At 41.0% G+C, this 288,358-nt stretch overlaps 2 protein-coding genes and 1 long non-coding RNA gene across 13 annotated transcripts in view; 2 read left to right on the top strand and 1 right to left on the bottom strand.

Moving 5' to 3' along the window:
• Positions 1–15,679: 15,679 nt before the first annotated feature.
• RAPGEF5 (Rap guanine nucleotide exchange factor 5) lies at positions 15,680–172,138 on the top strand. Of its 5 annotated transcripts, none has more exons than XM_069860298.1 (26): positions 15,680–15,891; positions 40,645–40,695; positions 41,865–41,971; positions 42,958–43,079; positions 44,414–44,582; positions 50,354–50,420; positions 57,776–57,824; positions 75,523–75,599; positions 80,085–80,210; positions 107,513–107,616; positions 107,827–107,915; positions 135,501–135,579; positions 136,932–137,076; positions 139,015–139,112; positions 139,854–139,884; positions 140,843–140,921; positions 143,912–144,061; positions 146,753–146,850; positions 148,604–148,726; positions 149,908–150,086; positions 153,375–153,465; positions 156,136–156,186; positions 157,263–157,350; positions 160,214–160,278; positions 165,005–165,059; positions 168,421–172,138. In XM_069860298.1, exons 1-26 carry the CDS (start codon positions 15,691–15,693, stop codon positions 168,537–168,539), a joined length of 2,613 nt encoding a protein of 870 aa, XP_069716399.1. In that variant the 5' UTR covers positions 15,680–15,690; the 3' UTR covers positions 168,540–172,138. The 5 variants fall into 5 exon arrangements, with proteins under 5 accessions (XP_069716399.1, XP_069716400.1, XP_069716403.1 ...); XM_069860299.1 differs by having other exon boundaries at positions 140,864–140,921; XM_069860302.1 differs by lacking the exon at positions 15,680–15,891 and adding an exon at positions 17,868–17,885.
• Positions 172,139–225,723: 53,585 nt separating this feature from the next.
• CDCA7L (cell division cycle associated 7 like) lies at positions 225,724–252,897 on the top strand. 7 transcript variants are annotated; one of them, XM_069860304.1, is made up of 10 exons: positions 225,724–225,799; positions 233,728–233,874; positions 236,995–237,132; positions 237,607–237,960; positions 239,909–239,983; positions 241,445–241,630; positions 243,071–243,202; positions 244,045–244,194; positions 244,978–245,114; positions 251,359–252,897. In XM_069860304.1, exons 1-10 carry the CDS (start codon positions 225,746–225,748, stop codon positions 251,459–251,461), a joined length of 1,476 nt encoding a protein of 491 aa, XP_069716405.1. In that variant the 5' UTR covers positions 225,724–225,745; the 3' UTR covers positions 251,462–252,897. The 7 variants fall into 7 exon arrangements, with proteins under 7 accessions (XP_069716405.1, XP_069716406.1, XP_069716404.1 ...); XM_069860305.1 differs by having other exon boundaries at positions 236,995–237,126; positions 243,068–243,202; XM_069860303.1 differs by having other exon boundaries at positions 243,068–243,202; positions 251,359–252,895.
• A 20,935-nt stretch (positions 252,898–273,832) lies between these two features.
• Positions 273,833–288,358, bottom strand: part of LOC138722294 (uncharacterized) — a 16,996-nt gene continuing 2,470 nt past the window's right edge. Inside the window, exons 2-4 of the long non-coding RNA XR_011337684.1 lie at positions 281,594–281,754; positions 277,842–277,976; positions 273,833–274,069 (exon numbers count right to left, since the gene is read on the bottom strand). This is a non-coding gene — a long non-coding RNA (uncharacterized lncRNA). The remainder of the gene's footprint in view (positions 274,070–277,841; positions 277,977–281,593; positions 281,755–288,358) is intronic.

Here is a 288,358-nt window from a genome sequence, read left to right on the forward strand (position 1 = left end):
TTTCCTATATTGACCAAAGCCTTCTGCATGGCTGAGTGTAAAACTGCAGCAGTCACCCTGCACTGACCCCACGCTGGCATTTTACTACTGCCCCTAGACTTACTACAAACACAGAACACTGTGAACTAGGTTTTTGAAAGCCAGGATGTAGAATTCAATCTTCCAGAAAGCAAAACACCATCAACAAAAGACAGTGATTGTGCTTTATGCCACCTGGGAGCAGTGAGAGAACACATGCTCAATCACTCAGAAAGACAAGGCAGCTCCATGTTGTTCTGCTCCTGATTTTGACATCAAGATGTGAAACTGGAACAGTCGTGTTGTTGTTGATACAGACAAAAAGCAAGTAGTCTACCCATGATGACCATAAGGGTCTCTTCTGCTCCTGAGATAGATCTGTCCAGTCTGTTCTTCTTCCTCTGTTGGAATAAAACAGGAGACTTATGAGGGTGGGGGATGAAGGGACACAGCCATTGCCAGATATGTGGGAGTCTCAGCAGCTTTTGAACGCGTCCTGGCTCCCTGCTTACACAAGTACAAGCCAGTGTCGTGCTGCTACAAGAGAGTAGCACTGCATTCTGGAGAGCAGCCTTGTAGAGTTCCTTCAAAGTCATACAGTATTGGATATGGTGAAAATAGCTACTAAAAAGAACACAGACCACGTTTTATGACTAAAGGAGTAGCCACTGAAGTCAGTAGATGGTGAACCTGAGGTAAATAATTTGTAACGCTAAGTTTTGCCGTGGGGCAGTAGACAGGCAAGGAAGTGTGTTTGTGTTTGTATTTATGCAGCACTCCTGGTTATTTGTTTATACCTTACCAGAAGTAAAAGAGAAACTCCAGTAAAAGCAAATCAAATTAAGCAACTTGAACCCTTTGTCCTGGAAGACAGGTTGGCAGAGAAATGGGGAAGACGGCTGTGACGCTTCCGAATGTTCCAGGAAACGAGCAACATTCAGGAAATTGGAGAAGCTGGAATCCCTCGCACAAGCGCATGCCAGAGACAAAACCATTGTTATTACAGCTGAAATCTGTTTCTACAGGCCCCATTGAGCAGCACATAAGTACATACTTAAGCCTATCCCAAGCCAGCAAGGCGCAGAAGTGTGGGCTGAAGTTCCAGCTGTGCTACTGATTGTGTGTTACAGTATTAAGCTTCTCCCTACTTCCACAAACAGATTTGCTCTGCCTCTATTTTACTCTGCTACATAAAAGTAACTACGTGAAGGTTACAAACCTGAGCTGGAACAAGGCTTCAGGTAGTCTTAAACTAACAAAGACAGGTATTCACGCTGTGTAATTCTGTGTGTCTATTTAGGTGTTCTAAGCCATGTACTAGCATCTGTAATTTTTCCTTTGGACATGTAGGGAAGCTGGGCTCTTAGGCTTACATGTTCTGAATCACAATTTAATTAAATGACTAAAATGCTTGTTATAAATATCTTTCTAAAAAGCAAAGTTTCAACCGTGAGCATAATTAAATGCTGGAATAAATTTCCAAAGTAGTTTTGATTTGTCATCACTTGCATTTTTACAGCTGAGTGTGGATGTTCATAAATACACCGCTCCCACTTGCTCGTGTGTGGTTCTTATGCCACAACCCCACTCCACATTCTCGCAATGTGCTGAGCAAGTGGAGTCAAGTCTGTGATGTGCTTTGCTGTGTGCTTCTCCTGAGGGGAGAACTGTGTACAGCAGGGTGGCTTCTTGTGGTAGCAAAATTTGGCATGCTCGGGATAGCCTTCATTTCTGAGAAAACACCTAGCAGTGTTTTACAGTAACTGCAGTTTCCCGCCGACATATACTGCACGCTATAGTCAGATGATGGATGATAAAGGCATGGTTTACTAAAACCAGATTATCAGCTTCCAGGGACAAGTTTCATAGCTCGCTGAAATGACTGTTGGATGATGCTACGGGAGATCTTGATTTCAGGGAGATAACACAAGTGACTTTTCAAGTAATAAGTCTTGCAGGAACTTAAGTCCTGGTTTTTCAACTGCTAAATCTGGTGATTGCTTATAGATGTTGGAGAGCAGACTTATTGAGTGCCCTGCTGCAGAAAGAGCTCAGACCATTTCAGACTGTTATCCTAGCCCTTGCCATTTTTATCAGGAAAAGGAACCGAGTCTCTAAGACAGCATTGAATGCTTTAGATAGTTCCAGAAGAAGGAAGGATGTTTACTGTCTGTTCACTGGCTAGAGGAGATTTTGCATCTACTAAAATGGTTTCAGATCTAAGTCCTGGATCTAAATATAGACATTAAGCTTCAGTTATACAAGGCTATACTTCAGCTTTAGTTATTATTTGTCAGCTTACTTAGGAACAGAGTGGAGAAAGTTGACCATGGTCAATAGCAGGCTGTTACCCGTGCACCCAGGACACTTTGCATGCCAAATTGTGTCTTTGAAACAGAGAGACTTCTCCTGAGGGTTCCATGTCAGCTATTTTTGTCAAGTGGCACCTGCTTAAGGTGCAGGATGAAAAGCAACTGTTTTATTCCAAGTTCTTGGTTCATACCCTCTCCTCAGCATGTAAAATTTTGTGATTGTTGAAGGCAACGGTCACTGGGAGCCTTGATGGACTGATGGGTATGGTGGTAACCTTTCATGGTCCCTTGCATTTCTGGTGCTTGTTTGATCACAAGAACTATCTGTTCAGAAATCATTAAATCAGCTGTGAATCACAGGAAGGCTTGGGGTGAGATTTGGCAGTATCAGTGTAGGGAAGTGGATAGAAAGGTTTTGTGGGAGTGTGAACAGCCTCAGCCTTTACTTTCTGCCATTTGCCACTTATATTTCATGGCTCTGACACAGAAACACACAGTGCCAGAAAGCGAGGGAGGCGTATGTACATGGTAGGAAGACAAAGCCATAGAGCAGTCAGTGTGTCGATTGTCAGTAGTGTCAGTGGTAATGCCCCACAAGCCCCTCGTGTTTACCTCTGGGGTAGAAGACATTTGCATTTTAGCAAACCTTGGTGGTTGTCGAAAGCCTTTGTGGGCAGTCAGAGGCTCTGGACTTATGGCTGATGTCCTAATGACATGATGGTTGTGATGTCCATAATCTTGATAGCTGGGCTAGCAAGCAAGATCTGAATAGATACTTGGCCAGAGATTATCTGTGACAGTCCTAAAGAAGAAAGAGGGAAGAATTCGGCAGTTTTACTCCAGCAGACTCACCACAGTGTTGTTGAAACTGGATGAACTGTCTGAATAATATAAGAGAATCATAGAATGGTTCAGGTTGGAAGGGACTTCAAAGATTATCCAGTTCCAACCCCATTGTCCCCCACTGCCATGGGCAGGGATACCTTCCACCAGACCAGGTTGCTCAAAGCCTCATCCAACCTGGCCCAGGGATGGGGCATCCAAAAGTTCTCTGGACAACCTGTTTCATTGCCTCACCACCCTTACAGTAAAAAATTTCTTCCTAATATCAGTGACTTCTTTTATGCACACTGGAGTCTGTGTCAGAGTGCAAAAATTTTATTTTTCTCCCCCTTGTTTTGCTGCTCCTCTCCTCTGTTGTGCCTACCAGCTGGAAAGCACAGTGAAGTATGAACGGTGTCCTCAGAATAAGTGCTGTTTACTTGTTCGTAGCAACACACCCTACAGAGAACAGGTTAAACAACCGATGGCCTGTTTTTATATGGCTTACCTTAAAGTTAGTGTTTTCCCTATAACTCAGGTAGGATAAAGGTTTCAGACGTGGAGTCTGTCTTGCAGAGCCTACCAAATAGTTTTACATCATTTTCTTGTGATGTAACAAAAGATAAACCCTGTTTATTTAATTAAGGCATGTAGTGATATCCAAGACAATGCACATGTAGGGCATGTATGACATATTTTTACCTGAGAGGCTTGTTAACTTTGGCTGAAGTTATTAATTTTTTTTTTTTTTGCATAAACAAGCCAACAACTGATATACCGATAAGCTGCCAATCACAGCACAATGTATATAAAATCAGTAGGACTCTTGTTAGATATATCAAACTTCTTTGCATATGGATCTATATTACGCAAAACTCAGTGACAGGGAGTTAGTATCATGGGATTTTGGAGTTTGCAAAGAAACAAATATGAATAACCTGGTAATATGGGTTCTACTCTTAGCACAGATCTGTGCAGCTTTTGGTAAGGATTGAAGGATAAGATGGATATGGAGCTGTTGGAATGCGTCCAGAGGAGGGATACAAAGATGATCAGAGGGCTGGAGCACCTCCTACATGAGGACAGGCTGAGAGAGTTGGGGTTGTTCAGACTGGAGAAGAGAAGGTTCAGAGGAAACCTTACAACGACCTTCCAGTACCAGAAGGGGCTACAATTAAGCTGGGGAGGGGCTGTTCAGAAAGGCTTGTAGTGATAGGACTGGGGGCAATGAGCATAAACTGGAGAAGGGGCAGATTTAGAGTCGACATAAGGAGGAATTTCTTCACGCTGAGGGTGGGGAGGCCCTGGCCCAGGTTTCCAGGGAAGCTGTGGCTGCCCCATCCCTGGAGGTGTTCAAGGCCAGGCTGGATGGAGCTTTGAACAACCTGAATGAGTGGGAGGTGTCCCTGCCCATGGCAGGAGGGGTTGGAACCAGATGATCTTTAAGGTCCCTTTCAACCCAAACTATTCTATGATTCTATGACTGACTCTGGAGCAGGCCTAAGAAGTCCTCTTTCAAATCTTCTTATACTGCACATGAAGTAAACTTTGCCCTCCTGGCTGTTATATTTCATGCCCCCTTTGTAGAAGTGTGAATGAAATCCCTGCACAAAATCAAAGTGCCTGCAGTGCAGCTGCCTAGATTTGAGCTGCTTCTCCATTCATTTTATAGTCAGTGGAGAAACAAATATCATTTGAGACATGCTTCATCCAAAACACGCTGGCTGAACCTGAACTTACAAAGTCCTGTTTCTCTCCACTGACTGTAAAAGGGCCCTGGCTGATCAGTTCACATGTAGATAATCTGTAGATAACCAAAACCCAAAGTTGAAGAATCAACAAGAGGAAATGGTTCCATTTGATTTTGAAATGCACCTGTTTTATCCTTAATGAGATTCAATATTCTTACAAATTCTCAAACAGAGAGAGAAGTTCTCAGACAACCTCCAAGTTGGCTCAGTTTTGTCAGCAGAGCTCACAGAACAAATTGTTTGATTTTACATGACCCATTTAGTTTTAATAACTTTCCATTCAGACAGCATTTTCACTTGCCAAAACAGAATTTTTCATTACTCACTTAATCAGTAATCAGTACTTACTGACTGGCAGCTTCAGGGAAGGCAGATAGGAAGATGTTCTCAGTTTGTAACACAGGTCTAATACAAGCTTGGAGGGACTCACTATATTTCATCCTATTTTTATCACCCTTTCCTAGACACTTACATTGCTTTTTTTCCCAGGTGCCTTTTATTAGCTTGTTAAAAACTGTGGCAAGTGAGACACTTGACCCTTTTAAAGACTCACAACAGGTATTTACTCTCTCCTTTTCTAACAAGTTAGAAGAAACAAACGATACTAGAAATTGAGTCACTGCAAGTCAGTAAGAGTAGTTTACTAGTCTTACCAGAAAGCTACCTAGGTCTTAACTAAAGAGCAAGTCAGTCTGTCTGAAGCAAATGCAGTTCAGCAAGAATTGGGAAGCAGATACTCAAATACATAATTATTTTTCTGTTTCTTTCTTTAGTGTCTTTTAGGGTTTTTTTTTTAGAACCACTGCTGAGGACAATGTTTAGAAAGAAGTGTCTAGCTGTAAACATCTGACTGTGTTGAGGTGGTCATAAATAAGGCTGGGGCAATAATATGTCTTAATTATTATCTTAAAAATTTGACTGTTAATTGCGATGTGGGATGCTGGGCTGTCTTTCAAGTCATGTTCATCACGAATTGTGTTGCAAATGAATGAAGAAAAGGGAAGAATTGCTATTGTCTAACCACAACACTCTAGGCAGGCTGCCATAATAGTATTATTGAAGCTCTAATTCAGAAATTAGTCTCAGCTACAAATCTATCAGTTTAGCCTAGTCCTCTAGCTGGCAGAATGTCTGTCTTAAATTTCCTTTGATGCATGCTGTTGTTTGGGCTGTTAGTTTAACACATCATTACGTAGTTTAGGAATTGCTTGTCCGTAAGTTAATATCTTCAATATTGACTTGCTAATTGGATAATACGGCTTGGTATCTTGTTAGAAGTAGCTTAACCTTTATATGACTTTATAATTTTATTTCATTAAATTTGCAAAGGTAACGTTGATTACAATAGTAGTGCATCCAAATCTCAGAAAACACTGTAAATGTCTTGTGGGCAGAGGACAAAAGAAGTCTTTTTCCAGGGTTTCAGAGGGAATAGTTTTTTTCTCACGGGCAAGGAAAACTCACCTTGTGTCTCCCTCATGCATACATTCACAAAAGTGATGTGCATTTTCTGTGACTATCCTCGGGTTTTGCAAGGCTGCTCATGTGGCTTGTCAGGGGACACACAGGTGTCCTGTTTTATGGTTCTGAGTGCTCCATGGTGACCCAAACACACTTGAGACAGTTAAATGCATGCACACCCCAGAGCTAGTACTCTTTGCACACAGAAGTACATCTAACAGAATAAAAAAACATAAAAATTTTTAGTCTCTAGAGGCAGCTGAAGCTCTCGCTGAAACCATCTTCCCTTTACAAGCCAGCATCCATAACCATCCATGGGTGGACTCTACTGGACCCATCAGTTTACATCCTAGGGCAAACTGGTTTGCTCACTCAGTTTCTTTAAATCCCTGACAGCTGTTGCCTTTCAGAAATCTCCAGGGGTGTCTGCAAGCTGCTAGAGGAGGCTGAAGGGGGAAGAGATTGGGGTAGGCAGGACACAGCCTATTTCTTCTTTCCTCCAGGTGCACTGGATATCTCAGCGCAGGGAGAGCTGTTTTGGTCAGCCACCTTTCTTTCCCCAACCCTGCCCCTGCTGTCTACTACTTCCTTGAATAGGTCGTTACAAAAATAATGACAAGATTGCTTTGAACAGTTGTCCCACAGGACAACTGAACAGTCAGGAATCCCAGGAGGGCTGTTAGAGCACGACTTGAGGGCTCATCAAGCTGCAACTCTGGACACAGAGTTGAAAATGCCCTTGTGTGGGGTCCAGTCACAAGCCATTTCCTAGACCAGAGGCACACGCTCACTTCAAGAGCTCTTGGCCTTCCCACATTAGCAGATATGGAAGACAATGTCTCTCCCCAGCCTCTGGCTTATGCCAGCAGATTTGCTGGAATGAACCCTCCCTGCTCCACACAGCCTAAATGGAAAGGACAAAGGGGCACTTGGGGCACAACAACCCTGAGCAGCTGCAGACTAGGAGAAGTCTGGCTGGAAAGCTGCCTGGAGGAGAGGGACCTGGGGGTGTTGGTTGACAGCGACTGAACATGAGCCAGCAGTGGCCCAGGTGGCCAAGAAGGCCAATGGCATCTTGGCTTGGATCAGAAACGGCGTGACCAGCAGGTCCAGGGAGGTTCTTCTCCCTCTGGACTCGGCACTGGTGAGACCGCTCCTTGAATCCTGTGTTCAGTTCTGGGCCCCTCACCACAAGAAGGATGTTGAGGCTCTGGAGTGAGTCCAGAGAAGAGCAACGAAGCTGGTGAAGGGGCTGGAGAACAGGCCTTATGAGGAGCGGCTGAGAGAGCTGGGGGTGTTTAGCCTGGAGAAGAGGAGGCTGAGGGGAGACCTCATTGCTCTCTACAACTACCTGAAAGGAGGTTGTGAAGAGGAGGGAGCTGGGGTCTTCTCCCAAGTGACAGGGGACAGGATGAGAGGGAATGGCCTCAAGCTCCGCCAGGGGAGGTTCAGGCTGGACATTAGGAAAAGATTTGTCATGGAAAGAGTCATTGGTCCCTGGCAGAGGCTGCCCAGAGAGGGGGTTGAGTCACCTTCCCTGGAGGGGTTTAAGGGACGGGTGGACGAGGTGCTAAGGGACATGGTTTAGTGATTGATGGGAATGGTTGGACTCGATGATCCTGTGGGTCTTTTCCAACCTGGTGATTCTGTGATTCTATGAAAGTACCTGGATTTGCCCACAACCTTAATACCTCTGCTGGTGCTAGCCTGGCTGTAACTCTAACAGGAGGAAATGTTATCCTTAAGAAAGCCAGAGAAACCTATCTAGTCATTGACCAAACCTGCACTATCCCTTCTACAGTGGAGGGTCTCTTCTGAACCCCCCATGGGACATAACTTTCTGTTCCAGTCATGTGCCTCGCTGTTTCTGTTCCACAGCTGTGGTGCTCTTATTCAGTGGGGGAAAAAAGCAGGCACATTTAAAACAAAACAAAAAACACAACACAACACAAACAAACCAAATTAAAGAAAATGTTTTAAAGCATTTCATTACTGATGAGATGTTGTGAGATGGTTTCATGTTTAAAATGCTAATATTATTTCTGGCAATTGGTCTTATGCTATTCTTTTGTTGATTTTTCCAGCCCTTCAAAAACTGGAATGAAAATATTTCATTGATGTTACTATCCCTGGGAAAAGCTTGTCAACATGGAACCAGGCTTATGCTGAAAACTCAAAATATTGGTATGGAGTTTTTTATTTTCCCTTCATCAAAGCAATTATGCGGGGCTAAAGTCGGTTCACATTGAGGCAGTGAGAGATACTGACACTGTACTTAAAGAAAAAGGCGACCTTGCAAATTATCTCTTTTTGCAAATGATAATACAATCATACAAGAAAGTCATTACTGTTAGATTACAGAAGGTTGCTCACATGAAAGCTGAGTGGAAACTGTAGGGATGTATACACTATAGAAATGTGTGTGTGTATGTGTCTATCACAGCTGTAGTGGCTCTGTGAGCAGGGAGATCAATGAAGCCTGATTTTCTATAGATTTGTGTCTTGAGGTTGAGACCCTATCTGGATTTTCCAAGGTCTCATATGAAATACTGCACTTTTTACCTCAGTGAAGCATTAACTGCAGCTCTTAACTGGCTGCCTATCTTCAGAATACTTCTAAGGACTTAATAGTTTTTGGATTTCAATACCTCTGTCAAATGTGCTTGGCAAGCTTAAGCATTTGAAGATTCACAGAGACCTCTGAGATATACAAAGAGGAAGAACAGCATCTTAAACTCCATTTCTGCAAAATCAAGCTAAAGCATCCTCACACTTATATGTGTGGACAAGAAACATAAAATATGAATTGAACCAGAAAACATGAATTTGAACATAAATGCAGAAATTAACAGCTGAGGAAGAAGAGATAAATATGCAGATTAACCATCAATCACACAGGGGAGATTTTCCACGGAGTTTTAGTGAGAATTTAGCACCTAACTGCAATTTGTGGCTTTCAAAATCTCCTACACAGTCTCTTCTGTAATGCATGAAAAACTTCTCACATTGGCTATTAAAAAAACTCAAACCATGTATATGCCCATGAGACTGGGGGTAAATGAACTTGCATTTTGGTTGCAGCTGTCAGAAAAACTTCCCGATTCCACAGGTCCATTTATGTGTTTCTATTTAAATTTTTAATTAAATGATACTGATTTATCATTTTGAGATTTCTCTGTTTAGTTAAAAACAATGGAATACTGAACAAGCTCCACTGAGGATCTTATTGGCTTTGGAGTTTGATTTTGGCCTGTAAGAGAGAAAGCAATAGCTCAATGACAACATTGTTCTGACAGAAAAGGCCAGTTGTGAGAGCTTTAAATTTTAATTTCCCTGAGGGGTCATCAGGTCCTCTACTTCCAACTATGTTAAAAAGACAAATCAAACTGAAGAGTTAAGTCAGGTTCATTAGCTCTTGCAAATCACATTTTCCACAGCAAATTCATTCTTCCTTGGGTTTGTATTAAATGAAAAGCTTTGCTACACACCAAGAAATGCTTTGGCAGTGTTTACATCAGTTTTGCCTCTGTCACCATGGCCCAGTGAGTTTTAGAAAGGACAAATTGACTACAGGAAATGCAAAAGGAGGTTCTTTTAGGATTACAAACACTCCCCCCACACCTACCCACTGACCAGTGCCATAATTCCGGTACCAACAACAGCAACAACAAGCCCAGTGGCTCAGGATGCTCTTGAGCTCTCTCATTTTGAGCCTTGAATAACGAGGAATATGTCCCGGTTCCCTGGATGAATCGTAGGCAGGACACAGGCTGAGCAGCCATGTGAAGATGCTTGAGTTTTGAAGCCTAGAAGAGGCACTGAGAGCAGAGGGGTAGGCGGCTGTTAGTGCAGAGCAGGGGGGAAAGAGTCAGATGCTGAAGTGAAGAGATTCACAAGTCGTCACGAGAAAAGCGCGAGTTGAATTAATAACAACTTCAGCCTTTCCAGCTATGAGTCACACAAATCGTGAAACTGCTTGAAAAATTTCACCTACTCATACATCTCCTTTATCTTTCACTATATCTTCCCTCTCTTTCTGTAGTTATTCTCCTGTTCTGCTCTCTTTCAAGTCACACCAAGTGCTGATCTCCTGCTTCCTCGCCCCCCATTCCCTTTTTGGTACCTTTCCATTGCTGAGCGTACATTACATTTTGCAGGCCTTTCACATCTTGGTAATGCTGCAAGCAGTGTTTTTGAGCTTAAGTCACTGGATATTTGGTCTATGTGATGACATGATACTAAACCAGCTGAAAAATCTTTCTTCCAAAAAAAAAAAAAACCACCCAACTTGAGAAACTAAATCAATGACTTAAAAGAAAAAAGAATGCATCACTCGCATACACGCCCCTGATGTATATGGCTCTGATAATCAACTTATACTATTTATATTCACAAGTAAGTTGGTGATAGCCAACATTTAAAATACAACTGAGATCCCACTCCTTGATCAGGTGGAAGGGAGCTAACAACTCCAAAGCCTGAAGCTGGTTATTCAGCCAAAAAGCAGATCCTGAGCAGCTATGAGGGTGAACAGATTTGTTTTATTATGAAGTTGGATGAACCAATGAGGACTTTCCAAGGCAGAAGAATGTGAGAGATGTCTGGTTTTTTTCAGTGTGCCTCTCCAGCTCACAACACGGTGCCTGGATGGTGCCAGGCTTGCATTATGGGTGAAGTGATGGAAGGGCATACATGTTCCTTCTTGGGACTGGGGAATGTGCCCTGAAACTCCTTTGAGGCACTGAAGCAGCAGGATGGTGCAAAGACTTCCCCAACCCTACTTTTTTACTGTGTCATTGCACATAGTGCGTTTAAAGCCAGAAATAAAAATCTGCCAGGCCAGTCTACTCTATATGAGGGGCCTGAGAGCTGACAGGGTCTCAGAGTATGACAGAGGCAGCCTGCGATTCGTATGCATTGGGCCTCATGGAACATTCAGCAAATTAAAGTTATAGGATACGATTCTCTTTAGAGCATGGGACAAGCCCTGCAGAAGGGGATCCCTTTCGAGGTTCATCTGGATGTAGTATGGGGAGGTGGACAGCACACAGCTCGCTTCCTCCTGCATAAGAAAAGAGGTGTTACAAAGAAAAATCTGTTTGCTTCTTTTTTGAAGAGATGGAAAGAAGAAAATCAACTCAATTTCTGAAAGGGTAGAAAAGCATTGACCTTCAGCCCTCATTCTGGCAGGACCACCTAGTGAAGGGGAAGTGATGTTTGGCTGGCTGTACAGTGTTGCTGATTTGGAAAAAAACTTGCTTTCATTTGAACACCTCCTGCCAGGTTAGGGAGAACAAATATTCAAAAAGGACTGCTGTAAGCAGCTGGCTCAGGATTGCTGCCTGTTGATGGCTTCCTCGCACCTGGCTCCTGCACCCCAGTACTCCACAATCCTATCCCTGCACTACCCATCTTCACTTCATGCAAAGTGGCATCTACCAATAATTCTGACAGAGTCAAGAACTCCTGATACTTTAAGTCCAAAATGAGAGTTTATTATGCTTTGTCAGGAAATGTCTGACACCAGATAATTCCTTTTTTTGCAATGATCTACTTAAGAACTGATATAAAATGCATACAGGCATGAAACAACTTGTATTGGTTTTACCACATTTCGATTGTGATTGAAAGAAAAACAAACACGTTCAAAAAAAGCAGACTCTCTTAGGCCTCACATCTGTGAAGCTGCACTAGAGTTGCTTAGGTCTTCGGACTCCATCCTGTATCCGTTTAAACATAGACATTCCTGTATTTATATGAAGTTTCTTGCAAGCAAGAGAGCAAAACCTTGTCCGGACTCGACTCTGGGCGGTATATTCAAGCCTATATTTCTTCCTAGAAACATCGGAGAGAGTATCTCCATGGTTTTGCTTTATATCAGACCAAATTGAAGGTGTTTAATCTGGAGAACTGGAAGTTCCCTGTGCTTGCACACTGTTGGTGGATCTGATATCCATTTTGTGTTACTGTGGCTGCCTGCAAGGGGCAGGAAATCCGCAGTCAGCGGCAGCCAAACTTGTCAAGAATAAGGATCATGTTCCCACAGAGCTCTGCTCCTCTCTCAGTGACAGTTCACCACAAGGAAAACACTCTGAACACAACATTTTTGGGAGCAACACACTGTTTTTTTCTTAAAAAACTCTTTTGCCACATATTTCCTGATGAGATCTAGTTTTATTCTCTGCACCTTCTCTCCCCGTGATAAGATACCAGACTCATTCACCAAGCTAAAGGTTCTGCAACTTAGAAAAAAAAAAAAGCAATACAAGATTTAATTTTAAACAATTCCTACCATGATCTCCCCCAGAACTGGAATGATCCAAGCCAGAACGGCCTAACTGCTATCCACTCCATTTTCCTGACAGTTGTGAGTCCAAATTATGTTATCTGGCAGCTGATTACTTTTAAACACACTGCAGAGCATATTTATTTCTCTTTTGACACTGTTCACAAGTTATACTTACCTTGCTCAGTTAAAAAAATACAGTTGAAATTCTGAGCACTGACATAACTTTATCCTTTCTTAACATAAACAAATTAGTCCTAGTTATACCCTAGTCTGTCACAGTAAGGCACACTTTATTGAGTTGTCTTACTGCTGTTTGTATTGTAGCAGTGCCTAAAGACTCAAACAAAGACCGTGGTCCTTTTGTGAAGCCCAGACACTAAGGATCCATTATTCTTTTGGATGCAGATACACCTCTCCTCATAATTACATCCTGAGCTGTGACAAAGTGGCTGCCAGGCAACACAGCTGTCAGAACCACATTGCAGGGCAGTTGGAGAGCACAAATCAAGTGAAATAATAGAAATGTTTGGGACATGGGATATTGCACGGAACAGCCTGTGCTCTTCGTGTTCCTCATGCCTGATTATGCAGCACGGGCCTGGCTAAAGCATCTTTATGGCATAATCCCACTTGCCCTTGCAGAAGGGCTGGTGTTTTGGGGTCTGCAGCACACTTTTCATCCAAGTTAGGGCTGTCACATTCTTGTCCCTTTTCAGTCCTTTGTGTCAACAATAGGCATCATGCAATGGACCATACCACTCCAGTAAAATAGCTGAATTTTTTTTTACACTTAACTTTTCAGACTTCGTTTTATGTAATGGGCCATGATAGTTGGTACCTGCAGGAAGGAGGTGTCTGCAGAATGTGGCTGGAGCCAACCTCATCCTTTTCACCAGTGCCTGGGCTGCTCATGGAGTGACGTGCATTGGATGCAGTTAAGCTTATTTAATGATGGACAGCTACTGAAAGGAGCAGTTTGCTTTGCTTCACTTCGAGGTTTCAGCCTTCGTTGATCCTGCAGCTGCATGGTCACAAGGTGGATCAATCCAGCTGTCTGGCCAATGGAAAATTCATTATTTTCTGAGGTGCTATTTTTCCATCAGATTGATCAGCTGACTAAAGTCAGATGGTTACCAGATCCCACATAAGGGATGTGAAGGGAGTACACATCCATGGGTTGCAGGCACAATCACCTTTTAGCAGCAAGCCTGCTGCCAGGTCAGCACAGCCGAGACACCAGGCTGCTGCTGCTGCTGCATTCAGGTGGCAGACAACCCAATATCACACTGATGCTGGAAGGGGCCACTCTCCATCTCAGCACCCTGACACAGGTTGGGCACATCTGCCACCTCCCTTTCACTGTGGGTACCTCTGTGGCTCTAGAGGAGTTGGCTTATTGAGTGCATCAGTGAGAACAATATATTCCTTTCTTTGCAAGGTTAGTTTCATGTTTAAGTCAATTCTCTGCAGGGCTGGATGACTACTAGGGTCAGCCCCTGAAACAAATGGGACCTCTTTGTTGGGATGGGGTGACAGCTTTCCAGAACATGTCTGTGAGATTGGCTTAATTTGTAATGTCATTTACTGAGACACTGAGGCACGGGTGAATCCACCTGGAAGAGCAGGTCAGCTTTATTTGTAGCTCTGAGGCAGAAGATACATTGAAAAGCAAGGGAGCCCCACCTTGCATTCAGTTCTGAGATCTAAATAGAGGAGAACAGAATTGTAGAATCACCAGGTTGGAAAAGACTCACCGAATCATCCAGTCCAACCATTCCCATCAATCACTAACCCATGTCCCTCAGCACCTCGTCCACCTGTGCCTTAAACTCCTCCAGGGAAGGTGACTCAACCCCCTCCCTGGGCAGCCTCTGCCAGGGACCAATGACTCTTTCCATGCCAAATTTTTTCCTAATGTTCAGCCTGACCCTCCCCTGGAGGAGCTTGAGGCCATTCCCTCTTGTCCTGTCCCCTGTCACTTGGGAGAAGAGCCCAGCTCCCTCCTCTCCACAACCTCCTTGCAGGTAGTTGCAGAGAGCAATGAGGTCTCCCCTCAGCCTCCTCTTCTCCAGGCTAAACACCCCCAGCTCTCTCAGCCGTTCCTCATAAGGCCTGTTCTCCAGCCCCCTCACCAGCTTTGTTGCTCTTCTCTGGACTCGCTCCAGAGCCTCAACATCCTTCTTGTGGTGAGGGGCCCAGAACTGAACACAGGATTCGAGGAGCGGTCTCACCAGTGCCGAGTACAGAGGGAGAAGAACCTCCCTGGCCCTGCTGGTCACGCCGTTTCTGATCCAAGCCAAGATGCCATTGGCCTTCTTGGCCACCTGGGCCACTGCTGGCTCATGTTCAGTCGCTGTCAACCAACACCCCCAGGTCCCTCTCCTCCAGGCAGTTTCCAGCCAGACTTCTCCTAGTCTGGAGCTTCTCAGGGTTGTTGTGCCCCAAGTGCAGGACCTGGCGTTTGGTTCTCAGCCCAAGGAGTCCAGCAGAAAGAAGCAAAACACCTGTACCACTGGGGTAGAAAACACAGACTCCAGAGATTATTCAGAATAATGCCCCTATAATTCAAGGTACTGGATTCTAGGCGAATGCCTTCAATGCATCTTTCCTCTTTATACAAAGAATAAAGGAGCTGGTTTCTGGCGGCGAGAGCTCCCTTCCAGGGATCACCTGGCTGACTGGAAGCTGCCATTCACCTGGGACGAGCCGCTCGCTCTCTCCAGGAGAACAAACCCCGCGAGGAGGTCGGGAACGCAGCGGGGCGGGCGGAGGGAGCCCGGGGTGGCTCGGGCGGGTTCAGCTCACCGGGCGGGGGCGGCTGCGGCTGCTGCTGCTCGGGGCTCCGCGCGCCGGGAGTCCAGGCTGTCGGGCCAGCTCCGCGCCCTCGCTCCTGCGACGCCGCATCTTCACGGAGCCCTCGGCCATCCCCGCAGTCCCGCCCGGCCCGCGGGGCCGGCGGCCCCGCTCCTTCCCCCGGAAGGGGGCGCGGGGGGGAAGGGAGCGGGGCCGCGGCCCCGGGGCCGGGGGGAATGCGGGGATGGCCGTGGGCTCCGTGAAGATGCCGGCGTCGCCGGGCGAGGGCGCGGAGCTGGCCCGCAGCTGGCTCCCCGGCGGCGGAGCCCACGAGCAGCAGCAGCAGCAGCCGCCACCGCCGGTGCAGCTGCGGCAGAAGCTGCGGGAGCTGCCGGCGCTGCTGCGGAGCGGGCTGACCCTGCGGAGGAAGAGCGCCGGCGGCCGGGTGAGTGAGCCGGGGGGGCGGCCCCAGGGCACCGGCCCAGCGAGGGGGGGGGGGGGCCGCCGCCCTGCCCTGCGCTGCCCTGTCTGTCTGTCTGTCTGTGTGTGTGCGGGCTCGGCCCACCTTTGGTGAGATAGGGAATACCAGCCAGGGGGAGTGCACGCCCCTGGCTCCAGCTCGGGGTTCCCCATGTGGCTCTTTCTCTTCCCCCCCCCCCCCCCCCTTTTCCGTGTGGCAGGTGTGTGTGCCCGCGCGTGCCCCCGTCTGAAGGGAGGTGCTGGTACAGGTGTGCGCTCGGACAGGTGTGTCGGAGTAGGGAACTTCAACGTGCCCTGGAGGTTTTGCAGCTGGAATGCGTCTCTGGGCACGCTCAGCCCTCAGGCTCTGCTGCCTCCAGAGGCTGAGGCTGTAGGATCATAGAATCTCCAGGTTGGAAGAGACCCACTGGATCATCCAGTCCAACCATTCCCATCAATCACTAACCCATGTCCCTGAGCGCCTCGTCCACCCGTCCCTTAAACACCTCCAGGGAAGGTGACTCAACCCCCTCCCTGGGCAGCCTCTGCCAGTGCCCAGTGACCCTTTCCATGACAATTTTTTTCCTAATGTTCAGCCTGACCCTCCCCTGGTGGAGCTTGAGGCCATTCTGTCTCATCCTGTCCCCTGTCCCTTGGGAGAAGGTGAGCGGTGTGGAAATCCTTAGCCAGATTTTGCTCAAGTTCACTGGTTTTTGGCAGTGGCGGTTCTCCAGTGAAGTACAGCCTGACGGTGCTCAGCAGCTGCTCTTGCCTGTGAAATCTCCCAGTAGCGACTGGAGCCATAGGACAGGGCTGGGATTGCTATCAGGTCAAGACAAACCGTACCGGGAGGCCAAAACTGGACTGCAACCCATCGTCTGAGTAATCAAAGCAAAGGGGTTGGGTTTACCTGCCTGGGGTTGGGTTTGTGTACGTGGGGAATTGGGGAGTAGGGAGAAGTCATCGTGGTGTCTATTTGTACCCTCATTAACTTTGCAGTACTTTGCCCAAGTAAATAAAAGCTTTCTCTGCATGGGGAGGTTGTTGTGAAATATAGGAGGGTGTGAATTTACAAACAAACTTCTTGGCTGAATGCTTTGTTTGTAGGAGATATACATGCAGGCAAGGTAAATAGCATTAAGGTAGTATAAAAATTTACAGCAGGAGAGTTTTTTTTCTGAGTAATATTTTGAATCAGATTCCTATTCTAGATTAATTATTTTCCTCTGGAGAGTTTAACAGACTCGTAAAGACTAGTCTATATGGAGATGCCTAGTCATTTTTATTGTTTGAGTGAAATGGTAATCCATTTGACGAGTGTCCATATGAACACAGAGAGAAGGGGATTCAGTGAAATTGAAATAGGCAAACCGTGCTCTGCCCTAGCAGGATGTTTACGACAGATATGTTTCTTGTGATGATGATGAGACCTTTTGTGAATCGAGTTTAATGTGTTCCTGTTTAAAAGCAGACTACCAGAGAAGTGGAGTAAGTGTCCGGTGAGGAGCAATGCAGAACGGCTGCTGGTAATGATGTTCATTTGCAGGCAGGTCTGAAATATTGTTTTAGCTCAACAAATACGTGATGCTTCAGGGAGACGCCATGCAGAGCAGGCTTAGATTTATCCTTGTGCTTATTCCTGACCACTACTGAAATGATTTAACAAGCAAGTGGTACGACAGTTACTCCACAAATACTCGGAGTGGGTGAGTTAACGCCCTGGTGAGAAGCTTGGGCCACTTCTGGGTCGTGCAGCTCCTCAGATATGCTTGCTGAAGCCTTGGTCCTGTCTGACTTCATATAGTCCCAGCTGAGGCTCTGCCTGGCTTTGCTGACGCCCTGCGTTACGGACCACCAAACAACATGACAGGTTTAGTGGTGGTGTCATCTGAGGCTTCACCTTCCAGTACCCTGTGGGTCTTCTTGCAAAATTTTTCCTGAACTGTCTGTCCTGGTAGAAAGGAGGCTGCAGAGAGGATGGTGAGTTTGTAAGGCAGGCTGGAGTCAGCCCAACAGATCTTGGATGAGTGGGCAATGCCGTGCAGAGATGCTGTATGGCTCCAGCAGGACCCTCTGGCTGCTGGTGTGGTCCTGTGTGGAGAACAAAGGGAGCAAGTGACATTAACATCACTGCTGGCCTCCTGGCCAGCAGTGATGTTAATGTCACTTGCTCCCTTTGCAAACAAAGTGGACACTTGGGGTGAAGGGAGCAGTCTGGCTCTGTTAGTAGTGCCCTGTGTTCATTCCTGTCCAATCCATGCTTGTGCCTTTTACTCCCAGAAATTGAATTTAAGGGGCATGACACTTTTCACGTATTTCTGTTTAATGCAGAGAATAACTTCAACCCTGAAAATGACAGTATTTGCGAGAGGGAAGGAATATGACAGAATAATAAAATGCAGTATTTATTATACTTTCTTGGTTAAATATGACTCTCTTAAATTAAAAAGGCCTTAAAATAAGGTTGGAGGAAGGTTGAGTGACATAAATATGAAACGAAGAGTCTTTTTTTTCTTTCACCTCAACAAAGTATTTCAAGTTAATCCAAAGTTAATTTTTGGAAGGTTTTGTTTGCTGATGAAATCTCCGTTCCCTCTTCCCTTCTGAAAAAAAAGAAAAATTTAGTCTGATCTTCCTCTCCAGTGACATTTTCTTTGTGATTTTTTATTTGTTCAAACACCGAGCTGAGAGTCTTATTTGTCCAGCTGGTTTCAACAGGAATGTTGCTCTTAGGTGAGCTGTTTTCACGTAAATGCTGACTGGCTGAAATTCTGGCTTGTTTAATTTCCTAGAAAAATATTATGACCCCTGAGCAGGGGGTCTGCATCTGATGCTGACTTGCTAAGGAACTGCCTGCAGTGCAGTTTGCTTCCTCATCTATAACGCAGGGATAATCTGAATGTGTGCAAGCTTGGGGACTGTGGATAATAAAATATAATGAAAGTGTTAAGGGTGCTATAATTGTTTTAAGAATATACTTCGCTGCATGCTGTTCAAATACTGCCTGTAGTGCAAGGGATGGTAGAGCATTGCATAGTAGAAGATAGGATACAAAAATGGAATAAATTTTGCAAATGGGGTAGAATATTATTTTTTTTTTGGTTAAAATCTGTTTGGGCTTCTCTGTCCTTGGCCTTTGGTGCTGGGTCCTTTGATAACAGATACAACTAATCTCCACTTCCTTTGCTAGGGGAGCCAAATGATTTTTTTTTTTTTTTTTTAAAGCTACTGAACTTTGAACTGAATGTTTGCCTTGGCATTGGCGTTGTCCCTGACAGTGGTTTTCCTTAAATTTGGTCTTAGGTCACGTGCAGCGCAGATGTCCAAGACGGCGCTGGGGTTTAAACTGAATTTGCAGTGAGCTGTGAGATGTGGCTTTTATTGCTCATCCTCTGCTTGGTGCTTGGTTTCTGCTGGATAAAACAACAGAAAATGATCCAGTCTTTTACTGTGGTGGTTGTGTGTCTGTCTCTGTGTGTGTCAGAGCTTGTGCAGAGGCAGAGGAGGAATCTGTTGTGGTGGGTCACTGTACCCTGTGGAACTGTTCCCCTCTGCCATGTGCTTTCTCAGAATCTTTGGAAAGTGGGACTCTCCTATTTCCTAGTTTGTCTGCTTGAGATATGTGTTAAGTGTCAATGCAGTAAGCATGAGTATTGTGGTTATGAACTGTCTTTGCTGTTCTTCCTGGTGCTTGCCAAAGATTTCTTCCTTTCCTCCCCTTCTTCTTGTTATTAGTGATGAAATACAGGTCTCTGCTCCTGGAAGCACCAGGAATGGGGTCTAGGCCAGCTCTCCATAGGGGAGCCAACCAGACACAGCCTGCTCTCTGCGAGGGCAACTGTACGTGGGGAGCCCCGAACCTTAACTCTAACTTTCCTCACAGAGGTTGTCAGCCGCGGCGAACTGGCCACGGAGAGTTGTTTCTTTCTGGCAGGAACATCAGCAGCAGGGTCCTGCAGGCACATCAGTGCAACACTTGCTCTATCATGCTGAAAATTCTTTTCACAACACTTAGTTGGACTCTTAATGGAGCTAATACTGCTCCTGAGTGCCTCCTGGGGGAGCAGGGAATGTTGGAGGGGGAATTACCTTGCACATACATACACACAAGTTTTTAGCGACCTCTTTTGCTTTCTAGGTTCACGTTTCCACACAAGCAAAATACTGTTGTTGTAGATGAGCATGGATGTTGCTCTTTGTCCCAGTTGTGGAGCTCAAAAACCATTTGAATGTCATGGTGTCAAATCCTGTTACTCTGATATTGTGAAAGGTCTTGCTGGTCTGTACAAACCTTTGCCATGCTTCATGCCTTTTGGCTTGAATGAAGTTGAAGAGATACCGTGCCCATTTTGTTTGTGGAGACCCTGTAATGAGTTCTGTGAGGTTTTTAGAGGTCTTTGGCCAGGCAAATGTTCTCAGACTGTCTTCACCTTAATTCTGTTTGGAGTGACAACTTTGCTGTATATGTATGTTGGGTTGTAAACTGACTGCAGGATTACAGGTTTGAAAATAAACTACGGGAGCTGGGGTATGGATGCTAAAAGTTTACATGAGCTCAGGGTGAGACTGGAGAAGTTCACAAGAGAAATATATTGAACATACATAATTCTCATCAGGCACAGAAGGTACCAGAGCTGAAAATAACTGGAGGATTGGAGCATATTAGAGATATCTATCATACATTCTGGCAGTGGCAGTTGTCGTGCTGTTGAAGACAACTCCTCTTTGGCAGGGGGGAAGACATGAAATTATATGCAATCTGTTTTAATTAAATGAAGTATCTGAACCTCTCAACCTACGTCTTGCTAAACTTGTATTCATCTTTTGTAAGAAGGTTTCAGTAGCTTGTGTCATTCAAGTTACTTTCCTTTAATCAATTCGTCCTCTGATGGAGAAAACGATAGTGTTGTAGAGGAGGTTTTGCCATTACATTTAGAAATTCACTGCTGGAAATACTTAGAATTTCCAGTATTTCCTTCTATGGCTACATTACATTGGCTTGTTGATAGTTTTTTACGTTGGCTTGTTGATAGTTTTGATTGAGCCAAATGTATAGGTCTACCTTATATTTAGGTGATCTTCCCACCAATTACTGACATTTACAGCATTCCATATTCTTGTTGGCAGCTTCTCATCTTAGTAGTGTCTGTGTTGTATCTGTCCATATCTTTCATGTTGTGGAATTGTTATCTATTCCTAATACTCCAATCCTTGAAGCCACCTAACCTTCCTGTACACCATTCTGTTTACGTTTGCTTTGACGACGCCTCTAATTGTGGCCATCAACACATTTCATTAGCATCTTTATGTTCATTTGACTGGTGTTGTTAATGAGAAGAGGAGAAAAAAAAAATCAGGAGAAGAATTGCTTCGGTACCTATTTTTATATGTACTATAGAGGCTTTAATTTTGGACGTTTCTCCTGCATTAATGAGATTGTGGTGCATAGATGCGGTATTGGGTGAAACTGGTGCACAAAAATACTGCATTGGGCCAGTGAATCAAAAGTTTTACCATCAGAAACACTATTGAAGTAGGCTGCTTGATATTGGTGACATTTTGCTTCAAAGCCTGCCATGGAAGTTCTACTCAGTAACTTAACATCCCCATCACTTTGGCAGTTACTATGTGACTAAAAATAGTCATGATAAGCAGTGTTGAATTTTTCCAGTTTTGATGAAGCTTATTATGTGTTCCTCCTAAACGTATTTGATTAAGATAATTGTCTTCACAGTATCCTTTAACTTGTCAGGTCTGTGACTGGTGGCACATGAAATGTTGAGTAATGAATAAAATAGCTTAGTGACAGTGACCACAGTAGGTGATGGGGAAATTCGGTGTCTCTTGTGTTTATTTGCATAATAATTTCTTCCATAGTCAGTGTTCAGTGAATTACTAAATTGAGAATATTTCTTAATTAGTCCATGTGTTATGACATCTGAGAAATTATGCCTGGGTTTAATTAACTGCAGTTGAATGAAATGGAAAGCAAACCCGCTCTTCTGCCCTAGAAAGTAACCTAATAAGTTTTGCAGAATGCAAAGTAATTTTTCTCCCTGAGGCTGAGGATTAGTCTTGTTGCCAGGATGATGCCCACTGCCTGTGGTCTTACACCGGCACTGGGTGTGAACCTGCCAATGCCTGGGCTGGTATCTCAGCTGCTTTCTAGCGTCCCTGGGAAGGTCCAGGTGCAGCACTAGCAGGTAGGAATAGTTGGACTCGATGATCCGATGGGTCTTTTCCAACCTGGTGATTCTATGATTCTATGAGGCGCTGCTGCCAGCGCATGGGGAAGAGGTGCCATCGTGTGGCTTGTGCCCATGGAAAGTAGATAAAATTGACATTGCCCCTTTGACACAGCAGCTTGCTCTAACCTATAGGACAGGTTATGACTTTCCTTTCTCTGTTTTTCCTATAATGTATCCTTGTAAGTCCCTCTTTCACCCACAGTCAGCTGCTATGAAGCATGGTCTTGTCTTTTAACTCCTTGCCCACATTGCAAGCCAAGCTCAAGCAGAAAACACCTTGAGTTAATTTTGCCCGTGCTCAGTCTTTACGTGCTACTTTTCTCCTGTTAGTAATAAGAGCTTCAGTTAGGGTCTCTGAAAGAAAGTATCAATCAGCCTTAGAAGATTTTGTAATTCTGGTTGAAGAAGGATCTCGCTATTTGCACTTTTGGTTTAGCTCCTGTTCTTAAGGGATGTAGCCTGCAGATCCTCAGATGTGGTGCTGGCTGTGTGTGGCTTGGAAGCCTATCAAAGAAATCTATGTAGGAAATAAGATGAACTCCATTGTAATGAAAAGAAATGTATTTGAGTTAGCAAAATTTCTGCTAGTCTTACATCTTGATGAAAGATTCCATCTAACTGTGAGCTGATTGTCCCCCTAGTTATGTATTTAAAGGGAAGTAAGCAAAATTCAGTTTGTGGAATTGTATATTCTAATTTGCTTTGTTGCAAACCTGCATTATTGGTTAATTCACACTAGATTTCCCAGCCATCAGGATGAATGAACAACACCGCACTGTACAGTTATAACAAACTCTGTTAAGGTTTGTATTCAGCTCTTGTTACTCTTATGACCACAGTGATTTGAATTCCATTTGTGCAGTGAGGAAATTGCAAAACAAGCTGTGCTATTTTATGCTGATGAAAATGCTGACAATAGGAGGCGATAACTTTTTAAAAAGGCAGGGGGAAGGAATGCAGAATATGCCATCTTTTCAACATAATTTCTGGAAAGTTGTACTAAACCAGATGTTTTATCTTTAATATAGAACAATTAACATACTTCCTTTCCCATATGTGAGATATTAGCTTGTTCTTTATACTTATACTATGTTAAATTTATGCTTATCCTATGTAACTTTATACTATATAACTTATGCATTTATAGCTGAAATGCTCCTGTCCACCCATGGTTTCTGACTTTGACCTGGCTGCGTGTTGGGTTTATCAGCCAGCGTATGAAATGATGGGTTTCAATGCGTTGACTTTGGTCTACCTCTGCTTAACTACTCAAGACTCCGTCTGGGTCTCACCATGTTCCTGTACCTGGTCACCATTGATGCAGGTGCTGTATGTCTGGTCACAAAGTCATCTCCTTGGAATGTGAACCATCTTCTATTAGGGGTTCATATTAATGCTTTGAAAAATAGCCTTTGTGTTTGTTTGGGCTCAGTATAGTACTGTAGGATAGGAAATAAAACGGGACACCTTTAAAGTCGGGACAGAGCGAGAGTGCTCCGTTCCTCTGTAGTCCCTCAGGGCTGGCTTGGCTGGAACATCTACACATTGCTGTGCTCTTTGTGCACAAACTCTGAAACCTTTTTTCACAAATAAGGCTGCCTTGTGCATCCTGTAGGGTCCTTATGCATAGATCCATTTCAGTGGAATATTTTAGGATGCTTTTTGGTATCTGCTATATAAACTTCATTGATATGACACCTTTTAATTTAAACAATTTTCATTATATCTCCGCTTTTGGCAAAAGTTTAATAATAAAAATGAAGTCATTGAGGCTAAGAAGTTGAAAGCCATGGAATCAGGAGGTGAATATTTTCAAGTTCTAGGTGTAAAAGGTGGTAGCTTTTCATAGTTGTCATGGTGTTTTTTAACTCTGTTAAATAATGTCTTGACTTGGGTTAGTCTGACCTTGTAAAATGATCTACTATGGCTGTTGTATTAAGCTAGGGTAAATTATTGGATTTAAATACTATAGTATAGAGTTTATTCTGATAAATCCCTTTTTCACATATTTTCCTGAAGAAGACCCAGCAGCCTAACTGATTAAAAGTTAATATACTTTTTATAGTGCAAAAAGAGAATACCCTGCTGATTGGGGGGGGGGGAAAAAACCCCCTTCAGTCTATATAAATACCAGTAAAGCTGTAACAATTTTTTGTCTTCCGTTTTAGAACTGAATTAGCTGCAGGTTGTGTGTCAGCATCATCCCTGAGACTGTGGAAAAAGCAGCTCCAAGGAAGGTGCTGTGGCTTCTCACAGTGGTACTACTGACCAAAGCAATGTAAGTCAAACCATGCCCTTCGAGATGCAGTAGATGGTATGCAGTCCAGTCAGTACTGAGGAACAGCAATCCAGAGGTAGTACTGCAGTTTTTGTTAAGCTCCCTCGCAGCAAAAAAGCCCCAACAGCAACAAAAAAAAATCCCCACAACAGAAAACTGAGGTCCAGACCACTTGTGAGCATCAAGAATTATTTCAATGTTGCTTGGGGTAGGGAGGGGGAGAGCAGGTGTTTGGGCTTTGTTTGTTATTTTAAGATGATAAGCATTTAATTGTGGCTTTTTGGCCAAGTTCTGGCTGAGAGTTAGGCTCAGTGATCCTAAAACACTTTGTAATTTCAGATGGATGTGGTAATCATTTGTCGTCATAGATTGCTACCGCACGCTGTTAAGCAGATGCTCCATTTCATCCCATAGGTCAATGCACTTCAGTGATGCATAAATTGATTTTTAAAATATGGAAAGAAGGGGAGAAAAACAATACACACGCATGGTTAGCTCTGAAAGTCGCAAAGCTGTTGTTTACTGGATGGCTAAAGGAATGAGCTAAAAGAATCCCTTAGATCTGGTCTGGGTCCCAGCTTGTGTACAATCCAGTGCTTTGTTGCGGTTTGTCATTTCTGCAGTGCCTGAAGCCTCTTGGCAGTGAAAACAAATCTGGGGGTGTGAGCTGTGAGTCTGCTGCTGAATCTGTGTTGCAGGACAAATCAAGATTTGTGATGTTTATTGGGGAAGGCTAAAGTCACGGGAGGTTCAAGTTCTAAAGGAACAAAAGCAAAATCTAGTAGTTAGCTACCAAAGAAGAAAGGTGAGGATGCAGCATATCCCAAGGTTAAGTGTTTTAGCTTAAGAAGGATAAACTATAACATCTGTGCATGCTAGCAGCGAGTTACACATGGGGATTCTTTAAATAATCTTTCTCAGCATTTTTTGGAAGAAAAATTAAGATACAAAACGTCATAATCTTTCCAGATTAACTGTTATAAACACTCTAGAAAACTTAACCAATATTTAGCTTTTGTTCACAAATAATAGCATAATCATGTCTAAAAATGGAACTTGGATACTTTAAAAGCTTACACCAAACATGCCATCATAAAACTATACTCGTCAGCTTGAAGTGTGTTCGCAGATGATTAAAAGACCTGTTCTTTTCATTCCTCAGTATCCACATGTATGAAAGAGATTGATAAAACTAGTTAGCCTGTTAGAGCATAGTTATTCATAAATATTGTCTTTGTAATTGTCTTTGACAGCAATTAATGGAATAAAATACATAAAATGCAAAAATAATAAAGGCAGTTAAATGAATACCTATTTATTTATATTTTTATTATTGTGTTGAAGGATACAAAGAAGAACATTCAGCAGATGTTTAATTTCTTGTTTTATCTCATTAAACAGACAGTCCCCAAACAAATGAGTTTCAGATTAGTTTTACCAAAGCGATTTATCTAATTATGGCTTTCACCGCACTTGAATGAATGGCTGCAAATCAATAGGTCTCTTAGGTTGCCAGGACATGCATTAAAACTGGTGAGTCTCCAAGCTGATTAGCAGGAGTGATGCCTCTTGTGTTTTTCCACTGAGATATCTGTCCTCAGTTCATACAGTGTATATGTAAACTGAGAATTTATCTGAAGTCCTGCTTTAAAAGTCCCATTTTGTTAGACGTTCATTTGCAATTCAATGTGGCTATAAATATTTACATTATACTGGTAGTCTTTTAATAAAAAGAACCCCAAAAAATATTTTAGTGGAAGCTAGTGTAGATACAAAGTATGCTGTAGTGGGTCAAGGTGATGGTTCATCTAGTAGCACCTCCATAAGTTTTAAGGTTGATCTACCAGGTAACTGTTTTAAGTAGATATAGTTTCTTGTGCTTTCAAGGCAGTGTTTGGCAAATATATAGTCTGCCTTCCACATTGTGGTGTTTTTTTTTTCTGATCTCACGTGAGCAGTTACCTTCTACACTGATACTTGGAGATCATTGCTATCAACCACTGTAATTACAGCTTTTCATGTCACCCATATATAAATGCAGCCTGTTAATGAACCTGTCTAATAGTTTTGCTCCAGAGTCATCTTGGAACTCACATTTACAGAGCTTGTATGTGGGGTTTTGTGGTAATGACTTTACAAAGGAAGAAAAAATACGTTTTGGTGTATTTGTTGTTAATCAAATCATCTCTTTTTTATTAGTTTTGAATACATGATCTTTAATTTCAGTGACCCTTCTGTTGCTCTTATGAGGCAGGGAACTTCCAACTTCTGTACAGTTAGTTTTTATGTATTCTTTTATATAGCTGTTTATAAAGCAAGGAATCCAAGTCTCTCTAGATGACTCATTCTGCTGTAACCATTTTTGTTACCTTGTTTTGAACTCTGGTTTTGCAGTGTCCCGTTGAAATTGTGATGGCTTGTGCTGAATGTAATATTCTAGATGAGACTGCACTGCTGATTTATATAAATCATGCGTTTTCCTCCCTGTCTCCATCATGTAGGCTTTTCATTCTAGCCACTTGCTATCTTTTTAAAGTTCCTGGTAATGCAGATTAGTTTTTCACTGAAATATCTTCACGACCATTCCGGTTGCGTTTTAAAGTTAATATAGTTAATTTAAAAACATGTAACTTGTCAGTATTTTTTTCCTTCCAATAGGTGTTACTTTGTATTTAATATGAAAAAATGCAATTTAGCATGGAGTTGTCCACTCGCCTAACTTGACTAAGTCCATCTGATGTTTTTTATAGACTTCTGATTGTGACTGACCAAAATCATGTAAGCAAAATTTGCTTGTGTGGTTACAAAGGTTTTATTTAAGCAGTATTCAGCCTTGGACATCCTTGTGTTTTCACTGTCTTAATTGAAACAGCCTGTTTAATCCCGTTCTTTTCATTCATCACTTTGCTATTTCTTGATTATTCGCAGTATTTTGTCTCTCTGGGAAAGACTGCTTTAGCTTTTTTAGAGGAGCTCTGTGTGTTAGAGTGAGTCTATGCTAAGTCTGTTATAGGTGCCAGTACACCTGTAGACCATTGCGGTGTAGATGGTCTCTGAACGTACAAGAAAACTTGCTAGTATCATATCGGTCTTGATCTTGTTACAACATACTGTGTCAAAGGCTTTCCTGTTCTTGTAGGAAATGTAAATATATGGATAACTTGTGAAGCTTCTGTTCAGTGGGTGGACAACTGTTTAGAAGGCTCTACGCGGACTACTCGCCAACGACTGTCAAATCGTCTCCGTGCAGGGCTCTGCTGCTATTAGTGCTTTATTTAAAAACTGTAGCGATGGAGTAGAGAATATGGTTGTTAAGAATATTAAAAACAGGGACAGAAAATATTTCTATAGAGGTCTTTTGCATTTAAACACAAAGTGTAGCTAACAGAGCAACACCACTATCAAATGAAAGCTGTGGTCATATAAAAAACATTGCAAACTTATGCTCTTTGAGAATCCATTTATTGTGACTGTAGAAAAGGACCTACCTCAGTTGTTTATTAATAGCAAAACACATTACAGGAAAATTTATGGCAGGATGGTGGGAGGGGGTAAGGAAACATTGCATTCTTCCATTGTGTAAATTAAAATAATTCCAAAGAAGTAGCCAGAGACAATAATTTCTTCTTATAAACCTGAGTTAAAAACCGTACCCTGTCACTGAAGAGTTAATGGTAAATTTTTTGAGGCTTCCCAAACTGGAATCCTGATTTTATTTGTTTATATATTTCAATTTGAGTTAAGCAAGTAACAGACTGAATCTTCACCCCCTGTTTTAACAGTTCTTGGTGTCATCTGACTTTTAGAAACAAATACCGAGGGTCTGTGAGTCATCTTCTTTTCAGCCTGAGCCAGCTCCAGTTTCAGTGTGTGTATGCTTGTTTCTTTATACTGTGATTTTTTTCCCTCCTAAGTTAGTCATCGTTATCTCTTGGCACAAGTGGAGAAGTTAAAAACATCAACAAGCATGAGGCATGCTAAAAACATGCAAACAAACGTCCTGTGTAATCTTCCAAACCCCAGAGCATTCCTGTTCCCCAGAGTGTTCCCTTTCCTATTATTTTGTTGTTCAAGAACCCATCTGATCTTTTGATCATATCCTGATGGAGGGAGCAGGGAGGTCAATTCCAAGGCAAGGGTTTACTGACCAGGAATAGTGTCCAAGAGGCTCTCTCCAGTTAACTTCTGCGCATGAACCCAGTGTCCATGACAGGCAATATGGCATTGCATAGATAAAAGGCAGCAAATAGATTAGAGCTGAAAAAACTTGTGTTAATCTTTTTGCAAGCTTTTCTTTTTGAAAAAGTCTCTGTGTGTGTATTTATATGCCAAGAAGGTGCTGAATCTCATTTGATTTTGACGCAGCTATTTTTGGCACTTGAGAGGCGACCAAATAGGCACCTCATCCTGTAGACTTAGCCTGGCTTAGATGAAAACAGGGAAGCCCATACTATTTGTGGTGGGGCTTCTACTGAGACAAGGACTAGTTTGAAGTCATGCCTGAAAAGCTGGTGTGAGAAAGGATGGAGCAGCGAGTTGAATGGGGTGAGAATGAACTGATATTTGAAGACAGTGTATCTCAAACTGAAGGTCTCTTACAGTAAGTGGTGATTTGCTATCAGTCTGATGGCTTGGATGTTCATGCTGAAGAATGAGTTATTGAGTTGGAGGGGCTTTTGAGGTTGTCATGGCAAAGGGTTTGGAAGAATCTGAATGTGCAGGCTGGCCCAGGCTTCCTTGGAGCACTGATGAGGGCAGACTGAGCATCACAGCAGACTGCTAGGAGGTCACAGGCTTCTTGCTCTTTGTTAGTATTTATAGAAACACAGGGAGAGTACCTCTGCCAGTCTCTGACAGATCAGTCACTGCAGTGGGGAGTACTGCAGTGTAGTAATCTTTTAGATAGTTTTGCTCCCCTGATTTCAACAATTTCTCTAACAAACTACAATCTTCCACAGGCATATTGCTTAAATTTTGAAGGCAGCAGTTCCCCATCTCTCTTCTGCTCTCTTTACTCTCTCTCTTGCCTCCTCCTTTGCAAAGGCCAGAAAACATTTGCTGAATTAAAATGATATTTATTACTGACTTTTAAATTTAGGTGGGCTGGTAACTAGGATACAGTGGGCAAGTGGATGGAGGATAACAGTATCTTGAAGTGATCAATGTTGCCAGCATTGGCTGTGATGCAGAATATTAAAGAGGAAGAATTAATTCTCTTTGCCTCTAGACCTGAAAAAATGTGGTCAGTCTTTACCTGGGGTGCTTTTATTTCCATGGGACAAAGCAACTCTTCAAGGATCTTGGGGTGAAGACTCAATCGAGTGAAACAGAAGGTGGCTCAGTTCTGTGTTGCTGCTTTACATGGATATATAAAGGATGATCCTGGGAGAGCCTTGGACAGTGAAACGCCTGGCAGGGCGCAAGGAGAAGGCATCTCCAAATAGTACAGGGGATGCATGAGCTGCTGCTTACTCTGATGGTCAGACTCTCCTCAGATTTACTTTTCTTAGTGCTGGCTGCCAGGCCTGACTGTTTTCAGGTGGTGGAAATGTGACCTTGTGGAAAGGCGGTGATGTGCGAGTCCTTTCCTCTGATTGTACTACAGCATCAATAGAATATTCTGCTGGCTCTTTGAGGCTGCTTTGTTCAGGATATGCTCAGTTATACTTCAGCTGTGAGTAATGCAGAGGCTATTCTACTTCTATATGGCCTGATTCACACTACTGATAGTAGCGCTCGTGTTCACATTATGTTCTTCTGCTCCTCTCTTACTTTTTCTAATAAGTATTTCCTTAAAAATAGTTTCAGTGCTACCACTGCAGTCTTCAGTGAGGAATGAGATACTCATCTGGGTTATTCTTGCAGATTCTGCAGGTGCAGGCTTTGGCTACTGCTTCATGTGTGTTTTGAAACAGCTTTGGAAAGGTCATCCACAACTTTAAAGAAAGGAGACTTCTGTTTTAAAACAAAAGGTTATAACCAGTTGACTAGGAAGGCTGCCTAACAGAGTATCTCTGGGCTGCGCCAACTACACTTAAACCCATAGTAGGATATTTTGATGTGTATTTTCTTAGACATCTGCTTATGCAGTGTACGTCTGGCCTGTTCCATGGTGAGGTAAATAACCTCCTAACAGTTCCTCCAGAGCAGTAATCTTCCTTACAACACCTAATGTAGAGAGATCTTGTTGAAATTCTAGAGAATTGAGTCTCTTTGTCAAGATGCTTCTGACACAGGTGTGTAAGTTCAGCTTCATAACATAAAATTAACCTCGGATTCCTGCACTGCTGTAATATTATGGGCCTTTTTTCCCCACTGCACATGAATTTTTTCATACTTAGTACTCTTTTTTAAATTTATTTTTTGTAATGAGGCTTTGAATATAAATAAAATTGACTAGGATATAGACATATGGTGGAACTTCTGTTGGGATGCAGACCTAGATAATAGTTGCAAATGCAATTAAAGGTTAATTAATTTAGATAATTTAATCAGATACAAAATTAGAAAAATCTTCTAATCCTTGACTCTCAATTTGTGAAAATTTTTTTCCTGTTTAAGGAATAGTACGTTTTTTGTAAAGGATTAACCATTTGTGTCTTTATATTTGTTTAAAGGCCTCCTAATGCATATAAGGAATGAAACAAAGGGATGGGAACTTTCATAGAACGATAGAATCATAAAATGGTTTGGGTTGCCAGGTTTAGTTTTTTAGTTAGGCTTTTTTTCTGAGGGCTGGAAAATTACCAGGATTAGTGACCTCATGTGGTACAAGAGGCTGATGTGGGAATTTGTTTGTTTAGTTAGGCTGCTTAAAAAAATTGTTGGTTTTTTTTCCCATATATACTTTCTCCACAAAAGGTTTAGTGTAACTCCTTTTACTCTGAATTTGAGTGGGGTATTGTCACAGAGGGCATTAATCTTGCGTGAGTAGCTTGTCAAATTTTGTGGCTTTTTGCTTTAAATGAGTTTGGTTGAACAATTGTATTCTAAGCATGAGGAGAGAGGTACAGGGAATGCATGTGCAGGCCTTGTCTGATCTCGCCCATGCTGTCTTGAGAATAAATGATGAATGCAGAGAACCCTTATAAGAACCAGTTGTATTCATGACACTTCCAAATGTGTCTTGTTGGAGCAAGATCCTACCCTTCAAAACTGTAGATCAAAATGAGAAAACTCCCTGATATAAGCTGGAAAATCTCAAGAGATGAAGAAACCCCCAGCCCTCACACATCAGGATCAAACCTCTACAGCAGAGTGAAGAAGGACTTGTAGACTTAATTGAGTTTAGAGTGAGTAAATTTACAGTGAGTAAATTCAGAATAATGCAGCATAGGCGTGATGTGACTTGTCCATGTGCTTTAGTAATATTAAATGTGTGCAGACAATTGTTACAGTAATAAAGGATGAAAATATATACATCAAAAGAAAGGCAAGTAACTAAAATTAAGAAAAAAGAATACCAATGAGGAAATCTTTCTCTCTAGAGTGGAAGTCTTTCCTAACCTCAAAGACTGTGTTGTTCTTTTCTTGAACCTATGTTCATGAAGGAGATCACATCTGAAGATGCCTGAACTGTTTCTGTGACCTTATGGGAATGCTGAACACATAATTTACTTTCTTAACAGCTTAATTGACATATGATATATCATTTATAGTAGTTGGTTATGATCTTATCGTACTAAGTAAAACTTGTATCTGTTACGTACTTGGCACTTGAGCTGTTTTTCCATGTCCAAAATTTTATGACACTTACCTGTGTCTTGCAGGTATGATATTTCCTGATTCTATAAATTCTTGGTTCAGTGAAAGCAAAATTTACCTAAGTTGCTTTTAGTGTTTGTTTGTTTTTGCTAAACTCCTGTTCGTGTTCTAATCCTATTCCTTATGTAATGCTTATTGCACACTACATCCCATGTTATTCTATCTGCTAAGTAATCCGGATTGAATAATAGGTGTGCAGTGGTTTCTGAATTTTGGACTGCTGTGTTTTTCAAGTCCCTCCCCATTTCAGAGGTAACAAACCTCCTGTTGGAGATGGAGTGCACTTGAGTTTTCATTTGTTCTGGCTTCAAGGGCCAGACCAAAGGCTTTCAAGCACAAAAAAGATGTTATCAGGGTTAGTGTGATCCCGTTCATAGACTGTTTGAAGGCGCCGGGCAGAGCTTCACGTAGCACTGAGGTTCTGCCAAGAGCAGGCCAGGAGTTTCTGGGTCTGTTTTGCCCAGGAATTGTTTGTGTGATCCAAGGGAGCAATCGCTTTCCTTCCTTATGAGTTGAGTGCTTCTTAAGCTCTTTGTACAGTGAGGCCGTGACTGCTTCACAAAACTAAAATAGTTAGACTTTAATAGTTTTTCTACAAAAAAGTAAATTACAGCTTTTCCTCTGAAAGTGGTTAAGAACTCCTCCTATCCAGTCCATAGTAGGTTGGCATCGACTTGTGCCAAGAGCTACTGTCAGTGAAATTAATATTGCTCCCAAGAGGTCTCATAACCGAGTGCTGCCAATGCAAACAACGGCGCTGCAGATTCTCAAACTGTTAAGGCTCCAACGCAAGCTCCTTTAACCAGAGCTTGTTCACCCTGCTCGGAGGCCGCTTCCTACTCTCTGAAAATCTCAGAAGCAAGAAAAGCAAAAGTTGGCGGTTTTATTCATGATGTGTTCTGTTTTAAATGCCCTGTAGTTATGTGAACTTAGAGTGCGGCTACCCTGACTCCTTGGCGAATAGCTTGGGTGCTTCTAGCCGTTAGCATAGTCAGTCTTTACCAGTGTGTCTCAAAGTACTTTGCAGAGCCAAGTGGTCATGGTTGTTCCCATTGCACAGGAAAGGAAATGATTTGCTGTGGATCGCAACCACTTCAGACTTGGGAATAAAACTGAGATAATCTTAACTCCTTTTGGGCAAAGAAAACGGCATCGAGAGTAAAATTTACTCTTGTGCCCTAAATTACGCTCCTTGTTGTAGGCAATGGAGACTTTAAAAGTGGTTGGCTTATGTGTGATTAATTAAAAAAAAGTTTTGTTTGACACATAAACACATTCAGTCATATTTAGCTTGGTACATACTGGGAAATGCAGAAATGCTTCTGAACACAATGCTTTAATGACAGTTGTCCTTTCAGAAATGAGCCTTTAAATATAAAGAGCATTGTTTATCTTTATAAAAAGCAGACGTTTTCTTCACAGATCCCTTTCTGTTTTGGGGGAGGTGTGAATAAACCATGAGTAGTGGGTGTCCCTTTTGTGAAATAACTTATTCAGATTCAATGCAGGTTCTTTTTATACAGAATAGAAGATGAGAATACACTCTTCAGTTTCCTTTCACTAACAACCCATTTGGGTGTCCCCAGAGAGCTTTGCAGGCTCACCTGGGAACCCTACATTGCAAGCTCTGCTGAATGCAGATTTCTCTTTTTACAGCTTTTTGACCTTTTTATGCTACACCTAAGTATACGCAGTTAAAGACAATCAGTAGAAGATCATTTTCCTTTATAGAAAAAGATCCTTTAGAAAGGAAAAATAATTTCTATAAAGACATTTTATTTAATATTAAATAAATATTAATGTAGAGAACTCTTCTACTGGTTTATCTTTGTCGCCCATGAATTCTGGCAGCAGGTTTCGATCGGAGCAGTGGGGGAAGGTTTGTTACGAATATTATTTGGCAGAAAGTCAGGCGCATTCTCCAGTTTCATATGAATGATATCTGCTGAAAGTCAGCTAGCTTCCCAACCAACTCTGCTTGCTGTGCCTTAGCAACCACAAGGAAAAATCTGCTGCCACATGGAAACGGATTGGGATTCATGACAACACTCCTTCTATCCAGCCAGCCAGCCTCAAACAACAGTAGCATTTCATCTACTAAACACAGCACACATCTTATTTCTGCTTAACCCCCCTATAATTTGTATAGTAGCAAGTGATGTCAAATGCAAAAATTCGAAGGTTGCAAAGTGATAAGCAAAATTGTTCAGTAATTTTCTCTCCCTTCCCCCAATCCTTGCTTGGCATAAGTGAGCATAGGGAGCAAATGAGCATTTTCTCCTGCAGAAATTGCTGTCCTCTTGTGTTGCAAGTTGAGGAGGGTGTGTCAGGCAGGTAAAACCCAGTCAGGGGCTGGGAAGTCTCTAATTATTACAGCAGCTTGTTTTTAGCACCTCCAGCAAATCTTTTCAACCAAAAATAACCTCACAGGGTTCCATCAGTTGTAACAGTTGCAGTAGTTTCTGTTGCTCTTATGGAATTATCATTTTCATGGTTAGTAAAGAGAGAAAGAAATCTGTCTAGGAAAAAAAAATATTACTTTTTGATTTGTGTGTGGAGTGGGAGAGAAGCCCGAGGGAAATTAACTTAATACCCCTGGTGGATTTTTTTATTTTTTTTCTGAGCCACTGTATTGTTAGAGTTGAAGGATTGGTAGAGGGAGGAAAGAACAAACAGATGTTTGGTTATGAGCATGAATTTGGATTCAGCTTTATTTGTGATCCTTTTCTGTATTCTGTCTCCCATGCTTGGAACGTGAGAAGTTTTCAGCATGAATACTTGTGAAAGTGTATTTTAGGCTTGGATGCTTAAATGCTTCTGCTATATAATTTCCTTTGTGGTCACATTAGCCAATTTAGGATTCAGGTGTTGAGTAGCTGCAGCAATCCCCCTGTCAGGGAATAGAAATGATCTCATTACCAGGTAGGCTGTGCTACAGCACGTGCATTTGAAAATGAGATGATTTTTTTTCAGGCTATTTATATTTAGGAAAGAAGCTCCGATAGAGCACAACACTAAAGCATTTGCTTAATTTTAGGTATACTGGATAATTCAATTTGTAATGCGCAAGGGCTATACTGAATTCTTTAGGAACAAAAGGATAGTGTCCTGAAACCATGAACAATGTTTTTCTCATAGTTGTACACAAATATGTTCCCAGAGCTGCTCACCAGTGTCGAGTTGATTTTGGGTGTGCTTGCAAATTAAGTGCTGATCAAACAGACAGATATTGATGAGTGTGGTGCAAACTGAGAACAGGTGAAGTTTGATTGCGCATTGCAAACCCTTAATGTGGAATTGTGTCAATTTTTGGTAAAGCAACCAGTTAAAAGCCTAGTTGTTTGAAGAACTTGGAGGGAGCCTAAACAATTTGCTGGGTGGGAAGAAGCCTGATTCTGTCGTTTCTAGTTTCCTTTTGTTTTAGTATAAATCCCGCTGTAAAATATCTAGAAAAAGGAATATTCTTGATTAATAACAAAATTTCTTACTTCCCTAGTAAGCTTTATTTTTTTGCTGACTGCACAGGAATGTGAGAAACTCTTAGAATCGTAGAAGAAAGACAAAACATTTGCATCCCAAATTGGAAATTATTTTTTTCCTCCAATTTCTACAGCCTCTTCTGTAGTGTTACAGTGTGAGTTTTGGTGTAGACAGGTTGCTGGCTGCTACCACTGGACTAAATCCCAGCTGAGGAAAGCACTTGAACTGGAGATCCAAGCGCTCTTGCTTTGTTTCTTTCTCAGCGTGATGGTGATTAAATTGCTAGCAGATGTATAGAGCATTACTGATGCTACCATGACTGCAGTGCTGGCAATGGCAGAAATATCAGAAATTGTTGGAACAGCTTGGGCAGCAGGCAAAGCACAAGCAGCCTATAGGCAAGTCATCCTGTGAAGCTGAGATGAGGCAAAATCCCAGATCTAAAAATGAGGAGAAAATCCTAATGCATCTCCAAAAGGTATGAGTGAAAATGTGCTCTATAACCTAGTATCTGTAGCTCTTGATGAAAACATTAACCAGTTTGTAATAGGTGCCCGAGGAGCTGCTGTAGTGAAGCTAGTTCACTCTTCTGAGTAAAGAACTAAGTCAGCATATCACAGTAAGATGTGACTTGATCCTGTCTTTCCAATGGAGACCAAAATGTGCCTTCATTAGTACACTTTGCTAGTTGTGTAGTATACCATGGGGAAATTTCTTTCCAAATCTTTCAAAAATCACTCTCTGCTTATTATCATCACTATCTTTGCATGCTTAGCTTTAAATACTGGCGGAGATTCTCAACCTGTTTAAAAACAGTTATTAATTTTGATTACTGTGTTTTGTATATACATAGTATATATACTAATTTAAACCCAGGTGTAGACCTTGCATAGTAGTATCAGCCATTGAATTGGCTACTGCTTTTAAAAATTTAGCTGGAGTATTTGATTCATAGAATCATAGAATCACCAGGTTGGAACAGACCCACCGGATCATCGAGTCCAACCATTCCTATCAAATACTAAACCATGTCCCGCAGTGCCTTGTCCACCTGTGCCTTAAACACCTCCAGGGAAGGTTAATAGTTCTATAAGCTGGTTATATGGATTGTAAAGAAGAATTTCCTTCTGGTTATTTTATATGGTTAGCTGGTCACTTTATTCTAATCCTCCCATTCATTTAACACCATTGCTGTCCTTCTTGTGTTTCTAGTGGTTTTAAATACCACAGTAAACTCCTTTATAATTTTTCCCAGTTTCAGACTAAAGTATCTATGGTGAATTCAAATTTGGATCCTGGCAGTCCTGTTCCAAAACCTTCTCCTGGGCCACCGGTTGCAACTGTCCTCTCCTGTCACATGCAAGCTGCATCCCCAAGATCGAGTGCCATCCCTGTGCCTCATTCATACTTCACGCTCCTGATTGCCCTGCCCAAAGCACTGACTCCCTGCCCCTTTCTTCTGACATCCTGAGCAGGGAAGCTGATGCACACCAACTCATGTATGATGAGAGAACTCTTTTGGAGAACACTCAGCACTCTCGATCTGCTCTGCATATGATCTCCTGTCCCAGGACCGTAAGTGCTGCTGCCATCTCCTCATCTCCTCCCCAACACAGGGTTTGACAACACTTCTAGTGAAGAAGCACAAGGGGATGCTGAGGTGGCAGTGCCTGGAAAGCAGCACTTGGCATGGGCAGCAATAGCTACTCCAAGGTAGCTGTCACAAGATGAGTTGATCGCTTGATGAATTTGCTTTGAAAGCACATTTTGGCTCATTCTAAGAGAGTTATTTGTAAATCTTTTAATGTTTGTTTTGGGTTTTTTTGTGTTTTTGTTTGGTTTTTTTGTTTTTTTTTTCTTTTTAATTACTCTGTGTGTGTTAAAACCATATAGGAGCAGGCTATATTTACTATATACCTTCAGGAAGGAGTGGTGCTTCACCAACACAGCCCAAAAGTTGAGGTTTTCAAACAAAGCTAGACCCTCAACGTGTTCACTCTTCCTCACTCTGAAAGGGGACTACCCAGATTGTCCCAACAGCCAAAGCAGAGCCTACTTAACAGAGGTGCTCTCAGTAGCACAGACTGAAGGGATTTTGTGTTAGCTAAATATTTATCCAGGCAAGTTTAAAAAAAAAAATTGATATGAATTTCAGCTTATCTGTAGTGAGTGTTTCAACATTACACAGGCTGTGCTTTAGCGTCAACTTGAAAGATGATTTTTTTCTATTGCAGAATGTCACTTCCACTTTTGGTTTATTTTCTCGTATGTGTTTTCCATTTTCTTATATTTGTAAAAATTTTGTGTGTTGATTTCTACATGACAGGCTACATGTACCCTATTGGGCTCTCCGATGTTTCCTGCTTGCTCCAAGCTGGTACGGGTTCAGGCTGCCGCTGACAGAAGCCATTGTCCTGCCTTCCCTTTTCCCATTTTAGAGCTGTGAATTCCTTCTCTCTCCTGCCCGCACCAGAGCTAGCGCTGTGTGGTTTGAAGGGTAGAAGATTTTTTTTTCTCTACTAATTTTCCGCCTCGGTCATCTTTTGCAGAGCTCATGGAATTTCTTTCTAATATCTAGACTAAATCTACCCTCTTTGACTTTATAACCGTTACCCCTAATCCTATTTCTACAGTCCCTGATAAAAAGCCCTGCACCAGCTTTTCTTTAGGCCCTCTTTAAGGCTGCTATAAGGTCTTCTCTTCTCCAGGCTAAACAAGCCCAGCTCTCTCAGACCATCCTGGTATGGGAGGAGCTCCAGCTCCCTAATCATCTTTGTAGCTCTCCTCTGGACCCACTCGAGCAGGTCCATGTCTTTCATATGCCAGGGGCCCCACAGTGGGACGCGGTGCTGGAGCTGGTGTCTCATGAGAGCAGAGCAGAGGAGCAGAATCTCCTCTCTTGACCTGCTGGCCATGCTTGTTTTGGTGCAGCCCAGGATACGGTTGGCTTTCAGGGCTGTGAGCGCACACAGATGACTCATATTCAGTTTTTCATCCCCCAGTACCCCCAGGTCCTTCTCCACACAGCTGCTCTCAAATCCACGCATCACCCAGTGTGTATCTATGTTTGGGATTGCCCCAACCTAGGTATAGGACCTTTCACTGAGCCTCATTGACCTTCATAAGGTTTGCATGGGCCTCTCTAGCCCTCTGGATGGCATCCCTTCCCTCTTGAGCCTGGGAATGGACTGGGGAGGGGAGAAATTGATGTATAAGCTTTGACTGTGCTGCTGCAGTGAGTGAGGCTTTTTGAATGAAAGACTTGGACAGGAACCAAGTGAAGTGGTGGTATGTAGGGCTGCTGCAGAACTGAGGAGTTAATGACGTGCCAGCTAGGAAGAGTAAGTGGGATCTGAGGCATCTTTGTTGGGTATGGGAGTGGCGAATTAAGCGTTTGTGTTATAGTATTTCCATATGGAGCTACTGTTAACGCATGAAACTACACTAACATTTGCGATAAGTGTGGAAGGGTAAACAGTGTTAGATGCTTCTGTGGTTCCTCGTCACTTCACTTCCCTCTGTAAAAATACAATAAGACTCAGGAGTGGGGACAGGTGGCGTTACTGACATATGGATTCTGTAATTTATACAGAGTGTGAAAGATGATTTGGGGTTTTTTGATTGCAATATACCAAGCGTGAATTGGATCCCTCTCAAAGTGAGGAATTGATGATGCTGTCTGCAAGTTGGAATAATGTGAGGGAACACCACACAATCCTCCCATAGTGCTGCCAGTCCACCTGCTCAATGTCTTCTGTTCCACTTCCAAACTTCTTTTAGGCAATGTTTATTTGTGTCTTGTGTGGCTTGTAGTAAGATAGAAGTTGCCAGTAAGCATCAGTGTAGACAATATCTTGTCTCCTAACACTGTCAAGATATGGAAGTATCATGATGAGTTCAGATGGGGTAGGTAACCTGACTCATGTAGAGATGTTTGTCCTGTCTCTGTTTGCCTTTCAGAGTTCTAATTCACTGTTAATTTTATAAGTTTAAATTCTCAGTCTTTGTTGATCAGTAGTAAGGTTTTGGCATTTTCATTTCACTGCTATGAAGTGTTATGTGTCATTTTCCTTTCTATCTTCTCAAATATGAATCCTCATTTCATTGAGTGATTGGTTATTCTCCTGTTACATAAAATAGAGCACAGAAAGTCTGTCTTTTCTCTGTGCCATTTCATGATTTTGTATGACTGCATTATGCCTCCTATAATCTCTCCTTTGTAAGTCAAAGTTTTTTCTATCTCTTCTCATATTAAAATTTACCAAAGTCCTTTATTGTTTCTACTACTATTATTATCTGGATAGCTTCTAACATTGGAGCGCCCATTTTTTGAGATGCTCTTACCAACATCTCATTACTAGCGTGTGGCATGGCAGACGTAATGCTGATCAGTTAGAGCAATGTCACCTCCCCTTGGTCATCATTTTATTCCTCATTCATCCTATTTTTTTAAACTACAGTTAAAAATTTCATTCAGAAGAGTGTTTTTTCTTGAGAAGTGGTCAGTGACCCAGAGGCATCTTTACTGACTTGATAAAGTTTGGTTTAAGAGGTATTGGAGCATGTGTAATTATATTTTGTCTGTCTATTACATGCTGCTTTTAATTTTGAACTCATTATGATACTGTCTTTATACCTGACTCTTTTAGGTTTATCTTGAAATTCTTCACGGTCATACCTGCTCTTTTGTGACCCAAGAAATTGTGTGTTGTCTACAGACTTTGCCACCTCATTGCTCATGTTCTTATCCAGATCAAGAATAAATGTAGCAAATGATGCAGAACTGAGTTTACCAACCCTTTTTCCTGATGTGGAGAAAAAAATTATTTGGACACTTCAGTTAGACTACTTAGATTATTTGATAAATTCTTTTTATTTGGACTTCAATAGCAAAAAGACCTAGATTGCTGCTGCTCTTTTTAATACAGAAATCAGAACAAAACTAAAGCTCTACCAAATTGTCTTGCAGACCCTGTCCAGAAGAATTTCAAATCCCTACTTGGAAACTCCTTCAAACAAGGTACCTGTCAAGCTTCTTTTTAATTCCATTTCGTCAAACAACATACTAGGTATCTTTTTGGTTCGGTTTAACCTGTTAATCATAGCTTTGAAGACACCTAAGAGTGTGGCTTGCAGTTAAATGTTGTTAACAAGTTTTAATTTGTGTGTGTTTGAAATTGTCTACTCCTGTTACTGAATCTGCAAACTGAATTGTTGTGAGTTCCCAGGAACACTGTCTTCCCAGCTGTTTAGGTGATTGCCATGCCACCATTTAGCTTAGTTTTACAATATTCGAGAGTTCTGTTTTTGCATCTCATGAGGTGTTACTGTCTCAGGAATGGTTGGACTCGATGATCTGGTGGGTCTTTTCCAACCTGGTGAGTCTATGATTCCAAACAAAAAATGATGAAAATGCAACATTATTTATTTTCAAGTTAGTTATTTGGTGTCTGATGTGTTTTGCTGGGATGGTGAGGAAACATTACAACAGAGGCCTGAGTTAGATTCCTCAGGAAGGATTAGTATCCAGAGTCCAGGCGGAACGTGGTTTTATGGAAGATGGCACTGGGTTCTGTTTTGAGGAAGCATCTGCAGTCTTGAGATGTAAGATAGGAAACAGATGTGAGGAAAGTCAGAGGAGAGCCCATTTTGAAAGACCACATCCCTCTTGGTATAGATGAACTGACCTGTAGCTATCAAAGGATATCTCCAAAGTTTCTGAACAAGAAGAAAAAGCTCTGAAACTGTGTATTGGTGTGTGTTAAGCTTGTATTAAATTATTTGGCTTGCATTAGATTATTTAACTAAAATACGTATGCAATAATGTTTAATTTAATTGTATTTGTGTGGTTTTGCAATGGTTAATACAGTCTTTGTGCTCCACCTGAGTAACACTTGTTTTCATTTGAACTTGTCTGTTCTTTGAAGGTAAAGATGTCAGTAAAATGCCTACTTTTCTAAGGCAGCAAGTGAAAAAGTAGGCTGGTTCATGGGGGCATCTGCAACCCATGATGCAGCTGGCAATGGGAGAAGTTGGGGTGCAGTTCCTGGGAAGCTTTCAGTGCTGGTTTGTTTTTAGCTGGGAAGAAGGCATTGCTCAGAGTGAGGGAGCAGGCAGTGGCAAGGCAATTTACTACAGCAGGAATAAATACCTGTTTGTCACAGTTTTCAATTTCTCTTCTCATTCAGATTTATGGAGAAAGTCCTTCCTGTGCTGGGAGAGCTCTCAGGAATATTTTTACCCTACAAGCATCTGACCTGATTAAAGACAGGGTGTACCTTACTGGCATTTGCAGGTAACCTGAGATCATTTGTTTTCGTCAACTGGATGGGTTTTATTTGGATTTGGTCCTGTTTTGACATGAAAGTCAGTTCTGAGAGTAAGATTTTGTATATTACTAAGAATCAAACAATTTTTTTCTAAAAAAAATTCTTTAAAATCTCATGTATTTTAACGTCTTTTATTATGTTACTTTGACAGCTGTCAGAAAGCAGCAGTAACCTGATTGTATGTCCATTAATTTAATTGCTTATGATTTCACATGCTATTGTTTTGTTGAAAAGAAAGAGTATTAAATTCAACTCTGATCTGGAGTTATAAAAGAGGTTAATTGTATTCCTAAGTTTTAGTTACACAATGATTTTGCATGTAATTTATGGAATATTTCTCTAATGAAGTGATTTCCCATTTGTATTGCATTACAGTGTAAATGCTTCCTCCTATTTTCAATTATGCCAAACTATGCAGGTCTTTATTCTAGCACCATTCATTCACGTCTGTATTTAGAAAAAGCCACAACTTCTTTTTTTTTTTTTTTTATGATTTAAAAAGAGAGGTTTACCAGTAATATGCAAGATGAATTACATCGTAAAGCAACACTCAAGGTCTTATGCATATATTGTGTAGCTATATAGCTTATGCTGATGCTTAGAAAGGAAACAAAATCCTGAGGCTGAAAGCTGGATTTTATTTGGCTTTTATGCATGTTTGGATGGCTGTTTGTACGCAGCACAAATTGATAAAAATATTACATATTGTAAAGAGTGCCACATAAATTAGGTATGTAACTCATCCAACGCGGGTTCCCTCATTGTAACTAGGGACTTCCCCTGAGACTTGCCAGAATAATTTATTCCCTTGAAATGAATAGGATTACAAAAATTAGTAATTGTGCCCTGCTGAACAAAAGGATTCACTTTTAATAGCTTTGAAAATAGTTGATTATAAAAGAGAATTTTTACATTAATGTAATGTAAGAAGTGATATTTTGTTTATTTTCAGGAAAAGCTGTGTTGGATCGGAGCTGGTAGACTGGCTTTTGGAGCAGTGCCCTTTTGTTAAGTGCAGATCTACAGCAGTCGGAGTGTGGCAGCTCCTCCTGGATATGGGCATTATATTATCAGGTCAGTCTTAATAATACTTCTAGCATGAGGGAGGCTATCAGTTTCTCCAGCATAGGATAAGAGTCACATTTTTAATGGGAGAAGATGGGAAGGAAAGAAAAAAATTGCAGATCGATCCATTTTTCTTGGCAGTTGTTTATTTTACTGTCTCTTTGGTATGCTCACCTCTGTGATCTTTCATTTCATATATACTAAAGATTAATCTCTTTTTTAAGCAATTTCCTTCCTTTTCCTTTTGCAGATGTGATTGTCCATTGCCAAGTTGCAGACAGTGTGCGTGTCTTTTCCAGCCTATTTTTTTCTACTGAAGCTCTTTTAGGTTTTTCAAAAGACAGCAGCTGTTTAGTCACTGCAGATCATGGCTTCGCCAGATGACTTCTCTAGCAATTAATGATTTCCTCTTCCTCTATGTTTTTCATAGTTTTAGATTACAATGGATTGAGAGAGGATTAAGCTCCTTGAGACGGTTGTGGTGCCAGGTTCTACCCTGTCTCTCCCTCCCCACCAGGTGCAGGAGTTTGGTCTATTTTATATGGTTAGTGATAATTACAATGCTAACCAGCGTCTGGAAATCTGATAGACTATGTTGTAGCTGGACTGCTTAGGTAGCTTAACTCAGAACATAACACACCCTGGGCTCTGCACTAAACACTTAACCTTCTTCCTTGTGGAAAGGTGAAGTGTTATGGAAGATCTCTGCTTATGTATGCCAGTGGAACACTTAAAGGTTTTCGTCTGCTCCAACTACACTGACAGCATGTCTGATCATGCAGCCAAAGCCGAAAGACTCTACAGCAGAAACTTGTGCTTTCAGCTTTGAACTCCGTCCTTTGACATCAGTTCAATCTTTATTATGCCAGGGAAGACAACAGCTGTTGAGTTGGCACATCATTTTATCCAGGTTTACTCTAAGATCCAGAAGCCATGAATTTGAGAAGCAGGTGGCTGCCCGTTGATGAATTTTGTTTACTAGCATTTGAACACTAATGAGAACAGATAAGAAGCTGATGGAAACTGAGGCTCAGATATCTGACAAGTGAAAGGCTTTTATCCCCTAATTCCAAACTGATTCACAAATTGAGTAAATACTCAGCAATCTTGATACTTGAATCTCAGGAGCTTGGAGATCTTCAAAGTGGGGTTTTAGGGTGGTCATGTTTGAATGCACTGAGTTAGTATGACAGGACAGGATTGTTTCTATGCTGAATTTACAATACTTTTGCACTGTCTGGTGGTGGAAGATTAAAGTCAAGTGCATTACAGAATGTGGTAAGGACATAGAACTTTATGCAGTAAGGTTTTAAAGGATAACTAATGTTATTTTTTTCTAATAGTGGACAGACAACTCTGTTTTCAAGACACTCACACTTTCTACCAGTTCTCAGCGGATGAATGTACCTATCTTTTCTGTGAATTTGAGAAAGAAGAGGGATGGAAGAATGGTGTGAAGCTCCTACTTCAACTACTGCCATTGACTCCCCCTAGAATTGACATGTGCAATCTGTAAGTGTGCATATGCAACATTTTTGTAACTTTCCCTGACTTTTTTTTAAGGTGACTGGCTTATAATGACACTGTTTACCCCCAAACCACTGTGCAAATGAATGAACTTTCTTCTCAGGATTGAGAAGTATTGTAGAGACGGCATTTTCTATGGTCTGCTTTGGGATTAACATCTGGAAAAGTCAGTGTGCCCAGATAAACAAGGGCACTTGGCTTGAGGTTTTTGGAATATTGCTGTTTTTAAACAGTACTTTTCTTCAGCTTGCTCTGTTACCTGGGAAAGTGGCTTTGTATTTTTGGGTCTATTCTTACATTTCGGAGATTTGGCATAAATTTGGCAGCAGGTGTACTGTGGAGCAGATTGTCTAGCAGATCAGATGTCCTTGTCCTGGGTCAGGATCGTCTGTCAGGTGGATAGAAAAGATGGATAGGAGTGTGGTAGCTTCAGTTGACTGTTTTTAGTTTGCTACTGCATATTTGTCTACGTGTACAGAGCGCTCTACTCTCACATTATTATTCCTTTTCCAGAATATGCCATTTAAGAGTTTTGCTTTCTATACAACTCCTCTTCCACCTGGCTCTTGCATGTTAATACACCCTCTGTGCTGATACAGCTGCGCTCTGAAAGTTGTTTATGTAGAGCAGCTAGAAGGAAACTGTGGTTATTTGTGCCACAGTGAGAGGCCAAAATATAGGAAAAAGGTGTCAGTGAAATGTCCAGAGGCTTGTGACCCCACATGCCTTTGCAAATCTGTAGGAGCTGGCCTGGATAGACAAATTGGATAAATTCTTTCATTATCTCGAGCATGAGGAAGCCTCAAACCTGGTACTTACACTATGGAGAATTATTACTCTGCCAGTAGTAGGATTTTTTCTCTTTGATGTCAAAGACAAAACTTTCTTCTGTAAGTATCTTCCTTCTCTGCTTATTAGATTTGTGAAACATTCTCTCAAATAAATGTCTGATGGAAATATTTTAAAGGAACACAAAGACCAAAGTCCCTGTAAGCTGCTGCAAGCCCTACTTTTTAAATTCAGGCATTCAGTCAGATTCTTACACGTGTTGAGCTGGTAGAAGCAGTTCAGTAATTTCTGTGCATGGCTCAGGGCAGAAATTTGATTCCTTCCCCTATTGTTGACTGCCCTCACCAAACAGAAATTGGCAGTTCTGGAGTGGGAATTCCCTTGAAAATTCATTTACTTGGTCAGCTTGAGTGAGTGTAGCTAAGTGAAAAGGAACCGAAATTGGGTAGAATAGAGGACTGAATGTGATCCTTTAAGCAGGTGACTCATATGGGAGAAAACCTTCAAATATTTTTGCAAATGTCTTCCAGCCTGGGCTGGTGCTAAGCAGTTTCTCTCCCTTAAATATCAGTGATTTCATCTTGATTTCAGTGGGAATTGGGATTTTCCTCACTATCACTGCAAATCAGGCCACTTTTCATAGTGGGGGATGGTATGATTGAGAGCTGCCCTGCAGAGAAGGACTTGGGGGTGCTGGTTGATGAGAAGCTCAACATGAGCTGGGAATGTGCATTCGCAGCCCAGAAGACCAATCGTATCCTGGGCTGTATCAAGAGAAGTGTGTCCAGCAGGTTGAGGGAGAAGATTCTGCCCCTCTGTTCCTCTCCTGTGAGACCCCACATGGAGTATTATGTCCAGTTCTGGAATCCTCTACATAAGAAGGAGATAGAGCTGTTGAAACAGATCCAGAGGAGGGCTGTAGAGTTGATTAGAGGGCTGGAGCACCTCCCATACGAGGACAGGCTGAGAGAGTTGGGGTTGTTCAGCCTGGAGAAGAGAAGGCGCAGAGGAGATCTTATAGAGACCTTCCAGTACCTGAAGGGGCTACAAGAAAGCTGGGGAGGGACTGTTTAGAAAGGCTTGTAGCGATAGGACTAGGGACAATGGATATAAACTGAAGAGGGGCAGATTTAGACTAGATGTAAGGAGGAATTTCTTCGCTATGAGAGTGGTGAGGACCTGGCACAGGTTTCCCAGGGAAGCTGTGGCTGCCCTGTCCCTGGAGGTGTTCAAGGCCAGGTTGGATGAGGCCTTGGGCAGCCTGAGCTAGTGGGAGATGTCCCTGCAGGGGAGGTGGAACTAGATGATCTTTAAGTTCCCTTCCAACCCAGTCTATTCTATGATTTTATGATACTGATGTGCTGTGTGAAGGATGCTAGGTGGGAAAATTGATTGAAGACTTTTTAAGTTCAAGCCAAAACTGTGTCCTGCATGCTGATCTTGGCCAGAGACTACCACTATTTTACAGTCTGCTTTGCTTTTTTATTGTTCCAGTGCAACTGTCATTTCTAGTGGAGGATGATACCTGTCATATGAATTGAACTATTATTCATTAATGTATATTTCCAGCTCCTTTCTGCCCACATTATTCAAATTTTAGTTGAAGTTGGATTTCTTTTGGGAATATTGTCACTGAAGAATTATTTTCTGGAGGTTTTACATGTCAGATTGTGTTAAAAAAATATATATTGAAGGAATTGAATTTTATGTAATGGTATACTCTCAAGGGAATGTGATATTAAAGGGAAAGGAGGCTTTTTCAGGTTCAAAACTCTTCGTGCTTGATGCAAATAATACATTGCTGAAATGCAATCTGAAAGGGAATAGATGTGATGAGGTGTTTGTTCAAGTTATCTGACCAGGTCAAATAAATCCATATATTCTTTTTCATGAAGGAAGAGGGCGATTCTATAAACTCTTCCTTGCAGTGTTTGTTTTTTCTCAAATGTATAACCTGTTTTGCATACCACTGGAAGCATAGTTTTTCTTGTAATTTAATATTTATTCATTTTTCTGTCTTAGTTTCTCATAGACTGTCAATGGTGTTAGTTCTTTATGTGTGTGTATATATATAAAATCGTACCTTATTTATTAGATTCCCTACTTTTGATGAAATCAGAAGCAAATGCCTGCTTGCACACCAAAAGGCAATGCTGGGTGACATCTGGTTGTCCAGGAGCCAGATAAGCTCTATCTTCTCCACAGCTGGTGTGTAGCAGCCTTGTGCTTGCCCAGACTGCTGGATGCATCAGTGGTCTCTGTGGAGCACCTTGGATCTGCTCTTTCAGAAGCAGTGTGCGCACCTGAGTGCTCAGTAGCAGCTCTGTGACTTCCTTCAGTGGCATTTCTGGAAACCTGAAACACACGTCCCTATCTGGACTTGCTGTACAGGTTTTTGATGGATTTGTATTTGTTTCTAGGTGGTATTAGTACTGGGAATAATACTATAGTAAATTCTACAATTAAAGTAGTGTTCTAAAGCTTGTGATGTGCTTACATGTCCTGAATAAGTGCTACCTTTTGACCTTGACAGATTCCCTTCATTAAATACCTGTCATGGGAAACAAGATGTGACATAGCAGATTTTTAGCAGCTTACACTAAACCGAAGGCCGACGTTATGTGTGTTCAGCAGGACTGAGCTCCTGTAAATGTTGTCAAATGAGATGGGACTGATGCAGGGGTCTCTAGGCATCATTTCATATCCTGTGATGATCACAGCCAATTCTGCTTGAATAGAAAAGAAGTGAATGTTCAAATAGCCTGAGAACAAAAGTTCTGTATCCAAATCTCTGCTATGGACTTCCTCACAGCCTGAGCAATCACTTAGGCTCTTATCCAGTGCCTCCCAAATTCTTTTCTAGTGACTGCAATGGCTTTGTATCAGGTGTTTGATCTTTGTGTACTTCTATTTCCTTCTTTGTTAAGGGGGTGTTTATAGCAACACCACTGGTAAACTCACTGAACGTTTCAGGAATGTGTTGGGTACTTCAGACCACTGAAATGTATCTCATAATATTTTAAAAACTTATTTGAAGAGATGTTAAAGGGGGATTTTTTTTCCTTTATCTCATATCGCTTGTTATTTTCCTTTTAAAATATTTCACACTATATTCCGTATCCTTTATCCTGAAATAATTTACATTTTATTAGTTTCAGAAAAGTAACTATTTTCATAAATAATTTGTTTTTATTGCAAATAGCTAGGATGAGATATTAATTTATTTACTGCTTTATGGAGCTCCAGGAAATCTTTTACTGAACTCAAACAGCACTCGGGTATCCATGGGACATTTATTAGCATTGTAGGTGGACTGTGAAGCCAACATAGAGACATATGTAATAGCTGACTACAATATTTAGTAGATTGATGGTTTCAGAAGGATTTGATGCTCATATGCTGATGAATACTGGGAGTATTTTTTAAATAGAAGATAGAGTGATAAAGGCCCAAGATGGAAATAGTTGTGCTATGTGCTGTTCTGGGTTTATGGATTGCACCTGTGCCTGCATCTACTGAGTTGCTATCTTTTGCCTTAAATTTAGAAGAACCAGGTCCTATCCTGGTTCTGAGAGATCACAGAAGAGATCACATGTGCAGGGAAACATAGACATCTAAAGAGGTCAGTTAATTTATTCTCATTCCAAATTGTAAAGAGAAAGACTGAATAAATCAGACTTTGTAAATGAAACTGCATTTATTTGTTTCTTTTGGGCTGTTTGTAACACAAAATATCACATCACATTTCTCTTTGAATAGAAAAGGCAGTTGTGAAAACAATTGTAGTTTCTAAACTGAATTACCATTTTGGTGTGACTGCTTGCCCTAGAATGAATGCATGTGTCATTCTGTGCTTTCTGACCTTAATTTTTTTAATCAGGGAAAGAAATTTTTGGACATGGGGTGTCAGAACCACAGTATACCAGCAGCATATTCCAGGCATGTTGTCAGCTCTCTCCTTAAGCATAGGAAGGAATATGAGCAATTAAATAATTTAGTCAAAGTTGGAAGCTTCTACTAATACCTAGGATTCATGTTTATTGCAGCAGCTGTAGTTTTGCATATCTTTTCAGTTTCCTGGCATTCCAAGCTTCTTGAAAACCGTGAAAAGTAAAGATCTTAAGGGCATTTTCTTTTTCTTCTTCCCATGGTAGTAACCCTGTTATATTGGTGTCTATTTTCTGATTGTCAGTAAGCCTTCTGAAAGGCCTGTAGATGTCATAGTGATGGGAATTAGACTTTTTTAAAGAAACCTTTATCCTATCCCATACTGTCCACAGCAGCTTTTGTGTGGCTTTTTTTCCATGTGGGTCAGACTTCTGTGACAGTTTCTAGAAGGGTTCTTCCTACACTGCCCTATTTTTGCAAAGATGCGTGAAGTCTGTCTTGTGAGTTACTGTCAAGACAAACTAATATTGTTCTCAGTCATTTTAGTTTGCTGATTTATGGCTCCTTATATAGTTTTTAATTTCAGATGTATTTTTAAAAAATATTAAATTTCATGTGTCAGCTAATGATTCTGAGGTTGTCTGCTTTTACCTATGTGAGCTTGCATTCCATAAAAGGTGCTGCTCCACACCTTAGCAAAGCTGGGTGTTGGCGGAGAGAGGAAAAACTCTTTTGTTCTGTTGGAATTTGTTTTTAGCAGAGCAAAATATGCATTCAAATAAGCAACTCTGAGTTAAGAGGGTCTTGCATTCTTCGTTTCTTCATCATATTTTTAAAGCTGAAGAATACTCTCCCTGTTTTACATTAGTTCAATCAAAAGAGTTCTTGACAGCAAGGGACAAAGGGTGTACTCTGTTGCTACTGACACAATTAATTATTGTCATGTTGCAGTCATCATTTTGATGCCAAATCTCAAAAGCATTAGTGCCTGTGGCTACATAGTTCCTTGCTTTCCAGGAATCAAAAGATGTTGAAACAGAATTAAAGCAATAATAAAATCTTATTTTTATTTTTTAAAGGCCTGATCAAAAAATAGAAGATACAGCAGAAACCAATGCTGAAATTCTTGCTCGTCTCACTTCTGCGGTAAGGTCACTACTTCAAAGTTTGTACAGGTCATGTTTGAAATATTGTCATACTTTGGATCCTTTCAAATTAAAGACTTGGTGTTAGTGAGCAGGTGTTTGTAATGCAAACTACTTTTTTTTTTTTTGTCTCTGAAAGGGGAAACTCTTCAGGGGGAAGCTCAGTGTGCCATTCCACAGCTTCTAAAATCAATCCAAGCGAGGACTGCTGCAGTCTGCTTTTTTTGTAGAAAAGGGCCCGGGGGTCGTGGTGGACAGAAGCTTGAACATAAGCCAGAAATATGCCCTCATGGCAAAGAAAGCCAGATACCTCCTGGGCTGTGTTATGGAGGATGATACCCTCCGTAAGGTTAAAGGAGGTGATCATTCCCCCTCTACTCAGCACTGATGTGACATTTCTGGAGTGCTGAATCCAGTTCTGGACTCTCATTGCAAGAGGTGTGTGACATACTGAAGTGTATCCTGTGAGTGACCATGAAGATGATCAGGAGTCTAGAGTATCTGACTTGCAAGGAGAAACTGAGAGATGAGCTTGGAGAACAGAAGGTACAGGGGGGATCTTATCAGTATGTATAAATACCTGATGTGAGAGAGTGGAGGAGATGGAGTCAGACTCTTCTCAGTGACATTTTGTGATGGAACAAGAAGCAATGGGCACAAACTGAAAGTCAAGAAATTCTACTTAAGCATTAGAAAAACTTTTTACTGTGGGGTTGATAGAATGGTAGAACAGGTTGCCTAGGGAGGTGATGGATTTTCCACCCTTGGAGATATTCAGAACTCAACTGGACATAGTTCTTAGCTGACCCCCTTCTAAGTAGGGGGGTGGATCCAGTGACCTCCAGAGGTGTCTTCCTACTTCAGCCGTTCTTTGGCTGTATGGTTCTATGAACGTTACACCTAAATCATGGTATCAGCAAAACATGGATTTAATGCTGGTTCTGTTTTGGGCACAAGAGGAAGTGCAGAAATGAAAATGGACCAATTAGAGTGAAGTTGTGAAAAAGGAATGAAGATAAGAGCTACTTTAAACAAAGTGAATTAATTACTTTCTTGAAATTGCTGAAAAATAAAAGGGAAGGAGAATTTGTGCTAATTTGATGAAGACAATCGTCTTTACAAAAGATCTCTCGTAAATGTTTTTGGAAACCTGATGTTTCTGTACGCTCAACACTTTATGCAAAAAATAATTTTAAATGTATGAGATCATAAAATTTTGTGTATTAAGTTCCGTGTTTTATCTACATTTTTTCCTGGTTTCTGAAAATTAATGGAGGCCTAAGAATGTCAGTGTTCCATAGGTAGAAAAACATAGAATACTATATGGAAAGCTGTATCTTTTAAAAGCCCCATGAAGCTACCAGCTCTATAAAACATTGCCAGCATTCCTCAAAAACTTTGCCTCTCAGAACCTAGAAGAATAGTGTTTTTTCATCAGTTAAGAAAGGGAAAGCATTCACCAAAGTGACTTTGTGATTTTAAAAACTGGATCTAATTGTTACTGGATATGCTTGAGAAAAATGTATATCCTTAAACATGTGAGTAATAGTTCAGAGCGCTTCACATCTAGCTTGCAGGGTCAAACCTCTGAACTCCAGCCTAAGTGATTTCAGCAGCAGGGCACATGAATGGGCTTTTTTTTAAATGAACCATTTTATTGCTGTAGCTAACTAGCTAAAGAAAAATTAGGCATCTCCAGATGGCCTGAGACCCGTCTATTGCCATGGTGGTGTCAAAAAGACTGATCTTTTCTCCTACATTTTCTGATTTTTCACAAAACTATACAGACTCTCTATAATGGTTTTCTAGTCTAACCCCTGGAGGAAAGGCCTGAGACCAAAGCAGAGTCTGACAAATATTAACAGCTGAGCATGAACTTCTCTGTCAGAAAAGACCCTGGAACATAATCTGGAATATTGATTTTCCTCCAGTTAGAGTGGGATCTAAAATACTTGCTGAGAGTTTGTGGAGAGTCTTTGTGTCCCAAGGGAATTTGATCCCTCAGCTTGGACTGCGCAGCAGAGGGCTGGACTCGCCAGGCTACGGGTTCTCAATTTTTTAAAATTTTTTTGCTGTCATCTTCAGGATATGTTTGGAAATAAAAATTCCTGTGAGCAGGAGCTGGAAACCAAAGGTGAAGGTCTTAGCCACTACTGGAAATTTGTTCATACTGTCTTGGACTTTGGCTCACTGAATGTTTACATGTTTTGTACAGAATCAAATCACTCTTTCTTGAAGCATTCATAATTCAAAATGCTGTTCATAATACTCTTCAGACTAGTGCTTCAGAAGTGAACTCCTACCCCCTTATTTCCAATCCAGCACTAAAGATGTCAAGAGATTAGAGCTGACCTTTTTGCACGTTTCCAGGTCTGGAGTATCAAATCTTATTGGCTTGATTCTACCACCATCTCTTCTACCTTTCCATTTGCTTTTCTTGTAATGAAATAAAACATTCTATGTCAAGTCAGAAAGATGCTTCTTCTTTTCTTTTTGGGGTATTAAATTCCCAAATTTTCAAACCTAAAATGATTGTGAAGATCCAGCAGTGTTGGAGGAGTCTGTGTGCCTAAAATATAAATTGCTGTCTTAGCGTGTGAAAGTGCAGAAAAAAACTGTAAGCACACATGCATGTAAGGCCTAATTATATATTTCTACAACTCTATAAACTCTATAACTCTTTTTAGCTGTTTCAGAGAGTGGAACTCTCCTCACCTAAATATAAGTGGCCATATGGCAGGTGTCTACATCTGAGCTATCTTCCCCAGGCACTCCTTACAGTCAGGGAGTGGAAATAGGAGCATTTAGGATGCTGAATATATGATTTGTTTTGGAAGCCTGCGTTAGGGGAAAAAACCAATCATACCTTAGGCTCTGCTGGTAAGGTATTTACTCACTGTGAAGGGGTTATAGAGTAACTAGCACAAACACAGGCATGTGTACAAGTTTGATGAATTCTTCTCTCCACCTTTTTTCCTTTGCTGGAGCCTCACTTTCTTTGTTGGCCTTTCTCTTATTACTTATTCCCTACTGCTTTTTGTTACCAGGTGTTGTTTCTCTTGTAGAGTTCCCCTTTTCACAGACACTGCACATTTTTCTTTTTGATGATTCAGCCAGTCTAGAACTGATTAGTTAGGGAAGTGCACTCTTGGTTTTAAACAATGGTTATGGAGATTGTAGAAGATAATAGTTACAGCTGTGGTGAACGATGCCAACTCAGAAGGGTAGTGGGGAAAAAAGTGCAGAGGATTCTTTATCATCTTAATTTGTCCATGTATTCCATACATATAATTCTACACATATAATGTATGGAATACACTTCTTTTAAGAGCAGAGTCAGATACAAAAAATAAAAAATTAACTTATGCAGGTCCCTTTTTTTCTTTGTGCTTTATTCTATGATGGAAGAGTCAGAGCAGAGTCAGTCAAGACAACTGAATGGAGCATATTGAATTATATGCTCATATCATATGCTCCATTACAATAAGGCACTGACAACACCATCAGACTAAAATTGTAAGGGCAGCTGACATGCAAGCAGTGCAAAGTGCCATTTGAAATACATTTACATTGGATAATCTTTTTGGTCATGAATTTTTAAGAAAATGCAATGATTACTCCTGGGTTTAAAGAAGCATTCCAGAGCTGTCACGCATCCCAGGTCATGTCCCAAAGAGCAGCTCAAGATTCAATGTCTTGTCTGCTAAAACCAGGCTACAGTGGGATAGCTATGAATGTTTCCACTGCAAAGCTCTTACCTTATTTTGTGAAAGCACAGAAGAGAACATCAGGATGTTAATGCAGTGTAGGAAATACAGTTTTCTGGTACTTTAAGACATCACCCATTATTATTTTTATTTAGAGCCCATCAAACTATCATGACTTGAGATGCAAAAGTATGAACTAGATTCTTTTCTTTTTCAAACCCCTGCTGTTTAGAGCTTTCTGTTGCAGGATTTCATTTTGAGATTCTGTAAGGATTGCCAATTTGCTTCTAAATCTGAAGTCCTATTTGTACATTCACATCTGGAATACTGTTTCACAAAAGAATACTGTAGGCAGAAAAATGAATGTGTAAAGAAATAGAAGTGATATGCATTGTCTACGGGATGCACAACTGTGCCTTCTATGATAAAATGACCAGATTCATGGATAAGAGAAGAACAATAGTTGTCATTTACTTTTGAAAAAACTACCTCTGTCCTTTGAAGTTGAGGAGATTCACCACATAAATTTGCCATTTGTATTTAATTAAGCAGAAATGTAAGTGAGTACCATTCTGTATGCACATTCTTAGTCTTTAATACTGCAAAAAGAAAGCTGATTAAGATGTGGTAACATGCCAACGCTCAAAATATTTTCTTTCAGATTTTCATAATATGTCTGTGAAGACTGTGTGGTAAGCTGGGCTTTAAACTGAATCAGCTTTGACATTGTTAATGCTGCTCAAAATGAGTTACTACTTAGGGAGTGTTAGCTTTGTAACAACAAGCTATATGTATAAGCCATTTTTTTGTATTTAATATCCCAATTTATTATGGTAGGCATAGCTCTTGTTTGAATGTGTATTTTACTTTGAGTCCAGATTATTATCTGCAACGTGATGTGCAACTATCGATTTTGTCAAACAGGCAGTAACTGAAATCCTATTAGGAAGAAGGATGATAATGTGTAGCATGTGTGCAGTGAGGAATGAATGTTGTACACAGATTTCCATCAGTGTAATGATGCATAGGAATTGCATGTCCAGCAGAGATGTCAAGTGCATTTATGCTAAAATAGACAAAAGCATATAAATTATCAAATCTAGGGACACTAGGCAAATCCTGGATGCTCAGCAATACCAATTCTTTGTGATTTGACTGACTCCTGTGAGAGGCAACTCAGAATGTCAGAGTGAAACCCTTTGATGAACAAATGTGTGCTTACTGGTAAGACTAGAGGAAGGTGCTTTTTTCCTCCTGTTTTAACTGAAGGGTTTTGCTCAGATAAAGTAATACACCAGCTGCATTCCTGGCACACAGCAAACGATGAGATATTTTGCATGACAAACAAAATACAGAAAACAAGCCTTTTTATTTCCTGTGATGTTCCACTGTCTTTCAGACTTGAAAAGTGCCACTTTGCAAGAAAAAGTAATACTGCAAATACAACTACAGAATGTCACAATGCTGCTTTTTCTTCTGAGAAGATGGGGTTTTCTTTACGGTCACAGAGAGATTTGCATTGTTTGATTGATTGATTAATTGCTATGTTTACAACTTGCAGATCATAGTGTCTCCTAAAGTTAATCTTGAGATAATTTATTTATTAAATGCAAAAATATAAAGCTGAGACATCAATGCACCATTTGTTACTGTCACTAACCTGTGAGAACAGACCGGGATCAGGGCATCAACATTGGTACTTCCTGCTGAGTTTAATTTAGGGAGAGGGTCTGAGCAGTTTAGCCACAAAGTCATGCTGTTGTTGTTCAGAAACAAATTGGGCTTTTATTGAAAATTCCACTCTTAACTCTGGGTAGCTTGTATGTATTACTACTAGTGTATATTAAATGCTGCAAGCAAGCGCAGAAGTTGTTTTTCCACAGAAGAACTGTTCTTTCCCATCATATTTGCAGTTTATGCTTACATTAACCATGATTAACAGTTCTCCAGACGTGGGAATGAGTGTACAGGAAGGAAGGAAGGGAAGGTAATACTGCCAGCTTGCACAATTGTGCTGGAAACAGGATGACATTTAAGAAAACTGTGGCACTGCCTTCATATTTTCCTGCTTGGAGCGGCAGAAAACTCTCTCCCTCTCAGTGGAGCAGCATCAAGGAGTAGAAAAGATCCTTGTACCTTGCAGGGACAGCAAAAAAAAAAATAGAAAAGCTTGCTGGTCCTTTGCCACAAGAGAAGGAAGTATGCAAGGAGAGGACAGATGTATGACTGCCTCTGCCACATGTAGAGCTTACTTCTGGGTGGCTGCTGAGTGTCCGATCAGCAGATGCTTGACCTTGTACTGAGATGATAATTTTGTCTCCTCCTAGCAACCATTCAAGTCTGTCTGTCTGCTCAGTCCAAAATAACATTATATATTCTTGGTTCACACTTCAAACTTCTCTTCAGAGTCATGAGAGTAGGATGTTAACAGTCATTAGTAATTGTATCACTTTGGGGATCCTTCATGGGCTTAGTGCCTTATTGTAATCGTACTACCTGTCTTGGGAATGGTGATTTAAATTTCACGTGCTCTGGAAACTGGATGTCAAAACTCCTACTACAAAATAGCCTTGAGCTTTGCATAGTTCTGTTGGACAAGATGGCTAGTATGCACTGCAGGAGGCTTTGTACAGAGAGGTAAGATAATCTCCAGAAAAATAGTTGAAATGTACCATAATTTTTTTTAAATAATAAATACATGCTTTCTTGGTAAAATGAGAGATATTGGAAGATGTTGGGAGGTATACAGAAGACTCTGAGAACATGGATGGAGCAGAGGAACTGAGATTTATGGAGGAGGAGGCTGTAGATCAAGTGCAGGGCACTTGAAGCAGCTGCAATGGGACAGTTGATGGCTGTGAGAAAGTATAAAGCGTAAAAGTAATGTATAATACAGACTTTTATTAAGAGAAAAAGGAACAGACTTATGGAGGGAAGTGGATGCAGGGTTGAGCTGGCTAAAGGGTCTATAGCTGGTAGAGATTATAGGGGAAAATGCAGAAAATGCAGAGACAAGAGGCTGAAGAAGGGAACTGGCTAGCATGGCAGGGATGTTTCATCACAGGCAAGTGAAAGAGCCTGGAAATTTGATAGCTCTTACTTCTGCACGTTAATCTCAGGCTAAATTTTGGTCCTGAAATATGCAGCCATGCTATAAGGAGAGGTTGTTTCCTCCTGACGGCTCTAAAAAGCATATGTCAATTATATATGTGAACCTCAGACAAACCTCATCACGGAGAACTCGCTTGTCCTGTAGTAACACAATAAATCCAGCATTACAGCGTGCCTAGCAGAAGCAAACCAAACATTTAACAAGGAAAGGAAGAAGCTTTAAGTGTGTGCTTGTGAAAGAGATACGCTGTGCAAATAAATTACAGGTTGGGCTACTGAATTGCCCATTCCCTAAGGAATGTGCAGTATTTACATGAAATTAAAATGGAAGAAAAAAAATAGTTGTCACAGAATTCCCAGATGGAAAGGAAATAGATTTGCTAGGAAAAGTGACTGCTTCAAAACCAAGTACCTGCATAATTCTGCATGCAGTTGGTGGCTCCAAATGACTAGTAGCCTGCATCTTACCAGTGTTGCATATTGTTTTGTTTGACTGTGCCAGTAAGTGTAACCATCCTTTTGTCTCCTGGCATTTTAGGTACAGAGAGAACTGGCGGCTGTCATTGCCTTAAAAGCAAGGAAGTCAGGTAAGTCAAGCTGGACTTTAAAGGGGCTTCTGTAATGTTCCCTTTTGTTATTTATTGAAGTATTTAAATTGTCATTGCTGTCTTATTAACACGGGGAGGCAAAGATCACGGACCTCATTCCTCTCTCATTGGACAATCTGTATATAGTGCAATGCAATTACTGTCAAGCTTCGCTTCACCTAGCTCATCAAGTCTAACGACGTACCTGATAAAATCGAACTGTTACAGTTGAATGTGAACTTAGGTCTCTTTCTGGCCAGAGTCCCTATTTTCTCTGGGCTTGTACTTTAGTATAGAAATTCATATGTTTATCTGAGTTGCATTTAAGAAAAATCAAGTTGGGAATTTACCTGTGTATTCTCTTATGGCCTAGTATCTCATGCCATCTTCACTGTGTTTTACCTGCCCAATCAGGTGTATTTCTTTATTCTAAAGCACAAGGCCAGCTTTGTGCATGAGGATGTTCTTTCCTGAAGGCTTGTCTGTTCATCTGGTTGGCTGTGGAGTTGAGTCTCTGTTATCGGGGCAGTAGAAGGGGAAAGGCAAATGAATAATTGAAAATCCCTGACGATACAAACATTTACAGTGAATGTTGGTGATTGAGGGCAAAAGCACTGAAATATGTGGTTAGGTCTGTCCAGGTTTAGTAGCAAAGTCACTTTCAGAAGGTAGCTGAGCTACCTTGTTGAGCTGGGGTGGAAGCAAGGAGCTGTGTTTCCTGGGCACTGCGCAGGGACTGACAAAACCCGCTGGACCAGACCTGACAGACCTGACTCGAGACAGGTTAACCCTCTGGTGTCTTCACACAGTTAATTGGCAACCAGGGAAAATGGTTTGTGGCAAAGCGAGAGCTGAATGTTGACTTAAAATTATTGGTGTGTTCTGGAAGCTGTTGTGGTCTTGGAGTGTTTTCACTGAGCATCTCTTGTGATCTTCAGTGATTTTGCTAGAAACGGAGATCATGGGTCTTGCACTTTTTGACCTGTTTTCTGACCTGTTAATAATATTGTGTAATGTTATCTGTTGTCTTTCTATCTGTGGCTTAAAAGTACAGCACAAAAGTTATTAAATACAACACATGCACTACATACAATGTGATATCTTAAACTGGAGGCACCAGAAGATGTGGCTGGCATAACTGCAAATATTTCCTTGTAAAATGTAACTATTACAAAATACTCTAGACACCGTTTGACGCACGTTTGTCTGGAAATAGAAGCACCCGTAGGTTAGATCTACAGTCATCTTTAATTGTAAATCTGCAGAAGATAAACACAAATCTAAATGTGAATTCAGACCTAAGTTGCCTCTACGTAATAGCTTTCTTTCTGAAACTGCTAGAGCAGTTTCCCTTAGCAAGTTTGCAGATGACACTAAGCTGGGAGGAAGTGTCAATCTACTGGAGGGTCGGGAGGCTCCAGAGGGATCTGAACAGGCTGGACCGCTGGGCTGAGACCAATGGGATGAGGTTTAACAAGGCCAAATGCCGGGTCCTGCACTTGGGGCACAACAACCCTGTGCAGCTACAGACTAGGAGAAGTCTGGCTGGAAACTGCCTGGAGGAGAGGGACCTGGGGGTGTTGGTTGACAGCAACTGAACATGAGCCAGCAGTGGCCCAGGTGGCCAAGAAGGCCAATGGCATCTTGGCTTGGATCAGAAACGGTGTGGCCAGCAGGTCCAGGGAGGTTCTTCTCCCTGTGGACTCGGCACTGGTGAGACCGCTCCTCGAATCCTGTGTTCAGTTCTGGGCCCCTCACCACAAGAAGGATGTTGAGGCTCTGGAGAGAGTCCAGAGAAGAGCAACAAAGCTGGTGAGGGGCTGGAGAACAGGCCTTATGAGGAGCGGCTGAGAGAGCTGGGGGTGTTTAGCCTGGAGAAGAGGAGGCTGAGGGGAGACCTCATTGCTCTCTACAACTACCTGAAAGGAGGTTGTGGAGAGGAGGGAGCTGGGCTCTTCTCCCAAGGGACAGGGGACAGGATGAGAGGGAATGGCCTCAAGCTCCACCAGGGGAGGTTCAGACTGGATATCAGAAAAGAATTTTTCATGGAAAATGTCCTCAGGCACTGGCAGAGGCTGCCCAGGGAGGGGGTTGAGTCCCCTTCCCTGGAGGGGTTTAAGGGGCGGTAGACGAGGTGCTCCAGGACATGGTTTAGTGGCAGATAGGAATGGTTGGACTCAATGATCCGAGGGGTCTTTTCCAACCTGGTGATTCTATGAGTAGTTTATGATGTTAACACCCCTCAGCTGCTTGCCCTTACCTGGTATCACCCCAGAGCCATCTGAATTCTAGCAGCTGGACACAGGAATGCTTTTGCTCTGGTTCTGTGCAGAGAAAAAGAGTGTATTTTAAGGAGGGGCTCAAGGTAATCTTCTGTTTTGCTGTAAAATCAGCTGTGAGTATGGTGCCATGTACCTTTTTATTTAGTACTTACAGAGTTCTAAGAAATCTCCTGCTTCTCAGCAGTTGTGTTGGTTAATGTTACTACTGCTGCTGGTAATAAATAAAACCACCATTCCTCAAAAGAGTTGCTTTTAACCTGAATTAGCCTCTCATTTCCTTTCAGTGTATGGCTACATAAACAGTTGTGTCAGTAGAAAATGGGATAAGGGCTGGGTTAGGAATGAGCTGAGGGAGATGAAAATAGGAAAGGAAGATAGCTCTTGGAGTCTCCTTTATACTAGTGTAATTGCAACCCACATTGAGCAGGTAGAAATAGTTTAGTTAAAAATCATAGCCTTAAATAAACAAAGCTCCTTATAGAGCTTTGAAGAGCTCACCAGCCTGTCCTCATCCATGAATGTAAACGCTTACAATATCAGTTTAAATCTGAACAAAAGATACCTCTTTAATCATCTTAACCAGTGTGTGCTTGTTGTTGAAATTTGCATTTCTTTATGTCTCATCTTGGACGACTCTAAAGAATGGCTACACGAACAGACATAACTGTGAGGTCTAATTTAGGTTAATGCCTTTACTACAGTAGGAGCAGAGTAAATTAGGGAGGTTTATTACGCTTTTTTTTTTTTATTGCCAATGGTTAAATTCGCAGCGTAGCAGTTACTATTTGCAATTGAGCTATGCTATGCTGTGCCTGGTGAAGTGAAGCATGTTGCAGGGAAAGTACTTCTGGAGCTGAAAGCCATGGTGCCTTTCAAAGATACTATTCTACTAGTCCTTTCAAAGACTCCGTGTAATTCCAGGAGATAAAGCAATGAGATCAGACAAAGAGTTTATTTTGGCATGAAAAGAGTGGAACATGGCTATTAGCCCAGCTGCCCTGCTTGGCCTCCAGGCTGGTGTGAATGGTGTGGGTGCCTGGCTTGTCCACCGTGTATTCATGAGTGGGGAGCACAAGCAATAGGCACGGTCCTAACCTGCTGGCTGGAACCTGCCTGCAGTGGCTAATCAATTCATTAATCGAAAGCTTTCCTAGAGATTGGCAGGCTAAAGCTGAAAGCCGTTACTCAGAAGTTCCTGTACTGTTTTTGATGGTTTGCTGTTTTTTAAGTTAGTGTTTGAAAATATTTCCTCTACGTAGCTGGTTGGTGCTACAGTAAGAGAAAAAAAAAAAAAAAAAAGACGTGTTATGTGGTTTTGCTTAATGCAAGGACCGCATAATTTGTTCCTGAATTACTTTAATTTCTGGATATACCTCTGCCCTTAGAGGGGCACTTCACAGTGATTTAATTGTACTAGAAAAGCTGGCTGATTACAGCTTTCCTATTACTTGTCTGGCAGTATTGTTGTAATCACTAGGCTATATTGCATGAAGAGTGCTATACGAGCACACAAACAGCACAGCTCGCTCTACAAGAAGTGAAAAGGGTCCAACAAGGAAGATTTGCTGTGCTTTAAGAGGGGGAAACATTACCTTTGGTTACCAGGGAAAACAGGGGGTTTGTGTTTAATCAAACTTGGATTTGCTATCTGGTATATGTATTTATATAAGCAGTGATAATTAGAACTATTTCAGTTATTGGGCCGGAAGGGCTGTTTCAGAGATTTAGACACTGTATCTGCTGAAAAAAAATGCTTTGAAAACCAAGGTAGAGACCTGAGCGTGCTGTGGGGTAGGGCAGAGTATCAAATTCTTGCTAGTACAGGATCTGACTTGATCTGAATGTTGGCTACCAGAAAATAAAAAGTTGGTAGGGTGTGGGGGAGAATGCCTTTCCTCAAGAGGTGTTCTTCTGTTTTTATTGTGGGATGGAAGAACAGGAGAAACATATAAAACTGGAGATGGCTGAAGGAAAAATGCAGAATCTGAAAAATGAAAAACTTCTACACTGTGGAAAAGAGCTCTGTTTTCATGTTTCAGATGTGCATGTATCCCACTCCCATAGCAAGGTATAAGTGGATGGAGAGGTACTTGAGAAGCCCTCAGAATATTTAGCTTTTTTGCAAATAAATCTAAAAAAAGGGTAAAATTAATATCTGTAATCCTGAAGCTTTGATGGACCTCAGTAACATTGTTGACTAGAAAGAACATTTATGTTTCGTTAGAATGAACTCTCATGATAAAGGTGACTTAAGAAGGGAAAATGAGCTCATACTCTTCTCTGTGGCTTACAAAAATACATTACAATTGTTCTAGCTTGACCTTAGAAATAAATAGGTTAAATGCTGTCTTCCTTTATTTGATAGAAGGTCTTTGGAAGCAAGTAATTTGAGCAGAAGATAACTTTGTTTTTAATTGTAGGCACTTGGCATTAGAATTATTGTGTTTATTTATACCTTGCTGGTTTCTGATGGCTTCCACAAATGTGCTGAAACATAACAGAAGTGAAGCCTCTCATCTGAAGGTTTGCTAGGGTTGGCATTTATCTCAATTTCTTGTCATGCCTTATGATGTTTCTTGTGTGTTAGAGATGGTAACTAAAACAAGGGGAAAAAGCAGCAAAGAGCCTAAGGCTGGAGGCTTCAGCCCTTGGTAGCTACATAGCTACATCTGAATGGATCAAAAGCTGTCAGGTGTGTGCTCTGAACTGGCGTAAATCCCATCCACAAACAGGAGGCAAACAAGCTAGCAGCGCCCCATGGCATCACCCAGCAAATTCCTTTAGCTTTCTGTATAAAGGAACTTCTATAACTTTATTCATGTAAAGGATCATTAGCAAGAACGTGGCTCTGGTCTTTGTGTTTCTGAATACAGGGGCTGATTAAGATGATAGTTGACAGAGTATTGATCAGGTAGGAAGAGGGCAACAGGCATTGCAGGTGCTTCCCCTGCCCACTGCAAGAGGCAGGGCCACCACAAAGACCTTAACACTCATGTCTACTTTTCCTCCCTCTTAAGAACAATATTTATGTTTCCATAATATAGTTAGATACTTTTTAGTTGTGCCATTCTTAAATTGACAAGCTCGATTGATTTTTTTTTTTTAAATGGGCCATTTATGTTTTAGTTATAATAATATTACTTTTGCAATGTATTTATATTTTACTATTATTATTATTTATTTATATTTGAGATCTCATGGATTTCCTCCACCCTGTTCTGACATACACCTATGCATATTCAGCGTCTCCCTTTTTATTGCTTCTGTCGGGACTTAACTGCCTGTGTGATTTCTTTAGTATTTTTATTTTTAGGCAGACGATTCAATATGAAGCAGTCACCGGGGCTTGAGCTTTGCCAACGTGAATGAAAAACAAGCTGCGCCACCTCTACGGCGCTGCTGTCAGAGCTGATTGCGTGACTCGGCTCTAACACACTCCAGGCAATGTCAGCCCGGTTAAAAACATAAGAACAGCCAGGCTGGGTCAGGTTAAAAGTCCATCCAGCTCCAATCCTACTGTGAGCGATGAGTAGGGGATGCTTAGAGCAGCGAAACAGAGCAAATACAAACAGCCCTTCTGATGTGCGTACTCAGCATCTACCAGCCTGTGCTAGAGGGATTTTGCTGTAGCCGCACTGTTGTGTTGGGTAGCTCTTGGCGGACCTTTACGACTTTAATTTGTTGTATTGCTTTTTAAGCCTGCTTATAGTCCTGACCTTCATCTTCTCTTGTGGCAGGGAGTCCCGTGATTCTTGACTGTGGTAGGAAAAAGCATATTTTTTTCTTGTTTGCTTTAAACACATTCCCCATAACACTCACTCTGTTGTGATATAGCTCTTTGGTGGCGGAATGGATTATTCACCACTTTCTCAAGATACTGTTCAGGATTTTTGTGCACCTCCATCATACCCCTGTGAGCTGTCTCATTTCCAGGCTAAATCACTGGTCATTCCTCATACCAAATCTGTTCCATTAAATCTGATCTTCTTTGCCACATCTATTATATTATTTTTGAGATGGGGCAGCCAGAGCAGCATGCAGTATTGCAGCAGCATGTGCTGGAGTTGGCACAAAGGAAGGATAGTAACTCGTTATCAGGGTGGAGACGTGGAGGGAAGTGGGAAAGAGCCCAGTAAGACCCTTTTGGCAGCATTAAGGTGTTTTATCAGCTTAGTTAACTAGGGAAACTGCATCTTTACCATTCAGCCCTTTTCCCCACGTAGCACAGATTGTTGTGAGATTTCTTGTTAACTTTACTCCACAATAATTAGCAAAAACTTTGTCATTTGGTGTACAGGAATGTTCTATGTTATGTCATTATTTACTTGTAGAACGGAGGTGTTATACAAACAATGGAAAACATTATGAATTTGAATTAGTTTTGTGCACATACTTGAAAAATGAGGTTACAGGTACCTGACCAAAGATCATTCAAGAATGGAGCCGTTCAGTATTTTGTTTAAATCTCAAACATATTAGGTACCCTTTCATTTTACAGGTTTTGTAAACAAGCAGATATGCAATGGCTCTGGCCTAAAATATGAACAGTTTATTACCACTTACTTTGTGCCACTTATAAAGAGCATAAAGAGGGATGGAAAAACTTGCTTCTGTTACAGAATAAAGTGGCAGTCATGTGCCAGAGAGGTGTGCATTTTCCCTTGTGGAAATAGTGAGAAGGTTTGAAGGGTAGGAAAAGGTTATCGTTAGTAGTGGGTTTATTTACTTGACTTCTTTCATTACAACTTTCAGTTCCTCCAAGCATCCACTTCTGTAAAGCAAGGGTTGAACTTAGCGAAATGTGGGGAATAAGAGTTCTCTTGCAAGTGTTACTAATAGCATTCATCCTGGAGAAGTGGCCACTCAAAGTAAAGACGCAGGAGTGTCGTGCTTCTGATAGGTCTTGGTGACTTTATCTCTGGTTTTCCTCTGCACATTGAAGTATGGTTCAAAATAAAAGTTGCACCTGAAAACAAAGTTAAGAATATTTTAGAATTACATTGTGCTTTAAGGAATTTATTCCTTGAAGCATGGGAGGCAATTAGATTAGCTTCTTTAAGTGATCCTTTTCAAAATTTTATGCCTTTTTGGAGGGAATGCCCACCCCTAGGTACCACTGCCTTGTTGCGTCTCATGGGATTCTTCCATTTCTCCTAAGATCAGGCATACCAAGAAACTGGCAGTGCTTCAGAACGGTAGGATCAGACCCCTTCTAGCCCTGAGGAATGGTGCTCATCGTGTTGGCTGGTCAGGAACAGTGTATGACACAAACAGCTCTGCTGTGCCATGGCTGAATCTGTGACCACCTGTTTTGTGTCCACACCAGGCAATTCTGGGAGTGAGAAGTGGCCTGGGCAACATCAAGACAACATCAGTGAATGGAGTGCACAGTTATGCTCACCAGCCTTTATATATTCAACAGCTGATGTAAAGTAGAATGGACTCAGCCTTGGAAAAAGAAGAAAAAGAGCTCTCTGGGGGGAATTACACTGAGAGGGATTTTGGCAGCTTATGCTTTTTGCAGTTGTTGCAGACTTTAGGCATAGATTTTCTGTGTGATCTGTAAGACACTGGCATAGAAGTGATGAGCGATGCTCAATAGCTGTGTAGGTGACAGATGTTAAGCACATATGCAAAAAGGGATTGCATAGTAGGGCTGGAAAGACAGTAATTGTGCAAAAGAATAGTTCCCAGGTGAATGTTTTGTTTCCAGAGCTTTGGGAGAGGCATTTACAGAGAGTTCATAGAATTTATTTATTCAGAGTCTTCTTTGTTTCCTGCTCCTTTCCTGGCCATGCCCGGAGGATGTTTCCATGGAATAGAGAGTGGTGTTTCACTTTGCATCAGCCTGCTCAGTGACTCCCTGTACCTCCTTGTTTGATCATTTCCCAGCAATCATCCTTCCTGTGTCTGGTGATCGTGTAATGGACTCTTCTCCAGCCTTCAAACATCTCATTTCAGACAGCACTGCTATAGATACATTAACTGCCACTTGATTTATTTTAAAAAAACCTAAATATCACACACATGGGAATCAATGTCTAAAATCGCAAAGTAAAAGTTAAAGCTTTCTGCATTCAGCTAATGTTTTTCCTTGAGCTGCTATTGCTACAAAGAACGTTGCTTTTGTCTGTTGTAATCCTACAGTGTTTGCAGCTCATTTTCCACTTTTTTCTTTTTGATAAAAAAAAAGGTATGAGTTTGTAAGGTCACAGTGGGTATAAAATGTGGCTTTTCCTTTGTAGGTATCACAAAGTGCCAGGCATTGAAAACCAAACTGTCCCCGGCCACAGGAATCAACAGGAGTTGAATATCTATTAAAAAATGCCTCCCTTGTTTCGCCAGAGGTGTTTTACAAATAATGTTCTTCTAATGCATCACCACCTTGGATGAAATATGGGCTTTCAAAACTATGTGAAAGGCTTCAGTTCTAATAAATAAAATAAATAGAACTTCCTAACAAAAAGTGTTTTACCATAATGTGAAAAGAATAGCAGCAAAGACTTCTGGTCATAATCTGACTGAGTTGGGAAGTATCAGTGGCTTTACTTGGTGTGCTCATTCTTTAATTTACAATGCTATATAACATACCCTGAGTCTTGTTTAAACTGAAGTTTGTCCTTCGTGTGGTCATTCAGATGCAGTGGAAAGGAACGGTGCCTTAATGGTGTGTGGATCAGCAGGACCAAATATACATCTGTCGGCCACACTGGCTTTGCTCTGTTTAGATTGCAGATTCCTACCCTTGCTGTTATCTGTTCCTTTTGATAAACTCTGCAATGAGAGGAAATGGTTTTGCATCATTTTAGAGAGTCCTGTTTCCTATCTGAGGTCTGAAAAATGTCTTGTAGCACTAGGACCCTTGGGAACTTAATTTTCTGCGTGGAAACTAGACCAGCATAATGAGTACCCTCTTGTGCAAATTCAATATTAGTTCTACACCTAAGGTCAAGTAGAAGTTAATGACCATTTCTTACATACAGAAATCAGTTACGAAACTAACGTTACATTCTGTGCTTTTGTAATTTTAAAATGAAATAAAATACTGGGTTAATTTATATTAAATTGATTTAAACTGCAAAGCATAAATATCATGAATCCCAGATTAATGTTTGAGAGAAAATGGCATCGTTGTCACTTGTGCAATAGTTCATTCCGCAATTTACAGGCACCTTTATTCCATCCCACGCTTGCTGTGCTTTTTTAGATACAAAGGTGCTGAACAATGCTGTAAGCGGGGAGTCAGTCTTTAATAATTTTTGCATTTTCTTTGTTTCTTTAATTAGCTGATTTACTCAGCTGATTGCACAGCTGCCTGGGTACCATCCCCCCAGGGGCCTGCCAGCTGTTTCAGAGATATGTAGTGTACTCAGTGATGGGAAATCTGTACAGTAATTTGCATATATATATGCAGAAATAGTGGGAAGGAATGAGAAAGCTCAAAGGCAATTTTTGTATTGCTCATAAAAGGAAACATGTTAAGGATGAGCTTAAAAAGCTTTCTCTTTTCAGTAATCTCTGAAAAGATTACACTTTCATGGTAAATAAGGAACCAATTCTCAGTTGGAGGGTTGTATTCCTGGGATTATCTCTGTCTCTTATATGCAGCTTTTGGGTGTTTAAGAGGTACTCAGTGCTTGTCGGTTCTCCCCCTTTATTTGAAAATAGGACTTGGAAAATACAGGAATGTGCTGGGGGACCTGGTCTGGCTTAAAATGCTCCCAAAATCTGAAGTCTGAAAAACATTTACTTGCTGCTCATCTTCCTTTCCACTGCTGAGTGCCTAAGTGCTTTGCATAAGCTAGAGACTCTGGCTTTTAGTTTCCCCAGTGGTATAAGTATGAGCTATTAATTTTTTTCCACTCTGATAAATTAATAAGCATCAGCAAACATTATAACACAGTCAAACAGCTCAGAGCAGCCATAGGAACCAGCCTCTCTAGAGCTTGCTCTATGCCCTCCACAAAGAATAACAAGGGGTACCACAAGCTCCATTGCTTAAAATAACTGTAAAGTTTTCAAAAATCATGAAATTAGCTTGGAATGAAGTAATTAAAAATAAATGCCTTTTTTGCTGTTTGTTTCTGAAAAGCTTCATGCTAGCAACTTCCTTTGGAAAAAAATTCAGAAAAGAAACATGCCTCAAAACATTGGTGATAGAAGAAGAATGCTAGAAGTTGTGAGCTTCCCAGCAGCTGGAGATAAATCAACTGGTGCAGGCTGCTGACAATTCAGAGCACTGGAGCCTTCTCCTGGGGCTCTGGCAGATTCCTGAGGTCTTTTCAACAGTGATGGTTTAGGAACAGAAAAGATAAGACAGTGAAAATCCGTTGGCTTGTCAAATAAACAAAGTTCTGATCAGAAATAGGCTCTTTACTACTTCCAGGGTGGTACGTGTCTCCCATCTGTAGAGGACACGTAGATTCCTTTTGTTTACTGGCTAGAAAAAAAGAGATGCATATTTGAATTTTGATCACACAGAACTGAAAGGATTGAAGTCTTACCAGGGGCAGAGCAGTTTGATGTTCTAGGATGTTAGCAGGTTAAAGAACAAGTCTAAATAATAAATGAACATCCGCATTTGAAAGGAAGGAGCATCACTGAAAACATGAGATGTAGCCTAAGGGGTGACGGAGCTTTTTATGGTGAGCAGAGCTGCCTCTGGAACAGCTGTGGGGACAGTGAACTCCTCATCCAGCCTGTGCACTGTGCAGGTGAGCCTGGCAGTGTTTGTGCAGCTGCTCCCGGGGGCTGTGCCTGAGGGTTTGCAACTGCTGAACAAGGTCAGTCTGGGGAGCAGCCCAGGGCAGCGCAGAGGTAAACTGTGTGTCTGCCAAGGGCGATGTTTATGGGCTGCCAGCCCCCACAGGCAAGCAGTCCGGGTCCTGCAGTGGGATTTCACAGCAAGGACAGGAGCTGGAGTCATGTGGCACAAGGGGTCTGGCAGCAGCACTGGCTGGTGCCCTGGTGCCCTGTTCATAGAATCATAGAATCATCAGGTTGGAAGAGATCCACCGGATCATTGAGTCCAACCATTCCTATCAAACATTAACCCATGCCCCTCAGCGCCTTGTCCACCTGTGCCTTAAACCCCTCCAGGGAAGGTGACTCAACCCCCTCCCTGGGCAGCCTCTGCCAGGGACCAAAGACCCTTTCGAGAAAAATTTTTTCCTAATGTTCAGCCTAAACCTCCCCTGGCGGAGCTTGAGGCCATTCCCTCTCGTCCTGTCCCCTGTCACCTGGGAGAAGAGCCCAGCTCCCTCCTCTTCACAACCTCCTTTCAGGTAGTTGTAGAGAGCAATGGGGTCTCCCCTCAGCCTCCTCTTCTCCAGGCTAAACACCCCCAGCTCTCTCAGCCGTTCCTCATAAGGCCTGTTCTCCAGCCCCCTCACCAGCTTTGTTGCTCTTCTCTGGACTCGCTCCAGAGCCTCAACATCCTTCTTGGGGTGACGGGCCCAGAACTGAACACAGGATTCGAGGAGCGGCCTCAGCCTCTGTTGTATCATCAAACCGAGCCAGGTTAAAAGTAATTCTTTGGCAATCCACAAATCCCAAAGGCTTTCTGGTAGTACCGAGAAGGAATAGTAAGCCGAGGAGGGGCAGGACAGCCAGCAGTGGTGGGGAGCTGAGCTGGCTCTCTGTCCTGGCGTGGCCATGTGGGTGCCACACGGGGTGAGCTGTTTACAGAAGGACAGATGTCCCTGCCTGCTGTTCAGCAGCTGAATGGTTAACTGTGATGACAGTCCTCTTTTAAGCATTTAAATCATTAGTTTTCACAGTTAACACCCTATTAAGCCAAAGGGAGGAAGTGCACACCTCTCCTGCTGTTATTGTTCCAGTCTGGCTGGCTGCAGGAGTAGAATGACGCTAGTGCCTTGGTTTGTGTAGTGAAGGTTATCTTTGCAGCCAGAAGGGGTAGAAAGAAGAAACTTCATTTATAGAAAAGGAAGAAAGCACAATACAGCAAAGCCTCTGGGAAGATCGCAGTGTTGTGGGTTCCAGGCATTGGTTTATATGTGATTTGCTTGGTTTTATTGCTTGCCTCTCACCACAAGAAGGATGTTGAGGCTCTGGAGTGAGTCCAGAGAAGAGCAACGAAGCTGGTGAGGGGGCTGGAGAACAGGCCTTATGAGGAACGGCTGAGAGAGCTGGGGGTGTTTAGCCTGGAGAAGAGGAGGCTGAGGGGAGACCTCATTGCTCTCTCCAACTCCCTGAAAGGAGGTTGTGGAGAGGAGGGAGCTGGGCTCTTCTCCCAAGGGACAGGGGACAGGACAAGGGGGAATGGCCTCAAGCTGCACCATGAGAGGTTCAGAATGGACCTCAGAAAAGAGTTTTTAACAGAAAGGGTCATTGGTCCCTGGCAGAGGCTGCCCAGGGAGGGGGTTGAGTCACCTTCCCCAGAGGTATTTAAAAGATGGGTAGACGAGGTGCTCAGGGACGTGGTTTAGTGGCAGATGGGAATGGTTGGCCTCTCGATGATCCGGTAGGTCCTTTCCAACCTAGTGATTCTATGATTCTTTTAACTGTCCTTTCCACTTTTGGTTGAATAGAAGATTTTGCTGTGTTGAATAAGAGAAATTATTAAAGTGAAGTAATTGCATTGTGTGACTTTTTAAAACCTTACTCATCAAACATAATGCAGTTACCTTCAAATTAAGGGGCATGCACAACAATGTGTCTTGGAGGCACTGCTCTGTGGGTAACCCCAGCACCTTTGGTAGAGTTCATCCATAGGTAGGAGAAGGTCAACAGTGCTGCATCTGGCTGTTGTGACCCTCACCCTATCTAGCTAAGGTGAGTCTATCTAACTAAGGTGAGCCCTTTAGCACGCTTGTAATGCTTTATACTGCCGAGGAAGACAAATCCTTTCCAATGTCTTAAATCTGTGTTAAACTTTGTAGTGTGGCAGTAAAAGCACAGGAGCACTCTCGGTTGATAATGATGACACAAAGGATGTGCTCTCTTCCAGTGTGAGCAGTGTGGTTATGTTCCCTTTCCCTTCATACTCCCCTGTGATGGCTGATTCTGCTGAGGTAGCTGTACAAAATTATTTACTTTTGTTTCCTATTTCTTTGTTGTTTTTTCTGCTGCTTTAATGAGCTGAAATGGGGTAACTAAAGGACAAGGCTCTCCCTCACAAGAATTTGCTGTTCCAACATTAATTTATAGACGGATCTGCTAGCAAAATCTCAGCTGTGGTCCGTGGGACACAAGAAACTCGTATCAGATGATGGCCTTTGTGACCCTTAAGTGACCATAAAAAAATCAACATCCTGAACTCCCGAGGCTAATTTGCAAATGGACATATATGAACCACACATTAGCAAATTAATGCTTATTTAACATCTGGCGTTCATGGTGACCTCTGCTATAAAGGTGGAGAAATGCTGCAGGTAAAAAAGAGAATTAGTCACTTCATGCTTGTTTGCATTTTTTTCTTGACGTTGGGTTCAAGCCTGCACTCAAACATAACATTAAATAGTTACATATAGAACAGGTAAACCACCTTTGCCTTTTCTCTGATCGCAAGACGTGCTGGGCTATTTCTATCAGGGAGCAAAGCTGGGTTCGTGCTGGTGGAGAAGGAAGGGTTTGGCCCAGCTCCAAAGTCTACAGCTTTTTTGTATGTACACGTTACAGTTTTAGGGAAACAGCCCAGAATCAACACTTGCCTAGGAAGTGCTTTCCCATCCCACCCTAACCTTCCGTTCATTTGTCCTGCAGTCGAATGTGCAACATCAAGCCTTTTTATAAAAAATAAATGGCCAGCTGACAGGACTGTGTGAAATTATTCTTGGATTCTTATATTTTAGTACAGATTTTGTATTGTGTGCACAAGAACCCACTAGGGCAGTGCGTGGGCCAGTTCACAGTGAGTCTGTGAAGTCATTATGGGGTTAGGAGGCAAACTGGATATAGAAATGCAGCAGTTGGTTTCTTATGTGTGTTTGTTGATCCCCAGTAACATAAATTTCTGAATACACTGAAATTTTTTAAGAAATTAATGGGTTTTCTGTATTTTGTAGGCATTTAACATTTCTTACAGAAACCAAGAAAATCCATTAAGGGTTGCTGTTCATCTCTGTGGCCACATCAGCCTTCAAGGGGCTATGTTCTAGTGATGGGAAAAAAGTATGAGATGGTGTGATTCCTTGAGTATTGCTCCCTGGGTATAGTTAAATTGTGCAGTTGTGGATGGTTCTTACGGGTTTAGATAAGAGGCAGAGAGAACATGAAAATTAAGTTTGTGATGGAAATTTCATGAAAAAGAGGCTGACTGCTCCCTCTCTCCCAAGAGGGCTGAGAGGACGTCAGTGTGAGGTCTGAGATAGTTTGTTTTTTATCCTTTAAGAAAATATTTACTGGTTCTTTTCTACATTCCTTACACAGTCTAAACAACATTGAAGCCAAGGAGAGCTGGGTTTGGATTATGAACTTTTTCAGCTTTTTTTTTTTTTGAGTTGAGCTGTGAAACTGGTAATAAAAAAAGCTTTTTTTTTTTTTCATAATGTGTTCACTTAGGTTATATCTAAACTGAGGTAGTTTCTCATCAACTTTAAAATTGTTCATGCTGAAATTATTGAACACCCAAGCATACCTTGGATCCATTGGGGTTGTGGACATGTACCCTCTTTCTCTCTGCCTTCGTGCTAGGTAAAAGATGTTACTCTACTCAGCCTGAAGTGTTTGCTTCTTGTCGATATCTCCTCAGGCAGATACTGTCTCTTTGCCAATCTCTCAGCCCAGCCAAGTCAGCAACAAGATGCTGCTCTTTGAAGGCTGCCTGTTCACTTTGGTTGAACATGGTCTAGGGTTCTTGCCCTGGCACAGAGCAGGGAAGGGGACGCTTGTAACAGGGGCTGGTGACAAGAAGCCAGTTGGCAGCCAAGAATGTTTTCCCCTGGCACAGCTGTTTGCAGAGTGCCCATCTGCTCAGTCTTGTCAGAAAAGCTGGCTGGATCAATGTAAATAAATCACTTAAACGTGGACCTGTGGTCTTATTACTAGCGAGGTGCCTCTCCTTTAAATGCCATGATTAATAGCCAGTGTTTGAGGGGATACTTTGCCCATCAGTAGCTACAGCAAATTGATTTTAAGAAACCAGAAAACTGAAAAGAGAGTTAGAGAAATGTGTTTCTGCTAACAGAGCCACAGACCTGAGCAATTTGCAGTTGCTTAAACAACTGGTTTTTAGCATTCATTAATACCTTCTGGCATTGCAGCATTCCTGGCGCATGCTTCTTGTTTGGGTTCAGCAAATAGATGTCCTGAATGCTTTGTGTCCTGAGTCCTTTGTGTCCCCCAAAGTGGCAAAGGTAGAATGGGGTCACACGTGTATGGGAGTGTGCAAGAGGACAGCACAGCTCTTGGGGAAGCTGCAAGGGAAAGGGCTGCACTGAGTCCGGTCTAGTCAGGCAGAGAAGGTGTCTTGAGAAACCCTGACCCAAACTAGGAAAGCAGGGGCCAAGTGGGGCTCTTGAGGCAGTCACTCTGGTTACTGCTTCATTGGGTCATTACTCTTCCAGCCTAGGGTGGGGATATTCCACAATGTCCCAAGCAGATTTTGATTTTGCTTATCTTTAAATGCTGCTGGGATTTAACCCCCATTATACATGCTTTCTCTTATATCTATAAACTGGCTCTGTGTTTTCAGCAGTCACCTTGAATTTCAGAGGTTGGCTGGTAAAGTGATAGCAGCAAACCCAATAGTGAAGATTTATACCAGAGCTCTGTTTTCCTTTGATAATGGATTTTAAAAGATCCCTGGATGGAATAAGTGGTATTGGCAAAATGACTTTTTCACTCTTTTTATAATTACCCTGTTCTACTTTTTTTTTTTTTTTTTTGATGGCATAACTGTAGGGGAAGAGAGAGAATTACACCCTATATGACATAGCAACATCAGCAGAAATCCTGCAGTAAAAAGCAAATAAATCCATACACTTTATTTTACAGGACAAAACAGTCATAGTTACTTCTAAGTTGCTGGATGCTGTGTAAAGATTAGGCTGCTTTTTGTCTGCAGAGGATGCAGAGCATCCAGGTGGACATACCAAGCAAGACATCGTGGTTCATGTCACGCGTATTAGCTCAGCCATGGTAACCTGGTTGTGTGTTTAAAGGCTGAGGGTTAAGGAGAGCTTAGGAGAGGGTGGCTGGTGAAGATAGTACTGCTACCTGCCAGCCCTTCTCCTGCTCCTTCAACAGTCAATTTGTTCGTCAATCAAACCTTGGACTGCCTGAGCTCACACGCGTAGGTTTAAGGCAAAATATGACTGGTCACCCTTAAACACTGAAAACACTGTACTGTGGGCTGTGGCTGTTCACATGCAGCCTGACAACCAGCTCAGGTGCCCAGAGGTGAAGGAGAGTGGGGGCCAGGAGGAAGCACACAAGCTGAGCCCTCCTGTCCATCCATCAAAGCCACAAGCTCTGTCATTTCAAGGGCGCTTTTATTTTCACAACTGCTATGGCTACGCTGGCAAATCATTTGATGTGTACATGAGATGGATGATACTTGAATATGGTGCTTATAAGTACGGTGTAAGGTAAAAATATTTTGCATGTATTTTATCTGTTCTGACCCTCCTACCCTGCCAAGTGTCACATTTCAGAACGTCTGACCACTTAATATCCCACCAAAATAGAGCAGGCAGGTGTATTGGCTGGGCTGTAGGTAGTAAAACTACCTGTAGACACAGCTGTTTGCAATACAGAAGTCGGATGCGTTCCTTCAAAAGTGGTCTTTATTTCATTAGCTAGGTAAATTGATAACTCTGGTTTTGACTCTTCTGGAGATGACAAGTTTGATCCAAAACATTTTTTCTTTAAAATCTATCAAAACTTGCTGATGTTAAGCAATGTTAAATGAGCTAAGTTACTGGTTTCTCTTGTGACAACAGCAAATAGAACATTTTCTGCTACCATTTATTTCTGGAGATGACTTTCATGGATAGTGGTGGTGGTGGTGGTTGTTGAGGTCGCTTTGCTTACTAAGAATTTTCCAAGTCTGAAGTGAGGGATAAATCTGCTTGTTTTTTTCAGTCTGAATTGACCTTCTGCAATATAATGAAAGTAAAGGGAGGTCTGATTTTTTTGTTCTTTGTGTGTCATCAGGTCTTGTTATAATGTATGGAAAAGTGGAATTTCCTTAAATGTCACTATTTTTATCAGGACTAACAGTAGCAATAATATAACTATTTAGTACTGCATTTTACTGCCTGTGAAAAATAACGTCTAGCTTATTTAGGATTTGTCCAAATCCAAGAAGGTATATCTTATCGGATTTGTCCAAAACCACTCAAGGGGTTAACTTGAATGCTAAACTTGGAAGAAGGTTTCTCTAAACTGGTTCATGCTGCTTTGCTGCTTCTTGTGATGTAAAACTGTCTTCCTCTAATTCTTTCTTCTTTTAGCAATTCATCAAAATGAGGAAAATGGCAGTCAAGAAATAAGAGGACTAGAAGAGCTCAAGAATACCTCTGATACTCAGGTAAATGTGTAAGATTAATGGTGCCTTGGAAACTTTTTCAGATCTACAGGTTAAAGGATCTGCTTTCAATAGCTCTGGGAAATGGATTTTCCTCGATGTTCTGCACAGGGAGCCCATACGAAGGAGAAAGTCTGCTGGGTCTTGTCTTATGTGACTACTTAGAATAAGATTGATGGTTACTCTGGGAATTAATCCCATGATGTTGCAATTGGACAGCATTCTTCAACTATCTGTCTGCTCTTTTTAGATAATTCACATAGCATATACCAGATGTGAAAATAAAAATGTGGTTTAGGAGGCAAGGGCATGTGACATTTTGATTGAATTTTAATCGCTGTAAGTAGACATGCAATGAAATGAGGATACTTATTAGTCACTCGAGTGTAAGCAACAATCTTTTTCTTTCCTTCCGTAACTGCCCTCATTTACAATGAAAGCACGCTTCTAGATATTGCTCAGAAGAAACTTAACTGCTTTTTAGAGTATTTTATTATGAAATTGCTTACCTTTTTAAAAAGTGTCTTTTTTGATTAATCTCCAGTTCATTCAGTCATTCAATTCACGCGTTCAAACTGTGCAAGTATAACTATGTTGCTCATTGTATTGGTACCAATTATTGCTTTTAAGTTAAGATCGATTTCTCCCAGTCTTGTCTGGTTTTTTTTTCCTTCTATTCCTCTTCCAAATCTTGTCAGAGATGTAAAAAGAAAGACTATTGACACATGCTCAAAGCTCCTAAGTAACCGGCTAGTAAGATTACTTGGGTAGATTATAAAACCCCATAAATATTGGGGTTTTTTAATATATTGGTTCAGTCAGTTTTTAGGCTGGAAACCAGCTTCTAAAATGTGAAAGAATTTGAAACGCATTTAAAATCAGTTATTAAGTGAGCAGTTAACAAAAGTATTCAAGTGCTGAACTGGAAGGAGAGCAGGAGCATTATCAAAGCATGTATTGCTCCAATTTTTTTATCAGTACCATAATAACATCATCCTGCAAACACCAAATATAGTTTGGTTTTAGGGTGTAAGCGCTGGGATTTTTTTTTTCCACTTTGGTGAGACTGTGCATGTGACTGCAGCAAAGCAGATGATCTTTTGAGGCAGTGGTGTATGATTTTAAGCTTTCAGGTTGATCAGAGGTGAAACCTGTAATAATTATGTTGTTTTCACCAGGAACAGAAGGAGGCAGAGGTGCAGTGGGAAAAAAACCAAATCACCAGAAACTCCTTCTTTTAGCAGAGCTGAAGGCTGTGGTGCCTGCTTTAAAGATGACTCTGTGGGACAGAGGCTTGACTTATATTGGAGTTCGTTGACAAAAATGGTAGAAGTGTGGAAAAAAATCAGTGCAGGGATTTTAAAAAAATGAGCATGCTGTAAACAATGTAAATAATATGAATAAAAAATCCCATACAATCTCCCTAGGGATGTCTTAATTCACCTCCCTGTCACTGTTAGCATATTCATTTATGACCTTTGCAGAGGAAATTTTCCAATGGATGTGCTGAAACAGGAAACATATTTTCAGCATCTTTCCAACTTCAGTAGTGACTAATTTGCTTTCCTTCTAATTAAACTTTTTAATTTAATTTCAAATATTGCATAAACACCTTTAATTATAGTAATTTTTTAGTCATGAATGGTAGTAAAGCCTTACTATAACACTTCTACATTCTTTTATCATTTATTAAATTAAAGCCAGTTAAAATATGCAGCTTTGTGATTTTCACCTTCACATAAGTTAAGACTTGTTAATACTCTGCTGTTATATATGAATTAGAGAACTAAGCACTAACATCTAGGCATGTGGAGATTTGGATGGTGTGTACCTCGACAAAATATAAATTGAAATGGCGCTTTGCGAGTAGGATGACTTAACTTTACCCTTTCGTCTAACATCTTCAAAGATATTGCTTGAAAATTAAATTTATATTGACAGGTGAAAATGACCAGTAATAGGAAACTCTACCAACATCTTCCAAATCAGCTTTTAGAAGCTGTCATCAGTTAATTAATTAGTTGAGCTGGATGCTTTCTTGTAAGAATTTAGCAGAAAAATTTATAGTTGAAAGTAAGCATAATTGAGGAAGTCAGAATTTAAAGTAAGATATTCATATTTTTTTCTTAATTATGAAAAAAACATGTTTAGCCTTCTTTATTTCAAGTGCATTCTTTACTCCCACTGTTAACCATGTACAATTAACTTGAAAATACCTTAGTCCTCCCAGGAATTTTTTAGTTGAGCTTTTATCCTCTGCAAACCCAGTAAAACAAATATATTTCATAGGATCATAGAGTGGTTTGAGTTGGAAGGGACCTTAAAGATCATCCAGTTCTAACACCCCTGCCATGGGCAGGGACACCTCCCACTAGGTCAGGCTGCCACTGCGTTTCTGTTGATGTCCATCTGGCATTTGAAGTACAGGGACTCGTAACCCTCTATGCCTCTTGTAGGTCATGGTCTGTCTTGTCTGGGCACAACATAAAGCTGTGAAAAGTGCTTCCATAGTACTAAGATCCAGAAAGACTGTAAATCTTTATAGCCCAAAGCCCTGATAGGTTGTAACACTTTGAGTTGTCCTTAGCCTACAAGCCTGGAGGTATCACAGTGCACGGAAGCAGGATCCCAAGGCCATTTAACAAGCAGGTTTGATTCTGGTTGATGTCTCCAAGCCAACAAGGTGTTGTGAGGTGCAGATGTCAGGCCTGAGCTATGACAACTGCCTAGGTTCCCTGTCTAGGATATAGAGTAAGTTTTTTTTTTTTTTTTCAAGTATCTCTTTCTCTCTATTAAATAAAAAAGTCTGGACAACTAGTTCAATATATTCTTCCACATTTGATAAAATCAGTCTTGCTCCTGATCTGCCGGTGATAATGATGTGTCAGAACTGGTTCATAAATTCATGTCTTCAATTTAAACCAGAAGGAGCTAATCTCATAGGAACTGTTGTGAGGACCTCCTGCTTAGGCACTGCAGTTCCTCAGTCCCTCAGTGGATTTCTGCCCTTCAAACCAATGTGTGGTTTCCTTCTGTGGGATAGCTAGGTTTCTCAGGAAGCTCTTGGCTAAGCAGAGCACATGTAAAGCACCGTCTGTGTCTGCAATTCCTTCCTTCTCCAGAGTACAAGTGCCTGATGTGAGCTTGTGAGGAGATGCCTTCATCCAGACTGGAGGAATGTAGGCATGTGAAAATTTGATTCAAATAATTCAGTAAGGTTGTCTCCCTGAATTTGGTTGTGGAATGTATTTTTTCCATCAGCATTGAAGCACCTATTCAGAAAGTGGTTTTATTGCCATTCTCAGCTGAAGAAACCTTAGCCCACATTTCCCTCCCTACGGAGAAATCAGCAGACCGTAGGATGGCTTGGGTGGCACTCTCATGCCTTCAGCTGTCGTGGACAGGAGTTTCTGAAGGCCAAAGGAGTGTAGCCTGCATGACATTATGGGTTAGTACTCAGAGCATCCCTGGCTTTTGGTCTCCAACCCATAAGGTGTTTTATGAGTTCTGGAGTGCGTACTGATTCAGTAAAACTCAGGATGAACAGCGGAAAGAAAAAGGTGGAGTAAGTGGGGACTGTGAAGTCATATAGCAATACCATCGCCATCCTACATGCCTATCCCTCCCAAGATATAGGCTGTTCCTGTCAGGAAACATCTGGGCTAGTAAAAGCCAAGCCAGTTCTTAGTTACACTGAGTCTGTATCCGTGACCAAATCATGGACAGTGATATTAGCCACAGACTTTGCAGGGAGCAATTTGTCCCTCATCAGTTGACTTTGTGATGGGTCTGGGATGCCTGTGTGCAAGCATGAATCTGTCTTTATATATATGGCATTTTTAGAAAATAACCAGTGCTGAATATTTTGATGAAACACTCTCAGCATACCATGAATACCAGTCAGAATATTAGCCAAGAAAACAAATAGCTCTAACATAATTTTTAAAGCAAATCTCATTCTCCTCCCTAAATAAAATCAGAAGATATTGATTTGTTATTCACAGAATAAATAAACATGGTGCAACTATCTTTTAACTCTTGAGGCTTGCATACGTGAAAAATGGCTGGAGCAGGAGCAGAGGGAGTTGCAGCCTGTTATTTTTAGGAGTGCGTTGTGTTGTGCTTCATTCTTTTTCCAGGCTAACTTTCCCATGAGTTTTTAACCTCTTGCTCTTGTTCTCTTATGTAACAGGAAACAGGCTGACAGCAACAAATAAAACACAGCGTATCTGATAGTCACACTCAGAGGAGCGGTTGATATAGTTAGCCCTGCCTTCGTTCCTCCAAAGCAGATCCATTTGGAGACTCGGATGTGCCTCAGCTCCTCTCCAGTTGTTTCCCAGGAAGCAGCGACTTGTTTGTGTTCAGCAAGTGGCACCGCAAATATGAGAAAACAGATGCAGTTCTTTTAAGGTTGAAATTTGTGGCGGTGTCATGTCCTGGGATTGTGGATTTAAGTATCTGTTTGCTCTTTCTCCCACCCTTAAGGCAGGGGTTTTGTGCAAGCTTCAGGGAAGAGATGACATCGGACGGATTGAGCTGGTCCAGAAGCTGGCGAGAGAAAACTGCCAGTTTTTGCAGGCGGATAGAAAACCACCGGAGAAGGCAGAACAAGTAAGACATTTCTTATTTGGGTTTTTTTGTTTCTTTTGGTAAGGGAGGGAGATTTAGGTCACAAAACTGGAATAGCAAAGCTGATGGTCAGAATCCAGGGCACACATTAGTTATGGAGCTGTAGCTGCTCTCCTTTGGCATTTAGATTTCTCTGAAGTGCGTTCACTTCAGTAATTGTCCACACACTCAAATAATTATGTTGTCATTAACTGGCAGTTACTGTTGTTAATGTCTTATACACATAGGAATTAACAGGTGATTCCAGGACAATTTCTACCAGTTTTTTATTTAATGATTATGAAATGTTTGGGGTTTAGGATGTATTTAAATAATGTATAAGGTATGTGAGTGCTTCAAGTACTTGCTTGAAATTGTCTTAAAATTACTTTGCTGCTGGTATATTTGCATGCAAGCATTGGCTGTAACGTTTCAGTTTGAATTAAAAAGAATGATCTCAATAGGCAATAGAGCAGTTTCTTTAAAAAAATTGTGTTTTCAACCAAAAGTTACACTGAAGAAAGCAGCATTATGTTTGAGCACTTATTCAGATGTTAATTACTGGATTAAAAATGCACTAACATTAGACTGCTTTGCTTATAGCGCAATGTATCCTAATTTTGTTCTCCTGGTAACAATTCGTATTCTGTTTGCATATTCATCCAAAGGTACACAGGGTAATAACTCCAAGAAACAACAAAAATCCCACCTAGTCCTCATGTGTCTTGCTATAATCTATATGTAATTTATTCCATTTTCTGCTTACTGGACAGTAGAAAAAAGGCATGTGCTTTGGAAAAGAAATACTACTTAGCTCATCTCCAAGCTCATGCCTACTGAAGAAAAGCTGTGGAAAGGAAAAGAAAGATGAAATCTTATTTCAGAGATTCGTGCTGTTTTCTTCAGCAACATATAAGGTCTAGTCTGATGTAGTAAAATATGTAATTTTATCAGTAAGTGTACATGAGGGAGGAGAGTAATTAGCCAGGCTCAGATCCCTGAGATTGAATTGTTCCTCATCTGATCCACTGGCCATGGACATCTGGCAGAATTTCCATATATCTTTAAACCATATCAGGAAAGTGCAATTAAAAGTTTAGGTGCTTAAGTAAAGAAGATTTTCATCCAGGGAAGGCTTTTAATTGTGTTTCAGGATTTGGAAGCAAGATTACAGTTGCTCTGGGCTTGGGGAGAGGAGAATGTCGGGACCAGTACTCCAAAAATTCAGTGGCTATTTTTGCTGCTTTCTCCAGTCATTGCAAAAGATGCTGTGGTGTCAGCTGCATCTCTATAGCTGCACAAATTACTGTACAGTTCCAAAAATGGAAAGGAAAGAAGTGCTCAGCTTTTCTTCTCCTTTGAAAAGTATGGTACTTAGCAAATGCTGCTATTTAGAAGATGGGTGACTTCAGTTTAGCAAGAGCTAAAGCAAGCTGCTCATATCCATACCGAGCAATATAGTTACTGCTCTTGAGCAAGTGTTTTCCTTTAGACCTAGGAGGTGACAGGAAAGATAAATGTCGCCTCAGAGACTGCAGAAGCCCAGGTCATTCCTCATGTGCCCCTTATTTCTGAATGGGTAATATCTTACAGCTAGTGCTGGAAATAACAAATTATGGTCTGCTTCCCCACCCCGTTCTGCACTTTGCTGCTTGTTGTAGGCTCAGAGGTGATGTGGCTTTTCCCTAGGGTCCAGCTAGACCGTGCCCAGATTTAAGAGAGACTTTGAATCCTCAGTGCAGGTATATTTTCTAAATCCTCAATCAGTCCATGGATATCATTAGGAATAGGCACTAAGAAGGCATTGCCAAACATGGGCGAGGTCTGTTGTAGGGTTCTTAGTTTAGCTGACTCAGGTCATTTACTTTCACTGGAAAGAAGCCCACATTTTGCTGCGGTGAGGGCAGTGGGTTGCATATATTCAGGAAGCTGTGAGCTTCCATCCCTTCCTCTCCCTCCCTTCCTCCCTCAGCCTGAAAGCTGCTTTGGCGCATGTGCAGGTGGCAGGGTTTGGCTGGCTGGGCAGAGTTCACTGCTCCGGGCAGCTGTTCCCTCTCTTCTCCAAGGAGAAAAGCAGCAGGCTGGATTGTAGTGAGTACCGCTCGAATGTGGGATTTCAGATCTTCCCATCTCATCCTGCTGCTGCAGAAGTGACGACAGATTCATTGGCATCGGCTTACTGCCCAGTCTCTTGTTCTCACTGTAAATTGTAGGGGAACAATGTGTTTCGGGTGTGGTGTCCTTACAAAATTATGTGTAGTATGCCCATCTATATATTTTTTAAATTATTTTTGAAAGCATAGCTTACTCTTACATTACTGTCTTAGAAACAAAAGGTGACGGGCACTCATTGTAGGCAGGATCCACAGGATCCCCATTCCTCAGCAAGCATCCCTGCGCTAAAGCTTTCACCAGCTCGAGCTCCTGGGGAGCTCAGGCTGTGCTTTCACAATGATCTGCCTTCCTCAAGGGGATAGCGTTTGGTCTGTAAATGAGATGCCTGAACACCTTGCCAGACTCCTCTCCCTGCACTCAGGGAGCTGGCTACCCAGGCTGACTTCCTGGTGGCCCATCTTGAACCAGAAATGGTGCTGGTTTGCAGGGCTGAGTGTTTTGCTCAGCCTGGGGAGGTGTCACTGTGTGAGGCTGGAGGCTTTGCAATCTGCCCAGAAATAAAGCTGTTCTTTCCAAGTTGGCCAAGGGAGAGTTTTTGCCCAAAACGGAGTTCTAGTTTGTTCTCCTCTAGGAATATGCAAAAACCCCTCAACTGCGGGGTTAGCTGTGTGCATGTGCATAATTCCTCTCTACCTGTACTGTGTCCCATGCACATAATGAGAAATGGAATCATAGAATCACCAGGTTGGAAAAGACCCATCGGATCATCGAGTGCAACCATTCCTATTAAAGGAATCAAAAATGGAGTTGGAGCTCCTCTGGCTCTACCCACTGTGTTCCTATGTCAGGTCTCTTCAGATCAGTACAGCCTTACATGGTTTTCCAGCATCAACAGCAAGTGCAGATGTAGTATGGTTGGGTTTTGCTAATTCTTGTACTTTCCTTTGAAGATGGAATTGCTCTCATCGTAATTGAAGGATATGGTACCCAATGACCCAAATAATAAATAAATTTTTCATGTGAAATAAAAAATAATAAATAAATTTTTCATGTGAACCATGATGGGCAGTTAGGTTGTGAGGAGGACTGGTGAGCCCTCCTATCATTCAAATAAATAATCACCACCTTCATCTTAGCTTGAGGATAGAATTTAGTGACCCACGCAAGAACGTTATGACATGTGGATGCATAAGAGCCTGGTGTCCAAGAGGGTTTCAGGCAGATGAGTAGCTAAAGCTGTTCTTCACGGCGTGAAGTTGGAGGTCTGTGGCTCACAATGGGCAGGTGAAGCACAGATTGGTTTGGGTTGCTGGTTCAGGAGAAGAAATATAATTATTTTTTCTCAGAAAAAGCAGATGGTGTGGAAGAAGAAAAATATGTTGCAGCTGGATGTTTCACTGGAGAGCTTGGTTTGCAACTATGATGTTAGAAAAAAGGGATTCCTTCAGTTTGTGTTCTAGAGGGTGTAATATTGTGTGTGTGTGTATATATATAAAGCTTTTGTATGTGCGTACATTTTTTGCTTCATACTTTAAGCACCCAAGTCAAAAAGTCCATACTGCTTTTATTTCAGTTTTCTGATATGCAGTAATTTCTTTTCAGATTTATAGTCTGAATAAAAGAATGTTCTGAAAAAGTCCTATAATTTAAGAAGTTTGGGCTCAAGCTCTATTATATCTGAGCCATTTATTTGTTTGTGGCACTGCAAACTTGCTATGACCAGGTTAGACTGGCATGCTTGAAGTGGTGATTGTTCTTCTGCAGCACACAGTGCCAGCTTACTCTGGTGAATATAATGTTTGCAAAGTGCTCTAGCTCTAATGGGGCTCACAGACTCACAGAGGAAAACAAAACCTAAATTATGGTGATTTTTTCTCTCATTCCCACTTGCTAATGTGTTAGAATAAAGTTCTTAATTAAGGCAGTGAACCTACCATATGTGTTAGGTTTCTTAAAAATTCAGTAGTAAATAAGCTTCTAAATAGGCAGACAAGCTTCTTCTGTGTCCTGTTGCGTTCCTACAGTGAGACCCAATGTATTGATAAATATATAAAATGAAATGGTTGTCTAAAATGCACAGAAAGTATTAGTATCAGATGTGGGCTAGAGTTAAAATATCTATGCAAGCTTCAGTTCTAATTTTATCATTTCATGCAAATCACACTCATAAACCCAGGGAAATGTAAAACTGGATGTTTGTATTTTTTATGTTATTTAAATATTTCATTCCCTTAAAACAATTGCTTTGACAGAGATGAAAAATCTGTATGGAAACATTCAGCTATAAAATGAGCCTGCATTTTTGAGAAGTTTGCATACTGTTTGCATTAATTATAATACAGAAAGCAAGCTCTGTATATAAAATCATTTTAAGCAATTTGTCACTGTTGTTTTTTTTTTCAAGAATACATTTGAGATGCATTTGAAACATACTTGCACTAAACTGTATTTTTTTTAACTCCATTTAGACAACTACAGGCTCAGTTAAATAATGCTACTGTTTATACAGTATTTCCAGTTATTATTTCAATGAAGCATTGCACTGATTAAGAAAACTGCATCTGTTTATAGTGTCATTGTCTTAGTAATATTGTAAAAGCACTTTTCACCTTAGCAACATGGGAAAAATATTCTTTAGATTATAGTACTGTTTTCATAGTCAGATCAACTGAATAAGCTTTCTACAGAATGACACTAATGTTCAAAGGTGAATGAAGATTCTTTAATGTGTTCAGTACAGAACTAAGGAACATGAATTATTTCTTTACCTGTATCAATTATATTCTAGGCTGGGGATCTTCAAGTACTTCCATGCATCAGTAGGGAGGCGAATGTTTCCTAAATCCACCTTGTAGTTCCTTTACAGACTAATGTGTATATTAATTAGAGTTACATACTGTTTAAAAACAGATTTGTACATACATCTTGAATTTATTGATTCTATGACTTAGCCAGTTCAAGATGAAACTGTCATATGGCAGGGGGCCAGGTATGTTTTCAGAAGGACAACAGATACTGAAGAACAGTTTTGTTAATTTACTGGGTACTAACTTCTGTAATCAGTTGTCTCATTAAGAAGACAGATGATTTGCTCATTGAAGCAGGTTAGTGGTTGGGCTGAGGCTGTTAAAAGACTTACAAAAGAAGATAAACAATTTAGAACCACGAGTTGCATAGATTACTCATGACAGGAATTTCTTGAGGAAATTCCAGCCGTGACACGTCAAGGTTATTTTAGGGTGCACCTACCTGTCCAATTGGACACCTGCAAGGAGACAAGAATGAATATCAGGACGTGTTCAGGGTTGCAGTTTTTGTTAGCTTGACAAAGCTGTCGCCTTGCGCTGAAGTGCTGTTGAATTGATGGTCAGTAATCAGAGCTCTGAGAGAAAAGTATCTCAAATGACAACTGAAGGTAGTCAGTGACTGAAATCTCTATTTTACTGTTTTTTAAAAAAGTCATCGCTGCTGTTGTTGTATCTGCTCTAGCTGGGACAGATCTACTGGGTAGCTTGGGTGCAGATTTACTGCTTTTGGAGGCGATTCTGCATCTCTTGCAGAACTGTGGAACAAGCAGACATAGCAACTGTAACACAGTGAAAGTTTTTGCAGAAACTTTCATGGCTCGAATAGCCATGAGGTTGTATAGGTGTCTGAAGTCATTGAAACAGAACGGATTTATCATGTCAACTCATGAGTTTGCTATTTCCCTTCCTATTTCTTAGATCTGCTAGTGTTAGCAGAGAGAGCTGTACCAGGGAAAGTTGATAGTTTGCAATTTTGACTTAGTCTTCAACTACAAGCCAAGAAAAAAAAAAATGGGTCTATCAGTGAGGCTGGCAGTGTGTAGCTGTGTTGAGTAAGAACAAGGAATTGAGAGGTAGGTACATGCTTGCTGTGGAGGTAACCTGAAGTTCAAGTCTCTGGTCTGAAATAGGAGGAACAGGGACTTGAATCTAGTTCTGTCATGTCCTGCAGAGTGTCCTATTACAGATGGCTGATCTTTAATCTACTGGAATGAATGCATGGCCCCAGGTGATCACCTGTTCTTCATCAGCCAACCTCTTTATCTTCTGAGAAGAAAAGACTTCTGCAGGTCCTGGGATTTTTTTTTTCAGTGCAGAACAGGCTCCGGCATCTTTTTGAAATAGAAAAGGTTTGCCAGAGATAAGGATCCTCCTGCTCAGATGTAGAACGGGGATTGTTTGGCTGCTAGGAAAAGACTTGTCTCAGTGTCTGGCAAGACTTTAGTTAAAATAATAAAAAAGTATTTTTTTTTATTTATTATATAATTTTAAGAGCTTACTATTTATTTTGTTGAGTCTATTTAGTGTGGCCAGAATTTTGGAGGGGAATATGCTCTTGCCAGGAATGCAAAATAGCAGTGAGATAATATGGTCCTTGTTCAGGTAAAAATGAAGCATTTGAGAGGAGTCGTGCTTGTGCTCACATCAGGTGTTGTGAGCACAGTATAGGAACATGTTGAGTGGGAAGTTCACTCTTTTCCTTTGAGTCAAGTTATGTATTCCCATAATACTCTCTTTCCTCCAGATGCTCAGCCTAGTGTTTGAAAGAAAAGAAAGCGTAATTTGCTCCTCTTTGATTTATTCTGTAACGTTAACCTCCTTTGTATAGAAGGAAATTCCACATACACATTTTGCATGCTGGGCTTTCTTTGGTGTGGAACAGTGACTCATTCTTTGTATGGGACAATTGGTCTGAAGGGTGTGAACAGGGCATGTGGTATTTAGCAGACTAAAACCTGGGAGCCAGACCATTCAATTATTTTTTGATTCCGTTGGTTATTTAATATATAACCGTCTTCAAGTCCTGTCGCTTCTCTGCACCTTTGTTTACCCAGATATAAAATGAGATCTTAAACATGTAGGACCTTGAAGGGGTGCTATAAAACCTGTAATAGTTAATGGATGTTGATGAATAGCTTTGAGAACCTTGAGGTGGTTTGGGGACCCCAGCAAACTGGAAGTGGCTTGGACTTTGAACCGCTGAGGGCCTCAGGGCTTTTTTAAAAAAACCTGAGCATAGCTGAAGCAAAACTGAGCAGCTGCAGTCACTTCATAGTCTCTGGGTCCTTGGACATTGCTCCCGTGGCTGTGCCGTTGGCAGCATCCCTGCTCCTACTGTTCTGAGCCCTGGGCTGCCCCGTGTTGTGCTGCTCTGTGATGAGACACAGAGAATAATGCAGCTGAAAAATAAAATTAATGTGCCTTTATTGTGGGCTTATTTTCTAACTGGATAATTTTCCCTTGTGGTTTGAGGCTGTGGTGTCAGGGATGGCTCTTGCTGGCCAGAGTTACTCTGCTGCTGACACTGAAACACAGTCTTCCTCCTTTATTCCCCAAATCCAGAAACTGAGCTGGGTCAAAGTAAATGCCCTTGCATTTTATTTTTGGTTGGCAGTATTTTTATCTAGATTCTGTGCTTGGCTGTGTGGCTTTGTGAAAGCTTGTATGCCAAAGGAAGGAGGTGAATGATTAGCAGGGAAAGGACAGAAGTGCTGTTTTTTGAGGGCAGTGTGATCAATGTGAAAAAGCAGAGAAACTCTCCAAAAGCTTTCAGGTTGTCACTGTCCTCTGCTTCTGTGTTTCCTTCCAGATTCTGAACCACTTACCTCCTTGTTTCTAGACTGTCCAAAGGCTGACCTAAAATTAATTTATCATTTTCTTCCTTTAGAGAAATAGCAATTACCTGCTTATTAGTTCAAAGCACCTGCTCTAATGTTTTCTGGATTTAAATTTACTGTTCTGTTTCTCTGTTTATATGACCAATACGTTTGATGACGTTCTGAATGTTCTTTTCTCCATTTTTCTGATTTATGACATCAATAAATTCCCAGTTATGCTGATAATACAGTGGATTATCCTGCCATCTGCTTCCATACAGTGACTTCTATGATTGTACTGGGAACTCTGAGTAACAAAAGTGCCTGGATTTCTCATGTCAATGAGAAATTTGTTATCTACATTTGGGAAGATTAAAAAGAATAGTTTTTAATGCTCTGGATATGTATCATGCAAAATTAAGTCAGAAATACCAACCAGTTTCTGAAATTTAGGAGAAGTGATTTTGTCCTTCAGCTTTCAATGGTGTGAATCTTTTAATTCATTCATTGTTTTACTAGGCTTTTGTCTTGGAATTGAAACCAGTCAAGGATATCTGGCTTTGGCTTACGGTGTGGACCTGGCTGAGAAGAAACAGCCAAGATGATATATAGAAAACTTTGTTGATAAGCCAGAGGCCGATAGCTGTCCACCACATCATCCTCTTTGGAAGTTGTCTAATATTTGGTAGCCTCCCCAGAGATCAGAGTAATGTAAAAAAGATTTAGTTCTTTTTTTTTTTTTTTTCTCCTATCATCCTGAATAAGTTTGGGAAGAATCTTCAGTTTCATTAAGTGGAGATTTGGGCCAGGAATGCAGGAGATGTGTGGCTAGTGTCATTAGACGGATGAGTATGTTTCTACATGTCAAGTTTTGGTCCTGTTTGGAGTAGACGCTGCACCAGAGCAGTAAGTCATGCTAAGGTCAGTGTGGTTCCAGTGTCAGGATGCTCTGGAGCTGGTGAGACCTCCTTTGAAATCAGGTACCGCTGTGCTGGCATCACAACACTCCCGAGCTGCCAGAGCACCCCAGCTTTCTTCCGAGATCTGACAGCCTGTGTCAGGACCTCACTGGAATAAAGGCCACCAGCATTTGCTGGCACTTGTTCCTGCAAGCAGGCTCTGGAGACCACCTGGAGCATGTCTGTGTGAGGACTCAGCTTTCCCTTGCATTGAGCTGCCTCCCCTCTTCCAGGGTCAGGCTACCTGCACTGAGGGATTTTTGGAAAAGGGGCAGCTGTGAAGCATCTGTCTCTGCCTCCATTGCTGAAGCCCCCTCCACAACAAGAAAGGAAGGACAACTTGGCCTTGTATTTTTTTGCAGGCTCTTTTTTTTTTCCCCCAGGGTTTATTTATTTTAATCGTGAGACATCCCTAAAATCTCCATACCTTGTCCTTTTGTTATGGCCATGCTGTCACTCACTGTGCCTGCATTTTAAAGCTTAATTCAACTCCTGCTGATGTTAATAGGTACTTTCTTGTAAGAGCGGGGTATAGCTCTTAAGGTCTAATGCTTCTGTTGTGCTGCAGCCTTGCAAGGTGGTGACATCTCACAAGATGTACTTGACACATAGTCACCTGTGGAGAATGCTGATTTGGTAGCAGTTAATACACCGCTTGCATTCATTTTGCCTGGTTGTATGTGACAGATCAGAGAGCAATGAAATGAAAACCTAGGTGATTAGTGGTATTTTTGCTGACTGTCTTCCTCCAAATCAAAGCAGGTATTCCCCTCTCCTTCCTCGATTAGTGTTCCTACTGCTGTGTGCAGCATCCCTTATATTCTAATTCACAGCACATGAAAATGAGGTCTCGAGTGCATATGCATAGATTTCATTTTAACTACTCTGTGAAAACATTTAATTAGATGTTTCATGTGGAAACATGAAACAGGATTTGAAATTAGCAATGACCTTGTGGCCTTCCTCGAATATATTTTCTGATACCATGTGGCAGGCAGTTCCCAGCATTTTTTGTCAGTGGCTGGAATGTGTGCATCCAAGAGGGAAAGGCTCTGATGTGCGGGAGTGGCAGCAGTTGCTGGTTGCAGGAAAAAGTACTTTAGCCTCTTTTGGTGACTTGAAAAATAGTAGAATAGAATAGAATGACCTAACTCAGGAAGATTATGAATAGCAGGTGGTATTTCCTTTAACAGCTTGCTGGAGATCAAACCTTAGATGAATTTCCAAGCTCTGAACTAGGGTAAGCCCTGAACAGGGGATGATGGTAACTAAACAGACTTGGTTTGATCCAGGGAGAGCATACAGCTCACATTCCTTGTTGGCTGTGCCGTGCATCAGCTCTGACACTGCTATTTCACCTGCAGTGGCTGGACTGAGAGAACCATCCCTTAATTCATCTCATTTTCTCTGGGAGGTGAGGGGAGTAGACCCGTGAGCCTATCAGGAGCAGTTTTTCTATTTAGCCCAGTGCTGGGAGGAACAAAGGAGAATGTGCTGTTCTGGCAGAGTGGGAGGCAAGCACAGAATGTGAATATGCGTCACCTTTTTGGTTTGGTTGCACTATTACAGAGTCTTTTCCCTTTTTAGAGGCAGTAATAGTTATCAAATTAATACAGTATCAGTTTAGGTCTTTTTGCCAATTACTTCCAATATTGCAAGTAGGGGATTACTCACCAGAAACCTTCAACAAATTCATGTGGATACAACTACAGCAGCTGCATCGATTCAGTGTTTGCAAAATAGCTGTTTGGCCATATTTGGCAGGTTAATAAAGAGAACTGATGTGGTCAGGGTCAGGGGAGAAGACACTAATCAGAACTGACTGGAGTGAAGAGGCCAGAATTTCAGTTCTCACATGCCAAGCCTGGTTGTTCAGGTTTCAAGCTGAAAGCCAGACACAATCAGGCCTGGATTTCCTTGTGTGGATGGCATATAGCTGCAAAGTGTGCTGACATTCTGCCTTTGTCTCCTCACGTGTGAAAACTGAACCTTTTCAGTGGAATCAACACATTGATTCAGTCTGTCTAAATAACCTGTCAGTCTGTACAGACTATCTATAGCAAGCTTATGATTTGTATATTTTTTTTTTTGGTTTCCTATATTTGATAGGAATATATATATATATATATTTGTGTAAAAGAAGCATGTGGCTTCTAAACAAAACTCCCTTTGCAGTGAGTTCTTTACTCCTCTTCCCTGCAGAAGCAGAAGTAAATTGAGCATGGATGGAGGATTGTCCTACCTGCTTTATCATTAGCATTGCAAGATTTTCCAGTGGAGTCTGAACAGTGCCCCTCTGGGAGCCCATCAAATCCTATACATTGCAGGTGATGGTATTTCCCAGGATTTCACAAAGGCAGAGTCCTCCTCCACCAAGAAACCTGAAGTGCTTGTGGTACCCCGTTTCTCCTGTAGAGATATGTGCCTGTGTGTGCATTTGTTCATTAAATAGACTGCAAACCTTTTGAAAAGCAAAGCTGGTTGTTTACAAGGACTATCTATGGAATCTTTTTTTCACATTGGAGAATAACCAGTCATTTACACACAGTCTTAGTTGGTAACATAAAGAAGCTGCTTTCTTCTAGTGACCCGTCTGTTCTGACACTCCTCCTTCTGACTACATATTGCATCACGTTTCCATCTAGCAATTTTTCAAAAGTTTCAATCTCCCTTTCGGTTCTTAAGACCAAAACCCGAATCTCGGGCACCACATTTGAGATCTGTACAAACTTCTGTGCCCCTACCTCAGGAACGGCAGAGCTGTGAATGCCACGTTCCCCTGCTCTCCATTTAGTGCCTGCTGACAGAAAAAGTGATAGATACAGGCTCTCCGTTCCCTGCATTATCTTGCAGATAACTCTCTGTAGGTACATGTTACCATAACTGCCTCCCTGGAGAGGAAAGGTGGGTGGTGGAGTCAGGGTGTCAGATGGTGACTTGGGAGCTCCCTGTCCTGCGTAGTCTTCCTCCAAGATCTTGGGCTAATGACTGAATGTCTCTGTGCTTCACATCCTCCTTTGCACAGGAAAGTGCTGCTTCCTGCTTTCAGTAACATCGTGAACGTAGGGTCTCAGGATGCTCTCCTACACAGATGTGATTTTGAATAGTTAGGGTGCATTGGCTGGCTGAAGGATGCCATGGATAGGTTGAACCAGCTTCCCTTTTAAAATCTGCAAAGATTGCTTCAGGTGACAGATTTTTAATGTGGGACCCCAAATCAGGCAGTTTCTTGAAGGTGACCTTTATGTATTTTTTTTCTTTTCCAGAGGAGCAGCTAGAGCCATCTTTTCAGGATACCCTTAAAAGTCTGCCTGTCTTATGTAATTTTAGACATTTCCTTGTAAGAACCTACACAGGAACTGAAGGAACATGCTCTAGTTTTGCAACAGAGCTGTGAGTATTTGTGCTAATCTGTGTGGGATTCACAGCCACCCGCAGAACAGAGTTACTCTGTTCTTGCACTGGGTGGCTGTATGCTCCCTGTAATTCATTTGTTCTCATTGTCTCACCCTCAGCTGTTACACAGACACACATATGTATACGTACAGATATAACTATCTCTTCCCTGGTGCAAAACTTAGTTTTTACTTACATAGGGGAAAGGGCTACAGTTCCACCACACCATTCTGCTTCTCAGCTGCTGTGGCAGTGCGCTTAAATTCTGTCTTATATTTACTGGTTAATCAATTGACACATACTGTTTTCATTGCAGTGACATGTAAATAGTAAATATTTGTATTAGACAAAAGCTTTACAGTAAATCATGCATATAACTTTTTTAAATGCGGCTAGTTTTTAATTTGTGTGATGTTCAATATGTATTAAGGATCCCCTGAGAATAGAAACAGTAAAAAAAAAAAAATAGCAATTTACTCATTTAATAATGGTAGAAATTCATGTCTTACCTGCTATAAGAAGAAATAAAGGTTTTGCATTCCAGCAGAAATATCAACAAGCTGTAAAAGTTGCTTGACTTCTATAATGTGAAAATTAATCATAGACATTTGCAATTTTCCTTGTACTTCATTAATGCTGTGTTTTCTGGTGTTCCAGTGCTCTTGTGCATTGAAAAGATCTGCGTCGAATGGTTGGGAGCCCAACCTGCTTGAAAAAAATCCTATTGATTAATATCTAATAATACTTCCCATTCTGGGGATTCTCCATTTGGGCAATTTTAGTAAAGCAGCACAACATGTAATATCAATATGCCCATATCACTTTTGCTTTTATAACAAATAATTTGTTCTAATCCTTTATACTCTTTTTTCCTCCTGATCTGCTGTGCACACGTTAAGTGCTTGCTACATCAAAACTTCTTCACTTTCCTGTCTTAGACAATATATTTAATGAACTTTATCTGTATTGTATTGTTAAGGGCCAGGACTAGGAGCTAGCTCTAAATAGACTAGGGCTTTTATGAAAATGAAATCTCTGAAGAGTTGCTTCATCATGAGGAATCACTGCCAAATGTCATGTGAGCTCTTGCTTTCCTGGCACATACCATGTAGAGAAACATTTTCATTTTTAGCATCTTGACATTCAGCTTTTTGACTTGTATTGCTTTACCCCTTTTTAGTATATGTATATTTTCCATTAAAATGCATTGTTATGCATTTACTTACATTGACATAACAGTTGAGATAATATAGAGATTTAGATAATTAGAGGCTTAGATCATGTTGTACAGAATCAGCTTTATCAGATTAAATAAAAAAGTGTTTTATTTTTATCATAGTCTAGTTTTTAATAAGCTGAAGTTTAAAATCTGATGAATTGGCAATGATTTTATGATTTGATATTCAGGAAGAACGTGTTCTGAATACCAAATCAATGAAAGTTACTATGAACTATCATTGCTGTGTTTTTTATTTTGACCTTGAAAACTGGGTTAGTGTAATGTTTTCTACATTGCTAACCTTGAAACACAGTAATTGGAAAAACAGTGCTGAAGGTTAGCAATGCTTTTAATTTATTTATTGAGGAGGGGCAGTTTGAAGTTTATGGGGGTGGAGGGGAATCATCTTCTAGTTCTTCAGATAGCCTGAAAATTCTGGTGATGACAGCACTTTAAATTATCATTATCCTAAGAATGTCCTTCTGTGCCAGCGAAGCTTCACGTAGCTTAAGGCAAAGGTGGCTGGGGAATGGGGTTTAAGTAATGTCAGGAGGATGGGGAAGCCCGAGAAGCTGCTAATCAAACCCTTTTGTTGCTGTACAAACATATCCTTCTGCATCGTGGGTGCATATCCTCACAAAACATCCTTTAGCACGTTTGGTAGGTGAGGTGAGGAGCTATGTGTAAAGGTTCTACCTCTTATGGCAAAGAAATGGTTGTGAGCCTAGGGTCTCATCTCCCTCTTTGCTGTTTTTTAACAGGCAGCCACTGCACCAGTACAAACTAAAGGTAGATAAGAAAAAAACTTTGCACGTGGAGAGTTTCCTCTGGAATAGATAGAGGTATAAGTTAGAGACAAAAGTTTTTTTTGTCTTTACTGAGTGGCTAGTTACACTGTTAACTTCACATTCATTACTTACACTGGCAAAAAAATTCTCAACCGAGATCTTCAGGAACATTAGATTATGAACACTTGCATTTTAAGGGAGCAGAGGAAAATGTAAGCAACTTTGGCATAGGATCACCTGAAAATATAATTAATTTTATTAAAAATCTAACAGAAAGGTAATGTCTTAGATGCTTGGGATTTTAAAGACTCTGTCTTCCTACTCCCTCCCCCCCGTCAAATCATTGTGGTCTCTGGGTTTCTGATTGCAGTCTCCTAATCCTCCAATATCTGTGTTAAAATTCAAAGCATCCATAAGACACAAGTTCTCCTGACCTAGTGCTGTAGTTATGATGATGCATAAAATAAATCATTGCAATTACTGAGGCAGTCTCAAGCACTTAGTAACTCAGGCGATTGCTTCTTGAAACACGACTGAACCGAAGAAAGGATCATTAGTTATTTCCCTGGAGTACTTGGATATTGTAACCCTCTCCACAGGGTTCTATTAGTGAGTTAAGACCTGGCCATTTGTTCCCGCATCTCATTTTGTCTGTCCTTTACTCAAATAGTCTTTGACAGCTGATGAATACCAGAGCGTGTCTCTTCTTCATCCGTGGCATGTCTTACCTGTCAAAGTTCAAGTCAAATAGCAAACGACCAATCGAGTGGGAAGGAAGAGCCCAGCAATGAAAAATTAAACAGGTTTAAGAAGTCATTACTGAAAGGACTTGTGAGATAGGGTGACTTTCTGAGACATATGACATAAAAATAATTTCCTGAGTAAGGAGGAAGTTGTTGGTTAGATGAGATATCAAGCATAAACACAAAATAAGTGTATACATACACATGTATGAAGCTATATAACTTGTATAAAGCTATGGAAGTCAGGAATAAAACTGTGAAGGTCAGGAAGGAGTTGAAGCCAAAAAGCAGGGAACGCAGGTCAGGATTGGAGATAGACCAGAGTTTTGTTTTTTCTTGGGTAACATCATAGGTGTCTGGATTGCTCAGGAAGTCAAGAAGGAGGAAATATTTTGAGAGAGGAGAAAGGGAGTATTCCAAGGGAGATTACTTACTTTGGAATCTGGTGTTGATGCTACACCTCATGGTGAATAAAGAGGATGGAGAAGGAAGCCTTGTGTGGGCACAGTGGTGGTTGGAGAAGAAGAGTTAAAAAGAGGCAGAGAATTACAATCAAAACCCCGTGACTGATGGATATTTGATGCTTTATGGATGGGACTGTCAGGATAGCAATATGGTTTGAGGTGGTGATTCTGGAGAGAGTTGTATTCATTAAGAACAGGGAGGAGGGGAGGGCTGCTCAGGTAGAGGTGTATGTTAGCTGCTGATAATATCTGAGCCCGACAAGACATGCCGCAGTGTGGTTCAGGACTGATTCAAGGGTTGATCAGATGTCCTTGTTTTGGGGATGGCAACATCTGTCAGAAGGGTGGGGCAGATAGCTGGAGGCAGTAACAGCTCCAGCTGCCCCAGTGCGATGTGCTACTGCATGTCTGGCAGGTATTCATGCTGTCAGGAAGACTTTTCTAGTGCTATTGTGAACAGTTGTGATGCCAAGGTACAAAGTGAGTTTGGGAGGTGCACACTGTCATTTGCAAGGTTTCCTGGACTTTATTGAGGCAAATCCAAGCAAAACACTCAAGGTTTAATATGTTTTTCAATATGCGTTCCTGTTCCAATGATAGGTCTGCTTAAATTACCCCATGCAAAATTAACATTTTGGTTTACTTCTATCAACTTGTTGTAGAAAAGAGTGAAATTGTGCATGTTCCTCCACGATGGGACCATACTGTGCGGAGGAGGACACAGAAGCACACGAATGAGTGTTTACTCAAGGTGCTTTGCATCTCATTGCAGATACCATGTGATTTACCAGTTGCCATGGTAACGATGTATTTTTCATTCCATAACTTGAATAAATGTTGAGCTTGCCCTTGCTATAACTAACTTGCCTCCCTCCTAAAGTTGGGCACGATTGTATTATCTAAAGAAAGCAGAGAGGAAACTCTCAACATTCATACTGAAATACGTTTTTAGAGCATGTAGTTAGTTAAGAAGCAGGTACATGATTCCATCTGGAAGAAAATAAAAGTAACTTAATATGTGAATATTTAAAATCAGAAAATGAGAGAAATATAAAATATTACTTCATAATGCGGTGACTCGCATTGTATATTTTTCTGTAATACTTATTGTTTGTGACACTTTGGTTTTCTTCAATACATGAAAATGTTATTAACTTTATCATTTTATAGTAGAATTCTTTACATAAGCATGCAAGAAAGCGCTTTCTTTTTCCTGTTATAAGTTTCTTGCAATAAAATGTCTTTATTTCTTGTGTGCTATAACTTCCACTTTTAAATGAATTATTGCTGACAGCAGCTTATTAATTCTTAACTTACTCTTTCCCACCTCCATGATTCTTGTGGACAACAAAACTTGTACCAAGGCAAAAAAATACAGCCTTTAATGTAACATTAGAAAAAAAGCATCTTGTATAGAAGCAGCTTGATTTTCCTCATTTCTATAGTAGACTCTTCATTGACATCAGTGAGCATTTTATCCTACATAATAAATGCAGAATCAGATCTCCTGCTACTAGGTGGAAGGAATGACCTTCATTTCTCCTTCTAATTTCTTTTTCCTTCCTTTTTGGCAGCTTTATTGCATCTTCTATGCATTGCTGTCTACTTAGGATATGCTATCAAGTTTTTGAGTGATTACTGGGTCATCTATTTTTGAATCATTTAGATGCCTGAATTAATTAGCAAGAAAAGAATCATTAGAAAGCATTAATGAAAAGGCAGGTCATTTCAGGCTGTTTTGGAGGGAGTTAAAAACATCATCCAAACCCAAGAAAATTATATTCATAGCGATTCATGCTTTTTTTTTCCCAGAAGAAGTCACTGCATTATATCTAACTTAGTTGAAAACAATCACCAAAACAGAAGATAGAAATTCGACTTTGTAATATCTACTGTTGGGCTAGAAGTTAAATAAACTACTTTTATTTTAAACATTAGCTTTGGAATTTTTTTACTGCCTTGCTCAGTGCTTTTTCACATTTGCTGTTACAAGCCCATGCTAAATGTCAGTGCATTTGAGAGTTTGATTCTGGAGTTCCTGAGAATGAGCTCGAGCTTTATATAGTATTCTCAAATTTAGAATTTATATTACAGCATTTTGCAAGGCCAAAACAAGCACCTGGCCTTTGCTGAGTATTCTCTCATGAAATATCAGCTGCGTTCTTCAACAGAAAGGTTGAAGCGTTACAGTGATAAATGTAGAGAGCAGCACTTCAGTTTAATAGTCAATTTTTAGTCTTCGAAGTTTGGAATTGTGGCTTCCAATGTGGATAATGTGTATATTTAATTTTATGTATATTCTTTAATTAGAGTAAGGGCATTGTCAGCATTGAGAGGTGCTCTGGACATAAGTCAAGATACAGAGGCTTCTCTTATTCACAAAGGAATAAGTCAGCATTTTAAGATAGTATTTTGCTTCACACCACATACAAATCAGAGTGAAGGGCAAAGAAACTGATGAGCAATCTTGCCAGTTTGACTTAGAATTTGTATATGTCCAACACTGGTAATTAGAGCAATATAAGGCTGACTGTCATATATTTACTGCCATCTCTCTTCCTTTCCTTCAGGAGACCTTATGATCACTATGTCCATTTTAAGGGTTGTAACACCGTTGTACACATGTCCTTACCAAGGTGAATATTAGTCTATTTTAATAAATTAAATCTAAGCTATCTGCTGTAGTTTTCATTTTTGTGTGAAAGCCGTACAGGGGCCACAGTAGAAGCCAAGTTCCAGCACTGCTGGCTATTAATTGAGTTGTTATCTAGTTCCCCTCATATCCCAGTATTTTTTTGTATTTCACCCTTCTGATGTTCCGATTATTCTCAAGTGTAACTTGTATATTTCTAGCCAGTTGTCTTCTGTTTTTGTTTTTCTAAGGCATATGACCATAGCAGTACGTGTTATCAGTCCCTGGCCAAGACCTGGGTTGTGCAGGTTTTATGTAATTTCCCTCAAGCTTTTCACTGCAGCCAAGGATTGATCACTGCCACTGACATCACTGGAAGGCAATTTGGTAGCTGGGGGATTAAACTGTTTCTTCATCTACTGTTTCCAGTTCTGGAATCCTCAACATAAGAAGGATATGGAACTGTTGGAATGGGTCCAGAGGAGGGCTGCAAAGATGATCAGAGGGCTGGAGCACCTCCCATACAAGGAAAGGACGAGAGGGTTTGACTACAAGAAAGCTGGGGAGGGACTGTTCACAAAGGCTTGTAGTGATAGGACGAGGGGGAACAGGTATAAACTGGAGAGGGGCAGGTTTAGGCTAGACATAAGGAAGAATTTTTTCACGCGGAGGGTGGGGAGGCCCTGGCCCAGGTTGCCCAGGGAACCTGTGGCTGCCCCATCCCTGGAGGTGTTCAAGGCCAGGCTGGATGGAGCCTTGGGCACCCTGAGCTAGTGGGAGGTGTCCCTGCCCATGGCAGGGGGGTTGGAACTAGATGAACTTTAAGGTCCCTTCCAACCCAAACTATTCTGTGATTCTGTTCTGTTCTCAAAAGACATACTTGCATCTGGTGTTCAAATGTTTGTCCTGTAGGAAACTTTACGTTCCTGGGGGAGAGAATGTTTACGCTTTCTGGTGAAAACATTGCAATTGAAAACTCTCTTAGGGTTGAAATGCGGATCTGTATTCCCTGTCATTTACCTTGGGACCTGGACCTCCAGATCCGATAGCTCTTGGTGGGCAGGGAATGCAGAGCCCTGCTATCCTGGGGTGGGACAGTACGTGCAGGTGGTGGGTAGAGCCTACCAGGCTGCTTTCTCTTCAAACCAACATGTTCTGGCGCTGTTTCAGTTGTAGCGAATCCCCATGTTTTCAGTAGAAAAATAAGTTGCATTGGAAAATTTCCAGCCAGCTCCACATGCCACCACATTAATTGCAAGGCCACTGGAAGGGATAGTTGGCACCTGCCCCTTTTGTTCTAAGGCCACATTAATTTTCTTTTGTATGGTTACAGAAAGAAGGTCTCCTAGGTTGTCCTTGTCAAGGTGGTAGCTCTTTGTCAGAGTGTCAGACTTATCTGCTAATAGCTATTAAGAGCATGTGCTCCAAGAAAGGGAAACCCAAAATGCATAGCCTTAAGTTGTCTTAAAAAGTCAATTTTCGTTATCTGACAGAGAGTTGTGCAGTATTAAGGTTATGATATCATTACCTTGGTGGTAGTGACACCAGTAATGGGTTTTCTCATGTTATTTTAGAAGGCGTGCCCTTTTCCCTGTGTTAGATGTATTGCTTCCTTTCATTAAAGCCCAATCCATAGAAGGGCTCTCACCTTAAATGATGATCATTGGAAGAAACTGGGGTGCAGTCAGAGGTACAGACTATTTGGTGTTAATTTAGGGTATTTCTTGCTACTAACTTGCTGTGAAATGCCACAAGAGGCTCCTCTCACTTGTCTTTCTTGACCTACACAGGTTTTTTAATGTTTTTTTTAAGTGGCCTGCACTATGAAACCCCAGCTTTTCTTGCGGTTGGACCACTGCTTGGGAACATCACACGACTGAGATTTTTGTTGCCCTAGAACCTAACCGCAGCCTTTCTGCTCACACAACGACTCACATTTAGCAATGCCCTATTCCCATGAGCGGTTTCTTTCTTCTTAGTAATAGGGAAAGCAGAAATAATCCTACTCTCAGCAGTTTTGGGATTACAGACAAAAATTGAGCTCCTTGATGTATGACTGTGTAGGGATATTAATCTTTTCCCTGATGCCTGTTGTCTGTCATCTCAGTCTTACCAGCACTGTCCTTTTGACCCCTCTACAAGGGTAACTTGTTATTAATGTTGCCTTTGCTGCAGATATTCTGTATGCAGATGACAGCACCAACAGTTTTTCTAAAAGGGCTTATTCTGTGCATTATCGGATGCGATATTCAAAATTGGCTTCAGCAACAAAGGATTTGGATTTTTTTTTTTTTTTATGTGAGATGGCTTATGCTCTTTTTACCATTTACAAAGCTTATAAATTCAGAGGATGTTAGGTTGAGCTGAATGTCGTCTCTTTGTTGTGCATCTCTGAGACAGACAGCTCAGTGTGAGACCAATGGGCAGTTTTGATGTGATCGCTGGGTGCCCTTTGCTGGCCAAATAATTTAAAGCATTTTGTAGTTTTATAGACTGGTCAGAAGTTGCTGAGAGCCAAAGTGAAATCAGTGTGAAAGACATTTTAATTTTTTGTTAGTGGATATCTGTTTCTCTCAGTATCCTATGGATTAGCACATGCTTATGGAAGTAAATTTAACAACTGCAGAGGGAAACAAAAATATCAGAGTACAATGAAGAACTGGAGAAGAATTTGTAAGATTACAAAAATAATAAAATGTAATACGAATATGTTACAGGCTCTATTTTATAATGAAATAAAATTACACAGCCGTATATGTGAATTGCCATGTGAAAAGCTGCTTTTGATGTTCCTGCAGTCCTGTAAGGTAATATTTCCCCTGAAATTTGGAAAAAAGCAGTGATCGTGCAACTGACTACGAAATAGGCAGTCCCACTGAAAGTGTTTTGTGCTGTGATATTTTAACTGGAAGTAGAACTGTAGCTATTTTTTATTTCTGTCTTTCTAGAATAAGAACAGAGTGACCACTGCATTAAAAATACCAGTGTTCTCCTATATACCGTGGTTAAGCTGTGCTGTGACTTTGAAATGCTTTTCTCCTGCTGTAGTTGAAAGTGAATCAAACCTTATTGCAGATTTTGGTCTTTCTTGAAACTCTGTGAAATACGGCAACATATTCTGAGATGGATTAACCACTGAGATCAGAGACATTATCGTCAATCTCCACTTTAATTGTTATGTGTTCATTTCCATTTTCTTGTCAAAGAAAGAGGAATAGCCTGTAAAGAAAAGACTCATTTTTGTACATCTCTCTGTACTTTGGGGGCTTCAATTCTGCAGTCTTCACAATAACTGATTCCAGGGAAAAACATAGTGAAGTGTAAGCAGGCAATCTTCTTTAGGCTTTGATAGATGCTGTCTGAAAGAGCGTCTCTTTCGGGAGAAGCTGTTAATAGAGTGTTGGGTTTTCTTTTTTCTGCTTTCTTTCATGATTTTATTATAAACGTGTTTGTATTTTGTAGTCAGGACTCAACTCATTGTCTACTACTAGCAATGGAAAAGACTTACAGACTTCATTTTGCCTTGCTTCCAAGAGCTGTGGCATCTTATCTGCTTATTCTGAAAGGTGGTGTCTGCCTGAGCCTATTTATTTTTTATTGAAAAATGAAGCCAACGTGGTTCAGAAGCTGCTGAGAGTCAGGTTGCAGTAAATACTGTTTTGCTACCTTAAAAAAAAGTTTGGCAGTTCTCTGAAAAGCTTTTATGCCCATATATTTCTGAAGTGGCATCTGAAATCCTTTTGGGGTACAGTCTTTGTTTTTTTTACCATCTTCATAAATATCCACCCAAATCTGACCCAAGCTAGAGGCCAAAAAATGCAGTTTTTACATGCTCTTTAGTATTTGATAGGAATGGTTGAACTCGATGATCCAGTGGGTCTTTTCCAACCTGGTGATTCTATGATTCTGTAAAACATTTCTAGCTTTGCAGGTTAATATTTGAAGGTTCTGTAAGCTCTGAGCCTGCTTCAAGCTGAGCTGCAAAGGGTTTTCTTTACAGCTGTAGCTCTTGACTGTTAAGGCCAGAATTGGCATATAGGATGTAGTGAACCTGGATAGAGCTCTGAGCTAAAGCAGCTGTAACTTTTGCTGTGTCAAAGCTGTTTCTCAATGGGCAGGTTTGGGGACCTCTGTGTCACATTGCGGGGGCAGGTGCTTCCAGCAGGTAAAACAGGGTCCTAACACAAAAAGATATCTTGTCTCAGCTTTGACCCAGTTGCAGAGCAAGGCCTTAAACGCATCCTGAACAACGCAGAGCTATAGGGACAGTGCAGGACAGTAAAAAAGGAAAAAAAAAAATTCTTGAAGGAAAAAATTTCATTAAAGATTACCGTTCAGTGTTTCCCAGTTTTGGCACTTGATTTTTCTGTCTTAATCATGTTATTATTATTACTCTGTATGTGTAATGTGCAGCAGGGATTGATTATAACGTCCAAGTAAAAAAAAAAAAACTGCTCAGGAGAAAAAAGAAGTCTTCTGAAATGAGTACCTTGTTATTTTGTGGGTTTTCTCCTGCTCCTTCACCTATTTGAGCACCTTCCTTGCACTGCAGTGGAAGCCTGTCTACACTTGTGCTTCTGATCCTCTTTCCAGCCTCCACTCTTGTATTTTGCATCCCTTTAATGGAAATATTCCCATGTGTGTAGGGAAGCTCCATGGATTCATTGTGTGGGGGAGCGCTCTCCTCTTCAGAACATGAGCAGCCCCTGGAATCATTCATGTATGCCTTTTCCTGCACCTCTCTAGGGCACACCCTGGCACCAGCATCAAAAGACATAGAGGCAGAAGCGATCAGTATTATGTGATTGCATTGAGTCAGTTTTACCAAATTACACTATGAAAACAAAATGTTCCTGCCTTCCACTACTCCTAGAGGAGGCAATTTCTTTGTTATTTAATGTGATTTTGAAGCAGATAGCCTGAGTAAAGTTTGTTTTGTTGCATTTTGTCCAAAGAAGATTCTCTTTGCCTTTGCTTGTTGTTTGGCAGCAGGAAAATCTGCCTGCAGCCTGGATTTTCTATGCTCCATTAAGTTTATAGGTGCCTTTATTCAGGTTATCTCTTAATTGCTCTATTACGTCTTTACGCATTGAAATCAACAATGAGGGAGTCTGTCTGGATCTGGGGTTTGCCAGGGTAGCTCTGGGTCTGGTCCATTTTTTAAAAAAGCAGATGGAGAGATGTTGAAGGAAAGTTCTGTCATTGGGAAGCGCATGTTTTGCATTGCTAATCAGTGGTGTTCCAATCTAACAGGCACTTCAGTAATGGGTAAGATGAAGAAATAAATCTTTGCTCAGGTGTCCTGTCCCATGGAGGAGTGATGTGAAAATGCAATTTCTTTTCAATGAAGCAGGCTTCTGAATAAAACCGTGTTCATTCCAGAAAACTGTTAGAAAGCTATTTCTAGCAGTGAGTTTTTCTCGTAGGAAGAGGCTCATCAGCATATTCTGTGTGCTTCTTCCTCTTTTAATTCATTAAATGGACAAACTCAGAAATTCAAGGGACATGGAAATATCACTGACTGATGCCAAAGTTATTAGTTGCTTTAGCCAGTGATCACATTCTTCCTTGCCAGTGGCAAATAACCCAGAAACCTCATGTCTTCCATAGGCAAGCCAGAATGTTGTGGCTGTTTTCAATGGTACCATATGTACCTCTGCTTTCTTCTGCCCCAGTGCTAATTCAGAGGGTCATATTCCTACTCATGCAAAACGTAGCCTGCACAAGTTATGGCTCACTAAGCAAGGACTTCCAGCTGTTTCATTCCTATAAGCATATAAATATTTATACCACCCCAGGGTTCCTTTCATGCTGAAAATAAAGGTAGCGCTTGTCTGCTGTTAAAATATATTGCCCGGGAGATAAATGGCTTATCTCAGTGTTAGGAAGATGGATGAGAGGAGCAGAAAATTGACCATAATATTGGTCAAAAGACTGACCGAGTCCAGAGAGCCTTACTGTTTACTTGAAATTCCTGCTAGGAAGTGTTGCAGAGGTTCATAGCACTGTGTTTAGCTATGAAAAGATGAGTAATTAAAAGCTGTAATAAACTTGAAATGTAATGGTTTACACACATAGCACTTACGGACACTAGCTAAAATTCCCAGTGATGGGTAATCTGCACCAGGGACTAAGTATAACATCCGAGCAGGATGTGAATTGTGCTTTTGAATGGGTAGTTGAGAGGGAGAGCCTGAACAAGAAATTTGCTTAAGGCCACATGTAAAGTGAGGCATCACTGATGCTCTGCTCCCTCAAACCTGGGGGCTCAAAGCCAAGGTGCCAGTGTGGTGGCACTAGAGTTGGAACTGTGTTTCTGCTGTTGATCTGGAGCACAACCCTGCAGCAGCCTCTCTGCTCAAATTCGTCTGCCCGGACATAAAATGACAGAGATGGGAACGCGGAGCTGCTGTGCTCCTGTGTGCTTGGTGCAGGTTGCTTAGGCAAAGGCTGTGTAAGGGTCTGAAAAAGTGTCGTGAGGCTTCATTCTTAATTGGTGTTAAAATGAGAATGTCTCTCTAGTCAGTCTGCTGACTTTTAGGGACTCAGCTAGGGTGCTGCCTTGCTCTTCAGTACATCCTGCTGTCACTTGGGGGCTCCTTGCCTCCTCCTCCTCATCTGCCACTGCATTTAGATGGAGCACACTGAGAACAGTCCAATTTTCTTCCAGCAAGAATTAATGAATTCACAGACCATTCAAGTTTCCGATAAATGAAGCATGCCGTGATGTCATTTTAGAGTAATATCCGTAGTGAAATCAGAACTTGTAAAAATTGGAAAAATACATCGGATTTGGTTTTGTGTTTTGCTTTGTTCAAGTTAATTGGTGGGGCTTGTGATTTCATTAGAATGTCTGACTGAAAACAAAAATATAAGTGGGATCTTAATGAAATAATAATTCTTCCCTTAAAGTGAAATGATATTTAATAGGAGATAGCAAAATAAAGAAATCCTCTCTCTCTCCCCTTTTTTGGAAATAATTATTATAGGTAAGGAAATAAAAATTGAACCTGATTGGCCTTGATTTTGCACAATTTTTGTCTTTTCTGATAAAACAGATTGATTTTTACTCCTTGCAAATGATAGAACAGGCAAGGACGAGAAGAGCCTTAAGAAAGTGTGACCATTGGGGCACTTTATTCAGAAATTTGCGTACAATTACCTAAAGGGTTTTTGAAAATGTTTCTGCTTTGTGAGATGCTGAAGGGAGAACACCATCTTCCAGAACAACCATTGTTAATGTCCTTTCAGTGTGAGAGAGCTTTTGCCCTCCCAGTGCTCCCTGTTGACTTGCTGCCAGCTGCTCGTGTATGTAATGTATATGGGTGTGCTTAAAATCCATTCCCATATGCGTGGAAATAGATGGTTTGTACCAATACAGCACCATACATCACCTATATGCCCTATATCTACTGCAGTCTGGAACGTCATTGAGCACAGGAAAATGAGGATCGGGGCTCTTTTAGAGAGTGCCACAGAAAAGGCAGAGAAATCGAGAGATTTATTTGTTTGGATAAACCTCCCTGTTTACTGTATTTCTTTAATGCTGCACCTATTCCTTGTTCTGCCTCTCTCTTTCGCTGCTTTTTTTCATTGCAGCTTTTCAAATATGTAGGCAACAAAAAAACATGGTCAGTAAAATGGAAGATTACAATTATGCATCAGTATTCCTGTAATGCAGCGGCTCAGTAATGTCCCCTGGGAGTGTTACAATGAATATCTGACATTAATTGGCTCAGTACCTGTATGTCTGACCTTGCAGAAATTTCATAGATCAATTCTACATGTTGTTTACTGATAAAGAAAACTTCTTCAGGGCAGGGGCTGTGTCTTTGGACATGCCCGCACCATGGTGACAACCAGAATCATAGAATAGAATCACCAGGTTGGAAAAGACCCATCGGATCATCAAGTCCAACCATTCCCGTCAATCCTCCTTTCAGGTAGTTGTAGAGAGCAATTAGGTCTCCCCTCAGCCTCCTCTTCTCCAGGCAGCTCAGCAGGGATTTGTGCACGGGGTGGTCACCAGGCTTAGCTTTCTGTGGGGGTGTTTGTTTCCCAGGTTCAAAAGTTGTTGTTGCGGGGGGGTGGAGGGGGTGGGGTTCGTACACAGAGTATTTTAAGGAATGCTCGGACACGTATTGCACGCCTGTCCCGCTGGTTGTGCTGCCTGTGTTGAAGTACATGAGAGGAGCTTTACAGGAGACCTCATTGCTCTCTACAACTACCTGAAAGGAGGTTGTGGAGAGGAGGGTGCTGGGCTCTTCTCCCAAGGGACAGGGGACAGGACGAGAGGGAATGGCCTCAAGCTCCGCCAGGGGAGGTTTAGGCTGAACACTTGAGTGCACCCTTAGCAAGTTTGTGGATGACACTAAGCTGGACGTAAGCATAGATCTGCTGGAGGGTAGGGAGGCTCCAAAGGGATCTGAACAGGCTGGACCGCTGGGCAGAGTCCAATGGCATGAGGTTTAACAAGGCCAAATGCCGGGTCCTGCACTTGGGGCACAACAACCCTGAGCAGCTACAGACTAGGAGAAGTCTGTCTAGAAAGCTGCCTGGAGGAGAGGGACCTGGGGGTGTTGGTTGACAGCGACTGAACATGAGCCAGCAGGGGCCCAGGTGGCCAAGAAGGCCAATGGCATCTTGGCTTGGATCAGAAACGGCGTGACCAGCAGGGCCAGGGAGGTTCTTCTCCCTCTGGACTCGGCACTGGTGAGACCGCTCCTCGAATCCTGTGTTCAGTTCTGGCCCCTCACCACAAGAAGGATGTTGAGGCTCTGGAGCGAGTCCAGAGAAGAGCAACAAAGCTGGTGAGGGGGCTGGAGAACAGGCCTTATGAGGAGCGGCTGAGAGAGCTGGGGGTGTTTAGCCTGGAGAAGAGGAGGCTGAGGGGAGACCTCATTGCTCTCTACAACTACCTGAAAGGAGGTTGTGGAGAGGAGGGAGCTGGGCTCTTCTCCCAAGTGACAGGGGACAGGACGAGAGGGAATGGCCTCAAGCTCCGCCAGGGGAGGGTCAGGCTGGACATTAGGAAAAAATTTTTCACAGAAAGGGTCATTGGGCACTGGCAGAGGCTGCCCAGGGAGGGGGTTGAGTCACCTTCCCTGGAGGGGTTTAAGGGACGGGTGGATGAGGTGCTGAGGGACATGGGTTAGTGTTTGATAGGATTGGACTCGATGTTCCTGGGGGTCTTTTCCAACCCGGTGATTCCGTGAGGCGCGTTCCCAGTGTTGTCCCCGCCGGTCGCTGAGCGAGGCTTCCCCCGGGGCCGCGGGCGGCCGGGCGGGCACTGACGGCGCTGTCTCTGTCTCTGTCTCTGTCTCTGTCTCTCCCCGTCTCTCCCCTCTCCCCTCACGATGACGACAGGCGGACGCTGGAGGCGGCGGCGAGCGGGCTCGGGAGGCGGCGGGCGCGGCGCTGGTGCTGCGGAAGGTGTGGTCTCGCGGCCCGGCCCCCGAGCGGCGCGGGAGGTAAGGCTGGCGGGGCGGGAGCGGGGCGATGGGCAGCGGCGGGGCCCGGGTGCCCGAGGCGCTGGCGGGGCGCGGCGGGGCCCGGCCGCTGCCCACCTTCGACGTGCCCTACTTCAAGTACATCGACGAGGAGGACGAGGAGGACGAGTGGAGCAGCCGCTCGCAGTCCTCCACCGAGGATGACTCCGGGGACTCTCTGCTTTCCGACAGATACGTGGTGGTGTCGGGGACGCCGGAGAAGATTTTGGAGCATCTCCTCGGCGACCTGCACCTGGAAGCCGCCCAGGACAAAGAGACCGGTGAGGAGCGAGCCCGGCGGGGGAGGGCGGCGCCGGGGTTAGCGGAGCCGCTGGGCGGCCCCGGCGGCAACTTGGGGCTCCTGCGGCCCCGTGGTGGGACTCGGGGACCCGGTGGTGGGACTCGGGGACCCGGTGGGTCCTTTCCGACCTGGTGGCTCTGTGATTGTTCGGCGGTGAGCGCAGCCCAGCCGCCTGGGGCCGGAGCTGCCGCTCGCTGCTCCTCTCCCCGTCACGGTACTCGCGGTGAACTCCCGGCTAACTCCCTCGCTTTGCCGTGCCCCCATCCCCCGGGTCCTGTGGCACATCTTCTGCTTCGTAAGCCCGGCTTATAAATTTCATAGAATCATAGAATAACCAGGTTGGAAGAGACCCACCGGATCATCGAGTCCAACCATTCCTATCAAACACTAACCCATGTCCCTCAGCGCCTCGTCCACCCGTCCCTTAAACCCCTCCAGGGAAGGGGACTCAACCCCCTCCCTGGGCAGCCTGGGCGGTTATTTCCTCCCAACCCAGGATCCAGCGTACCGGCTTGTTCTGTGTGTCTGTCTTCAACCAGAGGTCGTAATTGTTCCAGCCCAGAGCGATTATTCTGTTGATCGGGCTGCTTGACGTGCAGTTTAATTTTCAGCCGGATCTCGGGGAGCTCCTGGGGTAGCTTCCCAGAAGTGACTGAGACCTGCGATTCGTATATAGTTCTAATATATATAGTCCTAGTTTTGCTCTCTATAACTCCCTGAAAGGAGGTTGTGGAGAGGAGGGAGCTGGGCTCTTCTCCCAAGGGACAGGGGACAGGACAAGAGGGAATGGCCTCAAGCTCCGCCAGGGGAGGTTCAGGCTGGACATCAGGAAAAAATTTTTCACAGAAAGGGTGATTGGTCCCTGGCAGAGGCTGCCCAGGGAGGGGGTTGAGTCACCTTCCCTGGAGGGGTTTAAGGGGCGGGTGGACGAGGTGCTGAGGGACATGGGTTAGTGATTGATGGGAAGGGTTGGACTCAATGATCCGGTGGGTCTCTTCCAACCTGGTTATTCTATGATTCTATGATTCTATGATTCTAATGAAAGCGACCAGGCTCGGTGAGACTTTCTGGAGTCCCGAATGCCGTGGAGCTGAGGGAAGCAGCTGGCTGGGAATGGAGCTGTGCATTTGGTCGTTCCCAGTAGGGTTAAAATGCACACACTCCTGCTGCCTGCATCTCTCTCTCGACAAATGAGATTACTGAGAATAAACAGACTTTAATCCTTTTAAGTGACCGAAAATATAAATAACGTCTGCGATTCCCAGAGGAACGTCAGGATCGGGTTCTTGGAAGAAGTCATTAGTTTAATGTGGGACAATAGGCATATTCTTAGTACTGATGCATGAATGGCCCGAAGAAACATACAGTGTCTGCTGGTGATATTATTACGGTGTTCCTAGCGCTCCTTTTGTCTGCCTAGACATTAATATTTAGTGCAGAGAGAGGCTGTGATTGTTTTCCTTCCACAGATGCCCTCAGACTAGGATTCGGTGTAATTTACTTGAGCCATCCCTCAGGCAGCGTAGGATCCTTCGGTGGTCCTTCAAGGTCAAATGTTAACGTCCAGAATAAGTTTCCCCATTAATCTTTATCATATGCAGATTGAGGGACATTAGCTGCCTGTCCTAATAATCTGTTTCGGCTTTTCTTTTGTAAGCTCACAATCTTGCTGAAAAACAATGAGACTTTCACTAACATTCTGCTTAGTCTTCTAGTGTTTGTAAATACAATGCACTCATTGCATAAAACATTAGATGCTGTGTACGTCCTCACTCTTTCCTCTTTGCTCTCTCTCCTTCCCAACATCGTTTTCATTGTTACAGAGAGGGGCTGGTAAACTGGCCTCAGAACAAATGGTAAACCACTGCTTGCCTAGTTGTGAGCAGATGGTAATGTATTTAGAGGTCGATTGGCTTCCCCTCACCTGTTCTGTCTTATCGTAACTCCTTTTAGAAAGAAACGATTAGGTCTGCCCTGTAACCAGGGTTAACTGGATCCCATGGAGAACAAAGTAGGTGTGGATTCAGTTTTTTGCCATTACGAAAGTGTGTTAAACCTTGCCCAGGGCCCTCCACTTCCTCAAGGGTACTTGTCATATACTGTTTTCTTCTGACTTTGTTTGTTTACTAATACAGAACTTTGTCAAAATAAAACACTTGGGAGTTATATTTCCCAGTGTTTTATGCGGCGGATGCTCCTGTAATGGTTTTAACTAGTCTGTTTTGCAGATTCTGTGGCGTTAGGCTTGAGGAAGTATGGGGTATCGACTGTACATATGTACATCTTTGTTCACCTGAGAGCTTTCTTCTGCTGTTTGTGTGCTTGGATTTGCTCTTCTTTGTATTTTAAGTAGTTCCAATCTGGCGCATCTCAGAGGACGGTTGAGTTGCAGGGTCCTGCAGGCTTGTGTTTTAGCAGACATAGATTTGTGGAACATAAAAGGATGATGTTGTTGTACCCAGCCGCTGCTCTTGCTGTTGGTTTGCCAGGATAACTTCCTTGGCGTCCTGCTTTCCCTGCAGCCCCCAACCCGGTTTGCTTATTTGTGTCTGGAAAGAACATGAGAAAGAGCTGTTCATACATAGGCTGGTGAGCAGGGGGCTGTTGTCCTGTTTGACCCTTTGCACAGCTTCCCAAGGAGGGATGCTTTGCATGTTTTCATTCCCATCCTTTGTATAACAAATCATAAGTGCAGCCCTCTATGGTCATTAACAAAAAATGCACTATTTCCTGGGGCTAACATGGTCATGGAGCACTGCTTTTATAAACACTGACATGGCTGAGTGATGCACCATGCTTCCAGCCATCCTCTGTTTTCTAGCCCAAGCCAGCAGGTAATACTCACAGCTGGGTGAGTGAAGGGAAGCTTTGGGGCTGAGCTGGAATAACTTTACTGGGATCCAGCCCACGCCTCAATGCTCCCTTCAGTTGCTACTAAACCTGTAGTGAGGTGCCTTAAGCACTCTGCATTGGCATCCCCTTCTGTAAAAAATAGCTGGGGACAACTTCTCTTACCCGACCTGAAGAAGAGTCCTAGTGTCTGTGATGTTGCCAAACACATTCCAGCATCTGAGGACACTGAAGCAGACATTGCAGTGTGCACAGCTAGACTAATCTACTGCTCAGATGACTTCTGTAGGCAAGGATGTCTTGAAAGCGTGAGATCTGCAAGACTCTTTAAGCTTAGGTACTTAATAACAGTTTAATGATTGAGTTTTTTGGTGATGATTAAGTCAGAGAGTATATGTGAGTTCTTGTAGCATCATCTTAAATCTGGGCTTGCCAGTAACAAAGTCTTGCCAGCCTTCCATCTCAAAGTGAGAAACTTTTCATCTCACTGAGTTAGAATAACCTGTAAGGTATCAACCTCCAAGAAGACTGTTCTTGTTTCCTACCATGAGATGACTGGAAATTTTAGATTTCTATAAGGAACAGTTTTTCTGAGTCATCTCTGAAGCTGTTGCAATTGCTGGGGGATGTCTGCTGAGTGTGTACTTTAGAGGGCAGTTTGGAGTTTTTAGAATTGAACAGGGTGAAACACTTCAAATACATCAATATACAGGCAGAAGAAAATGCGAGTCATACCTCCTGGGCTAATCCTTGTCAAGGATGGGGATTTGAACAAGTAATCTCCAAGAGCCCTAATCTTAGAATCCCAGGATCTCTAATCCCTTCCCAATGACTACAACATTTCTTTCAAAATTGTTGTCCTCTTCTGGAAAAACTTTTATTTCTTGGGCATTAGCAGCATTTTCTTCTCTGGATACTATCCTGATCTAGTTTTTGGAGTATCCTCTGACTAGTCCCCATTCAAATGTATCATCTTGCCTCACAGTGTTTGTATTCAATGTTTGTTAGCTTTTGGAATGACACAGTGATCATCGCATCCACTGCTACTTCTTCAGGGCTGCCTGGATCCCTCAGATCATTTCCTTCAGGCCATTTGGTCTCCCCTCTCAGGCAGTTTGTGTGGAACATTGCCAAAGCAGAACATGATCTTCCTCATTGCATCTAATGACACTGCCTGTCTTATAGCTCCCTACTGTGGGTTTCATTTTAGGGAATGAGTAGGAAGAAGAGGAGATAGATTTGTGAAGGTCTTTGAGAGCAAGAAGCAGTGGAGATCTGGAGAAGGTATGTAAATGAGGAAGGGAAAGACTGGAGCAATGTGATAAGTCAGTCTTAAGTCAGTCAGTTTTTAGTGGACTGGGTGGAAGGGATTGTGACAAGGGGGGAAGCATGATGCTTTTGTTAAGCTATTACGGAAGTTAGGATGGCAAATAATGAAAAGTCTGGAGGGTTAGTGGGAGAGAAAAAGAGGATGAACCCTCATGATGTAGCCGAAAGATGCAGAAAGGTGTAATTATGGTCTGGATTTCTTAGGAAGAGGAAAAGAAAGGAGTAATGACCTTTCTACCAGGCTGTGTCACCTTATCTGGGACTGTGCATGATCCTTGGATTAGTGGGAACACTTCCCTGTCACACACATGCAATTTTAGATTAAGGATCGTAGTGTAACTTAGAAGGGGCTTTCAGACCATGTCTCTTTGTCCTGTAAGTCCATTCTGTTTCTACACTTGCACCAGTGACACGGCTTTGGTGGAACTACCTCTGTGGAACTGCATGTTACCTTTCAGGAGAATAGTACTGTCTTGCATAAGCTGATTGTAGTCAGCTGTTAAATGATATTGCAAAAAAGAGATACAGCTCTGCCTTTTCTAGGTATTGTCTTTAGTTTAATAATCCAAGGAAAAAAAAAAGTCTGATTGCTTTTTGGTATCTTTTTGTTTTCTTTCTTAGCTAGAAAGGGTGCTGTTAGGACTCTTGCTCACGGTGCTTTATTGCTGATGAGTCAAAAGTGTTAAAAACTGTGCTCCTGTGACACTCATGCTGATCGTGTGGCAGTATCTGATGCATGTGGACTGATATCAAGGAGAATAAATATTTTCCCAACACTTTGTGATCCTCTCTTCCGGTTTTTAGGATGGAGAGAATAAATGCCTGCTAGTCCTTCCTCTTACCAGTCATAATTTTAAGGGATGTCGTAAACTTTTCCCCAAAGAAAACCTTGGTGAACTGAGTGGGCTAAATGCGTATTACTGTCATGTCCATCAGAGAGAAGTAAGAGTTTAACAGAGTGCATGGAACAACATCAGCCTAAGAACAGCAGAAAAGCTAAATTGGTGATTTACCTCAGTGTGAGAGAACTTGGGAAAATTCTTCCAGAGGAGCATTGCTTCATGCAGCATGAGCCTATGCTGTCTTGAATTGGGATGCCAGTAAAAATAGGTTTAGAATAAATCAATAAAATGAATAGTAACAAATCACTGGGATCAAATGTTACTCCCCAAAGACTTCTAAAGGAACTCAGATATGAGATTGCTGAACTCCTAACAATCCTGTGCAATCTATCATATAGATCAGCTTCAGTGGCAGAGGAAGGTGAAAAATGTGATGCCTGTTAAAAGAAATGGTTCTGTTTGGGGGAACATCTAAGTAATAACGTTGTCATTTTACCAGTGCATTATTCCAGCATAAACTGGTGATGTAGTCAAAAGAAGCAGCTCAGCCTTCTCCCACCACTCATTCCTGCCCTTGCACTGGTTCCTCTGTGCCTTTACAGCCTGTCATGGGATTCTGTAGTGGACCCGTGCAGAGAACTAGTCCTGGTTGATACTAACCAAAAATCCTTAAAGAAATTTAAAAATCCTTTTGATGAGGAAGAAGATGCTTTTCAGGACTGATGATGACTTAGAGAAAATGAAAGGCAAGAGTAAATTGTCAGTGTTTGAAATGGAAAGCAGTTGCTAGTGAAGACTGGAGTGCTGCTGAATGTGGAATGAAAACTGGGGTAATAGCATGTGCTGATAATATTAAATGGTTGAGGGTCTCATAATAAGCGAAGCCAAGGCTTCACTTTTGGTGGCTCTGCAAGATTATGTTCTTGTACGCCCCATTTTCCTCGCTTGTGACAGCCTGTTTGAGCAGTTGTGTTGTCCTGTCAATGTACTAGCAAACTTTGATTAGATGTCTCTGCAATGTGAGTTAGATCGGGAAGCTTATCCAACTCAAAAATAACTTTGTGAAAGTAGTAGGAACAGGGCACTGTAGGACTGCGAAGATGAGTTAGGAGTGGGCCCCCTCAAACCAGCCCTGTGGCTGAAGAAAGATGAAAGAAATAAAACTCTATGTGGCTGCATGATAAAATTGCAGATGAGATTGAAGTTTGAAAAATGCTAAGTAATGCGTTTTCTAACGTGGAGAAAAGGAAATCTGTGTTATACATATCCAGCAGAGGTGCTGAATTGGCTAATATGCAAAAAATAGGTCTTTGGAGATAGCGTGGGTAGTTCTTGGAAATTTTTTATCTGCATTGATCAAAAAGGAACAGTATTTGGGGCAATTAGGAGAGAAGATAAGATAGGACCATAGTTATGCCATTGTATAACTGTGTAACATGGTATGTATAATTTGCTTCCATCTTCTCCCCCAGCTCAGAAACGTTGTAAATGAACTGAAAAAAGACTGAAAAAGGCAGCAAGCATGATTAGAAATATAGATTAAATACATCTAAGAATAAATAGTCTAGTTCTGGTGTTCATAAAAAAGCAATTTGTGTAAAGGAGGCATAGAGTGATCTATGAGACTATGAACTGAGTGAGGAAGGGGAGTATGGAAAGATTATTCATTGTTCTCATTATGTGAGAAGCGTTTTAAAACAATGAAATTACTTGGTTAATAAATAATAAAGAGAAGTTATTTTCTGATATGATGCACAGCTAAACCATGAAATTAGTTGTTGTGAAGTTTTGTGGGAGCTGAAGTTTGGAATGGTTTAAAAAACAGACTAGGCAAAATCTCATCACTGCAGTGGTGTCGATACAACTTCCCACGTGGAAAATCTACGCTGCCAGGTGCTGGAAGATGGGGTTTTATATTGGAGAAAGTTAACTGTTTGTCCTTTTCTTTGTTTTTTTTTCCTTCCCCTGGGCATCCTCTGTTGGCTCCTGTCAAAGACCTGCTTCTATTTCACGAGTGGCTTATTAGTTCAGCTGGCAGCAGAGTGAACAGGTATCTGCTGAAGAGCTTTGCAAATGGTGAGGTGGGGGCTGGAGCTGGGACAGGAGGTGCACAAGCCCTGGGAATAGCATGAGGTTGGGACCAAGGCTGTCAGCGGTGATACTGGCTTCAAATGGGAAGATCTGACATCCTCCAGTTGTCCTCCTATTCACTGCCACATGGCCCCTTCTTCTCTGCTGTACTTGGTTTGACCTTGTGCCAAGGAGATCTAAGTATCTTAGGAAACTACATATATATATATATATATATATATATATGGGTTTGGGTTTTTTTTTTCCTTTGGTAGGCTTATTTTCTGTCACACTAGTGAGCTGAATGAGCTTGCAGAAGGAGTGCCATGTCTGAAATTCACCACAGACAGTGCGTTACACGCTGTGGTGCCTAAGCTAATAGGAAATACCAGCAAGGGGAATATGTCTAAGATGCTGTCTCCTGGCAGGAGTTCAGACAGTTATTTCAGGGAAATAAGGACTCAGAGCCTGAAAAAGGTTGTTTGTTTTTTTTTTATTGCACTTGAGCACTCAAGCTTGTTTAGGGCAAACTTTGGAAAGGTGGAATCTGGGAATGCTGCTCCTGAAATGTCTCACCACCATATCCAATGATGGGAAAACTAGAGGCAGCATGGAAATGATGAACATCCTTAGTGATCAGGACTCTTTGTGTAGATACTGATGGTATTTTTTCAGTTTATCACCATAAATAGTTTTCATGGTGTAAGCACGCCTAGCGTAGCAGACCCTTTCACGGAGCAAAAGGAACTGAGGTAGCCATCAGACAAATATATGGTTTCAGTATGTCCAGGAGCACATAAGCATCTTTTGCCATCTTAGGCACTTAAATAATTCTTTTGTACCCTGTACAAGAATAGCTTGGGGAGATGGTAGGACCGTAAGTGTGTAATGTGTTTTGTGCTTGAGTCAAATGTGCAGACGAAAAAGCTAGATACTGTATATTATAGTCAATTAGATCATAGCATTCTTGCTTCCTTAACCTTTTCTCTGCAATTCTGTGGTTCATTATAACTAGTTGCCACCATTTGCTGTGTGAGAAAGTGATAAGAAGCCGTCATGAAAGCCTAGTGTGAAACCATTTATTATGAAGGTGTGCAGTGTAGATAGTATGAGGGGGGTTGATGATCTTAGTGGATTAAGCATAAAGGAATTGGGAAGTGGACGTCTAGCAGGAGAACTTTTTTAGGGGTGAAGATCAGTGATTTTCTTCTGACAGTGATAATGTGTTTTAATTTGTTGGTTTTTAAGTCGTAAAAGGCAGAGTGTGTTTATTTTTCATACTGCAAAATAGACTTCGGTGACATAAAAGCTTTGATGAGGTGCCTGTGAGACAAGTTGTTGTGACACTGGGAATTTGGTAAGGTTTCTGTGACTGTAGAGTTCTAATAAGTTACTTTTAAAATCATTTTCACCTTAGTTACATTGGAAGTCTAGGTGATACAAGTGAATTGCCAAACCAGTGGAGTAAATTTTTCAAATATAGGAAAGGATATATGGCCATATAAACTTCTCAATTAACACATGTATGAAGTAGCTGAGATTATTAAGAAGTATATTTGTATATATGAGAAATATTTTTTAGAATCTTTTTAGGAGTAGGGCTTTTGGTAGTTGCTGATTGTCTTGTGTTGTTAAGCCAAGAAGTGAGTATAGAAGGGATAAAAAAAATCTCAAAAGGTTCTGTTTTGGTTTTTGTTATCATTTTTTTCATTTTAAATGCTTGTATATTAGTTATAAGGAGTAGTAGAGGTTGCCTCTTGGTTTCTGCCTTACTCTGGGTCCTTCTCTAATCACCTGAGTGTGGCTGGTCAGTATCAAATCTAGCACAAATAACTGGTGTTCCCAGGTCAGATGTCTAGGACAGAAGACCATGAAAGGCAAACAGGAAAAGTGAATCACTGCACAGTGATGATGCCAATTAGATCTCTCTTGACAGAGGATATGTCATCTTAGGAGTAGGACAGCCACTTGGGTTGATTGCCTATCTGGCTTCAGTGTTACCCTGGAGGCTGGGTCAGTTCCATAGCTGCAGTTTTGCAGACAAAGCAGGCCAGGTCCCTTCTGTTGCACCTAATGTCATACTGGTTCTAGTGAGCTGTAAAAACATCAAAGGCAAAGCAAGTCAATATTGATTGAGGCTTAGCAAAAAGTCACAGCCAAATTCTGAAATGAGTCTGAACTGTGGTAATTCTTACTGACTTCTGTCTGCTGGAGATCGATTCCCCTGCAGTAGTAGGATCAAGCCAGTAAATGTAAAGTGTATGAAGGGAGTGAACAACTCCTAGTATGAAGATGACATAACTTTCTACATCCTCTCAGCCCCAAATACAGTCCCATGTTTTCCCAGGATGTGGCTCATGAAGTATTGAAGCTGAATAATTATAAAACATACAGTTATCTCAAAGCTGTGGTTCCCACTAGAGAAAAAGCAAGAAGATTTTTAAGAGTAGCACAAGAGGAATAGGAGCAGATGATGTGTGGGTTGGCAGGTCAGTTTACTTAGACTAGGAACTGGAAATACAAAACTGAAATACCAATGTTACTGCTTCTTATGAAGTGTCTGCACATCCTGTTCCTTCAGCGGGAGCCACAGACCATGCAGTCCTTCAGGAACACTAGACGTGATGCCCTTCACCACAGGTCTCCCATCTTTCCTGGGTACTTACTCATCTTTGCCACTCAATATTGTTCTCCTTCCCTTCCTTCTTAAGACTTTAATGTCAAACCCTGACCCACAGACTGCTGAAAAACTGTCTTTGGTACTCTCTTTTTGTCTTCCTCTTCCACAACAGATTCACCACCTGCCGACATAAGTAGATGTGTTTATCCATTAATGACTCATGTGTTGCTATTAGCACTTAGTGAGATGGCTGTGAAGTCAGAAGCTGGTTTTGGTGAACAAAGCACTTCTTCCCAAGAGCTGACTCACTGTAATGTTATAAAACTTGGAAATGCTGCTCTGAAATTGAGATTTTTTTTTTATTTTTTTTTTCGGTAGGAAGCATTCACAGGGTGGGGAATATTTTGCGTAAGAATACTGAAGATGCAAAACTGTATCTTGAAATGCTTGCTGCATCTTTAAGTCCAAGAATACAGTTCACTCACTGTCTTCAGGATTTGAATTCCAGTGTTTACAGTGCTCAAAGTCGCTACAATACAATGGTTTTTTTGTGAGATTAACATTTTATGAGGAATATAAAGAACGTGTTCATTCCTCGCCTGCAGGGTGGAAGGATGGATTCACTGAAGACCTGTGCTTTGAGGTTGTGTATTAGGAATCTGAAAGAAATCTGTTCTTCAAAGCTGCTTTTTTTCTCCCTTGTGAACTAAACTTACTCTCATGCTGTTAATTCCTCCTTCCCCTGCAATCCTTCTTAATGTGCCCTGAGTTCAAACGGTTTCATGGTAGTATGGAAGTAGCAAACTTGGATCTTTTTGTGAGCAGGAATGGGGCTGGTTTTGGCTATAACAAAAATACAGTTGCCATTATTTTACTGAGATGCCTGTTCTACCATGAGGTGATATTTTGTTGCATGGTCTGCTGATGCAGTTCTTTTCTTTCCCACCTTACCGTTTCTGTAAATCCCTGCGCTTAGAGGATGCCCAGGGAAATTAAGAACAAAAAGCCACAACCCAGGACCTATTTGCAAACTGGTGGCAACACAATCTGGAATGCAGAGTCTGGCTCTACCTTGCCTTGGTTCTGCCTTGTTCTAATGCTGGCTGCTGCCTTCTCTGTCACATCCAAGGAAAAAAGAGGGGAAAGAGCAGCTGTGGCAGCAGCTACTGAAGGCCAGAACTGCTATGTGCTGGATGAGTTTGGCGGGAGATTCTGCTGGGGTTTATGTTATCTTATTGGGTTTTAATTGCAGTAGGCAAGTCAGAAGATTGGCTGTTGAATGTAGGAATAGATGGTTGTAGCAGGAACATTTCTGTGAGAGCAGAGATGGCTGTATAAAAAGGAGATAATGGAGCAGGATACGCTTGGCATAAATTTAGAAGCTTTGTGCATTAACTGCAATTGGTAAGCTTATAATGCAGGCCTTCAATTGCTGTCACTTTTTAAGAAGGAAAGGCTTGATCCATCTAGGTATCAGCTGAGGTATATAACACCTTTTAGGAGAGTCTATGTAATTGGCATTGGAGACAATTCTCTCTCTCTTTTTTTCTCTCTTTTTTTTTTTTTTAAAGTCAATTTTGATCCTTTCAGAGATTGAAATAGGAATAGAATTACACCACTTTGATAGCCAAAGGTTTCTCGAGATGTCAGTTACACTCATGGAGTAGAGCTGGTTCTGGCAGAAAGCGCTTTTCGGAATAGCATCAGTTACTGCAATAAAGTAAATTGCTTGTCCCATCTTTTAGACAAGGTGAAAAATACCGAGGTGAGCTGTAGCTGTGGCAGCAGCTTGCATTGCTGTCTTTTGAGCCAGGCTGAGATCACAAGATGACCTTGTCTTAGTTCAGAAATGCTTGTGAGATCCTTCTGAAACCAAATCAGTGCTCTCTGGAGTGAAAGTGTGATGGCTTGTTTTCAAGGACACTGAAGGCAAAAAAACTGGGGGGTAAGAGGACGAGAGAAAGAGATCAATGTGAATAAAGTGGCAGCACTGATGCATCTAATTTTGATGGAAGCTGGTAATAAAAAACTTGGGCTTTCTTGTGGCAACATTGAGGTTGCATTGCGGTTTTTATTCCTTTCCTTGAAGTTGAGTTTTGATGAAGGTACAAATTGCCAGAATCAAGGATGCAATCATGGCGAAATCATGCAGTCTGACCTGGGACTGCTAGAGGCCTTTATACCTCAATATACCTTTTCAATTTCTTTCCCTTTTTTTCTGCACCCTGCATCTCCCCCCTGCCATTATCCCTCCTCCTCCTCCTGCCCACTGTCTCTACTGATTCCCCAAGCAGCCTTTCTTTTACCCTCTCTCATCCTCATTTCTTAGGATTTAGGGCTGGTTGAGCTCTCTAGGAACAACTGCAGCTCAAAACAGAAAGCCAGATACTGGTTTTGTTCTTTCCTTGTCATGATTTCAGTGCCCTGGCATCAATGCAAGAATGAAACCCTTGTTGGGTTTCGTTCCCTGCCCCACAGGAGCCTTGTCCATGGGATTTTGTTTGTTGTTACTGTCAGTACATCACAGGGGATGCACAGCCACGGCAAGCAAACAAACAGCAGTGAAAAACAATCACAGACAAATAGCATTTGTCAGATCCCTGTTGTCAAGGGGGGGTTTTATTCAAAGTCTTAAAGCAGCAGTGACTGATGTTTTGCATGCCCCAAAGCATGGAAACCACCTGTAATGGCCAAATTAAAACATTTTAGCTGTTAAGGTCACTGCAGCTTCTCTTTACATTCTTCCATTGCTGTTTGTAGAGGTAACTTTGTAATGGACAGCTGGAAAATAGCCTTCCCAGTATGTGCCTGCAAGCAGTGGCAGGGAGGCAACAACTGGATGACTTAGAAATTCAGGACATGCACACCCACACCACCCCCCGCGCATCCTGACAGGTGAAAGAGCTCCTTGCATCCATCTCCAGCTGCATGAGGATGAACAGAGATGCTGCATAGGGGCAGCTGAGTAATTCTTAAAACAGGCACAGACCTCTGGCTCGCTCAAGGACAGCCTGACTGCAAGGAAACAGCGTTGGCTCTGCAGCAGGCTCCTCACTGTCCTCTCCCTTCTCCCTGGCTTAGAGAAGGAATGTTCCATCTCTCTGGGCAAAAGTTGCAATGCATCACATGGGTGGCTTATGGAGCTTATGTATATATTTTGATTATTTTTTTTCCTTTGATATTTGCATACGTATTCTGTTAGTATTAATGAGATTCTTGTCTTCCTACTCAGGTGAGGGTTTTGAAGTGCAGATGGGCCACAGGGCATTTGATATAACATGTCAGTTTAAAGAATTGGAAACTTGTTCCGGGATTGAGGTAAATAAGGTGCAATTTGGGAAGCTAGAGCTACGCTCCTGATTACAAACAGTGATAGATGTTTAATAACAATTTTCTAAAAGTGTATGAAAACATGAAGATGCCATCAGCTTTGCAAGAAACTGCTGTATTGGGGTTTCTTGACATATGGGGAGAATCGAGATCCTCCTAGACAGTACTGTCATGTGGGTCTGGCATGAACGAGTTTACGGCACAGGGCAGGAGCAGTTGCCCAAAGTAACATTATTCAGAGTGTTAGCAGTGCCAGCTTCTCTTCCAAACTCCTGTGGTTTAGGGAAGTCCTGGGTGTGAATCAAGGCAGAGGGATTAGCAATGTCTGTCATTAGACTGTATTGCAGGGTCTGTTGAGGTCAGTGTTTGTCAGGATTTTGTTACCTACTGCAGAGAATGGCAGCTCTGTATGATCAAGCTCCACACTGAATAAAGAAAAAAGGACAGCTTTTGTATTTATCCCTAAATAATGAGATGTTGTTAATAGTTTTTGGACATTCATTTCAAATGGGAAGTAAATGTACCGCTTCCCCTGCTACTCTGTAAATCCAGAGATTCCCAGTGTTTGGTTGGACTGTTCATGATTTATTTACTTTTTAAAATTCAGACATAGGCATGTGTGTGATGATTTATTCCTCCTTGTAATTGGATACAGTGATTAAATGAGCTTGCATATTATACTTCATTGTCCTTCTGGGACGTGGGCAGCCATGTCTTTAAAACAGCATCTCCAATGGAATTGATTTCAGCTCCTTTATATTTACTGTAATCCATGATGTGTTTCTAAAAACTGATTTGGAAAATTGTTTTCAAATATGTGTTCTTATATAAGAAGTATTTAGCTCGGTGAAGAGTTGCGCATAATCCTGAGAGTCTTACTTTAAAAGAAAGCCTTGCTACCTTCTCTAAATAAACGTATTCTCGCTGTTTTGTGGCCTGAAAGAAGCTATAGTGTTACATGCAGTGGAAGTGTCTACTGGGCTGCAGCCACGGACCTGTGATTGCAGTCTATATGAGGAGACTGTTGTCATGTTGTTGATGATTTTCCATAGACCAGCCAGGGAGTGATATAGAAAGGATACTGCTTCTTAGTAAGAAAAAAAAAAAAAAGGATTTTATAATTGGCCTTAATGACTGGCTGAATAACCAAAACAGTTGAATGAAAAAAAAAAAAATCTTTGCAGAAACAAATGCAGAAAGATAATGAGTTATCATTTTACATATATACAGGCATTCAGAAGACACAGGGTTTGTGACTGGTGCTTTGCAAACACAAAGTAAGAAGCAGTGCCCTGTTCCATGATTTTGTACGGTTTATTAAGAGAGGACCCAGCAACCTGGTGCAGCAGAGAGATGGGAACAGCAGTGACAGGAAGCCTTGTTAGAGAAACTGGGTATGGACACAGTTTGCAGAATTTTAAATAAGGAGACTGTCTCAGTGATGCTAGCAGTCCCAGTATTTGAGATTGTATCTTTTAATCAAAAACCCACAATCCTACTAGCAGCAGAGATGAAGTGATAACTTCTAGCGGAGTTATTTCATGTCTACAAGCATAGCTGTGCTTACATGGCAGCCTTTCTTCAATGAGACAATAATTTGTCTCTCTCTTTTACCTATGCACTTGCCCTCATTAATTATAGGAACATAGTACCTTTGAGAATTTGATGCCCTATCTCAAATGTGGTCAAAATCTGTCAACAGATTCAAAGGTAAGGGAGAAGAAGACTGACAGACAGTTGAACAGACATTTCAGCTGGAAAAGCTTTTCTTTCCTTAAGAAATAAGAAAGAAAAAAAGAAATGCTGAAGGGAAATAGAAACTATGCTGCTGTTAGCCTATTTAGTTTGAAAAGAGTTTGGAAGTATGGTAGGGAAAAGTGACTTGCAGTGGGATCACCATCTAAATCTCATATTTGGTGGTTTTGGCCTCACTGGCAGGAGATCAAATGCACTGATATTGTCTGCATGGGACTGGGGAGAGATGAGCAGAACTGGAGTGAGAACACTGTGTTCGTTCTCTCAGCTTTGGCAGGTACCTCATGCTTCTGCTGAGCTCATACCTCCCTCCCTTTCTCTGTACACTAGAAAAATAAAGGACATTTTAGAAAAGCTGTGCTGACACTTATGGCCGAAAAGAGATATAGAAATGAAAGGTGGTAGCAAATGCTAGTCATGGCCAGATGTTGTTGTTTAAAATGGTGAAACATGGTCATGGAGCAGATGAGCCAGAGACCCAGTTAAATACAGTATCATATTTTTTTACTGCAGTTTGTGATTTTTACCTTTATCCTAAACACTGCGTTGAATTCATATATGCTTGTGCGGAAAGATGCAGTTTACACCTTGGCCAAGCAGATTTCTCTGTGCCCCATGGAACTCCAAGGAGCAACTGCCAGTGTTGATGGAGTGAAAACTGAACAAACAACTTTTACAAGATACGAATGCTTCCCATCTATTATATGCCTTGTAGTTGTGCATGAAAGATGCAGTTCCTTGTAGGACTTGAAATGAAAGACACCCAAGAAGAAAGCTAGGCAATACTAGTCCAAAGTTATATGCATCTGAGAGTTGCGTTCTGGGTGTATTTTATGTGATTAAATCAATAAATAGCACTAAAAATATGAAATAATTGCAAAAGACAATATACACCTTTAGAAAATTACCCCACTGGGCTTTTATCCAGTAATTGCTTAATATCCGTGCTTTATTTAACTGAAATAATGAAGGCCATCAAATAAAATCCCTGAGTAATTACGGTACAGCTGAATCAAGGATCTAACACCGAGCTCCCTGATGAGTGAAAATAGTTTGAAAATTATCAAAAAAAAAGGTATTCTTTCTTAAAAGCGTAATGTTGAACTACTGTGCATTGCAAGCAGCCGAAGGTCCTTGTACAAGAACACAGTTCTGCTGCCACAGGGAATTATGCCTGTGCAGATATTTTCATAGTCACAAGCAGCTGAGCTCCCGATAATGCCTGTTCCTTGTGTCTTTTTGCTGAATGATCTTTAAGCCATGCAAGCAAGAACCTTTTGTTATTTCTTTCATTCTGCTGTCAGTACAGGGTTGTACTGACAAACCCAATAGTTTGAAGTTGTTAGATGTTCTTAATGCATACACAGACTATGTACAAGGCATTTTTTTATTGCTGTCTTCCATTATAGTTGTAATAATTAGGAGGAAAGCTGTTGTGTAATTACATGTTAACCTGTCATTGGAATGATTTGAGTGTCTCACTACAGCAAGTATGATTTCAGGTTCGTAATTTAAGGACATATATCATGTAACAAAGTCTACAATTAATGCAACGTTGTGCTTTAATGCCACCATCATGCAACTCCTCAGCTTTTTTTGGAACCTATTCACCACATGGGGAGGCAAAATGCAGCTGCCTTATGAGTGCTCTGATGCTTGTTCTTCTGATTTTATACTGTGAAGCTGTGCATCACTGCCCCAAGGAGCTGGGAGGAAGGCGGGTGTGAGAAATGTAAGTTAAGAGTATGATCCTGTTTAGTTTTAGGGTTTTTTCTGGGGGTGTCATGTGTCCTTCCTGCCATCTTCCTCCCAGTACAAAGCCTCTGCTCTGCCTTGTAGGTGTTTAGATATTGCATAAGTTATTTCAGAGTTATCTGAGCTGTCTGTGTCCATCAGCCTAAACTATTGTATACCCTGGGGCAAAATGCTGGAAGTCACATTGCAGTGAGGTTGCAGTATGCTAATGCCTGTCAGGTTCTCCTGTGGGGTTTGCAAGATACATCCCTTCCTTCTCCTTGCCCCCTACCCAGCAGAGCCTGGGACAGATTGCAGCCATGCAGCACCTTTGCTGAGCCTTCTGCCTCCGTGTGTCAGAAGATGTTGGCATGTGAGTTACTGCATTTGAGGTTACATGGCAGTGGGCCACAAGACCCTAACGTGGTCTGTGTGACCCAATACACCGAAACTGTCCTATGACTTGACCCAGTGCATTGCTATTTCATGTGCTGGAAGACGTCGGTGGTCTGTACGTTAGTCTAGTGCGTATTATTTTCATCTTTTGCAGAGGCTTGGACCAAGTCCAACAGTTCTTGCTCAGATGAAAATGCCATCGTTCCCTTTGTAGGCAGTTCTGCCAAGTCTACAGAAGCCAGGAGCGTTTCGCCAGTAGTTTTGTCATGCTAGGCTTCCCTGAAGAGATGCTGTGAAGATTACTGCACATGCTCCAGTGCCACATGTTGGGGAGCTTGCACTGATTAGCATATTTATGGTAATTTGGCTCCCAGGGGCAAACAAGAGTCTTCTTATATCTCCTTCCCTGGGCTGAAGCACAAAGAAATTTCCCCTTGCTGCTTTGTAGGGGGGAAATAATAGATCAAAGCTTCTTGCTAAACACTTTTAAAAATACACAGTGCAGATGCATACATTTCTGTTCCCTTAAGGGACCAATCCCTCTGGTTGGTATGGAAAGCAGTTAAAGTCTAGGCATTTCACCTGACCTGCAGAGCTTTAGGTGTGGTATTGCCACATGTAGTTTTACCTGTCCTGTTTCCATATTATGTACCAGTATGGAATGTATTCTCTTTACTATTCTGTAATTGTCATTACCTGCTGGACTAGATTTTGTCCAAATATGGTGGATTTTGGAGCCTGTTATGTGGTACAGAAGTTAAAACATTTTGAGCCTAATTGTCTTAACATAGATTTGAAAAGAGCGCCTATTAAAAGTATATGTTTGTATGTATGTATGTTATTTCTGGACTGTAAAAAGAAAATTCGGGTTCATATTCTCAGAAATGCTTAAGACCTTGAAATGAAGAACTCACAACCTTTTTTTGAAGACATTGTGATATTTATATATTTATACATAGTATTAGATTTAAAGGTTACTGTTTCCTTGGAGTAGATTTTCCAGTTCAGTGATAAGAAAGACATGCTGAACTTGAAACTTGGTTATTCTTCAATACCATGAGTATTGGACAGCAAAGATGAAAAGAATGAAGATTAAGTACATCTTCCTTCATATTAACATTCCGAAAGTCAAGTGTCTAGTCTAATTTTAGAGTTCCTCATAGGACCAGGCTCTCAGTGACAGAGAAGGGACAGGAGATGCAGCCTCTTCATGTGCACTGCTCTCTGTTGTTGGAGGACAGATGTGTGCACGAGCAATGTGGCCACCAGACAGCAAGAGGTCCTGCTGGTCCTGCTGAGGCTGTGACAGCTCTTGGTGGCATGAGAAATTTGTGAATTAGGGGGTCTGGGATGCAGAGTGGTGGGTGCCTGGAAAACAGGATGATGGCTGGGATGCAGGGATGCAACGAAGTCCAGGTGCAAGACAGAAAAGTAGAAGCTTGTCTTGTGCTTGTTCGTTTGACTTGCCTCAAGACATAGTAGTGGCTGGGGTGCCAGCCGACGTGTCTGCTGAGGGTGAAAATCCATGAGGGCAGGCTAGCAGCGTGCTGTGCTGTTACAGCTACTGCTTTGTGCTGGTAGCTTCTGTCCCACAAGGCAGCTGGACCCCAGGCAGGAAGATGAAAAGGAGCCATTACATCTTTTATCCTCTATCCTGCTGCTCCAGGCGATCCTGGTCTGACTGGCTTATTTTAAACAATCGATGGAAAGAGAGGATGAGTTTTCCTCTTGAAGTGCTTTGGGAGATACCTAATAGGAACAAGGAATTGCTTCCTTCTGCAGCCAGGCTTGTGCGAGGGCTTCACAAGCTCCATGTGTGCATTAAAATACCTGTTTACTGTCAAGTGAAGCTTCAGCGCATGGAAAGCTTGAGTGGGTTTAGTTGCAGTAGTCAAGGGCTTTTTTAAGCAAAAAGTAGTGATATCTTGTGGCGACTGCTATAGGCAATATGTCTAATACTTCAAAATCTATAAGGTGTAGTGGTGTTCAATAATTTCAAATAATCCTGACCATTATAGCTGCACATTAATCACCAGGGTTCTTTTCTACCTGGGGGGAAAAAAATAGCGTCAGATTTCTATGTGGAAAAATTAGTGCCTCATTAAAGCTGACAAGTTTGACATTTGCTCTCTGCCTGTGGTTTCAGGGCTTTTTGTCCCTCAAACAAAATATGAAACTGCTCCCATACATGTGACAGCAGCGACTGGAATGCAACTTTAGGAGGATCTTTGACCTTACCAGACAGAATGTGTTTGATTCATTCTGCAGATGTTAAAATACTGCCAGAAATCTCTGGGAGATGACCTTAGAAATGATTCTTAGTTCTGATTTTTGTGCTCTAATAAAATTTTAAATTGTACAGGTTAAATATCTCGCCCTTATGTATTTTCTTTTCCTAACCTAATGCCAGAAATAAATGGCTTGCTCTTTATTCCTTTGTGCATTGATTTCTTGGTGCTTTGGGGGTTAGATGACATAACTGCTATAATTGTTTTACTACATTAGCAGCAAATTATATATTGATGTTCTTTTTTCCATTGACCTTTCTTTCCCAACGTAATTTTCATTTTTTGCTTCGTGCTGTGTCCATAGTGGCACAGCATTTTTAGAGGATTTGATTTTGGATTAAGGGCTAATCCTGCAAGGTCCTGAGCACCACTGCCATCTGCTAAATGCAAGAAATATCCAGCACCACTCAGCACCCTCTCAGGGTTGAGTAACGTCTTGCTACATCAGATAGTAATGATAGCAGTTTACATTTACTGTTTGTATTCTGAGACATCCTGACATTTTTAATAAATAGCTGTGGAATTAACGATTATTGAGAAACTCCTGTCTTTGAAAAGAGTTACCCTCAAATAATTTTTCCCTTTCTGCAGAACAAGCAATTTTCTGATTACAACTACAACTTGCTGGATGTGCATTTGTATTGCTGAAAGGTTTCAGAGCATTGTATAGTAGTATGTGAACCAAAACATGCAAAAAAATCTACGTGCAGCAGTGTCTGCCTTGAGGTGTGATTATAAATTCTTCTCATTTTACAGAATGGAGTGAGAGGAGTGACAAGAATTTATCAAATTTAAGAGCTTTCAGCACTGAGAGCCTGAAAATGCTGTGCTGCAGCTCCCATTTAGTTTAATTTGAACTCAGTGAGTGAATATTTAAAATAGAAAAAAATGTCTATTCCCTATAGAATAGTAACTAATCAGCATACATTTTACTCAGGCACAGAGAGCTCATCTATCTGTCTGCCCAGCTGTAACCCCATCTCATAGGGCTGCTTTTCTTGATGATTGTGAAAAATGCAAGTTTTAACTATTTCTGAGCAGTTACGGTGTTGCTAACCATTCAGTGACTATTTTCTTTAAAAACATTATTTCTAGTATGTGCTTTGAAGCCATAAGGTACATTGGCATTATTCAATCCGACTTTTCAGTTATGCACAGGAAGATAAAAACCCCAAAGGATTCAGTTGGTTTTGTTTTACCCCAATATACTCTGGAGGATGAGCCTCGCTAAATGTTAGAGACTGGCCCTGCAAGGTAGAGGTGACACAAAGAATGTAAATGAGAGCAAATTTTGAAGCTGGTGATTTTTAGATTTTAAATTCTGGCTAATAGTGATAAGTGTATTAACATAAGGGGTTTTCAGGACCTCACTGTAAGATCATCCTGTCATCTTTGCCATAATCACAAATAGGAAATGGCATAGGTAGAGAGTTTTAGGCTTTTATGTATGTTGTCTAAAATACATATATTTCTCTCGTCATCTGTGTCTTTCTCAAAAAATCCTCCCCCCAGCCTCCAAAGAGGTCTCATTACTGCACAAAACTCAAAGTCTGCATTGATGTTTGAAAAATGTGTGTGACCCCCATTCACATTTCATGCTGCTGGAGCTCCTACATGCTGCCCACCAAAACATTATATGTAGGTTCTAACATGCCTCAGGATGAAGAAGATCTTACAGTTGCCTTCTGTTTGCTATGTTTCTGAAAGATGAATTGAGCAGTAAGGTCAGTTAGCGATTTCCTCAGCTTGAAAGCAGCGAATTTAGAGAGTAATATTTTTAATTCAATACATGAGTCTTCATCCTTTTATTCAGTTTAATTCTCTTGTACTCGTAGTGAAAAACACAACAGCTATATAGCACGAGAAAGGATTGCTGAACTGATACTACAAAATTGGCCAAAGAGTAGTTTTAACCTATGAGTTATGGCTTTTTCATTCAATCTTCCCCGCCCCCCCACCTTTTTATCCTTTGCAATCTTCCTACAGGTATGGCCTCTTCCAGCAAATCCTGGGAGAAAGCTGAATAGCCACTTTGCATAAAGTGAAAATGACTTGCATTCCAGTGCTTTATCTATATTTTTTTTATAATCCGATTTAGTGTGGAGTACAAGTCTGAAAACCCTTAAATCTTTCTGTAATTCTTGCACAGCCATTTGCAATGGATTTGTAGAGTGCAAAGTGGAAGAGATTTGGGTTCAGAATGGTGAAAAGTTAAACCACCAGCAAACAGATGAGTTGTTTTTCTTTGCAATTTAACAGATTTTGCTATTAATACCCTCTCCTCAACTAAAAGTACGTGATACAGACAGTCTGCAGATAAAGGAATGTAAAGTCTGTATGCACAGTGTCGATACTTAGGCTTGTCTGTATAGATGAAGTTACCTTTTGTAAACAATTTAGTTATAAGAAAAAAAAAGGTATGCGTTATGTATTTAAAATCCTGTAGGCTGCCTTTTTTTGCTTAGCTTAATTTTTTCCTTCATATTTAAATAAGTACATAGTAGCAAAGGAAAACGTGGAAACAAAAATGCTATAGAGTAGGAAGAATAGGGTGTGAAAAGTTGCCCTGTGAAGTCCTGTATGAAAAAGAGAACTGTGTTTATCACCTCGGAAATCAGTTTGTCACTGAAAGTGACTTGTTTGGTTTGTTTTCCACCAAGTTTTTTTTGTTGTTGATGGCCATTGAGGAGCAGCAAAACAAAAACTATTGGTGATGTAACAGGGTGATCAGAAAACCAGGACAAACTGGAATTTGTCTTCAAGTTATCTCTTCTTTTTGGGTATAAAGGGATTAATGAGTCAGTGCTGGCATTAGGAATAATTTTATATGGCTTAGCTGGACCGAATGTCTAATATTAGCAATAGAGCAATAGCTGTATTCTAAATACAATTTGAGCTATTGAATATTTGTAGTGTAAATGTGTATACAGTATTGTTTTAGCTGTGGTGGACTAAAGACGCCGATTAGTGTGCATGTGTACTAGTAAATCGTATGTGCACATACAGATTGCTAGGTGGGTAGTTAGAGAGGTGAGTCTGTCTGTAACACTGGGATGTTTCCCTGCTTTTCTTCCTTTACTCATTCTCTGTGATAGCTAAACTGAAATATTTGCTTTTTCAAAAACTCTCCTCAAATATTTTTAATCTAGTAAAAAATTAATTTAACTTCTATTCGATTTGTCGAAATAATTTCCTTTAGATTAAGTCTCTTACCATGTTTAAGTAACAAGTTGTTAATGTGAAACTCCTCCACTGATGCCTTATGCCTCTGTGGTAGGTAAGAAAATGCTCAAATTTGAGAAGAGATTACAGGTGTTAGAAATGGCAGCAAAATGAAGTGTACTGCCTGTCCTGATTTCTTAAATGTGTGTTGTGGATGATTTCTGGCTATGGATGTGTATTCTTTTCTGTCCTAAGGCTTGGTAACTGATACGCTAGGTAGAAAAGAGCATGGAGAAAGGAGAAGAGAAAGCACTGAAAAATGAAATTTGCTTTGTAAACCCATGGGAGAAACCCATTCTACTGTTTAAAAATATGCCCTCACATTGAGTTAGTATTGGTAGAGTTGCCCTCTTGGAGAGAAAGGGTCTGATCTGGTTAGAGGTCTAAGTGGGCACATGGAAAACAGCAGGGAACTCTGATTTTTTTAAGAACGGGAATATACGAGGTATTGTTTATCCAAATACATGACCATTTATTATTTCTGGGACTCAAGATCTTCCTTCTCTACCAAATACATCCATCGTTGCCATTGGCTGTCATCACCTTATACATGCAGTTGCAATTTCTCCTGTAGACCTGTTGTTGAGTCAATTAGTTACCAGCTGAAAGCAAATATTTCCTGCTTAATTCACATGTGTCAGAACATCCCATGTCTATATACTGCTTTTGGCATCCCTCAGCCACTACGAGTGTATCCTGCAGAAGGACACACGTATGTTACAGAAGGATGGGAAGACTAACTACTCCTGGTGAAGGTGGTGTCTATGCTGCCATATTTCACCTGGGGAAAGGGAGGTACACGCAGCCTGTGAGAAACTGTCTCTGGAGAAGCTGGTGTGAATTGATTATTTAATAACAAACAAGCACAATGCCTGCTTTTTTTTGTTATTTTTGTTCCTGCAGTTCTCGCACACATTCAGTGTGACTAGATTGCTGCCTAAGGCTGCTCCCAAAAAGCTGCAAGAACAGGAGCCCGTTGACCTTACTCTGATTCTGTTGCGTGTCTTAATGAAGCTTTAAAATGCTTGAAGTTGTCTTTGAAATGAAATATTCCATAGCTGCAAGCTAACTGCATACTTTGTAATAATTGCTTACCCAAATAAAGGAAAAATGTGAGGAACAAAGAAGAATTAGATTGATGGCTAGAGGAAAATGATTAAATAAAAAATTCATGAAGAAGAGAAATTAAAATAATATAGCATCGCATCACGGGTGTTTTCACTAAGACTTCCCTGTCATTGGGAATTTCTGTTCCAACTATTACTGTGCATATTCTTCTCCCTGTTTGCTACAAATACTACAAAAACCTTTTCTATGGGAATAATGGCAAAGATGGTCACAAATTTATGCAGAAATGGAGACAGTAAAATTTAAAAGCAGAAGTAAGCATTTCACTGCTATTCTGAGTGGGGTTATTGTGCACCGTAAATAATTAATGCGTTCACTGAAATTGCTTTTTTTTTAAACTGGAATAAACTGTGACTAAACAGAAAAAAACCCACAAAGAATTATCAGAATTATCAGCCCAACTTGTACACTTAGAACCCTTCCTCGTTCAAATTTACTGCTCTTAGTGGCCATTAGCAACAAAGAATGAAAAATTTGCTGTGAATAAATTCGATCATGCTTAGCCTTTCTCTCTGTTAGCAGATTAAGACCAGCAAATCATTATTTGTGGACATGTATTAATGCCTAAAAGTATCTGAAAAGTGTGCAGTTGTTTGTTTTAAACAATTTACGTTTGAAGAATCAGTACACCCTCCAGTTTTGTGTCTTGCTATGGCATGAAAAACCATTCTGGAATGATTTTAAACTACAGTGCATTTAGGAAGAAAGTACAGAAGATGGTTACAGTTAACAGTAACTTTAGGGACTTCAGGGAAATATCTACAAACTAGTGCAGGCATTTTAAATTATGAATATTATTGTACAGTCTTTAGGTGACGTCTGGTAATACATATTTATTCTAGCAAAAGCACTTTCATTGCTTACTTGTTAAAGTAATTTAATGGATGAGTGATGCTATTAATGGATCACATGTAGAATCCAGACTTCTTTTGTTCAAAACATTCCTTTAGGGTTTAAATTTCCAAACAAGTTCAGAGGCAATTCGAAGAGATCTAACCTGCGTACAAGCTATGGGAATCATCATTCATAAACTTTTCTTCTTCTTCATAGCATTTCCTCTGCATTTAAAAGAAAAAAAGAAATCACTCCATACATTTGTGTGCCTTTAAGTCAACCAAGTGACATACCTTGTTTTGGGCAGGTTGTTAGAGACAGAATAGATAGATATATGATTGAGCGTGTGGACAGAGGGAGATAAACAGAGAGCTTAAACAGTTACAAGTTTTCTGAACCAGCATACAATTTTAATCTTTCCTTCATTAACTTTTTTGAGAAAATGTCATTAGTAATATCTGTAGCATAGTTCATGCAAAAAGTTTAAGCAAAAAAGCAAAAAATCGTAGGAAAACCAGCTTTTCTTCCCACCTCAACACTTTGTGATACTGGAAGAATCAAAGATAGACACCTCAAACAGATGACCAGGTATTAAAAATAATGTTTCAAGTTGGCGTTTTAATACCAGTTAGTAAGATAAAATCACACTGGTTTGCACAGTTGCAGAAGTTCATTGATAAGTATTCCTGGTTTGCCTCAGCTAGTACTTGATTTATTTTCTGAGCACATGGCTATGTGTAGCTGAAACTCGGGTATTGCCTATACAGAGAGAAAGTTGGTGAAATAATGTCTTCTATGTGTATCTTTGGTTTCTTGAGGATCATTGCACAATTACGTAGTTTAGTCAAGAACCAAAATGTAGTTGTTGACTTCAAGAAAGCAGTTTCCAAATAAATGTTTGTGATACCTCCAACTTTTAATAACTTCATTGTATCATCCAAAATATGTGCAAAAGAATAACTAGATGACGTTTTAGATGGAGCACAAGCTGTTCACAATATCTTTTCATTTACTGCAACAAAATGCTCTTTTCACACAGAGATAATACTTTCCACCATTTTTAACCATGTTAGTCAAATATAAAGAATTTAATGATTTTGTTTCTGAATGCAAGGGGTTTTAACAATGCATATTCAGATCAGAATCATAGAATGTTGTATGTTGGAAGGGACCCACAAAGATCATCAAGTCCAACTGCATTGATCTAGCTAGATTTTTTAATTTTTTTTTTTTTCAAGACAATGGAGGTATTTTTAATCCTATGCTCAGAGGGTGGGAAGTCATTAGGTATCCATCCATGTGGTAGCCACATGATATCTGGCTTTGAGTGATATATGGATGAATTCTTATTGCCATCTTGCATTGCAGCTATGGGGTCAATAATTTACTGACAAGGAGGTCCCAGGCAGCTGTAGCTGAAATTGGTCTAAATTATTGTGAAATTGCAGCCTTGGTGTCAATAGCTGCTGGGATATTTTCTGCTTTGCACACAGACAAGTACTAGTTTGGACTGGAATGGATCACGAATACATAGTGAGGAAGTCAGGACTTAGTCCGATCTTTTTCATGAGAGGTGTGGTTCATCCCTTGATCTTTACAGTGGTAAATCCATCACTTAAATCACAACTGTATAATTGGTACTAGCTAGTAACAGCTAATTATACTGGTAAAATATTTTTTTCTTCTCCAGTTTAACCAGAATTACTTCTATTATTGTTCAGCCTCTGTCCATATTCCTATTCTTATCTGATAAAGCAGGTGGTGCAAACCTGTTTTCTTGTTAAAGGAAACACAGTATATTGGCTGGAATGCAGAGATATATGATGAACGTAGGTACTCCTCAGAACTTAAGGAAAATCTTACCATTTGGGGAAGAAAAACCAACAACCCCAAACCAGACGTGTTTATTTTTAGGGTTAAAAAAGCCCAATATAATTCTCCTTCCTGTTTGCAGAAAACTAAAGTTTTTATTGTTTGTGAACCAAATACAAATTCCTGGATCACGCATCATATAGGAGTAATTTACTAAAATTGGAAGCAAGATTGTTTAGGAAAGATAGAATAATTTCAGTTGTAAGAGAGATGCCTTTGCAGATGGTCCAACCCCTGCTCGGAGCAGGTCTAGTAAGACTAGGATGCTCAAGGCTTTTCCCAGACGAGCCCTGAATATTCCTGATGTTGAAGATTCTGCAGTCTGTCTAGGATGTCTGTCCCAGGGGTTGACCCTCCTCATGGTGTTTAAAAAAAAAAGTCTCTTGCATGTAGACTAACTTTTCCTTGTTGCGAACTCTGATGGTTGCCCCTTGTCATTTTGCTGCATGCCTCCAGGAAAAGTCTGGCTTAGTATTATCTCTATTCTGCTGTTGGATTGTTGAAGATCACCACAAGATTACCCCTTAGCCCTCTCATCTTAGAGCAAACCTAGTCCTTTCGGCCTCACTGCTGTGTTAAGGTTTGAAAAAATCCTAAAATTAGTGTTATAGGAATGAGGAATGAGAAAGTTTCACTGAGATCTGAACTGACAGTGCCATTTGTCCTGACAACCTGAGGTGCTACAGCTGAAGTGGGTAGAGATGGTCTGTCTGCAAGTACCTTCAGCCCAGGTGGAGGAATGTCAGAAGCAGAAATAAACCTTCAACAATGTAGTTCAATAAACCTTAGAGAAAACTTCTCTGCACTTACAGTGATGCCCACAAGACTAACCAGCTAAAGATATGAACAAATTTTATGGTTCTCAGCTGCTGCATGCATGTAGATGTTACTCACAGTACCTGACAGTCATAATTTTGTCTCTCCCATTACTAAATTTTTTCTTATGAATTTCCAGAACAGTTTAGCTGGTGCAGAGGCATCCTGGGTGATGCTATTCATGATCAGGTCCCTTTCTTACTGATCCTGACCTGTGGCTTATTTTGTGTAAATTCATGCTTGTTGGTTCTTTGAGAGCTGAGGATGTGCTTGTTAAATAAAGGATCAGGTCTCTGCAGTGGTGACACTGTTTAAAACTTCACGTTTAATATATTCAGTATCCTTTGGTCCTTTTTGGGTGGGGAGGGGTGGGGAAAACCATGCCTGGTTCCTGCCATGTGTGTTAAAAGGAATGGATACTCTCTTCCTCCTCTCAGTAATATATTGTACCTTGGCTTTTTTTTTGTCTTCCTCCGCAGAAACTCTACTGGATGACTTCCTTCTCACGTACACAGTCTTCATGACGACTGATGACTTGTGCCAGGCACTTCTGAGGCAATATCCTTTTATTAAGATGTTGTGTTAATGAAGGTCACACAGTTACACCTAGGTTTATATATTGTCAAGCCTTATATCAAAAGTAGTAAATTGTTTGCCTGGGACAATCAGTTTTACTCTTTGCATGTTGATATTATTAAAATACAACTCTGCATGATTATTTTGATGTTGCATGTAAAGATGGTGAGAAAAGATAACAGTTGTCTTATATTTATTATTGCATGCTTAGAAGGTGGTCTACATTGGGGCTTTGTCATCACATCCCAGGAAACACATGAATAAGTAGGAGAAACTTCAGAAGAGAAGAGAACAATAGGAATTATCAGGATTCTAGAAAAAAAATACCTACAAAGAAGAATTGAAATAATTGGGATTGTTTTACCAAAAAAAAAGAAACTATAAATGAGGCAGTCTTCAGATGCCTAACTCATAACAGCTGTACAATCTTATCTCTGCTGGTTTGTTAAGAGACTTGTATATTTAACTTTATAACTGCTACAAAATAACATTTAAAATGGGATTAAAACATATCTAGACCCATATATTAATTCTTAAAATACTAATATCTGTGCAATACATTTCAGAATATGTGAAGAGAAAACAAATTAAGAATAGTTTACAGTCTGCTTCTTTTCTCATGTGATATAGTATGTAAATCTTATCTCACTCTGAGGTGAAATTTTTTTTTTCTTGTATTTCCAATTACATCTGTAATCCATGGAATATTGTTTGGATGAACTTGTTCTCCTTTTTACCTCCATGCCTTTAGTAGTGAAAACATCTTTTCAGCTAATCAAAGACAGAATAGTGAAGGGACGGGAACAATGTACAAGTTGGGTATTTTCTGTTTTGTGAATAGAGAACAAAGGTGGAAATAGATTCTTTTGCTTTCTTTTTTTTATTTCAGTAGTGTTATTTCAACAGATAGTGTAATTTGTGCAGGGAAAAAGAAACTGACTTACCCTGCCTGTTTTTCTGTTGTTGTTAATGATGCATTGTCCTCCCTCCCACAGACATTTGCCTTGGCATCATTGTGCAGGACAAAGGTTTGTTCCCAGTTCTGCAGAAAAGATATGACCCAACATTGAATAATTGCTTTTTGAATTGATTTTACTTTTATAGACTTGCCTCTCTAATCTATAAAGGTTAAAAAAAATCCTCTTGGCACAGGGGAAGGATTGACATTTCTATTACTGAGCATTTAATTCTACAAAGTTGATGAAGCTCCTAAAACTCTGGATGGGATAAAGATTTAAATTGAGCAATGTAGTGAAAAAAATCTTTCATTAGCAAATGAGAAAATTGTGAAGTCTTTTCCACCATTTAATTTTTTATTCTTTAACATACCGCACCTATTGTGCTAAGAACTACCAAGGGAAAGAAGATGACTCTGATGTGTCCTGTAGGAAACGCAAAGTCTTGCATTTGGTGTCTCAATGGACTTCTCTCTACAAAGACTGGTTACATGAAGATGAGCATTTGAAACAATTTTTAAAGGTACTGAAACAGTTTCTGATCATTTCAGCACTGTTGAATTATCACACTGTGTATTAAAAAAACCCAGCAGTAAAATCTGTAAAGCATTATTTTTCATACTTAGACTTTCTCCATGAAATCTATAATATAAAATGATTTACATGTCTTCTTTGAATGCCTTAGAGAGTCAGTTTGAACAGAAAATCTGTAATGTCAATACATTCAATGTCAAAAACATTACTTTCAGATATGGGACTTACAGAATTCCATGCTCTTTAGAAAATGTGAAAATTTAGGAAGGTAAGAGGAGTACAAAGATGTGGAGGTTCCCTGGACATACTGATCGTCTCTTCCAGAAAGAATAGGATCCACAGTCAGGATCCAGAGGATCATGAACAGAGAAAGAGTTTTGTGGTCCTTGTAAGAGATGCTGCTTTGACTGAGGAGTGAAATGCTGTTCCACAGTGTCTGTCAGGTGCACATGGAGAGCAGCACAGCTTTATGTATTTTGAATAAATAAAATTATGTCCTTACTTATTAGCAAGGATCGTTTGGTCTTTCTGAATGAGTCCCGAAAGCTTTTATAATTCTCTTGTATATTTGCAAATAGCTGTGTCATTGCTGATGCAAGATCCATCTGGTTGTTGACTTTTTTAATTGTTTTTTTTCAACCTTGCTGATGGAAAGATGCAAGTATTTTAAAAGACTTTGCAGAATCTTTCACCTTTCCTGATGAGTCTCTGTCTGCAACTGGAGATCTTAAGGGCTTTTTTGCTCTCTTCAGTCATCTGCTCAAGACAAAGGGATGAAACACTGAATTTAAAGATGGTTTAGAGCTTCCTGTTTTGTTTGCTTTGTTTTTGCTATAGGATGCAGTGCATATGGAAGCAGAGACCGTAGAATTTTTGCTGTTCGGTATTATATATGTAGTGCTGTACTAGAGGGGGGGCATCATTCCAGCAGTCAATTACTTTATGCTGCATTGCACTGATCTTGATGCGGCACGTGTCTTTCTAGCCGTGGAGGTTTGTGACTGTGTATTGTCACACAATTTCTCTGCTTGAGGCTTCTGTGCAGTATTAAAGAACAGTAATATTAATGATGGTTAAAGTTACTCATGCAGAGCCCATATATAGTATTGTAGGTCAGAATAAATCATGTTGAAATTTATGAACATAGGAGTGTTAATTGGTCTAAAGCAAACACGGTGAATTAGCTTGTACATATGTTCCTTATTTTCTTGCAAGAGCAAAAGAAGAATCTATGTGCAGTTTCTGAAAAAATAAGTATAGAGAAAATGTTTCCTACAATTTCAATCTTAAGAACTGATTCAGTTTATTTACCTCTTATCTGAGGTAGTGTCTTTTACTTTTAACTGAGGTTCCCTATTGATGGTATTCAGACAATGTTGTCCCTCCCAAATAAGAAATAGGGTTTATTTATTTATTTATCTATTGCTTTACAGTTAGGAGTATCTTGTTACTTGTTTATGAGAGATGTCAATCAACTCAATTTAAAATGCATGCAGATGTGAGGAAAAGTGAAGAAGGCTGTTACCCTTCTTAGAAGTCTTAATGAAATGAATGTGTTTGTCATAATTCTGGAGAAATGGTAGTAGTGTGGTGTGTTCTCATGCTTCAGAAGGCATTCTTCTGAACTAACTAAGAGTTCTTGTAACAGCCACAAGTGTTGTTTTAAATCTTGTCATTTGTAGGCAAGTGAGTGTTAATATTTTGCCCTCTCACTTGATAATGATACAGTGGTTCTCCAAAGGCAAGCTGAATATTGACCAGTCTGGAAATTTAAACAGGAATATTCTCTTCTTATGGGTCTTGCATAGATTTAATGATGAAATTTGTTTTAGTAGGCTAGTGGATAAGTTGATTTAGACCATTGATGTGATGTCTTAGATTTATGTTTGAATTTTCAGATGTTTGCTCATACTGTCTTATTTTGTAGACAATATACAGGAATGTGTTAGACGATGTGTATGAATATCCTATTCTTGAGAAGGACCTGAAAGAATTTCAAAAGATACTTGGGATGCATCGTCGTCAGTAAGTATCAGTTATGTTTGTGATCAAGTCTCCTTTTATTTAGAGTGTAATTTATTTTTGCTGTCATTCTGCTGTGATTCAATAAAGTTAAAAGGATGAGTGATACAAATACTATATTCATTTTTACAAATAATCTCCTCTTGAAACTACAGCTAGATTATTCAATCTTTTCGGATGTTTGTTGTATGGTGTGTGTGTTTTAACAGTCACTCCCATCAGTTTTGGTTGGGATAACTTGCAGGTAGCTTGATGCTTTGTGGAAAAGCTGGCAAGATTTCCCTGAGAAGCTGCAGGCTGTGACTTCAGAATGTACATTCGTTCTTGTTCTGAGAAGCAAATCTCTCTTGCAATAGGGTTATTATATTAATAATCATGGTATATGTAAAAGGTATTTCTTTGGCATGTTTTTTCAACAAATTTATTTTGTTTCCATGATTTGGCCACTGGGAAAGTGGAAAGAGCTCTGTCCTTGAGGGTGACCCGGACAGAATATCCCAGGTGTCTGAGCTGTGTCTGTGTTCTCCAGCAGCGCACAGGCTGGCAGTATTGCTTTTCACTTCATGGATTGTGCAGGTGACAGAAAAGATGCCCTTAGCTTTCTCGGAGGGAGCTCAGCAGCCATTCTGTAGTGACCATTTAACGTTAAAAAGTTTCCAATGCTGTAAGCTTTTTAATAGGTAGAAGTTCGTTTTCCTAATCTTTGGAAGGAAAGAATAACCTGGATTTTCCTTTTTGTTTCAGCACTGTAGATGAATATTCACCCCATCGAAAGGTAATGCAAACGTGATTGTTGCTTGTTGCTCAATAACTTATCATCTCATTTTCTTCCCTTCTGCCCACTTCACTCTCTTTTCTTGACTCCCCAGTTGAAAGTGACTGGTGGCCAAAAACATGACAGAATACATCAGTGATGTATTCTGAATATTGTTTAAGGAATTTTGGGGTTTTTTGCTGCCAGTGCAGCCTGGATATCAGCTGTGTGACCCATCCTGCAGTGGCTGTGACAATGTTACCATCTTAATAAAACACTCTGAGATGTCAGATTTCAGGAGAGACTTGGGAGCAAGTCCCCACCAGGCTGGAGAGATGTAGCAACTTGGGCAAACCAGGCTGAGAAGATGCGTTGACTGTCGATGTCAAGTAGACAGAGGAAAGGGGCGATTTGTTGCAATAGGGACAGAGAAAGAAAGAGAGGTACATTAGTCTATCTGTTTTGCCCAAGGGAGAAGATGCAGCCAGAGAAAGTTGGCGTACAAACTGCACAGAAGTGAACTGCTGTGCTTGTCAAATTTTCTGCGCTGAAGCTGAAGTGTGTAATAACCTTAAAATGTTACTGCAGAAATGTGGAAGGCAGAGCATGAGATGGTAGTGAAACTGCTAAATAGGCTGATTGGTGCGTAGGAAATGCATGTAAGAATAAGTACTTAAGAAAAGGGCTCTGAATGTTGCTGCTGAGAACCTTGAATCATGCTGGCTGCTTAGCCTATACATGTCCCGCTTTCTCCAAAATCCTCACCTTCACCATTATTTAGTAGGGCAACTCCAACTTTACTGCTCTGAGAGAGGGTGGGTGGATTTCCTGTACAGAAACCTTTTTGGCCAGACATAAGGGCTGAATGCTGTGTTCTGTGAATCGCTGCTTTGTAATTCAAATTGTAAAGGGGCAGGGGTGCAGAGAGTGACTGTTGTATCTTTTTTATTATTTTTTTTACTCTCCCACTCCCTCACAGAATAAAACCTTTTTCCACCAGTTCAGTCTAAAGGAAAACTGGCTGCAGCACAGAGGAACCATGAATGAAACAGAAGAAAGTAAGTATAATTGAAAGAGTGGAGTAAAACTCTGAAACTTTAAAACTGTTTCTCAAGGGCTGTCCATAATATTTTTTTTTAACTGACTAGTTTAAATGATTCTTTTCTAGCCCTAAGATCCTATTCAGAAGAAGGATTTGACTGTGTAAGGTTACCTTCCTGCCTCCTACGTTGCAGAGGTTTGACAGCGATGTGGTATCTCAAGGGCTTTTTGCCCCTGTCCAATTCCTCCAAAAGCGCTGTAGCAGAGCTATGTGCTCCCCAGAGTGCTGGCAGCCCATCCACCAGGCAGTATTCCTGCTCCATTTCATGCTTTTGGTCTCTTGACCTAGATCTTGATTGCGAAAGGTGAATGAATAAGCCTGTCACATGAAATGGGCCAGGATCTGCTGGCTCTGGGAACCTTAGTTGCTTCTCTCCTTGAAAACAACTCCATGTGGAGTACAAAGTGCCACTTCACTTTAGTGTCAACCAGTTCAAAATGAAGTTTCCCTTCATTGCTACGAGTGCAATAGCACAGTGAGGCTGTCACCCTCCTGTAATGCCTCTATGAGGAAGGAAGCAGAGAGGAGGAGAACACCATGTGCAGAAGCAGAGAGCAGGCAGTAGGACCTCCTACCTGGAAGGCTCACATTGAGCAATATACCTCCTTTTCTCAAACAAAACTCTAAAAGTTCACTTGGAGTCAGGATATTTTTAGTGCTCATTTGTGACAGGAGAAAAGCCGAGCTCCTTCAATGCCAAGTATTTCAGCACAGTACAAGTTACTGATAGATATCCTCTTTCTGCACTTGAAATAGAGGTTTATTTGAGGTTTATGTTATCAAGGCTGCTTCTAAAAATGTTATTTCTGGATGAGAACCCCCACAGTCATTCTTCTTGAAAAATCTGGCACAGCTTGTTAGGTGAGTAGGGAGGGAAGTGTATTGGCACCACAGAGGGGAAAGACTGCATGGCTATGGGGACAGGGAGGGCAGGACCCAGCAGGACCAGCCCCAGCTGGGTTAAGCTGCTTCCATCTCTCTCATTGAGAGCATGTGTTATGGAAGATGATGGGACTGAGGGAATGAAATGGAAAAAGTGGAATTGGGGAGAATATATACCGATGTTAGGTGGATATCTAAGTCAGTGCGATGGAATGCTGCTGGCCAATGGTGCTTCTGGAGGATGGGTTTGTCCAACCCTTACCATGCCACTTAACTGGAGGGATTTTATCCTAATGTAAGTGTTATTAGGGTGACCTGCAGCTGACGGCTGCTTCCTCCCTCTGGTATTCCCTCTTGCGTCTTACAGGAGGGCCGCACAGGCTCCTGGAAGAGAGGGCATGATCAGTGCCAATAGATAGTGCAGACAGGACATTTGAAAGGTGCGTTGGGGAACAGGCTTTAGTAGAATCAATATGATGTCTGTGCTTCAGGACCTGACCTGTATGTTTGTTTAGTTCAATGTTAAACAAAGGATATGTCAGTAGCCCAGTTATAAATTAACATATTGCTGTCATCTTCCCCTCACGAATGACACAGAGGAGATTTCAAACAAATTCACTGTAGGCAAGTTGTGTTGCATGCTGCATACAGAGGCCAAATATTCTGTCAGATTTTTTTAAATTTATTTTTCTGCCTAGTAGTTTAGAGTGCAATTTGATGTCTCTATCTTTTCATGAGTTATATCCATTCTGAAAAGAGATTCTGCCATAGGATCAGCATCTCATTTACTGTCTGTCAGAAGAGACAGGTTAAGAAAAAATTATAAAATCAAATGACTTTTCTTCCCCAAGGTTAAATGTTAAGTTCCTCCTTCCTTCTCATCTTCATTTTCCCGTTAGTACAACACACACACACAAAAAAATATTCATGAGGATAGAGTTCTTAACCACTTCTGGCGTGGTCTAAGTTAATGGAAGTGCCCTGAAGTCATGAAGATTTGTAGGACAGGAAAAGAGCTCTTGCTATATACATCTATCAATAAAAATAATTTTTAAAGTAACATTATTTCTGGAGAAGAAAAGTATTGTCTTATACTGACATGGTAGCAGCCTGTCTACAATAAGTACTGAGGTGGAAGAAAATGGGAAGTTTATTTAAGCACTGAAGTGAGTATGATACCAAGAGTTGTGGTAGTTCTTATTAACAGTTGTTGTAATTTTTTAAATATTTATGCAAGTCTGCAGCTCTGTTTCTTCCCTTTTAAGTGTGGCAGCTGTATTTCAAACGACTGCCAACAGCAAATTCAGCAAAAGATGTAAACTTAAAATTCTGGCAAGCAGAGGGAGTGCACATCCCTTTGTGTAGCAGAAATAAAGCAATACCTGAGCTGACCACAGCGTTGCTGCTGGGAGTCTCCCTATCAATGCTGAACCAACTCATGGACTTCAATGGAAATGATGAGTCTATGGAATTTCTCCAAACCAGTGTGCTGCTCAGGCAGAGTTGTCAGAAGTAATTGCATTGCTGTTCCTCTGCTGGTGCTAAAATACCCTGGCAATGCAAGTAGTTCAGATGTCTAGACAGATAATCTAGTGGGAGTGGTTGAAGGGCATGGAGCGCTGTTCCCGGTGGAAGTGGAGGTCCAAAATAATTTCTGCAGTAGATGTGAAATATATTGAAAGCACAGTGGTATATTTGAACCTAAAAGGAAAAGAAAAAAGTTGGTGACAGCTGAATTTACAAAGAACGTGGGCAGTAGAGAAGGTTGCCCATGACAAACCCTCACGACTGGAAGTCTTAAATAGGTATTGTTGAAACACAGCTGTGAGGGTCTGTTTCCATTTGCTGTCCCACATTTCCCTGGGAGAGGAAGTGGGAAGGGGGAAATTGGTGATATTTATGTTTAGTTGCGTGTCTCCGTAGGTCAAGGTGCAGCTGCTGCCCTTCCTGCAGCCACAGCAGCCAGGCAGCCGAGGCATCGCCTTGCTCATATCTGCATGATGCTCCCCTGTTCTCTTAAGGTGTCTCTGCTACTGCTGAGCTTGTCTTTTTTCCCTTGTGCAGTTTTCTGCCGTGTGTATATAACAGAACACTCCTATGTCAGCGTGAAAGCTCAAGTATCCACTTCAGCTCAGGAGATACTGAAGATTGTAGCAGAAAAGATCCAGTATCCAGAGGAGGAGTTGGCGCTGGTGACAGTCACGTTCTCTGGTGGTAAATAACTTCCCTTTTCTGCTTGCTTACCTTGTGAGGTAAGGGAGGGTCACCCTTTTCTGGTGCAAGGATACAGCTGTTCCTGTGCGGGCCCACAGCTGGATGACCACAGGAACAATGAGGAGCTGATTCCCAGAGTCTTGTTTCCATGGCAACAGCTCATTCTTGGGTACCATTGGATATGGCATCTCCTTGCTGGGAAGGGAGTGCAAAGGACTCTTCATCTTCAGCAGTACTGCAAGATTTTTTTTCCCCCACACAGATAAATCTTATACTTTTGCATTTAAATTAATTTGGAAGGTCGTAAGGCATGGTTTGCTTAAAAAATATAAAAGAGGATAAAAAATACTGTATGTGTGGCTGTTGCTGTGTTTATGGCATGGATAATGAATATTCTGCAGCAGAAAGGAGGGAGAATGTATTTGCACAGTTGAGATACTGAGAGCAATCTAAGCAGTATTTTGTAAGCAGTATTGCTTGTTATTTTGGTATTTCTCATTGAACAGAAAGGCTTATTGTCTTTTTTAAGGAAGACCAGACAGATTGTGGGCTGGTACTAGGGACAGCCAAACCAACAAGACTTTCCATGATGTCTGTCAGGTCTCAAGGTCTTAGGTCAGATTGTTTTGCTCATTGTGGTGCCTTTTGGCTGTTGGGGAACATAAAGGAAGTAATTTAACTAAATGCATATAGGTGCCGAGCTAGATCTACAAAAAAGGGCTAAGGCTTTAGAATATCTTTGCCATATTCTTGGATAATGTTGGTTGGTGTTGATCCTCCAGGACAAAGGATGCACCCTTAAAGATATGGTACTCACTGTGACTTCTTTGTCAGTCTAGTTAAATGGAATATACACAAATGCTGGCTGTTCTGTTTTGTTTATTTGATCCAGAAGTGGAAGGTCACATTTTTGTCCCCCATGCTGAGCTCAATTAAATAAAATGTTTTTTTGCCAGGCACTGATGGGAGTGGCGGGCAGATGTGCCCTGCCCCAGCTACTGAGAGCCTGGCCACGGATCAGCTGCACGGGAGCAATTGCATGGAGGCATCCTGGCCAAACAGTTTGCATAATTTCCAGGCACACTCCTTTTACACTCATGTTTCTGCAAACTTTCCTCCAGTGCAATTTACAGCACTGCAAAATCACTGTGCTTCTGTTGTTTCTCAGGTCTTGTGCTCCTGTTCAAGAACAGGGCAAATTTTGCTCTGATAGCAGTAAATCTGGTACTAACTGCCTACTTTGCTAAAGAAAACCAACAATTCATAAGTGATGAAACACACTATTATCTCTAGACCACATAGATTCCCAAGAAAGCCACAGAATAAAAGTGGTTGCCACTTGGATGTTCAGTAAAAAACAGTAATTAAAATGTGGGTACAATAGGACTGTCAATTGTTCATGGCCTTTGTAACCCCCACAATGTTATTTAATCATGTTGACTGAATTAATTGGAGATATCATCATGTCGGTATCCTTGTTGTGTATTGTCACTCGGATGCTGTAAGCAGTAAACACCAGCCTGCCACTCCTTCTTTTTCCTTTGTTTTATTTATTTATTTTTTTTGCTGTTTACATGACTCAGAACTGTCATCAGCCCTTCACTTGGAATGCAGCATATGAGCGTTGGAGAACATGTTTTTATTGTACTCCTTAAATGAACAAGCAAGGTCTTTTTAGTTAAAATTACCTTGAAAAAACATAGTGGTAGCTCAAAATAAATATGACTGGTGTCAGTGTGAGCATGGATAAGGGAGGTAAATGAGTTGTTTGTAATGATGTTTGGCTCTCAGACTCCTGGTCCTTCTCCTCCTTCAGGGGCCATGAAAAGTCCAAGATCGATGTCAGTATGCTTGTAGCACTTTTGAGTCTCCATTAATATAGTGATTGTAGTCAGGTCTCCAGAAGATTACTTGGGCCCTTCAGGAAGAGACTTGTTTTCCCAGGGCAGTTTTTAGCTGTGTTCTGGGTTTTGGGTTATTTTTTCCCACACCTCTCTCTGGTGCATCCAAGAGCTGAACCAGTTTTCTGGAGTGGAGGGGAAATTAAAAAAAAGTCCTTTCTCTTTGCAGGGAGTTTGGTGTGTCCTCTTCTTTTACTCAAATGTTTCCTAAATGTATTACTCTAGATGTTGAGGAATTTCTGTGAATACCATGCTGTCAAGGACTCTTTAGCTGTGCTTCATGGAGTGAATTTCATGGTGTTGGGATCCTTTAGTCTTCTTTTCCTGTTGAATGACCGTGGCTACTGATGACATCTCCACCCCTGCTCCTGTCTGTCAGTGACAGCAGCAGCTGAGTCACTGGAGGCTGAGACACTTTGCTCTAACAAAAGTCACTATGTTTACAGTACCTACACTGGATTGAAACAAAATGTTCTGTAATGTAAAGGAGGTTGGACTAGATAATTCAAGCTTTTCTTTCTATTCTACACTATGTGAAGTCCAAGTTAAAGTAGATGCTGAAAATTTTTATGCTCCAGTGCAGCATCAGACACATCTCACCTTTATTGTATCTAAATAGTGTAGAGATAATGATCATATGCTTGGCGTATACATAGGGACTGGGTTTGATGCTTAGTTAAATTCTAAACTTACATGGCTTTACAAATATATCTGCACTGTTTTTCTCATATTTATATACAGCTTCTGTTCCTTTTCTGAAGCTTCTGTATTTTGTTTTCTGTTTTTACAGAAAAGCATGAACTACAACCAAATGACTTAGCTATCTCAAAATCTTTTGAGTCATCCAGTCGTATGTTTGTCTACCGAAAAGATCTGAGTGATTCCTTGGTAAGGATCTGTATTGTATACTTCCTATTTTTTATTTGTTTAACTCCAGATAAAGAATTTAGTGTTCCTCTCAGAGGGCCTTTTCAATACAGATTTTATTTTTTGCTTCCTTAGTAAAGCTTACTGAGTTACTCTATACCTGAAAAAAAAAATCTTGTGTTAACAGTAATTACTGAACAGTAATGAAATTTGTTCATCAATTTCAAATAGACCAAAGCTTCTGTACAGCTTAAATCTTTCAATCTACATCAGCCTGGAAAAGCTGACTTGTGCGTGTACAGGACTGGATAGGATGAGGATTATTCATGGCTCAATGTGACTTTTTCTTTCTTTCCCCCCAGCCCTTCTGTAGCATTTAATGTGACCAGTGCTTAATCATACAGGGTGACGGACAAACTCTGCGGAGTTACTACTTGTAGAAATAGAGGTCATGTAATTTCTACCAGAATTACTGGGCTTCAGTTTGAGCCTGGTGCTGTGGCAGCCACATATTCTGTGGCTGGCGTATTTCACTGGTGGCATCTCCTCTTCCCGTCTGTCTGTCTCTCCATCCTCTTGCTGGTGCTGAGGAGGGAAGCAGGTCAAAGGGCAGCAGGTCTGTCTTATTCCCTCAGTTCTCAGATTGCAAACGTTTTCTCCCATGATTTTCCAAAACCCCAGTGAGGCAGGAACAATCAGCCACTCAAAGAATTATTCTTTCAGTAGTTTTCTGCTAATTATTGCAGATGTTTTGAGGAGAGCGCAGGGATGATATTGCAACTAACTTCTGTGCCTTGTCAGTACCAGTAGGATCTGTACATTCATCCTAGGGATGAGAAATGTCTGTTTACATTTCTTTGGATCAATGTGCCCCAAAGAACTGACATACCATTACCATTGTAATCTGTCATCCCAGCTATCTCTGGTGTTCTAGCCACCTCTAAAAATGCGAATATTAAGGGAAGGTTTCCAGTACAGACAGGTGACAGCTAATCTAGTTTCATTAGTTACATAATAAAAATTGCAAAACTTGCTGTAACTGTCAGAAATATAGTGCCAAAGTAATGGCTTAACTGATAAGAATAATCTTTCATCTTGGGAGATGGCTCATGTGCCAAGTTTCAGCCTGATGAGGTAAAAAAAAACCCCAAAGAAATGCGAACCTTTGAAAATCTGAGCTAATAATGGAAATGTCAAATGACCCTTAATATGAGCAGTACCACAGTGTGCACTCCACAGTAATACGCTAAGTAACTTTTCTGAATCAGGACCTGCCATGCTTTACTGTTTATTAGCGATTACATTTGGAGTAAATTAATCATAAAATGGATGGATGGATTGATGCTGTTTTTAAAGGTGGATTCATGGGCAAGTTGTATGTGTGTAGTCTAAATCTGGTGTGCTTGGTTTTTTTATCTTATTGTACAAATATTTCTTGATGTCATAATTCAGATTTTATTTTCTAATGGTTTCAGGGATTTTATTTTCATTATGTTGTCTGCTTGGTCAGTATTTTATACTCAAGGTTTAGGGAATGAAAGACAGAAACCTAATCCAATAGGTAGTCATTGATCCTATTGACCCATTTCCTTTTTCAAGCTCTTTATTAAATGGGCTATAACTCCTTGACTTTGATTAGTGGGGAGAAAACCCCTCAGTGCACTTAGAGAAGATTACTAACTCAGCTCTTTTTTACCTTGGTCTGGTAGCTGTTGTATTGCAGAACTTTTGGCGTTTGCTCAGGAATTTTTTTTGCTCTTGGTTATTGATTTAGAACCCATTTGCTGAAAATGAGGAATTGCAGCAAAGGTCTGTGAGAATTTTGGGAATCAACACCTGGGATCTTGCTTTAGAACTAACAAACTTTGACTGGAGCCTCTTCAATGCCATTCATGAGGTAAGAAGCACCATGTCTACTTCCAGATGTATTACTCTCTTGTAACATTGTGCCGTTAGGATTTGGCTGATGCTGGTGTGTTTCACAAGCATTTTGGAGCATCAGTATTTCTTGGTTCTCAGTGGACTGCCTCAAGAGTATGATCTGTCAGCTCTCGGTAGTCACAATCACAGATGTCACAATCCTTGATACTGCAAAAAAAGGTCAGAAGTTTGTAATGCGCCTGTGTTGGGGCAGCTTCTGTATTCCCTGCATGGATTTTACTGAGATTTGCCTCAAGAGAGTAAAAGAGCAGGATTATTCTCTAAAAACTGTCTATGTGAATATGTTATATATGCAAATGAACCTTTGCACCCAATAATGTCCCAGTAGATCTCAGACACCACAGATAGGTGGCCTTGATATCACTTTAACCCCAAAAGAATTCACACTTTCAGCAGTTTCGATGGTCACTTTACTGTTACTGTTAGGCTTCAGGGAGATGAAGAATACTGGGCAGGCTTTATAAAATGGGATAATGGCCCACTCCAGTGCCCATTGTGTTTATTCACTGACTTTGAAAGGTTTTGGTGTGAGCTTCTGAGTCAAATACACAGTTCACAGTACAAAATGTCACTTGAAAATATAATTCACTAAAAAGCATTACGGCTTTCCGAGAAAATGAATGGGAAATTCCCTTGCTTCTCATCAGATGCCTTCCTTGATTTTTCATTTCAGGTGCTTTTATTCAGATTAGACACTTTAAATTTAGAGCTGCTCAAGTTTTTTGCTCTTAAATCAATACCCGCAGCTCTGTTCCTGAAATCTGGGCTATTTTTAGGAAGAAGATTGAATGGAAATTTTCCAGATTCTACAGTGGTCTGATATAGTTGCTTTTTCATACTGGAAGAGAAATGATGAAATACAGAAAGCCACAGATTGCTTATGTGCTGTATCTGGCTGTAGCCAGAAGTGGAACTGCAGGAAATCTCACCATAAAAGCACATCTTCCAATATTTCCAGTCCACCTGCCTTTCTAAGCCAAACTTGGTCCCTGAATCAGTTATCATTGGCTTATGGATAGTGAAAAAATAACCATTTGTAGCCAAGTCTTGTTTCAAAAACATACTTCTAAACAATTTATAATTAATTTACGTTTAAATTATTATTATATCCTTGATAATGTTGTCAATGTCTTCCAGCAAGAACTGATATACTTCACGTTCAGCAGACAGGGCAGTGCTGAAAACACCGAGAATCTCAGTCTTCTGCTTCAAAGGTGCAATGAAGTCCAGCTTTGGGTCGCCACTGAGATACTCCTGTGCAGCCAGCTGTGCAAACGTGTACAGCTAGTCAAAAAGTTCATCAAGATTGCCGCCCAGTAAGTTACTTTGAATTCACATGCATTATTTGATGTGAAGGAAGCCGGAGGTGCAAGAGCAAAGAAAGAAAACTTAATTTGCCGTCCCGTGTTTTAACAGTGTAGTAAGAATACCTAGAAAAAACAGCTTATAAGTAACAACAGCAAACACTGTCCTAAACTATAGATGTTGTGGAGCATATGTTGGTCAAGTGTTCTCCAGCAGTTTAGCTGCTGCACCTGCAGCGTGAACTGCAAAATCCCTGGTGGTGCAGAGATACCTCCTTCCTTAGCAGAGGTAAGCTGAGGACTGTATTACTAAACTATTTGACCAGCGACACAACTACTCGCCAAAAACTACACAGAAACAAAAAAAAAAACCCAAAACCACAACTCTGTTATAATCTTGAAAGTCCTACCTCTAGTGGGGAAACTGGCTTGCAGTAAGCTGTTGCCCTGCGTTGTCCTCTCTGGAATGCTCTTATCTTTTGCAAGGAAGGTGTTCTTCGTTAATTAGATTTGATAGTCTGTTCTTGCACTATTACAAAATAGTGCTGGCACTTATTCTATGCCTTGGAACAGAATACGAATACATACTACACACAGAGAATTCTTTTCTTTGTAATCACTCTTATTTTAGTAACCAAGGGAGTGGAGCAATTCAAATATGTGCAGCCGTTCTCCTCACCTCTCTCTCCACTTGTTTGTCTTCTGTAGTATTTGAATATGCACATTCGTGGAAAATGTATAATTTGTTCCTTCATCAACTGAGTTGATGTAATTTACAAGGCACTTACATAGAAGGGACTGTTCTCTGCTGAAGCCACGCCTTTCGTGAAAAGAATTCTTCTAATCTGATCTAGTGTAACTCATAAATGTGATTTGATTTAGTTTGCAAGATATATGGCATACAGTAATATGTTCCATTTCTGCCTTATCAATGGCCAAGTTTGATCCAATCACATAAAAAACGCTTGTTTCTGTGTGCCTTGCTTGCGGTACACTGGTATTAATTTGCATTCCAGGAAAAGTTTCATGTCTGTCCCGCATGAATACAAATATATTTGTCACCAGATTAAAATGTTGCTCCATTTGAATTAATTCCAACTCTGCTAAGTGAAAATCCATAGTTGTGGAGACTAAATACAGTTGTCAGTAAACAGTAGGCAGGCTTTCCCAGAGCATTGCAGAATTACCCATCGTCGCAGCATGTACACTGGGAAATGGATACACAAATAAGTGAGTGTGAGGTTTGCTCAAGATCTTTTTTTTTCAATTAGAAAAGCAGCTTTCTAAAAGAAGACATTATCATGTCTCAGATTATGGAAGAGTTAATGAAAAGGGAACAATTAGGGTGGAAGGATCGTGTGCTAAGCAAGGACTCTCACTGTGAGGCACAAGCTAAGCAGCACTGCTATTTTGTTTGTGACTAAGGCAGACAGGTAGGAAGCTGTGAGCTGCTCTCCACTCCCAGATCTGGCCAGGAACCTATGTCTCTGACTTTCAGCTTGTCAGCAAAGCCCTGGGATTAAGATCTCATGTTGGAAGGCTTTTACGTAGTGTTTCGGTACCTAAAGAAGAGATGGATTTTTTGAAACATGGATACAAAGCACTTCTGTGGTTGAGCTAGTCTAAAATAGAAAACAGGTGATTTGATAGAGAAAATTAATTAGCATGGTGTTAGAAATTAAAATCGTGAGGAGTTACAGAAACAGGTCAGCATAGGATTAGAATAAGTGGATTACAACAGCAATCTTTTTGCTTCCCAAGTGGTGGCTGGCTTTAAAAGAGGTACCTTCTCTCTACAGTTCTTTGTGAGGAATGGGCCCATCCAGTAGAAAGTTTATCCAAGCTGTGCCAGACACCTTTCTTGCTCTGGAATGAATTACCTTTGGGAGCTGCCTGACTTTAATGATAAAAGGAGTCTAAGCAACAAAGTTAATCCTGATTTAAAGGCAGCTGAAGTGAAGTGAGAAATACACTGTCTCAAGATAGTACATAGCAATGACTGCAAGCTTTATAAAACTTGTAACAAGTGATGACATGTTTCCAGTCTAAGGTCTTGGCATGTACTTTCCCTGATCGTAAATCCCAGTGGAGACAGTGGATTCATTCGTACTTAAAATTACCTTAAAAGAGGATTCTCAGTCTCACACACACATGCACATGTATGTTTATAGTGCTCTTCAAGAGCCTGCAAGAGAAAGGGAAATCTTTTTGTTTGAGAAGGACTCAGTCTTCCAAGATTTCCAATTTCCTAATGAACTAGAAATGAACAGGGTTCGATCATATATAGTAAAATGTCAAAGAACAAAGGTATCAAGCGAATTCTGTAGGGACCTGGACTGGAACCAGTGCTAACTGCAGCTAATTTATAGGGATATGTAAACTGAACATTAATCAGATTTTCAGACAATAAAAATTATGAGGGATTGCAAATGCTTTGAAGGATAGAAAAAAAAAAAAGAATGATCTAAGGAGTCTGGTGGCATGTGCAAACAACAGTAGGATAAGATTTAATTTAGATAGATGCAAAGTAATTCAGCTAGGGAATGCTAATACTGAGCTGAAGAAATAAATGCATGATTGTAAAGAAAAGTACTATGAAAAAGGTCCTTGGGTGATAATAGATGACAAATTAAAGGCAAGGACAAAGTGTGATGTGGTTCCAAATAAATAATTTTATATTTGTTTTATATTTGATAGGAGAAAGGTGTAAGAACTCAGAGCCAAAACAGTAATTACCTTTCTCCTTCCCTCCCCGCTGTCTCACTACATCTCCTTGGTAAGAAGAAAATGTGTGAGAGAAAAGTTAAAATAAATTACAAAGAATTCAGTGAAGGATAATAACAATATGGAAAAGTAGATAGCAGGCCATGACCACAGAGAGAAATTGAAGGAATCAGTGATGTACAATTTACAGAAAAGATGGAAAAGGGGATAAAAATATTTATAACACCACAGATTAGAGGTCAGGGAATTATTCTATATGGTAAAGGACAGCAGAGAGTAACTTGAACATTGAAAAGGGAAAATTACTTTTGACAGCAAAGGGAAAAAAATAACCTGCCAACAACAGGGCTGATGAGGCAGTGGAACGTTTGCTAAAAAACTTCTTAGAGACCCTATCACCTAGACTGCAGGTGGTCATGAGAGGCATTTAATGAGTTCATTATTCGGAAGATGATGGTATGTTACCGCTGAGGGTTGAAACGGGACTCTGTAACCTAGGATACCTGTGCATTCCATTTATCTCTTATTCTGAGTACAAAAAAATCAGAATACAGTGTTCATATTTTTATTCCACAGCTGTAAAGCCCAAAGAAATCTGAATTCATTCTTTGCTATTGTTATGGGTCTCAACACTGCATCTGTCAGCCGGCTGTCTCAGACCTGGGAGGTAAGAAGCATCTTTGTATCTTTTAGACCCTGTGAAAAAACATTTCTCACAAAAGTGATGGACTCATGAATTACCTTTTCTTTCTAATTATTGCATTTTTGTGCTGAAGTCAAACAGGAAACAAGTGTAAGTAGAAAAGCCTCTTTGTGACCTGAAATGTTAGGTACATGGCTATTCAACTGAAACTAAATGTGTCCTTTCAGAGCTTTTAAATAAGAACAAAGTAAGGAGATCTTACACTCTTAAAAAAAATACGTCAGGTAAATTATCTTAGCATTTTAAGTAGATGTCAGAACAGGCAGTCGTGTACAGTTGGCTCCCAACAGGCAATCCCTTATTATGGAATAGTTTCATTTTAAAAATGCAATGTAGAAATAAACCCTCTTTAATTTTCCTTGATCAGCTTTTGTGCAGCTGCTTATCTTTAACATTAAAGTTAGGAAATGAGCCATGAGTAAGGAGAATACTGGAGAACAGAGATTATCTGCTACAGAAGCTCCTGTTTGCTAGACAGAGCGAGGGTTGTTTAGAGGAGGGCCCCATTGGAATCTCTGTTTATATTGTGAGTGGTTTTTTCCATCAAAGTAAATTATTGAGTGGTAGTATCTTCAAGCTTATTATATGCTGATGAACTGAAAATTGGAGAAGGAGTAATTTAGTGTAATGGGGTGAAGTTTCTTGCCTACCCCATGCCCCCAACACCATAGTGGGCAGTACTCAAAAACGATCAATCTGTAATAAAAAGTGACAGGGAACATCTGTGACCTCCTGCTGTGGAGCACCAACAGCTGAAACCAAATGGCCATCAGGCGCTTACAAGCCTATCTAACGCTGTCCAGAGCAAGGTTTGCCCCCTTAGCTGAAATCATGCACATGAAAACACCACTGCGTGTGTCAGTAGCTTTTGCACGGAGAGAAAAAAGGGCAGTCATTGTGTCTCTTGGGAGGAGTTTATGGGGACTCGGGTTAGGCAAGGAGAAGCTAACTTTAAATAATTCTGGAGAGAAATTCACACGTGAGGCCAAAGATACAGAAACTCCTTGTCTCTCCTATTTCTAAAACTCTGTTCCTGTGAAAATTTGCCCTTGCCTGCTCTTAATGAGTTGCCTTCATCCCATTTCTCTTGGCTTTGGTAGGAGACTGGAAGGGACTAAATACCGTATCAAAGGCCCTCAGTGGCAATGATGTAGATCGCTCCTGCACAGAAGCGCACAGAGCTCTGCTGTGCCGTGAGACCTCTGGAGATCACATGCTGCCGGTGGATTTCTCTCAGGAAGAGCAGAATAATATATTGCTTGTCAGAACAAGGAGCGCATCTGCATATGTGTCGTTGTAAATATGTCACGTTTCTGTGTGTAAAATATTTATGAAGTCACATGCATTTGTTTTATTTGTAAATTTTACTGCACTGGAAATTTCAAAGCAGAAGGTTATTTGCATTAGTAATGTGACTTCTAGAAAGTAGAGCAATGTTTATAAATTAATTATAATTACTTACACATGTAAATGAAACCACCTAATCTTAAAGAAGCGTTTAGACACTAAATTATATTGGACTTGAATTCTTGAACACATAGTATTCTTGGAAGCATATTCTTCTACTTTTTTTTCCTACAGTATGGAGTGTTTTAATGAGCCTAACTTTCCCTGACTGAAGATATTAAAAATGTGGAATTGCAATTCCATGTTCAGTTATTCTAGCATTTTAATCAAACAGCACATCCACTTAATCTTAATTGCTGTGAATCTCCTTCCTCTTGGTAGTGTCATCGTGGCTGTGAGGGTCTAAGGACAAAGACAAAAGCAAGAGTTGTACTAAGAGGGAATATCTTCTACTAAACTGATGAGTATGGCTGGAGAAAATAGGCAGGCTTTAAGGTCCCCACACCCTTGAAGACTGGAATACTAACAGCAAAATTCAAACTGCAGAACGATTGCTTTGAGTATAATAAGACAAACCCATTAAAGCATCTTTGAGATAAAGAAACCGGTGCTTGTGGAGCAAATCAAGTGTTAAAATGTGAGGCAAGAAGGTAGTTTATGCCTGGGCTTCCTGGGAATGTGTTTTATCCACCTCCCTGTGGAACTAGGAGAAGATACTGGAGATGGAATAATCATTTGTTAAGGAAATATCTCTCTTCTCTGGCACTGGTATGTGCCAGTAGTAACACTAGTCAGCCCTGGGGGTAGTGTATTAAACAGCACTGAGTGTGTTGTCTGTTAATTTCTAGAACACATTTTAGGAAAAGAAATTGTTGTGGTCACAAATAATTTAACCTGGATGTGATTACAGTATCTGAATTCTCAGCTTATGTTACTATTTCTAGCTTGATGTGATTATTAAGGTAGAGGCATCAGACATGTAAGCTAGCAAAGGAAATAAAAAGAGCGGCTAACAAGCAGTTTCCATAAAAGGATGATACAGGTTTTCCCTGAGGTGAGGCTGCGGGGTCTGGTGCCTCACTGGCATTACACTGAACATGGTCTATAATTAGGGCTCTTGGAGCTGAGGAGCAGAGGTTAACTGCCTGTTGATACTTACAGCAGGTGCTTCACACACAGCAGCCTCATGGGAAAAGAAGCCTCAGCATTTTTTTTCTGCCTATGTTGTTGTTTTGGGTTTTTTTTAAATCAACTTTACTTTTTTTTCCTCTGTTTTCCCCACTTCAGAAAATTCCTGGGAAGTTCAAGAAACTTTTCACTGAACTTGAAAGTTTGACGGTAAGTATGATGTTCACAGCAGAATGACATTGCTTGTCTTTACCTGCCTTCCTTCTTCCTAATTTATTTGGAGGCTGCCTGTCATTGTCTTGAGCTGGAGCCTGTCATGTCAGATCTGTGATTAGCCAAAGGCCGTGCAGCCCTCGAGATCTCAGAGGTGGTCTCCAAACATGAAAAGGCAAAAGTCTGTCTTCCTGACAGGTGGAGGAAGGGCAGAGAGGCAAATGTAGTGTCTGTTCCCCTCTGTCAGTTTGGATGCTGTTCTTTTGCCATGGGGGTTGATCAGCTTCTATCCAAAGCAGTGAGCACAGATCAGGAGAAAATGAGGACAGCTTGAAGTTGTTGTTTTTAAAATAAAATAAAATATGAGGCTAAGGGTCTTTGTCACCATTATCAAAGCTGAATAAACAAGTGTTTCCTCTGGCTATCATGGAAGTGTGTGCGTGGTGAGATCACTGCCTGTCATGGGGAACATAAGAACCAGCTTTTAACACTTGTCACGCTTCTATACTTAGAGTCCTTTATAAATTAATGTGTTTTCCAGATTATGTGTGAGTTAGTGTACAAAAATGTTCATTTATATGGGAAATTGAGACGACTTTTTGAATTACTTAGATAACAGCACTGAAGCATGCTCTCTTATTTTCTTTGAAAATGTCCAGTGTGCTTCATTGATCTGAGAACAGTTTTTGTTGGGATTTTTTGTTCTTATTTTTTATTAAGAAATTAATCAGCAGTACATTCTGAGATACATTTTGTACTAGGTAGTAAGCTGAAGAGATTTTGTTAACAGAAATTTGTGGGGAATTTACAGAACAGTCCCAGTGAATCTGTTCTGCAGCTCACTCCCATTTTAGCGCTGCTTCATCTAGAGGAAAGTAATTGCCTTTGTTCCTTTGACTGTTTGTTTCCTGTTCAGTTTAGTAAGTCTAGCTTAGAAAGCCTTTACCTACCTCATTTCCTGAGGAAACCTTTAATATCTAAATCATGCTCAGATCATAAGTCCATAAATGATTTAGAATTGCTCTTTTTATAGCCTATTGATTTTTCTCTCTATTACCCATATGGTTTTGTAGGACCCTTCTCTGAATCACAAAGCTTACAGAGATGCATTCAAGAAAATGAAATCTCCGAAAATCCCTTTCATGCCCTTACTTCTGAAAGGTAATGTTAAAGCTTGGCTGCTCTTCTTCTTTGCGGTTAATTAAAATAAATGCAAAGTGATTTTTCCTTCAGGTGGCCTTATGATTAAGTATGTGGCAGTTGTGGTAGTATCTACAAGAGAGCACTTGGTTTGGATAATAAACAGCTGCCTTTTAAGACAGGAGAAAGATGGCAATTTTAACACAGGTTTTCAGACTTCAGTAGCTTCCCAGCAACGTGCCGTTGCTTTGGCCACATCCTCCTCAGTGGAGAAGCAAAAACTTGCGAGTCCCTGAACGGAACCACCTGGCTGTGCTGGGTGCAGTCGCACAAGTCACACTTTGCTGGTCAGAGATGCTCGCCCTGCCTCACCGGGGTGGAACTACCTGATGTCATCCTGAAGGCAGAATCAGCCACATCTGTCTGCCCTGACAGTAGGGGACCTTTTACAGATCTTACTGTTGTAAAAAACAATTTTTTAAAATGTATTAAAATAAAGCTACTTGCTTAACTTAGTGATCTGGGCAGCTAAGTGGCAGGCGTTTCAAATATTGTGTTGTCTTGGAGTCATTAATTATTAATTGCCTTGTCTTTGAACACGGCAAATTCATTTGCTTATTCCTGTGTTTGGAAAGTGTTCTCTTTAGGCTGTTTATTCCAGCTTGCTGCTCCTTTGAGTTTAAAATGTTTGAAGACAGTTCTCCAGATCAGTTGGTGACAGTTCAGGAGCCATCAGGCACTTCCCCTCTTTGCACACATCAAAGGATTCTGTGTTAATTCAGATGGATACAATTATCAAGGCTTCAAAATCAGGATTTTTTTAAGTGTTCTCAAGTATCTTTTGTCTGCAAACAGAGGTGGCAAGCAAAAAAGAAATTTGTAGCGATGGTTTTTGCTCTGCGCTATGATATGGTGTATAAGAACATGCACGTAAGCAGCATTCATGTTGCTCAAATGTACCAGAGATAGCAAGGAGACTTTGCAAAATAATACAATAATTTTCCTCAGTACAGTGATCCATAGGGAGGTGTTGCCAAGGTTGGCAATTCCCAGATTATTGTGCAGTACATAGAACTTTGTTCCATGTCAGGTATGTTTGTATTAACGTTATTTCCAAGACCAATAAAATAAGCATGGATAGCATAGACATCATTAGTAATTCAACAAATTACTGTATTTCATCACGAAAGGAACAAAAGCAGTTTCAAGAAAAAACTTGAAAATCATTGTAACCTTTATTTAATTATGAAAAATAACTTTAGAGTGTCCTTTTGAAGTTAATTAAATTTAAATGCAGAGCTCTCTTACAGCACACAGACACAGCTTTTGAAAATCGGGCAGATTTTTCAAATGAGTAATAAAATACCGCAATGTACCCTTACAACCTAGCTCAGATGTCATTTTCTGCTCCACTGAATTTATCTAGACTCTTAGTTGTTGGCCGCAAAGCAAATTTCTGTTCCTTCCACCCTCAGAGATATACACATTGCTGTCATTGACTTAAAAAGCTGTGTGGAAATTTCTGCTATTATTGGAAGTTCTTTATTAGATGTGACCAATGTTTTTGAACTGTGTTGGTATAGAAACAAGCCTGTGTCCTGAAGCCGTGTCCTTTCCCTGTCCCTTTCCCTGAGTGCCCCAAAGCAGAGGAGGGGTGAAGGGTTCACTCCTTCCTTTCCCCCTGGTTTTTAAGATACTGCCCAGAGGCAGAGAGATGCTGGAGCATCCCCTGCAGAGAGGGGGAAGGGGATGTGACAAAGCAGCTCCCAGCATCAGCTGCAGGTTCCCAGTCCTAAAATCCTAAACTAGGGGGATGAGGCGGGCATCAGAGAGAGTCCTAGGGAAGAGCACAGGAGAAATACTGAGATGCACAGCTAGGCTGTTGGGTTGGAGGCTAGTACCTCTCAGCTGAGAGGGAAACGTTCCCCCTGTACTGTGTGTCATTTGGCAGGCACAGGTGTCATTTTTAGGTAATGTTATTGGAGTGCTGTCTCTTTACATTAGTGCCATCTCCTCCTGGTACTCCTGGGTACTCGCACGTCCAAGGGAGAGGTGATGGGGGCATATGGTGGTGCTCCTGCTAGTATTTTCAGTGACCCAGGGTGTGCACTGTAGGAGGCAGAGCTGAGGAGAGCATCTGTCCATGTGCTTGGTACTTCATGCCCAGGATATGTCTCACTTTGTATCCTAATATACATTAGAAAAATGGAGAAAATTACCTCAAGTTACTGTTTTAAGTGTAATCTTAACTTAGCAGCATTTGTTGTGCCTGATACTCTCTCCCTCCCTGCCTCAGTTCATTACACTGTGTTCAGTTCCCTTCCTGGAGCCAAATATAGACCTTTTCCTTTTCCTCTGAATGACCTTTGTGTTGCCTTTGCAAATTCCCTTGAACAACACTGTGTACAAATGTTTTTTTCCCCCAGTCATAAGGCTTTTTTCAAGACTTTGAACTTATGTTTGGTGGCTTGTATTTAATCAGCCAGGCTGGCAACTGCTGTAGCTGCATCTCCAGGAGGGGCATCGGAGTCATTGTCCCACAGAGAGAGACATAGGGGTGTCAGAGTCAACTCCCTGGGGATGCCCTGCCTGCTCCCAGCTGTCCTGTGTGATATGCACCCCAGAAGTAATACAGGCCAGGTTTAATAAGAAATCCGTGTTCCCACTTGAAAATCCTCTTCTTGCGATGTGTACATAGTGTTGCTATCTAATAATCTCTCAATGTCTTTATACCAGGCTTTTGTTCCCCTGTGGTATTGTGTCAGTCTTAATTGGGATGTTTCCCTCTTTTTTTCTTTCTTTTTGTTGCTGTTTAGTTATTTTACTTATTTATATTCAACAACAAAGACACAAAAAATAATTGTTTTTCCTTTGCTTTTTTCAGATGTAACATTCATCCATGAGGGAAATAAAACTTTTCTGGATAACCTTGTTAATTTTGAAAAGCTGGTAAGCTAATTTTGCCTTTCCTGTTTTCCAAAGAGATTCATCTTCTTCCCTTTCCCCTCCGTATCTTGTAAGACGCAAAGATTTTCTTCTGGCTGAATCAGGAAGTAGTAAACAGGAGTAAACTCTGCTTCAAAGAGCAAACATGATAAAACAGCCAGCAGTTAGTCTTCCCTGTCTTTTTCCTCTGCTCCTTTCTCTTCTCACTCCTTCCCCCCCCAAATTCTGTGTAAAACATCTAAGCCAGTGATGGGTAGTGTCACTGCCACACAGCCCACTCGTTCTTTTCCCCAGTGAAATCTGTTCCTTTGTACCACTTCATCACTATTTTTTGTCAGTTAAATTCTCCTATTTCAGCTTTCTCTGAATTAGGTTTCCTTTTTTTTTTAATCTCAAGGCAGTAAAGAAAAGGTGTCTTTAGTTCAGTGTTTGTTGCTGTTATGCTGATTCCAGGGATCTCAGCCTAAACTGAAATTTTAAGTCTAGTTTAGTTGATGAAGAAAATGCCTGAAATATGAGTTAAACTGACCATAAATACCACAATACTAACTTCTATGTAGATGGGCACTTACTGATTTTGTATCTTCATCTACATCTACTCTAGACATCATATGACGTCTATTCTGGCATGGTATTGCTGATAGAGGTTTGACTTCTCTAATTTGCATTATTTCTTCTTTTTTATTATTGATAACATTTTTATAGCACTGAAAGCTACAGCTTATGTATCTGAACAGTGGTGGAGTGAAGAAGCCTTGGGATTTTTATTGTTGGCCTGCAGTATTTGATAAAGAAACCAAAATGTTCTTCCCAAGTGCTCTAAGTGCCATGGGCCTGCTAGTCCAGGCTGTGCCTGGTGAACTGTTCCCAACTATTTTCTCCGTGTGTTTACACTTGTTTGAGACTGAATGTGCAAATGTGGAGATATTAATGAATCAGATGTTTAACTTATTTTCGCATCCTATCGTGATGTACGCTGTCTTTCAACTTGCAAGCAAGTGTAGACGTTGACTTTTGAACCTGAGCTCCTCTCTTTGTGTTTTCAATTTGATTTCTGTACCTTTTCTTGTTGCAGTTACAAGAACACCGATTTGCATTTAATGAAAGGTTTTCTTGTCCAGAGTCCATTAACTGTTTGACCTTTAGGTGTTTGCATAAAACTCATTAGCATGTTCTTCTTCATTGCCTCTTGGAAGTACATCCAATTAACATGTAAATTAAACTAGCCCTTGATGCACAATAATTGTTACTAAAATCCCCCCCACTGGCCCATATATTTATTTAGTGAATACGTAGGATCTGATTCCTGTTCCAGTCTTAGCCAGACCTTGTTAGTTTTTGTTTATCATTTCATCATATATGTTTAATGTATGCTGGGCTTGCTTGATATGATTTCCTGTCCTTGCTGTCACCACTGTGTCTCCAGAGGCAGTGGGAGCTTTGCTAATTGACTTCAGTGAGCCAGGATTTCACCTTTTCCACAAAAATGGATAATGAGCATTTTAAATGGGAGGAGAGAGTCTGAGGTGACGGTGGTGGAGTGAGGGCTGTTCAAACTCGCGCTTTCTCCAAATTATTAGTCAGATCACACCCTCTGGAACATGCTGTCTCATGAAGCCCTGTGTACATATGAATGCGGGCAACAGTGCAAACTTAGGAAGCGAGGGCTTAGGAGGGATTTAAATATAAGCATGGTGGAAACTCAGGCAGTACACATATCACACAGCTTCCTGTGAACGCTAAGGTATTCAGTATTGGGCATGAACTTACTAACTAGATGCATCACACATGGTCACGTATACAACAGTTCATGTTTCTTTTCTAATTATAAGGGTTTCATCCCAAGGAAGATCCTCTTCCTTGGTATTTTATACTGTGCTGAACATTTTCTGGTTTTGGCTGAGAAAAATTTGGGTTGACATTTAGACTAGACATTAGACATTTAGACTAGACATTAGGAAGAATTTCTTCACCATGGGAGTGGTGAGACACTGGAACAGGTTTCCCAGGGAAGCTGTGGCTGCCCCATCCCTGGAGGTGTCCAAGGCCAGGTTGGATGAGATTTGGGCAGCCTGAGCTAGTGGGAGGTGTCCCTGCCCATGGCCAGGGGGGTTGGAACTAGATGATCTTTAAGGTCCCTTCCAACCCAAACTATTCTGTGATTCTATGACATTGACTCCTGCTTGATTTGGATCAAGCCACTGAACCTCACCTGCAAATTTGCTGTTGCAGAAAAAGAAGAAAATAATTATTGTACCATAGCAGATTACTGCTGTGGGGAAGGAACTTACTCACTGTCATAAATACATGGAATTTCTACTTCAAGGATTTCAAAGCAAAGACTATTTCTTGTGTCTTCATTTGTATCAGTGTTTTAAAATATTTCATTTCTGTGTTAAGCACCTGACCTGAAGGAAGCCTTGTCAATCTGAACCATTGTTTTTTCTGGTTCTGTCAGTTAGTTTAATAAAAGATACTGTCTTTTCCTACAGTCCCTCCTTTCTTTACATTCTTAGACTATCGAGGCCACGACAATCCTACCGTGACTGAACTTGATTTGACATGACATGATTGCAGTGAAGACAAACCTAATACAAAATATATATAAAAAAATTTGCAAAGTGAAGAAAAATAATTTTTTTGTCTCAGGAATGTTGCCTAATTTTAGCAAAAGTTTGAGGGATTGCAATGATTTATTTAACTTGATGTTTGGTAAATGCTAGTCTAAAATAGACTTCCTCAACTAAATCCTTCAGTAATTCCTTATTAAAGCAATAAATGAAAATGTGTCTTATACTGTTGCATCTTACGGTATTTCCATCGTATTTACCAAGCTGCTTCACCGCAATGTGGCTTAATTTTTTTTCCTCAGTCAGCCCTCCCTCGTATCTTAGAAGTGACGTGTCTTAGCCACACTCCAGCAAACTCTGATACAGGTCAATGGCCATTACTATTTTAGATAACACCTCCTTACCTAGTGCCTTCAACTGTAAGATCATTGTCCATGCTGCTGAAGATTCTTGGTCCCCACCCCCTTAAATATCTGTGTAACTCCCAAGCCTCATTTTTTATTGCCTTCTGTTAAAGAAGTGCTAATAATCCTAGGTAGTCCCTGGGCTGAAAGGCCACAAGAAATGTGTATTACTCAAGCACCTGTTTAAATACTTGGGAAATGGCATTTACTTTGCAAATGAATTGGCTGATTTTCTGTATTACAATTGGATCCCAGAGAGCTGCAAAGGGAAAGAGATAAATGCCTAATCAGGCTGCTAAAGCAGGGAGATTTGGGATTCTGCTTTAAGAAAGTGTTAGACAAATAGGTTATTCAGGGCATCACCTTCCTGAGCCAGGATGGACCCCCACTGTGACTGACTGCAAAGTAGAAACAGTGAAGAATGACAGTGTTTGAGGTAGTGGGGTGTCTCTTATTTCTAAAAGCCAAGTACAAATGCTATCAGCCAGAAAACATCACAGCAGCAGCACTGGTAGAAGTTGTAGCTCTCCCAAACTCACACTATTGGCCTTGAAATCTGGATCATCTTGTTAGAACTTCCATTATAATCTGTACAAGGACGTCTCCAAAAGAGACTGTATGATTTGGTGCACAGTGGATAACAAGAAAAATTATTTCTGTTCACTTATGGAAGGAACGTGAAGTTCCCATTAAATGTGCTCTTAGGATAAGCTTTTCTGTGGAGGACACTTGTAGGTGTGGAGAGATGAGCTGTTCTGCGTCATTCTGGCTGTAAATGTACTCTGCTCAAGACAGTTAATCCTTTCTGACTGATTATTTTTCACAGAGATGGGAGAAGAGCATCAACTGTTTGCATAAGATATTATATCATTCCTGCTAACAGCAGTTTGCTTAAATTAGCTACTAAATTTGGTGAAGAGTTGCCAATTTCACTTTTATACCACAGAAGCAGTCAAAGAAAGAAAAAAAAATGTAATTCCACAAGAACTTTATGGGCAACATCCAGTGAAAAAGAGCAAACTCCACTCATTTACAGTGACCGATTCCAGGTTTTGTGAATTGAAGACGTGAATGTGAAACCAAGCTTAAACCTTTTATTTCCTCTGCTCAATCTAAGCAGACATCCAATATCTCTGTTATCAGCAGCTTTTCCTAAAACAGCATACCTACAGTGTAGTCTTCTGTGGGTATGAAGAGATGTCAGGGTGCTTGCTCTGCACTGTGAGCTGGGTTTGGTTTTCTTGATGTTAGTTATCAAACTGCAGAAAACTGCCTGGCTGCTACTATTTTCTGTGCTGGGCATTATACAAATGCACATTAAGATGTAGTCTGTACCACAAAGGGCCTTACAGTCTGTTTAGACAAAACGCGGAGACAGGAGAGGTTGCAGACTACTAAATGCCCTGGATGCTAGGGGTTGGACCCAGAAACATGCACTCGCTCCACAGTACTTCCCTCCTGTGGGCTTGAAGTTTAATAAAAGTCACAGGAACAAAACTAGGCATTTTTTTGGCTATTTTTCATTACCACTTTCTGTGTGCTTTTAGGGAGTTGATCTCATTTATTCTGTGTGATAACAGTAAGGACCTTCTAGGCTAACACTGTTTCATCATATATTATTGCTTAGAAGAAAAGTCTTTGTCCTGCTGTCTTCATTTTCTATCTTGTGACAGTTGCTTTTTGCTGTACAGGCTTTTCTAATGGCAGAATCTATCTCAGATTTTTGCACTGATGTTTTGTATCTTGTTTTTACAGCATATGATTGCAGATACTGTTCGGTCATTGAGACATTGCAGAAGTAACCAGTTTGGTGAGTAGCCAAAACATGCAACTTATTTTGCCTTTGTACGACCTTCAGGGTTTTTTTAAATTGCTTTCTTTCCACTTGCTCAGGTTTACTACAGCAGCAAAATGCGGTAGACAATTATTTAACCAATTGGCAAGAGGGTGTGTTATTCTTGGAACGTCAACATAGCAATAACTACATCTGGATAATGTTTTACTTTACAAAATGTTTGTAGAAACAGCTTCCAAATTTCTTATAAATTATTTTCCTGCAAAAATGATCATCACCTCGTCAAAATGCTGTGTAAGACCTGTGCCAGCTGCACTTAATAATAGAGGCCCCTGGTGTATGCTGCTCTTTCTCACTTTCCCAGCTATAAGCGAGTTACCTCAGTTACCTCAGTCTCCTGCTAGTATCTGTGTTTTGGTAACGGGTTCATAGCTGTCTTGGCTTCCAGGAGCTAAAAGACAGTATTCATCAGCACAGCTTTTCACTTGTCTTTCCACTGAGAGCAATTACTTGCTTAGTTTAGGTTCTTAAGGACATTTCACAAAATGGTAGAAGTCTTGATACTAACCTGTGGGTTTCGTGAAGGTAGTTGCCTAGGTAGAAAACAGGAGGCTGCATTAGTATCCCTGCTAGGGAAACCTTGCAAATAGAGCTCTACTTGGTTCAGATGCTGGAGGATCTACATTGGTGGGAACAGTTATGAGTGCCTCAACTGTATGAAAAGCTTTTTCGGTGTGTTTTTCCACCTTAGTAGCCACTAGAGAATCTAACCTTAAAGGACCATGCCAGAAGACCTCTAGCTTGTTTTGTTCTGTTGCTCACAGAGGAGAAACCTTGTTTTTCTCCTTCTCAGCAGTTCTTGTTCTCCACAGAGAGATTAAACACAGGAAGAGGACAAACACAACACCGCTTTAGGAAGCGGTTAAAGTTTTTAAGCTGAACACGCTAAACGCGTCATTCACTGAGACCACTAAAACCTCTTTTCCAAAGAGAGGTTCAGAGCTGTGCTGTAGCCTTGGGGGGAAAAAAAAGAGTTTGAATCGTTACTTTTTTCCAGCTGAATTTTAGGCAGCTGTCAGCATGGACTCTGACAAAAAGAAAAGTAATAATTATTTTGTGCATAAATACATGTACCTTGCAGGATGATAGCTACTGCTAAGAGTTTTGTTGAATATTTGTTCTATAGAATTAACATTGTGTGTACAGTCTTCTTTTTAAACAAAGGCTGCTTACTATTATGGTTCTTGTTTTATTTTGATATATGTATGGGAGGGGTTGGAGAGGGAGAAGGATGTGCCTTTTGTTTTTATTCTGTTAAACCAGATACTAATGGAAGTATTGATTAATCCAAACCATGCTTCTGTAACTTGGAATGTCTCTTGTTTGGCATTATGAAGTGCAGCATTTGTCTCTTTTAATCATGTGAAATTTTTGTTTTGCAGCTTCTGTGCAAATATTTTGTCTTGGTTTTGCCTTTTTTTCCCCCCTAAAGTGGTTTTATAAGTGTTGCAACATAAATCCAAGGTTAATACCTGAGATTTATCATATAATCTGGTAGTTTGAAGTACGTGTTTGTTGTATTTTGCTACAGACTTGATATATTGTGAAGCTGGCATCTAAAAAGCAGCTTATACAGGCATCCCGCTAGGCACTTTTTTTTTTCTTAAATTCGTTTAGGCATTAAATGAATTCACTGAATATTTATTGAGACTTTATGGACAGTTTTCTTTTCTAGTGGGCTTATTTTGCTCTCAGGAATGTGAATCTTTCTACTGCATCAACTCCTATATTGGCCTAAGAGCAGCAGGCATCTCACTGTAGGAAGGAATTGAAACAAAACTAAGCAAGGAATATTATTACTGTTTATGAACTGTATCATGTCTATTAGGCTCGCATGCCAAAGTCTTTTTGAATTAGAAAATAGTTAGGTTCCAAGCAGGACTGAAATGCCTTTTTAATGGAATTAATATTTTTATATCCTAAATCCTGAAAACAAGTATTAGCATTTCCAAACCCAGATGGGGAAGCCTGAACAAATAACATAATTCAAGCTTTTGTCATTTCAGGTATTAATGAGAAATACAAACGTTTTTCAGTACATTCAGTACTGCTGCTGGGATCCTTTTCCCTCAGAACAGAAATATCATCTCTATATCCCAAAGCAAATCTATCACATTGTACTGTTCTCTCCAACATTTCTCAGTTCAGATAGCTGCTCAGAAATAGCTCCTAAAAATAGCTGCCCAGGAGCCCCGTTAGCAGCAGCGTGCAGAACTGGCTGCATTGACATCCCTCATTACCTACATCAAACCATCAAAGAGTGCTCTTTAGAAATAAATGGGATAGTCAGTTCCAGGAAAGCTTCTTGGAGACTGTGGAGAAAAGGAAGATGATGAAACAAAGGAGAGGGGAGGAGTGTGCGAGCTAAGCTGATTGGTTCAAGGGAATTTTGAGGGGTTTTCTTCTTTAATTTATGGTAATGTTATTAAAAATTCCTTGAGGACATGGATTAGAATGGAGCTCGCTAACCTTCACTGGTTTGTCAGCAGTCAGCAACATGTGGGAATCTTATATTATTGCTTCCTCTGCCTGTCTCAATGGGTCTCATGGCCACGGGCTTGGCTTTTCGTTTCCCACAGCCGTGCTGAAGGGTTTCACAGGCAGCGAGTTCCTACAAGTCAGTGTCGGACGTAATGCTTGTAGCAGAAAACATCTGCTATTCAAGCCGTCCTTCACTTTGTCTGTTACACAGCTAATTCCTTTGGCTGTGTAAACTCCCGTGAAATACCAGCGTGGCTCTCGTCTCTGTTACTAGATCAGAAATCGAAAGCATAACAGATCAAAACACAGAGGCCTGTCAGAACAGCTTTGAAGAGCTTTTGTATCTGTCTGCTGCACTGTCACCTTTCACCTGCTCTGAAGGGAACCATGTGGGGCCTGCTGTCTTGTGTACTTGTGTTAAGGTTGTTTAAAAGTTACAGGCTGGGTTGTCCACCCCTGCTTAAGGTTCCATTGTACTTCCAGAGTGGCACAAAGGAAACCTTGAACCGCCCTTACAGAGGATGGACTGCCTGTACTGCCAGCAGGAGTAAAACTTCCACTTGGGAAAAGACAGCTTCTTGTTGTCCCCTTGTCCCTCCTTTGTGCACACTGGCTGCTAAGCATCGCCTGCTTCTTTCTTTCTTCTCCCTTGTTCAGTATCTAGCTGTTACCTCCTCCACTGCACTTAAACAATAATTCCTTTGGATCATTGGCTGTCTTTTTTGTGACTGTCCAGCACTTGACACGTTGGCACACCAGGAAATTTGTAACGCACGGCACAGAGAAGCAAACAAGGCATCGTTTTCTGATCCCACCCTTTTCTTCTGTCTTGCAGGCAATGAAGTTCCTTCAAAAGAGCATCATGAGCTGAAGCCTTATGTCCATCACCTGCATGTCATCGACAACCAGCAAGCTCTGTTCGAGCTTTCTCACAGGATAGAGCCACGGGCGTGAGCAGCACACACAGCTTCATATAACCTTGTAACTGCAGCACTTTGAATTAAGTGAATGTTTATGCCAAGCATGTTGCTTCCCTATGTAAGACCAGTTTACTGAGTTTTATCAGTAGCTCACACAACATGCGCAGGAAAATCAGGCAAGAGCCAGCAAAGGAGCTGCTCACAGAGTTGCAGAGCAAGCTTGGTGCCATCCTACCGATCACTGGGACGGGAGGAAGCAGGGCAGCGTCCTTTGAGCTCAGGAGCTTGGTTTCTGTGAAAATATTGTTTGGTCCAGTGTAGCTTTCAATGCAGATTCTGCCAGTATTAGAATGAAAGGAAACGTCGCGTCACAGCAGCAAAACATTTCAGCAAGCAACATGCCACAACGGGATTGATTCTCAGTTCACCACACTACGTACCTCACTAATTCAAGGCTGCCAGAGTATTGTTGCCAAAAATACTGTGCAATCCGTGCAGCTCCCCTGAGTCCACTGGAGCATCTTATTTGAGATAAGTGTGAAAAAACAAGGATAGGAATATAAAAAGACAGCGCACCAGACAAAACTGAAGAGTGCATTGTGATATGGAGGTCAGCAGTAAACATTTCACACTATTATGGCCCCTTATGAACCCGCTTTGGAAAACACATAAAAGCCAGTCGACTTTCCTTGCAATTTATGGGCACAATTGTTTGTACACAGAAAACTTGTTATTTTCTTCCTTTTCAGTTATCTCGGATTTAGCACCAGCTCCTGCAGTTAACATTATATAAATTATAGTAGGAGCTTTGTTTTCTTCTTGGATTACTGGCTCCTTGCTCCTTGGCTATTCAAAGGCAGTGCTAGATCCACCTACATTCCTAACTCACCTCTTGGACATACTGTTTCATTAGGTAAAACTTCACCTTAATTTGCACATTCTTCTGATTTTTAAAGAACAAAAGGGTACCAGGGTACCAGTGTCATTACCTGCATATATACTTTGCTCTTGGCATCAGAGACCTTTTACTGTTTCTGTCCCTCTCACACTCCTCTCCTAGCCAATTCTTATGTAGCTAAATACTACTTCTGGGTGTGTATTGAGGCAGCATTTTGAAAGCCTTGACTACAGCTGACCTACATCTAAGCAAGCACCTCCATCACCATAGCTCTGGTTTTCAGTGCTAAGAAGTTACCCTGAAATAATCTAGTGAATGCCTGAGGCAGTGTGCAGTGTGCTACGCAGTCTAGCACGTCTTTGTACCCTGACTCATGATAACAGCCCCTTGGCAGAGCAGGGGGCATCCACTGCATTGTTTGCCCATCTCTGTTGTATGTTTTTCACATAAGGAAGACTCCTGAGAAAATGCTCCTTTACTGTAATGTGGAAATACTGAAGTAGCATGCTCTTCATCATTGTGTTATCTCTGGTTTAAAGGGATTTTTAAAAAGCAGCTTTAACAAGTAGTCTGTGGGGGAATCTGTAGATGCATTCAGTTTTCCGATCTGTGAAATATTGTATAGATCTATTGTAAAGGAAACAGATGTTTCAGAAATGTATTTGCTTGTACTTTGTTATTATCAAATATTATATGGGTTGTTTTTTTTTAGAAAAAAAGTCTTTTTACCCAGTAAAAAGAAAAAAAATAAACTCTTGCTGGCCATGGAGTAAAAATTTCCTATGTTCTTCTGTAGATGTGACTGCACATACTGTAAATAAGTCTTTTGTGCAAACAGACCAAAACTGTTCAGATGAGGATACTAGTTGCGGTGGGCTCCTTTTTTGCAGTGTAAGAACACAGACCAGATACAATTTGCTGCTTGTGTTATTGCAGTTCTTCCTCTGGCTACAGCACTCCCTGAATCCTCACCCTAGCTGCATTACCTGGGTAGTTTGCTGGGTTTTGAGCTCCCCCTTGTGAAATCTTTTTTACTGTGGCATTATTTTCAGCAGCTTGTATGTAGATCAGCCTGCATGCTCCTGCTCATGTGGTGTAACGCTCTAGTCCACAAGTTATTCTGTTGAAATCTGTGGGAGAGGAAGCATTAGAAGGTATTCAGGGTGACAAAGTGGGGCTGTTTCTCAGTTTGCTGCATTTGGCTCTGTGATAGTTACTGCTGATGAAGCAGCAGCAGTGCCAGGGAAGAATAAAAGACAATTTAAAAAAAGAGGGGGGAAAAAAAAAAAAAAAGCCAGAAGAAGAAAGATGGCTCTGTGCTCAGGCTTTGATTTGAGAGCATACTTGAGCCATGTTGAAGCTTCCTTGCTCTGCTAATTCAAAATGGTTGAGGTCAATTGCTGGGTTGACTTGCACCAGCTGAAGTATTGGGTATCTGCCCAGCTGTGACTTCTTACTAAATGAGGTGTTCTCTACCCCTTGCAGCTGGTATAAAGCCACTTTGAAGGCGCATACTAGCTTTAACCTTGTTATCTGTGTTGTGGCTAACTAGACTACTGTTTAATTTAAAAACTAGTCTTCATGGTGGCCTGTATAACTTGAATATAAATTTCTGGGGCCAGTTTCTGAGGGGCCAAGGTGAATGCATGAATTTCACATTGAAAATATGGACCTTATATCTGTTACCATTAAGGAAAAGCAAGTAGCCCAAACATATAGCTAATATGTCTAATGACTAAAAGGCCCTTCAAATTCTTTGTTCAACAGATGCAGCGTTGCAGAGCTGAGCTGCAGACTGGCAAGCAGTTTGAAGGCGTGATGGGTGGGAGGAAAGTAGAAGTAAACCCTGTGAAAGGGAAGGGGAATGCTACACAGCGTCTGTCAGGGTCCAGCACTGGTTATATTGTGTGATTTTTTTTTTTTTTAAATCCTTTAATAGTGTAATTGTGGTACAAAGAATAAAATCCATCAATCTCAGAAGTTTAGTTTATCGCAGTCGTACCCTGGGTTAAATACTCTGCATATTTTTTTAGTAGCTAGAAGTAATTGGACAGAACAAAGGAAAAAGCTAGGTCACTCTATACCTCTTTGATGTGGTGTTTTATTGCATCAAATGTAGATGTTTCTATGACACAGCTTTTTTATTCTAGCCCCATCTTGGATAGAAATAAATTGCATTTGCATGACAGTGGCAAAAAAAAGGTGTTATCGGAAATAATAAGACATAGAATTACAAAGAAAGATGTAAATACTGAACATTTTAGCAGAGTAATATTTATTTGCATAGCCTATTTATTGTCATCTTACACACTGTTAAATACTGGGATGAAGTCAATGAGCTGAGGTAAGAATACCTGCCTGTTTGTTCTCTCTGAGTGCCATAATGCTGTCAGCTTGCATTAGGAATAATATAATAGAAAACCCCAAACCAAGGTATTTACCTAACTTCTCAGGGACTACAGCTAGTAGTTATCCACCATTATCAGACCTGGTATATATGAAATAATCTGATTTACCAGAATCTACGTTGCCAATGTTTTCATATTTCATGCTTGTCTGCCTCTGTACATATTATTGTGTTGTGTATTTATGAGAGCTAGTAAGCAATAATTTATATGTCAAAATGGCCAAGCAATACAAGGTTAAAACTTGTAGAAGCAACTGTTACATTTATCTTGCATTTTCCAGTGTTTTTTTAATATTGCTTTTAAAAATATAAAAACTACCTTAACGAAGTCTGGGCTCTGTGCCTTCATGTTTATCACGAGTACTTGCTGTTCCTAACTGGAGTATTTTACTTCCAGTCATTGAGTTCTGCAAACCTTATGTTTGTGAAGTAAACGCAGACGCCTGTAGAGGCTCAGGAGCCTGACCCTGATTCAGAGCTTCTTGTTGGTGGAACTTGCCGATACCGACGTTTCAGAAGCAGAGATGATGTTAATGGGGTCTCAGCTGTGCCTTATCATCACAGCACAGCCTAAGGGGCCTGGAGCTACCATGAGAAGTCCCTGTGGGAGAGGGGAGGAGTAAATCTATCTTCATATCCTCTGGAGTCTGTTTATCAGCACTTGATCCTCTTACTGAGGACAGCGAATGCTTTTCCCTGTCATCAGACGTCTCTGCTAATACGGTTTCCTCTCCCTGCTGTCAGCTAGTCTGCGGTGGGGCAGGCAGAGCCCGTGATGGGCTGCGAGTGCTCTATAATGCAGCTGAGGCTCGTTCTGTCCTTCCACTCCTTCCACCTGCAGACGGTGGGAACCACTGAGCCAAACCTGGCTATTTCACACAGAAACAGCACTTGGTACTTGCAGCAATGATGTCTGTTCAGAGTGCCTTGCAAACAGGCAGTTCTTAATCCTCTAAGTGCCTGCACCTTAGTCTCAAGCTTGACTTACAAAGTGTTTGTGGCAGTATTAGTATGCAAGGAGGGAGAATTCTAACTGGAATAATTAAAACAGTACAAACTCAAATTGTTTACGCAGCTCTATAATGATGTTTAAAGATAGTTTACAGCCAGACATCCTTTTCCAGATCCAGCTGTGCAAGCTGAAGAATTTATGTTCCCAGATGTTCATCACTGTCCCTTTATTGGAGAACATTGCTTCTGCAGGGTGTAGCCCAGCAGGAGACCTGGGGAGCATCTTCTAACTTCTTGCAGTTAGTCAGCTGGATTCCTTCAAGCCGCATGTGGCTGCGTTCAAGCAGCTACCTTTGCACCAGAGAATTCTCCTTCCACCCATCAGCCTTTCTGGGAGGTTGTCACGAGAAGCTGGAGTGGCAATACCTTTAAGATCAGTTGCAAGTAGGAAGGTGTAGAGCTAAGGGTAGTTGTCTCGCACCTCCAGCTGTGCTAGAAGAGCCACAGGAGAAGTCTGCTATGTTCCAGATGCTGTCCCTTCAGACCATCTTACTGATCTATTCACACATGGGTTCTTTCCTGTCAGTCGAAGGGAGCTTTATAGGCAAAGACCTGCAGTTTAAACTGCTCCGTGGGCTCCATGAGTTTTAACTGAAGTGGTTAGGGAGGCCTGCAATGAGCCATTCCTGCAGGAGCTGTGTGAAGGGGAGGGCAGCAGGTGTGGGCAGTTTGATCTGGGGCCAGCACAGCCCTGTGCGCAGAGTGAGACTGACCTGCATGGGGTGAACTCCTCTGCCCTATGTAGAGGTGATTCCCTCTTCTCGATGGAAGAAAATAGCCTGGAAAACAAACCTCCCAAATGTTTGCTGTGTTTCACATCCCAGCGGACTTTTGTGCCACACGGAGCATCTGCCCTGGAGTCCTGCTCTTCAGCTGAGTTACACACACAGCAAACCCCAAAGCAGGTAAGTCTTCCTCTGACTCAAATACTGTGACCACCATTTCCCACTGGAGAGTTGTGTGAAGGTACCCTACATGTGTGGCTATGACAATACAGTGAAATACCTGTAGTTGCTTCAGGGTTAAAAGAATTATGCAGTTAATGTAAGATCTGAAGAGACCTGCAGTGGTGGGCAAGATAAACAATCCTTAAAGTAAGGAGAGAACTGTTCCTCTATATTCCCTCCTGTCTGGAAGAAGGTCAATGGATTTCATAAGAGCCTTGTAAAGGTCCAGAAAGCCTAGCAAAAGCATCCTTGGATAACTGCCCAGCCTTAGAGACTTTCAGAGGTCAAGGAATGTCAACGATAGAGACTGCAAACTTTCTTTTAATTTTCATTGACTGTTGTAATGGGTTATGTTCCTGGTAAGCAGTTGCAGCTGTTTCTCCCTGTCCTTGCCCCTACCCCCCTCAGCCATCTACCCCGTGTATTTCCAGTTATTTGTAGAGGCTCCAGGATCTTTGGACACATCATCTCAGTCTTTGAAAATCGATGCATTGTGGGAACTAGATAGGCCTCAGCATGTTTTTCCTATCCCTTTCCTATTCCAGGCAGATTATGGAAGGAGGGGAAGGGGCATCATCCTGAAAGCTCTGGAAAGCTTCTTTTCCTCTGAGGTGTGCTACTGACCCTTTCCAGGTTCCACTTCCCCAGGGGGGGTCCTCAGGGGAGAAGAAATCCTTGCCCTTACCTCCCATTGAGAAAAACTGAACAAACCTAGAGAAAGAAGGCAGTAAAGATCCTGGAAGAATTTCATTTTGGGGTCTGGAAAGAGAAGAGCCATTCACAGGTCACGTAAATGCAGCAGTTGAGGGGCAAAATCTACCTTTATGTTCTCTGTGTGAGTCTGATTGATTGTACCTGAACAGTGGTTGGTTAAGTTGTTACTTTGCAGGGAAAGGGGTGTAGTGCTGGAGTTGTGTGTAAGTAGGACTGTTTCTTAAAAAGGGCTCTTTCTGTGGGCTGGCTTTATGCTCTGTGTGGTCCTGGTGCCTTTAGTTCCTCACCATAAAGTTTTAGCTCCTGTGTCTGTAAGTAAGGAATCAAAGCAGTCCTAGGGGTGTTAGGAAATAGTGGATCAGCATAGTTAAGAAAAAAAATTGATTGGAAAATTAAACTTGCTTTACCTATTTTAGCATAAATATATGGATTCAGTGATGTAAGTTTAGAGAAGCATGAGAGCAAGACAGAAAGATGTCTTTAAGAAGAACCAGATGGGCTAAACCCCAGTGAAGGACAGCCCCTGCGCTAGTCCCTGTCAAACAGGTAGGTCTTAAATGATGGTTTGGGCAAGGAGATCAGTTATAGATTGTGTGCTCTTTGGAACAGATTTTTTTGCAGAAAGTTGGCTTCTAAAACTTGAGCAGCTTGGGATTTTGTCTTGATCTCCTGCTGTCGCTGCCACCAGTGCAAGTCCCTTCCTGGCTGTAGTGGCAGGAGGAGCTGGTTCAGAATGACTGCTAGCGTTCCAAGGAAGACTATAATAAAAAAAAGTTTAGTGATGGGAAGCAGCCTCTTTGTAAGGTGCAATAATTATTAGACATGAGGTAAATGGCACTTCACAAGAACAAAAAACCCAACAAAAGTTCACACACTATTACCAACAATGAAAAGAAAGGAGAAGTCCTGCCATTGACCATCCTGAGCGTGGAGCTTCCTCTGCAGGAAAATGGGTTAGACAGGAGTTTTGCTTAGCAGGGAGAAGTGGCAGTGGCAGAAGTCACCCAGTTAACCTAAGTGGCCAAGTGCCCCTTGAGAGAGGTGCTGCCAGCTGTGACAGACGGCGTGAAAGCATGGGGCTGTGCTTTGATGGAAGGGAATTTGCCAGCAAATATAAATAGGGATGATCCAGACCTAGAAATTACAAGGGTCGGTGAGGATCAAGCCGCAGATCAAGCATCTCCCTGCTCAGTTATACAGGCTTTTGTCAAATGCTTGTGAGAGCTCTCTGTGATGCTAGGTGAAGGTTTGTGTTGCTTCACAAGCAATGAAGCTGTTACTGAGGCCGTGTGGGTCTAATTCCTGCATGGGCTTTCTCCAGTCCACTGTGGCTATTGGGGGGGGTAACTGGTCCAGGCTGATGTCTGCTGAGGAATTCGACTCAGCAGCTCCAGGTGGCACTCCTGCAGCCATAAATCCCTCAAATGTTTGAAGACTTGAAGTTACGCCAAGCAGCTTGGAGAAGCTTCCAACAAAACAAGGTCAGCTGCTGTCTAAGGGTATCTCTCTCTCTCATTCAGAAATACTGTGTGAAGTCAAGCTGACTTTCTATTGATTTTGATTTTAAAAACTCCAGATGCTCAAACATCTGCTGTCAGGCTGTCCGTGGATACGCTACAGAACTAAATATACTCACTGAATCCGGCTTGATATACTTTAAAGCAGCAAATAACTTTAACTTCAAGACACATTTTTGGTTGGAGGCCACTTCTCAAATCCATGTGGATGATGATGTGATAGTAGGAGCTGGCAAAGAGGCACAAGACCAGACTGGGAATGGTTTGAACAAGTCCAGCGTAGCAGAGACAGAACAAGGGAGGACTGTTCAGGGAAAGTAACATGCAAATCTTAAGAAAATTCACGTGTCTAAAATGCATTTAGACACTCTCATTTAGTGCTGATTTGATGTGTTTTTCTTCCTCTTAAGTGAGGTAATTCACTTTACTTTTGAGTAAGAATTTCTTCTGAAGAGTATAATGTAGTTCAGCCAATGACATTTTTGTGCTTTTTGCTAGCTTGATTTATTCCTCAGAGCGATTCAAGTGACTTCAGGGAACTTAGTTTGGCTTTGTACAACTGCAAATAAGGAAAGATTTGGGATATATATTAAGTTTGTCAGAGAACCTTGAGACATAGTAGCATCACAAAGGTAGGTATCATTTCCCCAAATAACTAGACAAGAAACTACTGGAGCTGTGTGTTAGTCAAATACAGGTAGAGTTCTTGCAGGGGCATCTCTGAAAAGAGCATTCCATCATTTTGACGAAGCAAAGACCTTGGATGGCTGTGGCTGGTTGCCGCAAAAGCTGCTGCCAGCTAGAATAAACTTTTCCAGCAGCTAACCTGCTTTCAGCAATATCTTCCCTTTCTGAAGCTAGATACTCTTTACATCTAGTGGTGAAATCCTGTGCCTGAAAAAAAGCAGTTTATTGCATCAAAACTGCCTATGCGACCTCAAGGGACTGCAGGATATAATGCAGCAGTGAGAGGCTCCCCTGTCATCTGTGTGGTCCACTGACCCCAGTTTATTAGATTTGTTGACTCTGACTCCTGTTTAAGTGGACTGATAGGATTATCTGTTCAGCCTTTTTGTGCACATTTCCCCATGGATTTAGTTTTCAGGCTTTATGATGAGAGTGCACATTCACTTAGGGCAGATGCTAATGGGAATAAAGACTGCTGCCTTCTCATCTGTCAGTAGCACCCAGAGTCAGCGTCTCATCCAAAGCTGTTGGCTGCAGTGTGAGCATTTGGTGTGGGGCAGCTTCTCCAAACACACAGCAGAGTTGTCTGGGCGCGTTTGACAAAGGCAAGCAAATCCCCTGCCTGCTGGGTTGATGGTGTGAGGCTGAATTCAGTATTTAATCAAGGGAGTGGTTTTTGCGAGCCCGAGGAGCGGGTTTGCTCTGTCAAGTGCTGTGGTACGTGTGCACCTGGCGTTCCTGGTGATGATGGGTGGCTGTGTTCATCCAGCCTTGGAGATGAGGAGAAGAGGAGAAGACGTGAGCAATTTGCACTGCTTTGTGTAGCAGTGCTGGGCTTCGATCCCAAATCCCATGTGCTGCAAATGAATTGCACTGTGAAAGGTCTCTCCTGAGTTTAGAGCTCTTAAATGCTACTCTAACCAGAGCACGAGGCAGGGGGGTGCTCATGTACAGGCTTGTGTACCCTGGAGCAGGACACTGTGCTGCGTGAGGGAAAAGTGCTTTGGGGTCAGTCTACTCTCTCTGAGCCATCGTGGGTCACGCACTGTCCACCCTGGGCAAACCATCTCAGATTTCCCACAAGCACAGCTGGGACCAGCCAGCTGGGGCTGCCACATGGTGTCACAGGGACACTGCAAACAGATAAGACAGGGGAGTGTTTGGGAGTCAGTTACATTATAAATTGCTAGTCGATAAGCCAGAGGCTGCTAAAATGAGCAAAATTCAGAAAGGCTGAACGTGTCTGCTCTTGGACTCTGGAGAAAGTCAAGACTGATCAGATTTTGGTGCGACTTTGCAAGTAGGAGAAAAATGAATTTGTTACGTACGTATCACACGGTTGTGAAGAAGTGTTCCAAAGAGTCAAATAAATTGTGCATTCTCAGCAAAAGTCTCAAAACAACAAATACAGAAGCACTTTAGGAAATACCTTCACGATGAGCTGATTTCGGCTCTGAGGTGGGACTAGAAAGAGCCCGAATCCATCATTCCCAACGCTGCGTTGATGCAGCTGCTCCTGAGCCTGCGTGCCAAAAGAAATCACAAACCTGGGAAACTATCGCTTCCAAGGCAAAGCTCCTCTATGTAATAAACCTCATATGAGCTACACAGAGGGCTTGGTTATTGTACTTTACCCTGTCACTGGGCCTAACGCATATAGTCTTCCCAGAGACTAGTTGCTGTGACATTGCGACTGTGGCCACGGTGACAGTCGCTGATCAGTCTGGGGTGACTACAGGGAGTTTTAACACTCGCTGTTCGCTGGGCTTGGGAAGAAGACTGCTTATGAACAGCAGCTAAAAGGAATGTCAATAAAACTTGTTCCTTTAGTGCCGCTCAGAGGGATCTGAAGGCACACAGGGAATGGAAACCAGTTCTCACGAGACGGAGAGGAGTTTCTGTCCTTGTTTCACAGGTGAAAAAACTTCAGAGAGAGGCAGAAAGACTTGGCCAAGGTCACACAGAGCTAGGACACCATCCAGATTGCTTTTCACCTGTCCTTAAGAGCTTCCAGGCCATTGGCGCTTCTCCCGTGCTCGCTTACTAAACCAATTTTCCTCTGAACAGAAGTCAGTGAGTACAAACGAAGCGAGAGCCCAGTGGAGACAACAGGGAGCCGGAGCGCAGCAGGGCACAGCGTGCTCGTCATCGCTCCTCCCAGCCAGCAGCACACGGCCTCCCTGTCTCCATACAATCACACAATTTTCTGCTTGGCACAGCAGTCACGGTGTTGCTTGTGTGGGTTGTTTACTCGGTGCACTTTAAAGGTTTTCATATTTTCTTTTGAGAGAACGGTCTCCTTTATGCCAGCAGTCCCTTCTGAAGTAACTGGCAGTACTTGTGGGAGCAAGAATTTTCTTCTGGTGTAATAAAGGGGAAAGAAGAAGCATTTTTAACCCAGTTCCTAAAGAAAAATATCTCACTTGCTTGTCCTGTCTTATTCTGTGTTAGCTTTCTAGGTACTCGAGACACTATCAACCGGATCTGGAAGAGTAATGAAAGGCTCAGAAATAATTATATGCCTAGGAGGGAGCTCAGGGGCAGCTGGGAGAGATGAGGGAGAGGCAAACTGGAGGGTGCAGCACCACTTCTCATCCCTGTGGTGCTCTGTGTCCAGCAGAAAGCCAGCTCTTGCCTGGTGCCTGTTAGCTCTTCCCCAGTGGAAACTTTGCCGGGTGTGAGAATGGGCACGTGGGCACGTTTGAGCAAGGTACCACTGGTACACCTTGCTTTTCATCCTGTCTTAATTTCATACACATAACCTGGAACTAAGCCCAGGTCAGATGAACTGATGTTTGAGTGGGGGTGTGGGTTTTTCTGCTTATTTGTTTGTTAAAAAAAAGGGAAACAAAGGCAGAAAAAATTCCCATTTTAGCTAGTGCTCAGGGTTGGAGAGTGGAAGAGGAGTCTTGCAGTGCCATCTAGGGGCTCTCATGAATGAGAGAGGACTAGCTGGCAACGCATTTCAGATGTTCTCACCTTGGCAAGAGCAGTCCCCAAAATGGATTGCACCCATTCATTGCTTAGCTGTCATAAAGGATATTATCCTATAATAAAGGAGAGAGCCATGCAATGTTACGGAGACGTGCACTTATGTCCAGCCCCTTAGTGATTGCATGTAAGTTCCACATCTGAAACCCCTGTGGATCAGTATTTATCATTTGCTTTACCTGGTTGCAAACAAGGCAAGAGTAATCTTCGTTCTGGCAGGGAACTGGAAAAGAGTTTTTCTTCACTCAGTAGCATGGTCTTAGTATCGAATCATAGAATAACCAGGTTGGAAGAGACCCACCGGATCATCGAGTCCAACCATTAAAGACCCCACTTCTCTCCAGGAAGGGTGCTCCTCACCTTGTTCTGCTCTTGTTTCTGTTGTCTGGCTTCACGTTTGCTTTGCTGAAAGCACATGAGAAGCCAAAAATCGTTTCTAGGTGAAGTGAGTGCTTATGGCAGAATTTGATTAGGAAAAGTGGCACCATCATAATCTTAATTCATTTGAAGTGCTGGAACAAAGGTGTCATATAAAATATAACCATAGCAATACTGGTGGCAGGGATGACCCTGGATCATGATGATTGAACTAGAATTGTGTAACATCACAGAAAGACCTGGGCATCCCGGGTCATTCCTCAGCAACCGCACAAAAAGCTATTTTAGGATTTTCATTATTTCTATACATTAACGATTTTCCCCAGTCTGATTCTGTGAGCAAGACAAAGAACATTCTTCAGAGGGGCATGATATTGGAGGTATTTGTGATAACAGGTGTGATGTCTCTGAATAGGTGTAGCTGACAGGTTCTTGATGGCTACGAGTCATGTTCCTGGATCATATTTGTTCTCAGGAGCCTCTGTATTCCCAACACCGGTGTTGTGATCAAAGCAATGCTGAGTACCCGTGTGCTGGGCATGGCAAAAGAGTGTAGATAACATGATATAATAGTGTCACACTTCTTCCAACATGTTTTTTATTGGCATCTAGTTAAAGTAGAGTTTTCCCTTTATTCTCAGAAATTTAAGATTAGATTCTGTGAGACTAAGAATACTTGAATAACCTTCTTTACAAGAAAACGAAGTGGTGAGATTTGTCTATATGCATGGTTAAATTCTGTGACAGGTAATATTTAATCTTGAGCTTAATATGGTGTAGCTGGTAGCTGAACGAGAAAGAAGAAGATACATTTTCTGAAGTGGCTGCAGGGCACTGAACACTGGTGGGGAATTCATCAAACAAAACAGAACAGAAATCACAGTTTCCATAAAACACTAGAAATGTTACGTCTTATCATTTCAGCTTCTCCCTTTGGAAGTTTCTAACCTGCGTGCTGGCAGAGCTGCTTGTGCAGCTTCCAAAGCAGCATCTCTGCAGAGAAGCATCTTCCCTCCTGGACTGTGCAAATGCAACCCAGGCTGGCAGGTCATGCGCTGCAGCTTGAAACTAATGGAAAGTCTTCTGCAAAAATACCAGATATTTGAAAACCCACGTTTTTTTTTCTGTCCAAAACATGTTTACACAACTGTCATGGTCCACTCTTAAGCGGACGCGTGATGGTTCGTTTCATTTACGATTTCAGAGTGCAAATAATTCAAAGAGTCAAGAGAGACAAATTCCGATCTAAACTGGCGCTTTATTATTTGTGCTTGTAAAGCGACTTACGATAGAAAGACACAGAGAACAAGGAAAGAGATGGGGAGAAGAGGGAAGGAGAAGGGGTTCATAGCTACCACCATGGATCCACAGTTGGCTGGTGTCTCTAGGAGCCCCGGTCCAGAAGGCGTCCCGTTGTTTCAGTCTTTGCTGGAGGTGATCCCACGGTGGAGGGGTCGTCTTCTGTCTTGGTCTTCTGTTCCCCCCTCCTAATTCAGCTGCTCTGGAGGTGTCTTTTATGCTAGTCAATACACCTGTGACCCACCAATCTCCACCTAGCAGGCCACACATGCCAAGAGAGGAGTGTCTGCAGGTCTCCTCCCCTTGCGCATGTGCTCCTTCTGGCGGCGGTGGTCAACCTGGGGTCTCCCGATGAAGGCCAGTAGTCATCATCACCTTGCACGCATGCTCTGTTGGCTATGGGTCTGTGGTAAGTCCTGTCATTAATCTTCCTGTCTTTTCTTCCTTGCTTCATGGATCTTTCACAATGGTAGGGAGCAAGGAGGCTTGAAGACAGGTACAAAACATTTTTGAGATAAAAGGCAGGTCCAGGTAGTTAGGTACAAAGCATTCGTTCTGTACCAGCTCTGGCTGTTTTTCTGAGGCCTGCATTTCTGATTTATACAGTCAAGTTCTGAGGCTAAAAATGAGAAAATGTTGAGACAGAAATCGATCCTTTGACCGACTCTTACACCAACTGAGCGGGAAGCTGAGTTCCTACTCAAACAACTTCAAGTTCACAGCAGCGTGCACGAGGGCCCCAGCCCTACCTTAGACATACTTTTAGACCACTTGTTAAAAATATTCCACTGCATTTTTTTTCTCCTGAATTAATTTGTTAAAAGGAGAGGGCACAAGAGGGAGCCAGACTCTGCATCCTGGTAAGGCTTTTGGCTGTTTGTGGGAGGGGGCGAGGAGAGCCTGGGTCTTGGTCTTTGTGCTCTGGACTCTTTCCGTATTTGTTCGGTGACTCCAGCCTCAGGTGCACAAGCTCATGTGAACACCAGGTCAAGGATGCAGGTCTCCCCAGGCCCCTGTGGTGCCCAGGGACTTGGACTGTCACGTCAAAGCTCGTGTCTTTTCCACTATCAAGGAGAGTGACAGAGAAGCATCCTACTTGGGTCAGACAAGCTGCAAGGGCGTGATGGGTATGGTTTTGATCTCCTTCCTGCTGAGGAAGAAACACAACCCAAAGCTCTCATTTTGTGCTCCTGGCCATTAAATTCTTCTGTTGCAGGTGCAGGGTGGTGCTTACTGGCACTGCTGGATCAGGTTTGCTAATTTGGAAAAAAACCATGAGTACAGTTGCTGTGGGGGATTTGAGGTGGCAGTTGCCCTTGATTTTGAGCAGGGTGCCTGAAAGCTGTGGGCACAGGAGACTCGTATCTGTGTGGTCAGCACCCACATCGCTCTGGAGCTGCCTTTCCCAGTGCCTGGAGCTCCTGACAACCGGCCTGGGTGGTCGGGGTGACAGCCAGCACTGATTGCGGCAGAAAGTCCTAACTTTAAAGCATCTGGGATTTTTACTGGCACTAGTACTGGCTGATATGCTTCAAATCACTCTTGGAGGATATAGAATTGTAGAATCATAGAATCACCAGGTTGGAAAAGACCCACTGGATCATCGAGTCCAACCATTCCTATCAAACACTAACCAATGTCCCTTAGCACCTCATCCACCCGTCCCTTAAACCCCTCCAGGGAAGGTGACTCAACCCCCTCCCTGGGCAGCCTCTGCCAGGGACCAATGACCCTTTCTGTGAAAAATTTTTTCCTAATGTTCAGCCTGAACCTCCCCTGGCAGAGCTTGAGGCCATTCCCTCTCGTCCTGTCCCCTGTCCCTTGGGAGAAGAGCCCAGCACCCTCCTCTCCACAACTAGTCTCACCAGTGCCGAGTACAGAGGGAGAAGAACCTCCCTGGACCTGCTGGTCACACCTTTACTGATCCAAGCCAAGATGCCATTGACCTTCTTGGCCACCTGGGCCACTGCTGGCTCATGTTCAGTCGCTGTCAACCAACACCCCCAGGTCCCTCTCCTCCAGGCAGTTTCCAGCCAGACTTCTCCTAGTCTGTAGCACTGCACAGGGTTGTTGTGCCCCAAGTGCAGGACCCGGCATTTGGCCTTGTTAAACCTCATGCCATTGGACTCTGCCCAGCGGTCCAGCCTGTTCAGATCCCTTTGGAGTCTCCCTACCTTCCAGCTGATCCATGCTTATGTCCAGCTTAGTGTCATCCGCAAACTTGCTCAGGGTGCACTCGATGCCTTCATCCAGGTCATTGATAAAGACATTGAACAGGGCTGGACCCAGCACTGAGCCCTGGGGACACCACTTGGAACTGGCCTCCAGCTGGAGTTAATGCCATTTACCACCACAGAGTTGGGAGTTGAACTCCAGCACCCTGAATCTCTGACCAGCATCTTTACCACCAGCCCTTCAGCTGCAGTGCTTCATCCTGAAATAACCCTCTTTGGCCTCGGCTTTCTGCAAAAGCGTCGTGCTAGTCCTCATCATCCACTTAGGCACTTTTCTGAGTTACTGAAAAGAGCTTGAAGAGCTCTGTTTAAGAGTAGAAAAATATCCAAATTCCTTCACATTTGGTACAGTACTTATTGGATAACGTAAGCTTAAATCAAGGTTTTAATACTTTAACAGCTACCTACAGGATGCTACAGGGTGAATACACCCCAGGTTACAATAATGATTGGTTGTGTGATGGAAACACAGGGTGTACTTTTCTGTTTATAGAAAATCCTCCTGCAACTCACAGTATCGTGTGATGAAAATGTAGATTATTTAATGATTTTATTCACATGTACTAAAGTTCTTTAAGACTCTGCTCCACCATGCCTCAGATAAACCAGTGTCACTTCATGCACCAGGAGGCATTAGGTAGATTTTACTTCCACCTCTGTAATATACCCTGGCTTGAGTGTGCCAGGTACAGTGAGGATTAAGCTGAAAGAAAACAGAGAAGAAAGCAGTATTTGAATGATATGTGAGGTCTGGCATATCAGATGCAATATCAGGAGAAAGTTGGTGCTGAGGCTGCTATCAGAAATTTAATAGTGTTAGCATTAAGTAGCAATCCATATAAATTTGTGCGTGTGAGTTAAGATGCTGGTCAAGTCTCTGTTGACGTTGGTGACACATTCGTATGTCAGTGCCTTTTAGATTTCACCCTTTCACTGCAGAAATTTGTTTTTTAAAACTTAACATCTTCCCACCTCCTGGTTACAGGAGGTTATCGCTGACCCCTTCCCTCCGGCCTGTGGTAGATGCAAGGGCAGCCCTGATGGTGAGCAAGGTCTTGGGCGATGGGTCTGACACCTCCTTGGTCGCAGGCAGCAGCCTGAAGGTTCTTCTGCTGCCTTCTGTTCATTTTATCTTGGGGCAATGGTAGCCCATTGTTGGGAAACAGTCGTGACATTACACGCCACCTTGTGCACAAGAATAAAACCCTGTTTGGGGCTGAGTAACATCTATCACTTCTTAAATTTCCTTGAGACGCGTTATATTTACACGTAGATGGGTATGTTCCTCCTCTCGGCAGGCACAGGCGCTTGCACACCCCTTCTCTTAATAAAGAAAGGATGAGCTGTTCATAGGAGCCCAGCCAGGTCAGGTGCTGGGGCTTTTTGATGCTCTGCAGGGAGCACCGCTCTGCAGGGGTAGGCATCTATGCAGCCACACAACCTTTAGTATGCAATGTCACCAAAAAAAAGCATTAATTAAAGGGTGTCAGGATAGGAAAAAAAGAGAGGAAAATTTTTTAGGGAAGGGGGAAAGCAAGGAGAATACATTTTTTTTTTAAAGGAGTAGGAAATAAAAAGATGTTTTGCTGTCATCTCTAATTTCAATATGGTAGGGTGATGCTTGCAGACAACACTGAAAATCAAACTCTTTCTTCCAGTATATTTACCATACTTAATAAAATACAAACCCTGCTACACGTTTTCAGATTCAACCTGCATCTCTCTTCAAGGGTTACACCCTGACAGTAGGAAGGTGCAGCAGAGTTTAAGTAAAATTATGGCTGTTTTCAGTAGACATGGTTGGTTTTTGTTAATAAGATGCTACTATACAAAACCCTGAATTTCATACATATGCATATATAGATGTGCAATGTATACATGCATACATCTTCAAGGGAAAAAAGAATCAAATTATGCAAGTTCTTTCTTTATTTGAAGTGCTAGGAACTGGTTTGTTACACAGCGCAACAAATTTACCAAAGAACAGTGTGAATTCCACAAGTGAGATTATATACTAGTAAAACAAAGTAAAAAGTCCTGGGATTAGCTGCCCTTTTGAGCAGTGACAAATGCTCTCTACACCGAACCATTAAGTGGGACTGTGTTCATCACGTCCTCTGTATGGGCAGTCCTCCAGATGCTCTTTCTCTGCCTCTGGGGCAGGAGAGCAACAAGGAAAGAGTGTTTTCCGTTTACTGGTTCTTCTTTTCCTTCCCCATCTGTGTGGTGGTGCCTCTCACGCCTCCCTGAAATGACAGGGTTTCACAAAACAAATTCAAGATGTTCTGTGGGAGTGCACCAGGATCACAACCACTTTCTGCAGATTTTCATAGAATCATAGAATCACCAGGTTGGAAGAGACCCACCGGATCATCGAGTCCAACCATTCCTATCAAACACTAAACCAAGCTTTTTCTAGAACTTCCAAGAGTATTTTCTGGTTCTCGGTTCCAAGTGTGTTATTGTAACAAAATACCTACAGTACAGACTCTTGTGGTTAAAGCCAGGCAGCAATGCCACCTTTTATCTGCAGTCTATGTACAAGGACATAGTTTCCTTAATAACTGTGGCTGTAAATTTCAGTGCTGCCAAGAATGCTGAAGTCAGATTTGCATTAGCAAAAGACAATCATTATGGGTAAAATCCACTTCTTTCCATTTCCACCTAGGCCACCGTTACAAAGCCATCAAGATGCCGAATACTAATTTCTTTGTTAAAGACATTATTCTGTGAACAGTGCAACTAATGAAACCTGCTTTTCAGTTAATTAAAATGGCAATTTCTAAGTTAATACTTTCAATCCCTTCATGCCCACTACAACAGAGTCTGTTTCTCACTCTCATGTCCCAGTGTTTATTCTCCATGTTCCTCCCCTCTGTCCTTGGCCCTGATTCCTCCCCTGCCAGCCTCCTCCAGGGCTTAGCACCTTCAGCTCTTTGCTGATGCCATCAGGGTGCATCCATCATGATTAAACCCTAGGTGGGCGTGTGCTGCTCAAGCTATCTGGCTGTACTTGAGCTAGGACCAAGTCAATGGACAACAAGGTGGACCTCACTTGACATTTGTTCAGGGGAAGAGAGAAGATGCTAACCCTTCTCTCCAACTGCAACTTTTCAGAAAATGTATGAGAAATTTAGGTATCAAATTTGTTTGCACTGAAGAATAAATGAGTTGAAATTGGTGGATTGAGTGGTAAATCAATCATTTGTTTGCATCAGTCTCAAGGCCTGAGGATGCATGAGCACATGAGGAGCACGCTAGTGAGAACTGCTGGTTGCGTACTGACTGAATAAAATAGATGAGGACATTGGAGGGTTGACAAAACGAGACATTGGTAACATAAAGAAACCTTACAGGAAACAGGAGTCCTGAAAAAAGCCTGTAAAGAATGAAAAGTAGTGCCAGAAGGGATGGAACTGGAACTTGGTCTTCCTCCAGACAGAGAGGAAGACTAAGATGGAAATGATGCCACACATGGTTTAAGTCTCAGTACTTTGCCAGTAGAAGTCAAAGCCAGAGGATGGTTTCTAGGAGGGAAAATAAATACAGATATACTTACAAATAATTTTTTATTAATTTCTAAAAGCATGTTTTGAAGCTTTTAAAATTCATGTAATGTTTCACAATGAAATCGTGAAATTATAAAGCTCAACATAACCCTCATGGGGGTGCATTTGTGGAGCCATTCCTTTTTCCTTCTCAAATGGAATGACAGTGTATCTCTTCGGCGTAACACTGAGCTGTTTATTAGTGGTTTAGAAGTAGGATGATGAGACATCTGGCATGGCAATGCAGTGGAAGAAATCCAAGTTGTACGTCAGACAGTGACGGAGTCTTCTGGGGATATGAGTCTGTGTTAAAATATTTCTGTATTTCCTTTCTGTTTTCTCCCTTGTGAGGCACCTGAGCTCAAGGGGCTCCGTGGACAGGAATTTGGGCTGTGATGGATGGCTGGGCTGCATTCATGCAAGCAGCCGGCCCTTCTGAGCTCTGGAATAAAAAAAGCAGCTTTTTGGTATCTATTTGGTGAAATAGCCCCAAATTAGAGTGTGAGCAGAGCAGAATGTGTGGTGTATTCATGGCAGGAAAGGTAAGTGAAGTTGGGCTATGCTGGCTACTTAAAGACTCACATTCGGGTGCTACTGGCCCCAAAATGTTTCCTTTGTAGGTCCCCAGGTTGTGTCCTACACAGCCTGTGATCAAAGTGGGCAAAATGTTGGGAATTACTGAGGTTTTCATCTCTGTTTCCATCGAGAATTTGGGGACAATTTTGCATAATCCTTCAGAGCATCGCTAACAAGTCCTGTTCATACTGATTTTGGGGAGAACATCTTTCATCCAACTATGTTTTTGGCTGGATGGAGGAGGCACATGCCAAGCTCCCTGTTGAACTCGCCATAAGAGGAGGATGTCTTCTGTGTTGGCCAGGCTAACTTTCATCCTTGAATTTCCTTGCATAAGATAGATAGCATGCATTAAGAGAGGTGAATGAAATAACCTGTCCCTTCCCCCATTTATCTGTGTGCAGGATTAGAGCATTCGTATTTCTGAGACAAACTATACCACAGCAGCTCTGCATTCAAATCCTCCTAAAACCCTTTTTGGGGACTGAACAGCTTCACAACAGTTGTGAAGAAGCAACGTGAGATTCCCAGCCCAAGAAGTGCAGCCTATTTTGTTCCTTTCTCAACCTTCTTGCTTATAACCTCAGTTTTGTAGAGCATACTCCAGGGATGCTTGTACAAAACTGGTCATAAGTAAAGATAGTTATATATTTCATTAAAGTAGGTGAAAGGGCTGAAGATGTAATGCCAAATGACAGGAGTGGTGAAGCAGGAAATGTTGAAAGCTTTTCTACTAAAACTGCAACTTATTACTTACTTACGCAACTTGATGCTGGTAGGACTTTCCTAGAAATTATTTCTTTAAATCCTAAAACCCCCAAATGTTTCACATCACTCATGTTAGTTAATAGTAAAAAAAGAAAGTGTGGCAGACCTCTTTATGCACTTAATTATGCAGCTGATGCAAGTTTCCTTAATTTCCAAATCTAATCTGCATAGATACAAAGATCTCAGAGCAATCTGGAGACTTGTTCTTTAACCAAGGGGAAGAAAACAACAAAAGGAGTAATTAAACCACAAAAAGTATATACAAACAAGATAGCATCTGACAGAAAGCCATGGGGGGGCATCTTCCTTTGTAATTCTTTTTTTTTTTTTTTAATGGCAGTATTTAAAAGAAAAGAGAGAAAGAAACAGAAATCACTAGGAAATATCTGAGTACTGATTTTTAGTTTGAAGTAGCTAGGAAGGCCTTCTTTTTAAATTTTTTTTTTACCTTGTGCTCTGTCATTTTACCATTCTTTTTTTTTCTTTATCTCTACTCCATAAAATATTTAAAAAAAATTTCAGAGTTGTGAGATATATAAAAGCTACATCATTAAGCTGACCTGCTACTCCCTCACATGCTCAGTCAATCTGCACTAGGCATCAATAAATGACAGGATAAACATATAGTCAGATAAGCACTAAATTATATTGAATGGCATGTTCCCCCCTATGAAATCCCAGATTTGTTGCAATTGGGACATTCACACCTTAATTTTGTTTGAAGAAAGAAAAGATTCTGAGTGGGACATCCCGTGGAAGAGGCTTCTGGGTTATGGCATGATAAGGAAAATATGCAGTAGAAACAGGCAATTTATTTTTTTTTCTTTGTATTGGGATGATTTAAACAATGAACTGCAATCCTGGGAAAAAAAATGCTGTAGAAATGTTTGGTTCTTGAAAGATGTCTTTGCAGACTGTAACCTTGGATGCTGCTGAGAAAACCTACCTAGGAACGATGTGGAAATTGTAGTACTAGAGCGACACCAATAAACAGGACTAAATCAATATGTCTCTAGCTCACGTGGAGACTCCTGAGGTTATAGCACCACAGTGAGTCACATTATGATACAAACAAAGAAGACTATTCCTATTCTTAGACATGCAATAACGTAGGCCAATGAAGGAACAGCGTTTCTGTAGAAGAATAGTAGCAAGGTATTTCACAAATGTAAAATTAATGGCTTGAAAGGTTGTCAGCTGGATTTTGTGCTGAATTTATCTGACATTTGAAACAATACATGGCATATCAGTTGCCTAAACGACCCTTTGAACTAGAGTAAGTTTTGGCAGAAATTAACTAGTCAAATTGATACAAGATTTGTTAGAGGTTCACTATCCTTCTTACATCATTCCAATTGTTTGCTATCTCAACTGCAAAACCTCTAAATTTATTGAGCTTCCATTTCCAGCTTTTAGATCTTATTATTATCTTTCATTGCTAGTTTATTACCACTGTTCAACGGGGCATTGAATACATCCATGAAAGAGAAATCTGTGGGTGATTGCTAGATGTGAGGGAACAACGTGAGGCCCAGAAAGTCCTTGAACTAAAAATATTTTTAAGGTAGGGACTTTAGAGAGAAATATCATAAATTTGCTCTGTCCCTCTTTCTCAGGCATCAACGCCTGGTGCTGTTGAGGAGAGGATACTGGGTTGAACTGATGTGTGTTTTGATCTGTTCTTGTAGTTCTCCTAAATGCATTTAAAAGTTTTTTAAGTAATATATTAGGTTTTTATCTGACTTGCTCTTTGAATGTTTAGATTTGACTGCAGGCACTTCTTTGATCACCATAAATGGATCAGTATGGGCCTTGAGTTGACGAAAGCAGAACTGTAGTAGTGTTTAAATAAGAACAACAAAATAAAACTTCTCTACAGCTATGCGACAGCCCTTTCTTAGTATAAATAAAGGCCTTTTGCAAATGGTAGTATGCTGAGAAGACATGCACATTATAACTGTCCATCAGGACTCTAAGCTTTTTATCCTGGTAGTGTTATCCTAAGTCAGGAGTAGATCTCTGTTCAGTGAAGTCATGCCGCATATTTTGTTTCCAGATTTAAAAATACACTTTCTTGAACAAAAAGGCACATTCTTTGCTTGCGCCTGTTTCACAAACTACTCAAACTGCTCTGCCCCTGTGAGCAGGACTTTGTACATTGTGACAGAAGGATGCTGTGGAAGATGGTCATCCACTATGATGGGAAGTGAATGAAAAAAGTACCACCTGCTCCCTCTTCGTGTTTTTATTTGTTGGATGATTGATCCATAAGTATTCATGACCCTCCGCCTCTGAAAATGCCTCTGAAACCTGTAAAGCTACTTTACATAGAAGGTCAAAAGAGGGTCGCCTTTGTTTGTTCCTCGTTAAGAATTTGGTTTTCACATTCTGATTATGCACATATTTCCATGAGGTTTGAGAAATACCTATGGGGTGACACTTATGCTGGGCAATGAATGACTTCCGTTCTTTCTTATCTAGGCATCTAACTTTAGAATATGAGCAACTGAAGAAATTCTTCTTACACCTCCTCATTAACTATGATTGTAACTTCTCAAAATCTCAATTTGAGTTAAGTGAATTCACCTATGTTCTACCTTCTACCATGACTTCTGCTTTTTTCTTTTACTGAACTTAGAATAATTAGACTGGTTTAAGATGTTTTTTCCGCCCCAAAATCTAGTTTTGAGTAAAGGATTGAAAGAATGTCTTCTTTTAGGACAGAGGGCCCTTCATGTCTGTGCTAAAGAAATGAATATAATAAGCTCAGATGTCCTTTTTATTACCTTGCCAATGAGATGCCAACAGCATGTGACTCTGAGCTAGCATATAACCATGACAAAGCAGTTTGACTGGCCTATCAGGAGACGGCTCTAGCTACTTAGGGTCTTTATTTCATATTAGCAAAATTTTAATGATAGCAGTTGAAATCATATTTGTTCCTTTGGCTTTACTGGAGACAGCTAATTTTTACACTACTGTTTTAATGCAAGTGAATACTTTAAATATAAATATTTTAATGCTAGTATTGCTGAGAAAAATGTCTCATTAAAGTCAGTGAATGACATTCTGTGTGTAGAAAAAAGAAGACTGAAGTTCTACTTTTGCATGCGTACATCTTCCCACTATAGATATCAGAGATAATTTTGCTTAGATCTGCATAGAATATGCATCTTTGAAGACCTTTAGTTACAGAGCTGTGTATTCTGTCTTGATAAGCATTGCGTAGGTTCTGTCTGTTTTGGGCTTGGTAATCCAGTAGTCATTTTTGTGATCCATACAAAGAAAATACCCAAACCAATAACGTAACTAATCCTTTAATTACGGTAATGTATGTACCGAGCATTTCTCCTCCTCCCTACTTCCCTTTGCCCAAACCATCCTTAGTTCCCCTGGGCATCATCTACCAGCTAAAGCATCGAATCCATCACCGTGCACTTAAACGGCTGCAGGAAATTTGTTTTACAAGGCTGGTTTTAACTGAACTACCTGCTGTGCACCACATTGCTACTGTTTGTGAAATGAATGATGGGAAAAGCAAGTCTGTGATTTCATTTGTTCAGACCGATTAGTCACACGTTGCATATGGTATCATTTGCTTGTCACTTAATGACTGACCAGCCTGCCTGAATCATTAGTGCGGCAGCGCAATGAAAGGAAGACATAAACATAATGATGAGCTCAAGGAAGTGGAGTGCTGTTTTACCTAAAAGAAATGGTGTGCAGAAATCCAGCACAGCTGCAGGTGCTCCGACGACAATGTGGGAAGCAGTTAGCTTCCAATTTAGCAGAAAATTAAGAGCGAAAAAACTGTTATTTGTGAGAGAAGATACTCATGGCAAGCAATCATCCATGCTCTATATCCACAAGATGAGCATTCAGCTGTCTTTGTCGTGACTTAAAACAATTGGTATCTTGGGCTGCATTCAACACCAGATTGGTGCTTATTATCTGCAGTTTATTCTTTCTTGGGATATTTTGTAAACCCCCCCCCCCTTTATTTTATGGTTAATTTGCTTGCTTGAATGTAAAGCCATTTAAGCTGAAAAATCTGGATTGTGGTTCATCATTGTGCCAGTGCTCTGAGCTGTGTGATGCAACATAATTGGTAATTTTCAAATTCATAATCCATTTTGTTTCATGCATCTACATACCCTGCCACCCTATCTCTTCAAAACAGCAAAAAAAGAAAGATTAGAGCATGCAGATTCCTTCAGTCAAATAACAGGAATCTACAAGAGATGTGTTTTATGAAGTTAAATAATGAAATCCCACAAGCCGAGAGAACATCATTCCCTAATAAGAAATAGTTTCCCTTTCCAAAAACTTGGAAGAATTCATGGATCTGAAGTACCCTCATCCTTAGCCAGGCAAGGCTTCTGCCACCTTTAGCAGACTTACACATTGCACAAAAATACTGGAAAATCTGAAGTTTTTAATTATGTAATTTTTAGTTATTTTGGTAGCAGGCTACTGAGAAAAAAATATGTTGGAGGGAAGGACTGGGACTTCACATTGAAAAGGAAAATACAATATTTTCTTAAATGTATGGCTGTTTATGTTGATGCACACTGCTATTTGTTAAGCATAATCTGAAATTCACTTTTTTTTTGACTGATAATAAAATGTGTAACAGGGAAAATTGAGGCTGTAGAAGCATTTTGATTTTCCTCTCCTGTTTCATGTCTGGCCTTTGTTCCTGGAGAAGCTTTTTCTTCTCTATGCTTGCTTACAGGACTTAGAGGCCAAGGGTATTTGTGTCTGACACTCCTATCATAAAATATGGCACTGGCAGGGTTGGTAAGTTGTTTTTTTTTTTAAGCTTTATTGTTTCAAGAGTAACTTGGGTCGCTACAACAAACTCTGTCCTGCTAGAGCTTGTGATTTTAATACCTTCTTGTGGTCCCTTTCTTTTCTCACCAGCTGGCCACAGCCAATGCTCAGCTCCACTCTATTTCCCCTCGGCTAGCGGCCAGACTCCTCGCCTGCCAATTCCAACTGCGATCTGCTGATTCCTCTCCACCCATTTCCAACATGCCTGTCAGCTGGTGACCTTTACTTCATTAAGCATATCATCTTGCTTATTAGCAATGGAGAATTCTTTATGACACTAGGACAGAAGTGGTCTTAGTCCACCAACCATTTGTCCCTAAGGCAGCAGATATCAGACCTCCAGAATTTGCCAAGTTGTACCTACCTGGGAGAAGATCACACTGAACTGTTTTCATAGAATCATAGAATAACCAGGTTGGAAGAGACCCACTGGATCGTTGAGTCCAACCATTCCCATCAATCACTAACCCATGTCCCTCAGCACCTCATCCACCCGCCCCTTAAACCCCTCCAGGGAAGGTGACTCAACCCCCTCCCTGGGCAGCCTCTGCCAGGGACCAATGACCCTTTCTGTGAAAAATTTTTTCCTAATGTTCAGCCTAAATCTCCCCTGGCAGAGCTTGAGGCCATTCCCTCTCGTCCTGTCCCCTGTCCCTTGGGAGAAGAGCCCAGCTCCCTCCTCTCCACAACCTCCTTTCAGGTAGTTGTAGAGAGCAATGAGGTCTCCCCTCAGCCTCCTCTTCTCCAGGCTAAACACCCCCAGCTCTCTCAGCCGCTCCTCATAAGGCCTGTTCTCCAGCCCCCTCACCAGCTTTGTTGCTCTTCTCTGGACTCGCTCCAGAGCCTCAACATCCTTCTTGTGGTGAGGGGCCCAGAACTGAACACAGGATTCGAGGAGCGGTCTCACCAGTGCCAAGTCCAGAGGGAGAAGAACCTCCCTGGACCTGCTGGTCATGTCGTTTCTGATCCAAGCCAGGATGCCATTGGCCTTCTTGGCCACCTGGGCCACTGCTTTTCCTAGATGTCTGTTCACTCTAGTACATAAACCTTCATAACCGAGGCAGTTAATTTAACCTAAAATTGATAACGGGCATTTTAGTCTTTGAATCTTTTTTTTTTTTTCAGTGAGTGTAACAGACCCCTTGTTTGAAGACTTACAGGATTGCTCTGTTCTGCTCAGTTCAAATCTACTAGGCCTGTGTACTCTGAATTGCTCTGTTTTCTGGCAACGCACCAATCTGGTTTTCAATGTGAAGGTGCTGCAACCTTTAGAGAAGTGATTTCACATGAAAGACGACTGTAGTAACTAGTTCACATCTTTCAATAGCCAAGTACTAAGAAAGCAAGTGGAAAGTTAGCAACTACTAGGAAAGAAACTGAGAAAAAGATAGAAATCTTTATTTTGTTGCTCTACAAGCTACAGACGTTCTTGTGTCTTCAGTACCACTTGGCCATCTAGTTGGTCCAACACACACAGAGAAATAGAAGGTGTAGATAAGAGCAGCAGAAATCCCAGACTTGAGACCAGGATTTCCACCTGGGAAAACAGACACCATGGTGGAAAACAACAGACTCATATGATCACAAAGAGTGGAGATTGCTCTGACTTTCTCACCATACAGGAGCAATGTCAGGCAGGACTGTAAAACAAATTAAAGGTGTGCTCACGTAGCACATGGACCTATTCTTCACTAGCTGCTGTGGAAGTCAAAGCAGGAATATTCATGAAGAAGGAAAGTCTTTTATTCTTCTATGTTCATTTTGATTTGGAGGACATGAGGGATGTGGGTAACCACAGCCTTCCTGGTGAATTTCAGCTTCTTGCTTTAAGAAGTTCTGCATAACCTTTTGCAAATGCTTGTGACCGATGGTGTCTCTAACTGTCAATGGAGTAGATCTCACCAGGACATCACTGAGACAGGAAAAGAAATACAGCATTGCATTAAGAAACACTTCCTAAAACTGTTCAGTTCTGCAAATGTAATGAAAAAATTGCTTTACAACAATGTTGGAAGTCTGTCTTTGAGACAGGCATTTGTAAGTACTGCAAGGTGAATTCTCTAAAATCTGGCTAACCGAACAGTTGTTTAACCCAAATGTTATTATTTCAGAAGTTGTAAAATATTTAATAGAAGCTGGCTCATGTTGAGTTTGTGAGTTTCGTGTATTCAGATGGTGAAGTGCTGTCTCTGCATCCTAATTGACGGCAACAAACACACGCTGACAGCTGCCTCTGTATAATGACTCATATTTAAGAAATGTTTTCACAGTTGATTTATTTACCCATTCAATTGAGAATATCTCCAGTGACAGAGCTCCTTTTTTAAAAATAATTTCTTTAAAAAAGCAATGCACTAAGGAAATGAAACCTTGCAGAAGCATCATCAAAATTCTCACGAGAGACCATTCTGATCTCCACGACTATTTGTGGCCACCAAAATTCAGGTAAGAAGCAACCAAAGCTATCTGCAAAATCTGTCCCCAACCTACCCCTAAAAATAATGATATGGAGTCAAAGAGAGCAAAATAAGTTCAAAGAAAAATATTTTTACGTTCTCATTTGAAACTTTATTCAGAAATTTGGGTGAATTCAACTCAAAATAATTCAGTGCACCATCACCATTTTTTAAGTCTAACAGTACAAAACATTCAACAGATCTCAAAATATTTCTGGTTTGTTCTTAGTTCAGTTGGAACTGTCCACTATTTGAATGAGGATTTTTATGTCCAACACACGAGGAACTATTTGCTTATCTCCAGTGCTCAAGCCTTGGCTTTCTGGGAATACCAGACTCTAAATCCAACACCTGGCATATGATACAGCTCCACATGGACACAAAAAATAGCCAGCAGTCATGTCCTAATGAGGAACATTTCTTGATCAACTTATGTTCATATGATAGTCAGTCAAGTAGTCACTGCTCTTTTGTTTCCAATAAGCCAAGACAACTTGGAAATTAATCTCTTCCCCTGATCTCTGTCTCCATCCTCATGAGTGCAGCATATAGGATGGTTTAGCAACTGATGTTCTAGAAAACATTGCAGTCACCATTTTTCTCTAAGGGCTTGCTAATTTAATTACTTTTAATTCTTCTGTTTTTAAAAGAAAGTCAGTAAGTCTTGTCAATATTTTAACAGTCAGAGAGAGTGCCTAGAGAAGTAAATTGTCGATATTAGAAATATCACCTACTGGTTAGACAGGCTTCCTCCAAAGTAAGCAGTAAAATTTGGACATGTATTTCTGGAGCTTGATTATAGGACTTACCCTCTGGAATCCAGGTGCTTTAGTGTAGACACAGAAAGACTGGTTTTCAGCTCAGTTTCTCACGTATCATAAAGAAGAGAAAAACTGTGTGACTATCGAAATTAAATTGATAAAAATTAGTTAATTGGGTTTTGAAGTTCACGCAAAATAGGACAGAAAAAGAAGTTTTGATAAAATACGGATGAAGAAATGGAAAATAAAAGATGTGTAAAGGAAAATATGCACTTACCTCTATAACAAACTACATGGTGAAACATTATAATTTCAGATGCTGTGAATAAAATAAAGAAAAGCCATACTCTCGCTATCAAAATGAAAATTATGTTAGCCTTCAGCAAAACCTGGGCTATCTGGTGGAAAGGGAAGTATTCTTTTAATATCGGTTTTACTTTCCTAAACAAGGAATTGTGAATGACATTCTTTCCCCCTACGAGCAAGTCACAGCAAAATAGCTTCAAATCAGCGCCCATTATATTACATATCACTCCATAACCCATCCTCCTCTCCCATTTAGACAAAACCCCAAGTAAAACTAGTGTGTACGTCCAGAGCCTTGTTTTTCTTTTATTTACTTGAATTCAGAAAAAAGTCACATGGAGATTAACACTGCAAGCCAGCATGGGGACCAAACAAAAACTGGAGAAAACAATTATACTGCTGCTGCTGGCACTCCTCTACAATGCTCAAATTGCATGGTTGTCAGTGCTTCCTGCCACATTCAGGCTTTTATAAGCCACTTTTGTCTCCAGCTAAAAGCATTAGTATATTTTGCAACTGTTCCATATTCTGTACACTTGTAAATGAAATCTTTAGGGAAAAAAAAAGGCATTTGAATAAACCTCTTAAGCATTGAAAGTACTATATAATAGGAAGTCATTGCACACATTTTTCTATATCCTGGCCAATTCTATAGCTACAAAGATACGTCCTACTGGGTAGCTCAGGGAAGTCTAAGTCCATCAGGCACTAGGTAAAATGCCAATGTTGCTGAAGCTATTCACTCCATAACATAGGAAAATCCTTAATAATTGTGCAGTCTAGTCAGTAAGCGATCCACTAGCGGCACAAACTGTTTATGGCCAAGATGTCTGGAGGCGATGGAGCCGTCCTGCTCTTCGAGCCAAGATGTCCATACAGTAGCATCCAGAGGACCAAGGCAGTCAACACAGCTGCAGCGGTCATTAATTGCATGTCTTATTAGTTCAGAAAACTGAACTAGCAATGAAAAAAAAATAAAATTAGGAGATGAGAAAAGACTGTTCAGCAGAGTGTGTTTGTCTATCCATGACTGGAACTGGAGCAAGGAGAAAAGCCAGATTTGTCTGGGACACTGAAATACTCCATTAGACATCTGAAGAGAGCTCTCCAAGGCTGATAAAACACTCCTTATTGATGTTCCCATCTGAGTGTAAAGGTTGAAGTCTCTCACTCACTTCCTAGGCTTGTCCTTACCTGTGGATTACAGCTACAGAGCCACGTGAGTGAGATTGCCACAGTCTTTCTTTCCAGAGCTGTTGTGCTCTGTATGAAGCAGTCAGATGTGTGTGGTCCTCTACCCCAGTGCCCTTCCCTGGGACAACTGTATTTCAATGCCTCCACTCCAGCAGGCAGGTGACAAGAAAGGTTGACTATACCTCTGTAGCAGGTCACACTAACACATGCCTTAATGTTCCTGCTAATAATGCGAAACCATACCCACCTCCAGAAAGAAACCACAAACCATAAAACTCTTGCTCCTCCAAACTACACAGCCTTAGGCCACAGGTAATGGAGCTGGAAGCCAAATCAACACTTGTTACTGTTTTCCTCATATAGATATTTTAAATTATTTTTTAAAATAAAAAAAAAAGAAATTTAATTCTACAAAGTGGGACAAAATTTAAATAAAGCTTGCACATTTCCAGAACACCTTACAACACTGCGGTTAAGGCATGAGGATGAGGGAGATGGGGAAAATCCCAGAAAGATGAGAAGGGTTTTAAACTCGAGTTTCCTTTATTCCGGGGCTAGTGTACCAGCGACTGAGGTCTTGAGAAAACAGGAGATATTCTTTCCTCCTCTTTTGTGAATTCAGCCTTTCTTTTCTTTCAGAATCACCCAAGGTGTTTCACTAACAGCTGAAAGGAATGTTTGCAGCCAGGTGAATTTTTGGTTTGTTTATTTCAGTGAAAGGAAAATAAGGAAGTTTGATCCAAGCAGAAATAATCCGTTTGCACAGTCCCAATCCTGCATTTCTTCAGCTGAATTAGTTTACCTTTCTTTTCTCTTCAACACCTACAGGACTCAGCCTACACATCCACTGTGGTGAAAACTAAATCAGTGTAGTGGCAGAAAAGAAAGCTCAGTCAGCATGGGAACCCTTTCTGTGCTGCAGAGCGATGGTACCCGTGTTCTCCTCTGCTGCTACACTCTCTCCATTTTCACAGGCAGAGTTTCAGCAAAGGAATTGAGAAGAAAAAAGGGCACCCATGCTGTGGCAAAGAAAAGCTAAACAAGGCTCTGGGAAAGAATAGTAGTTCCAAGAGAGAGGTTTTCCCACAGAGTAAATTGTTTGTAGGAATTCCATGGTTTCATTGTAATGGTCCCCAAGGCAGCACCCTTCGTGGTGGATTGCTGTTGTGAGTCAGCCTGGCAGGACAAGGCAGCCTTGCAAGGAACGGCGAGCTAAGCAGTCATTAAACCGCTTGACTCTCATTCATTAGTCAGAGCAATGTTGATTTAACCTTCTTGATTTAACCTACAGACCTTCTTCTGTAGCTGTCTGAATTCTCACCTTTAAGAATCTGTTGAAAGAAAAATCTCCCTTCATTCTCAATCCTTAAGATGGTTATAAAGTCAACACATACCAGAGAAAAAGTGTTTATTCTACTCTAATGTAGCTGCCTTGTGCAGGGTCAATATTGGTTTTGATACCAGAGTGTCTTCATCTCCTGCTCACGCCTCACAGGGGTCAACAAGAGTCTAATTCTACCTGGACTGGTGGGAGCATAAATGCAAGCTAGCTTTTATATCAGTGAAGCTTTTCCAGATTTAAATTAGGGCCTTTTAGAGAAGACCGTAATGACAACTCTTTTAACTCTTTGCTGCAGATCCTAAGTGATGAGCTACCTGCTTTTTTGGATGGCAAGAAGTCCCAGCAAGTATGGCTTCCAGGAATCTGACTAGTGCACTCTTTTGTGGTACCACTTGCCAAAATAACAGATACTCATCTCTTCTCCAAGAAGTTTTGAGGTTTCTAGATTAAAAAAAAAAAAGCATATTATGTAGGTGTGGCTGAAAGTATGTGAAGTTAGGTCAATAATATTCTAGCGAGACCGTCAGCATAAACACAGGTTTATCTACTTTCTCTCTCTCTTTAACCTTCATGCCAGATGCTAGAGTGGAAGAAGAAAAGCAAATGAAATAAGTACCACATGAACTAAATCTAGTTTAGCTACTTATATAGTTATAGTCACTCACCTATCTTATATAGACATCTTATCTATCTATCTATCTATCCATCTATCTATGTATCTATCATGCATTTAAACATCTAACACTACGCTGCCTCACTGGTGGACATCTGCAGTAGCAATAATATTATTTTAGGAAGTTATCAACTAGCAGACTGCATGGCTTTCTATAGAAAACCATATCTGATAGCACTTACATAAAAGAAAGTACGTGTTTTGTGCAAAGTTCTTACCTGGAGACTTCGATTACAAAGGTGAAACTAGATAATGTGTCAAATATATGCTATGCAACAGGAGTATAAGAACTAGACATCACTGATGAATTAAAAATTACCCATAAGATAACTTAAAAGTGAGATATCTCCCATGTGACTCAATGGAAACACCTGAAAGAAGAATTAGTAAAGTTGCTAACTTCTGAGGATAACAAAGGGTGAGGATGCCTGTGAAGCAATAGTGCAAATGATCACTTGAAATTGATACTGATACACTAAACACTATATGTGTTGTAACAGATGGCACACCAAATGTATTTGATGTGAATGCAGGGTTAATTACTGTATTTGAAAAAAGAATTTGGACACCTATTTTTTGGCATTTCATTACAATGTGCATCAACAAGCACTAGGAATGAAAAATAATTGAGCAAAGCTTGGAGAAATGAGAAAATTGCAACAAAAATAGTAAATTTCAGTATCTCGTGTGCACTGAGCCATCACTAGATCCAAATACATTAGAAATAATCAATTTACTGTATTCTGGATTAGTGAAGCAGAACTAGGTGGTTTGTCTACTGGAGTGCAGCTCTATATGCCATTTATTGTTTGGAGCAAGAAAGCCTGCATGTGGCCTGCAAAGATCAGAATAATCCACAACGGCCTCATCAGCAAAGTTTCATGACCTAATGTTTTTTGTTTATTTCGATTTGCATTTGAAATACATTCTAAAACTCTGAAAGAAATATGGATTTCTAGGTACTGAAATGTTTTCCAATACTTAAGATGCATTTAAGAAGCATACAATGTTTTGGGACAGTGTTGATAGTGACGTAAAAAATTTGAAAGATAATAGATTCTTTGATCCAGCATCTTACAGTAGATTTAATTAGTTTTGTAAGCAAACAATCTACTTTACTACAAATCTAAACAAATGATTCAAAACATGTCAGAGCTCCTTTTTACTGAACACCTACAAGACAAATGTGTTTTCAGTTTTAAGTAAATTCAGCTTGGAAAACAAAATTATCAAATTCAATAGACAAAAAAGGTGCTAAGGGGCATGGTTTAGTGTTTGATAGGAATGGTTGGACTCGATGATCCAGTGGGTCTCTTCCAACCTGGTTATTCTATGATTTCTATTCTATTCTATGAAAATGAGTGATTTGAGAATTTGGTTAGGAGTTCTTGAACGTGAAGCACTAGTGGTGAAAAGGGTCACTCTAGAAAATAAAAATCAAAGTTTGGAAATACTTGACTTCTTGCTCAAAGACAATAAGATGTTTATAATTACGTGTGTCATTATTTGCAGAGTAATGTATACCCACGAAGTTATTTTCACCTATACAGTGAAATTTTACACAAGAAACTTTTACAGCTGAAATGCACGTGGTATTTGTGTGGGAATACATCTAAATGTGGGAATAAAACTAAATGCGTAGAGAAATGGGAACCCTAAAGTTTTCTGAATACCCTCCCATAAGCTGAGTACAAGGCAGTTTTTCTTTAAAAGCAAAGTCAGTGGAAATGCAACATGCACAGGGATAGCCCACTTTTCATCAAAAAGGAATGCAGCAAGGACATTTTGCCCTGTGAAGTGGAGGATGGGATATAAGAAGGATATGGAACTGTTAGAACAAGTCCAGAGAAGGGCTACGAAGACGATCAGAGGACTGGAGCACCTTCCATGTGAGGACAGGCTGAGAGAGTTGAGCTTGTTCAGCCTGGAGAGAAAAGGCTCCAAGGAGATCTTGTAGGTGAACCCTGTAGGTGAACCCATACTCCTAAGGGACACCCTAAGCAATGACATGTGGTTTATGGCCCTACAGGTACCATGTGTTCTCCTTGCCACATATTTTCCCTGTCACCCAGGCTGGATTGTCCAACCAGATGTCTGGTGGTTGGCACCAGCACATTACCCAGCTCCCACCTAGCAAGCTCATCAGAAAGAAAGGCCTCTCAGCTGGAGCTATGTTCACTGAATCCCTCGAGATGAGTCACCCATCTTGAGAAGGGTTTCTAGATCCTACAGTGCAGCAAAGAAAGCAGGAGTGTTAGAGAGAACAGACGTGGAAAAGGCAAAGCCAATTCACCTACGCTATGCAGCTGAGCAGGGTAATTAGAGTTGTGGCATGCGGCAAGCTTGTTTATTTGCTACTGTGTTTCACACACTGTATAATAGCCCACAGGAATCCATTCTGCCCCTAATTCAGTCTTAATTAAGATTATGCCTTTACCTGGGTAAACAGCTAAAAAGAAGTTGGGAAGGGTGGGTGGAATAAGTAAATAACACAGCACATTCAGCTTTTGCCTCAGTGGCTATCAGTCAAACTCCTCACACACCTAAAACTTCCGAACAGCAATGAAAGAAATTTGAATTTAGTAGGATTTTTCTCTGGATATGGTGCTGGATTGGTCTGACTCTCAACACAACTAAACTCACAATGAAACTGTAGCTGAGGATGGACCTGTGGCTGAGGATGTGGAGCCTACCAAGAGGCAGAGGTCAGTCTGTATTGCCACCACTACTTTTCTTATTAGTTTTTACAAGTCCCAGTGCTCAGCTTGGCTGAGCAGATTGGAGTTACTGCAACCCTGGGCTGCAGCATGGAGTTCTCCCCACACCTGCCTACTCAGAGATGCAGAGGTAACCTTCCTAGGCAAAGGGATGATGGCAACATCTCCTGGATTCTGGATTTGGAGCAGTGAGGGACTGGGGCAGTCCCTGGGGGCTGGGGGTAGGGCTGCCAGAAATCGGTGACCCACAAAGCCCTTCCCAGACCCACTGTGTCCCCTCCACACCAGAAATCCAAAAGCCCTGGGGCTCTTCAGCCAGGTTGAGATGGGTGAGTTAAGGACTGCTAAGCAATCCCCACTCTATTTAACTTGAGAGAGATTAATTTATGTTTCACACTTTATTTTAATGTATTTAATGTTTATTTCTATACGTGCACGAGAACTTAATTTAGCATAATTATTGAGATGAATTGCAGCTAACATTACAAGAAAATTGTAACTTGTCATAAAACAAGTGGGCCATATTGTAACAGAGCTGTTACCACACAAAAATGCTCTGCTAGAATAGCTTAATAACACAAATAAATCTGCACTTCCCAACATGAGACTTCTTTGGGGATTTGATTAATTATTAGGAAGCAAAATGGCTAACAAAGTAGTATATATAAAAATATCTTCTCGCATCAATAAGATTGTAAATTCTAACTGTATTGCATGACAGCAAGTGTAAGCAAGAATTACACGCAATGCAATGAGCTGAATGAATTAGTATGCCGAGGGCCTTTGTTGCTAGAAATACTTTGCTCTGTATTGTAATTGGCCATTGCAACTCTGCTCGGCTGCAATTTAGGTTTCTTCTCACAGTTTAATAAGTGAAAGACAAATGTTCGTGGCAAGGAGATCTTCCAACAATGTGCATCTTAACAATGCATGGTTTAGTGTTTGATAGGAATGGTTGGACTCGATGATCCGGTGGGTCTCTTCCAACCTGGTTATTCTATGATTCTATGAACTTTCCCCATATATTTGAGGCCTGGCTTTTAGAATCCAGCATCTTTCCCTTGTGGTAGGCAGCTCTGGATACAGTTTCTTCTTTCACCTCTTCTCCAGTTCTGGTATCTGCCTGCTGCAGTCTGGTTATCCTCAGCCCCTCTTGTGCTCCCAACTACAATTTAGCCACCCAGCCACATCTTCTCACGGAGATGAAGAAACTAGAAGTGTTGAGCACGCTGTTGAAATGTAGGGAAGAACTTCCTACACAGATTTCCAGTTCTGCAGGGATTTGCTCACAAACAAGCAGTAGAATCTGAGGGAAATTCTGGAAATTCAGCCCTGATCTAAGTGCCAGCCAGCTGCTTGAATCACGAAGCCCATCTTTCTTCCACTCCCTGCAGGAATGGAAGATGAAAGGTCACACTACTGCTTTGACTCTAACGACCGTGTGATGGAAAATTGTGCTGGGGTAAAATTCATGCAACCACATGATCTGTGTCTTTCCAGGTGGACTGTGATTCACATTACCCCAAAGCATCAGTGACAAAGATTCATTATCCAATGGTTCTTTATTCAGATCTTAAAAAGATTTCAGTCACTATTGAAGAGATGGGCATGTGAATGTCAAGGAGATAACCAGAGCATCTCTGCAAAGGTGTTGCTTGACCAGCCACTATGAATTACTTTTAGCAATATGATAATTTTTCTTAACACTAAGTGTAGCTCAAAAAACATATTTTTCAGCTACCAAATGTGATGAACTTGGCTTAAAAACTATGAATTTAGAAAAAAACTATCTTTTGAGGTTCTGTATTTCCTTTCTACTCAGAAAATGTGGATTTAATTTAGTCACAGCTTCAGTCTTTTTGGAAAGGAGGGCTGGAAGTTTACTTTTTCGTTTAAATGAGTGGTTTGCAGTGCAATTACATTAAGCTATTGAGCTGCTATATGAAGCAGATTTCTGTTGTGGAGTGAACACTGAAATCCCTGCAGGGACGAAAATTAGAATTAATTGAACAGGCACAAATCGTCCAATGTAACTTCTTTGCTGTCACTGTATGACTGTAGGCATACTGCTCTTTAGGGTTTGTTTGTTTGTTTTTTGCTTTTGTGTGCTGATAGTTCCCAATAGTGAAATGGAGCAAGCACACAAAAACTACTTTTTGCCGGGATGCTTGTAAAAAGTTTCTGACACAAGTAACAGTGGGACAATATAGAGCAGCCACCGAAATCTGCCACCAGAGGCTTTGCTTCTGGGTGCAGCTCTCTGCGGGCTCCGATTGCGCCCCTGAAGTTCCTGCAGGCAGCACTGCCATGGAGTGATTAGATCTAGACTTTTGTCCAAGCTGTGGAGGATGCCAGTGCTCTGCTTTGGCACCTATTGCATGGGCATCTGGTCCTACTGTTGCTAAGTGGCTGATTTCACCAAGCCAGTCATGTGTCTCCACATCATTCATTTAGTCCAGAAGTGGAGAAGTGTAAAAAGAGCATTTTATAGCAACAAAAAATTACTATTATGGGAAACAGGATCTCCCCATTCAGGAGCTTTTGTGCTAATGTAGGAAAGCCAGCTATGTGATTAAAAAGATATTTTAAATTAGCTACATTTTATTTCCTGCACCTTTGCTGTTAGGTGTTTTGTCTCCATATGTCAGGCCAAAGTTGCTGGAAATCAAATTTTATGAATGCACCTCCGGCTTCATGTCGTGAATGCTTGATTTTTCACCTAAGGTGAAAAATCCACCGAGATCCATACTGAATTTCACCTTTATGTGTTGGATACATATGCAGTCTTAATGCTGCGTGTGTCAAGTCTTCAAACCAGTTTTAATTAAATGGCTGCTTAAGCTGACTATTTCTATCAGAGCTGTGCTTTCTGCTCCAGCTAGCTTTGGGACACACCAATAATAAGTACAGTAGTACTTGTCCCCTAGCCTTTTCAAGCTTAATGACCAAGGTAGGAGAGGAGCAGTACGATCCTTGTTTCCAGTGTCAGGGCCTAGGGCTGATTTTCAGTAAGCAGAATTGGAGCATAACCTCAATTCTACATCCTAGGCTGGATCTCTGATTTTGTGCGACTGTACTAACTTGAACTGTAAAAACCTTAATCCATTGCTGCGAGGAAGAAAAGCATATTGTATCATAAAAGATCAAGCTGGCTGGGGTCTGACACTTTCTTTCAAGGCAAAAGAGACACAAATCAACGACACAAATACAGGTTGAAAGGGATTTCTTTCTTCTCCATTTAGCCAAATAGGGACTGAGAATTACTTCATTATACATTTCACTTACATGTGATAATAAAAAAAGTAATCATGGGTGACATTGGGTGAAACTTTTTTTTCTGTTTTTTTCAGTATTTTCTGCATTTTGAGGTCCGTTGCATATGCATGGAACTTGTACTGAAACAAAATGTGTAGCATATTGGAAATCTTCTATTGTAAGACTAAACTTCAGCAATGCTTGCTTTCAAAGAAGAGCTGATCTTCATAAGAACAAATTAACAGTGACAACAAGATTGAAGCCAGAGAATCTTGTGGAAAAAATGCAGTGTTTTGTGAATTGGAATAGTTCCTCCAGAAGGTACTGCAACATATCCCAAAACATAGACAGCTTTCTTCCACAGTGATAAAACATGAGGATAATGTTAAGAAAATACTCTTGAAAAAATATGTAATCATCAAGGCAGACAACTTAATGACATTGACAACTTTGCAGAAGCAATAAACTGATCCATAAGAAATGTTGACCTAACACATAAGACTGCCAACACAACCTTGTCAACATCCTAAATGACATTCCTCACCTTGCAGTGCTCTGCCCAAATCAAATTCAAAGCCATGAGATTTCATCTTCAAGGCATTTGCTAGCTCAAATATCATCCCAGAGCTCAGGACTGTCTTTGAGAACTCCTGAGGTCCAAAAGACATCTTTCCTATAAGGGTGAAGTCTGCAGTTCAGAGATTTCTCAGCTTCAGGCGTAAAACCACGTAAAGACCTCCCAAGGATCACGACAAAACGTTGCATTGCGAAGTGCTTGAGTGAGGATAAAAAAGAACAAATGAATACACGTGACAGTCATCTATCATGTTCAGACTTCATATACTTGGGTACGTGATCTCTATAAGATCACAGATCTTTGTAAAAACCTTTGGGCGCTGTGCATGGGCTGAAGCTTCATGGATTTAATTGGTCATGTTTCTCAGGTCATGTTTTCTCAGGTCTGTGCTAGAAGTATATCAACCCAATTTCTGCTATAGCAGCAACTTTTGCTATGATAAAGACACTACACATGTGTCTTAAACTAAAAGAAAGTTAGTGGTAACGTGATGTGATTTGAGAAGTTTATGTTACAACTTGCAGAGCGTATCATACCTTTAAGCTAGGTTCTTTTTTTTTTTGAAAAAAAGAAGCAATAACCCAAATCCCCAAAGATTTCAGCATCCTGCTAGCAAGACTCTGCCTTAGTAAACATTAACAACAAATTTTTAATGCAAAACCACTGGTTTTGCATTTATGGTATGTACATAAAAGTATAGCTGGTGAGATGAGGTAACCAAATGTATCTGCATTTTTACTAGTGCAAGGAAGGAGACAAGTAAACAGAATTTCATTAATACAGAAATGTGTGCAAGCTAGGACCTCCTACCTGCAGATTTTGATGCTTCAGTAATCTTTAAAGACAAAACTGAAACCCGAGCTGTGTTTCTCGCTCTCTGCACTACTATTTTGCCCCTGCCATTACAGTGAGCTGCCTTTTCCTTGTCCCCCAACACCAGTCTGCATCAAAAAGATAAGCTGGTTACCCTTCATTGAGCTTTCACAGGTGCAGATGTCTCTTAGACATGCTCTGGCTGCAGTTGAGCTTGGTGAAGAGGCCCATGCTGTAGGAAAAAAAACAACCCACAAGCCCTTTGAAGTCCTCTACCCTTAGAAGCAGTTAGACTGAGAAAGGATGTTTGTTTGGTCTCAGGGGGTGCTGGCAGTCGTGATCGCTGTCTGGTTTCCAAAGCTTACACTGAAATTGTGTTGAGATGAGCTGTGCTGAAATCAGGATAAGAATCTGCCCCCAGTAATGAACAGCTGAATTGGCAGAAGGGTGGGAGATGATTTGAACAAGGTGAGGAAAGGAGAGAAAGGTGAAAGAAAACTTCTACCCAGATGTTAAAAGCCCTTCTAACTCCAAATAAGTGGGCTATATTCATGCTAACAAGTGTGTCCCATCCTACACTTTTAATCCTGATAGTCAACAATAGCTTACTCATGGGTGCAGAGATGCTCATGATGACTCTAGGCAAACCAGCCTGGGTCCAACGAGACCCATGAGCTTATGTCTGAGACTGCTCTGCAAAGGCCACAGTGCTATTGCTGAAACCAGCAGTCACATGTAGTTTCATGGCATCAAGCCCAAGGGAAGAAGCTTTGCCAGTGCCTGAGACTCACAGGGTGGCTCAGAGTAGCCTCAGAACCAGGTGGACTGGAGCCACAAGGCTGTCATCACTTTGAAGTCCTGCTTCTGAGAAGGGTCTTTAACCTGAGGTTAGTGCAGAGAGCACACAGCTTGGCGGGTCCCGGACCTTTGCTGATACTGTGCCTCTACCTGAGCCAAAAAAAAGCATACGCTGAATGGGAGAGGATGAAGAGCAACACACAAGGTGCCACAGCAGCAGCTCAGGTCCATTATACTATCCAGGTTACCTGTTTTTTCTCACTCCTTCACTGTCCCAGCGAGAGAGCAGAAATGTAACCCAAGCAATCTGACATGCTGCTTTATGGGCTGTTCGATTTTATTTCTGCTTTGCCTCAGTCCTCCTACTCTTTATTTTTTTCTCCTTCTGCTCACTGGTTACTCAAAGAAAGGAGTATTTGCTGAATCCAGCTTTGAAAAGCTAGTGCCAACACGGTTTTGCTTTGAGTCTAAATGAGCAAATGAATAATATGGTTACACAAGACTGGCCTGGTGCCATCAGTCACACACAGTAGCATGGTTGTCTGGCACCCTGAAGAATTGGCAATGGCGACTGGAAAAAATAATAAAGACATTTATATTTTTATTACAGAGAGATTGGCTGAATAACATCCTGGTGATGTACCATAATGCCTTGGCTGTCAGAGGAACTCAGAAAGGTCTAGATTCTGATGAAAAACAGTTAAAGCACATTAGTATTCGGCAACCAGGATGATACTGAAGCAAACAAACAAAAGCTACCTAGACCTTTAGGCTATGACCCTTTCTCTCCCTCTCTTTTTTCAGTTTTAATTTCTTCTTTGCTTGTCCCAGCTGTTACCTGCAGCAATAGTGGAGCATTCCTAGTTTTACTTTGGTCACTGCAAAATCTGAGTTCTTCATTGCATGCTGAATTCTGAGCGTTGAATCCTTCACTGCATGCCAATAGCTAGCACAGTATATGGCACACTAAGCACGACGTTAGGAATGTTCTGATCCATGGTATTCAAACTGGAGACACTTCAGAGTATGAAGACATTCAGGCTCACGTTTTTAAAGACAAACATATTTTGAGGTAAAAGTATTCAAAAAGGCTCTGAGGCCCCTCAGTGTGGGAATGATACGGACCCTCACATGAGCTGTGGCTACCTTCGACAGAAGTCAGATTTACAAATCAGCAAGAGCCCCCTGGATTTTCCAGGGTGAAGGGCTGTGGCTTCAGCCGCTGTTTTCCCTGCACAGGATACTGGCATGCACCTGGACCCACGTTAGCTGTTGCCTCCTTCCCCTCACCTTTCCTAAGGATGAGAGGGAGGGTGACAGAGGCAGGCTCCTCTTTATCCTGCTGGAGCTTCATCCTTTTTCCAACAGTTTGGTGGTAGAAGCAAAACCTCCACTCTCCAAAGTACGGACACAGGGGGAGTGCTGCTTCTTGGGCATCTCTGCCGGAGGAAATGAGTCCTGCAGAGCACTTTCCTCCTAAAGGCCCCAGTGTTGGCTCACACCTCAATATGCAGGCATCCTACAGTTTGGGTGGGGTGTGAACTGAGGTGCCACCTGCCTGAATCCATTAGTCCTCTTGATAAGGTGGCAGCTGGTGAGATAGAAGGTCAGGCTGAAGGAATGAAACGAATTGGGAGGAGGGAAGGGTAATTGACAAGCTTTGTATTTTGATTACATTATGCAGCTGTTTCTCTTTGTCTTCCTAATGCTGTTGATCCACCTTTGCCTTTTTAAACTGTAAATTCTGCAAAGGGGGGCTTATTCTTCATCCTCACTCTTCACTCAGAGGAATACAAGGAGACTTTGAGACCACATAGTCTTCGCTGCCTCAAGATTATCAACTTTCCGGTAAACAGAACGATCTCCATTCTCTGTCCTAAGCTGTAGATTTGTTGTACATCTTTTTTTTTCCTGGACTTTTATATTAGACATCATTGTATTATTCTGAAGATTACAAAATGCTATCTTTTGCCTTTTTAAAATCTCTCATTGCAAGTAAATGTTCCGTGTGTTACTTGGACGTACACAGAAACCTTTGGCTCCCCAGAACAAATTCAGGCTTGATACTTAAAAATTGAAAAGTGCATGGGGAAATCTGAATTAGAACAGACAGGAAGAAAGGGTTAACTGCCATGAAGACCAGCATAATCCCGATCTGCATTGATTGTAGGAAGGTTTTCATTAGCAAACAATTAGCAACACCTACACCAAATAAAATGAATTTCTAAACAACAGGTAGTAATAACAAAATACACTCCCTAGCCAAGAGTCATTAGATGGTAGAGAAGGATTATCCATAAAGAGAGGATTAGAAAAAAAGAGAAACCCCTGATGTAGCAAAGGGAGTCCCAGTAGGTCAGCTGGCTAGATTGAGGTAATAATCCTGCATTTCTTTAAAGAAATAATAAAAGTAAAAAGGAAGCTCAAAGCCTATAAAAGAACTCTGCTGCATGATACCATGTGCTATGGATAAATGCATGTGCTTTTTTAACAATCGTTTCTAACAGGCAAACAAAGAAGAATCAGCAGTAGGGTTCAGTAATATTTAAAGAGACCCAGGAACTGATAATGCCAGTTTTATACCTGTGTAACTCTATTGGTTTTTTATTTATACCAATATAAGTAGGAGGAGAATTTGGACCCATTCAGATGGTGCAGTACAGCTTGCCATAGGACAAATTGTTGTTCAGTGTTTCTCTGATGGCTGGGGGGCAGGCAGAACAAACTAATAGGTCTCTTCGGTTTTCTAGGACTTTTATTTTTTTCTTTGGAATGTTTTAGATCCCAGTTATTTTCTTGCCTTAGTACTAATCATTGTACCACCTGCTCAGTGCTGGGAAGAACAGAGTGAAAGTTTACCTAGTTTAACAGTGACTTCAAAGCTTTCCACCCTTTCCTGAAGCAGTATCTCTAAGGCAACAGGTAACTCAGAAAGGGGAGAGAAGTAGTTCAGGGACCAAAGGCCAGATATGAGGGACTTGTTCCACGATCAAAGCTCTCAGAATGGCTTAGCCAGATTTTCAGTGTGATAAATTAGACTTCAGTGGTTCGCTCTCTGCCTTGCTTAACTCTCTGAAGACCACACCTCGAATCCTGTGTTCAGTTCTGGGCCCCTCACCACAAGAAGGATGTTGAGGCTCTGGAGCGAGTCCAGAGAAGAGCAACGAAGCTGGTGAGGGGGCTGGAGAACAGGCCTTATGAGGAACGGCTGAGAGAGCTGGGGTTGTTTAGCCTGGAGAAGAGGAGGCTGAGGGGAGACCTCATTGCTCTCTACAACTACCTGAGAGGAGGTTGTGGAGAGGAGGGAGCTGGACTCTTCTCCCAAGGGACAGGGGACAGGACGAGAGGGAATGGCCTCAAGCTCCACCAGGGGAGGTTCAGGCTTGACATAAGGAACAGGCTGCCCAGGGAGGGGGTTGAGTCACCTTCCCTGGAGGTGTTTAAAATACAGGTGGACGAGGTGCTGAGGGACATGGGTTAGTGGTTGATAGGAATGGTTGGACTCGATGATCCAGTGGGTCTCTTCCAACCTGGCGATTCTGTGATTCTCAGTTTCACAGGACCCATTCTAGCAAAGCCCGGAGAGTTACACTAACACACAGCAGAGGATTTCAGCTGCACAGGTTTTTCAACTGAGCGTCTCATATCCAAAGGATTCCTCATAGGAGTATCAGTAAAGCTTGAGGCTGGGGCAGCCTGCTCACCCCTGGGATCGGCCTTGGCTAACGCTTTCCTTGTGCCCCCAGCCCTGCCTCCTGCCTTTTCAAGCATCACCAAGCCCCTGGGCTGCTTTGGGCCCGGCGCATCTCCTCCTCTTTCCCTTAGCCTCTCGCAGCCCAGTTCCCCGCACACCGAGGGCTGTGGCCGCGATGGCAGCGAGGACAAACCTCTAGCCCACTCGTCCACGTCCCCAAATCCAGGCTGGACCCTGCTCTTCAGTCTTTGTTCCAGGAGATGGCACCATTGCAGCACCCAGCCGCCCGCAGCAGGCCCTGCGGCGGGACATCCCCGGGAAATCTGGCTTGTTTTACTCCTTACTGGGAGGATTTTTTAAAATTTTATTTTATTTTTGTTCAGGTGAGGCTGAAGATCGAATAGGGGAAGCAAAAACCAAAGGCAGGCAGCAGGAAATCTTGCCTTGCGTGGTGTTTGCCTGGGTGCACCTTTTTGAGGTGGTTTCACGGGGAAAAGGTTAAGAAATGTCTGTGGAAAAAGTAGATGAATCTTCTGGGTTTGATGCCACGGTTCCCACTAGCGAAGTTCTAGTCTTTGACCTAGAAGAGCAGGTTTGTACCTGACATATGTCATTCCACAAGGCACAAGGAGGATGAACAGATTATCTCCAGCCCTGTGATACCTCCTAATACCTCCCAAAATCATTGTCTGCTTGTGCCTGCTTTTCGTAGTGTCCTCAACCACACAGCAGTGTTTGAGAGAGCAGAAGCAGCCTAAGACATTATAGCTGCCCAGGGAGGGGGTTGAGTCACCTTCCCTGGAGGGGTTTAAGGGATGGGTGGATGAGGTGTTGAGGGACGCGGTTTAGTGTTTGATAGGAATGGTTGGACTCGATGATCTGGTGGGTCTCTTCCAACCTGGTTATTCTACGATTCTACAATTTCTGGAGGTTGTGATCCTTGCAGCCACTGTCACAGGTCCTGTATGTGTCTCTGCCTGGGTCCAGGGCAGAGTCACCCCATAAGCAGCAGCTTATGGGATCTGGTATGGACTAGAACTATTGCAGCACCTCACCTGTGGGGAAACAACTTCTGAATGAAAGGTGGGAAATGAAGAGCTACTGACAAAACTTCTCACGCTGCTCGTAGCACTAACTCTGCACAAATATCTGGCCAGAAGCAGAAAAACCTCTACCAAATTACTTCAGCTGCTACTGTACTGAAATTCCAGGAGCCTTTGACCTTCACCTGTTCTCACAGCTCTAGTTTTCAATGGGGGACTAAATTAACAGAAAGTGCTTGGGAGAACAAGTCACCTAGGGCTGACTGGTGGCATAGAGAACTGCAACACTGTGCTCTAGAAGGTAACTAACACACAAGTCAAAACAGGGTCGCTGTCCTGTTACAGAGCTTTGTCAACAGCCCCAGAGCCATGGGGATGAAATGCTTGGCTGTCAGACCTTGTGGTCCAAAAAGGAAGAAAAGTCACCGCTGTTGTAGTGATGCCCTGTGTCCTTTGCATGCCCACTGAACCACAAGCACGATGGCCATACCAAGAAGAGGGCACCCATCGTCTCCAGGCCTGCCTGAGACCAAAAGCTCCTCCAGGTGGTTTAGTATTTGATAGGAATGGTTGGACTTGATGATCCGATGGGTCTTTTCCAACCTGGTGATTCTATGATTCTATGTCTTTTTACACCCCTCATTCACATGCATGGGAGGAGAGGGTATTGTAGGTTATAAGAAACTCCGACATCAGGAGCAAGCTTAGGCACAGACTTGACAAGGCAAAACTTCCCGGAGATTTCCTCCCACTCTGCTCCCACCTATGGTTTCTCCTGGAGCAGGGAGCAACCAGGCCCATTATTTATTTAACACCAGATTGCTCAAAAAGAGGTTTGAGCTGACTGTATAAAGAAAAGTAGGTTTCATTACCTATAGTGCTTCACATTTCAGAGAAGCTTGCATTGTTACACAGTTTGAATTGTTTGACAATATAATTATTATTATTAGTCCATAATATACACTAACAGGTCTGTTGGTGAAAGGCTGTATATTAACGCACAGTAACTATGTTTCTCTGGAGGGGGTTAAACAAAACTGTAACTACGGTCAAAGCTATGCCTTTACCTCCATCTGCTAGAAGCCAGACATACTTGCTTAAATTTTAATTACAAATTAATCAAACAAATATATGGCACATTTTGCACTGGAGGGGTAAATGCTAATTTTGTAGCTAGCCAAGAAATATCTGATATGGGAACGCTCTAATGCTGAAGGTTGCTGTAGTGTGCCTTTGAAAACACACCTGATAAGATCCTTGAATTGGAACTGAACACTAAACACCAGGAAAGAAAGGCATAGCCCAGTGAACTAATTTTTACACCTTCTCTCTTTCTGAAGGTTCAGATAATTTCCTGGCAAGGGCTGTTAAACCAATAATTTTTTCTTAGTAAAGACTGACAAGTTTCTGGACCTGTTCTATAGCTGCACTAGTTTCTGGGAAGGAGAGATAAGCCCTTTCCTGTCTGCCAAACAATGATGGCAAACAAAGCGGTATTCTACAGGAAGCAAAAGGCTTTTTAGAAAATGTGTTTTATTTGTTTGGCTCAAAGTAGTTGCCTGCTAGACCAAACAAGCAAATATGTTTTGCTCACATTTCTCTATAACCAGTGTTCCGCCACAAAGTACAGGCACTGAAGTACAGGTGTAACTGTTTTCAGGGTGACTTGTCTGTTTTTTCATAGGAAAAGTTGTGTCTGAGAATAACGCTGGAGATACAGCATGCTATTAAGAACCTTGAAGGTATTCCTCATGCTAGCCCCCTGCCAGGGGAGAAGCTGACTGATGGTCATCTCTTGGAAGATGCAACATTGGGTGGTGGTGACCGCTATGCGCCATCGCTTCTTCTGGGTTATCAAAAGCACAGAAAACTTGATGCTTCCTGAAAACAAGCAGTAGCCTTCAACAAACTAGTGAAACTCATCCAGAAAGGGCAGGAGGCAGAAGATGCAGATGGTGGCTCGATTATATAAGTCCAAGAGATGGTCAGCCAAATAGACTCTTGAAGGATCTCTGTCAAAACACTAGTGAAACTTTTAGCAACATGCTTATGCTTAGGCTTATGCAAATCTTCATGCCTCCTGATCTAGTCAATATCCTGGTAAATCTACTTTGTGCTTCCCTGCATTCAGCAGCTTGCACTTACACAACCTAGTTCTTCTGCTCCAGCAGAGCTGGAACTTGTGTTTTTTTGACTGTGACAAATGTCTTAGGCAGCCATGACCTAGCTTTGCCGTTAAAAGTCACCCCATGCCCCTGCTGCTCAACAACATCTGCTGTAAATACACCTTAGCATTGCAATGGCCAGAGGGAAAATGTATGCACTAGTGATGGTTGCCTCGTCCCCCAGTTATCTTGAAGGAATCTCATCTCCTAATGGCTTCTCCCATGAATGAGGACAATCCCAGTAGACAAATTAGACAAATCTGAGTTTCCTCAAATCATGATGCTACTGGTACCAAACCATTCTGAGATGTATTACTTCTGCTGTGGCTACTGCCACCTCTCCTTCACTGGAATGTAAGAACTCTGCTCCTTCTCGGTCTGCCAAAGTCCCGCTTTCCCAGTCCAGCTGTACTGGTTACCCTCCCAGTGAGGAAAGAAGAATTGACAACATGAACCCATGAGAGAAGAAAGGGAAGGGGCACTGGGCTGACACATTTCTGGGTTGGTGGTGGTGATCAGTGGAAAGAGGAAAGAAAAAACAGCTGGTTTATGCCAGCCCCACATTTCTTCACATCCTACCAAGGGAGTGAGTACTCCCCTGCCAACAGCGCAAAGGAGGGCAAGCCAAGCTGGAATTAGACCAAAGCTGTGGAAGGAAAGGAAGGCAAGACAGAGTTAGTGCTCATGCAAACCTGCCCCCTTTCTTGCATTCTCTGTGTGAATACAGGGAAATAGTCAGTCTTTCTTTAATTTGTGTTCCTGCGTGTTTCCAAGGGAGGTAATAATTCAGAATAAATATTTGATGTCAGCCAAGTGTTTCGGTTCTACAAAGACGGTAGAAGTGTTTGTTCCTCAGCCATCACCTGCGTCCTTGTTTTCTTCAAGCAGAGTATGTGCAGAACTTGTCTTGGAGATCGGCCAAGCCGGGCATTACCACCCTTTTCATGGCAGGCTTCCCCATGGAAAAAAATCAGGCTCTTGTTGCTGTTTGCTGTGGCATGTTAGCAAAGGGCTCATCTTCTGTCCTGAGGGGTTTAGTGGATTTGGTGACTGATTTACAAGTTTTGTAACAGGGGCTTCCTGAAAGAAATCTAAGCACGGTGTTCTCTCTCCACGTTCTGTCAATCAGCCTGGATATATGGGGTTTAACTGTTTTGCAAGTTGCCTCAAGGCCTTGTCTCGTCAGGCTCTGTTTAAACATGTAGGAGGCATTGTCCTTGTCATGAGGAGCTTTCTAGCTAGCCTGACGTATGTAATGCTATAACATGTAGGTACAGCATGAGCCAGCCACCAAGGATATATGTCTGCCCTCTTTGGACTTCTGCTTGTATGTTAATTTCTCTCAAACTGTTGCGCTTCCTGTCTGTTCTTCTCTGTACTAGACTCAGCCAGCACCTGCTGCCTTATGAGTTGCTCAGAAGTAGATTTGGTGTGCTTGGGGGAGAGGGGTCACTGAGGACAATTGAGCATTATTAATGTTGGGAAAAGATCGACAGTATCAAAGGGGTTCTCCTGTCCTGCACATCCGTTACTTGCTCCTACGGGGGAAAATTTTGTGGTTTGAGAGTATAAGTGAGGTCACAACACCTCCTGAATCTGCAAATCTCCCTTGTTCTTCTTGCATCTTTTATTGCATCTTTTATTGCATCTCCTCTGGAAAAGTGGATGCACTCTTTTTTCAAGCTGTTGCTGACAACTACGTGATAGAAGACACAAAGTTGAGGGGATGCTACAACAGCACAGAAAGTCCTGGAACCAAGGCTTTGTCTCCCAGTAGCATCCAAGAGCTTCTGTCTCTTTGTGGGGGATGTGGCTTTCTCTCACCAAACTTTTGAACTACATTTTTGGTGACAGCAGGTGAGAGGCGTGTATGATGCAGTTAATTGCTACCTAACCCTCTTCTGAAGTGCGGAACAAGCTTTATTTGTAATGAGATCACTCCTATAACAACTGGAAAAAAAAAAAAGATAGCTCAACAAATGACATAAAGACTTTTAAATAGAGAGTAGTCTCCTAATTGTACGGTAGTACAAACCTATCTATCTCTAATATATATACCCATAAGTCTTCAGACTAATGGATTAACTGTTTGCGTTTACTAGAGAGGATAATTCCCGTTATCAATACATGAAAATAAAAAGAAAGGAAAGGGATTATTCCTATACTAGACTCTATTTTTACTTCTTGACTTTCTTGAGCCACACTGCCATACTCATCAGGCAGGAAAAGACTTTTAAATGAGAACAAATTATGGGGAGTTTGGTTTTGTGCTTTATAAGACAAGGTGGACAGTCCCACTGCATACCTTTGTTTTGGTCAAAGAAAGCACCCACAATTTTTTCCAAAGGATCCTGCCCACCAGAGAAGTCAGCAGATATCCGGCTGAATGTTTTATGATGTTCCAAGCAGATGTGTGGTGCTGGCAAATGCCATTTGACAATCCCTGACATCCTGAAGGAGGAAAAGTATAAAGTGCTAGCACTGCTGCTTTTATAGACTAGTGTCAGCAGGCTGTGAATGGTCCTTGAGACTACATCCAGCAGAACTGGGGAAACAAGGCTGTTCCCACAAGACTGAGCTATGAGGAGAAGGTGATTTAGCATAAGAACTAGTTTTGTGCAGTGCCATTCATAATATTACATTTCAGCATGTGTACTTTAAATATTTTTCCTATACGAGCTGCCAAATGGGATCAGGAGAGGGAAAGGGGCAGATTTCAGAAGAGACACCCTGCCTCCTTCATCTGAAATTTAAACTACCTGGACAGCAAAAAAATTCTTCCTTTCTCCTTTTACTATATTCTCAGCACTAGTGCAGAGATGGGATATTCATAAGCAAACCCACACAGCAAGTGACACCATATGTTATGCTGAAACATACTGTTAGCTGCTAATAACTGTGTCTAATATGGGTTGAAGCTGATGGGTCCAATAGCTGGATTCTAGGCGTGCTAAGTAAAAGAAGTGATTAAGCCTTTTATGGATTAAATGAGCTAACACAATAGAGGCCACCTGCCAACGCACTGGCCATATGAAATGCCAGTGCAAAAATTATCTCAGAGGAAAGAAGGGAGTCTTTCCCAGGAATTCGAGCAAACACAGTACTGAGATGTTTGGTGGTTTCAGAAGTAGAAAGCAGTGAGGACACATGGCCTGAGCAGAAGATAAAAGACTGAAAGTGAACGCTAGTTTTGGTCAGAAACTGGATGGGATGGATGGTCTGGAATGGTGCAGAATAAAATAGTCTACTTTCTTTTTTTTCACATTTTATTGCAGAAAAGGGTCCTTAAGCACACTGTAAATAAACTGGAAAGCACTGAAGAAATACCTAGCACATATCTTCATTTTCTACTTCTAAATGAAAGAAGCTGTTATTCTCTGTGTTTTCAAGTCTCCACTTAAATCATGCTGGTGGTTTCTAATGGAGATCCAGAGGCTGAGGAGAAACCTCCACTAAAATCAAGATGTAATTAAGTTGAGGAAACTCTGACGTCAGGTGGTAGAAGTACTTGCAAAACTCAAATATTGACTAACACATTTGAAATTGAAATTGAAACTAAATTTGCCAAAAGCAATGAAAGTAACAGCCTGAAGCAACCCAAGAAGTCATGAAGGGTGACCTTTCATATGGGAGAAGAGCTCTGATGCAAGTACTTTGTTGGGTATGAGAAGCTGGAGCACATTGCACTCCTAGCTTCAGACATCAAAGTAGACCAGCAATTGTTAGGGACGCAGAAGATTTTTTGAGGAAATTTATGCCAGGCAAACTTTAGTGAGTCTCGCGTCAGAAAGAAATTAAAAGAATCACATAGGAGAAGGAATAGGGAACAGTTTAGGGAATGTGGATTAAATGGGGTATAGCTCTATGTTCCCAGCCTTTTTTTAATCCATGAAAAGTAGGAGGAGAAAGGTGATCCTAGCTCACGGGAAATGAAACAACACTTCCCCTGAAGAGAAAATCCAAAGCTTATGTGTCTGAAAAGATAAGACTCATTTTCCCAGATGAATGGCCAAGAAGGTAGAGGAGACAACTGAAATGGTCCAGCTCTGCTGATGCTGCAGGATTTACCTGAGGAGGAATTAAGAAAACTAACACAGCCCCTTCATGGGCAGTTTGGAAGCAGCCATCCATCAGAGTAAGCTGAAATGCAGCTAAGAATTAATCAAAACACGTGACACCTTCAAATGTCAACAAGGAATTTTAGGATGAATTAGCAAAGGACATGGCTGTGCAACCTGACCTGAGACTTGCAGAATTAGATCAAGAAAAGAATACTGATACACCCATAAATTTGGAGTGTGATTTTTTTGCTGCAGCAGTAGCATACTGGAAAGGAAAATACCTCCTGTGAAGAAGCTGGTGTTTATCCACTTGTAAGTACAGCTCGCTGCCTAGTAAAGTGTAAAGGAAAGGAGAGGAACACCAATCCTAGTTCATGTCCTTTATGAATGACTGGAAAAAATATTGCTTTGCAGTATCAAATAAGAGAATGCAATTTTCAGTGATGCATACTTTATTGGTAACAACTCCCTCCCCCAAGCTTTGCGGCTCTTTTAAGGAAACTATGAGAGAGCATGGGGAAGGCTCTCTTAGACAGCATCCAGGCCATTATTGTAAGAGAATAACACGAGACTTTGGTTTCTAGTGGTACAGTGAGATCACCCTAACTTTGCTTTCAGCCTCACCCACAAACCAATTTGTTGCAATAACCAGCGAGGGTGAGGAAAATTTTTCAGATGGGTGGGTGGAAATCAAGGTAATAGAAACATCTGTGCTTTTGTTGTTGTGTTGGGTACAACTGACACTGCACCCTTGGAACACAAATCTTCACCACCACTTCCATCTCTGGCAATGGCTTTTGAAAATACCTTCCAAACTGACCTTAGGCAGTTTGAGAAAACACTGGGGTTTGTATATATGTTAAAAGTATGTTTCTGGGGTTTGTTAACAGAAACATAAAATTAAAAAACAGGTTCAAGTAAATGGAATTCAATATCTGTAGCTCTTTGTAGATACCTTTGAGAGAAGTGTTTTGTCCTGAGTACCATTTATGTAGCAATTGTATGTTTATTCATACAGCTGTTACAAGCTAAAATAGAAAATATCAAAGCACTAAAACCAGTGATGGAAGATGCCAATGAGTAAATAGTCAGGGACATAGCTCCTGGACAGGCGTGACCACAAGTAAATCTTAGATTTGTTGTTTTCTTCTATACCTTCTGAGATGGTGATTTGCCCTGTGCAGCAGAACAGATCTTGGCCTTTCTTTTTCACTTACTAGAGGATTTGCAGAGCAGGAAAAGAGGATTACAATTCCTCTCAGCAGAAAGTAATCCTTTTAAGTTAGGTATGTCAGCATTCATTGAGAAGTGTGGGAAAGTGCGTGCTACTTAAAATGTTTGACAGGTCTCAGAGAAATGTGGTGGCAGGAAGATGGGAGCAAAGCCTCTAGTCATGATTACAATGGCACCAAATTAGAGACTGTTTGAGGGAGCAGTTAAAACAGAGCTCAGGAGCGAGGACTGATTTTAATATTTATCCAGCTTGGTAAATGTACAGCATTCAAGTCCAGAATTATAACCTAGAGTGGGATTTGTTCATTCAAAACTAATGGCAAACAAATTTTGCACTTACAAGTCTGCTTCAGAGAGATGGTGGTCCTGTCCTATAATTATACTGTGCATCAGCATGTTAGTGATGTGGTCCACATAAACTGATGGATCTGCTGTACCAGGTACATATTTTGAGCAGCTCATAATTCCTTCAATAGACATTTGTTCTATTTGGAAAGTTATAGTCTGATCACAATGGTAATACAGAGCCCAAGACAGAACTTATTAATTTAATTGCTTAATTTGGTCCAACAACCTGGACTGAGATATTATCAGCAATGCTCTCATGGGGTGATAATTACGGCCAGAAACTATTCCGGACCTCGTTCTTGCAAAATAATTCAGGCTTAATACATAAGGCTGAAGTTGAAGAGTACCCCAAGCCCAGCTGAACTTCATCTGAGTGGCCAATGAGATCATACTAACAAAGCAATAACACAAAATCTATGGGGGGTTAGAAAAACAAACTTTGAAATAATACGAAAAAAAGTAAAGAAAATGGGCAGGAAGCCTGTGATGGAAAATCCACACTGAGAATTATTTAAGGTACAGCTGCAGTCAAATTAAACTAACAAAATTTTTTTAAAAAAAGCACTTCTAGTACAGCAACATAAAGAGCAATAGCTGACATGAAGGGCTTGAAAATGTTGGGGACGAGAATGATTGTGAAAGTAAAAAATGAAGTGAAAAGTTAACAGAAATAAGAGAAATAAAGCAATAAATTGCATAAAACAGCACAAGACGCTATCAGGCGGTTCATAATGTATTTGTAAGAGCATAATAGCTGCACATCTCTATTGTAATGGAATGCAATTTTATTCACTCTAATTTAGCACAGGACAGTCAACACGGTCATTTCAAATCTGTTGTTCACAATCCAAGATAGCATCTTGATGGCTTTTAACAAATGAAGTGCTTCATAACGTGGTCTGCTGGGGACAAGTGAAAGAACCGAGCCCAGGGTCAGGAGTGGAATACATAAAATAAATGTCTTTCAGGAATGCATCACACAAGAGACCTTTATTCTTTTGCATTTTAAGAAGTCCGCATTTCAATTTTGCTGATATTATACATAATTCCTGCATTCTGTCTTCTACTGAATTCCATCCTCCTCACCTCATCCCCAAAGCTTCTTATTCTTGCAGCCTGAGTGACAACCGCAGGTGCCTCTATAGCGGATATTGCAATGCAAACCAGTATTTAAATGGCCTGCATTAGCTAAACAGTTCTTTGTCTGCATGTAACTACCTTCCTCACGTTCCCTTCTAACAAATACTCTCCCTGTGGCTGGAATATAAAGGCTTGGAAGTACTTAAATGGGTAGCCCACCAGGTGTTACACTGAGGATCGGATACCATGGTACCCAGAGAGGCCCTTCTGCATCTTAGGCTGGCTATTCAGAGAGGGGCAGAAGACAATAATTTCTCATCTGTCCTTCACTGTCCTACAAAACCACTATTTTTCTCTGACTTTTATTTTAAGTCAACAGTTACAGAACAGTATTTCTAATACCCAGATGGGCCTGGGAATTCATCATAGAATGCAGCCTGCACAACACACTGTGGAGCTTTCCCTTAAACTAGAGCATATGTATAACATTTACTTTGATGGCATCCAGAAAATATTAAGCAATTCAAAGCAACCTGAATTTATTTTTATCATGGCAATTTACAATCAGGTTTGAAGGCGAACTACGGAGGAATGCAGTTGGTTCTTCTGGATTACTCTTATCAATTCAAAAACTATAAAGGTGGTTATCACAGGTTTACTTCAGCCAGAATACATGGGCAAGTGTATTTCTTGCTGTCCTGGTCTAACTCTCCAGATTACTGAGCTTGTGGAAGCTCAGATATGCTGCTAGACAGAAACTTGGGTGTGGGACAAACCTTATACTGACATCGCCCAGTTCAGACATAGCCATCACGTGTTCTATTTTCTGAAATCTCACAGAAAGAGCATTAAACACACATTTATTTTACGGCACTGCAAACATGGAAGTTACCTCACTGCTGATCTGAAGAGGGCTCTTTACCTGTGAGCCACCTGCAGAGGCCATCCCGTTGAGATGGGTGATAAGCAGTTGGCAACAGCACCATCAGAGGGGGTGATGGAGGATGCTCCTCAGGTCCACTGAGGGAGAAATGTTCAGACGCAAGAATGGGAAACAGGAAGGGAACTTTATAAAATGCACCCTAATCACAAGAGATTCCGTTCCATTACTAAGGCTGCAGGAGGCAAATACCATCTCAACAGGTTTCTGCCAGACCTACTTCACATTTCATTGGACAATTGAAGATTCACAGTGTCATTGGCACTAGTGGGGAAGCTGTGCATGGATCTCCACCCTACCCCACCAGCCATCTTAGGGAGCATATCTCTGCTCGAAGGGATGCTTTTCTCACTGCATTACTGAGTAATTGTGAAATAAAGTGCCTAATCTAGTACCAACCTCTCAGATTAATAAAGGGACCCATAAAATGTTGTAAATATTTAATAAACTGTAAACCTCTTGTGGGACTCAGGTTATTCAGAGGAAAGTAGAAAAATAATTTCCATGTCTTTGTGTTCATTTATCTCCCTGCTAGCTGAAGACAGGAAGAATATAACAAAATAGGAAATTGCTTCCAGGAAAAATGCTTTAAAAATGGATATATTCCATTTTTTCCAGTTTGCTTTCTCTAATTCGTTTTACTCTTCACCATTTGTAATATTCTGAATTTTGAACTCTTGACTTGCTGTTTAAAGAAACCAGCTCTGCTTCCCATCACTTTTGTCTTCGAATACAACTTGCAGAGCCACATTAAGGGCAGTTGACTCAGGAAGCTGAGAAACGCTTACACAAAGCATTTAAAGCTGCATCATCTTCTCTCCCCGTTTTTGTTGTTTTTTTTTTTTTTGGAGTGTGAGAATTAATTGATAATTTTTGCTAAAGCTGGTTTGTATGTTTAATTATCTTGTCATATAAATCTGTCTTCTATTGAGATAATATGCAGACAATCTCCAGACACGGGTAAATAACCTGAAAGAATAAACACTCTCTTAGAGTTGCAAGAATTTATTGATGTGCTTAGTTGTCTTGTAAGATATAACTGCTTTAGGTCAGGAGATAACCTGAAGGAAGTCTCCAGATGTGGTTGGATAACATAAAAAAATAAACATTTTTTGAGGACTTACACGGTCCTTTGTCTAAAACTAGTATATATACCTACTGCTTTTGTAAGATGGGATGCCTTTTTTAGAAGGGCATCCAAATACGTTCTGAATTTTAAAATAAAAATATTATTGCCTTGGCTTAGAAGACTTTGTCCTTTTCAATATTTTACCAGTGAACAAGTGTTTCTCACAAGAGCTTTTCAAAAGCCTTACACTTCACACCTGTACCATGCCAGTGAACATTTTAAACTATTTGGAGGATAAGGACATGCTCCCCCAGGAAAGATTGCTCCTTTCAGGCTGGTGCCATGTGATGGGTGTGCAAGGAGGAAGAGAAGATGCTGGGTCCAAACAAGGACCAAGCCCGAGGGATTCCCTGGGAATTACCCCGTTAACTCTTCATCCTTCTGTGTGCTCAAGCTCCATTTAACTGGGAGGAGGATTTAAGATCTTGAACCTGAATCAATTGTTTCAGTGCAAGTGGGAACCCATTTCTGAGAACAAATTTACAATATTGTGGCCCAGTCTGGAATGAGAGAGGTGGGCCCTGGGCCCCCCTGTAAATTTAGTGACTCCCTTGGGCTAATTAAGGTGAAAATGACACCAATAATTGATCTAAAAGATATTTATTTTCACAGATAAAAATCTTGGGAATAGGAAAAGTGCTGACTTATCAAACCCTTGGTAGGAACAACGAGGAGGAGGAAAAAAGAAGGAAAGGAGGAAAATGAGCCATCACTGTGTAGTCACAGCCTGGAAGGCCAACCGTATCCTGGGCTGCGTCAAAAAAAGTGGGACCACCAGGTCAAGGGAGGTGATTCTCCCCCTCTACTCTGCTCTCGTCAGACATCCCTGGAGTATTGTGTCCCATTCTGAAATCCCAGTCATAAGAAGGATATAGAATCATAGAATCATAGAATCACGAGGTTGGAAGAGACCCACTGGATCATCGAGTCCAACCATTCCCATCAAACACTAAACCATGTCCCTCAGCACCTCATCCACCCGTGCCTTAAACCCCTCCAGGGAAGGTGACTCAACCCCCTCCCTGGGCAGCCTCGGACAGGGACCAATGACCCTTTCTGTGAAAAATTTTTTCCTAATGTTCAGCCTAAACCAGGCGGAGCTTGAGGCCATTCCCTCTTGTCCTGTCCCCTGTCACTCAAGAGCCCAGCTCCCTCCTCTCCACAACCTCCTTTCAGGTAGTTGTAGAGAGCAATGAGGTCTCCCCTCAGCCTCCTCCAGGCTAAACCCCCCCAGCTCTCTCAGCCTTTCCTCATAAGGCCTGTTCTCCAGCCCCTCACCAGCCTCGTTGCTCTTCTCTGGACTCGCTCCAGAGCCTCAACATCCTTCTTGTGGTGAGGGGCCCAGAACTGAACACAGGATTCAAGGAGCGGTCTCACCAGTGCCAAGCAGGAAAAGACCTTTGAGATCATAAAACCCATATGGAACTGTTTGGATGAATTTCTTCACGCTGAGGGTGGGGAGGCCCTGGCCCAGGTTTCCCAGGGAAGCTGTGGCTGCCCCACCCCTGGGGGTGTTCAAGGCCGGGCTGGATGGGGCCTTGGGCAGCCTGAGCTAGTGGGAGGTGTCCCTGCCCATCGCAGTGGGGCTAGAACTGGATGATCTTTAAGGTCCCTGCAACCCCGAACCATTCTGTCATTCATTCTAAGAGTCTGCGGCTCGCTCTATGCCCGGCCACCCCGCGCAGGCACCCGGCCGCCTCTCCCCGCTGCAGACCGCACGGGGCGGCCCGTCGCCATCCCGCTTTTCCCGCCGCCGCCGCCCGGCTCCACCCCCCCCCGCCCCCTGCTCCTCCTCCTCCTTCCTCCTCCTCCTCCTTCCTCGTCCTCCTCCTCCTCCTCCTCGCGCCATGGCGCGGCGCGGGCGGCGGCGGCGGCGGGGAGCGGTGCGGGGCCGAGGCGAGGTGAGGGGCCCGCGCGGGGCTGGGGCCGCGGGGCCGGGGCTGGATCCGCCTCGCCGGGGCGGCCGCGGCCTTTTGTTCGCTCCCCGCCGGGAGCCCCGCGGTCCCGCCCGGCGCCCTCCACGTGGCGCCGCGGCCCCCGGGCTGCAGAGCGCTGGGGAACGGGGCCGGGGTGGGGGGAGAAGAAGAAGAAGAAGAAGAAGAAGCAGCCGGGCGTTCGGCCTGGGCGAAGTCCCCGCGGGGCCGGGGGTCGAAGCGGCCCGCAGCGAGGCTGCTGGGGCAGGAGCTGCGATAATCGGCCTGGAGCGCGTCCGGAGAAGGGGAGAGAACCAGCTTCTTTGCCCGAGTCTCAGAAGAGGGAGCTGGGGTTGTTTACTCTGGAGGGGAGGAGGCTGAGGGGAGGCCTTCTCGCTGCCCACAGCTGCCTGAAAGGAGGTTGTAGAGGGGTAGGGGTTGGTCTCTTTTCCTAAATTATAGGCGATAGGATGAGGGGAATGATAGGTTGGATATTTGGAAAAAATTCTTCATTGAAAGGCTTATTGGACACTGGAGAGGCTGCCCAGGGAAGGGGTTGAGTCACCATCCCTGGAGGTGTTTACAGAACAGGTAGATGAAGTGCTTAGGGATATGATTGAGTGGTGGTCAGGTACGGTTGGGATTGGTGATCTCAAAGGTCTTTTCCACCCTCGTGATTCTATGATTAATTAGGCTGTCTAGGCCTGGGAATGTCTGAAATACTGGTTTTGTTTGTTGTTCCCCCCCCCCCCCCCCCCCCCCCCAATTCTGCCCTCTTTTTTTTGGTTGAAATGCTGCAAAGCCAGTGGGCTTCCCCAGGGCTCAGTGTTGAGTCCGGTTCTGTTCAATATCTTTATCAGGATGAGGGAACTGAGTTCACCCTCAGTAGGTTGGCAGATGACATCAAGTTCAGCGGGACTGATCTGCTTGAGGGTAGGAAGGCTCTGCAGAGGAATCTGAACAAGTCAGTCAGTGGGCTGAGGTCAACTGGGGTTTAACAGGGCCAAGTGTCAGGTCCTGCAGTTGGGTCACAACAACCTCATGCAGCGCTACAGGCTAGGGGACAAATGGCTGAAAACCCACCTGGCAGAAAAGGACCTAGGGTTGCTGGTCAGTAACCAGCTGAACATGGGCCTGCAGTGTGCCCAGGTGGCCAAGAAGGCCAACGGCATCCTGGCTTGTAGCAGAACTAGCGTGGCGAGCAGGACTAGGGAAGTGATTGTCCCCCTTTACTTGGTGCTGGTGAGGCCGCACCTTGAATCCTGTGTTCAGTTTTGGGCCCCTCAGTACAAGAAAGACATTGAGGTGCTGGAGCGTGTCCAGAGAAGGGCAGTGAAGCTGGTGATGGTTCTGGAGCACAAGCCTCACAAGAAGAGGCTCTTATTGCTCTCTAGAACCTTATTGCTCTCTAGAACTACATGAAAGTCAGTTGAAGTGAGATGGCTGTTGGTCTGTTCTCCCAGGTAAAAGTGACAGAATGGGAGGAGATATCCTCCAGTTGCTGCAGGGGAGGTTTAAACTAGATATTAGGAAATATGACTTCACTGAAAGTGTTGTCAAGCATTGGAAGAGGCTGCCTTTAGGGAACTTGTTGAGTCCCCATCCCTGGTGGCATTTAAAAGATGTGTAGAAATGATGCTTAGGGGCACGTTTTAGTGGTGGACTTGGCAGTGTTAGGTTTGTGATTTGACTTGATGATCTTAAAGGTCTTTTTGAACCTAAATGATTCTGGGGTGCCACAAATACATATTTGAGTTGTCTGTTTACGTGTAAATAATGGCGAAACTGGAGACTTGGGGGCAAATCAAGATTTGATCAGAATACCCAACTGTGGTCTGGTCCAAGTCTGGCATTTACTTGGATGTGTCAGGTTCCTGGTGTAGCTGGAGTCTTGAGAGATTGTATGGTGAATATCCCTGGTGGTGAGAGAGAAGAGAAAGTTGGCATCTCCGTCTGCTCTTGCTGATGGAAGGTTAGGGAGTTGCATGGGGTTCTGTGGAACAAGAGGGTTGTAGAAACACTGAAATATTTGTTAGGACCTCTGGCCACTTAAGGACTTTGTAAACTTTCCACCTCTGTATGTCATTGGACTCTTGGCAGAGTGGAGATAAGAGCGCTGTAAAAACAATTGTGAGAAACCTGATGTGGTACAATAAAATAAAATGGCAGTTAACTTCTCAGCTATAAAGGTACTATAAAGACAATCTTTTACTGTCTGTTGGTTACCTTTCTACTGCACAGCTAGAAGGGCATGCATAATGTTTCTTGTAAGGCTTGGCAGAGGGGTTCTTGGTGCTCCCCTCTTTCTTGTGGGAGCTTGTTTTTGGCTGAGCAAGGTCTTGTGATGGCCCTTGCTTCTCCTTGTGGCATGCTGGTGAGCAGTGAGTTCAGTCCTTGCTGAGGCAGAAGGATGTGGTGACGAAGGTTTCCTTGTCTTTGAAGTCATGAGTTGTATCCTGAGCGGTAAATTAGCTTGTAAGTACGCTCCCTCATGGAAAGCAACTGCCAAGCAGTATAAAATTGTTTTGAATTGCAAGACCCGCAGTTCCATTTCCTATCCCAGGGTTGAATTTAAGAGGTCCTTGCACAGTGGTGTCAGTACACAGAGCTTGTTAAAAGGGTGCTAGCTGACAAAGATTTTGCATCCAGAAAGCCTGGATGGTGACAGTCCCTGTGTGAAGAGTGAACGCATTGCTTGCCTCTGGCATAGTATGAAAGTGTTTTCCTTGGAACACGGGCTCAGAAAGCAATTAGACGCCACCACAGATGAAAGGGATGCTCTTGAGTTGTGCAGAGTTAATTCAGAAATAACTGTTACTATTGTTTGGGTCAGTGAGAGATCAGGTATCACAAAAGAAGAGCTAGTAGCTGTCCACAGAGTGTTTTGACTGCCTTATATGCCAGTGTGCTGGTATTCACCTTACTGTAAGTGTTTTTGAAAAGTAGGGGATTGTTTCCAGGTAGATGTTGCCTGTGGAAGGTGACATTTTAAATGACTTGCCATGGATTATGGTAGTTGGGCATTCTTTATTTTAGGATAAAGTAGCTTGATGGGGTTTAGCTTATTAAATTAGTTGTATAAATAAAGCAATGTAGAACCTATATTGTTCTGAAAATAGCTGGATTTACTGAAATTTCATGGAGTGCTTGGGCTTAGAGGTAAGCTGACTGACGTGAACATTACTATTACTTTTTGCAGGGACACAGAGAACCTGAAAGTCCCAGGGGTCATTGTGACAGATTTAATGTCCCTGCAAAGACTGAAAAACTGTGTGATATGTGCTCATTTTATTACTTCTTCCTTCTTTTCTCTGAACACTTACTTGCCTTTTACCCTGTTGCCACTTGTGACAGGAATATACTTCACCATCCAGAATGTTTCAGGTTTTTTGTGTTCTGATGCTGTTGAGAAATTTCTGGGATCCTCTGGGATCTTCTTTGCCTTCCTAGATGTTGTTGTCCTTGAGTCTCAGGCTGGTTGAATGATACTGACAGTCCTGTTGATCATGCACCTAGTTGTGTGATTCTTCTGCACCATAATACGTCTTTGCTTCTCTCTGCCTTCCACGTCTTTCACATACTTGTATGATGTTTCAGATTGAACGTTCATGCAATGCTGTTAGGCCTTATGATTCCAGTGGAAAGCTCAGGCTCTCGACTTGTAAATAGTTTTGGGTTTTTGGTTTGGCACCTATCGCCATTCTAGCTGGGGCCCTCTATTCTTGTAGTGCTGCTCATAATTGTCAGCCTTGGAGTGCTTCCCTGTTTGGTTATTATTTCAGGGCTGTGAGCCAAGTTCAGTGTCTGTAATCTTTGGGTGGCATGCCTTGGGCTTACCTCCGTACTGAGCCTGGGACAATTAGAGATTTTCTGATGTGAGTTGAAGGTGTAACTGCACGAATTCGGTTTATGCGAGTGTGTGTTTGAAAATAATCTGGGATTACTCCAGTTTGACTGAAATGAATAAGTAGCACGCTTGAACGTTGCCAAAATTATCTGTTCTCTGCTTCAAATTGGACAAACTGGATTGATGGGCTGAGGTCGTTTGTACGAGGTTCAACAAGACTAAGCGTTGAATCATGCACTTGGGTCACAACAACCTCATGCAACACTGCAGGCTTGGGGATGAATGGCTGGAAGGCTGCCTGCTAGAAAAGGACCTGGCAGTGCCAGTTGATAACCAGCTAAACACAGGCCTGCAGTGTGCCCAGGTGGCCAAGAAGGCCAACAGCATCCTGGCTTGTAGCAGAACTAGCGTGGCCAGCAGGAATAGGGAAGTGATTATCCCCCTGTACTTGGTGCTGATGAGGCCGCACCTTGAATCCTGTGTTCAGTTTTGGGCCCCTCGGTACAAGAAAGACATCAAGGTGACAGAATGGGAGGAAATATCCTCCAGTTGCTGCGGGGGAGGTTTAAACTAGGTATTAGGAAATATGACTTCACTGAAAGTGTTGTCAAGCATTGGAAGAGGCTGGCCTTAGGGAACTGGTTGAGTCCTCATCCTTGGAGGCATTTAAAAGATGTGTAGAAATGGTGCTTAGGGGAACATTTTAGTGGTGGACTTGGCAGTGTTAGGTTTATGATTTGACTTGATGATCTTAAAGGTCTTTTTGAACCTAAACGATTCTGTTATTCTGTGAAGTAGGAATGTCCATTCACTGCAAACTTGAATGAGGAGAAAACAGCCCAGCTGATTTTTTTTTTCCTTCATAGGAAGTGGTTTAAACAACTAAGTGTGTTTTGTGTACAAAAATATGAGCTCAATAGGTATAAAATTCCATATGAGAAATAAAACTCTGACTTTTTCAGCAGCTGTGAATTATTTCCAGCTTTTACTAGGTTTTTGGTACTTAGCTTCTTGTTATTGTTATCTTTAAAAGACAGTAATTCTCAGATCGCTGCAGCATTTTGGTCGGTGTCTCCATCTGTGTCCTGTTCACATTGAAATATTTCCCTGGGCAAACTTGAGATGTTCATCACCTCTGTGCCTTCCTACCTTTAGTGGCAAAAAGATCCTTTTGTGAAGTGCCTGATTCTTTCAGGGTTTTAGAGTAGATTAATATTTTGACATTTGTGTTTGGGCAAATATATATTTTCTTTCTTGGTGTATGCTGCTTTGTGGACAGAGTTAAAATGCTAGGCTTTGATACTGATTGTAAATCAGTTTCTGAGTGTATTTTAATTGAAAGTTAAAAATGGAAATCATGGAACAGTTTGAGTTGGAAGGGACCTTAAAGATCATCTGGTTCCAACTTCACTGACTTGGGCAGGGACACCTCCCACTAGCTCAGGCTGCCCAAGGCTCCATTCAGCCTGGCCTTGAACACCTCCAGGGATGGGGCAGCCACAGCTTCCCTGGGCAACCTGTTCCAGTTCCTCACCACCCTCATTGTGAAGCATTTCCTCCTTGTGTCTAGTCTGAATATTCCCGTCTCCAATTTATAGCCGTTCCCTCTAGTCCTGTCACCACAAGCCTTTGTAAACAGTTCCTCTCCAGCTTTCTTGTAGCCCCCTTCAGGTGCTGGAAGGTTTCTATAAGGTCTCCTTGGAGCCTTCTCTTCTCCAGGCTGAACAGCCCCAGCTCTCTCAGCCTGTCCTTGTATAGAAACTGCCTCAGCCCTTTGATCATCTTTGCAGCCTTCTTCTGGACCCGTTCCAACAGTTCCATATCCTGCTTACGTTGAGAATTCAAATATATGTGTCTGCCAGGACTGCACAATGAGTAACAGCGAACCAACCGTCGTGGCAGAGGTGTAAAACTTATATTTGATGTCTCTTTGCTGGTGGCAATGGACTTCTGCTGGGAATAAACTTGACTTGTGATTTCAGGTGTAGAAATATTGGTGATGAGCAAGCTTTGTCATGAGACTGCTCTTTTTAAACTCCTGGAGTAAGCCCACCTTGTATGTGTCGGGTGTTCTCTGTTAATAACATAAACCCTTTTGGTGAAATGGAGACTCCTGCGTGACTGAATGGGATTCCTCATAGTCAGGCTATGGGGAGCAACTCACAAACTAAAAAAATCTTTGAAATTCTGCTGTTAGTTACTTAAATCAGTATGTTAGTATTTGGGGATGCATAAAGATCAGAATAGGTCTTCTACTGGGAAAGTTTTTATTTTACTTTTTGTTCAAAATCACCAATTACATCTCCACAATAGCTCCACTGGTGCAGATGCAGAAGTAATAAACAAAGAATAAATTAGTTAGGCATATAGTAAGTGCAGCAATGGCTAACTTGGCAGTACAATAGTGTAAGAATTAGTGTAGTGGATTCTGGAAGCAATTTATTCGTAGCAATGAGCCTCACAGCTCCTTGTATGTTTCTCCATTAAAATGCATAATGCTTCATTTTTAGTGCTGTGCTGTACTGAGTGAATTCCAGCAAAAGAGTTGAGCTGCGTTTTGGCTGTTTGTTGTAGGAGGTAGGGGAATATCAAAAGGGGTTCAAATGCATACAGCGCTACTTTTGCAGCAGTGCACTGACTTGTGCCATTATATATATGCCTGTGAGTTGTTCAGAGGCAAATTCTACTCTTGCTCAAGCAGCAGGATATCAGCTTTGTATCGCTGTACGTGAGCTTTATAAAGGCAGAGAAAGAATAAAATCAAGGCCATATGTGTCCATTACTGTACTTCATTTCAGAGTGACGCTTTCATCAAGGTGCTGCTTCTTTTGTGATGGAAGTGGAGTTCTGTCAGCAACGGAATTTATTTTTGGAGAATGAGACTTTATTGGGCCTTTGGCCTTGGCCCAAATAATTTTTTTTAAAAAAAAAATTAATTCCTCCTTCAGATGAGGATCTGGCCTCTCTTACCAGGCAGCTGTTGGTCTGGTGTTCCTGAGAGTTAATGAGAGAAGGGGGAAATCTATGTGTGGCCTTAGCATACAGCAAACAGCAGAGAGACTTGCTTTAAGTAAGAGTGTGTGCGATGTGTACATGTAGTCGTGGGGAGGAAGAAGATAAATGTCTAGGTGCTGGTGAGTGATTTGGACACTTTTCTCCTGATACGTTTCTGTGAATGGCAGAATGGTTTTGCAAATGATACTGGGATGTGTAAAACCCTGTTCTGAAACTTGGCGAGATGCCTTCTGCCTTGTTTTTTAAGGCTAGGCCTGTTCATCCCATGCTTCCACACCAAATCCTAAAGCAGCCTTAGATGCCTGTTATGTGTAGGGGTTTATCTGATTTGTTTGGTGAAGTACATCACCGAGGGAATGGTTACCTGTGGTGGTACGAGTCTCCTGTGTTGAGGCTGGACTTTGTGAACTCTGAAGTTGGGACCTTGGTCAGCTAGGATGGTGCTGCCGCCTGCCCTGGACAGTGCTTCCTCCTGGTGTGCTACATCATGGGCCTCCAGCAAACAAGAAGTATTCTTGTTTAAAATGGGTTTTCACTTTCTTACGAAGTGTTGCAGAAAAAGCTCTGTGGCAATACTGATGGAAGAGAATGAATTGCATTGGTTTTATTTCTGGAGTTAGGTGTCCAATAAAATATGTTACAGTACCCTTACTGGATCTAAAGCTAAGGTTTCTTTGTTTAGTGTTGCTCTGTAAGAGGAGGAGTTGTGGTGGGTTTTGCAATGGGTAAAGAGTTCTTTGAGTATGTGCTTGTAAAGATGAGGGGCACACATGTTTTTTGCATCCAAGAGGCACTGTTGTGTGGATTTAAACACCCTGCATGCTGGATCCCCTCCCTAGCCCTAAATCTGGAACCTGTACTTAGGGATTAAAGCCACCTATACAGAATTTCCTGGGCTTTAGCTAAATCAGGTACAATTTTGCTGTGCATAGAATATTTTGTGATGTGAATTTATAGCTGCATAGGAGTACAAAACTAAGTTTTACTGTTGCCAATTTGAATTTCCTGTTGAGTTTGCATGTTTTACTTGTGTCTTCTGTCTCATTTTAATCAGAAACAGATACCCAAGGAAGGGACCGACATTTCTAATGCCCCTGGTGAAGGTGAAAATTTTCAGGGGTGCCAAGATGATGCTTCCAGACAGAGATTGTTGCCAGAAGACAGCTATGCCAGTCTGCACTCCCTGGAATCGGGAAAAAAGGTAGGTATTTTTCACCGTGGTGCAGTTATGCTTTTTTGGTGCAGTAGTGCTCTGAGCTTGTGTCAAGGCTGTGCGAGCCATAACTCAGAGCATACTCCATAATCTGCAGTCATATTAAGAATAAATGTAAACAAATTTGCTATCCTCTTTAGGTTCCGATGATTGATTTTTAAAAATTCATAATATATGGAAAGTGAATTTCATTAGAAAATGAATTTGAGTGAAGCAAACAGGAGAATTACCATCCTGGGCCATTGTGCTCTGGATATGTAAGACAGTGGAAATACATGGAAATGGGTGGGTTTTATGTGTGTGCAGACTTCATAGCATTTCTTCCAGACATTTATCAGTGCTATTTCTGCACTAATTTATACTAGTGCTTTTTCTGCACAGAAATCTCTGTATTAGTGGTGATGACCCACAAAACCCCTTTTATTACGAGATTTGCTAGTTCTTTGATCTCTTAATGGTGAAGTAGCTTGGATCAGCCTAATGATTTGATTCTCTGACTTGGTAGCTGGAGGTAGCAGCTGAATTCACAAGGAAGGAAAAGACCTGGTATTCTGCCTTGGCTGCCAGAAAATTTAGTTTTTAGTCTTTTAGAAGCTTGTAATTATATACTTGATAGATAAGGGCTAATGTGGTAAAAAATAACCTTGTCAGCTGTGCTGTCAAAAGGGTCCCTTCATTCCATGAATAAAAAAATAGAAAATCTCTCTTTTTCCTCTTGTGCTCTCTTGCCCTCCTTTTCCTGCCTCTCTCTCCCCTTTTCCTGCCTCACTCTTTCTCACTGTCTGTCAGGTCAGTACCTGGTTAAGAGCTGATGAAGACAAGGACCATGGCTAGTGTTAGCAAAGGGAACAGACAGAACGGGGCTTGTACTATGTGCTATTTCTGAGCCTTCATGAGTGGACTCGGAGAAGCTGGTACAAAGTGCAGCAGTTGTTTAGGAGTAGAGCCTCAAGTCTGTGCTTCAGAGAGCTAGCAGTGTAAAAGTGATGAAATGTACTTGGGTGTAAATTGCTTCTTCTTGTTGCAAGATGGTGCTGGTAACTTACAGAAAACCAGGAAGGTAGCTTGCTCTTGTGTCTGTGGCTTCGTGTGGAGCAGGACAATCAACCAACAGAGGTGGTGGTAGTGGAGAGGGACCCTTGTGCGGGAGCCTGAGCTGCTGCTTCTGCTGCCTGCGTGGGGACCGCAGCACCTTACTTTACGTCTCTCTGCCTTGACTTCCCAGCTTGTGAGATGGAGGTTATGATAATGAACTTTGCTGCAAAGCTTTTGAAAATGCTCTGATGAAAAATGCTGTGAAAGAACTATGTAGCATTAATTTGACGTGCGTTTCTGGGGATCCCAGTGAGGCTTGTTCCAGATTTACAGCTGGCACTGCAGCCTTCCTCACTGCTCCTGTGTTTCCGTTGGACTGAGAATTATTTTGAAGTAAAGATGATAGGTGCTTGCATAGGAACCTAAAAGGTTTTAGTGTGAAGAGCAAAATGATGGGAAGTGGAGAAAAACACTTGCAGTTGTTGGGAGACGAGGCAAGGCAGCTGCCCTGCCAGGGTGGTGAATGGGAGGTTAGTGCATTAGATGTTACCTCGGAGTCTGATGCGCAAACACGTTGGCAAGTATTGACCTCTGTGTATCTGCTTTTCGTTAGGACTTTTTGCAGTCCTACTCTGCGCTTCTGCTGAGTTTCAGCTGTTTTTTTTCTCTAGGTATCCCTGATATGTATTTTACCTTGCATAGACCATTCTTCATAGATGTAACAGCATAGCTCTAGGTGTGTTATTTTTAGTCACTTTAGCTAACAAACAGCTTATTCCCCCACCACCAAGCTTCATTGTGGAATTTTATGAAAACACAGAATGCATTAAAAACTTTGATTTCCCTCCAAGAGATGCAATTTAACTTTAAAGTAACTTCCCTATTGTGTTTATTCCTTTCTTGAGCAGCTGCACTGCAGCTATCAACAAAAGAATAAAGTAATTTTGCTTGGAGAAAACTCATTGCAATTACCCATAATAATTTGTAAGAGATGTTTAAGTGTAAAGAAATAGCATATGCAGTAGCTTCCCCCTCCCATTCCCATGTAAGTTTTTCCACTCATCTATTGTATCTGGTTTTCACCAGATATTATCTTAATGTAAAGAAGTATGTAATTAAAGTTGGGGAAGGGAGGGAACTGAAAGAAAGAATAAAGATATTTAGCAAGTGCATCATATGAAAGGTCATTTTTGTATCTTGTGTGGGAGGAAGAAATAGCAGAAAAAAATTGGAGAAATAAACTGGAGTGTTGCTGATTTTCCCGAGGCAGATGTGGTGTGAAGGTGGGGTATGTTCCCACCATGGATGAGTCTTTCTGGAGGCTGATGAGGGCAAGTTGACAGATAGTCTTCTACTCATTCATATTAAAAGTGTGTAAATATGTCTGATTTAGTAGATGCATTGTGTTTAATTGGTATGTAATGTGCACATCGTGAGGAGTGTTTTAATGAGATCTTCATTTATTTTTCATGGGCTGATTTTTTTACTTCCTAGTCTGTAGGCAGAAATTTGGGATCTGTCTACCCTAGAACAAATTTGAATAATAAAACACATCATTAAAACAGAGAGGCTTGAGCAGCTGGAAGGTGGAGGGGTGTTAGCCTGTTCAAAACTCTGTGGTTTTGTGTTGGTATCTGTCACATCAGTGATGGCGTACAGTGCCAGAAGGGGCAGACTCCATCTCCAGGAAATTTGAATACTGCTGCAGTAAGCCCAGAGGAGCGTATGGTTTGTATTTTCTTCCATTCGAGGCTTATTTTTTACATCCAGAAGAAAACATACAAACCGATATGATAATTTACACGTAAGAAATTGAGTAGTAGTAAAGAAGAGATGAAGAAGAAAGTTTCCCTCGCATCCTGCACTCAGAATGAGTAAAAAAAAAAAAATAATCGGTGCTGAAACTCTGAATGAGTTCTACATTTTTCTTTTGACAGGCTTTGCCTGTGAGGTGCTTTCAAAGAATATGCTGTCTAATTGGTATCTGCTTGAATCTCAGAACCTGTTTATTGTGACTGTGTGACTACTCTGTATCTGACTGTCTCTCACAGCAACTGGCTTCTATTTTTACAGGGGATTCAGTTTCAATCCAGACACCTCACTGAAGAATTGCGGAGGATTTTCACTGAAGAGACTGACTCTGAAACGGAAGTGTTTGAAGGCTTTGCTTCAAGTGAGGTGGATGTGAACGAGAAAGGAGTTGTGGTAAAGGTGCTCACTTATACATGAATGTATATGTTGATGGGTTTTTTTCTCTCTCTTCTGTGTAAACTGCATGTTCTAGCAGCAGTAGTAGCAGTATTTCTGATGCACCATAATGTCCTTACTTCATGTTGAGGAAAAGTATGTGTTATCTTTAAAGAGGAAAAAAAAGCTTTATTTAGTGTAACATCACATACTAGAAATGAGAAATTCTTCCTCTGCTTGTAGACTTACAATGCTGGGCGAGATTCTTCCCCTGAAGACAGCCATGTCTGTATTCCAGACAGCATTAATATGTAGGTTTTGTGTTGGTCTCTGCAGAGGGAGAAGTCTGGTACGGTGACCTTTTAAAAAATTTGTTGTTTAGGTAAATTTATGTCAGTGCCTTCAGGTGGTGAGACTGCTGCCCAGAATTAGTGATTCAAAAATGACTTTTCTTGTGTCACAGCCAATAATGTACCATGGGATTCTTCCTGCCTCTAGGCAATGGAGTCGGACTTGAAGGATGGAGAATGTGATAATTTATTGGGTAGCGAGGAAGAAGAGGAGGAAGAGAAGAAGAAAGTTTCCCCCAAGAGAAGACGCTTTGGCCTTCGTGTCGCCTTGCAGTTTCCTGCCAGAAAGTCATCTGAGAAAAAAGTGCCTGAACAGGCTTTTTCTAACTTGCCTCTGAAGGACAGTGAATCCCTTGTACCTCTTTCAAAAGAAATAAGCTGCAAGCAGAGGGACAAACTAGAGGGCTCTGCTTCAGAGTCTGAAGAAGACATTAAAGAAACAGAGGAGGAAAACAATGCTCTGCTTAAGAGAGCCATGAATATTAAAGAAAATAAAGCCATGGTAAGACTTAGGAGCAGTACTTTGTTCTCTGACATTTGTATCCAAGTACTTTACTTCAGCACACTTGAGTTTTGGAGTCCCTGCTGGTGCTGTGCTGGGACATAGGGAAAATCTTGTGGTGGTTTATGTTAGAATTTTTTTTTTACCTGGGAAAACCCTAGAGGACCAACAGCACTCAGGCTAAAATGGCCTCAAGTAGAACTAGCTGCTCAAGTTTAAACCCAGAGGTAAACCAAGCATTTTCTATGTAGATGTGAACGAAGTTACAGATGCCTAAGTTGTAGTCTTATATTGAGAACACATCGAAAAACCAGCTGGTCTATTCAGGTGGTTTGTGGTGTCATTTGGTGCAGTTACTGATGGGATAGGCAGCCAAAACTGCTAAGGATGATAAATGTGATTTTTCATTTGTGTGGGATATGATGTTTACAGCTATGCTTTGTCAAATAACTACTGAAAGTGTGTATATGTATGTGTGTAGCTGCAGAACAGAGGCACTGCTGTTCTCTAATTTTTTCCTCTGTTATCTGAAATGCCACCAGTTCTCTTTGATTATCCTGCTTCTGTACAAATCTGACTTGATGTTGAGTCCTTGGTGTCTCTTTCAGTTTTACTCTGTTCCAGGCAAAGTTGGAAATCCCAGGCAGTCCTAGGGCTCAGGTGCACCTTTTTGGATGTGTAGGCCTGCAGCTCCCATGTAAAAACATGGTTTAGTTCTGTACCTGTGTTTCTAATCTGTCTTGTATCCTTAATGCTGTTGTGCTGGTCTTCCTGCTTGTCCTCCCTTCTCACTTTCCGCTCTTCCCTCTAGGTCAATGATTGCAAAATTCATTGGAATCCTAGTTGCATTACTACAATGATATTAAATAGCTCTTAATAAATGCCACAGTGAAGTATTTACCAAGAAATACTGAATGCAGCTTTCAATCTCATGATTGGAATGATGATCTCAGAGACAGCTTGCAGCCTGACTCGCCCCTGCTATTGCTGGCTTTTAAGAAGATGGGATAGAATCACTAAGGTTGGAAAAGATCATCAAGTCCAACCATCAGCCCAACACTACCATGCCTACTAAGCCATGTATACCATTTTTATACAAGCCGGGAAGCTTTTGGCCTTCTTGGATGCCTGGGCACACTGCTTGCTCGTGTTTAGCTGGCTGCCAGCCAACACCCCCAGGTCTTTTTCTCCTAGGCAGCTTTCCAGCCATGGTTCCGCAAGCCTGTAGGCTTGAATGGAGTTATTGTGACTTGGTTTTTTTGCATCTCATGCAGTTGTCTTCAGTCCATCAATCCAGCCTGTCCAGGTCCCCCTGCAGAGCCTTCCTGGTCTCAAGCAGATCAACACTGCTGCCCAATTTGGTGTCCTCCACAAATTTACTGTGATGTACCACCAGGGCATCTCCTACATGGTGCAACAAATAATCCTATGCTTCTGATACTGTGTATGTCACGGGGTTTAATTGTTTTGCAAGTTTGTAAGTGAGCATGTACCCGTGTCGCTGTTTATCCATGCAGAGCAATCAGCATGTGGCATTACTGGCTGTAGTTTGCAGTCTTCTGGCCAAGGTCACTCTGTCCTTCTTTTCTCCCTCCTGTCATATGAATTGTGCATGTTTCGTTATCGATCACAGATACTGTAACCATGTTGTAATGTGTTTCTTCAATGCTATTTCAACAAAATTTGATGTAATTCTAGCTAATTCTAATTCCTAGTAAGAATTAACAGGAACTGTGGATCTAATACTGCCCGTAGAGTTTTGCTCATTCAGGGGTAAATGAACTCCCTTTCTGAGCCCTGCTTAAATAAAGTGCCTCCAGGAAGGCTTCATACACTGAGCTTCATATGTTTAGGTGTAATTCAGAGAGCGTGTGTAGAGTGGATGATAGGTATTGCTTATTTGCAAATTTGCAGTGAGTTTTCAGTGTGGCATCACTGTTGGTTTCAGCTTGCCCAGTTGCTGACAGAACTGAATTCCATACCTGACCTCTTCCCAGTGAAAACGCCCTCCTCGACTCCTTCGGTAAGTCTCCAGTATTAGCTGCAGGTGACAGATCTTTTTTGCTAGATTTGAGATTAGTATGTTTCCCGATGAAGTGCTTTCACCAACTTTGTTCTGATTTTCTTTAGTTTGGGTCACTTTATTTGTATGGATTTACCACTGGTCAGTATTTTAAGTACCAGAGGTTATATGAGGAAATGGAATTTTATCAGATGATTTATGAAGAAATACAGAGACCAAGGCGAGGTGATCCCTAATCATTTTTGCCCCAGAAATACTGTTGAGATGCTAGACAAATGTCTGGGTATGTGGGAATAAGGCAGAGTAGTTGCTTTCCTTTGGGTTTAGATTCTGTTAATTTCTCTCTTGCAGGCTTTTAGTCTACACTTCCTGGTAGAGTTGTACTGATGAACTTCAAACACTTCAACATGAAGTGGAATGATACAGTAGTTATTTCAGCTGGCTTTTCTTGCCTAAGAGCAGAGAACCGTCAACTCGTCTGGGTTCTCTGTAGAGAAATGTTCTTCCCCATGTGTTATAACTGCAGAGATTTGAGGGCAAAACTGAATGGCCCTTTCTTTGGGAAGCCTATGTAGAAAAGCTGATATGGTGTTTATCATGTGAAAAGAAGAAGCTGAGTTATGCAGTCTTTGAAAGGCTGGAACCTTCCTAGCTCTAGTTAAATGCTTTAGAAACTTAAATGTTCTTTGGATATACATATAAGCATACTACTTTTATTTACTATCTTTATTACTTTAGGAGAGGGAGGACATAATGAGTATTCTAGTTCTCTTTTCTGCTTAGATTTTGCCTTCCAGCCTGTCTCCTTCCACTTCTTTCAAAGGAAATAACTCAAAGAGTACAGTAACAAGCAGACTTAAATCCTACATCTTGTTTCACCTGTCACATTTAGTAGATGCCTTTATTGTAGGTGTTTATGCTGGACTTCTGTTATGCGAGTTCAGTCATGCAGTAATTGGCAGGTGTGACGATATGAAAAGGGTATCTTGTGCCTCGTGATAATTTCCAGATCTAGGAATGTGGAAGTAGGAAAAGAAGCTTATTAACACCCTTTCAATTTTAAAAACATAAATGAAAATAAGGTAGAATTCATATTATTCCTTGAAGATGTATTCAGTTTTTAGAAAAATGTGAACCTTCAGCTGCTGAAGAACAATGAGAACTAGCTTCTACCTTAATATGCCATATGAAAAATTTTGTTGGAGTTCTATGATGTTAATTGGAGTAGAATTTGACTATGAAAGTGCAGTGTTTTAAAAGGATGAAAAAAATGTGGCATGTAGGAAGAACACGTAAGTATGCTAGAAAGTGGTGTGGTTTGACATGACAAGTAAGGAGTGGGAGAAGAAAAGATTAATTCATGGTAGTACAAGTGTGGTACAGGCATTTTGTGATAATTTCTGGTGTTTAACACTACAAACAACCAAAAAGACAGTTACTGGAATTGTCTTCTTTTTCCAGAGACAAAGGAAAATCTCAAGGAAGGCATTCTCTGAAGGCCAGATAACACGTCGCATGAACCCGACCAGAAATGCTCGTCCACCAGAGAAATTTGCCTTGGAAAAATTTACTGTGCCAACTTTTAAATATGCAGAGCACTACCACAGCTATAGACAACAAAACCTCTTGAAGAAGAGACTCAGTATGGTATTTGCCAGACTTTGATATATCCAGTAGTTGGGGATTAGGAAACATTCATTTAAATCGTTGGCCAACACTTAGAGTAGACATCATATCCTACAGAAAGTCTATGAGAAGCTTTGGTTTGGGATTACTTACAGAAGGATTTGTCTTCAGGCCTTCCTGCCTCATCTTTTGCATGTTAACAGGGCTCTATTTTTGACCTGTGTTGTTCAAAACATAACAAAGCATTTTAATTATGGTCTGTTATTTAGTTATTATCTGAAAAATATTAGAGCCCACGATGTAGAAGGCCTTTGAGTGACAAGGTGGTGGGTCTTTGTGGAGATGACCAAACAGATTTCTCTATTGTCAGGCTCAGGAAAAGTTAGCAAAAACCCCTCTTTGGAAATAGCAGAGGGAAGATAGGAGTTATGTAGCTGAACTGAGAATGAATAAGGGGAAGTTGCATCAAGAAGCTGCTGATGTACTGGTTAGCTATTCAAAAGTTGCAAGTTTTATCCTTCCCCATATTTTTTAAACCCTATTTTTTCCTCCTTTGGCTTATGGTCTTACTTATATTTACTGTATAGGCTTTATGAAGAGGACTCTTGAGTTTTTATCTGTTCATGGTAGAGGCTGAATCCCAGTTCTGCTTAAAGGGAATGAGGGCTGGGCATAGTTGAAGCATTATAGAGGGAGCTCAGCTATTAAACAAGATGAAATAGCACTGAATGAGAACCTGGGCTGCTAAATGACTGTTTTGGAGACAACAGAGCTGATCTAGGGTGAGGGACAAATTGGGTGTTAACAGCCGGGTAGGTAGAAGGCTGAGGATCCATTGAGATTTTTACATGAAATTTGAAATCTCCTGAGGGTCATAATAATGATCCATGGATTGGGGTCAAGGGAATTGATATTTAGAAGGAAAAAAAAAAGAGCGCTTAATAGTCAGAAGAGGGCTCTCATCCGGATAACAAGCAGGATAATAACAAAGGGCTGGGTATGGCAGGACTAACCTGAAACTTCAGTAAAGACTTTTCTGAGGGCATTAGAGATTGCTTTCTCCAATGACAGTTAGAGACTGAAGGAGCAAAGCATGGGAAGGCAGATGGTTATAGCTCCTTATTTTGAGAGGGAAATGGGGTATGAAGAATTACAGTCGAGGTGTTCAGGGAATGCAAAGAAAAGAAGGTAGCAGAAAAACACGTTAGGAATTAGTGGAAATGGAAGTAGCAATGATGGGAAGGAAGAACATATAAACAGAATAAATAATAAATGGAGGCAAGGGAGAGAAAGAGGTGGTGATGGCTTGGAAACTATTCCCTGTTCTTCCAGTGGTCTGTGAGCCTGTAGTTCACTCCTTCTAGACTGCATATGCATTATAAATGAAAGAATTTGTCACCAACTGTGGTGACAATCTTCATGACACCAGATAAAAGGTGTTGAGATGAGTTTGTTTAGCAGGGGAATTGTGGAGAGCGCAAAAGGAGGAGATCATCAAAGTATTCATTTCACCGTCCAGTAGAAGATATCACTGAGGAGGACTTGGACAACATTGCAATCACTGTTAAAGACAAAATCTATGACAAAGTTCTGGTAAGTGGCTGCTGTTTTCTTTAGTGTGTCCATTTGCTTGAAACGGAAGGTCTCCTAACAGCTTGTTTGGTGTTCGCTAAAAGGTGTGCTTTCCTGAGGCTCTGCAGAGTGCAGCTGTGCATTATTACGTTACACAAGTACAATTTAGAAGCTTTGCCAGGCTTTTGTGGGCTTGCCCATGCTGGTTGATAATGCCCCAGTCCCACCAACTTTTTGCTTCAGCAAAGAATTGCTTTCTTGCAGTAGAGCTATTAAGTGGATTTGCTATAGCTATGACTCACCTTGATCTCTCATTCTTACTTAATATAAAAGCAGTGGTGGTAGCTGTACCATTAAATCATAGTGTTCCTTGCTGCTCCTTGTACCCCCTGGGAATGACAATTCTATATGGGTTGGGTTGTTTCCAAACCTCTTAGTAGAACTCCTTTTTCTCCTTTCCTTCACCAGATTTGGCTGTTCTTAATTGCCAGAAAGATCTAGACGGTCAGCTTGCCATGTGTTTCATGCTTCATTGTATTCACAGAGATAAGTCAGAAGGTCGTCTACTGAATAGTGTTAGCTTTTCCCTGGATAGAGAAAAGGATCAGAATCAGGATATGAAGTTCATGTAATTTGAGACTCCAAATGCAACTGAGGCCGAGTACTGTCTCTAAATTCTAGCATCTCTCCAGCTAACTGATTTATTACAACAACAGCAAAACTTACGGTTCTTAGCAAGATTTTCTTTCATTGCTGAGTTTTACATTGGTTTCAAATTTATGCTTTGCTATTAGCAGATATATTAGGAAAGTTCAGCAACAAGCATTTAAGATGTCCTTGTTTCTCTTCCTTTCCAACTCTAGGGTAGTACTTGCCACCAGTGTCGACAGAAGACAATTGATACAAAGACGATCTGTCGCAATCAGGGCTGTGGAGGAGTAAGGGGGCAATTCTGTGGCCCATGTCTTCGAAATCGGTATGGGGAAGATGTGAAATCAGCACTGCTTGATCCAGTAAGTATCTTTTTTTGGGATTTGGAAAAAGTATAATGAATGCAGTTTTGTTAATAAGCTGGGGTGAGTATGTGCATAACAACATCATGTTCAAATCTTTTTGCCGTGAGATCTGTGGTATTGTTAGGACTGACACTGATCTTGCTGGAACTCAAGTGGAAGGTGCTGGACCTAGGTTACAACCCATCTGTCTTCATGCTCCACATGTTTACCAGATAGGGGATGTCAGAAAACTACCAAAATGTACCCCTTCTTTTTTTTTTTTTTAAATGCTCTCAGTCACGTGGCATGCAGAGCAGGTTCCTTGGTTTAGATTGTAATTTTTATGTATGAGGAAAAAAGGATACCTAATAATAGGATTGGTTCCCATTTCTCTGTTGTCCCTCAAGGCACTGAGCAAGGTGTCACACAGGTTGCTGTGAATCATCCTTTCTGTGCTCAGCTTGTTCTGCAACTCCCTCTAGGGAGTTCACTATGGTCAGCCTAACATAGGATGAGTTATCATTAGGTAGTACAGATGCCATTAGTCTGTTTTAAATGTGTGCTAAGAAAATCAGAGCACCTGAATCCTCAGAGTGAGAAGTATTGAAGTAAACAGGGTAGTACTTAATCCTGCAGAATGTGGGAAGTATTAACAGGGTTGGGTTGGCTGGCTGGTTGAGGCTTTTAAAACCTTGCCCTGGACAATAACGCAGTAAGGAAGCCATACTCTTGTCTGTCTGAGCAATGGGAAGCTGCATGTGACTTTACTCATGGTTTTCATTTAACCCCTGTCCCTTGCAGGCCTGGATCTGTCCTCCTTGTCGTGGGGTGTGCAACTGCAGCTACTGCCGCCGGCAGGACGGGCACTGTGCCACTGGCATGCTCATCCACTTGGCCAAGTTCTATGGCTACAATAATGTCAAGGAGTACCTGGAAAGGTGAGGGCCATGGCCTGTGGTCATTCCTCTTTAAACTGTTACAGTCCTTTAAATGATACTTGACTTCTGTGATGCTGGGGCAGATCCTGGATGTATGCAAAAGAAGCCTCTTGGACTTCATATTTCATCTAGGCTGAAATGAGCATCACTGAAGTGAGTCATGCTGTCTGTGTAAACAATTCATTTGTTTACAAAGTTGAGATGTTTTTCCTTATTTTTAAATCAGTATTGATTGGTTCAAGAAGTACTAAAAGTGCTAGTTTGGGAGTTGTCATCTTCAGTAATAAATGGGGAATCTGCGTTTCCTAAAAAGGACTAACACTGTTTTCTCCCATCTAGTTTACAGAAACAACTAGTGGATGACAGTTAAGAACTGAACTCAAGCTGTGCCTGCAACTGGTTAATATGTTGACAAATTTTGACTTCAAAAGGTTTTACTATGTTTTATACACGATAGCATTGTAGAGTATAGCATATGCATTTCTGTGTTGGGAACTTTTTGATTGACATGGTCTTATGCAAAAGATCTCTCAGGAATATGTTTTTGGTAGAGAAATCTACGTGCACGGACCTATACATTGAGTTAAATGGCACTCTTGAACCCTAAGCGGTGAATTTTTAATAGAGCTACACAACTACATGATGGAGAGCTTGGTCGATTTTAGCAGTATTTTAATTTATATAATGCAAGTTTGCAGAAAGGGTGTTTAACAACTACCTGTAAAGCATACCCCATCTTTAAAGAAACAGCAAAACCCTTATTTTCTAACTTGATCACAATGATTCAGTTTTCCAGCCTTGCTTTTCCAACAAATTCCTCCACCTGTAGTTTATGGAAGTTTTTCCTGTGAAGAAGGGAAGGGTACTTTCATCTGAATGCCATTTTTTTTTCCAGCCAAAGCTGATGCAACCTACCAGTGGGAGGGTGAATTTTTTATTTTATCCTGAAGTGCAATTATTCACTGAAACATGAAAGTGGAAGACTGGGTTTTTTTTTTTAAAAAAAAAAAAAAAGAAGAAAAAAAAGAAAATAATTTTTTTTACCAGCAGTTTTTGTGATGCACCTGCTGCCTGAACGAATGAGTTACCTTACAGCAGTTGTATCTGGTTAACTGGCTTAAATTACAAAGTTCAGGATTAGTTTTTTTACATACTTCATACTTTGGGATGTTTTCGTATGTGCAAGCCAAGCTTTCAAACAACTTTGTTTAAATGCAACATGTTTGTGTTGCAGTATGATTATATTAAAATTCTTGTAAGATACACATTTCATTTTATGTAGAGAGAATAAAAGAATAATCAAGGAAAGTATTTTGTGAGTCAAACTACACCCAGATGCTGTTGTCTTCCATTTACTGTCCTGTAGCTGGTGTAATGGAGCCTTCAGGTCAATCGTCATTATGTGGAGAGAAACACCAACACAACACTGACAGATTAGGAAATAACAACATAGAGCACTTAAGCGTTTTTGTAAGGCTAATCCCCTGCTCGAGCTCACTGAAAAAAAATATCTCCTTTTGCTTTAACTGCGAGGCAGATCAAGAAAGCTGCATGTACTGTTGTACTAAACTGCCAAAGGTATTTGGTACTTAGTACTGAGGGTACCAAGGGTACTTTGTATTTAGTACTAAACTGCCAAGGGTAAAGGTACTCCTGCCAGAACCCACTTAGTTGGCTTCTCCTTGCTTTTCTGATTGAAAGTTGAAATGTAAGTTGACCCCCTGCTTCTGGTTTTATAAACTGAACATTTATAAACATTCTTAGTTTGTCCTTTGTGCACTGGAATAACCCTTACAAAAATGACTAGAACCAATTTGTTGAGCTGGGCTTCAGCTGTGATTCCCAGCTGTATAGACCACAACAAATAGTACCTGCAACAAATGCAGGAACATGGCTTACGTGGTGTTCCGTAGTGCAAGACCAGAATTATTAGGGTTTAAACAGTTTCTTATTGCTAAATACTTAAAGCTGCATTTGAAAATACAAATTTAGTGTAGACTGTTCTATTGTTGGCCTGTTCTACATCATCTCTTTGTATGAACGTGGAGATGAGTATGTAGCATCTGCCGATGCTAGAGTTCTGGTTTCATCAGCATGTCCTTTTACTGAAAGCAGGGACTGGAAACCACTTATAGTTGGGGCTTTGAATATGTCTGTGACTGGATGTGCCGGTCGAAGTCAAGTGCTCAGTTTTTCTCCTCATTCTCCACAAGTTTGTGGCTAAACATTCTAAAAGCTGAAGAACTAAATTGTATATGTTTTATAGCGAGATATCACCATTACCCATGTTAACACAACTTCAGAAACTGCCCCAAATTGGTAACAACAGTTGATGGCTTCTGAAATATGAATTGTCTGATGGCACCTTCAGAGGTGCATTTAAACTTCCAGTAACCTAGAGCAAAGTACACAGCAGGAGCACAAGAGTCTGACAGAGACTCAGAATAATGGCATACTGCAGCACACATGACTATGAGATACTAGCAGAAACACTGCTTATTTTTTCCATAACTACTTGCCTGCAAGTGAATATTGCTGCTGGCAGGTAGGGGAAAAGGAATCCTGCAAGGTGCTGTACACCCTAGCACTTGTGACAAGGCAGGGCGACAGAGCTTTGCTTTAGCAAAGTGCTTAGCATTTCTGCAGAACTCACTTCGAAGTTCAACTGACTTGCAATAAGATGAAGTTTGGAAAAAAAAAGCTACTGGTTTTACATCAGTGGAGTAACTCTGTGCATAGTAGTAAACCCTGTTACTGTAGCACACTTACCCGTGGGCCAGGCTGTATGTGGATGGGTCTGCTGGTTTAGTCCATGTGTCTGGCACAGCATCAGAAGAGTGCAGACCACAGCACTTCCATGTGAGGAGAAAACACCAACTCCCCCTTTGTTTGGAGAACAATAAAAAGCCTACTGGCATCATAAAGAATAGCTTTTCATTTCAATATTATTTTCATTTCCTGAAAAAGCAGCAAGAAGCCCCAAGTTACATGGAAGAGCAACAATACTGTTAATAAAAAGTCCCTCGCCTTTGGACCGTGGTCCAGCTGTTTAAGGGACTTGGGGATCTCTGAAAGGATGTTCAGACTCTCACACTTTTGAACGCAAAAAAAGGCATAGGGGTCGCGGGCAGTAAACTTATGCATGATTTCTTCTATGTAAAACTCAGGAAGCATCTCCAGAATATCATCCAGGACCTTCTTAACCTATCCAGGACACTACAAACAGAGCCATTAGAATTGACTGCAAATCAATTATTTGTGACTCTTGTACTTTTAAGTCTGGTTTCTTCTCCAGGAGAGTGCAAACGTCCCATTTTCTTAGATACAAGCCAGAGATGCTTCCCTACTTTTGCTGTCTCTTTGGCACCAGTATTGAGAGGAAATGACTGCAAACCAGTTAACACCGTGCAGCTTCTATTTAGCTTTACGTTTTCAAGTAATGCACACTCGGAGCCCACCAAGACATTGCCCCGAGGCTTGGGATGACTGCTCTTACAATTATGTACCCTGAGATTGACTTGGTTTTCAGTTAAACATGATTGATAGTTTGTGTTGCTATAGCACCTAACGGCTTCCATCTCTTCCTCCACTGCCCAGAGACGCTGCTGCCCCAGGAATTAGGCAAAATACCATGTAGGCATACACACAGATACATCTTGCCCCTAAACAGAACCCCTTTCCCTCCCTGCAGGCTGCAACTGAGACAGAACACAACTGAAGAACAATTCATAACAGTACTAATAAGCTGGAATGGAAATCATACTGCTCATGTTGCTCAATCTCTGTCTCAGCTCATAGAGCTGTCTGGGATTTAGACCAGACTCAAAAGTTGTTTGTGCTGAAAAATATTTCTGTCTCTAAATGGTACTTTTCACAGGAGCCATTTCCACAAAATCACAATAAAATTTAATAGCTTATGGCATTTAGAACAGTCAACAAGAAGCTGCTACTCACAAGAACACCAGTAGGCACTTATATCTGAAGTAATTTCTGTTCTGCAACCAGCCATTTACCTGCACCTGAACCCGCACTACTCACCTCACCCACAATAAACTACGTCTTAAGATGCCACTTTGAAGTAATGCTGAGGTTTCGAAAAAAGCACTGTTATTCACCTTGAGTGGAAGATCAATTCTGTCAGACAATCTATGCTTACCGGTGTCTCTGCTGGCACTTCAACGGGTTTTACTGTATTCTTTGGAGTCATATGCACAGAGGGAAGCTGTGGGTTATGGGGGTTCATGGCAGGCACTCACTGCCCTCCTGTCCTTACGGCAGATCCCAGATGAGGCATAGCAAAGCTGATGTGCAGTGGTTTATTCTAATGCACCTCGTAGAATGAATTTATAGCGAAAAGAACTCATCAGGAATGAAAATATGTAAATAAGAAGGTAATCTCCCCAGGGAACACAAAGCACCAGCCCTGATGAAAGACTTTACCATTCTGTCTGCATTCATTTGACTGCCAGTCAATAAGTGGTTTTCTGTTTTTGCTGGTAATTTAGGGCTCTAACATTTTCCAGTGTTTATGGCAAAAAGCTTGGAAAGACATGTCCCTGTTTAAAATATCAGCAGATCCACAGTCAAGGTTGGGTCCCTAAACTTTCCTAAGGCCATACAAATAGCAGTGATTTTCGTCAGGTTTTACCACCTATACTTATTTTACAATTATTTGAATGAAAGTTCAGGCTTGTGAAGCTTAATGGACTGCCGAAACTGGGAGCAGTAATTCTTAACTTATCCATAGGCTAGAGACAGGTCTGAAACCAGCAGGATGATCTTCCCACCATGCCCTGATGACCTCAGCTGTCATTTGGAGAAATCAGCCTCCACTGAGGTCAGGAGTACAGTGGTGCTTAGCTTTTTCCATCTCCATGGCAACTTACTCTTGGGCATCTTCTTCTGAGCAGTTGCTTCCAATTGCCTTCATCTGCGTGTGGCTCTTTGACATATGAAAACCCACTCATTAGGGACTAAGGAGACACCAGCAAGCTTATCTCACTCACAACCAAAAGTCAGGCTTCAAGCCACATCACCAGGGGGGAAAAGTGCACTTTCCCCAAGTCAGCCAGACCCTGCAAGTGGCCTGCTCATCCTTAACAGTCTAATTTTCATTATTTTTTTTCCTCCCAAATAAGCTTTTTACTTTTGGACAATGAAAAATAACAAGTGTGAAAAGAACACTTGTAAAATCTCGGCTGTTTGTAGCAAATTATGTAAAATCAGTTCTCTAAAGTAACTAGTTCAGTAGTTTAGGAGAAGCAGCCACTTGATTTTTAAAATTGTATATGTGTGTATTTATATATACATACACAAACCATACACACATATATACACACATACTCATTTTATGTAAGTATATGTATATGAAAACAGATTGAAGTAGTTCCCATGCAAGACTTTTTAGAACTGAAGTAAAAGTAACTCTTTTTGTCTCCTCAAAAGTTCTGACATTTGTTTCTGATTAGAAGCAACCGGGAATCTTGCACCTTAAGCTTACGGATGCTACACATACTCTGCTGTCCAGGATCAAAACTCACCAGCAGAATTTGAATCATTCAGTATATATCAGCTGGTAGTAATCTGTGTGAGAGAGTGGTAGAAAATGAGAAACTGTCTTACAAACTGTTCCTATTTTGGAAATAAGAAAATCCAAGGAAATGTATAAACATTTCCACTCTATTGTTTATCTGGAGAAGAAAACATGCAAACAGTAAATGTAAGTTTGGGGGATTTTACCATTCTGGATGGCTGTAACTGATGAGTTTATCAGTTACATTGGTTAAAGTTCAGTTTCATAAAAGGTACTTTCTTGTTCCCACCTAGACCTTTCTAACTAGCAGCACCTTAAAGAAAAATAGTTGTAGTAGGAAAGTGAGAACCTGACTGTGCCATACCTCAGTGCCATTACGCTGGCTACACGAGCAGTGTTACAGAATACTGAATTCAAGTTGCCAAGTAAGGGTGCTTGCAAAAGTATATGAACAATCAATACGCCAAGTCACAAACCCTTGCGTGTGAAAGCTGATGATAATGAATCATTATGCTCATTCCAAGCAGGATAACTTAATCCTCCACAGTCAGAGAAGACCCTGCAACAGCTGGGGTCACATAGATGAGAAATCTTCCCCATTCCAGTTCTGAGAGGTGACTTTCTCTTAGGCTGAACATACTGTAGACATGTTCAAGAGTTTTAGGCTTATATGAAAGTTCTTACCACAGGCGGGCTGATGAATTCTTGCAGATATGAACAGCAGAGACTGTGGTCCAAGGCATCGGAGATGTGGCCACCATACATGATCTCACCAAAGAGGCAACACAGGTCTACAGAGTGCATCACTGACTAAAACAAGTCAGTTTTCTAAAGGGCAAACCAAAGTGTCTCACGGTGAACACTGTTAAGAGAAACAAAAAAATTAAAATACTTCCTTTCACAAAGCTTCATGGTTATGTATTTGCATTGCTGGGGTTTGTTTGTTTAGATTTAAGCATGTAAAAACAACCACATGAAACACAAATTTGTTTTATTTCAGTCCAGTGAGAGGTAGCTATAAATATTTGAGTATAAACACCAAGTTTGGGACTAAAATTCAGTAACAGTGTAAAGTGTATCAACTCAGCCTTATGTCATATTTCTTACCTTATCCCTTATAAAAAGCTTTTAAGAGAAAAGCACAGTTTCAAAACACCACATGATATAGGAGCACATAACTCATTAACAACTGCACATATTTTCCCATACAAATCTTTAAAAACATAATCCTCGTGAGTGACAGGAAGGTAACCTGCTGTGCCTTTCTTGGAGGAGAAATAAAAAACCTGTATCTGATTGCAGTCTTTTGTATCTCCTCACTAGGAAACGATCACTAACAGAATTTCTACATTATTTGAATTGGGGATGTATTCAAGAAGTTCCGTAAAAACTGAATTAATGTTAATCCCGTTTACTACCACATCACATAAGCATGGTGTTTATTGTAGAACTCTGATCATAATGTTACTGTTATAACATGCGATTAACAGTGTTAACACATTTTATTCAAGGAACTACTGTCTTTATGTTTTATTTGGCTTCACAGTGTTTGAAGCTTCTTTTTGCTACCCTTTGGTTTGCGAAATATGCCAGTTTGTGATGGAGCCCTTCCAGATAGGAATTTTTATGCCCTTGGGTGCACTAGTTGCTTCCCGACAATTTAAATAAAAACTTAATTATGGGCTTTAAATATTGCATGATGTGTCAGAACAGAACAAGTAAAATAGCTGCAGCTATTCCATTCTGCTTGCTACAAGTTTATTTCAGCTTGAATATGTGAAACTCTAATTCATCTTGCTTTTAAACTGGTTTGAAGAGAATGAAAAAAGAAGGAGAAAAAAAAAAAAGGACCACTGGAATATAATAAGCAATGCTGCATGCTAGCGATGAGAAGCCAGAACAGAGAATTCCTGTGAAAAATGCCAACAACTTGGATTTAGAATGAAATGGTCTTGCAGTTACAATGAACCTGCTTTTCTCTTTGTTGGCACATGAAACACATTCAATGTTTTTCTAGTTTCAAATATATTTATTTCAAGCAATGGCTTTTTTTTCCTTTGACTTCTAGAAGAATATATCAATATCCTAATTCAGTATAAGTTCATGCAGCTGCACACTTCAGGGGACATTGACTACGCTGGGATGATCAAAGCTTATGCTATAAACCAGACATTTTTGCTAGTGTGAGAAACCTGAGGATTCTGCCTCAGAAATATTTTGGGCTGTCACGTTTGCATAACTGCCATTGTAGTCTACAGGGAACTGGTCTCTTGTGCTCAAAAAACCCACTGATCCATTGCGCAGGGAATCAAAATGGCAAGGCTGGAGTCCACATCCACCTCACAATATTGAACGACGACTCCACAAACGTGAGTATGGGGATCAGAAGCTCTAGGGGAAGAGCGAGACAATGAGGTAGGATCATGTATTCTCTGCTTTGCCTGAGGAGACCTTAATTATCAGAGGCTTGTGTGGTGGGGTTCATCTCAGCAACAGGATGATCAGTTAACTCAAACTGGAATGCAAGGCGAAGATTCACAGGGAAGCATCACAAACCGTACAAGAGATGATGGACTGAGGGTAGTTTCCATTAGCTGATGGGCTAGCTCAAGTTTTCCACTTTATGTTTTCTGGTCAACCCTACTTGTCTTAAACAAAGCTGCCCCTAAACAATCCCCAATTGAGAGATTTTGTTTATTTTTATATATTTATGTGTACGTACATGTGTGTATACCTACAAAGACACTTTAAAAAGCTACTATCTCTTTTCTCTCTACAATATCTATGCTAAAAAAATGCTTATAAAGGGAAATGAATCACTAACCAATACAATGAAAAGGGCCAAGAAGCAATATTACCAAGAAAAGAGATTAAATAATTCTTGCTCTTACAGACCTTTCTAGTCCTTCCAGCCACCAGAACCCTCCCTCTCATTAATTAACTTAATTAATTATCAAGCTTATGAATTGTGGTTTGAAAAGTAGAGACCTTAAAGCAGCAAAATTTATAAGCACAGAAAACTAAGGGTTGGAATAATCTGATTTTATAGACTTGTTTTCTAAATGGGAAGCATTATTAAATGATCACTATAAAATTAAGCAATTATTTTAAATGACACCAAGTACCACAGAAAGGAAGAACAGTTTGCATCCTATTAACTAAATAAAGGTCAATAGGGGTAGAAGAAAAAGGGAAAATTAATTTCTAAGTGTAAATAGAAGTTGGGAGATAGAGAGAAAATTGTATCACCAGTGGGTGATAGTTTGCTCTACTTTTTTTATAAATGCCTCTTAAATGTCTTTATATTACTAAAATGAGAGGATATATTCAGTACTATCCTATATATATTCAATACTATCCTATATTATTCAGTAATAAATAATTCATAGAATCATAGAATAACCAGGTTGGAAGAGACCCACCGGATCATCGAGTCCAACCATTCAATTACTGCTCTTATGTATGTGTTGCATATACAGAACTTACACAAATGACCTCAACTGGGAATTTAAATTATATAAGTGTGAAATATGCTGTAGCTCAGAAATAAAATCACTCATCTACCCTTAACTTTGACTCAAGGGGAACATTACTGAGAAAGTCACAACAAGGTGGCATCCTTAATATATAATAATGACACATGCAGGAAATGCACCATTATTTATATATGTGACGTGCTGTAAATTGCTTCCATCATCAGAACTAATTGTAGTGATTATTAATGTAGTGTTATGAACTGTCAGAATTGCTGTATGTAATTACATTTGTGCAAATGCTTCATTACCTGCCTAATGAATTTGGCATATATGCACATGTAAACCACTGTTTTTGTTAACATAATGGAGGGCATTTTTTTCCCACTTAGCTACTGATGTGGAACAGGTTTGACCTATATTACAAAGTTCAAGCATCCACTGGCAGAAAAAAACCCCACAACCTCCCTTCAACACCTTTGATCTGGTTTGTTTTCGTACTCAGCAACATCTTATAATACCAGCTACCTAAATAACAGCTTCAGGGAATAATTGTATTCCCCTTATTCAGTATAAACAGTTGATCGAGTCAAAATGACCTTGGTGTATGGTTACCTGCCCATGACTTCTTACCTTCATATGGGTCTCTAAATAGTTGCAGAGGACACAGACGATGAGATCTCTTGTACCTTCCATTCCAGCCCTGAGGGCCAAACCAGTCTCCCAGCAACACAAATGTGAAAATGGCACAGAGGAGAAAGGATGCTTTTAAATTCCCCTTCTCTGGTGCACAGTTCAAGGGTGCCCTGTTGAAGAAAAGGAATACATTCATCCAGAGAACAGCTGGCATCGCTATCGAGAGCAGTGCCTGCCTCAGCTGCAGAAAGAGCACTCCCAAGCCTCAAGTCAGCAGGACAGCAAGAAACAGGTTTTTTAGTAATAAGTGACTGTTAGGCAGTAGATTTTTGCAGTAATACCCAGAAGGCAAAGGGTTGATGGTTACCCTCTTATTAACATTTCCAAATGTCCCTTAGGAAAGAGAACTGTTGTACTACTGAAACCATAAAAAGAGACTTTAACTATAACCATATAAATATTATTCAGATAGTGGCTGCTATTTCTTAGCATAAATCACCCACAGACTTTATCCCGAATAGAAAATTTGCCAGTTTAACCTTTATTAAAAAGCATGCTATTCCTTCAAATTTTACACTGTTTCCCAAAGAGTCATGTTTGAAAATGAAGTTTAATAATTTTCCTTTCCCCTCCACTGTTGATAGTGTTAGCAAAGAATCTCAGCGACATGAGATTCTGCACAGGGCTAGCTCTAGTTTTTAAATTACCGAGTCAAATTTTTGGCAATTTTCCTGTAGAAACTGTAGAAATTCATGTTGGTTCTCTGCCAGCTTTCTGTATTCTATCTCTTAGTTTATCTTTAAGTAATTGACATAACACAATGGCTTTTGATACCCATAAAAACATAGATGAAAGGGACAACAGAGGGATAAACTCTTGGCTGTCCAAACAATATGGGTCACCCTGAACTGAGCAACAGGTAGCAAAGTCTGAGCAAAGCTGAAGAATTCTATGTCTGACAGAAAACCTTCCTTAAGTCATAATGCTGAGTTTAACCATGAAAAATAGAACAAAAGCTTCTGTCTTGAAGGAAACCATGAAAAAATAGTATTTATTCCACATGGACTAAGTATAGTTTGATTTTCTTATTCCATTTTTATTTCCCCCCAAAAATAAAATAGCACAACTAGAAATGTATTAAAGACGGTGTCTACACAGGAATTTGTAGTAAGCTGCAAACACCCATGGCTCAAAATAATGGTGGAGAAAAGTAAGTTTTCAAAAGTATCCAGCTTAGAAATTAGCTAATTAAAATACATATCATAGAATAACCAGGTTGGAAGAGACCCATCGGATCATCGAGTCCAACCATTCCTATCAAACACTAACCCATGTCCCTTAGCACCTTGTCCACCCGTCCCTTAAACCCCTCCAGGGAAGGTGACTCAACCCCCTCCCTGGGCAGCCTCTGCCAGTGCCCAATGACCCTTTCTGTGAAGAATTTTTTCCTAATGTCCAGCCTAAACCTCCCCTGGCGGAGCTTGAGGCCATTCCCTCTTGTACAATTACATATATACAATCTATAATCTATAATCTATATGTATATAGATTTCTTGAACTGAACACAGCCTGAAGTAGGACAATGTGTGTGAGTTGCCTTTATTAAAAACTTACCCTAGCCTTCTCAGCTTTCCATTACAAATGTTGCTAAAATAAGTAAAAACAAAAAATAAAGAAAAAGATCGCTGCATTAATAGTTGTCTGTTTAACTACAAAACCAGGACCATTCTCCCTTTCTCACAAGAATCTTTCTGAATCACCTCATACCATCAAAATCAATCCATTTGTAGCCAAAGTTGTTTTGACGTGGCTCATTCAGCGTGCAGCTCTTTTCTTCTAGGCATTGGCTAACAGAGTTCCCTTTAAACACAGCTCTTACCCTTTTCACACTCGACCTCTCTCTATCTGCACGTGTCCTGTGTTCAAGTAAATACATGCTAATACACTGCTGAGGGGCATGGGTTAGTGTTTGATAGGAATGGTTGGACTCGATGATCCGGTGGGTCTCTTCCAACCTGGTTACTCTATGATTCGATGATTCTATGAAGGCTAAAGTGTATTCTTACGGCTGCCTTTAGTATGGTCTGCTTTGCTGACACAAATAAGCTTGCTGCTCCAGCACTTTCACTGCTGTGGGGATTCTGACTTGCACCAAGCATGAAGACCTGTCTACAAATGCTTTGGGGTAACAGACAGGGATAACTGGGACCCAGAGGGAAGGAGGCTTCGCACGTCCAATGACGCCCCTGTCCTCCGCATTGTCATGTCTTCTTTCTCCTGCTTCCTCTCCCCATCCATCAAGCAGTTCTGCAGGACCTCATGCAGGGAAAGAGCAAAAGATGAAACGATAAAAGGCACGTAGCCCTCACTCATGAATTCCTTTCTTTATGCTTAACTACAGGAATCATACACCAAGCCATTGCCCGAACATCTGGGCACATAAATTCACCGTGTAGGAGACTGGACATAATCAAACCACATTTAGAACTGAACAAAGCTTGTAAGTACCATTGAATGAAAGAGTTCTGACTTCATGCTCTGGCTGCTTCGTTGTTTTATCATGAGGCCTGTTCAGGTGAAATCCCCAAATTGCTCCTTGACATGTAGAAAAAGGAAGAGGGGAATGGAAAGAGAGGGACACCTTTGTATCACATTACATGATAGCAGCCTGGCGGTGACTGCATATCATATGTTTGAGTTTAAGAAAGAAGTTACCAGTGATAGAAGAGTCAAACCTGTTACCAAAAAATTGCAAGTAAATCTGTCTTCTGCCATTTTACCAACCGCTTTGCTAACTGTTTTTGCTAGCTCTGAAGCCAAAGTAATTTTTAAAGTATTTCCCAGGTCAGTTAGACTAGCAGGGCTTTTTTAAAAATATCTAATTATACACTCCCTAGGCTGAAAAATGCATAGTAAAATACTTCATCTATTTGCTCCAGGATTTTTTTTTAAACATAAACATAAAGGGTTTGGGCCAAAACCCAGAAAAATGCGTGAGAAGCACTGAGCACATCCAAATCCCACTTGCTCTAGTCAGCTTAGCACCATTTGGGATTTGGTCCAACATTTTTACGTAGTCTCCTTTCAGACTTTCCCAAGTGCTTCACCATGAAGAAGTCTTCACAGCAAAATCATCACCTCCCTCAGAAGCCAGGAATAACAGGCTGGAAAATAAAGCAGGTCAGTAACACCAGAAGCCTCTCAGATGTTCCTATTTATTCCTGTGGCTTCAGATAGAGCACACTGCTTATTTAGGGCCTCTACTGTCTTCTATTTTCTGTCCCTCTCCCCAGAGCATCTGAGAACTCTGAAATTCCCCTGAAAACCAATTCTGCTCTTTCCTTCACAACAACAGTTCTATACTCACTAGCAGAAAAGCAGGGTTATTTTCAGACCACCATGATTAGCTGACACTCATGTGAAATCTGTTTGAAGAATTCTTCCAATTTCACTGCCAACGAAGGGATTGGTTCGTGTGTGTTAGCGCAACATCTAACTCACCGAAGTCTCTCACTAATTCCACAGTGATTTTATTTCAGCCAGCAGACAACACTGAGTCTAGCCCATCCCTTCATTTGTTGCAGTCAACCTGTTGACAGCCAAACGTTGCTGAGGTTAAAACCAGAAGAGGTGGGAATCACCCCATCCCCATGACCTCCTGAATATCATAGCCTGGAACATACATTTCTTGTTTGGCTTCAGGGAAAAGGGGTTGTTACAAATATCCATTGGATGTTTAGCATAAAATGTTGGTAGGGAAGCACCTTCTTTCAATAGCATTAGCTATTTCTCCTGTCCACTCTGTCCCTGTGCTGAGAACAACAGCCCTCCAGGGTTTGGCACAGGTCTTTTTGCTCATTGCAGAGTGGGTTCTTAGTCCATACAATGCCAGCCAAAACTGCAGCTGCTCTCTTGGAAAAGCAACACTCCAGGGCTAATTATACAGCTTCCCAAGGGGGATTCAGACCCATTTTATTAAAGTCTTCATTAAGACCCACTGAACAGGACAGGAGCTCTTAATTGCACAGAGGAATCATATCTCTCAGGGCAGTCCTACATACCCTCTAGAGGTGTTCTGTTTTATCTTCCCTGTCGCTCCTGAAAAGACTAGGACAGTGTTCAGAAAAATATTACATGCATTCTATTAATATGATGTTCACCCTGTTACAATGAAAAGTTAAAGCAAAAAGGAGCAAGATTATTAGCTGTTTAAAATGGTTTTTTTTGGTAATCTACCACATATTTTGCTTGAATTCTGAGAATATCCCCCCAGATGAGGAGAAACAGTCCGCACAAGAGGGGCTGCTTGCACTTACTTGGGGAGGAACCCAATGGCCATGTTTTGCAGCCTTCTTGAGTGCCTCCTCTGCAGCCATCTCCTGCTCTTGTCCTAAAGAGATGTTATGAAATCTTCCAGAGTCTATAGTGAACAGGCTTTCTGCCTGTAAAAGAAATAATTGGGGAACAGTGAGTGACAAGGGGGGAGGAGAGAGGAAAATTAGCAGAGCTTAAAGAAAAAAGAATGATAATGCCCCCATTAATTTCACTATCACTCGTGCAAAGCATATTACTTCTTCTGAAGCACTTCACTAAATCCTTACAATTTCAACAAGTAAAATTGCGAGCTCTCAACAGTGGCCTTATTGCTAGCATTAGAATAAGCCTGTAGAAATCTGTTCCCTTGGTTTTAAGATAATGAACCTTTTGACATTTTGATAGATGCTCAGTATTGTTACTGAGCTTTAGAAACTCTTACAGGGGGTGCAGAGCAATTCCCTTATGAAAAAGGGAGCAACATGTGGTACATATCACATCAGTTTTTTAACTGATTGGTTCAGTGGGTAAATGCACAAGCCTCTCACCTTGTGAGGCCTGAGTTTAAATTGAGCACAGTGAGGTCACAGCTGTATTAACCTGGTATTCTCACTATTGTCTGTGGGGAATAGTAATCCTAAGTAAAAAGCCACAGAGCCCTATACAATTGAATATAGTTTGTATAATGACCATTATTTAGTCACAGGGGGCACAAGATTACAAGAGCATGGAGAAAATTGCCCTCTGGCCCTCATCTAGTCAAAAGGTAGAAAACAGTACAAAACAAACCTGCATTATGCCAAGCAGAGGAATGCTTGGTCTAAAAATGTCTTCATACTATGGTGCTTATGGCTTTACACTTTTCATCCACCCTCTTTACCATGAATATGGTGGGGGTGGAAGAAACTTTAGAGCTAGAATGTTCTGCTGAATATAAACCTTGTCCAACCTTCCCATCATAATTTGTACTCCATTGCAGTGGCAGATGATTCAGATTCTCTGTAGTAAAAATACACCCATACAAATACATGTGTATGGGCACAAATTCAGAAGCACGTAACTGTCTATTGATTTATCTATATTTATAGCTCTGCACACTCCATTTCACTTTTAAGCTCAATTTTTCTTTCTTTAGGGGGAGCATAGTTGAGTGATCCTTGCACCAGAAGGAAATAAAAGTCTTACCTAGTGTCTCAATACCTTCAAGTGGGTCTAGTCCTGGAGACAGAAGGAAGAACACAGGAGTGGCAGGACTGCTCTTTTCACAGGATTTTGCTAAGCTGATCCTTGTCTTGTCCATCTTGAGCCAAGCTTTTCTTCCACAAAGTTCCTATACATACAAAAAACCCATGCATTGCACACCAAAAATGTCCCCCGATACAGGCTTCAGACCGACACCGTTCTGAGACAAGTGATGGACCAACAGGCACTTCACCAAAGAAATGGTCAGGGAAGTGAACTGGGGGCAACAAGGGGAGGCAGGGGGTGAAGCAAGACTGAATATGATCATTCCCATTACTCTGTGGGGTGGGGGACATCTGACAAGAAACAGCAACTTTTGAAGGACAAGGACCTCTTCAGTAACCGAACGCGGAAGTATTTTTATGTAGGCAACACTGTCATGTAAAACCAAGGCAGCTGGGCAGAATAAACACCCAGGACACAAAACCTGCTTTTTCAGAAGGCATGTAAATGGGTAAAAACTGAGATGGTGGGGTGTGGAGGATCAGATCTTTAAGTTAATTGCTTGAGATCAAAAGCTTAGAAAACTACAACTGGAAAACAGCTGGGAGAAGATCAGTAAGTATCCACAACTGAATCTTTCTTGGTATCACAGAATTTTAAAGAAGGGAAAAATTGTCATCCCATAGGGTTAGCTACTATCCCTAATACCATAAGGAGGACGAACACTGAGAAATACACTTCTAGCTATTAACAGTACAGCCTACTATATTTCCATTTATTAAAGAACACTCTCCTCAGATACCTATATGCAATTTAAAAGAAATCACAAACATAGCTATTCAGATTCTATTTTGTTTACTTCTATGATTCGATGAAATACACCATGACTCATGTCTCACCACGCTACCTCTCTTCATAAACTCTTGAGCAGAAGAACAGGCTGGGAAAGACTTCAGTCATTGATTTCAAATTCTGGCTGTTCATCTAGTTCATGAATTATTTACCTGCCTCCTGAGAAGACCTGAGTCTTCTCCAAGCTGACACATACAAGCCACCCTCACACACACTCGCCCCAGAAGACATACCCTCAGATTTCATACTTAAGAGCACGTGTGATTCTGTCTGAATGGAGAGCCCTCAGCGTGATTAGTTTCTGTAAAGGGCTTTTGTTTGTCCGTTCCTGGGGTAGCTTTTCCTTTTCTGGACATTCATCCACTTCTCCCACCTCTTGGTGGATGCTTGAATATCTTTATCTAACCCCCCAACTGCATCCATCGCTGCCACAGCCTGGAAACATGCCAAAGACATCAATATAGATCATGTACCTTCCTACAGAAACAGGAAGAGAAATGCTGATACTATTGGGGTATGTAAAGAAGACACAGCTTAACCAGTTACAAGGGACTCAGGACTTACCTTAAAAGACTAGATTATACAGGCACACACACATATATGGATGATACTATTTATAAGAGTTTTCTTTGGTCCATATTGTGATACTGTTTTTTTACATTTTCATACCAAGACATGACAAACTGAAAACCTTGTACTGGACATTTACTGTAGTAAGAAGTGGTATGAAGATCAAAATTATGTTTCTAGGGGACTAGACAAATTGTGGTAAAAAAGAATTTCCTCGCAAAGCATAGTGTGTGGTATCTAAGGAACAATACACTCAAAAAGGAAAGACAACTCCTTTTTGAAAGCATAATTAATTCTACTAAAGCCTATGGTGAAATGCGTAGCTTATCTGAAATTGTCTAGTTGTAGCCTGCCTCCAGAAATCACATCAGAAAAGATTCAGAACTGAAAAGCAATTTTTCCAGCCTACCCTAATGGCACTTCATGATTGAGTAGTTAAGAAGCTAACAGGACTCTCATAAGTGTGTTCCACTCTGAACCGAAGAAGGAAATCCAGGTCAAGGAGCTCCCTTTACTTCTTAGAAAAACCTTGACAACATATAAAATTGAAAAACGTCATCAGACTTGCTTCGGGAACACTTCTGCCTTAAAGTATTCACTGCTTGATGTATTTCCAAGTAGGGAGCTCAATGTAACAAAAGTTCCTACAGCTTTATATTCTAAAACTGTGATATAAGAATTTACAACTTGTTTCAAAATATTTTTAAATGTTGAAATCTGTTGTAAATGCATTTAAATTCCTAGATATTAGTCACTAAAGGATGTGTCAAAGTTTTTGAAACCATTCCTACGCTCACACAGAGCTGAATGATTCTTTACCAGTTAAAAAAGACAACAGGAAAACCAAACACCCTCTATCAGTCAAAACTTCTGGCAGAAAATATAACTTCTGTTCATTCATGTACTGAAAGACAAATTCACTTGAATTTTAAGATGATCTAACCAGTAACAAGAGTTAACTTTCTTTAGCTTGTGGGAGCAAAACCAGACATAAAAACGTCTTGCATACTGAAGTTAAGCTTACATAAGCTTAGCTATAAATTATTTTATACTAATACTAACAAAAAACTACAAATTTCTTAATCCCATCTAATTATCCCTACATACACTTTTTACCTCTCCAAAGACAGAGAGAAGAACAAAGAGTTCACAGCCTGTTTCCATCACCATTCTAATCTGTCTTCAGATGCAAGCTGCCAAAAAGCTTTGGGAAATTTGCACACCCGGAATGGGGTTTGTTTTTCATTTTTGTTTGGTGTTTTTTTGTGGTGGTTGTTTTAACGCTAAATCAGTTCTCAGACATGAGCTGAATGTATACTGAAGAAAACTCCTCAGGTTCTTAGAGTTTTTTCTATTTCTTTTATGATTTTAACCATATGAAGTGGGAAAAAGAGACAACTTTTCTATAACACCATACATTCTTTCTCCTTTCTGATGTAAATATATCTTTCTTCCACTACTGAAAGTCCTCTCTCTTTCATCTAAAATATATTTCATAAATCAGAAGTTTATTCTGCCCTTTATTCTGGTTTCTGTCATTGTATAGTTGTGACAGAGCATATTTTTTGGTTGCCATACAGGTTGCCATTCTTCATGATCCATCCCATCTCCTCTCCTACAGAAAAGCCAAAAGTTGAGCAACACAGAGCTAAAAGCCAAGGAGAATATTAATAAATCCATCTGCACCATGATGCAGAGAAATCATCACCGGTTCTCCATCCCCTCTTTTCTCTCCTTTCTCTTCCAAACATTCCTGCCTGCTTTTAGCTCTTATTTATACACTCCATGGAGTGATTCCTTTTTTTCCTATACCTTCCACTTCAGATTCCTCAATATATAATTTTTTACATTCTTCCCAAATTGTTGGTTTCTAGTTTAATTCCTATTTCTTTTACTGATCAGCTCTGTCATAGAGCCTGGAGCAAGTTCTTCAGGGTGAAATCTGTCACCCCGTGCAATGGAGCCCTGATTTTTTTTCAGGGCGTGCAGACGCTGAAGTTAAAAGGAAAAATAACAGCCTAAACGTGGATGGATATGTATTATTTACTGAATTCTTACTTTACATACCTCATCAATTTCAACTGTAATTATCCAGCCACAAGCAGCTCAATCGTGCTATTTATCCCCAGCATAGCTTCACAAAGTCATCGCAACATTTTAGATGAAAGGAATTACATAAAAGCATCTTTGGAATTTCTGCAATTATTATTGGTACTGAATCAGCAGTCACACCATGTGAGAAACTTCACAGCCACAAGGTAACGAGATTAACCTATTTGGGCAGAGGCATCTCCTTCAACTTCTAGTGAAGAAGCCCAGGTATCAATATCACTGATCTGAACATTTTTTCTCAACAGAAAAGCTGTTTAGGCCAAGAAAATGAGTTTATCCTTTCCAAAAAGTCCTTAGCTCATTAAAAAAACCCATTGAATATATGACAGCTTCTGTCAGGTTAGAGATGCAACACTGAATATCCCCTGATTTTTCAGCCTGCTTAATTGCTTTGTGGAAGATTGCATTAAAGGCCTGAAAATAAGCACAATTATTTTTATCGATCTGAATTCTCCTTTTTTCTTTCCTACTCATAAGATAATTGGTTTCTGACTGTAGGTTTCTAAGAAGAGCTGGCCTAAGCAGTCTTACCATGCAAAGCACTTCTGCCAAAAGGCTCTCGAGGAAACTTTCAGCAAACCATAGATACACAACTGTTAGTATGTGGGTGGACAGAACTTACTGGACAAAGAGAAATTTGACTATTCCAAGTTCATAGAAGTATTTCACTAAAGATAATTAATAATAAACATTTTACAGGTTAAAATCAGCCCAACTGTTATTACCTCGTGCTGTACTTCTGCTGCAGATGACTTTGTTGATTTGAGTTTCTCTACAAGTTCATTGTCATCTAAGAAAGCGCTGTGGGCAGCTGACAGGCTGAGCAGCATTTTATCCTCCAGCTGCTTGAGTTCAGTCTTGAAAGAGTTCTGCTGCTTGGCCAGGACCGACTAGCAGAGAGAATGAAAACACCGTATTTGAACTATAGCAGCAAAAAGTACTGGTTTATTACATTTTTTGAGCTATATTTTCAGAAAGGCACACTACAGAAACAGGAATTATTCTTATTATTCATTTCACATCTGTAAGTATTTTTTTTTCCATTTTTTTATCTCATAGATCACAGTCTGTTTAGAATCCTTTCTATAACCAGATATAGAAGTGTTTTTCATCTTATTACACATTGGTATGACTGCAGCAGCCATAGAACTGCATCTCTGTAGGAATAAACAATGATTTATTAACCAAGTGCCCAGGTCCTAACAGTGCCATCATATCCTATCATGGACTGGCATGAAATTTTATTCACAATTTTTGGCTCAAGATCACTAAAGCACAAAGCAATGCAGAGGTCTTTAATCCTGTATTGTATATTAAATGCAAAACACGGAGCAAATCAAGCAGTATGGAAAAATGTGGAAATAAGATCACAATATTTCTGACAGAGCTTTAGGTCAAGGCCAGCCCTCTGGGAGCACAGATTTGAGCAAATCAGGAGAAATACTTCCTACACTTTGCAGAATATGACCTGTAAAATCATTCTAATATGTGGATTACTTACAGTTACTCTACTCTACATTCAAACAGACCTATTAATTCTAGCCTGAAAATTTCAGAAGGGGTAAGGGACAGATCAAAACATAGTCTATACCTTATGTTTTTCTAAGTCCAGCCTTTCAGCACTAACAACCTCAGGTCTTCCAGCCCGACCCTGGTGACAGTGAAATTAATAAGGGTGGTCTGAGCCTGCAGATCTGGCCTGTAGTGAGGGTCAGCCAGTTTAGCGTGAAGGATGAGACAGAAATTCTTCTTTAGTTCACATTCCTTGTCTTCAATTTTGTTATATCTGAAAAGGAATAAAATGCACAAGATTTGGGACCTCACTGAATTAAAACCCCATAAGTATCTTAGATTGAAAAAGGTGGGTAACATGTGATTTTGGGAGCACACTAAACAGATACAAACCAAATTTTAGGTGTCTGCAACTTAAGAAATAAAATGATGATGTTTGAACACACCAAAATTATATGAAGACTACACGGAGAATTTCTTAATTGGCACAGTTTCATTTGCAAATACAGCAGACATCAGTAGATTTTTCACTGGTGTACTGAGGAATCTGTGGCTTAAGGGTAAACATCTATATTCACAAACTTAGGAAAGTTCTCAAACAACCCTCAATGACGTAGTTGTTAGTCATTGCAACCATTTCCTTAAACATAGCTCGCTTCTCCATCTTTTGAAATACCTTAGCAGTAAATCCTAAAAAACTGAGCAGACATATAGTGACCAGAGGAGAGAGATGGACTCATGACAGAAATAACAAAAATAATTTTTTAAGGCAACCAACTAAATGTCTTGTTCTTAATCAGTTATTTGCTGGGTGAAAGGACAAGTTATACTAGGTTCACCCTTCATCCACTGAATAAGATCCCTTACTGCATGTTTTCTGCCAAGAAAGATGTATTAGTATCGAAATTTTGTTTAAAAAAAGTCAGTAGAACATTTATACAAAGGAATATGGGTAGACACAACCTCTTCACAAAATTTAAATTGACATTTATTAATCTCTGAAGTGATTGCAATAGTACAAGTAGTAAACACTTAAATAGCAGCTTACTGAAGTCTCATCAAAACATGAATAAAGCAAGAATTTTCTGTACCGATTTTTACATTGCTTTCTTTCTAGGATATCATAGGGCACTGCCAGAGTCACAGACACATATTTCAGCTCTTAACATCCTTCTGACATGCCCATGGATGGAAAACATATGTTTAAATAACTGGTGTGTTGAAAGCACATCTGCAGTTCACCAAGGATCGGGAATGAAACTCACTAGTGATGTACTGCAACTAATTCATAAAAAGAACCTAATATGTCTAGCTCTAGGAAATCCATGACTCTACAACACTCAACATTAGATGTGTATGTGCTATACTACTGCCTTTTTCCTGGCTTCTGCTTCTATAATAGTGAAATAATTCAGCTGTGTGGTCACGTCCTTCAGATTATACAACCTTTCTCAGGTGGATATGAATTCGCCTTCCAGTTCTGTAACACGGATTTCAATTATGATACTGTGGTTTCTTCACAACCTTCAAAACTGGCTACAGCTGCAGGGAACAAAACAGTAGAGCTTGACAGAAAAAGAACAATTTTTCTCCGCGTTCAATACACACACAAAGAGCCAAAAGACAGAAGCAGAGATCTGACAAAAGACAACTTTTTCAGTTTCTTTGTCAGTGGAAAATACTTTGCCTATATTTCAGGTCTGTGTAGCAACATAATAAGCTTTACAGCTCTGGATTCATGTACTTAGTTTATGGGTTCTCAATTCACAGGAGCAATAAATTACCAATTTCTGTGATTGTCAGATATGAAAGGCAAAAACTACATAATGACTCAGTGGGTTTTATTACTGCAGTTATTCTAGGTTTTCTGTTAATTACAGATCTGGGAAAAGTAAATGTTTTGTTATTGCTCTCACATGGTTTGAGGAGTATAAGCAACTACAATAAACGTAGAGGTGGGGAAACACATTGGAATTGCTTCATATTTTCTGATGAAATGTATACTTTTAGAGGTTAATTCTGGATTCTGAATAAATGTAGCAAATATAAGCACTAGTTATGGAAGTACCTGATAAAAGGCATAGCAAAAAAAAAAGTTTGCTGAAGAAATTACTAAAGACAAGTTCTAATTTTGGTGATTTTTTCTTCATGATCTCCTGTTCTGCCAGCAGAGGCAGACAGAACAAACTGCGTTAATGTACTGTTATATCCAGAAACAGAGAGAACATCTTTCATGTGAGCTCCAGCTTCCCATTATTCAAGAACACACAAAGTAAACTAAAAAGAGATTGTTCTCCAGTAGTTGTTTCCAGTTTAAATTCTCATAGGTCTTGAAATAAAGTTGATTAAGGGATTCAAAGGAGGTTCACAAGGTACTTTTAAAATCCTGTATAAACTTCGAGGAATAAGTAATTAAGGAAAAAATAAATACATCCCAGAAGCTAACATGACTGCTAAACTCTGCTATTAATAGTCCAGGAATTGGGGAACATCTGGTCTGGTCTGTCCAAATCTGAGTTCTTGGTACAAAGAACTTCTCCCACGTGTATGCGCTGCCCAAGCAAAGAATGCCTAGGACTTTCAAAGACAGGATCTGAAAGATAAAAGAATCTTGATTGTAGGTACATGACTTCATGTCATGGAATGACTCAAGAGTTTATCTAAAAACTTTTCTTATCAGACAGTTTCACGCAAACCAAAATTTAAAATTCTACCTTTCAGGACAGATGTTCTCCGAAACGTGCTGTGACTCTAAATGGCAGAAAGTAGAATAGTTTCCTGTAGGTAAATGTTTTGGATCAGCTCAGCAAGAATGAAAAGAAGTGATAAATTCTTGGACAGGAAGGGAAAGGGAAACAATATTTTTCAGTGTGAAGAAAGAAGGATAAACGTATTTTCTGAAGGAGCCTTCTTTCAATTCCTGCTGCTTAAAATTAAAAGCTTCTGGAACTAACTTGGAAATTCCAACAAGTAATGTAGAGAATGAAGTTGAATAAATCAGGTGAAAACAAGTGCAGAATGGAACTGTTACTAGGCAATCTCAGTAGGCAAACTGTGCAAGCTGGTCAAACTAGTTCAGTGGGAAAAGCACTGCCTTAAAGCTGCACAGCTGGCGAGACGTTCAAGGCAAAGAAATATTCTCCCTGTGGAGAAGTGAAGTGAATTGTCTTGCTGTTTCATGAATAATAGTTATGCCTCATAAGAATGGAAACTTGTTCGTACAAGCTACATTTGCACATAAATCACATTTCAAGACATCTTAAAGAATATTGTAATAACCTAATCTTGGAACTGAAGAGACACGACTACCACTTTGTGAATGTGCAAAGGATCTGAGCAGGTGTAACAGGTCATGTGAATGCAAATAGGGGCCTTACGAACAATGAATTTATTCCTCTGTCTTCTCTCCTATAAGTCAAAGTGACACTGATTTATTATAGTTAATGCTCATATCCAGTAATTTCCAAAACAGTGAAGCTGGGGAGACAGGACAGGAAACACACATAAAACTACCTATTCCTACCCATACAAAAGCTGTTCAATGGCATCACTCCTCTTATAGCAGGACCGAAACCAACACCATATAGAATTGGCATCTCTTTATTTTTATGCCTTGATTTATGTGCTCTGGAAAACCTAAGTACTTGTATTTTGAATTATTTTTGCATACATTGCTAATATGTTGCACACAAATTTTACTTACTTTTTGCTTATGCCTTTCAGGCTTAGGTAAAGCTATGTACTACAACTAATATTTTTTGAAACTGCTTTATATGCTTTTGTCTTTTCTCCCTCCTCTTAAAGTAAGCATCCTAAAATATTTTCATAAAAATATTAGTATTTTAAAGCAAGTTTGAACTTAAGATTACAGTCTACAATGAATTCAGGCCCACTGAGCAGGTTTGCAGCTCAAGAATTAAAATTTAAAAAATATCTGAATTTGAACATCTAAAACGGTTAGGCTTCTAAATATATACTAAGGGATTTAAGCAAGAATTCTGGTTTTCAGAGATAACAAGTACCTGTAGTTCACTTTATAATCACCCACATTTTGAGGAAAGCGTAAATTTGAAGTTCTCTGAAATTGAGAATTTCTTCTGCAGGCATCATTCAGAAACAATAGCAGAAGCTGGTGTCACAGAATATCCAAGAGTCTAACACAAGAACAATCTTGGTAAACAAGGAAGGGGAGAGATACTTTTACGAAGCTGCTTCACAGATCAGCAACTTCTCTAATATGCAGGCTAGTAAATTTGCTTTGGAAGGAGTACAAGTTGATAAAACTCCCTTGCTCTGCTTTCTGTCGATTGATATGATAAGATATATTTTACTTAAAATTAGGATTGTCTGAAGCCCAGTGGATTTCATTATTTGTAATTATCCAGTTGTTGTCAGTATGTGGTCATTTTATGACAGGGGTATCTACTGTGTGGGTCAGGTTCAACTGTATATCTTTTCAAACACAGAATTAATGTACTATCGATGAAACCATTACTAGAACCAAATTAAAGTCTGCGCTGATGTATTGGTCCACAGGGTGCTGTCAGACATGAAAGGAGTAATTAGTATTCATTACTTCATACTCTGCAACATTCCAATTATTAATGAACTTCAACTGCTGGACTGCACCGTATCTATCACAAATTCCTTTCTAGTCTTTCTTTATTAGGAAAAAAAAAATTCAAAGTGCCTGACAGAAGTACTAAAATAAACAAATAAGAGGAACGAATCCAGAATGGGGAAAACTCTGTTTGTTTGATAATAAAAGAGTAAATATATTACCAGTGCTCCATAAAGGGGACCTGCCGCATCTTCAATGATCCACAGAATGCTATGTCATGTAATGCTGCTTAAAATGTTCACCAGAAGAACCTATATTTGACTAGTTTCATATATTTATGTGCTGGTGTATACAGCTCTTTTGTGCTACATAGAAGCCTTTGCTAAGTAGATGCAAAACTATATTATTGTAACCCTTGTCCTTTTCAATTAACTTCTTTCTACTGTTTTACATCCCTCTGTCTCATGCCTTAGAAAACTGCTAGACTGTGTGATTTCTGATCTCTCTTTTAGACCAACATAATCCAGATTTTCAGTAGTTTCTTCACTACAGATTCTAAAAAGCAGGCTATATGGTCTTGCTCTAAATCACTTCAATACTATAGAAAAACGTAACAAAGAGGAATAATTTCAAGCTCTTGTAGTGGAAGGCAAGAGTGCATCTTCTAGGAGATTTGTGTATGCAAAGAGATTTGAGTTGTTTTATATCGCCTTGATTTACTGTGCAGGCACCAATGTCTGAAATATGGTGGGGGTGGAAGGAGGGAGAAAACCTTGGTCATTTCTCCAAAATTAGATACCATTTTCATTTAACGTTTCTTTCATATTTTCTCTTTTAACAATCTGCAATCATGAAAGCACTCTAAAGGCTCTTTGAGTACATTTGAAACGCATCCAGGAATGCTTCAGGGATATCTCTGAGATTTTGTCAGAATAAACATCATATTCTTCAATGTGAAAAATGTAGCCTGTCAATGTGTCTTTTGAAAACAGGAGTAGAAAACAAGATCATTTTCAGGTTTAAAAATAAATTCACATTTGAGCAGAGACATGATATTTCAGTTCATCAGACGAAACATTTAATGAAGTTATTTAATGAAGTTTAGTCACGTTTACTGTCATGGAAACACAAATCATTTTTTAGGCAACATCTTCCTCTAACGCTCAACAACCATATTAGAAGTTTCCATGAAAAATGATGGAAGAAATTACAGACAGAATTTCTCTTGCATCAAGGGCTTGACTTCAAGCTCCTTTACTTTTCCTATGATCAGCCTGAAAATGTGTATCGAAATGTATCTTAACTAGATCTTTGAAAATATTTTTGATGATGTATTCTAAATTTGACAAAAAAATTTCAAAATCTAGGAAAAAAGGTGATATGGGAATGCAAGATAAGATTCACAGGCACCCCCCAAAAGTTGAGAACATGAGGTTTCCCTCCTTATACCATCTAGCACTCCTGCCACAGCGGTGTTAGAACAGGGAAGACACATTGATAGCTTTGAGTTACCCGATTAAAATTTGAATCTCCCGCTAGAATTCCCAGCTACAGGCCTCAGGGGTGGAGCTCCCATGGCTCTCAGAGCTGTAGTTCTTCCATTGGGAGGGAGAGATCAGAGCAGTCCTTGTACTTGAGTGTTTGGAGCACTCGCATGAGAAATGGGCTATGTCAGTTTTGGTGCTAGCAGACTAAGTTTCTGGGTAAAATGAAGAGACAGCAACATCACTACTATGCTTGCCTTGATGGATTTGTGAACACCATCAACTGGACTGGCTTGATGCATGGAATGTTGGCAGCAATAGCTATGTAGAGAGTCCTCGTGTCTGCTCTTCTCTGCACCATGTTGTAGCATATCAGTTTTTCCTAATTAGCTTTTTTTTTTCTTAAGCTAGTTAATTGATTTGTTTCATAGGGTGGCCCAACAAACAGTTATAGCAACACAGTGCAAAGTAGAGCCATGGTTTTCTTATGCTGATAACGTTGTTAAATTCAAACCTAGCCTGTAACGTCCAATGCTTTCCCTTTTGCTGTAGATGCCTAATATAGATGCCTAACATAGAAATGAAATAGTTTCTTCTGTTTTGAGCCAAATTATGATATATACTCCTCTTTGTTTTGTTCCTTTTTTGAAGTAAAAAAACACTGAGAAACTCACATGTACGTCCATATTGTATTTTGAGTCAATTTCCAAATTGAGAATAAAATTTTGTTATCTAATCAGATGCAGATACTAACATTTTAATATCCACTCATCACCGGTTTTTAGCCATTGCATTTTAGAAAGAAATAAATGACTTCATGAAGTGTTTTGAAGTAAGCAAAACATGGCAAGCAAAGCAATACACATCCAGTTGTCACAGAAAAATACTGATTACTACTTAAGTATACTCACTTTTCCTTTTTAACTGTATGTCTTCCAAGCAGGGGATCATGTATGAGATCAATAGATTCACCTTTATTCTTGATTAGTGCAGTCTTTCCACAAGCCAAAGCTATTTCAATGGCCTTCAGAAAAGTTAACATGGAAAATAAAATAAACCCCCCCAACTTTCAGATATTAGATAAATACTGGTTATAGAAAAATTTCATATAGTAGAATTGGAGAAGTGTTTCTAAAACAGCAATCGTGCAAAACTGTTCACAAGGGATTTGCCATTGTTTAAGAGTTCAACAGTTTTGAGTTAAACATCTTTACACTCATGCTTTTGCTAGTCCTCATATTTAACAAAAAATACCTTGCTTGAGTTTAGGTATTAGGAGGAAGTTTTTTACTGTGAGGGTTGCGGAGCAAAGGAAATGGTTGCCTAGACACGTTTTGGATGTCCCATCCCAGGCTGTGTTCGAGACCAGGTTGGATGGAGCCTCCAGCAACCTGATCTAGAAGGTGTCCTTGCCCATGGCAGGGGGGTTGGAATTGGGTGATCTTGAAGGTTGCTTCCAACCCAGACCATTCTATGATTCTATAGCCCCCATTGAAGACATTGGAAGTGATATAGAGATGTTGGGGGACCACATGTATCATTAAGGTTTCGTTATAGTTTTGATGTTATGTTTTTGTGTTACACATTTTGATACATCCCCAGCTAAATGATAAGCGCTTTCTTGAAGGATTAGAGTCTGAATAACTGGAAGAAGTCTGTTTCAACAGACCCTGAGAAGAAAGTAGGTGATAGTGGAAGGATAAATAAGCAGACAATATAGCTTCACACAGAAGGGTACTTCAGGGTATGAATGAAAAAATCAGTTACTTGTGAAGGTTGCAAAAAAGGTTAAAAAAAATCAGGACAGGTGAGGGAAGAGAGCTTATTCAGAGGAGTAGACTTATTTAAAAAATAAGGCATTACTGTGACTATTTGCAGTGCTGTGTAATTGTGTGTTATATCTGAAATTCAGTAAAATTAACTCAGATAGCCCTCTGAAACTGAGCAGTTAAATCTTACCCAGCTATCTCCCTAAATCAAAGTAAATAAGAGAAAAGATATGAATAGATCAATTGCATGCAAGCGCTATCAACTCACATACAATTCAGTCCCACCAATGAGAATTAAAACCACGTTTGTTTACCACCAAAGGACCTGATACTGTCTTTTGCCTTGAATTCTGTACATTGGATTGAATCTTCTCCCCTGCAGGATGCACGTGCCGTGTTTGATCGACTAAACTATACAGTAAAAGTACCATCACATCATCAGGCTTTCCACTTTACCTATTGAAAAACAGATTTCCCCCTCCAAAGCAGCACACCTCAATTTCCACTTTTTTTACTCCTCAACACTTGAAACCAGAGTAAATAGGTCCCCTTTCAGGCACCATTTTAAACAGAAAATGATGCTCTTGATAAATAACCATCAGTGTTGCAATATTTCAAGTCTTCAAGTAAGCGCATCCCAACAAATACCTATTCCTCATAAAAATTAGGGGAACTTGAGGGCAGTAAACATGAAGCCAATTCTTCAGCATGCACATACCCTTTCTGTCCTGGACGTACGACTTTAAGGTCAGCTCCATATTTATTCTTTATCCATTTAATTCCCTGTTGCTGGGGATCCATCATCAGAGGCCAGGGCTCGCAGTTTGTTAGAATAGTGGTATTTTCTGTTGACATCTTATCACCAGGCAATCCCTCGTTACTCCATGCCGCAATCGTAGCATCATTCGTCAACGTGGCAATCGGGTCCAGGCCCTCCATCACAGGAACAGGAACCTTTTAATCAGAGTGGTATATAATCATAGAGTAAGGCTACCAAGCAGCAAGACTTGACTCGGTGCAAGGCACAAGATAACTAGGCTGATACAAATTAAGGCTTTAATGTTTGTTACTACACAGGTGTCACAAAGGTCAGAATTTGGCATAAAGAATTGGAAAGGGAAGGGATTTTCTATTGCCAAAGAGAATTTACTCTTTCTCTCCCATTCCCCTCAAAATATGGAGTTTCAGTCCTGGGAGATATTCAAAACCTGACTGGATGTGGTCCTGGGCAATCTGTTCTGACCAGCCAAATTTGAGCAAGAGGTTTGGATTGGTGATGTCAGAGGATCTGCTCCAGTCTCAATGATTCTGTCAAAATTTAACTCTAAAAATTGTTTTATCAATATTTTTTCTTTTCCTCTACGGAGAGACCTAATTTCTGGAATCCTTTGTGCATTTTGCAGAGTTCATCTAAACTACCGTAGCCCTGGGATATTTTGTATCAATAGTCAGACATAGTCTCAGATTCACGATTTCTTATTAGTAGCTATATGGAAAGCTTTTATTTTTTTTCAATTTGGTTGTAAAGACAACCCACTGTCTATTTAAGATGCTGAAACTGTGACTAAAGAACATCAGAGAAATGAAAGTATCTTCTTCATAGAAAGTTAATGTTTAAGATGTGGATCAAATCATCATCTTATTTTCAGTCAGAATTTATGACAAGGTATAAAAAATCAAACTAGCAGTGTTTGGCACATTATATTTTGATTGTTCAGTGTATACAATTCCCAGCAAAGGGATGAATCTATGCATGAACGTATGCTGAGATAGTTTCAGCATGGAAATGGAGGTAAAAATTGATCATCCATTACAGTAATCTTCAAACTGATGGAATTCTAGATGCAAAATTGTAATAGCCTGCCATAACCTTTCTTCCTTGTTTGTACTCTTTGAAATACTAAGGATAAAATACAAATTGTTTCCCAGTTTGTTGACTTGCACCAGGGGAACCTCAGGAAATCATTCTCCAGTGAGCAGAAGGACCAAAGGAAAGGCCAGCGTGAAAGAAGGAAAGCACGCAGCTGAACAATTTATAAGGACTGTCCTTTACCCACTGTCACTGCAGATATTCATTTTTCAGAATGATTACAGTAATAAAAACAAATTTTTCTAGTCCTTTACATGATGTAATCAAAATCTATGAAAATCACTGAGTACAAAGTATCCTCATTACTTCAAATAATTCCATTTAAATGCTTGCTAGCTGCTTCAGAGCTTCAGAGAATACTCTTCCATGTGCTCATTCTAGAAAGCCTTAAATATGTAAAATAATCAATGCCATATAAAAACTCTCATTGTAAAACCAAATTTCTATGTGTACACAAACAAAGTAACAAAATAATTGTTAAATTTGAAAGTCGTGAAATATTTTACATCTATATGTTTCAGAAAAAAATCAGAAGTATTTACAGAAGTCATTAACAATCCTGTTCTGCAAAGACAGGGGCAGATTCTAATGTAACAGAAGGCTCAAACTCCTTTGTTATGAAATAGGAATATAAAAGATCCATTAAGAAAATGGAAGTATCTTTAATCAAAGTAGAATCATAGAATAACCAGGTTGGAAGAGACCCACCGGATCATCGAGTCCAACCAAAGTAACAGGATTAGAAGAGTTAGCACTGAAATGTTGCTCAGTGTAAGCGTAGGCACTTGGTGTGTGAAGGCCTCCTAAACTCCGGTTATGTTCATAAGAGATGCCCAGCAAATGACAGGTAAAGGACTATTCCCATTGAAAGCTCTAACAACAATCTTTGTAATGTAGCAGCTTCATTTTTAAGTATTTTAGACATCCATTTTTGCCTAGAGAAGCAACTGGATTCTTCTTTAAACCATTAACTGAAGGCAATAAGACAATAAATATATTAATTTACAAGAAGGCTTTTTTGATTTATCCACCTTCTCTTCTTGTTTTCACTGACTGGCAAGTCATAAACAATAAAGAGCACCCAACTCATTCTCCAAAATAGCTTTGAAATTTGAAGATATAGTAAACATAGAATTATTGTCTATTTAAATTTTCAGTAATTTTACCATACCACCCAAGCACCATAAATCACTAATGACATTGGCTAACAAGGGTTTAAGAGTTGGAACATTCAGTGTAATAAATTTCCAGACAGTTAAAAATCACTATAATTTTATTCTAATGCATTATAGATTGCTTGTAATGTCATCCTGGCTGGGGTGACCCATTTCTAATTTTGAACAGCTGTTCAGCTTGGGAGTTAGTTAATGATTAAATATAAATTGCCTGATTTATTAGTCTGAATGGTTGAGCTTCCAGGTCAATGCTATATAGACAAAATCATCAGTCTTGATGCTTTTCAGAAGTTAACTGTCTCCCGTTCTAGTCGAAAAGAATTTATTCTCAGAGGAAAGTACTTGACATTCTCAATTAATCCTTTTAAATATTTTCCCCATAACTTCCACAATAAGATCACTAATAAAAAACCTCAAATCCTGGAGGAAAACTTCTTTTAACAATATATAAACCTTCAAATTCAAGACCTGGAGACTACCTATGGGCAAAGGCCATTTCGTTCCACTGAGCTTCCAAAGACTTTAAAGGTTTACAGGATTGGGTCAACAGTGGCTGACTTGGGCATCTTGGGGCAAATAAAGGCTTTTATATGCAGATAGTAACACTGACTTCACTGTTTTTCTGCCAAAGGAAAGATTATTTATATATTTTACATTTCTAGGCATATTAATTTCAGAATCAGGTATCAGAAGCAGATCTCTCTTAATTGCACTGGGGAGTTTTAAGTAGTTCTATACTCTTACAAGTTTTTTTTTTCTAAACTGCTTTAATCTTGATTGCCAACCTTTGCTGAGAGGTTTGTAGAAACAAAAGTATTCACTCTCTGATCTCAGAAAGCGAGGTCACTTAAAATGTTTCTTCAGACTGCCTTGGGGACTCACACAGTAGTGTAAATATTCTTTGTACTATTTATTTCCTCTTATTTACACTTATTTGTCAAAAAGGAATGGTTAAAATCGTAGATGATGAATTGAGACAGCACAATTTCTCTAAAGCCCTAGGAGAGACAGCACAGCGATGCTGTGGCTGACTGGAATGGTTACCGACCGTTAAATAGGCATGTGTTAGCTTTAATGATGTTTGTCTGCAAATAAAGCTAATAACCACAGTTAAATATATATAATTTTAACATAAATAAATTGCATTATTATTTAAAAATTAATAGGTGCTGCAAAAGGAAAAAAACCCAAAACCAAACAGCAAACATCTCATTGATGCCTTCCACTTATTTGCAATCTAAAGTGCAATGGGGGCAGATGCAGGGCGACTCCATCCTGACCTAGAGGATTATTCAGTCTTTCTGCTCATTAACTAGAGGCTGCCCAGGCTGTCACAATGTGTTCACAGTTGTGTATAAATGTGGTGACTTAGTTATCGAGACTTCTCTCTAGCAACCATGTCAATATCAGTTACTCTGTAATACATGATTTTTAGGAAACGTAATTGTGGTGCAGCACATTTCACTTCTCAGGACTTTATTATAGGTTTATTTGTCATGTTTGGATATTTTTTCCATGTAAATGATTTTAATAAGGGTCATCTTGCCCCTTATCATTCCCTGCCCCCAATCCCCGCCCCCTCAATCCTCAAAAATTTAGGTTTAACCTCACGCTCAATAAAACATTTCAAATATTTCAAAGCTCACACTAGAATAAACATTCAGGAAAAAAATCTTCTTACCTCAAGTCCCTTAACCAAACTACTGGCCAGCTCAATAGTTTTGTTTCTTGGGTTTACATCATCTTGACACCAGACTTTCTCTGCAACTGCTTTCCCAAGAGAAGCTGTGAGCTTATGCAGATTGCTATCCAGAACCTATTCAGAAAAGGGATGAGTAAAAATTATAGCTTAATGTTTGGGGTTTTTTTTGGTGTTTTGGGCTTGTTCTATTTTTATTTTAGATAACATATTTTAATGACAGCAACTGCACACAGTACCTTTAAGTCTGAAGGATACAAATGTTAAAGAAATGGTTTGGTTGTACCCTATGCTCTTTCCACAGCTCCAGTCACAAGATAAGTAAGCTATCTAACAACAATTTAAAACAAAATCATCATTATAATCTCTTACCAAATATCCATTTAAGTGCTGGGGATCAGGTGCTTGGAGGTAATAATAGGAGGAGAAATGTTTCTGCTTGATGACAATGGCCTCTATTGCAATGGCCAGCTCTGGAGATCCCAGACAAAAGTGCAAATTTCTTTTGCTAGATTCAGTGAAAACATCCTAGGACACTGTAACTATGTCCTGTGCATTCTGGAGCATTTAAAATTGTAACAGAGAGAGAAAAAATGCAACAACACAATTATTATTTTTATTTTGTATATGAAGTGGCATAAGATTCAACAATTTCCTCTTGGGCAGACAGGATAGTTTCACTAGTGGCTGAAAACATGTAGATCTCCTGCATGCTGGTCCACACCTTCACCAAAGATCTTTAACCACTCTTGCTATACTCTGCTCAAAAGGCAGCGATATGCCTTCTCTCCGCTTTCAGGGATGTCATAGTCAATGTACCTCAATTCAGGAGCAGCCTCTGTCCAGCCCCAGTGAGCCCCTGCAAATTTCCTCTCTCAGACTTCTCAGACCCTTTAATTTCTTGGAGTCTCACCACTCCTTCTATATAGCTGGTAATTTGTTGGGCTGCAGCGTTTTCTCCAGACTCTCTTAACAGAGCAGCTAGGATGACGTGAGATTTTTAGATAAAACAGTTCAAAATTGTTTCTGTTAATGCCTACTTAACTCAAACAGCTGACAGATGCTTGGAGTGAGGAGCTATCTTGTAATTGCTGTTGAGGATGCTACAACCTGCCTTTCTGAAAAAAAAAATACAGTAACAATCAGTCAAGAATAGTTGGTCAACAGAAGGAGGGGGGATCACTAGTTTCTTCTGGTTGTAAAAATAAAGCTCCAACTGCTGTATTTGTTTATCAAAAAGAACCAAAAAAATCTTTCCAGCTCAGCAAACTAAGAAAAACTAATGAAAAGAAAGGTGTTATAAAAGTCAGATAGTTGGGCGATAAAAGCGAAGATGTAAACATCTTGAAAAGTACTATTTTTACAAATAATCAGGTGAAGCAAAAGTTGAACACAAGAAGAGGCTTTAAAGACCATTTTGAAAAAAAAAGAGAAAAGACAAGGCAAGACAACAGAAGCCATAGCAGGCAAGTTGCCTGAAACAGTTTTGTTTCTCTAGAGTAACTATAGAACTAAGTTTAGAACAAAATTTCTGTGTTTTGGGTTTAATGGAAGAGCTACAACAGGAGCAAGAAGTACATCCCTCCACAAAAGTTTGGTGGTTTTGCCGGATCATAGATTTACATCTCATCTGCCAAGTTTAGCGTTTGGAATTGGTGATGTGCAATTAGGAAATTTCAAAATAATATATAAATTGAAAATAAGAAATTAATTACCAAAGGGGAAAGATGAAAGTACAACTTAGAGGTTAATGAAGAAGGCTGCTTTGATTTCTTAGGGATAATGAGGCAGCCAATCCACCTTTTAATGGTGATGATTTTAAAGTGAGAGACTAATGAGAACTTCTGCTTCTAAGGGCATCTCACAGAGATATGCTATAGTAAAATTTCAACAGTATAGCATGCAAGGAGTAAGAAGAATAAGAACAGAGACAATTTTCTAGCTTCTTCTTTTTTTTCTTAAGAAAGACTATTTATTTCTAGGCATCTTAAGTTTGCCTGCATGACAACACAGACCTGACCATAGTTGAGGTGTAGTCATCCATCAAAGACTCCAGGCTGAGGTAGTAAAGATGGGAAGAACATTCTTCTGCTGCAAGAAAAACTGTTAAGGAATGCCCCGATACCTCTGTGGGGTTTTTTTGGTACATAATAGTCTCTTTTATCAGAGCATTTCCTACCTCATGACTTTCAAATAGGAAAGGTGTCACTACAAAACACACCATTCCCTTTTGTCATTCTTTCATAGGATGCACTATCAATAAAGTTTAGGGCTAGCAACAGCAGGATTATATACCAGCATTTTATATCCCAGTACTCTAAATTCTATGGGATAATTCACACGTTTTAAAAACTCTTGTTACCAAGAAAGTTAGTGGCAGGGAAGTACGCCCCACAAATCACAGCAGAGAGCCATTACTCTCCATAGCAAACCTGCTGTACTGTGTCCTTGTGTAATCCTTTTCAGGCACAGAGTGCATTTTCACTGTATTTAAGTGCTCTTGTATGTTAATAATAATGATTGTAGTGATACACAATAAAAATTGCTCTATATCTGCCAAAATGATGAACTCAACCCAATTTTTTAGCCTTAACGCTAATAATAAGCATACTACCTTTCCATCTCCTATTTTTTTGCATACAGTAGGCATATTTGCTGCAATCTATATAAATGTGAATGCAAAATCATAATTTTCACAAATATTTTTAGCAGATTCTTTTGCAGTTTTCTTTTAGCAGTTTCTTTAAGGACGGAAACCTGATTTAATGTCACCCAAAATAAGTAAAAAATAATTTTGCTTATGAAGAAACAATTATTTTTTTCTATTTCCTAACCTGCTGTTCTATCCATTCATGGTAAATATATAGCAATTTTTTGACTGGATGGGAAAGCGCATGTGTTAATACGTTAAAACTTTAAGAAGCAAGAACGGTTGGACTCGATGATCCGGTGGGTCTCTTCCAACCTGGTTATTCTATGATTCTATGAAGAAAGTACCAGCAGGTGTCAGCATCCACAGAGTACTTTTTAATCATCTTTAAAACACTGTAAATGTTTAAAAAGACAAAGTGTATTAGTATTGGTACCAATCTGTATATATTTGATATTCAAAAAACTACTGTGATGATATTCATTACAATATTGCCCATGTTTGAAAAGCATTTAATTTCTTATTTAAAGATATATTCTGGAAGCCATGAGACATGAAAGGAGGTTAGTTTAACTGTGCTGTCTAGGCTGAAGATGTATTATTGATTACTAACAGCTGCATCAATTACCATCACTGAAAATTGCTAGCCACAAAAGTTTCCATATGAAAAATATGTACAATTCTCCTTCTCTCTCTCTCTTTGCCAACAGAAAAAAGCTGAATTATGAGACAGGGAGCACAGAATGTCCATGAATGCAGGAGCAGAGATCACTAACAACCATACTCTGCCTTCAGGTCTATTCTTTAGAAAATTGGATAGAGGAAGATTGTAAAGAGGCAGGCAAAGAAATGACCAGAAAGGAAAAGAACATGAAAATAACTGGACGCTAGGGGGCAACTGGATGTATGGTTTAATGCTTGAATAATGGTAAGAAAAACTAATACCACTTTACAGGCATTTAAAAGAGGTTAGGTAGAAGACTAACTGCTTAATTGCTCTTACTGAGGAACTTACTGAGTTTCTTTAGCTCCAGAATGAAAAGAACTGCTAGAGTCTAGCATTCATAAATGACGTACAAAATACCTTGCTCTTCTGTGCTGCTTGATTTCATGCAGATTCCCATGAATTTGCACTGGTGGAGTACCTTCTTCTTGGGGGCTCTACATACTGGGTTTGTGCAAGCTTGAAAGAGATTTGGCTCTTCAAAGGGTGAATGATAGGTCTGTATAGGACTTCTGCTACTCCTGAAAAAGAGGTGGTGGGTGAGGTAAAAACTTCCCTCAGACTGAATCCAGTCAGCAGGCAGCCCAGACAGAAGTATAAAAGAATGTCCATATATCAAGAGTGGCCATTCAACATTAGAGGATTTGTTTTTATGGATTGTGGATGCATACAACTCAAATAAAGAGTAAGAGTTTTCTAGAGGCCGATAAGGTACTAAGGTAAATAAAATCTAAGTACAGTCATTGAGAAGCGTCTGCATTGTTCATTTTTTTTCCAGAAGGAATACAAGTTTGCCTTCTCTTTACACCCATTCCACAGACTCCCTTACACAGTGATTTATACCTTTAAAAGGTCTGATATGAGACAGGTGGAACAGGTGCATAGGGCATGTTACAAACTACTGAATGCAAACAAGTGAAACAGGTTGAGAAGTTACCGTGGAGCAGATGAAGCTTTCCTAGACGTAAAAACTCTGAAAAAGTCAAATGCAACTGATGAATGTTTATACAGCACTTCCTTCTAACTCTAAAAATGGATGCCAGCAAAACATTAGTGTTTCACTCTGAATTTGTATATTTTCATCTGCTAATCCTGGTTAATGCTACTGCTGTACATAACAGTTCTCCTCGTGGAACATCATGTTGAACATAATGTCCTTTAACATATGTATTAATGAAGTTTTCAGGTGAGGAATTCAAGCTGATTTTAAATATAAGATTGGATAGGCTGAAAATCTACGAAGTTATTGACTATTTTGTGCATGTTTAGATGGAGAAAAAAGCTGAGCCCAGAAAGCTACGCAAAGCCTCTACAAAATGCCAACTGTAACTATGGTTAAAACAAAACCAGGAAAAGTGGTGCATTTCCTGGAATTAGTGCATGTCAACTCTGTTAAAAAGTGAAATACAAAGGCAGGAAAGGACCCCGTTCTGTGTGCACCAATCTGCAGAGCTCCTTCAGCCTAGTGAAGCATATTGATGAACTCAGCCTCTCATCATCCTCTAACATTTCACAGGTGGAAAAATGGGCACTAAAGACAAGATCCCAGATTTTCTGCACTTGAAACTTCTTGGATTAATATTTTATTAAGTGGGTATCACATCTTCAAAAGTTGTTCTAATTCTGAAAAACTTAAACTTCCTTCTAAGATTCCTAGGGTTTTTTTTAAGTTCTGGTGCGTGCTAACTCACAATTTTCCCCCCTCTAATTGGGGAAACCATTAAGGGCTTTTATGCAGACATATCTTCATGTTATGCACTACACTTTTAGAACCACTATGTGGCTATCAGACAAGACACGAGTTAATAATGTAATTAAAACTAGGATGACCTTTGGAGGTCATCCAATCCAAATCCCAGCTCAAAGTAAAGTGTTTTCTTTGAACTGTTCACAATCATACCAAAATCTTCTTCCCCAAGACTACTAATGAATAAACAACAATCAAGAATTATTTGTTAACTGTCCAAGGTCACAAGTCTAAGGCTGTATCACATGAAGGCAAAATACTGAAGTATCTGATGGGAATTTTGGGGTGGATGGCAGAGGAAGAGTGATAGTAAAAGCTGTTTACCCATTAAATCTACATGTCCTTCAGAACAAAAAAGAGCTGGTACTACAAAAGCAGGAAATTGATGAAATACAGAATGAAATTCCTATATACTTTAACATGCAGATTTCTGATTTTAGTAGAAGTGAATCTTGCCCTTTCTCTTAAATTTATACCCTAAGAGAAAACAATAACAATAACCCCCAAATTACATATTTGTTCAGCCTTCTGTTATTTCTTGATATCTTAAGCTGTGAGATTTCAGGTCCAGATATTACAAACAACAAAAGTCTTAAGACAACTCAAAGCCTTCTAAACCAAATTAATGTTGTGTCTTTCAAACCATTTAAAGCATTCTTTGCTATGTCAGGGTAATTAGCTTGCACAGTACATAAACTCCTTCCACACACCATCTTCCAAGACGTCAGTCTTTGCCTGTTTCAAGAACACTTTGGGTTACAGTTGCTCCATTAAATAAATACTTAATAAATCACAAATGATCCCTTTCAGAAGTTCAATAGATTCTTAATGGTAAACATGGTCTTCAGTTCAATCATTAATTCAAAAAAATTTTCTCATGCACTTCCATGTGTGTGTGTACATGAATGTATATATGTGCTTAGAGGTCTTTCAAAAACACAAAGGAGATTTTATGTCATTTTTATGATGTGTTTAAATAACAAACATAAACAAAGATGAACATGAGCTTCCAAAACCCTTTCTAGAAGTTATTCGTGTGTTCCAATAGACCAATATTCATATAAATGCTTGGCAGATATTCCTTGTAAAAATCACAGCTGGTTATTTATATCAATTATTATTTACTAACCTATTAGTTATAACGTGCCTTAACAGCTTTGAGGAAATGCAGTCGTTCCTGATAAACAGCTTCATGTGCTGCCACTGAAACTATGGAATATTCTTCAATAGGTTAATGGGAAAAATAGTGATAATCCCTACAGAAAATACATCTTTAGTACTTGAACTAGGAAGTAATAAAATCTATTAGAAACTCAATAAATTAACAAAATGAAATAAATAAATAAAATAACACTAATAAAATTAAGTGTGCTCAAGATATTACAGGAGAATGCTTATTAATTAAGCAGTACTTACAAGAAGCTTCTTCCTAATAGCTTCTAGTTTTTCTGTAGCTGCTGCTAATTCATCGTTTGTCTGGGCCAATGCAAAATGTTCTGGCTCTACCTCACAACACACCTTGAAAAAGGCATAAAACATAGGTACAACGGACAAGAGGTTGGTCTCACATTCATTATAAAATTGCAAATAGCTCCTGTTAAATGACTTTCAGATAATCCTAGTAGTCTCTCATCACACATTTGCTTTAGTGTCATCTTTGTACACAATAGTGAGACATGCAGAGATTTCTTTGCTTATTGACCTAAAGGCTACAGGATATTTGATTTCAGGGTGTATAAGGGTATCTTAAGCAGAGCTGAATGTGTCTTTGGCGGGACTACTCTCCAGCTAAAATTAATTTGTGTGTATCACTTTCATGGTTTCAGAATCCAGGTGGAAATCAGACAGGCATTAAGCCTGAGTAAAATTCAGCTAAAACTGATTTATTTTTCACTATTTTGTAATTAAATGATAAGCTGCTATCATGCTAGGATGAACGAAGGAATTCTGCAGCCAGGTGCTCAAGGGAATTACAAATGACAAGCTGCCTTAAACTCCAGACAGCCTGATTCAGAGGGGTATTTCAAGTGAAATGTGTACATCTGGAGAAGAACATTTCCCAACTGCTGCATAGTAAAGACAATTGAAAACTCCTGGATAGTCACATATTTTTACTACCTTCTGCTAAAATTCTGCTATATAAATACTATTTATATACATGCCTACATACTGAGTATTTCCTACTTTATCTGTGATTGCTGTTTCATTCTCCCCAGAACACTAATCCAAGCTTACAAAAATTATAAAAAACTTAAATAACAGAAATTCCTAACATCAGAGCTACTGCTCAGTTCAGTAAAGCTTCTAAATACTCCGTGTTAGCTGGCACACGCAGCTGCTCAGGAGTGAAGCCTTGTATACAGTGAAGATAATGTGATAAAAAACGGGAACAGAGGGATGTCCCGGCAAATCAACTGTCTACAATCATAAAAAGTTAACAGGCTTCTCAGCAAGTTATGACATTTTTTACGTGCTGTTTCTACTAAAGCAGTAGTTTAATCTCCAGGTAGTTAGACTGTGTTTATTCTCATTGCTCTAGCAAGAAAATTTGGTATAAGAAGTTCCTTTCTTCTCTGCTGCTCTGAATCATGAAGCATCCCTGCATGTTGCTCGGCCCTTTTAAGGGCAATAGTATGAAATAGGAAATGGAAACCTGCTGACTGCCCTTTTGTGGAGGAAACACGGAGACTGAAAGAGATGAATAGGAAACAGAATAGCTTTGGAATGGGGTACCAGAAACCATTTGTGTTTATACTTATGAACAAATGCCTGTATCATCACGAAGAATCTTTACCTGGGTTGTCGTAACAACTGGATATTTTCCATTGTTCCTGGCGCTCAGTTTTACAGACTGAAAAGTAAAGAATAAGTACTGATGCTTTATGTACTAAAAATGGTTTATACTTCAAATATTGAATTTTCAAATTCCTTTCTTCACAGACAGCTCTGATTCTGGCCTTGACAACTTCGACTCATTATTATTTTCATATTAAATATACATGTGACAAGCCTGATGGAAAAAAAATGTTTTACCTTTGGCTTACTAAAAAAAATACGCAATTTTGGTAGAGCTCACCAGTTTGTAGGTGAAAGGAAAGTGGATCCCTCAAAGACCAGCTCAGCATAGGCAAGGCTAAACCTCTCTAGTTAGTTAATTAACTACTGCTTAGCACAGCCTCTTCTCCTTCAGGGTAATGAAGGACAGCACACTGCCACCACAACATTGTGAGAGGACTATGCAACAGCTTTATGCAATTTCTGTTAATTTCCATGAGACAACATACATTTTTCAAACAAATACTGCATTAACAGATTTTGTACACTGCCCAGATTCTTTCATGCATAAGATACTACAACACAAAATACAGCAAGTAATGATTTCTTTGTCTTCTTTATATCTATTGACATAAAAGAGAGGTGCAGCTGTAAGAAAGGCTATATATATATATACATACATAACGTATATATATTTCTTTCTTCTAGATAAGTTTTTAATATCTCTTGCTGAAGAGCTGATAGTATGAAGATAGTCCTTCTAGTAGTTGTACCTATCTAGCAAACTGTGATCAAGCATGTCTGCACGGATGCTTGTTTAAAAAAGGAGCCTATAAACATGTGAAGACACATTGGACAGTGAATTCTTCCAGTTGCCAATACAAACCTGGAGATCGTTGTGTGAATTACAGAAATTTACAGGGACTTCTGTTTAGGACTCTGTATAATACTGTAGGATGCAAAGGTGAGAGATTTGGTAATGCAGGATCGGAGATTATCTGTAAAAAAAAAATCTGTGGTATATTTGGGCAGTCAGTTACATCTGAGGAGTTATCAAATATTCAATCATTTACGCCACTTTGGTAAGTAAGCTTCAAACATTTAAAAATCTGTGCTCAAATGCAGAAGCTGGAGCTAAACAAGAAATGTATTGAGGAGAGAAAATGAAGATATTTCACTAAGATTTTGAGAACCTTTTTTGAGATCTTTTTTGCAACCTTTTTTTCCTCACTCCCTCATCTTTCCCCTCTAAAGGGCTCCTTTTTAGAAAATGAGACCAAGGACCCAATGGTTAGTTCTACTGATGCACTGGGGGTTTCCCTAACCAGTAAAACATTCGCTACATGTTTAGGGTATAGTTAAATATATCAGATTTGTCAAACTAGCCTCCTTCTTCTGGTAATTTGTCTTTTTCTTTTAATTCCTCAATCCAAGCCTAAAATCACGGGCCTCAACAAGGGAGAAAACATGGGAAAAGGGAATTATCTTATATGAAAACAAGTCAATTACTTGATTTCTGGTTTGAAAATTAAATATTCCAATCTAAGTAGATTTGTCAAAACTCTTATTTTTGCTTAACAGTGAGTTAAATCAGTGACTTTACATCACTCAGCATTATAGAATCATAGAATCACCAAGAAGAGACCCACCGGATCATCTAGTTTTAAGTGAAATCCAAATGCCTCCCTAACTTTCTGGAATGATTTAATTACCTGTTTAAAAGTTGATTACGATTTCATTGGTGCAAATTTATCTGGTAAGACAGAACCCCTCCTGAAGGGTGTTCTGTCTTATCCACAACTGGTATTTGGAAGATTATCGTGCACATTTTCAAGGATATAACTGACTTCAGCCTCAGGCAATGTATTTGATCCATCTTTATCCTTTCTACATCATGCTCATCTCTCAGGCTCATTTCCTGTCAGGTCTTGCTTAAACAAAGTCTAATTACAGAGAAAGAGGATATTACAGTGATTAAGATGTTAATACTTGGATCAAGCACTGTGCATTGGCAGTAACAAGCTTCTGTAAGAATTTAATATCCTTAAAAAACATCTTTCTACAATTGTCAGGGCCAATTTCCACGTACACATTCATTGCACGGGACACACACAGACACTGTCCATGGAAATAATAAAGATTAAAAATCAATATGCATTACATTACAAGTGGCAAGTTACTAATAGAGTTAAATATTCCCCCCATCTCTGGTGAAAGAAAAGTGCAGGAAAGAACTAGCGTAGCTTTTAAGATAAAATTCCCAGTGTTTATTAGTTTGCATACTAGTCATAAAATATTTTTTAAATTAAATATTGCATATACGGTTGCTGGTTTGGTTTGTTTTCTATTTTCTCTAATGTGGTTTGACACCCATGTTACTGAAATTAACCTAAAGTGAGAAGCTTAGAATAGCCAAGATGCTCTTTCTACTAAAGTTTTTTAAGAATGTAACCAGGTGAGCAAATGCTACAGTTACAATTAACAGTGCTTCTAATGTGACGTGGTACATTTAATTAAAACAAATAGCTAACTTAAGTTACATGAGTTGAATTACAGTTTTGACTCTTATTTTTATTTATGCTTAATTATTCTTTGCTTGCTGA

The sequence above is a fragment of the Phaenicophaeus curvirostris genome, chromosome 6, assembly GCF_032191515.1.
Source record: "Phaenicophaeus curvirostris isolate KB17595 chromosome 6, BPBGC_Pcur_1.0, whole genome shotgun sequence".
NCBI lineage: Eukaryota > Metazoa > Chordata > Aves > Cuculiformes > Cuculidae > Phaenicophaeus > Phaenicophaeus curvirostris.

Coding starts and splice junctions, on each gene's coding strand:
- RAPGEF5 (XM_069860298.1), top strand. CDS start 15,691: ATGGCCGTGGGCTCCGTGAAGATGCCGGCGTCGCCGGGCGAGGGCGCG. Junction 57,825..75,522: donor CTTAAAAGCAAGGAAGTCAG/GTAAGTCAAGCT, acceptor TTCTTCTTTTAG/CAATTCATCAAAATGAGGAA. Junction 148,727..149,907: donor TCTTCAATGCCATTCATGAG/GTAAGAAGCACC, acceptor AATGTCTTCCAG/CAAGAACTGATATACTTCAC.
- CDCA7L (XM_069860303.1), top strand. CDS start 225,746: ATGGCGCGGCGCGGGCGGCGGCGGCGGCGGGGAGCGGTGCGGGGCCGA. Junction 241,631..243,067: donor TGAAGAAGAGACTCAGTATG/GTATTTGCCAGA, acceptor GAGTTTGTTTAG/CAGGGGAATTGTGGAGAGCG. Junction 243,203..244,044: donor AAATCTATGACAAAGTTCTG/GTAAGTGGCTGC, acceptor TTCCAACTCTAG/GGTAGTACTTGCCACCAGTG.